Below are 288,358 nucleotides of genomic sequence, written 5' to 3'. Positions count from 1 at the left end.
AAATTACCAGGACGCGTGAAGCTACTTCCAGGCCTAGGGTCCACGTACCCCATCATCCCTGGCTCCTGCCCGGAAATGGCTCAAGGCCGCCGGCTGCCCTCCTCGGCAGTTCCGTGTCCCTTGACACGATCCCCTGTGACCGGGGTTCCAGCTCCTACCAGGCCCAGACCAACGTCTGCCACCTAGTACTGAGGAGCCCAGCTCCCAACCTTTGACCTCTCCTCTCATGAGTCACTCCACAACTGACTGTCTCCTACATTCCTGACTCTCCCAAACCAACCCCCCAAGTGGGCAGCCCTATTCCCTTCAGGCTACCCATTGGCGTGTCTGGTGGGTGTGGTGCAGAGTGTTTCTAGGATTTTTGATTGGCTTTGCTCTTAGCAACACCAAAAGCTCAGGGACCCGTAACCAAGGAGGTGGATACTGTGCATAAGGGCAGACTGCACAATACCCTGTGACGACCTGATAGGCCAGGGCGTCACACCTGTGTACCCCCAAATGCCAGGGCTGAATTTTAGTCCCAGTCCGGCCCTGCCTCAGTATCTGTAAGCCGAATTCAGGAGTGGAACTATCAGAGGAAAAGTATAATAGAAGCACATAAACCACTTCTGCATTTTTACCCACTAATGTAACATACTGACCAAATACTGAATGTGTGAACTTGGTCTCATTGAGATTATGGTGATGCCAAACCTTCATTGTTTTAAAAAAAAAAAAAAAATGTTGAGACCCATAGAATTTTTTCCATCCATCCATGGAGCTCTTTGAGGGCTTGTTTTTCGGTTTGCATGGTTAGCAATGGTGGCGTTTTGATTTTTTTTTCTCTTTTCAGTATGGTTTAATTAATTTTACATTTTGATAGAGTTAAGGATGGACTGGAGAGGTGTGAGAGTGTTAGTAGGGATGCTACAGAGAAGGATGTTGCAGTAGTTGAGGCGGGAGATGATGAGGGTATGCACCAGCATTTTAGTAGATTCAGGACAGAGGAAAGGATTGATTCTGGAAATATTTTTTATTTGGACACGGCAGGAGGTGGCGAGTGTCACGGTAGTTATGGTGAAGTACCAAACAAATGGCGAAAGGGAATGTAAATCCTGTATTTAGGGAAAGGGAAGATGTGACCCCTGACCAAACCAACTGCTGGGCCCTAGGGTCCCTCACCACCCTAGATAGGTTCTGCACCTATGCGCTAAGCCAGACACCTGACTTTAGGTATCCCTAGTGCTTGGCCCTAAATAGGGAACGGATGGGATGAGCTCTTCATTAACCCCACTAAACACTATAGACGACATAAGGAGGACACAGAGGGGGAAAATGCATGAAGTAATTATCCACAGATGACACTGGTAGAAGTTCAGCAAAGTTTTCAGCAACAATACCACACAGGGGTACAAGCCACCTGCTTGCAACCAAAGCTTGAATGAACTGAAAAATATCACCAGCACCAGTCCAAGGAAGGAAGGGGTATTTAAGCACTAAGAGAATGCAGATGATCAGCAGCTGGGTGGAAGGCGAGCTCCTGCTGCGTACAAAAGGGGGAGAGATGAATCCAGCAGGAAAGCTACCTATACCAATGAATGTGGGTGTCTCTTTCTGTGTATGTGTCTCTTTCTGTGTGTGTGTGTGTCTCTTCCTGTGTGTGTCTCTTTCTATGTATGTGTATCTTTGTTTGTGTGTCTCTTTCTGTGTGTCTTTCTGTGTGTGTCTCTTTCTGTGTGTGTGTGTGTGTCTTTGTGTGTGTGTGTCTCTTTATGTGTGTCTCTTTATGTGTGTTTCTCTTTCTGTGTGTCTTTTTCTCTGTCCATAATAGGAGTCTATAATAACAGATCCGTTCCCCGCTCTATTGACTTTAATGTAAGCAGGTTTTTCGGCGAATATCTGTAAAGCGCAGGGTTAAATTTTCCCCTCAAAACATAGTCTATGATGTTCCCTGACTCAAGGTGGCTGTGCAAAATGTTGTGATTGTAAATGCGATGGTGCGGATTCCTTTAGCAAACATACATACACTCATGCAGTGGGGGAAATAAGTATTTGATCCGTTACTGATTTTGTAAGTTTGCCCACTGACAAAGACATGAACAGTCTATAATTTTAAGGGTAGGTTAATTTTAACATTGAGAGATAGAATATCCAAAATAAAATCCAGAAAATCACATTGTATAAATTATATAATTTTTTTTGCATTTTGCATAGAGTAATAAGTATTTGATCGATCCCCTACCAGTATGTGCGCACGTTGCTTTTTACCTGCTTTTTACCTGCTTTTTTGCTGCTTTTTCTTCTGCGCTGTTAAATGCCAAAATGGATGTGTTCTTCTATTCAAGCAAAGTCTATGGGAATTTGGGTTTCTTGTTCACACTATGTTGTTCAAAATGCTGCCTTTTTGTGGCAGAACTTTGGTCAAAAACTCAGCTTTGCAGTGCAAAACCCAAATGGCAAAAACAATTGACATGTTGCTTCTTTGAAAAGCTGAGTTTTTGACCAAAGTTCTGCCACAAAAAGGCAGCATTTTGAACAACATAGTGTGAACAAGAAACCCAAATTCCCATAGACTTTGCTTGAATAGAAGAACACATCCATTTTGGCATTAAACAGCGCAGAAGAAAAAGCAGCAAAAAAGCAGGTAAAAAGCAGGTAAAAAGCAACGTGCGCACATACCCTAAGAGTTCTGGCTCCTACAGACACTTAGGCGCTCCTAATCAACTCGTTACCTGTATTACAGACAGCTGTCTGAAATTGTCACCTGTGTAAAAGACTCCTGTCCACAGACTCAATTAATGGCCAGAATCACACTTGCTAGTGCCTCGCGTGTAACTCGCGCGAGTCTCTCATGGTAGAACCCGGCATGGCCGCACACTATGCATACAGGAGTGTCTGAGCTGCATAGAGATACATGTGTCACGGGCGGGGAGGACGCCACTGCGCTGCGCTCGCTAACGCTCGGGTCCGGCACTGCTGCGATGGCTGCTCGGTGGCTCGAGCGGTGGGCCGGATCCGGGGACTCGAGCGGCGTTCCTCACCCGTGAGTGAAAGGGGTGGTTGGTTTAGTCCATGACGCCACCCACGGGTCGTGGTGAAGATGGGCACCACCGCTGCTGGTGACAGGGATCCCGGGAGCGATGGTAGGGAGCAGCTGGGATGTTGTTTTCCCCCTCCGTGGGTAGGGGTCGGTGGTCCCGGGGCCCCGTGATGTTGTAACGGGGAGGCAGGGTTGGTGAGGTGCAGGGTCGCAGGGACAGCGCGGCGCGGTGCCGGATGGCACGGATGTACTCACTCAGCAAGAAAGGTACAAAGTCCTCGGTAAACCAAACAGCTGGATGGACGGGTCCCGCAGCCGGCTGCAGTGTCTCTCCCCGGACAGGTGATGGCGGCTGTCTTTCCCTGCACCTTGATGTTCTCTTTCTGACTACTATGGATTCCCAACGGTAGTCCGCTCCCCGGTGTATGGGTACCGGAGGAGCCCGTTTGCCCGCAGACACTGGCCCTTGGGTCTCTAGCCTTAGGCGGTAGCTGTATACCCTCACGGTGTGGGCCTTCAATCGGGACTTTTGCTGTTGTGAAACCCCTGGGGTTCCAGTCACATTCGGATCTGACTATTGTCGGCGGCTCCAAGCCTGGTTGGGGTCCGATGGCCCTGCCTGTGTGTGCTGGCTTCACTTCGCTCCCCGGTCAGTACCGGCGGGCCGTCGCCCATCCCCGGTCCTACGGTTCCGCGTTGCTCCACCACTCCTGCAGACGACCACCACCGTCTGCCAACCTTGCTGTCAGTGCCTGGGCCACAAACCCAGACACCCAAGTGTTCACTCCTCTCGCTTCAACCTCCTGAACTGAACTGTCACTTTTTCCACCTCCAGGCCTGTGAACTCTTCGGTGGGTGGAGCCAACCGCTTGACTCCGCCCCACCTGGTGTGGACATCAGTCACTGGAGGGAGGCAACAAGGGTTTTGTGTTTGGCTCGTGTCCCTGTCTAGTGGGGGTGGGGGTGTTTGTGTGTTATCTGTGACGACCTGGCTAGGCCAGGGAGCCACACATGCAACCGACCCGCTCCTGTCAGGGGAGTGTGCGGCCAAGCTGGGCTCTACCATGACAGACTCGCGCGAGTTACACGCGAGGCACTAGCAAGTGTGATTCTGGCCAATCAGTCAGACTCTAACCTCTACAACATGGGCAGGACCAAAGAGCTTTCTAAGGCCCCCTTCACACGTTCGTGTCTCCGGTACGTGCTAGGTCCGTTTCCACATGTACCGGAGACACGGGCACACATAAACCCATTAAAATCAATGCGTTTATGTGCACCCACGTGTTTAGCCATTGGCCCGTGCCTCCGTGTGGAGCACACGTGAGACCGTGTGCTCCACGTGGATTCATGTCATGTTTCTCCAGCAGCACGGGCCCACACACGTACCACACGGAAGTAGTGTGGATGCGGGCCCACGTGACACGCGCCGGAGAAACACGTGTCATTTTAAAAATAAAAAAAACACACTCACCTCCACGAGTCCTGCAGTCTCTGCCGCGGCTGTCACCTGCATCCGTCCCCCAGTGAATTTGAACAACGCATCTTCTTCACTGGGGGCCGGAAGCAGCGTCAGCGGGGCATGGCCTGTGCTGGACGCTGTCAGTCAGCACCACCGACAGCTCCGGAAGAAACAGGTAAGGCGGGGCTTTACGTTCTCTGTGTGAAATTTCTGCAGGGATTTGACAGCACATGTGCACGTCAAATCACTGCAGAAACACTGCAAAATGAATGCAGTGTTTCTGCAGAAAAAAAGCTGATTTCATGCGCTCTGAATGTAGCTTCTCCCATAGACAGAGCAGGAGCTGCATCCAAAGCCCACGGAATAATTGACATGTTGCTTCTTAGAATGCAGCCATTTGGAACAAAATTTTGGCATCCAAATCTCTGCGCTCTCAAACGCAACGTGCACATGGCTTATACACAATCTTCATAGATTGTGCAGGTGACGTGTGGCGCCCTGGACAAGCCAGGGGCCACAGAGAACAACACCCACACACCCCACACTCCCAGCAGGCACACCGAAGTCAGACACAAAACCCTTGTTGCCTTCCTCCAGGGGCTGATGATCACACCAGGGGGTGGGCCAGGCGGTTGGTCCCGCCCACCGAGGAGTTCACAGTCCTGGAGGCGGGAAAACCAGGCAGATGAGTTGTGGAGTTTGAAGTGGAAGGAGGAAAGTAGTAGTTGAGCAGCCTGAAGTTGGTCCGGGTGTGTGGCCCGGACAGATCAGCAAGGTTGGCAGACGGTGGTGACCGTCTGCAGGAGTGGCCTATCCGAGTTACCGTAAGGACCGTGGATGGGCGGTGGCCCGGCGGTACCGGACCGGTACACAAAGAGAAGCCAGCACCATCTGGCAGGGGCTTTTCGGACCCCGGCAAGGCTAGGAGTCGCCGTGAATTTGCCGAATCCGTCAGTGAAGGGGACCTCCTGGGTTTCCAAACAGTCAAGTCACGACAGAAGGCAACAGTCCAACCAACAGAGGGAGACACCGCCACCGCCAAGGCAACCGTTTCTCAGGGCCAGCGCATGCGGGCAAAGAGGGGCTCATCCAGCCCATATCCAAGCTGGGGAGCAGGTTACCGGTGGGAACCCATCGGAACCATCAACCGTACTTAGGTGCAGGGAAAGGCAGTCACCATCAACCTGCCGGGAGAAACAACACCACAGCCGTCTGTGGGACCCGTCCATCCAGCCGAGTGTTTTACCGAGAACTGTGTCTTCATCCTTGGGCTGAGTGAGTACCACCGTGCCGTGCGGCACAGCGCTGCCCCTGCGACCCTGCACCTCGCCAGGCCCCGTAACCCGCCTGCCATCCATCCCTACCCCATCACCGGGCCCCGAGACAACCAACCCCCTACCCACGGAGGGGAGAACTAACAACAAAGCTGCTCCCTGTCACCGCTCCCGGGATCCCCGTCCAGAGCAGCGGTGGTGTCACCATTATCACCACAGCCGTGGGTGGCGTCACGGACAATAAATCCCCACAATCAATCCAATCCCCCCCCCTTTTCACTCACGGGCGAGGAGCGCCGCTCGAGTCCCCGGGATCCGGCCCACCGCTCGAGCCACCACCGAGCAGCAGCACCAGCGGCCGGACCCGAGCAGTGGGAGAGCGCAGCGTCCCCTCCTCCGCCCGTGACAGACGCAGGTTGCATGCATTTACGCTGCGGTGCAATACGCCGCTTTACACGCTGCGACATCGCTAGCCGATGCTAGCGATGTTGAGCGTGATAGCACCCGCCCCCATTGTACGGCCGATATGTGGTGATCGCTGCCGTAGCGAACATTATCACTACGGCAGCGTCACACGCACATACCTGCTCTGCAACGTCGCTGTGACTGGCGAACCGCCTCCTTTCTAAGGGGGCAGTTCGTTCAGCATCATAGCGACGTCACAGCAGCGTCACTGAACCGCCGCCCACCTCCTTCCTTCCTCCTTTTCTGGTGGACGCAGGTAAGGAGATGTTTGTCGTTCCAGCGGCGTCACACATAGCGATGTATGCTGCCGCAGGAACGACAAACAACATCGTTACTGCAGCAGCAACGATAATTGGGAAGAGGGGGGCATGTCATAATGAGCGATTTTGTACATTTTTGCGACGATTCAAAATTGCTTATAGGTGTCACACACAGCGACATCGCTAAAGCGGCCGGATGTGCGTCACAAATTCCGTGACCCCAACGAGATCGCTTTAGCGATCTCGTAACGTGTAAAGCCACCTTATGTTCACACTGGGTGTTTTTTAGCTGCAGATTTGCCTTGGTTTTATGCAAATCTATGCTAATAAAATGCTGCTTTTTACACTCCCAGCAAAGTCTATGAGATTTCTGGAATCTCATATACACACACGCACACGCACACACACACACACGCGCACACACACACACGCACACACACACACACACACGCGCACGCACACACAAACACATCAGGATTTTCCTGAAGGTTTTGTGAAACACCTCCGGTTTTGCTGCATTCTGAAAATAATGAACATGTGAATTCTTTTCAGCGCTTTTGCTACGGTTTTCACCCTAGTGACAGGTAGACTCGCAGATACCCTAGATCAGCAGGTCTAACCAGGTTAATAAAAACCTGGTTAGGCCCGGAATTGATCCAGGGTATCTGGCCGGCACTTAAATGGTGGTGGGGATAGGGGAGCAAGTGCGGTAAATTTACCGAATTCCCGGCGCGGCTGTATGCTCCTGAGGCTCCTCCACTTCCCCGCTCATTCCATATTCACTGCTTTCATCTGTGATTGGTTGAAGTCAGACTGCAACCAATCACAGACCTGGTCTGTGGGTCTATACAGAGAATGAGTGAGCCGAGCATTCAGCAGTGACCTCACTCAGGCTATTTACGGTCATAGGTATCGCACACTGTTTTATTTTGTGTTTTTTTTTTAATTATTTATTGAAGTAATTAAAAAAACAGCATGGGGTCGCTCTTATTTTAATACCCAGCCAAGATAAAGCACAGAGCTGGGGGCTGCAGCCTGAAGCTCTAGGCTTTATCTGTGCTGGGTATCAAAATATGGGGGACCCTACGTCATTTTTTTTTAATTTATTTATTTATTTTTTACTGTACGATAGACAAACAGACTCCAGTGGGTGGGAAGCAGTGAATATGCATGACGCTAATGAACAGCACCGGAAGTAGGAGGGGGCCACGGGAGCAGGTACGGATGATCCTAGAATGTATGGGCTCCTTCCAGTTTAGTGGGCCTGACCAGCTGGGTTAGTGGGCGTGACTGGCTTGGTTAGGGAACTTGGAGATGTTTTCTCCCTTCCACTACAATCATGCTTCGCCCCCTGCACCCCATGTGATAGGGGCCTGTTGAATGATGTCATACCTGTAAGGAGCCCATACACTCTAGCATCTACCGTATACTGGTAAGCATAGCGTGCTTGCTTTACTTTTTTTTTCTTTCTACCTTTTTTTTTACTACCCGAGTGGTCCAGGTCATTACAGACCTGGACCAGCACCCGGGTACTCTTGAACCCTTGCAGGTCTAGAGATCACAGAAAAAAATACTGTAAAAACACCACAACAAAAACTGCACCAAAACATCACAAAAATTTCAGATGACTACCAGGAGACATCCTGACACAAGGTCAGGTTTTGGTCAGGAAAAAAATGCTGCAAAAACGTCCTGTCTGAACATAGCCTAAGACATACCTCCCAACCGTCCCGGATACAGCGGGACAGTCCCTCTTCTGAGCCTTTGATCCCGGGTCCCGCCCGTGAGGCTGTTTATCCCGGCTCCACCCACCCACTGTAGCCCCGCCTCGCTGTTTCTCCCTTCTACTATTCATTACAGAGCCGAGCGCGCACCTACTCCTGTGACTGCTGCTGAGGTATGAATCACCCCCTGCAGCAGAGCGACCCCCCTGCAGCAGAGCGACCCCCCTGCAGCAGAGCGACCCCCCCCCGCAGCAGAGCCCCCCCCCCCCTGCACCAGAGCCGACCCCCCCAGTCCCGGAGCCTGCGTTTGTCTGCAGCTGTTCTCTGACTCCCCGTGTGCGGCTTCTCACTGCTGCAGACACGCGGGGAGTCAGGACGCTGAGGAGACCGTGCAATCAGCACTTATCTCCTGCAGATAGCAGTGGCAATAACCTATGCAGAGTGACATCTGCAGACTTCTATTACCGATCAGTGGTCTCCTGCCTGTGGAGCTGCTGGGTCCTAGCTTCCCAACAGCTTCAGCTCTGCTTTATCCTGGCTCCCCTACCAGTTAAAGGGAACATGTCAGCAGAAATTTCACAATAAAAGTAAAAGCTTCCCCTCTGCAGCTCCTGGGCTGCATTCTGGAAAGGTTCCTGTTGTTATTGTGCCCCCTTTGAGACCTACAAAAATACTTTATGAAGTCTTACCTTTTTGTATGCAAATGTGTTTTTATGGTCACGGGGGCGGGCTGTCTGGCGTCCGTTATTCCCCCTCCTGCCGCTTTACGCAGTCCCCCATTACTCATTTACATACACAAGGACGCCTTCCTCATGTAACTGTCCTCCCGAAGTTTTGCGCATGTGAACGCTTTTTCAGGTGATTGCGCAGGCACGAGATTATGGGCGGCGCTGTGATTGTCATCAGCAGTGTTATCCAAGTACCCGCCCATAATCTCGTGCCCGCACTTTTCCCTCTGACTCCACCGTTATGCGCAAGTGCTGGCCATATGAACCATGTTACCTATTACTGCTTGCACGAGATTATGGGCGGGTACTTGGATGACGCTGCTGATGACAATCACAGCGCCGCCCATAATCTCGCGCCCATGGTAATAGGTAACGTGGTTCATATGGCCAGTGCTTGCGCATAACGGTGGAGGCAGAGTGAGAAGCGCGGGCACGAGATTATGGGCGGGTACTTGGATGACGCTGCTGATGACAATCACAGCGCCGCCCATAATCTCGCGCCCATGGTAATAGGTAACGTGGTTCATATGGCCAGTGCTTGCGCATAACGGTGGAGGCAGAGTGAGAAGCGCGGGCACGAGATTATGGGCAGGTACTTGGATGACGCTGCTGATGACAATCACAGCGCCGCCCATAATCTCGCGCCCATGGTAATAGGTAACGTGGTTCATATGGCCAGTGCTTGCGCATAACGGTGGAGGCAGAGTGAGAAGCGCGGGCACGAGATTATGGGCGGGTACTTGGATGACGCTGCTGATGACAATCACAGCGCCGCCCATAATCTCGCGCCCATGGTAATAGGTAACGTGGTTCATATGGCCAGTGCTTGCGCATAACGGTGGAGGCAGAGTGAGAAGCGCGGGCACAAGATTATGGGCAGGTACTTGGATGACGCTGCTGATGACAATCACAGCGCCGCCCATAATCTCGCGCCCATGGTAATAGGTAACGTGGTTCATATGGCCAGTGCTTGCGCATAACGGTGGAGGCAGAGTGAGAAGCGCGGGCACGAGATTATGGGCGGGTACTTGGATGACGCTGCTGATGACAATCACAGCGCCGCCCATAATCTCGCGCCTGCGCAATCACCTCAAAAGCGTTCACACTTTGCACAGTGCTCACTCCCGCGAGAGTGGCACTGGGCATGCACAAAACTTCAGGAGGACAGTTACATGAGGAAGGCGTCCTCATGTATGGAAATGAGCAATGGGGGACGGCGTACAACGGCAGGAGGGGGAATAACGGACGCCAGGCAGCCCGCCCCCGTGACCATAAAAACAGATTTGCATACAAAAAGGTAAGACTTCATAAAGTATTATTTTAAGTCTCAAAGGGGGCACAATAGCAACAGGAACCTTTCCAGAATGCAGCCCAGGAGCTGCAGAGGGGAATCTTTTATTTTTTTTGCTAAATTTCTGGTGACAGTTTCCCTTTAAAGGGAACCTATCAGGTGCAATCTGCACTCAGAGCCAGGAGCAGTTCTGGGTGTATATTGCTATTCCCTGCCTAACTGTCCCTGTATACACCAGCATAGATAAAGGCATCTATAGAAAAAGTATTTTTAAAGAGCTTATATCTTATGCTAATTAGCGCGGGGACTAGTCCCAAGGGCGTTACTTCACTTGGCTAGTCGGCTCACATAGCGTGTTAGTACTCACACAGGGGCGTAATAACATGCTAACATGCTATGCGAGCCGACTAGCCAAGTGAAGTAACGCCCTTGTGACTAGTCCCCGCGCTCATTAGCATAAGATATAAGATCTTTAAAAATATTTGTTCTTGATCTCTTTATCTATGCTAGTGTATACAGGGACGGTTAGGCAGGGATTAGCAATATGTGCCCAGAACTGCTCCTGGCTCTGAGTGCAGATTGCACCTGACAGGTTCACTTTAAAGGGAACCTGTCACCAGATTTGGGGCCTATAAGCTGCGGCCACCACCAGTGGGATCTTATATACACATTCTAACATGCTGCATACCTCCCAACCGTCCCGGATACAGCGGGACTTTCACGCTTTACGTTGTTTGTCCCGTTGCCACGGGCGGGACGGCCGGCTCCCGGGCTCCGCCCACCCACTCTCTCTCCGCCTCCCTGCTTTTCCCTCCTACCATCCTAGTAGACGTGGCATAGAGAGGAGCGCTGCCTGTGCTGCTGCTGGTACAGTAAACTAATCTCCCCAGCGCTGATTTCCCTCCCTCCCCCCTCACCCCCCGGCCGGAGCCTGTCTGTGCGGTCAGCCGGCCGCCTGTCTGTGCGGTCGGCCCGCCACCTGTCTGTGCGGGCGCCCCCCGCCGCCTGTCTGTGCGGGCGGCCCGCCGCCTCATTCTGCGGGCGGCCGGCCGCCTCTCTCTGCGGGCGGCTGGCCGCCTCTCTGTGCGGGCGGCCCGCCGCCTGTCTGTGAAGGCGGCCGGCCGCCTGTCTGTGAAGGCGACCGGCCGCCTGTCTGTGAAGGCGACCGGCCGCCTCACTGTGGCTGCCTGCGTGTCCGTGCTGGAGGCCCGCCGGCTGCCTGCGTGTCCGTGCTGGAGGCCCGCCGGCTGCCTGCGTGTCCGTGCTGGAGGCCCGCCGGCTGCCTGCGTGTCCGTGCTGGAGGCCCGCCGGCTGCCTGCGTGTCCGTGCTGGAGGCCCGCCGGCTGCCTGCGTGTCCGTGCTGGAGGCCCGCCGGCTGCCTGCGTGTTTGTGCTGAATGGGTGTGGATGGGGAGTGGATATGGGCGTGACTGTGAAATGGGTGTGGTTAGGGGGCGTGGCCTAAAAATTTGCCGCGGCGCGCTACGCGCGCCGCAAACTTTGTCCCTCTTTTCCTTCTTTAAAAGTTGGGAGGTATGCCTAAGATACTGGGTGAGAAAGAGACAACTGTTGGTGCAATAGTAAGAGAATGGAAGAAATGCAAAATGACTGTCAATTGACATCGATCTGGGGCTCCATGCAAAAATCTCACCTTGTGGGGTATCCAGGATCATGAGGAAGGTGAGAGATCAGCCTAAAACTACATGGGGGAACTTGTTAATGATCTCAAGGCAGCTGGGACCACTGTCACCAAGAAAACCATTGGTAACACATAATGGCTTAAAAACCTGCAATGCCCACAAAGTCCCACTGCTCCAAAAGGCACATGTGCAGCTGGCCCGACTAAAGTTTGCTAATGAACACCTGGATGATTCTGAGAGTGATTGGGAGAAGGTGATGTGGTCAGATGAGACAAAAATTGAGCTCTTTGGCCTTAACTCAACTTGCCGTGTTTGAAGAAAGAGAAATTTTGCCTATGACCCAAAGAACACCATCCCCACTGTCAAGCATGGAGGTGGAAACATTATGTTTTGGGGGTGTTTCTCTGCTAAGGGCACCTGACTACTTCACCACATCAATGGGACAATGGATGGAGCCATGTACTATAAAATCCTGAGTGACAACCTCCTTCCCTCCATCAGGACATTAAAAATGGGTCGTGGATGGGTCTTCCAGCATGAGAATGACCTAAAACATACAGCCAGGGCAACAAAGGAGTGGCTCAAAAAGAAGCAGATTAAGGTCATAGAGTGGCCTAGCCAGTCTCCAGACCTTAATCCCATAGAAAACCTATGGAGGGAGCTAAAGCTCCAAATTTCCAGGAAACAGTCTCAAAATCTAAATGTTTTAGATATGATCTGCAAAGAGGAGTGGACCACAATTCCTCCTGACATGTGCGCAAACCTCATCATCAACTACAAAAAAAATCTGACTGCTGTGCTTGCCAACAAGGGTTTTGCCACCAAGTATTAAGTCTTGTTTGTTTGACACAGGGATCAAATACTTATTGCTCTCTGGAAAAACCCCCAAGTGCTGTCTGCCACCAATAAGTGCTCTGTGCTATCCCTCCAAGTGCTGTGTCCCACCCCACAAGTGCTGTATGCCACCCCCCAGTGTTGTCCGTGCACCCTTGGTGATGTCTCTGCTCCCCCAGTCCTGTCCATGTCTCCCAGCCCTGTCCTCCCCTCTAATGCTGTCCATACCACCCAGTGATGTCTGTGCCGCTGTCAGTGCTGTCCGTGCCTGGCAGTACTGTCTGTGCCCCTCAGTGATGTCTGAGCCCCAGCACCTCCTGTGATGTATGTGCCTTCAGTGTCTCCTTTCATATATGTGCCCCAGCCTCTCCAGTGATGTATAGATATCCCAGCCCCTCCTGTGATGTATATGCATCCAGCCCCTCCTGTGATATATGTGCCCCCAGCGTCTCCTGTGATGTATGTACCCCAGTGTCTCCTGTGATGTATATGCACCAGCCTCTCCTGTGATGTATATGCCCCCAGTATGTCCTGTAATGTATATACTCCCAGCCCCCCCTCTAATGTAAATATGTCCCGATCCCCTCCTGTGCTGTATATATGCTCCCAGTCCCTCCTGTGATGTATATGTGCCCAGCTCCTCCTGTGATCTATATGTGCCCCAGCCCCTCCTGTGATGTATATTCCCCAGCATCTCTTGTAATTTATGCGCCTCAGTGTCTCCTGTGATGTGTATGCCCCAGCATCTCCTGTGATGTGTATGCCCCAGCATCTCCTGTGATGTATGTGCCCCAAGCCCCTCCTGTGATGTATATATGCCCCCAGTCCCTCCTTTGATGTATGTGCCTCTCCTATGTGATGGCTTTGATTTACCAATCTGTTGACTGCGCTCCAGACTGAGATACACCTGGAAAAGCAGTTGTGAGAAGCAACATGATCACCAAAGAGAAACAGCTCCAACCACCAAAGTAGGGGTGAGTTATTTGTTTGACTAAATATATTAGGGTAATTTTCAAGCTGAAAATTTTTTGCAGCCTCCGAAGGTTGGTAGAAATTTCCAAATGACCTCTGGCGGAAAACAGGTTGCCCATCCTTGCATTAGGGGATTTTAATGCTTGGTAGATTTTTTTGCAAAAATATTTGTGAAGTTTGCAACAAATCTGCCACGTCAGACTATACTGTTACAGGGAACCTGTCAAGTTGGATAACACTATTAACCTGCAGATATGGGGTTAGTCTGCAAGGTATTAGCTTTAAAACGGTACCCAGCTGCTGTACTTTAAGTGTGGGATTCTAGAGAAAATGAACTAGAAAACTAGAGCATGCAGCTCATTAAGTGACACGTCATTGGAATCAGAGTCTCTGTCCCTACAATATGCTTCTCTCAGATTAGGTGGCAAAAACCTAGTGATAAATTCCCTTTAAGGTTGTCATACACATTAGACAGCTGGTAGCTGAAAGCTCGCTCAGCCTACATCTAGGCTGCCATGTTTGGTTGATTCTGTTTGTGTTCTAAATGGAGAAAGAATGGTAAGTGCTGTCAGACATTGCAACATATTTCCCACAGCAACATTCAGATTCAACAATTAGATCCTTTTTTCACTTCCAACATCATCTTACTGTAACAAGGAGGTTTTTATAAAAACATCGTCGACTATCATGGTGGCGTCAGGGTCTGTGAAGACTAAAGACTCTGTCACTCTGCCAGCTAACTTCTCTAATGCCTGTGAATAGCGCAGGCAGACATGAGCATTGACTCACAGACTTGTAGTACATAGGCAGGTTAGTAATAGTTAATCGCTTCTGGGCTACTTGTTAGTCTCCTTCGATCACATGCTGTGGGGGAGCCAATCACATTCGCCTCCTATATATGCTGACTGGACACTTCTCTTAAAGCAAGCTATAGCTTCTCTATATTGGTCTGGTGAAGTATTGTGATCCAGACTTACTCGTGGTTTTAGTACATTGTTGCTGTGAGCAATTGTGATGTTAACCTTTGTTGTCCTTTCATTGCTGCCTTACTTCTCTTGCTCTTCTCCTTAGATTCTTACTGATTGTTCCTGTGATTTTGTGGTGTGTCTGAGTTTTGTTTTTTCCCTATCTGTCTTAATCTGTGTTGCCATCACACTCGTGCCCCTTCCTTCCCTTGGGGGAGGAACTAATTAGCTCTTGTAAGGAGTATAGCCGGGCATGGGACTCCAGCATCTTCACTATCAGGGGTAATTCGGAGATTAGGGATAGCCTAGGGTCCCCTAGCACGAGGGACAGTATAGGAGCCCCCGTCCCTCGCTATCCTACAGTCATATCGTGACACTTACATCATCAGTTGGAACTAGAATTATGAGACTCCTAAAGACAATGGCAATATCAGGGAAACCTTAAAGGGATGGTCCAAAGTCCAAAATAATTTCCTCCTGAATCCCTATCTATTTAGTGCCATAATGCAAACTAATTTCTAATATTCATGCATTAAAAATGTCCTACCCTTCACTCACTTTACTAACTTTTTTATTTTTTACTACTTCTTTTTTTGATGATGCTTTGCCTGAGAATCCCAGTGTATGCTGGGATATGCAAACAAGCATTATCAAAAGGCAGACACAGTGGTCAATGCCACAGTCTGTGCTCCCTTCCTGAATAGAAGAATTATCACTGATGCTGGTTTCGGGGGCTAAGCTAGTCCCAGCCTGATGTGCACTATGAGGTTTGCACAATGACAGTGCACTCTCTGTTACCAGCTCAGATAAGCCGTTAGGAGAGCACATTGTCAGAATACCCAGCATGCAGAGATCAGTGCAAGTGACGTCACAGGTCTCTGCATGTGTGGTATTCTGACACATCTCGTTACTGCTGATCTGAAACGACAACAGAGAGCGTGCTGTCATTATGCACAGTGCACTTTGTTTCAGTTAGGGGCAGAAGCTGTAGCATTGACTGAAGCCTCGAACCCCTGATGATGCTTTGTTTGAGAATCCCAGGATGCATGGGGATACTAAAATGAAGCGTCATCAAAAAGGAAGTATGGAAAAGTAGAATAGCAGTTAGATAGTCTAGTTAGGGAATGAAAGGGAATTTTTAACGCAAATATATTAAAAATAGTTTAGATTATGGTCCTAAATACAGATTTACAAAAAATACAAAAAATTCTAAAGCCAGCTTACCCGTACTCGCCAATGTGTGGAATCTCATATACGGTCTGGATATAGAGTCCGCAAGGAAGTAGGGCAGGAGCCAGCCTCGAAAATGAAATGTATAAATGGGACCATGTAGAAGGCGCACATACGCCGTAACGCGTGGTCCGAGAGACCACTACTCCTATCCAATATTTGTCTTGCCCCACGTGTGGATGTATTTTTAATGGAACTATTCAAATAAAATTACTTTGCAAAAAGAAAAAAATGTTTAAGAATATCTACTGAGTCCTGGAATTTGTCCGCTGGAGTCTTTGGACAACCATTTCTAAATAGAGATTTAGAATGAAAATGAATTTGCCTTCGGACCACCCATTTAATCCAATGTGTGTGACCATCTTTGATATGTAAACCAGTACAAAGAACAACAATAATCTAATGTCCATTTTATATTCTTGGAGTTTTCATGTAACATACTCTTCACACATGAGAGACATAAAATGGCCAGCAGAGAGAGTCAGAGACAACGGATTTCAAGTTTGGTAAAACTACGAACAATAACATATTGACGAAAAGATCATAAAGTCTCTGGAGCAGAAAGTGTGGCTATAGTTAGCAACCAACACATATTTATCCTACCACTACAGTAAAGCAGTAACAGACAGGGCGTTTTATGATAGCTTACATAATATAATTAGTGATATGACATATGACATATAAACATGTTAGTCATATAATTAAGCAATATTTATTTGATAATAAATTTCAATCATATTTCCATATTGATAGAATAAAACAATGCCTGTTGGCGGTAGCATTAACAGTTTCACTTCTGATCAAAAGCTAATGTGTACAACCAGGCCCGGATTTAGGGGGAGCCCAAGGGGCCCGGGCCCTAGGCCACCCACCAAGCGGGGACCTCCCACCAATATAGGGATAAATATCTCAAAACATGTAAAATACACGTCTCTTTGCTGTGAACTGTTTCTAATGACAAGGAACATGTAACAAAAGCGAAACTATTGAAAGTGTAGGGACCTGGCTACGGTCCTACATCTTAGTGGCTGGCACAGAGTCATGGCACCTGCGTCAGCATCCACTGACCTGGCTAGCCAGACTTCCTTAGTACCTGTACCTAATGCTTAGCTTATGGCATACGGCAGCCTTCTCCGATCCCAACAGAAGCTTCTAGGCCAGTGATGGCTGCCAGACTTGGCACGCAGAGCCCTTTCTGTCGGCACGCGCGCTGTCACCTCATTCAGCACTTTAACACTAGAACTACTGGACTTGTGACACCTATATAGAAATACATGGTGCAAAGTAGTCAAAATTACTACCTCAGTAGTTCTAGTGTTAAACTGCCCATGTGATCGCGCCGACAATGCAAAGGTGTGTTGGACCAGAGCCAGAGAAGACATTTTTTTCTTGCTCTGACATTCCTCCCCTTCTAAGCCGTAGGTCTGTTGCATAGGAGACGGCGGGAGCGTCAGTAAGCGGCGCTGGCGTAATGACGACTGGTGGCAGCGCGGAAACTGAGAACCCGACCCAGTGACGCAAAGTGGAGGAGCGGGTGCTGGCAGGTGAGGTGTTTTTTTTTTGTTTGTTTGTTTTTAAACTGTGTGCGGCAGCGGTTCTGTCAAGGTGGGGAGGAAACATGGCAGCATGGGGAAACATGGCAGTATGGGGGAAAACATGGCAGCATGGGGGAGAACATGGAAGGATGGCAGAAACATGGAAGGATGGGGGAAACATGGATGGATGGGGAAACATGGAAGAATGGGGAAAACATGAAAGGATGAGGGCAAACATGCAAGGATGGGGGAAACATGGCAGCATGGTGGAAACATGGTAGCATGGGGGAAAACATGCAAGGATGGGTGGGGAAAATATGCCAGGATGGGGGAAACATGCCAGGATGGGAGTACATTTTCCAGGATAATGGTACATTTACCAGGAAAGGGTAACATACCAGGATGGGGTACATTTACCAGTAAGGGGGACATTTACCAGGATGGGATCATTTACCAGCATGGGGGAACATGCCAGGATGGGGCACATTTACCAGGCCATTGAAAATGGCTGAAACATTGAAATCCAGCCATGGTCAGTGCAGCTGTAGCACCGATCATTGGCTGGAGCTGGGTGACCTCTGCTTCACCCGCCCCCAGCTCTGATTGGAGAGACCGGCCTTGTGACCGATCTCTCCAATCGCTGTGGATCTGGGGCCGGAGACCGCCCCCTCAGCTTCACTTCGTCCGTGGAAGCTGATGGGAGTGATTGGTAAGTTATAGACACTGTCTCCTTTCAGTCGCCGGCTGCAGAGGTCACTGCCCCCCATCTGTGTCGCCCTGGACAAGCCAGGGGACACAGGTAACAACACACACACACCCCCACCCCCAGCAGTTCACAGCAGACATCCCCAAAGTGATCTGCTTTCTGCCTCAGACTGACACACCAGGTGGGCGGAGTGAGGAGATGGGGACGCCCACCCAGGAGTGAGCTTGCTGGAGGCAGGAAACAAGCCCAGTCTAGTCCTAGGAGAGGAAGAGTGAAGGTCTGCAGAGAGGCAGACAGAGCCAGGGGCCTAGGTTGGAGCCTAGGGCCTTGTGCAGAGAGTCCTGCAGACGCTAGGTGCCGTCTGCAGGGAGCCGGGGAGACAGCTGGTGGAACCGCAGGTAGCCGGGGCTGGGCAGTGGCCCCCCGGTACGGAGTCGGGGAGCCAGCTGGAAGCCGGAGTGCAGGAGAAGGGTGCACGGAAGTAGAGGAAAGGACTTACACCATCAAACTGGGTCAGGGGAGAAACAACCGCAGCCGTCTGAGGGTACCCGTCCATCCAGCCGAGTGTTTTACTAAGAACTGTGTCAGTGTCTCAGGCTGAGTGAGTACCACAGTGCCGCAAGGCACAGCGCTGCCCCCGCGTCCCTGCGCCCACCAGGCCCCGCACCTCCTTCTCCACCACCGGGCCCCGGGATCACCAACCCCTACCCACGGAGGGGCAACACAACACCTGGCTGCTCCGCATCACCATCCCCGGGACCTCCGAATTGAGCAGCGGTGGTGAAATCACCACAACCGTGGGTGGCGTCACGAACTATAACAAATCCCCCACACCCAACGACAAACAACCCCCTTTCACTCACGGGCAAGGAGTGTCGCTCGAGAAACCCCGGGATCCGGCCCACAGCTCGAGCCACCACTGAGCAGCTGCCGGACCCGAGCAGAAGGGGTGAGCATAGTGTCCCGACACCCTCCTCCCCGCCCGCGACAACTTGGCGTCACGAACAGGATCTTACCGCTCTGCCGTCTGGTAGAGGTGCGCCTTGTTACCGCCGGAGGTACCCGGCAGGAAAATTTCAGAAGCCGCCATCTTTGGCGCGAAAAGTTCCCGCTCGAGCGTCTTCTCGAGCAGTAGAGGCGCGAAGGCCAAAACCCCGCCCCGAGAGAGGAGGGGCCGGAAAGAGCTAAGGGGGACGGGAGGGCGTTCGGCCGCATGTGAACCGCGGCTGTGGAAGCAGGGACGCCAGGACTCTGCCAGCATTTGGTTCCTGGAAGAGGCCGCCGCAGCGATGCACCGAGCCGTTACCCCTGTTACCGGTAGCGGAGCCCGCAGTGTCTGTGGGGGAGGACCCAGACCTGGGGTCCCCAGGCCTCACCTTTGTCACTACCCTGCCACCGGCCCCGGCAGTCCGCCCGGCCGCGACGGAGATGACGACGGCTCCGGCAGTCCGCCCGGCCGCAACGGCAGCAAAGTACCGGTCCCGTTGACCAATTTGGAGCCGTTCCTGGACTGGGGTCAAGGGGTGCTGCCTGGGCTTTAGGGGCAGCACCAAGGCTAGGTTGTTTGGGTGGGTGACTGAAGGACCCGTTACACAGTTATTATTAAAAGTGTTTGACTGTTATTGCAACGTTAAAGTAATGTGCATCCCGTTGTGGGAGGATTGAACATGCTCGAGTTTGATGTTTTTATCTTTTGCAGTTTAAAAGAAAAATAAAACCGGTGATGGACGGGCAGCCCGAGGACGGTCTGCATTTTGCTAAGGGGGAATGTGTCGCCCTGGACAAGCCAGGGGACACAGGTAACAACACACACACACCCCCACCCCCAGCAGTTCACAGCAGACATCCCCAAAGTGATCTGCTTTCTGCCTCAGACTGACACACCAGGTGGGCGGAGTGAGGAGATGGGGACGCCCACCCAGGAGTGAGCTTGCTGGAGGCAGGAAACAAGCCCAGTCTAGTCCTAGGAGAGGAAGAGTGAAGGTCTGCAGAGAGGCAGACAGAGCCAGGGGCCTAGGTTGGAGCCTAGGGCCTTGTGCAGAGAGTCCTGCAGACGCTAGGTGCCGTCTGCAGGGAGCCGGGGAGACAGCTGGTGGAACCGCAGGTAGCCGGGGCTGGGCAGTGGCCCCCCGGTACGGAGTCGGGGAGCCAGCTGGAAGCCGGAGTGCAGGAGAAGGGTGCACGGAAGTAGAGGAAAGGACTTACACCATCAAACTGGGTCAGGGGAGAAACAACCGCAGCCGTCTGAGGGTACCCGTCCATCCAGCCGAGTGTTTTACTAAGAACTGTGTCAGTGTCTCAGGCTGAGTGAGTACCACAGTGCCGCAAGGCACAGCGCTGCCCCCGCGTCCCTGCGCCCACCAGGCCCCGCACCTCCTTCTCCACCACCGGGCCCCGGGATCACCAACCCCTACCCACGGAGGGGCAACACAACACCTGGCTGCTCCGCATCACCATCCCCGGGACCTCCGAATTGAGCAGCGGTGGTGAAATCACCACAACCGTGGGTGGCGTCACGAACTATAACAAATCCCCCACACCCAACCACAAACAACCCCCTTTCACTCACGGGCGAGGAGTGTCGCTCGAGAAACCCCGGGATCCGGCCCACAGCTCGAGCCACCACTGAGCAGCTGCCGGACCCGAGCAGAAGGGGTGAGCATAGTGTCCCGACACCCTCCTCCCCGCCCGCGACACATCCACCGCCACTGAACCCATCTGCTGCCTCCCCTCCATCTGCCACCCTCCCCTCCATCAGCCACTGCCCCCCTCCCTCATTTGCTGCCTCCTCTCCCACCTCCCTCCACCTGCTGTGATTTCCCCCCCACCTGCTATGACCCCCCCACCTGCTGTGATCCCCCCACCTGCTGTGATCCCCCCACCTGCTGTGATCTCCCCCACCTGCTGTGATCTCCCCCACCTGCTGTGATCACCCCCCACCTGCTGTGATCACATCCACCTGCTGTGACCCCCCCACTATCTATCCATTCCTCTCTCTATCTCTCTATTCCTCTATCTTTCTATGATTTTATCTATTTATCTCCTATCTATAGCACCCACGGCGCAGGGGTTAAATGTTACCCGTCGCCGGGCCGGTGATGTCAGGTCAGGGATGTCACAGGTGGCCCTGCCCGGCTTCGTGGCCTCAAGGTGTACAATAAAATGGGATTTGGATGATGGTGGGGGGATGATGAGGATGATAGTCTTGTGACGCCACCTGTAGTACGTGGCCAGGGATTAGCCGCCGCTGCTGTCGCTGTCCTTCAGGGCGGATGGTGTTGCAGCAAGGATGGTTCTGCTCCTCACAGGTGGAGCGGGGCCCCGGGGAGAATGATGGCCGTTGGCGCTGAAGCGCGGGGCGACGGCAATCAAAAGGCTGAATCAGCTGCTGTGGTTCCAGCCGTGATGGGCCCCAACCGATCCCGGATCCATTGGAGGTTAGAACCGGTACGGTGGTCGATGGGCCCTTCCTTGTTGCGTCTTTAAAGATGGATCCCCGTGGCCTGAAGCTGCTTGGGGACTCCGGTTTGTCTAGTGTTAGCTCCTGTCCCGTGTGTAGGTGACGCGGGGCCGCTGTGGGGCTTGACTGTAATCACGACTCCGGACCCTATGTGGCACTGTGCTCCGGGATCTCATGATGGTCAGAGGGACCTGCAATCCCCCTGTCCTGCAGATTCTGGTGATACAACGTGAAGTCTGTTCCACCCTAATGCTCTGCACCCTGAACTGCACCGGTCCCGCTCCTGTTCTCTCCTGCTGGAGAACACTCTAACTGTTATGTAAGCTCCTAACTCCCCCTGATGGCTGCTCCTCCACCGGTTCCCTGTCACTAGTGGGTGGCTGCCCCCCATGTTTGGTGACTACCTTAAGACCCGACCCTAGCCCAGTCCCCAATGGGGAGGGCAACCTGGTTGTCTGTATGAGTTTGTGTTGTGGAACTGGTACTGACCTCCTCTGGATCCAAGATGAGTACTGCACCTTAAGTGAGGTACAGTACCCTGTGGTGACTGAAGCCACAGGGGCACCACATATCTATCTATCTATCTATCTATCTATCTATCCATCCATCTATCTAGCCATCTATCTATCTGCTGAAAGAGCCTTAAAGTGAATCTGTCAGCAGGTTTTTGAACCCCCATCTGAGAGCAGCATAATGTAGAGACAGATACCCTGATTCCAGCGATGTGTCACTTACTAAGCTGTTCGCTTTCATTGTGATAAAATCAATGTTTTCTTTGCTGCAGATCTAGCAATTATACAGACCTCATGAATATGCTGGACTACCTGCAGCATGACAAGTAGCCCTGTAATGATAATCTCCTGCTGATTAACCAGTGATGTTATCAAAACTACACTAAGCAGCCCAATAAGTAACAATCGTTGGAATCAGGATCTCTTCCCCTATGTTATGGTGCACTCAGATTAGGTGTTAAAAACCTGGTGATAAATTCCCTTTGAAGGGGTTGTTAGGTCTAAATCCACAAGTCAGCATTATTACAATTTGGTTTCAATTAGTTTAAAAACTGTATGTGACACATTCACTTAAAGAAAAAAAATAGATATACCAAAAATAAATATATACCAAAGAAGTTAGATTTAAAAAAAAAAAAAAAAAGTTAGAGTAGGGCCCTGCCAAAAGAGTCTACCTTGTTGTGGTGGCAGGCTTAAAAAAAATCTTTTGGCCAAAACAAAATCTGACTGTGTGTGTGATCCGGTGTTGAATGTAAAGGGTTAATGTGTGATTGGTGAGGTAGTGCAGAAGTGAAGTTTTTCCAAGAGTGGCTGTGGGACTGTGGAAGATTCGAGGGGTGGAGGCGGAGCTGGGGTGGAGGCGGGGCTGGGTGGAGGCGGAGCTGGGACAGAGCCTCAAGGGGGCCCCAAACTTTTGCCAGCATGGGGCCCTGAAATTCCTAGTGGCATCCCTGCTTGTAGAATCTGATCAACCTGACAATGCTTCAGTGGAAATGGTTGTTGATCCTGGCAAAGAAAAGGCTGAAGTAGTAACGTGTACAACTGAAGAACACAAAAAAAGGAGACTGATCGTGGCACATCTTATGAAGAAGGTGAAGTTGAGGGTCCACCAGGGGGCGATGACATTGGACTTTGGCCATCCATTATTTCAGAACAGATGCGAGATTACTGGCTGAAAAGGGATGTATCAACAATCCAGCACTGTGATGAAAGTTTGTTCATTGCACACTCTGTTCAGCAACTTAGAAAGGACCACAATATTCCAAGAATGTGCACACTTGCTTTTCCGTCGTCAAAATGGAGAAGTCATAACGAGGAATTGGTTATGCTTCTCTCCCTCTAAGGGGCACTTTGCACACTACAAAATCGAAAGTGACGCACATCCGGTGTCGCAGTCGATATCGTAGTGTGTAAATCCTTTTTGATACGATTAAGGAGCGCAAAAACGTCCAAATCGTATCATCGGTGTAGCGTCGGTCATTTCCATAATTTTGGAAGGACAGATGTTACGATGTTGTTCCTCGTTCCTGCGGCAGCACACATCGCTGTGTGTGAAGCCGCGGGAGCGAGGAACATCTCCTACCTGCGTCCTGCGGCTCACGCCGGCTATGCGGAAGGACGGAGGTGGGCGGGATGTTTATGTCCCGCTGAGCTCCGCCCCTCCGCTTCTATTGGCCGCCTGCCGTGTGACGTCGCTTAATGAGGCGGTTTGCCGGCCAGAGCGACGTCGCAGGGCAGGTAAGTGCGTGTGAAGCTGCCGTAGCGATAATGTTCGCTACAGCAGCTATCACCATGATATCGCAGCTGCAACGGGGACGGGGACTATCACGCTCGGCATCGCAAGCATTGGCTTGCGATCTCGTAGTGTGCAAAGTGCCCCTAAAGGACGCATTTACTGCTTCATGTGCAGATTGATGTGCTTTATTACAGCATCTGAGTGTTCTCAGCTTTCGTCTAATGGATTCTGTGACTGGAAACATTCACAAGAACGTATAAAAAGTCATGAGCAGTCAGCGGAACATCTGAACTCTACAATTGCTCTCATCATGAGGCTAAAAGCGATTAGGTGAATTGATATGGAGCTATCACAACAGGTCAAGGCTCAGGAGCATTATTGGAGGTCAGTATTAAAACGAGTAGTAAATGTTATTCAGTTTATTGCCGAGTGTGGCTTAGCATTTAGAGGAGATAATAAATTGGTTGGATCACCTAGAAATGGAAACTTTCTGGGCATTCTTGAACTCATCACCCAGTACGACAGCTTTCTTGCACAGCATATCAAAACTTAAGCCAATCGTGGCAAGGGTCATAAAAACTACCTGTCATCTACAATTATGGAAGAAATTATCAATGTAATGGATGAACAAGTCCTCAGAGAAATTATTTCTCATGTTAACAAATGAAAATACCGCATTTTTCGGACAATAAGTCGCACCGGACCATAAGACACACCCTGGTTTTAGAGGAGGAAGATAGGAAAATAAAATTTTAAGCAAAAAATGTGGTCATGACACGTTGTTATGGGGCGAGTATCTGCTGCTGACACTATTATGGGGGTAATGTCCCCAAATTATATACTAAGGTACCCCATCCTGGTAATGATCCTCCTGCCTTGTGTATATATATGTCCCTCATCCTGGTATAGGCCCGTCTTGCTATATACTGCCATCCTGGTATGTGCTCCCATCCTGCTATATACGCCATCATCCTGGTCATATACACCATCATCCTGCTCATATACCCCCATCATCCTGCTCATATACCCCCATCATCCTGCTCATATACCCCCATCATCCTGCTCATAAAACCCCATCATCCTGCTCATATACCCCCATCATCCTGCTCATATACCCCCATCATCTGCTCATATACCCCCATCATCTTGCTCATATACCACCATCATCCTGCTCATATACCCCATTATCCTGCTCATACCCCCATCATCTGCTCATATATCCCCATCATCCTGCTCATATACCCCCATCATCCTGCTCATATACCCCATTATCCTGCTCATGTATCCCCATCATCCTGCTCATATACCCCATCATCCTGCTCATATACCCCATTATCCTGCTCATATAACTCCATCATCCTGCTCATTTACCCCCATCATCCTGCTCATATACCCCCATCATCCTGCTCATATACCCCCATTATCCTGCTCATATACCCCCATCATCCTGCTATGTCCTGCATCCTGTGGCACACAAAAAAAAATAAATAAACGTTTACACTCACCTTTCCTCGCTCCATGCAGCGTCGCTCCTCCTCCTGTCTGTGCCGGCAGCGCTGTGTTGAGCCGGCCAAGATCCCTGCAGCACCGCGATGTCCTCTTGCCGGCGCGGCTGTGTGGACATCTGCGCACAGCGATGACGTCATCGCTGTGAGCACCGCTAGTCTCCACACTGCGCGGCCGGCAGACAAGAGGACATCGCGGTGCTGCAGGGGAACGGTGAGTACATTGATTCACTGCACCCTGCGCTGATGATGATGTGCGGGGAGCAGTGAATACAGCCGCACATGATCACTCAAGGCTGTAGTTGCCAGGGGTGATCACGGCCAGCTGTTTACTATGCGCGCGTCCCCGCCCACCTGTCAGTGCCGGCTTCTGCGCTGAGAGATGGGCGGGAGGATGGGCATGCATATGTAATAAGCGGGCCCACGTGGTCATGGCAGGCGCTGCTGCAGCCTGCTCTTGCCCCCTATGACTCGCTCCACCGCAGCACCCTCATTCCCCGCAGCCCTATATTCAGACCATAAGACGCACCCCCCACTTTCCCCCAACATTTGGGGGGAAAAAAGTGCGTCTTATAGTACGAAAAATACGGTACTACTCCATCTCTTTGGACTCCACACCTGATGCAGCTCACAACGACCAACTAACCCTTGTATTGAGGTATATGGAGAAAGATGGCCCTGTGGAATGCTTTGTAACATTAATGGCAAACAAAGGCCATGGCACTCAAGACATGTTCAATGCCTTGTTGGAATTTTTGAAGAGACATGACCTAGACCTGGGAAATTGCCACAAACAAAGTTATGACAATGCATCTTCAATGAGTGGCAAATACAATGGCCTGCAAGCCAAAGTGAGAGGAGAACAATCTTGCATCCTGGATTCCTTGTACGGCATACTCTTTAAATCTGGTTGCTAAAAATACTGTAGTAAGCTGCTCGATTGCTGTACATTTTTTTGACTTCCTTGAAAAGCCATTCCTTTTCTTCACAGTTTCAATTCATCGGCATCAGTTCCTGACTGAGGCTTTGAAAAATATTGACTCAGCAACAGCATTGACTCTCAAACGTATCACAACAACGCATTGGTCCTGCAGAGCTGACGCTACTAAGGCCCTTAAGCTTGACTATCAGCACATTAAAGATGTACTTAGACAGATTGCTAATGACTTTGAAGAAAAAAATGGTGTGAAGCAGAAGGACTGTTAAGACAAATGAATCAGCTTGAATTTGGTATTAACACCACCTTCTGGAATGATGTCCTGCATAGAACAGATGCTACTAGTAAAAATCTACAACACGCAAAACTCTGTCTAAACACTGCTGTGGCGTCACTGACCAGCTTAAAAAACTATGTCGCATCAAAGCATGACTCCTTCAAAATTTATGAGAAGCAAGACGAAGAGTTGTCTGGTTCATCTAAGTATGTTCAGACGATAACTCGACACAGGCGCCGAAATGTTTGTCTCAATCCATTGGATTATGGCCATATGGAAGAAGTACAACTCAGCCCTTCTGAAAAATACAGAACAGAAACTTTCTTGCCTATCATTGATCAGTTTATCGCTTCTCTTGACCAATATCTTCAAGCATATAAAAATATATCAAGCAAATTTAGCTTTTTTAGTCATCTGAAAGAACTGTCTTCAGACGAGCTTAAGGCCACAGCAGAGCAGCTCGTGAGGTCTTATTCAGATGACTTGGACATTACATTTATCGATGAACTGTGTCAGTTTGTAATATTTGCCAATTTATTCACAGATGAGGAGCCACAAGATATCAGCACTGAACTTTTTATGTACAAGCTTATCATGGAAAAGGGTGTGCAGGACACTTTCCCAAATATTGAGATAGCTCCAAGGATATATCTAATTTTGATGGTAACAAACTGCAGTGGTGAGCGTTCCTTCTCAAAACTCAAATTAATTGAAAACCGATTAAGGACATCCATGAAGCAGGAACGAGTTGTAAATTTGGCTATCATGAGCATCGAGTCACTGTGTGAATTGGACTTTAGTGACATCATTAGTGATTTTGCAGCATGAAAATCAAGAAAAGTGCCTGAATTGTAAAATAAATGAATGATTTTACCTGAATCACTCTGCGTAAATGATTTTTGTAAATAAACATGCGTTCATTTCATTTTGTGTTACATATTGCAACACCTTAAAAAATGGGCCTCCCTCCAAAATGGGCCCCGGGCCACCCACCTCTTAAATCCAGCCCTGTGTACAACGCGCAGAACTGGATACTATTTTTAAGCAGTGAACGCATCAAGATCTCTAACTAGAAACACCCAGTAAGGATGTGTCATGCTGACTAATACAGGGATATGGTTGAAAAGCAGCACTGGCCAAGAGTTTGTAAAAAGCTATTTTTAATTTTCCTGATCCAATATCACACCACTTTCAATTCTTTTTAAAGAATTGGTAACCATCAGGTAGTACAGAAGCATACAAGGCAGTTTTACAATGAATAAGATTTAGGCAAGTAAAACTGAATACTGTATATACAACTATAAAGCCAATATCTAGATTTTTTTTATACAAGTATTAATGGACCACCTAGAACTTGTATACAAGTATGAATCTTACATCTAAAACCCTATGTTAGATATGAGCCCCACATCTAGACACTATAAACTAGAACTGTATTTATTAATCATCTAGAAACTAAGGCCCAATTCTTTTATGCAATGTTACCAGAATTCTGGCAAAAATTCCGTTGAAAAGTTGTAAAATTTTAGCACAACTCAGAGTTGCGCAAAAGTGTTGCAACTCTTTGGGATGTCACATCAGTTTCTCCCAGCTACACTAAAATTGGTGAAGCTGGGGTGCAGCTAATTCATGATGAGTTGTGGCCATACTTACTCCAGAAGTCTTGCACCAGTCGCGGACTAGTGTAAGATTTGTGGCAAGGTGCATGCTACTTTCAGACCCTCTTGATTCATGAAGAGGTGTGCACTTCTTCATGAATCAGGAGCACAGTCTACAAGGGATGGGTGAGGATATAGTAGTATTCGTGTCTAATAAGTACTTGGCGTTTATAACAATTTCTGTGATTTTGTTTGTCCACCCAATTTTTAAGGATTGTACAAATGGATTTATATCTAGGGAGTTTATTGGCCATGGGTCAGAAATTTAAATGTATTGTTCACCGAACCACTTAAGGCCCCATTACACGCTACGATTTATTTGACAATATGTCATCGGGGTCACGGTTTTCGTGACGCACTTCGGTCATCGTTAGCAATGTAGTTGCATGTGACACCTACGAGCGACTCCGAACGATCTTAAAAATAGCGAAAATTGTTGATCGTTGACACGTCGTTGAGTTTCAAAATATTGTTTGTCGTTTCGAATGCAGCAGACATATTGGTACGTTTGACACCCTGCCAATGACGAACAACATCGTTAGTGCGTCCGTCATCAGCGACGCGGGCGTGTCGTTATGAGCAATGCTCCACGCCTCCTCCGCTCTGATTGGTGGTACCAACTGCATTCTGATTTGGCAGGCATGGTTGATAAGGCGGACACAAAGTTTTATTGACATCCTTTGTGGCTGCTCGCGGTCCTGTGTGCATTTCATTACAGAGCTCTGCTGTGACGTGTGTGTTATTTCATTTTCGACTACTATCTTTTGTCCTGGTTGATTGCATCTTTTGGATTGGATTGGATTTATGAATTATAGACCTTGTTTTTGTGCATACTTCCTGAGTAAAAAAAACACTGAGCCCTATCCTGCATTGTTCACATGTTCATACACCTGTAAGCACATGTTGGCCGCATGTTTGTTTGTTTTTTTTTAATTTAAAAAAGTAAAAAACAAAAAACCTTGGAGAACACAGAGAGGCATAAAGGATGCCACACACACACAAAACAGATCACGCGTGCGGCGCCGGTGGTTGCGTCACACGGGGCAGCCGCAAATGCGGCCTTTTATTTCACAGACAAATAATCACGTAACAGCAGACCGGAGGAGATGCTGACAGTATGAAAGTTCGGGCATCGAGAAGGCGAGGCAATCACACGCCAGGGTGTATGCTATGGACAATTATACGCCTCTGTCGTTGCCGGAATCGTTGGAAGGAATGCTATGTGACGGTGTCCACACGACCGCCTTGGTCAAACAATATATCGCTGAACGATGTAGCGTCGTTTGTGAGATGGGTACATGTGACCACTACAAAACGACCTATGAGCGATCTCGGCGAATCGTAGCAACGATCTGGGCATGTCACATCGCTAACGAGATCGCTAGCGATATCGTTGTGTGTAAATCGGCCTTTAGTCATCCCTTTTGTTGTTCAATCCTGCTGGAAAAAGCATTGTTCATCACCAAATTGCTGCTGGATTGTTGGGAGGAGTTGCTCTTGGAGGATGTTTAGATTCCATTTTTTATTCCTGGCAGTGTTCTCAGGCAAAATTGTGAGTGAGCCCCCTCCATAGGTGAAAAGCAACCAGACACAAATTGTCTCAGAATGTTATACTGTTGGCATGTTACAGATGTGAAAGAAACCGGGATATGGCGCGCTGACATCAAACATTCAGAAATTGATTAATTTCTCTTTTATTTAATCATGTAATATATTACCTGAACGGTGATACTATTGGCATTATTATTATTTATTATTATAGCGCCATTTATTCCATGGCGCTTTACAAGTGAAAGAGGGTATATGTACAACAATCATTAACAATACAAAACAGACTGGTATAGGAGGAGAGAGGACCTTGCCCGTGAGGGCTCACAGTCTACAAGGAATGGGTGATGGTACAATAGGTGAGGACAGAGTTGGTTGCGCAGTGGTGTACTGGACTGAGGGTTATTGTAGGTTGTAGGCTTGTTGGAAGAGTGGGTCTTGAGGTTCCTCTTGAAGTTTTCCACGGTGGGAGAGAGTCTGATGTGCTGAGGTAGAGCGTTCCAGAGTATGGGGGAGGCACGGGAGAAATCTTGTACGCGATTGTGGGAAGAGGAGATAATAGAGGAGTAGAGAAGGATATCTTGTGAGGTTCTGAGGTTGCGTGCAGGTAGGTACCGGGAGGCTAGGTCACAGATGTAAGGAGGAGACAGGTTGTGGAAGGCTTTGTATGTCATGGTTAATGTTTTGAACTGGAGTCATTGGGCGATGGGAAGCCAGTGAAGGGATTGGCAGAGTGGCAAGGCTGGGCAATAGCGAGGGGAGAGGTGGATTAAGCGGGCCGCAGAGTTTAGGATAGATTGGAGGGGTGCAAGAATATTGGAAGGGAGGCCAGAGAGCAGGAGGTTGCAGTAGTCGAGGCGGGAGATGATGAGGGCATGCACTAATGTTTTTGCTGATTCTTGGTTAGGCCTCAAACACACATCCATGAAACACGTGCGTGTTTGGTCCGTTTCCGTATATATCGTATACAAACGTGCACTAATGTTATGCTATGTTTGAGGTCACACGTGCGTTATTCCATACGGTCCGTGTGTCCGTGATACTTATGTGTATCCGTTTTGCACGGAAGCATGTCCGTTTTCTGCACGGAACACGCACACACAGACCCAATGGAAGTCTATGAGTCCGTGAGCACACGTACGTGACACGGATGCATCTCCGTATGCTCCGTGTACGTTTTGTGCTTTTTTCTAGCGATGTCGGTCATTCTTTCTTTTTCTGTGTATGTCGATCAATCTCCCTCCGTCGGTCGGTCTCTCTGTCTTGTCTGTCCCTCTCTCTGTCCATGTCGGTCAGTCTCCCCCCTCTCTCATACTCACCGTTCCCCGATCACCGGCGCGGTGCTGCACAGCTGTTAAAAAAACTCCGGCGGCTTTTACTATTTTGAAAAAGCCGGACGCTCATTAATCAATCTCGTATTCCCTGCCTTCCCCGCCCACCGGCGCCTATGTTTGGTTGCAGTGAGACACGCCCCCACGCTGAGTGACAGCTGTCTCACTGCAACTAATCACAGCCGCCGTTGGGCGTGTCAATAGCGAGCAGTAAAATAAATAAATAATTAATTTTAAAAAAACGACGTGCGGTTCCCCTCATTTTGATACCAGCCAGGGTAAAGTCAAGCGGCTGAAGGCTGGTATTCTCAGGATGGGGAGCCCTACATTACGGGGAGCCCCCCAGCCTAACAATATCAGCCAGCAGCCGTCCAGAATAGCCGCATCCATTAGATGCAACAGTTATGGGACTCTACCCGACTCTTCCCGATTTGCCCTGGTGCGTTGGCAATCGGGGTAATAAGGAGTTAATGGCAGCAGCCCATAGCTGCCACTAAGTCCAAGATTAATCATGTCAGGCGTCTCCCTGAGATACCTTCCATGATTAATCTGTAAGTTACAGTAAATAAACACATACACCCGAAGAATTCCTTTATTTGGAATGATAAACACTAACAAATACCCTCGTTCACCACTTTATTAAGCCCGAAAAAGCCATCCATGTCCAGCGTAATCCACGGAGGTCCCACGTCGCTTCCAGCTCTGCTACATGAAGGTGACAAGAGTTGCAGAAGAACACCGCCGCTCCTGTCAGCTCCACACAGGAACTGAGGTGAGTAGCGCGATCAGCGATAATGTCACTCAGGTTACTCGCGGCCACCGCTGAATCCTCCAACTGTGACTGCAAGTCGCCCGAGTGACAGCGATGAAGTCACAGGTGAGTTGCGGTCATGGGTGGAGGATCCAGCTAGCCGCGGGTAACCTGAGTGACAGCAGCGCTAATCGCGCTGCTCACTTCAGTCACTCAGGGGATTAGCGGTCTCTAGTGAGTCCTTCACAGGTGACTGCTAATCAGTACGCGACACAGACAGAGCCGCGGTATGACAATGAAGTCGGGTGAAGTTCACCCGAGTTCATTCTCATCGCGTGAAGTTCACCCGAGTTCATTCTCATCGCGCGTCGCTGTCTGCTGTCAGTGGGTATGTATCAATGACATTGTGCATCACACACGGAACATTTCACACGGGCAACACACGGACATGTCACTTACGTATGTCACGCACACACGGACATTGAACACGCACACACGGCTAGCATACACAATTCACACGGATGCCTCACGTACCATAAAAACGGACTAAAAAACGGAAAACGGACCGAAAAACGTAACGTAACACACGTGCGTGTTTTTCACGGATGTGTGTTAGAGGCCTTAAGGAAAGCACGGATCCGGGAGATATTTTTGAGTTGTAGTCGGCATGACACAGGACTCATCGTAGCACTCACCTTTTTTTTCCGAGCAATCATTTTTCAAATGTTCTTAACAGTCTGAAGTGGTCTACATCAGAGAAAATAACTTTGCAGAAATTACAGGAATTGGACTGCAGGGGACTGCAATAAAATTATAGACATACAAAAACAGAAATTGTGATAAACCCCAAACACTGATAAGGCATGAATAAATTGTCATCAGTCAGGATTTGGCCCACAACTAGAGATGAGCGAACTCGAGGCTCCGTGCTCGTACCAAACACAAACTTTACAAAAAACAGAGTTCAGACTCAGAATTAGAGTGGTTTACGTATGAACAAACTTGTGTGAGCATCGCTGTGCTCGGGTATGGCTAGTGCGAGCCACTTGCAGTGTTTGAACGGCTTGCATTGGGGGTAATAACAGTATGATCAGATGTAGTGTGCACCCCTAAAAAAATTGGAAAACCCCCACCCACCCTCCACCTGAAGTGATCTGTTTATGGGTGGAGACCTGAACTGTCCAATTAGTGACTCCAGTTGGAGTTCAGGTCAAGTCCAGGTCCCAAACCAAACTTTATCTAAAGTCCGGATGAATCCGCCAAGCCAAACCAAACACAGGTTCGCTCATCTCCACTCACAACGTAATATCCAGCTGCCAGAGTGAATTGCAGAAGTCTTGATAAATAAGGGACATCCCTGTAAATATTCAGACTTTGAATAAACAATGTATTTGTCAAAGTTTAAAAACTCTTGAAATGCTGATAATACAGGTGTGTAAAGGTAAAATTGTTTGAAAAGTAAAGGGTGCTTTACATGCTGCGACATCGCTAACAATATATCGTCGGGGTCACGGTGTTTGTGACGCACATCCGGCATCGTTAGCGACATCGCAGCTTGTGACAGCTAGGAGCGACGATCAACGATCGCAAAAAATGGCACAAATCGTTGATCGTTGACATGTCGCTCCAAATCATAATGTCGTTGGTGTTTCATTCCGCAGGTTGTTCGTCGTTCCTGCGGCACCACACATCGGTGTGTGTGACACCGCAGGAACGACGAACATCCTCCTACCTGTGTTCATCGGAAACGAGAAAGGAAGGAGGTGGGCGGTATGTTCCGGCCGCTCATCTCCTCCCCTCCTCGTCTATTGGGCGGCCGTTTTGTGACGCCGCTGTGAGGCCGCTGTGACGCCGAACGTACCTCCCCCTTGAAGGAGGAATTGTTCGGCAGCAACAGCGACGTCGCTGAACAGGTATGTGCGTGTGACGCTGCCGAAGCAATATAGTTCGCTACGGCAGCGATCACCACATGTCGCATGAACGACGGGGGCAGGTGCTATCACTCACAACATTGCTTGCAATCGCTAGCGATGTCGCAGTGTGTAAAGCACCCTTAAGAGGTGATTTCTATGTACTATTAATCGCTGAAATCAGTAAAAATATTGAAAAAAATTCCATCACGTGCAGGTTTTTTTTCACAAACATTGACTTTATAGGCTTTTTCTTGCACCATAATTTGACCCCTTTGCATGACCTTTGGTGGATGTTTTTATTATACAGAAGCAGAGAAACAAATTCCTTCCATTTTTTTCCGCAGATGGCACTCTATTGTATTGCAGTGGTTTTCCTGGGCTTATGGAAACATTTAACATTGAGTACAATGAGAGCGAGTGGAGACTATTGATTTAGCCAAAAAAAGACTGAAAGCTGCTACTGCACAATGGCAGTAAATATGCTTCATTGGGCATTTTGTTCACTAGAAGGAAAGATATAAGAATTTAGACTTTATTCTCAGGAGATTTAACTATGAGGAAGATGGTCAATATGTGGTGATCTGAATGTTCTCTCTTTACTCCTTGGGCAGCAAGTAGCATACACAAAGTGCCAATCCTTTTTGTTTGAATGGAACCGACAGAATACGACTAATCAAAGGAGCCAAAAAAGTTGGCCAATGAGAATATCTTTGCAACCTGCATTCAAGTGCATAGTTACAGAAAGTTTAGCTGATTCCACTGAAGTTTTCCTGCCACATGTCACGAGTGTGTCACAGCCTGATGTGATCTCAGGACGACCTGGGATCAGAAGGTCACAGCGCATTGTGGATTGCAGATCTGCTTCAGTGTCCACTCGTCATTTACTCTGAGTTGGAAAGTATTTAATTCCATCCTGTGCTGAAGGGGTTAAGGTGCATTTCTATCCTGCAGTATTCTGACAGGTAGTTGAAACCTCAGCTGCAGCCACTCTTTTTTGCTAGAAATATTCTCACTCCTCCATATGCCGGCTATAGCTCTTGCCTACTCTGAAAATGTTGAAGGAGCTCGTTGCTTAATAGCTGTGGTGTTGTTATTATTGCAGTTTCCTACAAAGGAATCCAAAGGGTAAATACGGGGCTAAGATTGTGGACATATGGGCCCAAAATGGGTAACATAAGGTCCCAGGATGAGGGACATAATGGCCTGGGATGGGTGACATAAGCACCCATTATGGGGGCTTTTGGGCCCAGCATGTGTGACATTAGAGACCAGGATAAGAGGCATAAGGGAGCAGGATGGGGGACATATCGACCCAGGATGAAGGACATATGGCCAAGGATGAGGGACAAACGGGCCCAGGATGGGGGACATATGAGCCAAGGATGGGGAACATTCTGGCCCAGGATGGGAATTATACTGGCCCATGATACCCATGGTGTGGGATATGGAGGCCCAGGTTGGTGAATATAGGGGACAAGGATAAAGGACACAGGGAAACCAAGATCGGGTAGATTATCACATCAGGATGTGGACATTACAAGAAAGGACCAAGGATAGGGGCCATTATTACAAACAGGGGTCCAGGATGGAGCACATTAAAGAAATGGGCCAGGATTAGGGACATTATTACAGGAAGGGGCCAGAATGGAGGACATTAATACAGGAAGGGCACAGGATGGGAGATTTTATTACAGAAATAGGTCCAGGATGAATGACATTATTAAAGAAATTGGCCAGGAAGGAGGAAAATATTACAGGATGAGGGATATTATTATTATTATTATTATTATTATTATTAGAAGAAGAAGGGAGCAGCATAGGGGACATTATTATAGGAAGATGCCAGGATGGGTGACATAATTATTGTATGGATGTCAGAATGAGTAACATGGATTATAGGTTTATGGTGGCAAGTGGGTGACATAATTACTACAGGCCAAATATGTGAAAATAGGTGTGGTTAACAAATTGGGTGTGGCTTTAAATTGGACATGATATTAAAATTGGTATGGTCTCCTAATGCAAACAGGAAACCTTTATGTGGGGGTTTCTGCTCTTCTGACATCTCAGGGACTCTCTTAATATGACATGACATCAAAAATATATTCTAGAAAAACTTGTGCCTAGAAATGCATCTGTGTGGCCCCTAATTCTGGTAACCATATTTACAACAAATCAATAAGTGTCTTTCTTTATTATAGACGATCCACACTATTAAATGGCAATGATGCAGCTGTTCCCACAAATCTTTAAAGTCCATTCTACAAAACGCGGCACAATAATCACTTAATTTTCTTTATCCTTATAAACAATTAATATTTCATAAATATACATCCAGTAACTTGACATTTTTTGCATCGTATTCACCACTGTGAAGGAAGACATCCAGACTGCGATGCAATATGGGCCTCAACAAGCCACTGTGCTGCAGTCAGACTCTTGGTGCGGACGATCCATATGTGCACAAGGGTTGCTATAGATTAAACAGGGATACAGAGGCAGGTGAGTACAGAATCTTTAACTTTAACTCGGGCAAACAAATGAACTTAGCAGTTGTCCTAGTAGTGGACAACCCCTTTAAAGAGTATCCTAAAGTCTGAAAGCTATCTCCTTTACAAAGGATAGGGAATAACTTTATGATTGCTGAGGGTACGACAGCAATGGCTCCCATCAATCTCAAGAACTGGTGCTCTGAAGAGGAGTTGGGTCATCTGCATTGTTGCTTCATGCATTCTAATAGGCGCATCGCAGTTCTATGGCACTTCCATTAAGACTGAATGGAGAAGCAGTGAGCATGAGCGACCTAGTCTTCTGAGTTCTTGTGATTGGTGGAGGCCATGGTGGTCGGACCCCCTAGCAATCAGAAAGTTCTCCCGTGGTTAGGGAATCACTTTTAAATTTGAGAAAACCCCTAAGCTATATACAGTGCCTACAAGTAGTCTTCAACCCCCTGCAGATTTAGCAGGTTTTTATAAGATGCAAATAAGTTAGAGCCTGCAAACTTCAAACAAGAGCAGGATTTATTAACAGATGCATAAATCTTACAAACCAACAAGTTATGTTGCTCAGTTAAATTTTAATAAATTTTCAACATAAAAGTGTGGGTCAATTATTATTCAACCCCTAGGTTTAATATTTTGTGGAATAACCCTTGTTTGCAATTACAGCTAATAATCGTCTTTTATAAGACCTGATCAGGCCGGCACAGGTCTCTGGAGTTATCTTGGCCCACTCCTCCATGCAGATCTTCTCCAAGTTATCTAGGTTCTTTGGGTGTCTCATGTGGACTTTAATCTTGAGCTCCTTCCACAAGTTTTCAATTGGGTTAAGGTCAGGAGACTGACTAGGCCACTGCAACACCTTGATTTTTTCCCTCTTGAACCAGGCCTTGGTTTTCTTGGCTGTGTGCTTTGGGTCGTTGTCTTGTTGGAAGATGAAATGACGACCCATCTTAAGATCCTTGATGGAGGAGCGGAGGTTCTTGGCCAAAATCTCCAGGTAGGCCGTGCTATCCATCTTCCCATGGATGCGGACCAGATGTCCAGGCCCCTTGGCTGAGAAACAGCCCCACAGCATGATGCTGCCACCACCATAGCATGATGCTGCCACCACCATGCTTGACTATAGGGATGGTATTCTTGGGGTCGTATGCAGTGCCATCCAGTCTCCAAACGTCATGTGTGTGGTTGGCACCAAAGATCTCGATCTTGGTCTCATCAGACCAGAGAACCTTGAACCAGTCTGTCTCAGAGTCCTCCAAGTGATCATGAGCAAACTGTAGACGAGCCTTGACATGACGCTTTGAAAGTAAAGGTACCTTACGGGCTCGTCTGGAACGGAGACCATTGCGGTGGAGTACGTTATTTCTGGTATTGACTGAAACCAATGTCCCCACTGCCATGAGATCTTCCCGGAGCTCCTTCCTTGTTGTCCTTGGGTTAGCCTTGACTCTTCGGACAGGCCTGGCCTCGGCACGGGAGGAAACTTTCAAAGGCTGTCCAGGCCGTGGAAGGCTAACAGTAGTTCCATAAGCCTTCCACTTCCGGATGATGCTCCCAACAGTGGAGACAGGTGGGCCCAACTCCTTGGAAAAGGTTTTGTACCCCTTGCCAGCCTTGTGACCCTCCATGATCTTGTCTCTGAAGGCCTTGGAATGCTTCTTTGTCTTTCCCATGTTGACCATGTATGAGCGCTGTTCACAAGTTTGGGGAGGGTCTTAATTAGTCAGAAAAGGCTGGAAAAAGAGATAATTAATCCAAACATGTGAAGCTCATTGTTCTTTGTGCCTGAAATACTTCTTAATATTTTAGGGGAACCAAACAGAATTCTGGTGGTTTGAGGGGTTGAATAATAAATGACCCTCTGAATAAACTTTTCACAATTTAAAAAAAAAAATAAATAACATTCTTTTTTGCTGCAGTGCATTTCACACTTCCAGGCTGATCTACAGTCCAAATGTCACAATGCCAAGTTAATTGCGAATGTGTAAACCTGTTAAATCTGCAGGGGGTTGAAGACTACTTGTAGGCACTGTATATATTATGCCATAAAACCCTAATGTTATTTCTGAAGGGTTTATAAACTTATACATGTGGATAAACAAATGAATGGGTATGTATGAAAGAGAACATTATAACATTGAATTAATGTTCCCAGTGAAAAGCTTTTTATCTTTTGAGTTTCTTCATGTTTTTTATAGTTAGTAATGTGTCCTATTAGCACTTGATAAGCATTTTCTGACATGTCGGTACATGTTACCAAAGCAGGAAGAAGAAATGACTCATGGAGGATGACAAGTTGTATAAGTATGAACCAGTATTTTCAGCACGACCTTTACTCTAAAGTGAAACTCTGAATGACTCTGCAGAAATTTCTCTTTGCTGTAAAATACACCCACTAAATACAGAGAGAAACAGAATATTTGTCAATTTGAAGGCCAGTTATTATTGTAAGGGTATGTGCCCCCGATCAGGAATAGCACCGTTTTAGACAGGAAACGCTGTGTTGTACAGTAAAAGCACAGTGGATGGGCCGTAAAGAAATGACATGCCCAATGTGCTTCTTTTCTCCGCAGCATAAACTGACATGCGGAGTGGCTTTCTGATCTCCAGCATGTCAATTTATGCTGTGGAGACATGAGTGTTCTCCGCAGGGAGAACACAGGCAAAGTCCGCAGTGGCCCGAACCCTGATCGTGGGCATGGGCCACTGCAGTCTCCTGCGGAGTATACTCGCCCCGCAGGAGAGGACATGCTGCGTCCAGGATGCAGCATGTCCTGATCATGTGCACCCACCCTAATTCTTCCAGCCAGCTAGAAGACTGTTTAGTAGTGTTGAGCGGACCCGGTTCCGCAAAATCCGGATCCGCACAGTTTGAGCGCCCGATCCAAATCCGACCAGTACCCGGGATTCGGGGTGCACGATCGATCTCTCTCTCTCTCTCTCTCTCTCTCATTTTAATGGTAATGAATTGTGTGACACATAAGGATTCCCTTCCAAGAAGTTATGTAGAAGTATTATTCATAAGAGCAAAGCAATACTGATGTAGAAAGTGGAAACAGAAGCATGTAATGTTGTCTATTACTCCCCTCTTTACAAGCTGTCTCGGTTACAGGCTCTTCTGCTCTCATTTGACTAGTCACGGGTTGTGGCCGGCTGCCAGCATTCTCTACACTCACACCACTGTCCTGTTCTTGAATACAAGGCTTGAATGGTTGTCATATGAAATACAGTTTATAAACTAGGATAGGAGTTTGTACTGTATGAAATAATAAACAAGAAGTATCATGTGAGTGCATTTATTTCAGGACTCAATGCTTTTTTTAAGGGTTTTATTTTGCATATTTAGAAAATGCAGAGAAAGAACAGTGAACATTCAAAGCAAAGTGCAATTTTAGGACGTCAATACAATTATCTACGGTACTGGGGCATCGTTCACTGTTAGGGCTACACAATAACATTGCCAGCAAGCCTAAAACAAGTTGGCATAATCAAAACAATTTTGGTCCTGATTTTTGGGTGACAGTTTTGTATAGACAAAATCAACATCTCATCATTCATTAAACAAGCTACCTAGTTTACTAATATATAGAAGCAGAGATAAATTTATGAATGAGAGTAATATAATAAATGTTATTGGTGGGCCCTTGCCATCCCGGCGGTCTCAAGAGTAAAGGGTGCTTTACACGCTGCGACATCGCTAGCGATGTCGTGCGCAAAAGCACCTGCCCCCGTCGTACCTGCGATATGTGGTGATCGCTGTCGTAGCGAACAATATCGCTACGGCAGCGTCACATGCACATACCTGCTTAGCAACGTCGCTGGAGACACCGAACAATCTCTCCTTTAAGGGGGCGGGGCGGTTCGTTCGGCGTCACTGTGGTGTCACTAAGCAGCCGCCCAATAGCAGAGGAGGGGCGGAGATGAGCGGCCGGAACATCCCGCCCACCTCCTTCCTTCCTCATTGCCGGTGGACGCAGCTAAGGAGATGTTCGTCGTTCCTGCGGTGTCATACATAGCGATGTGTGCTGCTGCAGGAACGATGAACAACCTGCGGCATGCACCACCAATGATTTTATGAAAAGGAGCGATGTGTCAACGATCAACGATATTTGACGTTTTTGCGATCGTTGATCGTTGCTCCTAGGTGTCACACGCTGCGATGTCGCTAACGACGCCGGATGTAAGTCACTAACGACGTGACCCCGACGATATATCATTAGTGATGTCGCAGCGTCTAAAACACCCTTTAATGTTATTGATGGGACCTTGTGGCCCTTGCCACCCTGGTGGTCCCCACAGTAAATGTTACTGCTGGGCCTTTGCCACCCTGGCACTCCCCAGAGCAAATGTTACTGGTGTGGCCTTGCCACCCTGGCAGTGCTCAGAGTACATGTTACTGGCATGTCCTTGCCACCCCGGCGGTCTCCAGAGTAAATGTTACTGGTGGTCCCTTGCAACTCTAGCAGTCCTAGAATAAATGTTACTGTTGGGCCCTTGCGCCCCTGGAGGCCCCAGAGCAAATGTTACTGGTGGGTCCTTGCCACCCTGGTGGTACCAAGAGTAAATGTTACTGGTGGACCCTTGCCACCCCAGTGTGACACTGATGGACCATGATGTACAGACTGACCCAAACTCAACAGCAGAATCGGACTGGCTACTGGAGGAACTCCAGTAATACGAGGCCTGGCCGCGGTTACCTGCACTGAACTTTGGAGCTCTCACCTGAGCTCCGGAGTGCAGCCTAGTCTGAACTCAGGGTTTGCAGGACTGAACCGCGAGCGCCGAATGATTCCACAGCGATTGCGATTCAGTTCATGTCACAGCTGCGGACAGGCCGGGCTGAACTCCAGAGCTCAGGTGTTAGCTTTGGAGTTCAGCCCGGCCTGTTCACAGCTGCCATGAATTGAACCGCAATCACCGGGGAATCAGTCGGCGCTTGCAGTTCAGTCCTGCAAACACCGAGTTCAGTCCAGGCTGCACTTTGGAGCTCAGGTGAGAGCTCCAGAGTTCAGTGCATGTAATCGCAGCCAGGCCTGGTATTACTGGAGGTTCCTCCGGTAGCCAGTCCAACACTGCTCAACAGCCTCATAGTCATATATGAAGCTGTTGAGTTTAAGTCAGCAGCCCAGTTGTCAGTCCAAACATCAAATTCTTTTCAGAGACATCTGAGTTCGGCCCAAAGGCCCCCATTCACATCATATTAATGATGACTGAATGTGCTGATATCTGTAGGAACCATCAGTCTAATGTGTATGGGGGACTGTTGGATAGATGAAAGATGATGTACAATTTCCGACTGCTAATTCTTTAGCTCTCCTTGAGATATGTCATGACCAGAGGTATCTGTTAGTGGCTCTCTCATAGAGATCCCTGGAATTGGGGGGTCAGGAGGGACAGATGTCAGTTGAACAATGGGCTGAATGAACGTTTGGTGAGATGTAGGCTAAAGGTCCAGTCACACTAAGCAACTTACCAGCGATCCCAACAACGATAGGGATCGCTGGTAAGTTGCTAGGAGGTTGCTGGTGAGATGTCACACTGCGACGCTCCAGCGATCCCACCAGCAACCTGACCTGGCAGGGATCGCTGGAGCGTCGCTACTCGAGTTGCTGGTGAGCTCACCAGCAACCAGTGACCAGCCCCCAGCGCCGCGTGGAAGATGCTGCGCTTGGTAACTAAGGTAAATATCGGGTAACCAACCCGATATTTACCTTGGTTATCAGCGCACGGAGCTACAAGTGCAGAGAGCAGGGAGCAGCGCACAATGCTTAGCGCTGGCTCCCTGCTCTCCTAGTTACAGCACACATCGGGTTAATTACCCGATGTGTGCTGCAGCTACATGTGCACAGAGCAGGGAGCAGCGCACACCGCTTAGCGCTGGCTCCCTGCTCTCCTAGCTACAGCACACATCGGGTTAATTAACCCGATGTGTCCTGCAGCTACATGTGCACAGAGCAGGAGCCGGCACTGACAGTGAGAGCGGCGGAGGCTGGTAACAAAGGTAAATTTCGGGTAACCAAGGACAGGGCTTCTTGGTTACCCAATGTTTACATTGGTTACCAGCCTCCGCAGAAGCCGGCTCCTGCTGCCTGCACATTTAGTTGTTGCTGTCTCGCTGTCACACACAGCGATCTGCGCTTCACAGCGGGACAGCAACAACTAAAAAATGGCCCAGGACATTCAGCAACAACCAACGACCTCACAGCAGGGGCCAGGTTGTTGCTGGATGTCACACACAGCAACATCGCTAGCAACGTCACAAAAGTTGTTCGTTAGCAGCGATGTTGCTAGCGATGTTGCTTAGTGTGACGGGGCCTTAGGGTTAAACAGCGATCCTCAGATAAGTGGCATAACCAAAAACAATTGTGTAACACATCTGCAAATTGTAGGTAGGCTTCTAGATTGCAGAATTGGTCTCTGAACGCAAACAACATCATTTACTGCCAAGTTTTTATGGTATAGACATAACACTTCAGAAAACTGCTGGTATTGTAGTACTGCACGGTTGTTAGAAACAGGGTACAAGGTGTCATATATACAGATTTACAATGATGGGAGAGGTTTCTGGTGACATCACAGAATCTGATAATCGCAGACTTTCAACAGTGCTGCCACGTATACCTGTTACTTATTAATCATCTAAATCTGCTTGTACCGGCTCAGCTGACACTCCTGTGATAATTGTCACACATATCATACTGTACCTGCACTGTGTTAGCGAGGTGATCATATGTCACATTTGTTTTTAAAGTCTTTAACTGATTATGTACGAAAATCACCATCAGGTTTTCCTGCAAACACTGATAAAGACTAGGGCGACCTGTGTAACAAATTGGAGCAGCAGTTTCAGTGTTAAAATTCTAAAAATATTCAATATGATCTTGGTATAATGAGATTCATGCAATGTAGAAGTAAAATATAAAAAAATAAGGACAAATTTGCATTTGGGGGAGAGAATGGGGACAAGAATGTTACTTTATCTTCTCTTTTTCATTAGCCAGGTATTGATATTTTTGTTCGTTTTTCAATCCATTTTGATTTTTTGACTGTAATTTTTTTAAAATCTATTTTCTGTATAAGATGGAGCAGTCATCATGTCTGAGCTGAAGGCGACAGCAATTAGAGATTTGTTTTACAGCAGCCAAGTGGGCCATATGAATCCATACCCTGGAGTTGTAAATTGAGGTTGTTTTTACCCTGCTCTGTACAAAGTGCAAAGGTTATTGTGAAGGGAGTGGGAAGAGGTGAGCTGTGACGTTCACTTATTATGAATGATGGATCCTGAGATATCAAAATATATGTATACTAGAAGGTGGCCCGATTCTACGCATCGGGTATTCTAGAATTTACGTATTGTGTAGTTAATGTATGATTTTTGTTATATATATATAGATGTTGTTGTGTGTAGTTGCCAGTGTTTGTGTAGGGCGCTGTACATGTTCTGGGTGTTGTCTGGGTGTGGCGGGGGGTGAGAGCGGTGTTGTTTGTGTGTTGTGTTGTGTGTGTTGCATTGTTTGTGGAGCGCTGTGTGTTTGTAGCGTTGTGTGTGTGTGGTGCTGTGTGTGTTGCGCGGTTTGTGTGGGTGTGGAGTGTGTGTGTGTGTTTTGGGGGGAGGTATCTTTTGTGCAATGTGTGTGTTGTGCGGTATGTGCGTATATTTGTGCGTGCCGTGGTGTTTGTGTGTTGGGTGTTGTGTGTGTGCGGCGTTGTCTGTGTGTGTGGGTGTCTGTGTAGGGCGGTGTTTGTGATTCCCAGTGTGTGTGTGGTGTGTTGTGCGGTGCGTGTGTGGCGGTGTGTGTGTGTTTTGGGGGGAGGTGTGCACCCCCCATCGTGCTCCATCCCTCATGCTGCGCACCCCCCATCGTGCTCAATCCCCCATGCTGCACACCCCCATCGTGCTCTATCCCCCATCATGCTCCATCCCCCATGCTGCGCACCCCCCATTGTGTTTTATCCCCCCATTCTGGGCACCCCCCATCGTGCTCCATCCCCCACGCTGCACCCCCCCATCGTGCTCCATCCCCCATGCTGCACTCCCCATCGTGCTCCATCCCCCATGCTACGCACCCCCCATCGTGCTCCATCCCCCATGCTACGCACCCCCCATCGAGCTCCATCCCCCCATGCTGCGCACCCCCTATCGTGCTCTATCCCCCATGCTGCACCCCCCATCGTGCTCCATCCCCCATGCTGTGCACCCCCCATTGTGTTTCATCCCCCCATTCTGGGCACCCCCCATCGTGGTCCACCCCCCATGCTGCACCCCCCATCGTGGTCCACTCCCCATGCTGCACCCCCCATCGTGCTCCATCTCCCATGCTGCACTCCCCATCGTGCTCCATCCCCCATGCTGCGAACCCCTCAGAGAGGAGTATAATAGGAGTAGTATAATATGAGGAGTATAATGGGAGGAGTATAATGGGAGGAGTAGTCCTGGGGAAAGAGGAGTATAATGGGAGGAGTAGTCCTGGGGGGTGGTGTACAGGTGCCCAACGTGTGCGGGCCGAGCGGGCATAGTGTGAGGGGGGCGTGGCCGAATGTGCATCGTGTGCGGGGGCGTGGCCTAGCGGGCATTGCGTGCGGGGCGTGGCCTAGCAGGCATCGTGTGCTGGGGTGTGGCCTAGCGGGCATCGCGTGCGGGGGGCGTGGCCTAGCGGGCATCGTGTGCTGGGGTGTGGCCTAGCGGGCATCGCGTGCGGGGGGCCTGGCCTAGCGGGCATCAGGTGCGGGGGCGTGGGCTAGCAAGCATCGCGTGCGGGGGGCGTGGCCTGGCGGGCATCGCGTATGGGGGCGTGGCCTAGCAGGCATCACGTGCGGGGGCGTGGCCTAGCGGGCATCGCGTGCGGGGCGTGGCCTAGCGGGCATCGCGTGCGGGGGGCAGGCCTGGCCGAGCGGCCAATCCGTGGTGGTGGGCGGGGCCAGGCCGAGCCCAGCGGCCAATCCGACGGTTGTCACTGTAAGGACACAATTTTGGAGCAAGACAGACAGACAGACAAACAGACATAATAAGGCAATTATATATATAGATACTGTATATATATATATATATATATATATATACATATATATATATATATATATATATATATACATATATATATATGTATATATATAAAAACAGTATTAATAAAGGGGTTTTTCACATGTAATTATTTTATGCTGCTAGGCGTCCTCTAGGTGAAAATAATCAGCGGAGCTGTGGCTCAATGTCCCCTACTCCAGCACTAACATCACTGCTGAATAGGGATGGGCGAACCCCCCGATGTTTGGTGTTCGGGAGACTCGCTCGAACGTTTTGTAAAGTTTGCGTTCGGGTTCTGATATAACACAAACTTGCGTTTGAATCCCGAACTTGGACTTTACAGTTATGTGATGGGGCGGGGGGCTGTAAAATAAAGAATATAGTTAATAATAAACATTGTCATTATACTTACAGGCCCCGCAACGCGTCCTGCAGACTCTGTCTCCCACCACTTCTCCTTCCGATTATCGCTGTGCCCTCCCGGTAACCAGCACTGATGATAGGACCTTCCGTGACGTCATACTTATGTGACCAGTCACGATGTATTACCTTGTTGGTTACAGACCAGTCACATGGATATGACGTCATGCTAGGTCCTGTCAGTGCTGTCAGTGCATCTCGCCAGTATGCGGTGCTCGCCCAAGAATCTCAGTACGCGGTATACTCGGCGGGCGCAGTGTACCGGCGAGATGCTCTGGCACATGCTTGGCTCCAGGTCCCTGCATGTCGGCGCTCTTTACAGAGTCAGCCCACATGCAGGGATAGGCTGCCACAGCCGGTGAATAGCGGCGCCGGGAATCAGGTGATCGGAGATCACCATTGCTATAGTAACCCGCCTGTCAGGTTACTATTGCAACGGTGGCAGCAGTGACATCACCGCTTACCAACCTGCAGCCTCTGCTCACTCATTGGGTGAATAAACTGCATGGGGAGCAGCAGCATTCTTCCTCACATGCAGTGCTATCTGATGTAGCAGAGCTGCATGAGTTGAAGGAGAAAGAAGACAGAAGACCAGGATCGTGGAGGAGTGAGAGGGAGTAATAAACATGCAGTCTCTAAGTGTGTCTGTGTATTTATTTCTAATAAAGTATTTTTTCTCTATGTGATGTCTTTTTTAACCCTTTATTGGAGATTCTTAATGGCCAGGTCAAACTTGCCTGACATTAAGAATCTCTGGCTTAATACTAGCTAGTAAAACAAATCTAGTATTAACCCCTTATTATCCAGTGTGCTACCCGTCACCAGGGCCCTGGAAGAGTTGGATACAGCGTCAGAAGATGACGCTTCTATGAAAGCGCCATTTTCTGGGGGCGGCTGCGGACTGCAATTTGCAGTGGGGGGGCCCAGAAAACTTGGGCCAACCTGTGCAGCTGACTAGTTGTACCTGGCTGGACACAAAAATGGGGTGAAGCCCATGTTGTTGTTTTTTTAATTACCGGTATTTCATGAAATTCATGAAATAATTAAAAAAAAGAGCTCCCCTATATTTTTGGTTCCCAGCTGGGTAGAAATAGGCAGCTGGGGGTTGGGGGCAGCCCGTACCTGCCTGCTGTTCCTGGATAGCATACAAAAATATGGCGAAGCAGACATCTTTTTTTTCTTAGTTTTTTGGCAAAAAACTTAAAAAAAAAAAATGCTTCCCTGGATTTTCCATTGCCAGTGAAGGTAACACCAAGCAGTTGGGGTTAGAGCCAGTAGCTGCTTGGATTATCCTTAGCTAGCAATACAAAAAATGCAGCAGGAGACCATGCATTTTATTTTTATTATTTATTTAAATAACTAAAAAAAAATGGGCTTCCCTGTATTTTGATTGCCTGACATCACAGTACTGTAAAAATAAATAAATCATTAAAAAAAATGACGTAGCGCTCCACAGTATTTTTGATTTTCAGCGCAGAAAAAGCGGACGGCTACGGGTTGCCACCCCATCTGCCTGGCGTTACCTTGGCTGGCAATCAAAATACAGGGAAGCCCATTATTTTTTTTTTTATTTAAAAAAATGCGGGGCTCCCGCTGTATTTTAATCACCAGTCAAGTAAAGCCAGGCAGCTGGGGGCTGGAATTCTTGGCAGCCCGCAGTCGCCCCTGGAAGTGGCGTATTGTTTCTTAGCGCCATTTCCAGGTGCTTTACCCGGCTTTTCCAGTGGCCCTGATGGTGGTGGGTCGCTGGGTAATAAAGGGGTTAATACCAGCTTTGTATTCTCAGATGGTACTAAGCCCGAAATTCATGTTGTCACGCCAAAATAGACATGGCCACAATGAATTTCTAGGAAACAGTAAAAAAAAACCACAACATAGAGAATTTTTTTTTTTAACAGAAATGAAACAAAAAACATGTAGAGACTCCATCTTTATTATAAAAAAAATCCTTAATCCACAGGGACAGCCATGTCAGCTTTATCACTCTGTACAGACAGCGTCTATACACAGTGAGAAGCAAAGCGCAATGTCAACTCTGCTTCATCATTGTGCACAGACAGTGTCTATACACAGTGAGAAGCACAGAGAGCCATGTCAGGTCTGCTGCATCATTCTGGACAGAGCGATGAAGCAGACGCTGACAGTGAGGGGATGATTTCACTTGCATTGCATCACCCCACTCTCCCGACAGCAGCGCCTCAGCTGTGTAAATACATGCAGCTGACCCACTGCCATCGGGAGATTCTGCGCCGTAATGCGATGACACTCGCATCACGGTGCACCAGGACCTGTGATGACGTCATACTCACGTGACCAGTCTGTAGCCAATGAGGTAATACAACATTCACACGTGACTGGTAACATGGGTATGACGTCACGGTCCCGGCAGTTCCTTTTTAGCCAGAGGTGCTTACCGGGGGGAACAGCAATGATCGGACGGACGCGTTAGCAGAAGCGCTGGGAGGCAGAGTCTGCAGGACGCGTCGCGGGACTTGTAAGTATGATCAAAATGTTTTTTTAATAATGTTCTTTTTTTTTATAACAGCCCCTGAAACACAAACTGGAACACGAACGTCCCAGAAAGCTCGTGTTCGGGGTAGTGTGCACGAACACCATGTGTTCGGTACGGACACTGAACTTTACACTTCAGGTTTGCCCATCCCTACTGCTGAAGCCTCGTGACGTTGCAGATATGATGGGCGTACTGGCAGAGCAACATTGTTGGAGCGGGGAGAATACAGTAACAGCTCTGTATAATATTTTCACCTAGAGGAAGCATGTCAGCAATAAATAATTGAACATGAAAAACCGCTTTCATTTACAGTTAATTTGCTCATACAAGGTGTGAGGCAAATCCTGGGATATGAAGACGAATTATGATTTCCAGTCATAAATCGCTCTCATCACTCCATGGCCGTGCCCCCTCCCTTCTTGTTCTCAATGTCCAACATCTTGGAAGGTGTCACATCCTAGCAACACATCCCATGGCCATCTCCTGTGATATGGAGATTAGATGATGTGGGAACAATGGACACAGGATGACTCCCTGCCGTGACCCTGTGGTAGGGGCTGCTATCTAATTAGCAAGGCTATGGAAGTATCCAGACAGGACGACTCCAGTAAAATATGGTTCATATCTCACAAGCCATATTTCCGATAAATATGACAACCATAAAAATGGTGTTTGCGCATGCGGACGATGCTGGCACACCTTTTTTATGGGAGCGGGAGCTTGGGAAGTACCCCAGGCGTGATATCAGCCAATGAGGAACTAGTAGACAAGTCATGAGTCCTCTCGTTCTGTAGCTAAATTCATAACTGTCACAATGAGAGTGTTGGCGTCCGCCTACGACGCTCCCAGGCCAAGTTATGGCCCATATTCCCTGTTGTGGATATTGTCCATAACTCCAGCCAGGGGTGGAGCAGTGCTCCCTCTGAGGTCACTAAGGTAGGAGGGGACCTGGATTTGCCCAGGTTGATAACCCTACTTCGGCCATTTTCCAGGGTTCTTTCGCTGGGGGTCACGTGTAGGAAACATCTGTGGGAAGGATCCTAGAAACCTGGTCTACAGCGCCCCCCTGTGGCCAGACGCACAAGGTAACTGCTGGAACTGTGTATGCCTGTTTGTAAACCATGCTTTATCTGTAACTGTACTCTGACATATGTATATTCTGTAGATCTCCTATTGTATATATTGTAGTTTCTAGTGTGCTTTAGGCTGATTAAATTATATAATTAATCTTGGGCTGTTCTGTTATCTCGATCTTGAATCCCACGTCTGTGTGTTCGGCTAATAGTTACCGTGAAGCGGTTGGTGGCAGCGAGTTGTGCCAAGGATTATTGTGGGGAGGCCAGTGAGATTCGGGGAGATTTTATATATTCCGCCCGCGGAGGTCGGGGGAATATATACCCTACTCTCACCGGGGACCCTTCAATAATCGGCATAAGTAGTATAGCGGCCTCCTTGCTTATTGTCGGGCAATTCCATAATTGGCCTGACTATAAGAGGGGCGCTAGAGAGCGCATCACGTGCTCTGTCTGTCGGTCGGGAGGTATAAAGGAGGGGTGACCCCCACTTGTTACCCCCCGATTGTGACGTACTGGTAGCCAGCGCGGGGGATTTCTGAGTGACCCCCCGGTGGTTCGTGACATATTGGTGGCATAGCGGTGGGATCGAGATAATAGTGTGTGTGAGTGTGAGACCCATACTCCCAGACACTAAAGATTGCCTGCAGCAGCTGTGGCTGCTGGGGTCTTCAGACCAGACCAACACTAGAGTGTCAGAGTGCAGATACTGTAAGGTGTGTGGGTGCATCAGGTGTCAGTTCTGTGTCAGTGACCAAAAGTCTGCAACAATGGCTGAGAGCACCAGGAGCAAAGCCAAAGGAATGGCCGATGCTCAGGCCAGAGACGATGAGGAGGTTGTCCACGAGCCCTCCAAGAGCCCGACGCCAGAGAACAGCTCTGCAGAGGACATCGCACAACCTGGCACTGCTGGACAAAATGAGGAGGAGCTCGCCCAAGGGTCCTCAACGAGCCAGATGCCAGTCCTCCGCTCTGAAATGGACAGTGAATCACCTGGCTCTGCAGCGTGCCGCAGATCACCACTTGCCAATCCCTCCGGCCTGAGAGGTGCAGAGGCCCTCCTTCAAGCTGCCTTGGCCAGGCTTATGGCTGGAGACCGGGATACCTACGAGATACTCATGGCCGAGCGTGAGCGACAGGCAGCGCGTGACGCTGAGGCTGCGGAGCAGCAAGCAGCACGTGAAGAGCGACAGCAACAGGCAGAGCGTGACCACCAGCTGCAGCTAGCTCAGCTCCGGCCCTCATCAGCCACACGTGACCTTCAAGACACCAAACTTCCAAAGGTCCGTGTTGAGGACTTCCCAGTGCTGGAGAAGGATGGAGACTTGGACTCTTTCCTGACTGCTTTTGAACGGACTTGCCTGCAGCACCATCTGGACAAGGACCAGTGGGCCAAATACCTGACCCCCCGTTTAAGGGGTAAGGCCCTGGAAATCCTTGGGGACTTGCCTACTGAGGCAGATCAGGGCTACGACACAGTCAAGCGGGCCCTGATCCAACAGTACAACCTCACTCCGGAGTCCTACCGCAAGAAGTTCCGGACCCTGCAGAAGGGACCAAAGGACTCCTGGGCTGACCACCGGCGGGCACTTGCCCGAGCTGCCGACCACTGGACCCAAGGCCTGCAGCTTTCCACCGGACGGGAGATCCTGGACTTGTTCATCACGGAGCAACTCTTGTGGAACTGCCCTGAGGATCTCCGCCAGTTCATCCGAGACCAGAAGCCAAAGGGGTCCACGGCTACAGCTGCCCTGGCCGATGACTACACCAACAATCGGGCTCCTGAGGCCAGGAGAGCAGCCACCAGCAGCACCTGGAGAGGGGGTAAGATGAATTCTGCGACTGCCCCACCTGCCCCTAGACTGCAGGGGGTGTCCCCCTCAACTCCCCTCTCCAGGCCCGTGGCAGAGCCAAGACGGTGCCACCAGTGCAACCTACCTGGACACTTCAAGGCCATGTGCCCTCAGCGTCCCAAGGCCCCGGCTCCGTCCCCGTCCCAAGGGCCGCCCAAGGTGTATTGTGTGGGTGGGGGTGGTGGTAGGTCCCTGGACAGCTTCCAAACCGTCACCGTCGGCCGGTCTGTGACCATAGGACTGCGAGACAGCGCCTCGGAGGTGACTCTGGTGCGGCCTGAGATGGTGTCCCCCCAAGACTTGATACCTGGAAAAACCCTCGCTGTCTCCGGGATTGGAGGCATTGACCCGGCGCTGCCTGTTGCTGGCATTTATGTGGACGGGGGCGCAGGGCGAGGGGTGAGAGAGGTTGGGGGTAACTGATCGGATCCCTGCAAACGTGCTACTTGGGACAGATTTGGGGCAGATAACCTCCCAGTTTGGGCCCCCCCCAAGGGCTGAACCTTCAGCCAGTACTGACATGCCTCCTGACAATGTTAATGTGTTCTCCATGAATGATGTAAGGGAGGAGGGAGTGAACTCTGATTTTTCTGCTTGCATAGACACACACACAGCTGCAGCTGTGACAGGAGGGGAGGGGGTCAGAGAAAGGTGTGACAATGCCTCTACAAGTAATCAGCCTGTGAGCTGGGATCTGTTGCCCTCTGCAGGGATAAGCAGAGAGCAGGGTGCTGCAGGGGGAGGACCAGTGTGTGAGGTGGGGGCTACCACAGCAAATGTGGGGTCCCCAGAGATTTCACAGCGGGGTTCTGTTGCTGCAGGGGGGGAACAGGCAGGTGAGATTGGGGCCGGTCCCGGAGCGGAAGTGCTCCCAGGTAAGATCTCGGTGCAGGGTTCCCCCACAACCGGGGTGTCAGGAAGCCAGGTAGGTCTGCCTGAACCGGCGACTTGGTCAGGAACGGAGGAGGAGCAGGCACGACCCACGGTCGCAGCGGCTGTGGCCGCTGTCACCCGCAGTGGGAGTGCTGGAAGCCAAGGGGCCTCCCGGAGGTCCGATAGCTCTTCCCCTTCTGACCAAGTGGCAGCCGAGTCAGGTGGAGGCCAGGACACAGGTCCCGGGGTACTGACCGAAGATGTGACAGTCTCGTCGATTCTGGCCACATCTAGTCAGGGGTTTCAGGCAGCGTTAGAAGCTGACGACAGCCTGAAAGCTCTAAAGGAGCAGGCGGCACAGCCTCCCTCGGACTCGGACCCGGAGCGAGTGGTCTGGGACCAAGGACGGCTGTACCGGGTCACGGTCCAGCAGGGTTCACCGGAGGCGTGGCCCAGGGACCGACAGTTGGTGGTACCCTATCCGTTCCGGACGGAGTTGTTGCGGATCGCACATGAGATTCCGATGGCCGGACACCTAGGGATCGCTAAGACCAAGGCCAGGTTAAACCAGCATTTCTACTGGCCAAAAATGGGGGCCGATGTGGTTGCCTACTGCCGTTCGTGTGAAACCTGTCAGAGAGTGGGGAAGGCGGGGCCACACCCCAAAGCCCCACTGGTATCTCTGCCAATCATCGATGAGCCTTTCAGGAGGGTGGCTGTGGATCTGGTCGGCCCGCTGGCCATCCCCAGCAGCTCCGGGAAACGCTTCATACTAACGGTAGTGGACTATGCCACCCGGTACCCAGAAGCAGTGGCCTTGTCGTCCATTCGGGCTGACAAGGTGGCCACCGCCTTGCTGGAGATTTTCTCCCGAGTGGGTTTTCCCCAGGAAATGCTCACTGACCGGGGGACCCAATTCATGTCCCAGCTGATGGAGGCCCTCTGTAAGCAAGTCCAGGTGCGACATCTGGTGGCCAGCCCGTACCATCCACAGACTAATGGCCTGTGCGAGCGGTTCAATGGCACCCTAAAGCAGATGCTTAAGATGTTGGTCGACTCCCACGGGCGTGACTGGGAGCGGTATCTCCCACACCTGTTATTTGCTTACCGGGAGGTTCCACAGGCCTCAACGGGATTCTCACCGTTTGAGCTCCTGTACGGGCGACGTGTGCGGGGCCCCCTGGCTCTGGTGAAAGAGGCTTGGGAAGGGGATTTGGCCACCCCTGGAGTGTCGGTTATCGAGTATGTCATGCGCTTCCGGGACAAAATGCAGGCCTTGACGCAACTGGTACACGACAATATGGCTCAAGCCCAGGCCGATCAGAAGCGTTGGTACGACCAGAACGCTTGTCAGAGGACCTACCAAGTGGGTCAAAAGGTGTGGGTACTGGTCCCCGTACCACAGGACAAGCTTCAGGCTGCCTGGGAAGGCCCATACCTCGTGTACCAGCAGCTCAACCCTGTAACGTACCTGGTCACCCTGGACCCTGCCCGTGGAAGGCGGAAGCCCTTCCATGTGAACATGATGAAGGCACATCATGAGCGGGAGGCATGTGCACTCCCGGTGTGCAACCTGCCCGAGGAGGGAGAAGCGGAAACCCTCTTGGATATGCTAGCCCAGGTTAGGGCAGGCGGATCCATTGAGGATGTGGAGGTTGGCCACCAGCTCTTGGAGGACCAACGGTCCCAGCTGTGGGCCACCCTACACCCCTTCCGGGGGTTGTTTACCAACCAGCCCGGAAGGACTGACTTGGCTGTCCATCACGTGGACACTGGGGATCATCCCCCGATCCGGCGTTCAGCATATCGGGTTTCCCTGGAGGTGCAGCAACACATGCGCCAGGAGATTGACGAGATGCTGAAGCTGGGGGTGATCCAGGCATCCAACAGCGCTTGGGCCTCGCCTGTAGTCCTCGTCCCTAAGAAGGACCGAACCACTCGGTTCTGCGTGGACTACAGGGGGCTCAATGCTGTCACAGTCGCCGATGCGTACCCAATGCCACGCATCGATGACCTGCTCGATCAGTTGGCCGGGGCTCAGTACCTGACCATCATGGATCTGAGCCGGGGATATTGGCAGATCCCCCTGACTCGCAAGGCCAGGGAACGCTCTGCCTTTATTACCCCATTTGGACTGTACGAGTCCACGGTGATGCCATTCGGGATGAGGAATGCCCCTGCCACCTTCCAGCGGATGGTCAACACCCTGCTCAAGGGACTTGAAGGGTACGCGGCCGCGTACCTGGATGACATTGCCGTCTTCAGTCCCACCTGGGAAGATCACCTAGAGCATCTAGCACAGGTGCTCAGGCGGATCCACCAGGCAGGTTTGACCATCAAGCCGGGAAAGTGTCAGCTGGCCATGAGCGAGGTCCAGTACCTCGGTCACCGGGTAGGCGGGAGAACACTGAAGCCCGAGCCTGAGAAAGTGGAAGCCATCGCATCCTGGCCCACCCCCAGGACCAAGGAGCAGGTGATGTCCTTCTTGGGGACCGCTGGGTACTATAGGAGGTTTGTTCCATGCTATAGTAGCCTGGCAAAGCCCTTGACGGACCTCACCAAGAAGAAGCTGCCCTCTGCAGTCGATTGGACAATGGACTGCGAGACAGCCTTCCGGGCCCTAAAGGACGCCCTGTCCAGCCCGCCCGTGCTACAGGCAGCCGACTTCACGCGGCCGTTTGTAGTACAGACCGACGCCAGTGACTTCGGCCTCGGTGCGGTGCTCAGCCAGGTGGACTCTGCGAGCCAAGAGCACCCAGTCTTGTACCTGAGCAGGAAGCTGTTACCAAGGGAAGTGGCCTATTCCACGATGGAAAAGGAGTGCCTGGCCATAGTGTGGGCCCTGCAGCGTCTGCAACCCTATCTATACGGGCGCCACTTCATCGTGGAGACGGACCACAATCCCCTCAGCTGGTTGCACACCGTCTCTGGGACGAATGGGCGATTGTTGCGATGGAGCCTTGCGCTCCAGCAATACAACTTCACCATTCGCCACAAAAGGGGCCGGGACCACGGTAACGCAGACGGGCTGTCCCGACAAGGAGAGGTCGCGGACGGGCGCACGGGGGAACACCGGAGTGTGCTGCCCCCTAGCGCCCTCAAAAGGGGGGAGGTGTGAGGCAAATCCTGGGATATGAAGACGAATTATGATTTCCAGTCATAAATCGCTCTCATCACTCCATGGCCGTGCCCCCTCCCTTCTTGTTCTCAATGTCCAACATCTTGGAAGGTGTCACATCCTAGCAACACATCCCATGGCCATCTCCTGTGATATGGAGATTAGATGATGTGGGAACAATGGACACAGGATGACTCCCTGCCGTGACCCTGTGGTAGGGGCTGCTATCTAATTAGCAAGGCTATGGAAGTATCCAGACAGGACGACTCCAGTAAAATATGGTTCATATCTCACAAGCCATATTTCCGATAAATATGGCAACCATAAAAATGGTGTTTGCGCATGCGGACGATGCTGGCACACCTTTTTTATGGGAGCGGGAGCTTGGGAAGTACCCCAGGCGTGATATCAGCCAATGGGGAACTAGTAGACAAGTCATGAGTCCTCTCGTTCTGTAGCTAAATTCATAACTGTCACAATGAGAGTGTTGGCGTCCGCCTACGACGCTCCCAGGCCAAGTTATGGCCCATATTCCCTGTTGTGGATATTGTCCATAACTCCAGCCAGGGGTGGAGCAGTGCTCCCTCTGAGGTCACTAAGGTAGGAGGGGACCTGGATTTGCCCAGGTTGATAACCCTACTTCGGCCATTTTCCAGGGTTCTTTCGCTGGGGGTCACGTGTAGGAAACATCTGTGGGAAGGATCCTAGAAACCTGGTCTACAGCGCCCCCCTGTGGCCAGACGCACAAGGTAACTGCTGGAACTGTGTATGCCTGTTTGTAAACCATGCTTTATCTGTAACTGTACTCTGACATATGTATATTCTGTAGATCTCCTATTGTATATATTGTAGTTTCTAGTGTGCTTTAGGCTGATTAAATGATATAATTAATCTTGGGCTGTTCTGTTATCTCGATCTTGAATCCCACGTCTGTGTGTTCGGCTAATAGTTACCGTGAAGCGGTTGGTGGCAGCGAGTTGTGCCAAGGATTATTGTGGGGAGGCCAGTGAGATTCGGGGAGATTTTATATATTCCGCCCGCGGAGGTCGGGGGAATATATACCCTACTCTCACCGGGGACCCTTCAATAATCGGCATAAGTAGTATAGCGGCCTCCTTGCTTATTGTCGGGCAATTCCATAATTGGCCTGACTATAAGAGGGGCGCTAGAGAGCGCATCACGTGCTCTGTCTGTCGGTCGGGAGGTATAAAGGAGGGGTGACCCCCACTTGTTACCCCCCGATTGTGACGTACTGGTAGCCAGCGCGGGGGATTTCTGAGTGACCCCCCCGGTGGTTCGTGACACAAGGTTATAATCTTACCTCCCACTCCCTGCCAACCTTGGATTGTTGTAACTGTTCCATTAATCTAATTTCTCTACCTCCATGATTATTTAGGAGATACTTGGATTGTTTTTTTCTTTTTTGTATTTAGGTCACAGTATGTAGAGCTTATTGATTGCTATTCGCCTTGCTTGCTGGATGAAAACTGGTTTTACTATATTTGCATTTACCTTAAAGGCTCAAGCAAACAGTGGAATTGTACACAGCTCTGTTGACCATTTTCTATAAAGTTGACATACAGGTGCAGTAACATTTACTTCTGTTTGCCTCTGATTTCATAAGAAGTCATACAAAGTTTTATTCTGATGCACTCCATCTACACTGGAGATCAAAATTAGAGAACATACAATTTCTTAAATGTTGCGGTCATTGTGTAGTTCTATGTGATTATATCCTAACATGAGCAAAATATCAGTATTTTAAGCTTATTTCATACATTGAATTTATTCGAAAGCACATAATAAAAATGTAAATGAGATAAATGTAAAAGAACACTAATTAGAGAACACTTTCAGATACCTGTTATGATCCGGAACCATGGAAGACCACCACAAATCATTGGCAAAAGGTGACAAGAGCATTGGCAACTAATCTGGCCGCCATCGCCTTACTAACCATCACAACTAGAAGTAGCCGAGGGGTGAACTAACATCCTGTGCACCGCGAACCCAGCCGGAGAACTAACTATCCTAAAGGTAGGAAAGATGAATAACTCTCTGCCTCAGAAAATAGACAAGAATAGCAAGCCCCCCACATTCAAAGACTGCGGTGATATAGGAAAAACACAATACACAGGTAGATGACAGGATTAGCAAAAGGTGAGGCCCCCGCTGACTAAAAAAGGAAAGGACAGGAAAGGGACTGATGGTGGCCAGAGAAAAACCCTGCAAAATACCAACTTCCTGGTACAAAAAGGCCCTCAGATCGCACGATCTGAACTCCGTCCTATACCAGGTGCCCTTGTCATACCAATGAACAGAAAACAAGAATCATAACAAAGTCAACAAGCCACAAACACATGGACCCAAAGGAGCTATACTCCACACAGAGCTGCAGGGAGTTCCTCAACAATCCACTAAGGGGGAAAATCCCTGCAAGCAAATAAACTGAAACCAACCACAACAAATGACAAACCCAGATAAACAAAAGAACCAGACAATAAATAAAGAGCAAGCACTTATCTGGGGAAGATGTGGTGCAGAGCAGGATTAAGCAGGCTGGAGATACAAAGAACAACTGACATCCGGCAACAGCCTGCAATCAGACCAGGATTTAAATAAGCAGAGAGTTAGCAAAGGAAACACCCACTGCACAACACACCTGGTCCAAGTCCAAACCATTCCTGGCCACCAGAGGGAGCCTCCCAGCAGCCAAAACATAACTAACATTCACAACAGATACCTGCAAGTTATTGGTGATAATCTGACACCTGGTGCCAATTTCCTTAATTATCTGACAAACCCTATGTAACTGGCAGCCTAACTTTTCAGTTTGCACGTACTTTGCAAAAATGGTCTACCGTTCCAAAGTGACTGAAACCCTCCGGCATCAGGTTGTGCAGATGAAGACCAAAGGGGTGACTCTGTCAGCCATAGTAAGAGAAGTTGGTCATTCTAAGTCTCTGATTTCGAGAATATTGCATCTTTACAATATCACAAACTCTTTCAAGTCCCCAAAGAAGGCAGGTCGCTCTCGAAAGACAAATGCAAGAGAGGACAGGATAATGCAGAGAATCTCCATGGGTAATCGCTTCAACACTGCAGCTGGCATTGCTTGCCAGTTCAGCACTGAACAGGGAAATGATCTGTCTTGTCATAGAGTGTCACAACGTTTAAGAGCATTTGGACTGAAAGCCCACTCTGCAGTGACCAAACCTCTGATTAGCAGAAAGAATCAAAAGGCTATACAACCTTTGGTGAGGAGTGTGTTGTGTGGACAGAGGAGAAATGGTCCACAGTTAATTTTAGTGATGAAAGTATGGTTAATGTAATTGGGCCTGATGGGACACATTAAGTTTGTCAACAAACTGGGGAAAGACTGAACCTAAAGTGTGTTAAGAAGTCAGTGAAAGGTGGTGGAGAAAACGTCATGGTTTGGGGAATGTTTTCTGCAGCAGGAGTTGGACCTCTCATACAGCTACATGGCAGAGTGAATGCAAGTATGTATCAGAACCTTCTTCAGGAGGTTGTGGTTCCTTACTAACGTTCATCACTCAATCAGTCAGCAATTTTCATGCAAGATAATGCCCTCTGTCACAACAAAATGGGTAAAGCAGTTCCTTGAAACAGAAAACATTGAAACATTGAAATGGCCAGCCCCGAGTCCTGAGCTAAACCCAAAAATAGCCTATGGAAAATCCTTGGTGATAAAGTTATGGCCAAGAAACCCACAACAGTCAAAGAACTGTGGAAGAGACTGAAAGTGAACTGAAGTGGACCAAAATCACACCAGAGCAGTGTGAAAGACTAGTGATGTTCTGTGGCTGCAGATGTGCTGAAGTCATTCAAAGCAAAGGCCTGTAAACTTCCTACTGATTGGTTACTGTTGTTACCTTCAGAAAATGTAGTTATAATCTTTCTCTGTGCTACAGTCATTGTTGTTCTCTAATTATGTTCATCACGTTTTGGGCAAAATAAAGGTTTTATGTTGATAACATTTGGGTCTTTTGTAAACACTGTTCTAGTGGCATGGTGCACCCCTTATAAAAATAACCTTCAAATGTTGATCAATGTAGATTACATTATTTCTGAAAAAATCAAGTGATCATACATTGTTCTCTAATTTTGATCTCCAGTGTACATTTGAGAAAAAAAATGGTGGTGCGCTTTATCAAACTCCGAATGTATGGAGTAATTTTCATACAATTGTTGCTTTTATGGGGGAGATTATTTCTGTACATACAGCACATAATGGACCATGCATGAGCAAAGCATGGAGCCCGTGCTTCTAAACTAAAGAGCCTTGAGACTTTCTTGCTCTACTGTACAGGCCTCCATACACTTTTACATATTAATTAGCATCACAGAATTTCAGAAGAGTCCACAGACTCTTGTCTGTGACAAGACACTCTGACACAGCATGTCATTCATGTCAATAAAAAACATACTGAATATTGAATCTAGAGCGTGTTCATTATTTAACATATTTTTCCTAGTGCTGATAAATGGGATATAAAATACACCATTCATATATATTTATGTATTTCCAGTGGAACATTGCATATTCTGTCTGGATTTAGTTGTGGAATCCATATAATGTGCACATGGACTCAGATTTCTGTTAATATTACACGTCGCTGTGGAGGTTGCACAACCGCTTCTCAGTACTGTGAATACTTCATAACCAAAATAAACTGTAGGAAATAAAACTATCCCAGTTTTCTTAGAGGGATCATTTACATGGACATAGAAATAGCCAGCAACAAGTATAGAACAATGATATAGCAAGTCAATGGACGCTTGTTTACAATAATTTCCATGGCATCAACGCATGTGCAGATTTTTCTTTTACATCTGTGCATACACCCCTGCCGCTCATAGACTTCCCAGCAGTGTATTCACTAAAACGATGACAGAGATCGCGCTTCGCGTATATGCAGACTCCGACGCCATTTTAATGAAGACATCGTCACTGTGGCAATGCGCATGCGCAGCTAACAGCAGGAATGGCTTTGTGGCGTGACATTTAAATAAAGAAAAGGGGGCACGCCATAGAGAATGCTGGAGTAGGAATATACACCGAGGACCCGACCCATAAAGGCCCGGACCGCTGCACACTTCAAATCAATGTGCAGTGTATTTCTGCAACTTTGATTAAAAATATTTCAGCAATCAAGCATCTGATCTTTCAACAATTTAAGGTATATGCTTGGATTCAGCTTCCTAGTACCATTATGGCACTGCCTTTATTTTATGTTGCAAAATCCTGGTTGTTGCTTCCTTTAAAGGTTCTGTCAGGTCCCATCTGCCCTCCAACCCAGCAGCATTGATACCTGTATGCTCAAATTCCCTGCCTAACCAGCCCTGTATAATACTATGAGTCCCCCCATAGCATCCTATATACATTTCTGAGCCCTTACATAGCCCCATAAATTCATTATGACCCCCACACAGCCTGCTATATACATACAAACATCGAAAAAAACATTGAAAAAACCCCTACATACCTCCCTCCCGTTCCAGCCGGCGGTGCACTTCAGCTCCGCACAGCACATGTGATGATGTGACGTCATCGTGTCTACTGTGCCTCACACTGATTGGAGGAAGACAGAGGCAGCGCTACCATCCTCCACCAATGTGTTCACCACCAGCTACATCCTGAGGATACAAATAGCGGTGACATCGGGTGGCGGACAGGTGGCAGAGGAGGGCATGGTGCGGCCTGGGGTCCACTGTTTTCATCCCTTTGGCTGTCTCAGTCACTTTGCACAGCCCTGGTCTAGACTATGTTGTGTTTTATAGTTATGGTGAATACGCTCAGAGCATGGACACCTAGGGGGCTGTAATGTGTTTATTTCTTGCCCAGACGTTTAAAAATGATATTTTTTTTGTGCTGTCATGCTATTATTTGCTATGGACAGTTTTGCATCTATTCTACTGTGTTAGTGAAAGGCGTTTTTTGACTAACCCAGAGAATGCCGATCTCTAAACTAATTGACCCCCAAATTCTCACAGAATATACATTTTTAATCTTTTTTTTTAAGATTTCATGAATATTACACATGATGTAGCATACTATATACAAAGTATATACAACAGTTACAATGCCTATGTAAAATGTTAGATATTTCTATGTGTTCCTTCATTGTATTCATGCAAGGTAATAGGAGTTAATCTTTCCTTATAAATTTGTGCAGTAAGATAATGTTCTAGATAAAGTTTGCCAGTTTCTTGCCTCAGGTATGACCGAGTGGAAAATTACACAATAACAATCTCATGACTATGAGTCAAGTACGTTCCAAGTTTACATGTCAGGGAGAGGTGAACACTTGAGAACTGGCTGCTCCTTGCCCTTCACGTCTTTTTTCCTGACACATAGATTTTGATACTGATACTGCAAACTTTTTCAGCTTTTTTGATTTGTATAATGCATTTCCAGATGGTCCTAACTAGTCACAGTTTTTATATCTAGGCTAAGGCCTAACACGTCCGATTTTCATGTACGAATGCTTTCTGTTTTTCACCGATAGCACTTGTACCTGTGATAGTCTATGGGGCCCTTCACATGTCAGTGATACCGGTTTTCCCCGTAAATAAAACACGGTCTTTTTTTTTTTTGCCCCGAAAAATGTGCTAGGGCTTATTTTTGAAGTAGGAAAAGGGTTGGGAATAAGTTTACCCCTCCCTCCCCAAATAAGGCAGATCCCCCCCCAGGAGAATCATACTTACCAGACCCTGGACATCGGCATCGCTCCCAGATCCTCAGCACATGGTTCCTGCACGTTCTTGTCTTCTCCATAGAAGTCCTTCCCTGATTCCAGCCAGGCGGCTGGCACTCACACACACACATCACACACACATCGGACACACACACATACACATCCGGTGATACCACGCTGCGTCTGGCTAACCTAGGATACTGTGATTGTGAGGACCTGCGGTGGAGTGCATTGAGGACCTAGGGTGGAACGCATAGATGTGTTCCACTGCAGGTCCTCGATGTGTTCCACCTCAGGTCCTCATAATCCCAGCGTCCGAGGTCAGCCAGAAGCAGCGTTGTATCACCGGATGTCTGTTTGTTCCACCAAAGGTCCTCAGTACTTTGCACTGCAGGTCCTCGTGTTCGACAGTGTCCTGGTCTGGTTGAGTTTGATTGCGGTGTCTTTCTTGTCTCTTTTGAGGGTGTCTGCTTTCTTTAATGAAGTGTCAACTTTTTTATAGCTGCAAGGACACTTCATTATTGAACTGCAACTAGGGCTTATTTTCAGGGAACACAGTATTTTTTTTTCTCTACGTATGAGGAAAAACAGATGACACTCAGACCACATTCTGATCAAGCTCTGATCAGAGTGGGATCAAAATAATCGGCCAGTTTTTCTCAAATGTGGAAAACCGGACGTGTGAATGAGTCCATAGATTCATTCTTGTTATTACCTGTGCTCAACATTTCAGTGGTAGATGGAGATGGCCTTTGGGTTACTTAGGGTACCCAGCCCTGTGTTGTATTTGCATAGCATTTGTACATTTTAAGTATTTTTAATATTTTACTTTTTTTTTGTGCTGTTGCTCAATAAAGATTTTTGTAGATTGTACTTGTTTGCTGATACTTATTGAGCAGCCTCATATCATTACCCAAGTGTGTCTATATATACACCTATCTATTTCTTATTAAGTGTAACATGCTTTATAGGTCCAAAGTGGCTTACGAAAAACCCAAAACTATACTCCTCTCCCTACCGGTACTGTTGCTTCGCGCTCAATATTGCACTGTGCCAATTTGCTATCATTGACATCCGGCAAGGGGCGTCATGTGACTGCTGCAGCCAATCAGAGGTCACCTAAGCATAGTTAGATTATAGTTGAACATACTGTATATATTAGATGAAGTTGTCCGAACTCACTGTTTTCAGTAGGATCGTTCAAACATTTAATGTGTATGGGCATGTCCAAACTATCTTCCATTATGAAAGTTGGATTTTGATTTCGACATGTCCAATCCTTTTTTCTTATGGTAGCTAAGCTACTTCCAGAGGAGTAAAGAGTAGATGTGTACTGGGAAGTCGGAAACTATTAGTTTGGCCAACAGCCATTGAAGGTACAGTATATAACCAACTTATAGGTGGCGTGACATTGTGCTCAGTTCACACACTGTATAATGGGGTTTTTATTCATGCGATGTGAGGTAGACTCAGGAACACTGTCTCTTTAAGAAGTTCAGCAGGTTTATTTAAACAGGCATATAAACTGCTCTTGCAACTTAAACATGAGCCTTTTAGATACACAAGGTATTACAGTTCATTTAACTGTGGTATAACCTATATAGAATTGGATATAGTCCTTCACAGAATTGTCCCACTTACCCCGGTCAGTATTCACATGCGGCTTCCAAGTCCGTTACCTTCACCACAGGTTTCCTTCCAGGATATTGCAGCACTCCATACACTGACTCCTGTCAGACTCTACACAGGACCTCTCCCAGGGGCTCCTTCCTACAGCCCAGCACAATCCCTGCTGGCTGCAGCCTCTCCCCATGTGCCCAACAACAGACTCCCTTAAATCTCTCATGTGACCTGTCAGACACATGTCAAACACATTCATGGGTGGGGTATGTAGCTGGCCAGACCCACCTATCTTTCCAACCACCTGTGATCCTGACCCTGTGAATACTACAGAAAATATTTGTGGCACTAAGGCTGGCTTCACATCAGCGTTCTTCTGCCGGTCGGCAGAAAAACGCAAAACGCATGTTGCCGGATCCGTTGTCAGCTCAATGCAATGTCAATGGACTTGCGGCAACATGCGTTTGCATGCGGCAGTGTCAGGATCCGGTGAGTTGCAGTTTTTTACCTTGTTGCCAAACCGCAACATGTTGTGTTTTTTTCTTCCGTTCCAAAACTGCATGTTACCGGATCCTGTACAGTGCGGGAGTAACAGCAATGGTTTTCAATGGGCGGCGGATCCAGTTTCCACAGTTGCGGCTTGCAGGATCTGGTTTGCAGTTCAAAACATAGCCTGAAGCATTCTAATTCTCTCTCATCTCTTCTCTTCTGTTCTCTTCTCTGCTCTGCTTTGCTCTTCTTTTCTTTTGTCTTCTCTTTTCTTCTCTGCGCTTCTCTGCTTTTCTCTTCTCTGCTTTTGTCTTCTCTTTTCTTCTCTGCTCTTCTGTTCTCTGTTCTTCTCTGCTTTTGTCTTCTCTTTTCTTCTCTGCTCTTCTCTTCTCTGCTCTTCTCTGCTCTTCTCTCTCCGCACAAACACTGGCACTACAGCCCCCAGCATCACCGCACATGCAGGCACTACCGCACACACACAGGGACTACCTCAGTGACGTCCCCTCTGACAGCGCGACTGCCTTCAGTTGCTGCGTGGAGCTCCCGGGAACGGCGGTGTTCCACTGCCGCTCCTGTCAGCTTCATGTAGCAGAGCTGATAGCATCATGGGACCTTTGTGGATTACGTCGGACCTGGTATTTGTGGAATTTAATAAAATGGTGAAAGAGGGTTTTTTTTTCTTTTATTCCAAATAAAGTATTTTTCGGGTGTATGTGTTTATTTACTTTCACTTACAGATGAATCATTGGGGGTGTCTCATAGACGCCTGCCATGATTAACCCCTTATTACCTCGATTGCCACCGCACCAGGGCAATTCGGGAAGAGCTGGGTAGAGTTCCGGGACTGTCGCATCTAATGGATGCGGCAATTCCGGGTGGCTGCTGGCTGACATTTTTAGGCTGGGGGGCTCCCCATAACGTGGAGCTCCCCATCCTAAGAATACCAGCCTTCAGCAGTGTGGCTTTACCCTGGCTGGTATCAAATTTGGGGGGGAACGCACGTCGTTTTTTTTATTTATTTATTTTACTGCAAGATATAGCCCCGCCAATTGGTGGCTGTGATTGGTTGCAGTGAGACAGCGGTCACTCAGCGTGGGGGCGTGTCTGACTCCAATCAATTATAGGCGTCGGTGGGCAGGGAAGCAGCAGTGAATACGAAATTGAATAATGGGCGTCCAGCAGTTTCAAATCTGGAGAAGCCGCCAGAAGAGTGTCACAGCCATGCTGCGGTGTGCAGGTGATTGGTGAGTGGGTGAGAGTGTGTGAATGAGTCAGTGACACTCACTCATTCACTCACACTCATTCCCACTCAGACTCAGTTACTCTCACACTCACTCTCACACTCACTCTCACTCTCGTCCAGAGCTGCATCCACGCTGTCAAGGATGATTCAGCTCACTCCCAATCACAGTCTTTATTGCCTGTCCATCCCCATTCATTTCATTCCCGACCACAAGAATCAAACTGCAAGTCACAGGATCCTGTAAACATCACTGGCGTTTGCATGCGTTTGCATGCTGCAGTGTCTGGATCCTGCGAGTTGCAGTTTTTTACCATGTTGCAAAAACGCAACATGTTGCGTTTTTTGCCTCCATCCAAAAACTGTAGCTCACCGGATCCTGCACATTGCAGCAGTAGCTGCAATGTATTACAATGGGCGCCGGATCCTGTTTTATGACTTGCGGTTATATGCGGCTGGATGGATCCTTTTTGCCGTACAAAACATTGTCTGAAACACATAGTTATCTATTTTAATCTTCAAATTCTTTAGTTAAACAAAAATTCTATAATATATAATATATATTTTTATATTTATTAATAAATATATATATTTCAAAGTCAAAAGATAAACGTATATATATATTACAGTATCTATATATCTATATTTATATGTAATATTATATCTATCAATATTCATCTATCTTTATCTATCTATAGCAATCTATCAAACTTTTTTTAAATTAAAAAACAACCTATCTATCTATCTATCTTTCTATATATATATGCATCTATCTATCTATCTATATTTATCGGATTGCACATTTTCTGTTAGTACAATAAACCTCATTTCAATCCAGAAATATTACTCAGTCCATCAGTTATTAGATATATGAAACTGAAATAGCTTTTGCAAAAACCCAAATTGTTATAAAGAAATAAGGTAAACATTACTAGGGGTGCCCAAACTTTTTCATATGACTGTATATATATATAGATAGATACATGTATATATATATATATATATATATATATATATATATATATATATATATATATATATATATATAGATAGATAGATAGATAGATAGCTAAATAGAATGATAGATAGATAATTAGATAGTTATTTAATTTGATTCTTTGAAAATTAGATCGAAAAATACACAGAGTGATATATAAATACATAGATATAGAGATCGATATGTTGATTGATATATTCTTCCAAAAAATAGACTGAAAAAAAATCTAAATTTTTATAGAGAGAGTTAGTTTGTTATCTATTTAGCTAGATAGCTACATAGAAAGATAGATTCAAATTTAGATAGAAAGAAAGATAGATTGATAGAGATAGAAAGATGAATGGATAGATAGATTGTAAGGCCGGCTCCTCACTTGCGATTAACTCGCACGAGTGCAATGCGAGAAAATCTCGCATTGCATTCGGACCTATGTTAATCAATGAGGCAGCTCCAATCTGCTAATTTTTCTCAGTCCAAATCGGACTGAGAAAAAAATCGCAGCATGCTGCGTTTTGGTGAGTTTCTCGCGCAAGTCACTCCAATGCAAGTCTATGGGTGCATGAAATTAAACAGATGTCACACGAACGGCACACACACCATCCTAGTGACATCCGTTTATATAAATACGTTTATCGCATGTTGCAGAAAACACTGGAAATGAGTGAGGTCTGTCGATGTCGGTCAATCTCTATCTCTGTCTGTCGGTCAGTCTCTCTCTCTGTCTCCCTGTCGTCGGTCTCTATCTCTCTCTGTCTGTCTATCCCTCTCCCCCCCCTCTCATACTCACCAATTCCCGATCACCAACGCGGCGCTGCACGGCTGTCACAAAGCTCCGGCGGCTTTTTCTATTTTGAAAAAGCCGGCTGCTCATTATTCCATCTGGTATTCACTGCTTTCCCTGCCCACCGGCGTCTATGATTGGTTGCAGTTAGGCACACACCCACGTTGAGTGACAGCTGTTTCACTGCAAGCAATCACAGCCGCTGGTGGGCGGGTCTATATCGTGCAGTAAATTAAATAAATAAATAATTAAACAAAAACGGCGTGCGGTTCCCCCCAATTTTCATACCAGCCAGGGTAAAGCCATACGGTTGGAGGCTGGTATTGTCAGGATGGGGAGCCCCACGTTATGGGGAGCCCCCCAGCCTAACAATATCAGCCAGCAGCCGCCCGGAATAGCCGCATCCATTAGATGCCACAGTCCTGGGACTGTACCCGGCTCATCCCGAATTGCCCTGGTGCGGTGGCAATCGAGGTAATAAGGAGTTAATGGCAGCAGCCCATAGCTGCCACTAAGTCCTAAGTTAATCATGGCAGATGTCTCCCCAAGATAACTTCCATGATTAACCTGTTAGTTAAAGAAAATAAACACACACATCCGAAAATCCTGTATTTGTAATAAATGACGAAAAACAACAACCTCTTTCGCCATTTTATTAAAGTCCCCAAATACCCCTTCAGGTCCGACGTAATCCACAGAGGTCCCACGACACTTTTAGCTCTGGTACATCGGAAGCTGACAGAGAGCGGTCACAAACCATGACCGCTCTCTGTGAGCTCCCCGCAGCGACTGAAGTGAGTCGCGCTATCAGTGATGACGTCACTTAGGTTACCCGCGACCACAGATCTCAGAGGGAGGACTTCAGCTGTGGCCTCGGGTAACCTCAGTGACGGCATCGCTGATAGCGGAGATCACTGTAGTCACTCAGGGGATCTGCAGGCACCGGTGAGACCTTCACCGGTGACCGAAAATCTGCCCATGACACACAGACATAGCCGCGGGATGACAATGCAGTCGGGTGACGTTCATCTGACTTCATTCTGATCGTGCGGCTCTGTCTGTGTCTGCTGTCAGCGGCCATTCAGCTCTGCTACATGGCTCTGTCTGTGTCTGCTGTCAGCGGCCATGTAGCAGAGCTGAATGGCAGATGACATAGCTGCTGAGAATAAAAACGGATCCGTCAAAACTAAGCAAAAAAACCACCACCCAATCGCATGCAAATGCAAGTGAACGGTCCGTTTTTATGCTGGATCCGGTAGACGGATCCAGTTATAAAACGTTCAGGTCACTTGCGGTGGCATGCGTTGTTCTCCTTTAAAAACGGATCCAGTAACATGCAGTTTGCGTTTTTTTTAGCCCTCAGGCAAAAAAAAACGCTGATGTGAAGCCAGCCTAAAAGTACCAGCACTCCTCTGGATCACACCACTTATGTGGTACATACTGGCCATTAATAATGTAGCCGACTGCCTTCTCATACTGGCCATACACGTGATATTAAATGGGTGAACTATATACATATATATATATTATATATATAATGAGGATGTATAGAATCATGTGTGTTCTCAGGGGGCCCCATGCATACGCAGACATGCACATACACAAATGTACACATACAGCCATACATACATATTTGAAAACAAACTCAAACGAAAAAACATATAAACAGACATAAATATATACACAGTCATATTCACTTGACATACATAGTTAGGAAGGCTAACAACAATCAGTTGTGCAGGCCACTGTTGAATGTCCGGGGTACTGTGATAAGAAGTTCGCCAAGTGAACTGGAGCATAGCAAAAGAAGATTATAGGCAGTCCCAAAAAAAGGTTAAAACATTTTTCTTATTTATTTGAACATAATTAAAAAGTCATAAAGCCACAGGCTATGTCGATATTGTCCTGACACGTTTCCAGAGCAAGAAAGCGCCCTTATTCCTTATTCCAACATCCATAATAAATGAGGTATAATGGTTATAATTTGTTGTGTAAACATTGATCAGTTTGGAATAGTTCTTACCTATAATGCTAATATTAGAAACCGACAGTAGTATAAAATTGAACATGCTATGATATTTAATGCTAATTACACAATGTAACTTGCTGTTGATCTGTTTACTATTATTGCAGAACAGCTAAGACTCGACTTGGCCTATTACACATTATGGAAAAATGTGCCTGTCTCATATGACTTGCTAAAGTGAACACACAAAACATTTCCCTGTATTCAAAGCTGCTCACATAAATTCAGCAAGCACTATTGTGTTAGGGTCTAGAACATTGTAAACATAAACATCCTCATATATCCAAATTGTAGAGTAATTTGAGAATTCAATTATTTTTTGACTGAAAATGTATGTATCAAAAGGTCTATAGCTGGCCATACATTTTAGCCCTCCTTCATACGTCAGTGATTCTGGTACGTATGTTGCTTTTTTTTATATGTACCGAAATCACAGACATACCCAGACCCATTAAAATCAATGGGTCTGCGCACACATTAGTGATTTCTCACTGACCGTGTTTCCGTGTGGCATACACGCGTGTCCATGTGTTCCGAACAGAGACAAGTCTGTTTTTCTTTGGCATCACTGATGTCACACAGACAACACAGTGATGTGATCCATGTGACACGTACCAGAGAAAACACGAATCTTTGAAATAAAATGATTTTTATACTCTCCTTTCTCCTGCTGTCTCTTCCTTTGAGGCCGGCTAATTATGCTCATGAATATTCACTGCACTGCGACCCGGAAGTAACAGAAAAGGGAAGACAGCAATGGCCAGAAACAGGAGAGACAGAGACATCAGCACCACCACTGGGACAGGTGTGCATAGGAGTGCATGATCTCCATGTATTATCACGGATAGCACACAAAGAAGACACGTGTGCCAAAATCACGGCACACAGAGTGCCAAATGCATCTTTAACACGTCAGTGAAAAACCTGTGTGTTTTTGACTGATGTGTGAAAGAGTCCTTATAAGCAGACAGCGCTCAGCCACGTAGTAATCAAGTGGATTGTTCATATCGCCTACTCCTCCAAAATATGTTAGTATTAATTGGAGAAGGATTTAAATTCTCTGAATAGAACTGTAGTAAAAGAAAAGATCAGAGGAATTCACAAATGATCAAATGTGAGCCAAAACCCCTCCAACATTTAATACTTCAGAAGTCCAGAAAAATTCAGCATGACTGTGGTGGTCGCCACATTGGCTATATTTTAGGCTGGTTTCAGACGTCCGTGTTTCAGGTACCTGTGGCATCCATTTTTAACACGAATGCCACACGTACTCATGTTATTATTTGCTGTTACTCACACGGTCCGTGTTTTCACACGGACCGTGTGACCTCTCATGACCCCGCACATGCAGGCATGTCAGTTGTTTCTCCAGCAGCATGGGTGTCACACGGATCGCACACTGATGTGATCCATGTGACATCAGTATGACAGGTACCGGAGAAAACACGGTTCTTTTTATTAGAAAGATTTTCTATATTTTTCTCTCTCCAGCGATGCTGTCTCCGGCACTGCTGCCTCCTGCTCCTGAACCCCGCTCATTATTCTCACTGAATATTCAGTGCCCTATGAAGCTGGAAGCGGGGACAGCGCCAGGGACTTCAGTGCCGGAGACCGCATCGCTTTGTGAGTATACAGCAGAGTGTGTGTGTGTGTCTGTGTTTGTGTGCAGTGTATACATGCATGTGCGCTATGTGTGTATGTGCTTGATGTATCCATGTGTGGCTGCTATGTGTGTATACATATGTGTGTATATGTGCTCAGTGTATACGTGTGTATATGTGTGTGTGTGTGCATGTGTGTGTGTGTGTGTGTATATGTGTGTGTGTGTGTAGTGGGAACCTGGAAGCCGAAACATCGCGGGGACAGCATCTGGGACTCATCACAGTTCCCAATGAACTCTGATGAACCCGTGAAGCTGTAGCGCAGGTGTCGCGGGGGTCATCAGGATGTCATCAGAGTTCATTAGGAACTCCGATGACCTCCTGGATGTCACTGTGCATGCAGAATACTCATCGGTCCCCGCGGTGCTGCCCTCAGTGGTGCTGTGCCCAGTGCTGACCCCAGTGCTGCTCCGGCTTCCAGGTCCTGAGTGCGGTGAATAATCGATGAATATAATGAGCAGCGGTCGGGAGCGGGAGGCAGCAGAGCCGGAGACAGCAGGTAAATATGGAAAATCTTTTTATTTTACAGACCAATGTTTTCTCCGGTACCTGTCACATGTATGCAAATGTTCTGCCCCGGGCCTCGGCCGGCTGCCGAGCGATCGGATCCGTGCTCGTCGGTGGGTGGCTCGAGCTTCCCACGGACCCGGGGGTCCCGCTGCCTCTCTGTAAGGGGGTTTAGGATGTTGGGGAGTCGTTGTTTTGGAGCTACGCGCGCAGGTGGGATGGTGGTTTTGGGGATTGAGAGTTCGTGACGCCACCCACGGGGCTGTGGTGAATGGATGGACACCACCGCTGCCGTTGACTAGGCTCCCGGGGACGGTGTTACGCAGCTTGGTGTTAACCCCTCCGTGGGTAGGGGTGATGGTCCTGGGGCCCGAGGGGTCGCTCTAAATTGCTGGTGTAGGGCAGTGTTGATGCGGTGCGGCGCGGTGCTCGGCCTGAGGGCACTGGTGTACTCACTATTACAAATACATTGGAGTCTCTGGTAAACCAAACAAGATGGTGGACGGTGCCCGCAGCCGGCTGCGTTTCTCCCCTTTTCTCGGACTGGTGGTTGCCTCCTTTCTCCTGCACCTTTTGTGTATGTGTTCAACTGCCTACGCTTCAGCGATGGTAGTCCGCTCCCCAGCTGAATGTGTGCTGAGGAATCCGTTTGCCTGCAGACGCTGGCCCTTTGGATCTCTATGCCTTGGTGGTGGCTTTCTATCCTTGTTGGGTGGGCTGTTGTCTTCAGTCAGCCCTTGGATGAGAAGGGACCTCAAGTCCAGTCCTCAATCAGTTGATTTGACTCGGTCCAGTGGCTTCTGGGCCTCGTACTGGGTCTGAGTACCCCTCCTGGTGCTCTGGTTTCCAATCGGTTCCCCGGTTCGGTACCGGCGGGCCACCGCCCGTTCCCGATCCCTACGGTTCCACCGGCTGTAATCCCAGCTCCTGCAGGCGGCCACCACCATCTGCCTCCTGGCCACAGGGTGTCTGGGCTACGACACGGACCCCTGACAGACGTTCTCTCCTCCTCTGTCACTCTCCCTACTCCTCTCCTTCCTCTCCCTTTCACTCTCCTTTCTCATCTGTTGCGCTTTCCCGCCTCAGGTCATCCGAACTCCTCGGTGGGCGTGGCCAACCGCCTGGTTCCGCCCACCTGGTGTGAATGTTAGAACCTGAGAGGGGTGACTCAGGGTTTTAGGTTGGCTGATGGTACCCTTTTTAAGGGAAGGTTGTTGTGCGGGGGCCTAACTGTGACTACCTGGCTAGTCCAGGGCGTCACACAAACACAGGTGTCACACATGTGACACACGTGTGACACACGTATGACACACGCATGAAAATAACCATGCGTGTGACTGGTACCTGATTAAACATAGACGTCTGAAACCGGCCTTACAGAGCAAGAACAGTGACCAAAATATGTCTGGACCTCTATCAGGGCGATATAGGTGCTACTGTACCTGACAAAAAAAACCCATTTAAATTTAGTTCCCCAATTGAATAGTGTAACTTCGAGATGCAGGGCAGAGTCCTGGGAGCCTTGACTATTTTACTGTATGGTGACCAATCCATGTACAATGGTACCTCAGATTTCGTTAACGTCAGTTATCGTTGGTTTTGTTTTTTGTTGATTTTTCCCAATGAAAATTTGACTCGGTTTTCGTTGGTTGCCTCGGATTTAATTGTTTTTTTTTGTCGGCATAGCCATGCTAATTTTACAACAACAAAGGGTGATCCATTCATTCTCCGGCTCTGTGTGGCATTATGTGAGTGTCACCCCGCTCATCAGTTTCAAAATGTATGTAATAAATGTAAGATAAAATGTGTTTATTCTTTACATTAGTATTTTATATTCATTTTATATTAATTTTATATACATTTCTTATTGTTTTTAGTATAACACGCTATCTTTATTCTCTATAAAATGTGTTTTTGGTATGTATTTTGGAGTGTCTAAAACTAATTCATTGGATTTACATTGATTCCTATGGAAATAATTGCCTCGGTTTTCATTGCTTTTGGATTATCAACGAAAACTGAGGGATCACTGTATTTCAAATAGTGTGCCAACATCACTGAGTAATGAAGATACCTCAAAAGCTGTAAGAACTGCTCTGCATATAAAAAGCAACCCTGGAAGGCAAACAACACCAGCCAGCACCCATAATTATGGATGTTTTGCATGATTGCCTAGCCTAAATATTGGTTTCAGTTTTGTTTCTTATAAAATTGCTATGTTTTACTTTTAACCCCTTCACCCTCGGGTGATTATCCGTTTTTCATTTTAGTTTTTTCCTCCCTTTCTTCCGAGAGCCATAACATTTTATTTTTTTGTCAATATTGCCATATAGGGGCTTATATTTTTCAGGGCAATTTGTGCTTTTGGATTAAATCATTTGTTTTACCATATAGTGAACTAGAAAACGGGAAAAAAATTCCAAGTGCGGTGAAATTTTAATAAAAGTGCAATTGTATGATTGTTTTTGGGGTCTTTTATTCAGTGTTCACTATATGGTAAAACTGACGTGATGCCTCACGTCGGTAATACTTCTTAGATACCAATCATCTATACTTTTAAAAAACAAATTCAGAAGTTTGTCCAAAAAAAAGAGTAGCGTTTCTGTTGCCATTTTTCGAGACCTGTAGCATTCTCACTTTTTGTGATATGAGGCTCAGTGATGGCTTATTTGTTGCGTCTTGAGCAGATGTTTTTAATGATACCATTTTTGTGTGGCCGCTACGTTTTGATCACCTATTATTGCATTCTAAAAAAATTTTGCAATGACCCAAAACGTAATTTTGGCATATTGAATTACTCGCTACGCCGTGTAACGATCAGAATAATTGATTTTATATTTTGATAGATCGGGCATTTCTAAAGGTGGTGATACCAAATATGTTTATATATTTTATTTTTTTAACTGTTTTATTTTCAATGAGGCGAATGGGTAGGATTTGAACTTTTAGGGTTTTTTACTTTTTCATATTTTTAAAAACGTTTTTGTTTTATATTTTTTATTTATTTTACTAGTTCCCCTAGGGCAGGGTTCCCCAACTCCAGTCCTCAAGGCCCACCAACAGTGCATGTTTTCAGGATTTCCTTAGCATTGCACTGCTGTTGGAACCAGCACCTGGGCAGGTAATTACATTAACACCTGTGCAATACTAAGGAAATCCCAAAAACCTGCACTGTTGGTGGGCCTTGAGGACTGGAGTTGGGGACCTCTGCCCTAGGGGACTCTATCACTGCACAGTCCGATCGCTTATTCATTTCTGCTGATGGGAGTAGCATCGCTCAGATCAGCAGAAATACAGCCTTTCTATGAGTGCTGGTGCTCTGTCGGCTCTCACAGGAAGTTCGTAATGGTAGGATCAGGGGTCATCAGCTGACCCGCTCTACCATTGCAACACATTGGCGCCCAATGATTACGCCACAGGGCTGCCAATGGCGTCAGGGAACAGTGCGATCCCGCTGCAGCCATTTAAATTGCACTATTGCACAGTATTTGACAGCGCGATCTAAAGGGTTAACAGGTGCAATTGGATCTCTGATCCACCTGCACCTGTTAGCCACACCTGTTAGCCACACATCTCTGTTGATCAGATCAGTAGAGATGTGCAGGGATTTCCGCAGGCTCGCCGCTGGAGCCCGCGGTAACTGGGACAAGGCGACCAATGACGTATAAGTACATCATTGGTCGTGAAGGGGTTAATTCTGATGTAAATTTGGCCACAAATACATCTTAAAGAGAATCTGTCACCACATTTGAGCTATCTAACCTATTCATATGGGAATACAGGTATGCGGCAAGATAGATGCCGCCTCTGCGGGATGGGGCATCTGGGGCAGATGGTAACGCAGCTTGGTTGGTATAGCTCTCCACAGGTAGAGTTGGGCCCCAGAACGGATGGGAGTAGTAAGAGGCGATGGTGGGGGTGCAGAGCCGGAGGCGCAGACGAATAATGGAGCGACACAGGGATGCAGTCTCAAGGTTTTTATTCACTGTAGCAGGTTCCAAGGTAACACGACTAGTCGGTGACCGCCTTTTGGAGTGCTGGGTTTCACAGTGATGGCCTCCAGTCGATCCCAGGTAGTTCATTGATCAAGACTAGTGAACCTTTCTTATGTACCTTCCCTGGGCATCTTCCTGCGCTGACATTTCTCTCGCCTGTCTCGTGCCTATGCACACTGTACCCTGAGCTGGTGTCCGCAGGCCTTGTTGGGTGGCTTGAAGCTTTATCCCTTGGCCCTATATGGTCACCTTCCAGTATATTCGTGTGCGGAGTTGGCTTTGGTACTAAATGTGTCCTTAGCCTCTGGTTTTACCAGCAGAGCACGTTGGTTCTTCTCCTCTAGTCTAGGGACCAGTCTCCGTTCTGCAGCCAGGTCCCTCCACTCCAATGTGTCGTATGTGGAACGAGGTCACGGGAGTATGGCACACTTCCTGTGGTCTTTAGGACCCTTTCTGTCTTGTGACCTTTCTGTCTGCCTTGGCCGAGTTGCACCAGCTCGAGAACACAGGTCTTCACTCCTCCACAGCTCCTTCTTGACTCTCTCTCACTACAGTGTCTCCTCACTAACTACACTCCATCCCCAGGCCCGGTCGGATTAGGGGGAGGGAGTACTGCAGCGAATCGAACCGCTCGGATCCGGGGGTGGTGATCGTTCGTGGCTCGAGGGTCTCTGGACCCGGCGGCTTAGGGGGCCACACTCAAATGGAAAGGGAGTATTTACAGGGGATTTGGTGTAGTTTGTGATGCCACTCGTGGTGTGCGGAAATTGGGGAGTACCGCCGCTGCCGTTGGGAGTAGCCGTGGTGATGGAGTGGGGCAGCTTGGTGACGTTGCCCTCCACGGGTAGGGGTAGGCCCCGGGACTCTAGTGGGACGCAGTGCAGGGGTCAGTCGGGTACTCACTCAGCAATGAAGCAGACACTGACAATGGGGTAAACCAAGTCTCTGAACGCCGCTGCGGGGGGAGCTTGTCCGGGTCCCGTCCCTCACAGTACTGCCGGTGGTCCGTAACCTGCCTCCTGGCACTAAGTTTTAGATTGTCCATTGTGGCCCGGTAGCTTGGAGCTGTCCAGGCCCTGCTCCCCACTGTGGCTAAGTGGAGGAGCCTGCTCTTAGGGCTCACGCTTGGGATTTCAGTGGGCTGCTTGCTAGGAAAGCCCTATCCCCCTCGTTGCGCTAGTGCCCTGATTCTGGAGCTGGTGGGAACAGTCCGTAAAGGCCCCGTTCTCCGCAGGTTAATTGCCGGGTTGCCTGAGGCTTCTCCCCAACCTAGAGTCCGTGTACCCCGTCGTGCCTTTGGTCCTGGACCGGTGAAAGGACCAGGCTGCTGACCGTCCTCCTTGACAGGTCCCAGCCACCAATCTAGGAGGAGCTGGATGGAGACAAGCGGGGAGGTGAATGAGGCTGTTGCCGACTTCCCAATATTATAAATATATATAAATATATAAAAATAATGTGTCTGTGTGTGCATGTATGAAGTGTATCTATGTATGTCAGTGTATATGACTGTCTAGATTTATATATATGTGTTTTTATTAATTTCTCTTTAAATATATATGTGTATTGCATGTCTATGTGTGGATGGGGCCCACTGAGACTCTTTCGCCCAGGGCCCACAAAAACCTGGAGCCGGCCCTGCGTAGAGATATCATAATTCATTCTAAGGCTTTTATCTGAAGTTATTATATCATTAAGAAGGTTCTCTACTTTATGATTTTGTTTTGGCAATTACTCATTCATAACTCTTAAGCCCACTTTACACGTTGCAATTAGTTGTACAATCGCATTTGCGATGTGACACGCCCAGGTTGCATACGGGATCTTATGAGATTGCATGTTGGTCGTTCATTTGCTGTCACACGTGCGTTAGTAGTCTATGTTAAATTGGTCAATTTTGTGTGCGATCCTTTAGATCATGTGTTCTGTGACGTATGCATTGGGCACCCTTTTTTTTTTTATTTATTGACTTGCCAAGCGTGTGTAATGTGTAGGGATGGGTTTTTACTATGTCATCTGCCATTCAGCTCTGCTACATGGCCGCTGACAGCAGCCACAGACAGCCATGTAGCAGAGCTGAATGGCAGATGACAGCAGACACAGACAGAGCCGCACTGTCAGAATGAACTCGGGTGAACCTCACCCGACTTCATTGTCATGCTGCGGCTCTGTCTGTGTCGCGTCCTGATTAGCGGTCACCCGTGAAGGACTCACCGGTGACTGCTAAACTCCTAAGTTACTGAAGTTAGCAGCCCTCTCTCATACTCACCAATCCCCGATCCCCGGCACTGCACGGCGTTCACACTGCTCCGGCGGCTTTTACTGTTTTGAAAAAGCCGGCCGCCCATTAAACAATTTCGTATTCCCTGCTTTCCCCGCCCACCGGCGCCTATGATTGGTTACAGTGAGACATGCCCCCACTCTGAGTGACAGGTGTCACACTGCACCCAATCACAGCAGCCGGTGGGCGTGTCTATACTGTGTAGTGAAATAAATAATTAAATAATTAAAAAAAACGGCGTGCGGTTCCCCCCAATTTTAAAACCAGCCAGATAAAGCCATACGGCTGAAGGCTGGTATTCTCAGGATGGGGAGCTCCACGTTATGGGGAGCCCCCCAGCCTAACAATATCAGCCAACAGCCGCCCAGAATTGCCGCATACATTATATGCGACAGTTCTGGGACTGTACCCGGCTCTTCCCGATTTGCCCTGGTGCGTTGGCAAATCGGGGTAATAAGGAGTTATTGGCAGCCCATAGCTGCCAATAAGTCCTAGATTAATCATGTCAGGCGTCTATGAGACACCTTCCATGATTAATCTGTAAATTACAGTAAATAAACACACACACCCGAAAAAATCCTTTATTAGAAATAAAAAACACAAACATATACCCTGGTTCACCACTTTAATCAGCCCCAAAAAGCCCTCCATGTCCGGCGTAATCCAGGATGCTCCAGCGTCGCTTCCAGCGCTGCTGCATGGAGGTGACCGGAGCTGCAGCAGACACAGCCGCTCCGGTCACCTCCACGCAGGTAATGAAGACAGCCGCGCGATCAGCTGCTGTCACTGAGGTTACCCGCTGTCACTGGATCCAGCGGTGGCCGCGGGTAACCTCAGTGACAGCTCAGCTGATCGCGCTACTCACCTCAGTTGCTGCGTGGAGGTGATAGGAGCGGCGGTGAGTAGCGCGATCAGCTGAGCTGTCACTGAGGTTACCCGCGGCCACCGCTGGATCCAGTGACAGCGGGTAACCTCAGTGACAGCAGCTGATCGCGCGGCTGTCTTCATTACCTGCGTGGAGGTGACCGGAGCGGCGGTGTCTTCTGCAGCTCCGGTCACCTCCATGCAGCAGCGCTGGAAGCGACGCTGGAGCATCCTGGATTACGCCGGACATGGAGGGCTTTTTGGGGCTGATTAAAGTGGTGAAGCAGGGTATATGTTTGTGTTTTTTATTTCTAATAATGGATTTTTTCGGGTGTGTGTGTTTATTTACTGTAATTTACAGATTAATCATGGAGGGTGTCTCATAGACGCCTGACATGATTAATCTAGGACTTATTGGCAGCTATGGGCTGCCAATAACTCCTTATTACCCCGATTTGCCAACGCACCAGGGCAAATCGGGAAGAGCCGGGTACAGTCCCAGAACTGTCGCATATAATGTATGCGGCAATTCTGGGCGGCTGTTGGCTGATATTGTTAGGCTGGGGGGCTCCCCATAACGTGGAGCTCCCCATCCTGAGAATACCAGCCTTCAGCCGTATGGCTTTATCTGGCTGGTTTTAAAATTGGGGGGAACCGCACGCCGTTTTTTAAAATTATTTAATTATTTATTTCACTACACAGTATAGACACGCCCATCGGCTGCTGTGATTGGGTGCAGTGTGACACCTGTCACTCAGCGTGGGGGCGTGTCTCACTGTAACCAATCATAGGCGCCGGTGGGCGGGGAAAGCAGGGAATACGAGATTGTTTAATGGGCGGCCGGCTTTTTCAAAACAGTAAAAGCCGCCGGAGCAGTGTGAACGCCGTGCAGCGCCGGGGATCGGGGATCGGTGAGTATATGAGAGAGGGGGATAGACTGACATGGACAGAGAGTGAGGGACAGAGATAGTGACCGACTGACAGAGATTAGTGAATGACAGACATTGTGAGGCGCTTCAGAACGCAGCTTTTCAGCTGCGCTCTGAAGCGGACCTTTTTTAAGCTGCGGTGCAGAGCGCACACCTGCGCACATAGCCTCAGACATCAAAATCGTATGAGGGATGTCACACGTTACAATTCACTAGGTTCGTGCAACAAAACGCTCAATTCTAGAGAATGATACGATGTGTTTGCGATCAACGGTTTTGCGTTCAATCCTGATCGCACGTAGCTGTCACACGCAGATACCTCACAAACGATGCCGGATGTGCGTCACTTACAACTTGACCCCAACGACGGATTGTGAGATATATTGAAGCGTGTAAAGCGGGCTTTAGAATGTGTGCGCACGTTGCATTTTTTATGTGTTTTATGCTTTTTTTGGTGCAATTTTGTCACAAAAATGCATGTCTATAGCCTGCTTTACACGCTGCAATGTATCTTACAATGTGTCGGCGGGGTCACGTCGTAAGTGACGCACATCCGGCATTGTAAGGTACATTGCAGTGTGTGACAGGTACGTGCGATTGCGATTGAACGTTAAAACGTTCATCGCATACACATCATACCTTTCTCTAGAATTGCACGTCAGATTGTTCATCGTACCCGGGGTAGCACACATCGCAGTGTGTGACACCCCGGGAACGATGAACAGATCTTACCTACGTCCTGCGGCTCCCGGCCCACAATGCGGAAGGAAGGAGGTGGGCGGGATGTTTACGTCCCGCTCAGCTCCGCCCCTCCACTTCTATTGGCTGGCTGCCGCATGACGTCGATGTGACGCCGAACGTCGCTCCCACTCCAGGAAGTGGACGTTCGCCGCCCACATCGAGGTCGTATGGAAGGTAAGTACGTGTGACGGGGGTTAATCGTTTGTGCGAAACGTTCAACAAATTGAACGTGCCACACATACGATGGGGCGTTGCATATCGTATGCAAAATTGCAACTTGTAAAGCAGGCTTAACCTTATACCAGCAAAGTCAATGAGAGTTCTGAAGTGTTGTGCGCACGTTGCTTATTTTTTCCTTGCAGATTTGGTTGCAGGAAAATCTGCAGCATGTCAATTCTTGGTACGTTTTTAGCCCTTTCACCCAGTGACTTAAAGGGGGGGTTCACCCATATTTTTTATTTTCTAGATCGATATTATATTGAGAAACAATGTTTCTCTCAAATACCTTATGTTGGCAATAGTGCCTGTGAGTGGCACTATTGCGGACCGCTATTCCCTGCTCCGTGACCCCCGGGCTCCGTGACATCGGGGATCCGCTGACGTCACGTCCAGTTCCTGATCACGTCTCATCATTGCAGCCGACCCCAGTCTTCCTGAGTCACTGAGCTGTGGGTGGAGTTTCACCGCTCATCACACCCCAGCGTCATTCCTGCTTGCAGCGCTCTGCTGTGAGGGAGGAGGGAGCAGATGGGCTGTGACGAGTGGTGAAATACCGCTCTCAGCCAATCCCACACGGACACTACAGCCGGCTGTGGTGTAACAGGAACTTGACGTGACGTCACCGGATCCCCGAGGTCACGGAGCCCCGGGGGTCACGGAGCGGAGAACAGCGGTCTGTAATAGTGCCTCTCACAGGCACTATTGCCAACATAAGTTATTTAAGAGAAACATTGTTTCTCAATATAATATTGATCTAGACAATAAAAATATGGATGAACTACCCTTTTAATATGAAAAATGCATGCCAAAAATGCACCAAAAAACGCACTTCATTTTTTGGTGCGTTTTTCTGCCAGAAGGAGCAGAAAAATTTTGCAACAAAATACTTAGCGTGTGTACATACCCGATTTTCCTACTGCACTTGTTAGTACAACCTTCTTCACACATTGCAGATATCTACTGTCCATACAATAGCTGCTGATGGATTCGCATGTGACTAGACCTGTCTATCAGCCTCTTCCAATTGAAAAACAACTTTCCTATGAACAGTGTTGAAGGTGGCTAAAGAACAGGTCTGGTCACATGCTCCTCCACCAGAAACTAAGTAGGGAATAGGTGAGCTGTGCAGTCAGTGAAGATATCTGCGCTACCAAGTGCACAAAGAGAACCTGGAATACTTATGCACTCACAATTACAAAAAAGTTGGGACACAGTAAAATGTAAAGAAAATAAGAATACATAGAATTAGAAATCTCTAAAAGTCATTTTTTATTAACACAGGTCAGAAATTGAAAGTTAGCCATTTTTTAATTTCACTTGAAAAAATGATCTAATTGAGATATACAGCTCAAAAAAGTTGGGACGGAGTTAACAAAAGCATGGAAAAGTAAGTGTTACTAATGAAAGGCAGATTGAAGGTCAATTTTCAACGAAAGCCTGCTTTAGGCTATGTGCGCACTAGAAAAGTGATTTTTCTCAAGAAAATTTCTTGAGAAACTTCTGGGAGTTGAAGATTACCGCACCTACGTTAAAAAAAACACGGCAAAACCGTGGGAAAAACGCATGCTTTTTTGCCGCGATTTTGCCTCTGTTTTGCCGCGGTTTTTCTGCAGGTTGGTCCCTGTGTTTTTTTTTATGCTGAACTGCAATAAATAATATAGATAGATAGATAATCGATAGATAGACAGATAATGGATAGAGGGAAAGATGGATAGATGAATAGATAGATAGATGAGAAAGACATATATAATGTCCCACCCCCCTGCATATTCTAAGCTGGCACCCTTTAGTGACTTTCATGTGGCACTAAAGGGTGCCTAGCCTTGTATTTAGCCAAAAAAATAAATAACTAATTAAAAAAAAATGACGTGAGGTCCCCCCATCTTTTGTAGCCAGCTAGGGTAAAGCTGACGGCTGCAGCCTGCAGACCACAGCTGGCAGCTTCACCTTGGCTGGTAATCCAAAACAGAGGCCACCCCACGCTGTTATTTTACATTAAATAAATAATTTAAAACAGAAAACGTGGGGTTCCCCCCATATTGGATCACCAGCCACGGTAAAGCGGACAGCTGGGGTCTGATATTCTCAGACTAGGGAGGTCCACTGTTATTGGACACTCCCCAGCCTAAAAATAGCAGGCTGCAGCCGCCCCAAAAGTGGCGCATCCATTAGACGTGCCAATCCTGGCGCTTCGCCCCAACTCATCCCGTTGCCCTGGTGTGGTGGCAAACGGGGTTGATGCCAGATGTGTAATGTCACCTGGCATCAAGCCCTGGGGTTTGTGATGTCACGTGTCTATCAGATACCCAACATCACCAACCCAGTCAGTAAGAAATAAAAAATAGACAACAAGAAAGTTTTTATTTGAAAAAGCACTCACCACATTCCCTCTTTCACCAATTTATTGACAAGAACAATCAAATCTGAGTCCTGCGTAATCCAATAAGGGGGGGGCACGACGATCCATACCATAGTCACTGTCCCAGTAAGTGAAGAACAGAAGGTTCTCCATTGGCTGGGAGAGTAATGCAGTGACCTGAGCTAACATCAATAGGTCAGCCCAGGTCACTGCAGGGGATGACAAGTGTCGCTGTCAGGAGGTTAGATGAGATCATTATCTGCTGTGATGATCTCCTGAAGTCCTGCCATCAGCGCTGTCACAGACTTCTATGCCCGCCGCGTTGTCAGCAGTATCGCGAGAGCCCGTGACGTCACCGCTAGTGACAGTCTCGGGCTGCCCGTGAGACGGGCATAGACAGCAGTGACCGCGGTGACGTCAGGAGGCAGGAGATTGTCACAGCAGGTAATGATATCATCTCACCTCCTGAGAGCAGCACTCGGCATTCCCGCAGCTGCACGCACTGCTGTGTGTCAGTGTCTGCCTGCGCTGCAGTGTGACAAGCTGCTGACACTGCGGGCAGACACTGACACACTGCAGGGCAGGCAGCCGCGGGGCCGGAGCGGGACACAGACTGGACGGGCATCCGCCGGACGTCACACGGAAGCGCTTCTGTGCGGCGTCCAGGGAGTGTGACGTCTGTGTTTACTCTGCTCTGCTTCCTCTTCTGTCATAATGACATCACTTCCTGCAAAACTGCAGGCAGCGATGTACATTACCGCAGGTAAATCGCGGCTATACCGGGGGTATACCGCACATCATTTGCTACCTGCGGTATACCCCCGGTATTTCGCGATTACATTACAGTGAATGGAGTGAAATACCGGGGGTATTCCGCAGGTACCTGCGGAAAAGAAGTGACATGCACATTTTCTCAAGAAATTTTCTCAAGAAAATCTTCACAAAGAATTTTCTTGAGAAACAAACGCAGTGTGCGCACAGCTATTTTTTTTCCCATAGGTTTTGCTGGGAAATGTCTGCAGAAAGATTTCAAACATTTCTCAAGAAATTTCCGTAGCAAAACCGTGGGTAAATCCGCGGGTAAAACGGCCTAGTGCGCACATAGCCTTACACCTTTCAATTCTTCATACGATATCGTATGCGATGTGACACACCCCCATCGTATGTGCGACACGTTCAATTTGTTGACCGTGTTGCACAAATGATTAATTGCTGTCACACGTACTTACCCTTCCATACGACCTCGATGTGGATGGCGAACATCCACTTCCGGGAGTGGGAGGGACGTTCGGTGTCACAGCGACGTCACATGGCAGCCGGCCAATAGATGCGGAGGGGCGGAGATGAGCGGGACGTAAACATCCCGCCCACCTCCTTCCTTCCGCATTGCTGGCGGGAGCCGCGGGACGCAGGTAAGATCTGTTCATTGTTCCCGGGGTGTCACACACTGTGATGTGTGCTGCCTCGGGAACATTGAACAATCCGACGTTCAATTTTTAGGTTTTGAACGACGTGCATGCAATGAACGGTTTTACATTCAATCGCAATCGCACGTAGCTGTCACATGCTACAACAACACTAACGATACCGGATGTGCGTCACTTACGACGTGATTCCGCCGACACATCGTTAGATTTGTTGTAGCGTGTCAAGCCCGCTTAAGTCACTTGACTGTATATAAAAAGAGCATGATAGAGAGCGTGATGCTTTAAAGGGTATTGTGGTAGATGGGAGATACTGTATATTTCTCCTAGCAAGTGCCTTTTGCTCTGTTGATGCCACGGATGTGTCACGCTTGACAGACAGTCCCCTAGTATTCGGCTGCAGAAGGTCGCATTGTTTGGCTACAAAAACATCTCCCTGACATTCTCTTCTTCACTGCTTGGGGTTAATTCTTTTTCCTTTAGGACCCTGCAAATGTCCTCACCTTCAGCTGTTAATAATCAGCACTTACCTTGGTGTCCTTAAATACTCTCATTCTCCCTTCTTCTTTGCTGGTGATAGAGTTAAAAAGCTACACAGGCCTTGGATGCAAGCAGTTAGCTGGTATCCATCTGAAGAAACATTGTTGTTCGTTGCTGAGGATGAGTCATCCTGGAGATAAGTTGTTCTTAGCTTTCCCCTGTGTGTGCTCCCTGTGTCTTCTTTAGAGGTTAGTGGGGTTGACTAAACAGTCATCCCATCTGTTCCCTACCTACGTCACAGTTCTAGGGTCAGTCAGGGTTGGGTATCCTGCTTGACACATAGGTACGGAACCTATCTAGGGTGGTCAGGGGAGCCAGGGGCCAGTGGAAGGTTTTGGCAGGGGACACCATCTCCTCCTTCCCTAGCCACAGGGTTTTCCCTACCTTCCTTGTTGCCGTATGTGTGGTACTTCACATACCTAATGTGATAGGTGAGCAGCAGGGAAGAGGTCAAACCCTGGCCTGGTTCTTCTCTGCTAGTCCAGGTTTTTGGAGCAATATCCAAGGTGCATAGCTGCAGGATTAGCACAGCATAAATAGGCATCCAGAACTTCTTAGTGTGTGGGTAGTTGGGCTGGAAAGCTGAAGCAGGGTCTGTGGGAACCGTTTGACAAGGTGGACTTTTGCTTTGCATACCTGTCTGAAGTAAGACTGTGTTTTTTTTCTGTTTATATCAGTATGAATAAAACTCTGAGTCTTTGAACTGAAAACCCGTGTGTGCCTTTTTACTGTCTTACTGCCATTGCCTTCACAGAGCTGATTCCCTACAAGAGGCAGAGTCTTCCAGAAGCAAAGATGGTCAGAGATTCATCAATCTGTGAACAACTTTGTCTAAATAGTGTGGAACCATTTTAGAAAAATGTTCCTCAATGTAAAATTACAATTACTTTGAATACTACACCATCCACAGTTCATAATATCATAAAAAGATTCAGAGATTTGTAGAGAATTCTATTTGCATAAGTGACAAGGTTGACGGTCAATATTGGATGTTTGTGCAGAAATTAATGTCTTTGAACACAGTTTGCCATGCAATATGTAAATGCATGATAAAGCTCTATTATGAAAAGAAAACGCCATGTATCAACACAATCCAGAAACGCTGACGTCTTCTCAGGTCCCAAGCTCAATTAAAATGGACTGATACGAAACCGTTCTGTGGTCAGATGAAATTCTTTATGAAAACCATAGATGTTATGTTCTGCAGACTCAAAAGAATAGTGACCATCCAGCTTGTCATCAGCACACAGTTTTGCATTTCTGATGGTACCTGGTTGCACTAATACCTATGGCATGGGCAGCTTACACATCTTGTTGCTCAGTTGTTGTGGTTAGGTGCAGGAGCCTGTACAGATTATTGATTTTAGTTATCATAATTTTACAGTTTATACTGTTGCTAATGTGTTGATGTTAGAGTCAGGGACATTACTTATAATCTTTAGATTTCTCCAATTTATCCATAAAAAAGTTGACTGTTGGCAATTTTTTAATAAATTGTGAAGAAGAATTAGGTTGGCAACCTCGTTCCTGACGAGGAGTATACCATGTTAGGAGACACCAGTATTGTAAGTGGCTCATGATGAATGAGGTACTGTTACAAATTTCGCATTTGGGTAGATGTTACACCTTCATGTAACTACTGTTACAATAAGCTGAAAACAGTGATACTACACAGGTTAGGTGCACATGACATCTTTCAGGTGGATTCCACCTTGAACTCGCCTGAAAAAGCACTTTTTTAAAGTTATTATTAATATGAGTACAGCCCTGTCGGCTATGCAGTTCTTACCTATAATCACAGAGTTGTACTCCTGTGGGTGTTAGGGGGGCTTTACATGTTGCAACATCGCTTCCGAGAAATCGTCGGGGTCATGTCGTTAGTGACGCACATCCGGCGCCGGTAGCGACATCGCAATGTGTAAATCCTAGGTGCGACGATAAACGATCGCAAAAGCATCGAAAATCAGTGATCTGTGTAGCGTCGTTCATTTTCATAATGTCGGGTCGACCTAAGGTACGATGTTGTTTGTCGTTCCTGCAGCTCCACACATCGCTGTGTGTAAACCCGCAGGAGCGACAAACATCACCTTACCTGCGTCCCGACGGCAATGCAGAAGGGAGAAGGTGGGCGGGATGTTATGTCCCGCTCATCTCCACCCCTCCGCTTCTATTGGCTGGCAGATTACTGACGTCGCGGTGACGTTGCTGTGACGCCAAACGCACCTCCCCCTTGAAGGAGGGATAGTTCAGCAGTCACCGCGACGTCGACGAGCAGGTATGTGTGTGTGAAGCTGCAGTAGCGATAATGTTCTAGCGATGTCGCAACGTGTAAAGTACCCCTTAGTCGTTGTCCACACTGCATTAATGCCACTACCCTGAAGTATGCAGAAAGTTGGGACGTTTTCTGAAAGCAAAGCCATTCAGTAGCATATACTCCTAGGAGCTTTTACCAGAATATAAACTAAACATAAAGTTCAAATGCTGTGTATACAGAGCATTAGAGATCCCAACAAGAAAATGCTATATTGATCAACAGCAAAGAGGAAGGAAAAGAAATGTATAACAGGCAGGCTGGAGTGGAGCCAGGCTGTCCAGCAGTACACCACAGAGGATTATGTCTATACAGGATGTTATCAGACAGTGATATTTTAGGTGCATTTTACATGTGATAAGTACACAAACAGGAACCTTTTGAAAGCCAAAACCAACTTGCAAAGTACTTTAATATGAGTAAGGAACAAATATATTCCTACAAATAGTTTATGGTATGTGTAGAGAAGAACTACATATTCGTTTATTACATACAATTTGTTTCTTGTATTAAAGGGAAAATTGATTCTATGAAGCATATTAAAGAGGTTGGCCAATAATTGATGGCCTATTCTTAGGATACATCATCAATGTCTGATCGGCCAGGGTCCAACATCCACCCGCTCAGTTGCTCTCGGTGCTGGTGGTGGCAGAAGGCAGCTCGAAATGCTGAGCTCCTGGGCTGCCCCCTATTCAAATCAATAGGAAGCGGATGTGCAGTACCCGGCCACGGCCACTATCAGTTGACGAGGCAGCTTCGGAACTAAGCATTTTCGTCTGCCTGCTGCCGCCGCCTGGGTCCGGGACAGGTAATCGGCGGGGCTGACAGGTGGCAGACCCCAGCTGATCAGACATTTATGATTTATCCTAATGATAGGCCCTCAATGTAAAAGTAGTGGACAACCTCTTTAACAATTACAAGATAAAAAGCACTATGGGTCCAATTTATTATTACATATAATATTTTCTGTCTAGCTTGGTAGTTTTCATTTGTGTCTAATTTCCCTTCCAGTTGGGGCCTTTTTTAAAGTTTATTTTATGTGTTAGGCATGTCTGTTGTTTTTTTCTAATGTTTGCCATTGTAGGTGGTTTTGGGGTTTCTAGATGTTTATGGCTGATTCATCAACTGCTACTTTTTACAAAGTGGCAAAATTTGACGCAAATGTACTCAAGTCTTTCCCTGGTGTAATTTTATATATAACAATTATTTAGTTGCAAATATTAAAAAATATGCGACTTATGAAGCTAAAAAGTCATAAAACAGGTCAAAGACAAAAATAAAGAAATATTTGACCTTGTGCTTTATGACGCGTGTGCGCCATTATGAAGAGTTTGGTGCAACAAATGCAACTAATACCATAAGACAAAAAAACACCTCTCTTTTGGCTCTTTTTGAATGAGGCATGATCCTCTAATAAAACATTTGTACGAATTTTTGTTCCCGATAATTGAGAAATGTAAGCTTGCTCATCGATCAAACAATCGCTTTTTTAACATTGATCACGGCACATCCTTCATTCTAAACAACAAAGTGAGGAACAAACCATAGTAAATTAAAAATAAATGGGTACTGATAAAGTAGAAGACATTCATTAGCAGGACTGGTCCAACAGCCTCTTCAGTATTTCGTGGCTGCTGGACAAGAGCCCTGTGATTTGTGTCCTACATGCCGGAATCCCAGGTGCCTCTTCTGATTTTTAGACTCAGCATGACATCATAAATGTGGTGAGATGCATGCATAACATCGCACTGGGCCTACTAATCAGAAGAGGCACTGGGAATGCCAGTAGGGAAGAGGCAGTTCGCAGGACTCCCATCTGGTAGCTATGAATTACTGATGTAGCTATTGTATCAGGATTCTGTGAATCGATTCACTCAATTCTAGTAAAAATTGATGCATTGTATGTAAATAAAGGCGGACCTAGATTTTCCATCACCAAGGACAACAATTCAGTTTGGCCCTCCCCTGAAGCAGTTTGATTAGTCGTGTGACCGCTTATTCAAATGCGATTTCCTAAAGGTACCGTCACACTAAGCAACATCGCTAGCAACATCGTTGCTGAGGCACAACTTGCTAGCGATGTTGCTTAGTGTGACATCCAGCAACAACCTGGCCCCTGCTGTGAGGTTGTTGGTTGTTGCTGAATGTCCTGGGCCATTTTTTAGTTGTTGCTCTCCCGCTGTGAAGCGCACATCGCTGTGTGTGACAGCGACAGAGCAACAACTAAATGTGCAGGCAGCAGGAGCCGGCTTCTGCGGACGCTGGTAACGACGGTAAACAGTGGGTAACCAAGAAGCCCTTACCTTGGTTACCCGATATGTACCTTCGTTACCAGCGTCCGCCGCTCTCAGCTGTCAGTGCCGGCTCCCTGCTCCCTGCACACATAGCCAGACTACACATCGGGTAATTAACCATGTGGTTACCAGCATCTGCAGAAGCCGGCTCCTGCTGCCTGCACACATAGCAGAGTACACATCGGGTAATTAACCCGATGTGTACTGTGGCTAGGTGTGCAGGGAGCCAGCGCTAAGCGGTGTGCGCTGGTAACCAAGGTAAATATCGGGTTGGTTACCCGATATTTACCTTAGTTACCAAGCGCAGCATGCTTCCACGTGTAGCGACGCTCCAGAGATCCCTGCCAGGTCAGGTTTCTGGTGGGATCGCTGGAGCGTCACTTAGTGGGACATCTCACCAGCGACCTCCCAGCAACTTACCAGCGATCCCTATCAGGTTGTATCGTTGTTGGGATCGCTGGTAAGTTGTTTAGTGTGACTGGGCCTTTACTTACAATCAAGTACCAACTAGCTGCTCTTTGTAATTTTCTCAATGTTCAGTGAAAAACTGAGAGAACTGGAAAAAAGTCAGTTATCACAAGACCGTAAGTATGAAAATCACGTATGAGTGGTCATGTAATAACTGCTGGAACAAGCAAGCAAAACTGATTTCTGACAGTGAGCATATTACACACTGTTAGGACTGGGCATGCTACAGTGCTTAATTTTATAATTCTCCTGTGCCGGTGGTAAGAGAGGTTGGTCATGTGAGGGCTAATATGTGATTTACAAGCTTCAAGCCACATTCCAACTAGCTGTGTCTGGCTTCACTCAATTCACTTGTATTTAGAAAACCCACGCATGTCTAGTTGGTATGTGACTGCATGTATGCAAATCACATACTTCATACTTGCGGTTTTGTGACCTCTCACTCTCACTGCCAGGACCAAAGAAACTTTACAGCAGGTAGTGGGCATGCTCTGAGAATTCAAAAGTCTGCAATCACATAGAGTGATTGCAGACTAGTATCAGAAACTTGGACAACCCCTGTAATGCTCCAAACATAAAAAAAATACTAAACTTTAACTTGTCAGATGGCAAAACACTTAATAAACATAGCCATGTATCATGTAATCTTACAAGTTATGGATTGTTACATAAGTTCAGGATCAGAACCAATAACAGCAAAATAATACATCACCAAAATCACCATCAGAACAGAAATACATACATAGAACCGCTATAAGTACAGAAACACATAATCACAACCTTTATCAGTAAAGAAATAAATCATCACAACCATCAGCACCATCCCGACACGATGACCTTAAAATATACTAACATGATTAGAATGCTCCTGAATAAAAATATCTGCCTGGGGCCCCTGAATAAATAATTGTTCCTCACTGTGCTCCCTGAACAAAATATGACTCACACACTGTCCCTCTTATGCTACATACCCTTAACACTGCCCTCTCCTTTTCATACTGGGCCCCCTCTTCACACAGCCCTCACACACTGTGTCTCCCTATACTGCTCAGTCTCCATACTATGCCTCCTCATCACACTCACCCTCTACAACACACTGTCCTATCTTTGCTGTGCACCCTCACAATTTTCTCCCTCCATGCTGTCTCCTCACACTATTCCCCTCAATTGTCTCCTCATATATTTCCCCCTCTCTCATACTGGCTCCCCTGCTCCAAATAATGTTTCTGTAATTATTTCCCCCTCTTACTTCCCATACTGTGTGTCACGACTTGATTTGGGAGTTCGACCTGGTGACTTCTTGCTCCGTGGTCGGTTTCCTGTCCTTTTTCTCTCAGTCCTATGTTGATGGTTCCTACTATTTTAAATTTTCCTTTCTGGGCTTTATCCTCTTCAGGTGTTTTCTATTGGCAAGTTTTCATTTGTCCTTTCACAGTCTGGGTGGGGATATATATGTATATATATATATATATACATATATATTTATTTATAAAAAAATATATATTCCCTGCACTACATTTCCTTGCTGGATGTTAGTGATAGGTGAGCACTGAAATGCTTGGGAGCTCGATACTCGTGTCAACAAGTCAGATGCTCTGAAAGTGCTTAACTGGAGTAACGAGTCAATGATTGGGCAGTTTGACTCTCCGCCCACATACAGACAGCCATAAACAGATCCTTTCTGGGGGGAGGGAGGTTTTTTTTCTTCTTTTTTCTTTTTTCATTTGACACACTACATCCGAAAACGTATTTTTAATCCCACTGACATCCATTTAGAGATTTCGAATGGCTCTCACTGGGGTGCCTGCACACATCATGAATTGAAGCAAGGCTGTGCTTGTGTTCGATGTTTCACGGATGAAACATCTGAACACCTGCGATACTCGGACGAGCACCAGGAGTATGAAGCACCCCAATGCTTGATCAAGTACCGAACAGTGACGATCACGCATGCTCAACACTACTGGTCAAACTTCTAGATGGGTTATTTCTAAAGAGATAGGCTATGTGCGCACGTGTGCGTAATTCATGCAGTTACACTGCGCTTTGTAGCGCAGCGTAACTGCATGCGTCCTGCGTCCCCTGCACAATCTATGGAGATTGTGCAGGGGCCGTGCGCACGTGGCATATTAGAACGCAGCGCTTCGGCTGCTGCCCGAATCGCTGCGTTCTAAGAAGTGACATGTCACTTCTTCCGTGCGCTTTGCCGGCAGCCCCTGCTCTGTCTATGGCAGGAGCTGCAGGCAGAGCGCACGTTCTCGCCGGCACCATGCGCTTCAGAACGCAGCTTTTCAGCTGCGCTCTGAAGCGCACCTTTTCGGTGCGGTGCAGAGCGCACACGTGCGCACATAGCCTTATAGTCCTTCAGTGAAGGGATTTTACTTGCTAGGCAAGGCAGACACCGTTTGCACTTCTGCTGTGTGTTTCTCCGACTTCCCAACACCTTTTCTCTTTCCTCAGGTTGGTGGGAGGTTATTCTTGTTTAATTTATTTTCTTATTTTTCCCTATTTTTGAATGTGTTTTAAATTTCCTCATCTTGGATACCCATATACTTTTGCACACTTTCCCTTTCTTGGTTAGCTGTGCGTAGGAGCATTCCCTCTGGTTCCTCAGGAGGTATGGAAACTTTTTGATGGTCTTTTAGGGAGCCAAGTCCAAAGTGGTATTTTTTAGTTGTGAGTCTAGGGATTTTCTAGTTTGCATACTGACTAATAGGGCGTGGATACAGTTTCTTTGAGTTGTAGGATTTACTACTTCAGTTAGCACAGGGGTTTCAAACTCGCACATAGAAAAAAAACATTAATTGGGGGGCCTCATTCTTTTCAGGGCAAAGTGACATTTCTAGTGATTCAGTATTTTTTTCCTATATACCTTTGGATCATGTTTTTTGAATATTATTCGCTTCTTCACTATAACAAACCTGCACTTTTTTTAATTTCACTTCATATATAAAAAATCATTTTTAGTGGTAAAAAAGCCATGCTTTATTTTTTTTATATTTTATCCTCTTCTTGTAAGTAATATTTTAAAATTAGCACCATATCGTTATTTTGACCAACATATAGCAGGAATGTTCCCATCCTGGTACTTGTTTTGTAGTAATGTGCCCATCTTTGTCTCCTGTAGTAATGTGCCTATCTTGTCTACATCCTGTAGTAATCTCCCCATCTTGTAGTAATGTACCCATCCTTTTACCCTATGATAATGTGCCCATTTTTGTCCCCATCCTGTAGTAATGTGCTTATCCCTGACCCAATCCTGTAGTAATATGCCCATCCTTGTCCCCATCCTGTAGTAATGGGCCCATCCTTGTCTCCATCCTTTTCCCCTTGTAGTAATGTGCCGATCCTTGTTTACATCCTGTAGTAATGTCCCCATCCTGTAGTTATGTCTCTATCTTTGTCTCCATTCTGTAGTAATGTGCCCTTCTTGTAGTAATATCCCCATCTTGTCCCCTGTAGTAATGTGTCTATCCTTGTCCCCATCGTGTAGTAATGTGCCTTATTCTTGTCCCCATCCTGTAATAATATGCCCATCCTTGTCCTCATCCTGTAGTAATGTGCCCATCTTTGTCCTCTCTAGTGATGTGACCAATTCTTGTCCCCTGTTGTAATGTTCCAATCATTCTGCCCATCCTGTAGTAATGTGCTGGTCCCCATTATATAGAAATGTGCCTATCCTTGTCCCCTTGTAGTAATGTGCCCATTCTTGTCTCTTTATAGTAATGTGCCCATCCTTGTCCCAGTCCTGTAGTATTGTCTCTATCTTGTCCTCATCCTGTAGTAATGTGCCCATTCTTGTCCTCTGTAGTAATGTGCCCATCTTGTCACCTGTAGTAATGTGCCCATTCTGTAGTAACGTGTCCATTCTTGTGCCCATCCTTGTCCCCTTCTTTTAGCAATGACCCCATCCATGAATAAGACATTATGACATAGCAATGTGTCAAAACGCGTTGTATGTAATCTGATGAAAAATACAGAGGTTAGGACCCTGCATCACCTTATAGGTGCTCTGGAGAAAAATAACACGCAAGAGAAGGGAAAACTCCGGCACACTACCCCAAACAATTGTAGAAAGATGAAAATTCTCTTCAATCAAAATTGTGCTTTATTGTATTATGAAAAAATAACTGAAAAATCCATACAAGTGACGTTTTGACCAATTCGGTCTTCATCAACCGGGACTATCTTTGTGAAACAGGAAGTAGTGAGTATGAGGTCAGAGATGCAGCACAGTGAATTCCAAGAACGAATCTATCCTGAGTATGTCAAACGTTCGGTTCGACCTTAACGATGTGAGTCACTGGCATCGGATATATGTCCACGATAATGGATATCACTAAACGTGGTCTGTAAGTCAGGTTGAAGCTAATAACTATTGGAATAGAAGTCTAATGTTGCCAAGTCAACGAGTGTCACTATAAAGACATCTGGGTAGGTAGTCTTTATCAGGTTAATATAAATGACTACTAGGAAAAAACCTACTGTTGCAGCGGTGAATAGGCACCAGGTTGTTTAAGGGTTAATGACATGCGGCAAAAGTCTGACTCAGACCACCATCAGTTAGTTGTAGAGGAAAGCCGACAATGGGTATGTAGCAGATCCCGCATGTATAAGGAAACCGGCTCCGTGTGTCTCGCGCTGATGTAAGACCTTTATCTGCTGGATGCCATTCCTATGAACTTTTAATGTAACGCAATAAAATAATTATTTTAAGCAAAAAAAAGTCTGGATCCGCTGGATATTTTGCTTTTTCTTGAATCCTGTAGTATTAACCCCTATTTATGCCCCATTATGCCGTTTACATATGCACACATTAAAAAAAGAAAAAAAAAGATTCTTCTCACCTGTCTTCCATTCCCTCGGTGTCCTCTTTCCTGCTTCTTGTGGCCTGCAAGCCCTCTGACGATCGCCGGGGGCCGCAGCCATCTGCGCTTTACTTCAGATGATTGATTTCCGCGGCAGCGCAAAGGAACGCTCTGCAGAGCTTCATCAATGGCAACCGCCGGCCAATCAGAGGCCAGCAGGTGGCGCCAGTGTATGATGTCTGATTGGCCAGTGGCTGCCATTGGTGAAGCTGTGCAGAGAGTTCCTGTGTGTGGCGGCGGTACGTGTTTGGCAGTTTTTTCACGTACCGGCAGCATGGAGACACGTGGATCTATGTTTTCATTATTGTTTGGACACACGTATTTTGGAACAGAACGTGTGTCCGTTCCGTACTTACGTGCGTCCGTGATTTTCTCACGCTGACATGTCCACGTATTCTCCGGCAGAACGGGTGTCACACGGCCCGCACCCGTACCACACGGATGTAGTGTGGATGCGGTTCCGTGTGACACGCGCCGGAGAACATGTGTCATTAATTTAAAAATAAAAAAAACACATACCTCCACCAGCCCCGCAGATTCTTCTGCTGCAAAATGTTCCTGCCGGCCGCCGCTCGTTATGAGCGTGTAAAGGAGGTGGTCGTGCTGTCACGGGCGCTAATCTCTGCCTCTCCGCTCGACCGGAAGCAGCGTCAGCGAGGAGTGGGTGGGGCTGGAGCCGAAGATCAGAACCCTGGACAGCAGCGTGGACCACGTGAGTATGCAAATTACCGGTTCTCAGTGTGCTATCGCGGATAGGACACGGAGAACACACGTGGACCGCACGTACCCGAGACACGTACTTACCACACGTAACACGCAGGGAAAATACGTGTCTCGCGGCACGTGCGTGTTTTTAACGGATGTGTGTTGGAGGCCTAAAGTGCAGATGGCTGCAGCCCCTGGCATGCAGCCACAAACGTCAGGGGGCCTGCAGGCCACAAGAAACTGCCTCAGGGGTCGCATGCATCCGTGTGTTTGTGACCCCTGATTTAGCATATGAGTGAGGTATGTACATAACACTGTGTTTACACACATCCCCTCCTCGCTCCCCATATTTTTTTCTCATACATCCACCTACGCTCCCCATACTCTGTCCTCAAATTTCTCCCCCTTTGTTACTCATACTGTGTACGCACCTATAACCCCCTTGCTCCTCATACTGTTTCCTCAAATTCCTCCCCTCGTTTCTGTACCAAGCGTACCAGACCACAGCGATGCTCACATGAGTGGTTTGCATATGTAAAGCACGCTATCCTCGAACTCTGGGTTTTATTTTTGTAAAGTCTGTGTTTGGTACATACACTGAATCCCGTTTTCGCCCATCACTAGTGATGAGCGAGCAAAACCACGCATGGGTACTTGGTACTTGTAATGAACAATTTGACGTTCGGACTCGCTCGACTCATGTACCGAATATAATGGAAGTTAATGGGGAACTACTCGAGCATTTTTCTGGAAAAATGCTTGAATTCCACATTGAGTTCCAATATATTCGGTACATTAGTCAAGCCAGTCCGATTATCAAATTGCTCTTTACAATTACCGAGCATGATAGTGCTCGCTCATCACTAGTTCTCACATATAAAGAATAAGTGACAACTTGCTGATCGGTGGGGGCCTCATTACTGGGAACTGCAAATTATGGCACTTCTATCCTGATTACAAGATGGCACGGCAGGTTGGACGCCTCACCACCGCTTCATTCATTTTCTATAGAGCTGCTGAATGCTGGATTTCTTCCAGCAACCCCATGGAGACTTAGGCTATGTGCCCACGGGACAATGTACCCGCGGACTTTGCCGCAGGTTTGTCCGCAGGTTTACCACAGCTGCTGCTTGTGTCGCGGGCGGGGAGGAGGGTGTCAGCACACCGCGCTCACCCCTTCTGCTCGGGTCCGGCAGCTGCTCAGTGGTGGCTCGAGCTGTGGGCCGGATCCCAGGGTTTCTCGAGCGACACTCCTCGCCCGTGAGTGAAAGGGGATTGTTGGTTGGGTGTGGGGATTGTTATAGTTCGTGACGCCACCCACGGTTGTGGTGATTGTACCACCGCTGCTCAGTGTGGGGGTCCCGGGGATGGTGATGCGGAGCAGCCAGGTGTTGTGTTGCCCCTCCGTGGGTAGGGGTTGTTGATCCCGGGACCCGGTGAAGAGATGTGAAGTGTAGGGCCTGGAGGGCGCAGGGACGCGGGGGCAGCGCTATGCCTTGCGGCACTGTGGTACTCACTCAGCCTGAGACACGGACACAGTTTGTACGGTAAACCAACGGCTGGTAGGACGGTCCCACAGACGGTTGCACCTGCACTCCCGGTAGGTGACGGTGACGTCTCTCTTCCTTGCACCTGTTTGACTGATGGTAGCGGTGGATTCCCTCCGGTTACCCGCTCCCCGACTGCAATCTGGGCCGGAGGAGCTCTACACTTTGCCCGCAGGCGCTGGCCCTGGGGAAACTGGTGCCTTGGCGGTGGCGGTGTCTCCCCGGTAATGGTCGGGCTGTTGCCGTCAATCGGGACTTTGTTGCTGGGGGATCTGCGTCCCCTTCACTGACGGATTCGGCAAATTGGGCGACTCTTAGCCTTGCCGGGGTCCGAGAGGCCCCTGCCCTGGTGCTGACTGTCCTTCGGAACACTGCTCCAGACCACCGGGCACACAGCCAACGGGGTCCTTCCAGGAACTTCCAAACGGTCCCCCTCCGGACAGTCACCGCCGTCGCTGACCTTGCTGTTCTAGCCCTACACACAGCTGGGCTCTCAGGCTCTGTGCACTCTCTGCGCTCTCTCCACTTCTTGCTTTCCTCCTTTTCCACTTTCCTTTCCTTCACTTTCACTTCTTGTTGTTTACTCTAGCCCCTGCCTGGGCTATCTGCTGTTCACTCCTTCATGTCCCTGACTCGACTCCTGCTCCTCCCTGAGCTTTCTCCGCTGTTCACTCAAGCTCCTCCTGAGCTAATCTGCCTGGTAACTTCCTGCCTCCAGAGTTGTGAGCTCCTTGGTGGGCGGAGCCAACCGCCTGGCACACCCCCTGGTGTGCATCACAGACTCCTGGAGGGAGGCAACAAGGATTTCTGGTTAGCAGGTGTGCCTACCTGGAGTGTGGGGTGTAGTGGTGTTGTTATCTGTGTCCCCTGGCTTGCCCAGGGCGACACACTTGGAATCCGCAGCTATCCATAGCTGCGGGTTTCGATCAATTTTGTTGCGGTGAACCTGCGGAACAAGTGCGGAAATACCTGCGGACATGCCGCCCTTTATCTCCATAGTGGAAAGGCGGGACATCCGCAGATATTTCCGCATGAATAATTGACATGCAGTTACATGCGGCTGCGGGACATCCGCAGCCGCACATACCGCAGCATTGATATAGCACTCCCCAAATCCCATAGGATAACATGGGGGGTGTCTGTACTTGTGCAAAGCTGCGGATTTATCTGGAAAATCCAGATAAATCCGCAGGTTTTCCGCGGCAAAATCCACGGGTACGTTGTCCCGTGGGCACATAGCCTTAATGCAGAGGCATCTGTGTGTCCGACCTGTCCACGCCATCTTGTAATGGGCATAAAAGTTTCCTGTTCTGTTGGTGCGGCGGCCTAGGCCGCAGTTCCACTTGCGTATGACTCGCATGAGTCTCGCATCGGTATCACCCGGCACGGCCGCACACTCTCTGGTCAGGAGCGCCTCAGCTGAATGGAAATACATGCAGCCGACCCGCTCCTGTCCAGAGAGTGTGCAGCCGTGCCGGGTGATACCGATGCGAGACTCACGCGAGTCATACGCAAGTGGAACTGTACCCTTAATCAGACAATCCCTCCAACAATGGAACTAGTATTCCTATGCCAATGTCTGTGGTGCTGCCGCTTAGTGAGAACTCTGCCCAAGTTAAATTTAATGAAACCCATGACATTATGTATTTCATTTTTACAGGCTGTAGCTCATTAATATAAGATTAATATCTTTATTTCACAATCTGCTTCCAGTAAATGCAATAAACGCAGAGAATCAGGAAGCAGGAGGCCGACATCACCACAGCCCGCACAGCTAGAATCTGCCAAGCAGCCCCAGCAACAACATTGCGTCACAAGCCACCAATCAGCGCGCGCCAAATACCCGCCCAAGCAAAGCCCGACTAGAACCTTCTAGAGGTCTCGTCTGCCTACGCCCCACCCCCTCCGCTTTGTATCCCTCCGCGCTATTATCGAATGAAGTTATACAATGTATATGAACTGTAATTTCTACTAACAGATCAGTGTGAAATGTCTCAATGTAACGTGATTCGTTCTTACCAAGAAAATTCTAGTATCTTCTATAGTATAATTGCTATCCCGCCTTAATCCCGGGAGCTACGTTTTCTTTGTGGCGCATGAGCCAATCAGATACGTGGTGGTGATGAGTCACCGCTCTCGTTATAAGTAGGAGGCTTGTGACGCAGCACTCAGATTCTACACAGCCGCTAGAAGAGGAAGAACGGAGTGTCGGACTGGTGTGGTCTTACTTATTACTATCGTCTATTAGGAGGAGGTAGGTTATACATAAGATGAAGCTGTAATTGTGTAGTGTTTTTTTGTGCTTAATACTGTGGGGTACACAAGTGCTACTGTACTGTTATTTTCTATTGGGCGGGAAAGAGGTTCGGGTGTGAAATGGCGATTGCAATTGTGTTTTTGAGAAGTAGAGTGGTCGGTGGCTTTATCGCTTGAGATGCCGACTGCGCTCTGTGTCTGTACGATCGTTCTTTATCGGGCTGTGGTGTGGGTTATACCATGTTACTATGGGGGTGGCTAGTGGGGTAGCATTAGCTGTGTATTGGGAGCTCTAATGGTATGGCTGATTAGTACGGTGTTGGCTTGTGAAGACATTCTGCTAACCTCATCAGGTCACTAAAGGCTGTCATGTGTTAGATCAGTCAGCAGACGCTAGATATAGGGCTGCTAAAGGTATAATATGCTCAGATATGAGTGGTGTATACTTAGAACCTACAATTATCTGCCTATTTGGAATCTGCAGTTACAGTACATCTCTACTTCTGGTATCTAATACAAAATATTGTGGTCTATAATGTAATATATGTATTGATACCATGATTTTTTTTTTTTCTCATTTTCTTCAACATACATCGATTTTAAACACCCACTCCAGGGTTTTAGTGGTGGTTCTTGTTGGAGTTGACCTTTTAATTAAACCCCATGTACTCTCCTAGTCGCTTCACTGCTTAATGATGCTACTTAAGTTTTGTTGCTAATGTCTGTAATCAGTTACATCGCAAGAGGCCAATGGAAGTCTTGAAAGCCAGGTTGAAGCCCCCTCAGACTTTTGTTGTGGTTTTTGGTGTGCTCCATGAAACACTGGAGCTGCTGGCAGAGGTCATAGGTCGCCAAATGCTTTTCTGGAGCATTGGTAATAAAGATAAGGCTGCCAAGAGTATTACAGTGCTGGAAACTTGCATTGAAACCACCACTCCAATGGTGCTATTTAAAAAAAAAAATAAAACATCCTTGCTGTAGTGGTGCTTTAATTGGGTTTGATTAAAATTCTAGCAGGGTAAGGCCGGCTTCACTCATCCAGCTTTTCACTGGTTTGCTGGATTTGGCGCATGCCAGTACAGTGTATACAGTACAATGGCAGCATAGCAACTTCCTGGTCACATGACAGCATAACAGCATGTGACTGGTTGTCGCGCTGCCATTTTACTGTATACTGTACTGGCATATGCTGAATCCGGTAAACCGGCGACTAGCTGGGTGTGGGAAACTAGCCTAAAGCAGTTGACATTAAAGGCTTTAGCTGAGGGTCTTGTATTATATGCTGCTACTAATGGCTACATTTTTTAACATGATTTTTTTTTTTTTCTTTTTTTCCAAGGTCAGAATGCAGATCTTTGTGAAAACACTTACTGGCAAGACAATCACCCTTGAGGTGGAACCCAGTGACACAATTGAAAATGTAAAAGCAAAGATCCAGGATAAAGAGGGTATCCCACCAGATCAGCAGAGATTGATCTTTGCTGGCAAGCAGCTTGAAGATGGCCGAACCCTTTCAGACTACAATATCCAGAAAGAATCCACCCTCCACCTTGTACTTCGTCTGAGGGGTGGCATGCAGATCTTTGTCAAAACCCTGACTGGCAAGACCATAACCCTTGAAGTAGAGCCCAGTGACACTATTGAGAACGTGAAGGCCAAGATCCAGGACAAAGAGGGTATCCCACCAGATCAGCAGAGATTGATCTTTGCTGGCAAGCAGCTTGAAGATGGCCGCACCCTTTCAGACTACAATATCCAGAAAGAATCCACCCTCCACCTTGTACTTCGTCTGAGGGGTGGCATGCAGATCTTTGTCAAAACCCTGACTGGCAAGACCATAACCCTTGAAGTAGAGCCCAGTGACACTATTGAGAACGTGAAGGCCAAGATCCAGGACAAAGAGGGTATCCCACCAGATCAGCAGAGATTGATCTTTGCTGGCAAGCAGCTTGAAGATGGCCGCACCCTTTCAGACTACAATATCCAGAAAGAATCCACCCTCCACCTTGTACTTCGTCTGAGGGGTGGCATGCAGATCTTTGTCAAAACCCTAACTGGCAAGACCATAACCCTTGAGGTAGAGCCCAGTGACACCATTGAGAACGTGAAGGCCAAGATTCAGGACAAAGAGGGTATCCCACCAGATCAGCAGAGATTGATCTTTGCTGGCAAGCAGCTTGAAGATGGCCGAACCCTTTCAGACTACAATATCCAGAAAGAATCCACCCTCCACCTTGTACTTCGTCTGAGGGGTGGCATGCAGATCTTTGTCAAAACCCTGACTGGCAAGACCATAACCCTTGAAGTGGAGCCCAGTGACACTATTGAGAACGTGAAGGCCAAGATCCAGGACAAAGAGGGTATCCCACCAGATCAGCAGAGATTGATCTTTGCTGGCAAGCAGCTTGAAGATGGCCGCACCCTTTCAGACTACAATATCCAGAAAGAATCCACCCTCCACCTTGTACTTCGTCTGAGGGGTGGCATGCAGATCTTTGTCAAAACCCTGACTGGCAAGACCATAACCCTTGAAGTAGAGCCCAGTGACACTATTGAGAACGTGAAGGCCAAGATCCAGGACAAAGAGGGTATCCCACCAGATCAGCAGAGATTGATCTTTGCTGGCAAGCAGCTTGAAGATGGCCGAACCCTTTCAGACTACAATATCCAGAAAGAATCCACCCTCCACCTTGTACTTCGTCTCAGGGGTGGATTTTAAATTTTAGACTCATTCCATGTTGCTATTTGTTGCACTGTGTTTGTATGTATGCTACAGTCACAATCCTGTAGGCCTGTTGTAGTTAAATAAAGATTGTTGCACAGCAGATGTTTGCCTTTTTGATCAGATCATGGCTTTTGCCAGAGAATAAACCTAAATTGCTTGTCCACTACTAACACAACCCCTTCTGATTCCATTAGTTTACATCAGTTAAAATAAAAGACCCTGTACACTCCTACCACTCTTGCACTGTCTGCAACCACAGTTCAGAGCTCATGTGATGTCACGAGAGCCCCTCATTTAATCACCGCTGGCTTCTCTTCCTGCCTTTAAATCACATGAGATAATCAACAGTAAGTGACACTGTAGCTCACTCACTACTCTTTGATTGCTCATTTGGTCTGAAGGTGTTTGTATAAAAAAGCTAGTTCTTGGATGTGGGGTTTCTGTCTACAGCACTGGAATGGCATAATAAGGAGTAATGTATTTTTTTTTTTTTTCCCTAACTGGGAGAAATTGGTGGAATCAGAAGGGGTTGTTCAAGTAGTGGATAACCTGGTGACTTTTTTTTGTGCAATTTCAATTCTAGAAAATTGGGACTTTTGTATTAAATGGAGTCTTGGCAGATAATGCCTGCTCAAGTACAGGCACTGGGTGCACAATGTGACCAGTCAAAAGGATTTTCATATATAACCTAAAGCCAGTGCCTGTATAGCACTATCAGGCTGATTCTATACAGACCTGCAGTGGTCATCTTGGATGTTTAGTTTTTGAAATCCAAGAAAGTGAAGTGTGTAAAATGAGCAGCTTCTTGAGTGACAGTTGCAGTGGAGCAGATCATATATTCAGTTATCCCCTCTGTTAGAATTAGCATAAGCATTATACAAACTATTCACTTTGTCTAGCAGGACCTGTGAGGTCATAACCATGTGACCTGGTATCCAACTTTGGTGCCTTCTGGTCACATGGGTATGGTCTCACCACAGGTCCTGCTAGGCAAAGTAAGTCGTTTGTATAATGCTTATGCTAATTCTAACAGAGGGAGGAGATAACTATGAATATATGATCTGCTTCAGTGCAACTGTCACTCAAGAAGCTGCTCATTTTACAAACTTTACTTTCTTGGATTTCAAAACCTAAACATCCAAGATGACCACTGCAGGTCTGTATAGATAAGCAGCCTGATAGTGCCAGTATAGCACTGGCTTTAGGTTATATGCAAAAGTCCTGTGTTTGGTTCCCTTCAAAGGGAACCTGTCACCAGTTTTTTGCCATATAAGCTGCAGCCAACACCAGTTGGCTCTTTATATATACAGCATTCTAACATGCTGTGTAGAACATACACTTTAAAACTCGCCTAAACCGGTTGCTGCTGTGGATGTGGCTCAAATGGGTGTCTTCGTCCTCTGGTGCCTGTGCCTCCTTTCGGCCATCTTTGCTTCCAACTTCTTGAGCCGCAGTGCATGACGTGTCAATCATACACACATCAGCATTCAGGTCCTGAGCAGGTACACTTTGATCTGCCCTGAGCAGGGCAGATCAAAGTATTATAGTGCACATGCGCAGGACCGGCAAGTGTCATGCAGACAGACTTCAGAAGGAGGATGAAGATAGCCGAATGAGGAGGCGCTGGCACCTTAGGACTAAGACGCCCATTTGAGCCACATCCACCAGAGACCGGTTTAGATAAGTATTATAAAGTGTTTATGTTCTATACTTCGGCCTGGACTCGTATACAGCATTCTAACATGCTGTGTATATAGGAGCCCACTGGTGGTGGCCACAGCTTATAGGGCAAAAAACTGGTGACTGGTTCCCTTTAAAGGGATATAACCTAGTGCCAGTATAGCACTGGCCTTATCGGGCTGCTTATCTACTTACAAGAAGTGGTCAGCTTGGGTGTTTAGGTTTTACAATCATAAACATCTGACTGGTGACAGGTTCCCTTTAAGTGCATTTTCCCACCTACTTGTTTTTCTATCTCTTGGCTCTATAAAGCTAGAGTGGTAAGTGAGGGGCAGAGATGCACTTGAAGGTCTGGCCACACAAACTATGCAGAAAGCACCTGTGGTTTTAAGGGTACCGTCACACTTTAGTGACGCTCCAGCTATGTGACCTGGTCAGGATCGCTGGTGCATCGCTACATTGTCGCTGGTGAGCTGTCAATAAGGCAGATCTCACCAGTGACCAGCCACCAGTGACATGTGGAAGCGATGCTGTGCTTAGTAACTAAGGTAAATATCGGGTAACCAAGCAAAGCACTTCCCTTAGTTACCCGATATTTACCTTGGTTACAAACGCACACCGCTTAGCGCTGGCTCCCTGCTCTCCTAGCCAGAGTACACATTGGGTTAATAAGCAAATTGCTTTGCTTATTTACCCGATGTGTACTCCGGCTATGTGTGCAGGGAGCCGGCACTGGCAGCCTGAGTGGCGTACGCTAGTAACCAAGGTAAATATCGGGTAACCAAGCAAAGGGCTTCGCTTGGTTACCTGATATTTACCTTGGTTACAGCTTACCGCAGGCTGCCAGACGCCAGCTCCTGCTCCCTGCACATTTAGATCGTTGCTCTTTCGCTGTCAAACACAGTGATGTGTTCACATCACAGCGGGAGAGCAACGTCCAAAAAATGAACCAGCACTGTGTAACGAGCAGTGATTTCACAGCAGGTGCCAGATCGCTGCTCAGTGTCACACAGTGAGATCGCTAATGAGGTCACTGGTGCATCACAAAAACTGACTGAGCAGCGATCTTGCTATGTGAAAAGTACCCCTAAGTCACTCTGGTTACGTTCATAAGTGCAAATTTTTATGGTCTGTACTAAGGATGTTGCTTGAAACTCTGTGGGTCTCTAGCCCGCTTTACTTAATTACCACATAAGCAACACCCCCTTACTAAAGACTTAATATTGGCACTAATTAAAGCCCATTTTCAAACTATGACAGATTAAAACAAATCTGGATTACTTAAAAGCAGAGAATAAAAAAACTGGTCATGGACTGATTGTCATGGGTAATCTCCCTGCTTTTGTGTTGCTTACATGGCCATCTTTTCCTGCACAAGTCGACTGATTAAAGCAGCTAATGTGTAATGTGCCCCTAACAGTCGCGGGTGGATCTGTGTTGTGTCTGTGGCTGTTAAACCCTGCTGACTATCTTTTGACAGCGGGATATAACATGTGGGGTGTGCTTAATTACCTGCCTCTGACATGCTCATAGGGTGCTGATGGGGTGTTATGACAGCCAAGGATTAGCTGATGACCCATGGCTGTCATTATGATCTTCCTGTGAATGTGGACTGTGACTGACATTCATAGCAGATGGCTTTTTTTTTTTTGCACTGATCTGTATAGGATAGACAATTTTAGTGTTAAGTTTTCCAATTATGAAAAGTTCAAATAACCTCCCTTTTAAAACATTGCAATTATAATACACCATTTGGTATCTCTGCAATTCAGCAATGCCCAATTTAGCAAAATAAAGTTGCTAAACCAACAAAAATCAACTCCAGAATTGCAGGGTTTTTTTCTACAACAAAGTTTAAAACAAGTGCTCAGGATCCTGTATATACCCCAATAGTACAGTATGTCAATTAATATCAGCTCGGTGCAAAAAAGCAAGACCACTCAAGATGACAAAAGTAACATTTTTTTTTTTTGGGAAGTCATGATTCAGGCCCTGTGCGTCCGCTGTGGGATTTGCTGCAGAAAATGTGTCTTAACATTGCTGCAGTCAGTTTCCCAGTAAATCCTATGGGTTTTAAAAAAAATAAATGCCGTGTGCACACTTTCTCCCCCCCCCACCCCGCTTCCATTACATTATGTTGAATAGTGTTATTCAAAAACAAACAGGCCCTCACAGCTATAACTATGGAAAAATAGTTATGGCTCTTAGAATAAAGGGAGGAAAAAACACAAATGTGTAAAACTGAAAAATTGCCTAGTTCTTAAGGGGGGATATACTGTAGATAGTGATGGGTGAAATGTGCTCAGTACTCTTATCGAGCAGTTTGATGCAATGTGAGTCCCTGCATCTTTGCCATGCTAAGGCCGTTGCCATCTTGACTACTGACATTGTTGTGATTGGTTGGCTATGTAGTGTTAGTGTCTATGTAAAATCCAGAGATGTCAGGTTTGCTGCATTCTACCTGGAGATAGTGTAGTGACTAGGGCAGGGGTGGGAAACCAGTGGGTTGTGTGCAGCTCGCAATGACTTGCTAAGACTCCCTGGCAGATTTCCAGGGACTGCAGTGCTGGGGTGGCAGCTGCGTCTTACTGGCCCTTTATTCCCAGCATATGGTGTGACACTGCAATTTCTGCACCAAAAGATTATATCCCAAGTGCCAGTGTGAGGACGAACTTTGGGTGGGGCAGATGTGACATATGCTCTTGTCTCAGAGAAGAGGAGCAGCAGCCCCAGTGTCCCCCAGGTCAGTCTGTGCGTTCCTCCACCCCCCCCCACCTCCTCCTTTTCCTGGGCTGTCTGTGCTTTCTGCCAATGCTGTATATACTCCCAGTGATGTCTATGCTCCACAGCTTTCCTAGTGCTGTATAGTCTACCCCTCCCCAGTGATGTATTTGCCCACAGTGTCTCTATTGATGTGTATGCCTCCTCAGTCATGTCTATGCCCCCAGCATATTCTTCCCAATCCTCTCCTGGGATGTATATGTCCCAGCCTCCCCAGTGATGTATATTCCTCCCAGCACTCTCCTGTGATGTGCGAGGGGCTGCTAAGTCTTTGGCTTTACCCTGAAAGAAACGAGAGAGGATGATTAAACTTTACATTTATTCCACATACTCTCCATTGATGGCAACACATTTCTTACATCAGTATTCCGAGTTATGTAAGCCTAGCAAAAAGGACTTTGGTTGGGCCTCCAAATCAGGCAGCTATGGCATCAGAAATGGTGTGAAATTTGGTACTCTTGAGCTGTTTAGTCAGAGGGAGCTAGATCTGGTGAATAAGGTGGGTGATCAACCAGCTGGAAGCCCAGCTCTGCCAGGTTTGCTGTGGTTGCTTGTGTAGTGTGAGTGGAGGTGTTGTCTTGCAGGAACAAGATTCCTTTGGACAGCTTTCCACGCCTTTTGGCTTTCAGAGCTGCCTTCAATTAGTCCAAAAGTTCAATGTAATGCCTTGCATTGATGGTGGAATTCTTTTGAAGGTAGTCCACTAGCAGCACGCCCTCCTTATCCCAGAGCACAGACGCCATCACATTAAGTGGCTGATTTTTGCACCCTGAACTTCTTTGGACGAGAAGAACTACTGTGCCTCCACTGTTTTGACTGCTCCTTGTTTTCAGGATCATACAAATAAATCCAGCTCTCATCCATATGGACTGGGAAGTTTTCACTCGCATGCTTTTCTAATCTGTTGTCAAACAATTGGGTACCCACTTTGGAGATAGCTTCCTCATGTTAAAATGTTCAGGGATAATGGCAAAAAACACATTCATGTTAAATCCCCATGTCTGCTATTGCTTTAGCTGAAATTCGTCGATTCTCCAGTATGAGGCTGGGCACAGCATCGACGATCTCTGTAACATCCACTTGGTCACCCATGACGTTTCTCATCATTACTACTGATGTGGCCTGTTTTAAATTTGGCAGCCCAGTTATTAACTGTGGAATATGAAGGGTATTGATCCCCCCCCCCCCATGTCTGCGACATCACCATGGATATCCTCGCAAACATTCCTTGCAGAAACTAATTTTATCACTCCTCTCCTCTCAGTTGCTGTGAATATTGCATTAGACTCCATTTTGTTTCCCGCGTTCGTAGAACACTGTTGTCATAAGCAACACAAAATTTTGAAAACATATTAGACACTTAAGGCTTTCATGTCATGTTACATTTGTTACCATAGAAGCAAAAAAAAAAAATCACAAAGCGAAAGACTTATCAGCCCCTCGTATATGCCTCTATTCCCTCCTGTGCTGTATATACAGCAGTCCCAGTTGACTCAAACCTGGAAAAGCAGTTGTGAAACGTAAATATCACAACTGCACCAAAGAGAAGCCTCTCCAGCCACCACTGAGTTAATTGTTTCATAAAACATTGCAGGGTAATTTTCAAGTTGATAATTTTGTGCAGCTCCCGAATTATAGTAGAAATTTCCAAATGGCCCCCGGCAGAAAATAAGTTCCCTACCTCTGGACCAGTAAGAGAGTCTACTGAAGAAGGGACAGTTTGTTAGAGTGTGACAGAACTTGCTTGTACAACAGTAAACAAACAGTCCTTTTAAAGGTTAATTGAAAGCTATGCTATTCTCTAATACCGTTCTTATTCTGCATTTACTGTAGGGCAAGCTTCAAGACTAGGAGTAGTGTATTAGAGGCGTGTAGGTAGGGATTCTAGCCTTACAGACCGTGCGCTGATACCTAAAATATTTCATACTCTAATAATACTGCTGTTATTCTTCATGTAGTCTAGGGTGAGTTCCTAGAGTAGCATATTGTATTAGAGACATGTAGGTAGGAATTCTAACCTTATAGACTGCTGCTAGCTAAAGAAAAATAAAGGCCGCTTTACACGCTGCGATATCGTGACCGATATCGCTAGCGTGCGTACCCGCCTCCATCGGTTGTGCGACACGGGCAAATCGCTGGCCATGGCGCACAACATCGCGCGGACCCGTCACACATACCTGCCTAGCGACGTCGCTGTGACCGGCGAACCGCCTCCTTTTTAAGGGGGCGGTTCGTTTAGCGTCACTGAACCGCCGCCCAATAGAAGCGGAGGGGCGGAGATGAGCGGGATGTAACATCCCGACCACCTCCTTCCTTCCTCATTGCGGGCAGGCGCAGGTAAGGAGAGGTTCCTCGTTCCTGCGGTGTCACACGTAGCGATGTGTGCTGCCGCAGCAACGAGGAACTACATCGCTAGCTGCTAGCGATGTCACCGATGAGCGATTTTGAACGTTTTTGCGACGATTCAAAATCACTCATAGGTGTCACACGCCACGACATCGCTAAAGCGGCCGGATGTGCGTCACAAATTCCGTGACCCCAACGAGATTGCTTGAGCGATGTAGCAGCGTGTAAAGTGGTCTCAAAGCTATAATGATACTGCTCTTTGCAACAAATGTTGGGTGAGATTCTGGAGTAGGCATAATGTACTATGGTCCTGTAGTTGGGGATTGTAGGCTTACACAGAGTGCTGCTTCTAGCTTAAAAAAAATATATTGTCTAATAATACAGTTCTAAGTTGTATGTATAATTTTAAAATATGCTAGGCCTGCGGTAAGGGATGTGGAATTGGACGTCCCGCTGATGGTGGTGCATACAGACGCCGTGGCCATAAGCCAGGGCAAACTGGGCCTGCTGTGGGAGAACAGCAAAGACACTTGTCTAGACTTGGCTTTCTGTGTCCCTTTGCATGGGGGTGCGGAACACCATTGTTAAAGCCAAAACAGTGTGAGCATGTTGTGGGCTAGATGGCAGATAATGCTTCCATTCTATTTAGCTGCACCACCCTGTCTTCCACATGGTCCAGTCTGGCTAATGAAGAGTCAGCACATAATTCTCACCCTGATCCTCTTTCCCCCATCACGGCGAGACAAGTGACTATACTTGGACACACTGAGGAGCTCTTTACCTTTCCATTTTTGGCTTCCTCATGCCTCTCAATATGCACATTCCCAGAGGCACATGAGGAGATGGTGTGCAGTGATGCCAAAATATTTGAGCAGCCACGATCAGAAGAAGACGACAAAGGGAGAACGGCAATTACTCTCTCAATAGGTAAATGATGATGAGAGACTGTTGCCAGCAAATCAGATGACGTCTAGAAGTCAGGAGGAGGAACAGAGTGCAGAAGTGGAAAACAAGGTTGTGGATGAGGAAGTCAATGACCCAGCTTGCCGAGATGGCATGCAAAGCGAGGACAGCAGCTCAGAGGGCAAGGGATCCGTCGCAACACAATAGGCAGCAAGAGACTGGTGGGTGGGATGAGGGGTGGGAAGGTGTACAAGTGTTCCCCAGAGCACCCACACGTGGCAAGATCCCAGGCCAAGGGTTAGGTGTTACCCAGTTTAGCATTTTTTTTTTTTACACAGAAAGTGCAGAAGAAAACGGTCATTTGCAACCTGTGCCATACCAAGCTCAGTAGAGGCCAGTACACTACCAGCCTGACCACCTCCAACATGCTCTGGCACATATCCAAACACCAGACTAGGTGGGTCGAACGCCTTGGTCTACAATCATTGTGTGGGGGTGACAACCACTGCCTCTTCCCCTGTGCTATGTGCTGGTCAATGCCCTATTCAGGATACAGGAGTGTATGCCTCCCGCCCTGAAAGTGTTTTTGCAAATTCGCAAACACCACGTCCACTTCCTTGTCCCAATGCAGTGTCCAGCTGTCTCCACCTCAGGCCTTCGAGGGCATGCAGCCATTGCCAGCAAATCAGACACTGCCACCCACCCACAGGCCTAAACACTAAATGACCACATCTCCAGACTGCTTGCCCTGGAAATGTTGCCGTTTAGGCTTGTGGACACAGGCTTTATGCAACCATGTGTCCGATATCATGACGCATGCCCTTATTATTGCAGTTACTGGCAAGGTCCACTTAACCATGGACACATAGACAAGTACTTTTGGCCATGGATGCTACATTTCCCTGATGGCACATTGGGTGAACCCCATGGAGGCAGTATACAAGTTGGACCCTAGACCAACACACGTGCTAACGCCACCCCTAATATATCAGGCCATAGTGCCATCAGGGTTTCCTCCAAATCCTATGCTAGTTCCTGCACCTGCTCCTGCCCATGCCCTGGAACTCAACATTACAAATGTTGGAAATGCTTTGTGAGCAGCAGAGGGCTGAAGTCTACCACACATGGCAGACCTTATGTCTCGCTGCCTTTCTAGTGACCATTTTGATATACACATTGTGGGCAATGCAGATTGCTGGTTGTGCACCCTTCTCGACTCACTCTACTAGGAGAACTTTACATCTCTCATTCCTAAAATGGTGCAATACCAGAAGGCCATAGTTTAAGAATTGGTCAAAACAATTCCATCTGGCAATGCTGGCAGCAAAAGTCATAGTTCTTTGCACGACTAAAGGCTGCTTTACACGCAATGACATCGCTAACGAGATGTCGTTGGGATCGCGGAATTCGTGACACACATCCGGCCTCGTTAGCGTCGTCGTTGCGTGTGACACGTAAGAGCGACCGCTAACGATGCAAAATACCTAAACGTTGATCATTGACACGTCGTTCCTTTCCCAAATATCGTTGCTGCTTTTGGATGCAGGTTGTTCGTCGTTCCTAAGGCAGCACACATCGCTACGTGTGACACCCCAGGAACGACGAACAACACCGTACCTGCGTCCTCCGGCAACGAGGTGGGCGTGACTTTCCTGCGGCTGCTCTCCGCCCCTCCGCTTCTATTGGACGCCTGCCGTGTGACGCCGCACGAACGCCCCCTTAGAAAAGAGGCCCGAGTGCCGGAGGCCAGTACAGGAAGCAGTGAAGGACATGCAGGGGTGCCAGACAGAGTGCCCTGGGTCGCAGGGAGACGCCCGGACCGGCGAACGGGAGGCACGGAGGACGCAGAGGAGGGGGAGTGAGAGGGGCAGCCGTGGGCAGGAGGACCGGGGATCGGAGCAGTGAGTGACAGGTGGCGCTGGGACCCGGGGAGCGTGACAGTACCCCCTCCCTCACGCCTCCCTCCCCGCAACCGTGACCAGAAGTCACGTAGCAGAGGAGTGCCAACGTTCTCCTGGGGTTCCCAGGACCGGTCTTCGGGACCGTAGCCCTCTCAATCAACAAGAAAAAACTGCTTAACCCGCACTGTCTTCATGGCCACTATACCTTTTACCGCATACACATCGTCATCAGCAATAGGAGGAGGAGGAGTACCGGCATCAGAAGAGAAGGGACCAAGGACGACTGGCTTAAGCAAGGAGACGTGGAAAGAGTTAGGGATCCGCATCGTGGCGGGGAGCTGTAGTTTGAGACCTCATTAATCCGTTTGATGACCTTGAAAGGACCGATGTACTGCGGACCCAACTTGTAAGATGGAATCTTCATTGTATTTGGAGGCAAGCCATACCAAATCTCCAGGAGAGAAGTGAGGCGGGTCAAGGCGTCTCTTGTCCGCATGTTTCTTTATCTGGGCGGAAGCACGTTCAAGGGAGGTTTTGACAGAACTCCATATGTTAGAGAAGTCCCTGGACAGGGCATCTGCAGCGGGAACATCAGAAGTCGAGGATACCGGTAATGGAACGGAAGGCTGGAGACCGTAGACAACATAGAAGGGAGAGCTGGAGGAGGATTCACTGACGTGATGATTATGGGAGAACTCAGCCCAAGGGAGTAGCGTGGACCAGTCGTCATGATGGACGTTGACGTAATGTCGAGGGAAGGAAGTCAGGATCTGGTTGACTCGTTTGACTTGACCATTAGACTGGGGATGGTAGGCCGAGGAAAAGTCCAAAGACACTCCCAGAGTGCCCTCCAGAAGCGCGAGGTGAACTGAGTTCCTCTGTTGGACACTATATGCAAGGGAAATCCGTGCAGCCGAAAGATGTGCTGAATGAAGGCATCGGCGAGTTCCGGAGCAGAGGGTAGGCCGACCATGGGGACGAAATGAGCCATCTTCGAGAATCGGTCCACTACGAACCAAATGACTGTATTTCCCTAGGATAATGGCAAGTCCGTGATAAAATCCATGGCTATGTGTTGCCATGGAACGGAGGGAATCAGTAGAGGCAGGAGACGGCCATAGGGCAGGTGTTTGGGCGTCTTGTTTCAGGTACAGGATGGACAAGTGGAGACAAAGGAGACAACATCCTTACGGAGAGACGGCCAACAATAGTAACGGATAATAGTGCTCCAAGTTTTCTTCTGACCGACGTGTGCGGACACTTTCGAAGAATGCCCCCACTGAAGAACCTTGAGTCTGTCTGTCTCCGTGACGAAGGTCTTTGCAGGGGGTATCTGTGACAGGAGCCACCGGAATGACCTTACTAGGACAAATTATGGACTGGTTTGTCTCTTCCTCTTGCTCCACCGGATCGAAGGACTGGGACAAGGCATCAGCCCGCACATTTTTGTCCGCGGGCCGGAAATGTAGTTGGAAGTCAAACCGGGCAAAGAACAGGGACCAACGGGCTTGTCGCGGGTTCAGCCTTCGAGCAGATCGCAGATACTCCAGGTTTTTATGGTCGGTGTAAATGATAACTGGGTATATCGCACCCTCTAACAGGTAACGCCATTCCTCCAAAGCCAGCTTGACAGCAAGGAGCTCTCGATCACCAATGGTATAGTTGCGTTCGGGTGCCGAGAAGATTTTGGAGAAGAAGCCGCATGTGACCAATTTCCTGGTGGACGACTTCTGCATGAGCACGGCCCCGGCCCCTGAGGAGGAGGCATCCACCTCCAAGGTGAATTGTCGGTTCAACTCCGGTCTGTAGAGAACAGGAGAGGAGGCAAACGCCCACTTTAGGGAACAGAAAGCGGCGTCGGCCTTAGGTGACCAGTCTTTCAGGTTGGCCCCCTTCTTGATCAAGGCGGAGAGAGGTGCCGTCAGACCAGAGAAGTGGGGGAAAAACTGGCGATAATAATTGGCGAAGAAGCCTAGGAAGCGTTGGATGGCTTTCAGTCCGGAGGGAGGAGGCCACTTGAGGATAGAAGACACCTTCCCAGGATCCATCTGCAGGCCTGTGTCGGATATCACGTAGCCCAGAAAGGGAAGGGACGTCCGTTCAAACACACATTTTTCGTACTTGGTGTACAGATGGTTCTCCCTAAGCCTTTGCAGAACGAGTTGTACGTTTTTTCTGTGGGTCGGTAAGTCCGGGGAATAGACCAGGATATCATCCAGATATACGACCACACAGACGTAGAGAAGATCCCTGAAGACATCGTTCACCAGTTCTTGGAAGACCGCCGGGGCATTACAGAGACCGAAGGGCATCACACAGTATTCGTAGTGTCCGTCATGGGTGTTGAATGCCGTGTTCCATTCGTCTCCCGGGCGAATACGGACCAGGTTATAAGCTCCACGAAGGTCTAGCTTGGTGAAGATACGGGCCCCTCTGAGCCGATCGAATAGCTCCGGGATCAAGGGTAGAGGATATTTGTTCTTTACGGTGATCTGGTTCAAGCCCCGGTAGTCGATGCAAGGGCGTAAGTCACCTTCTTTCTTCTTAACGAAGAAAAACCCTGCTGCCGCAGGAGACGAGGATCTCCTGATGAACCCCCTTGCCAGGTTATCTGCTATGTAGTCAGACGTGGCCTGGGTCTCGGCAGGGGACAAGGGTTAGATCCGTCCACGAGGAGGAGTAGTGCCTGGCAGCAAGTCGATGGCACAGTCATAGGGTCGATGTGGCGGTAATACCTCTGCTTCTTTCTTGTCGAACATGTCCACAAAAGACCAATATGCAGCAGGCAGTCCCGGTAGAGACTCCGGTGCCGGAGGCTGATGGACGGGCCGTACAGACTGCAGACAGTTCTCGTGACAAGACTGACCCCAACGGCTAATGTCTCCAGAGCGCCAACTGACGACAGGTTCATGTACTCATAACCAGGGTAGGGAGGGCCCAGCAAGAGCGGGTGAGCTAGTTTCGGGAGGACATATAGAGCAATCTTTTTGGTTTGTAGAGCGCCAATACGGAGTTCCACGGGTTTGGTAATAAACAACACTGGTTCAGAGAGGGGTTTCCCATCCACGGAGGCGATCACAAGGGGTTTTGACAGCGGGTTGACAGGTACCCGGTATTTGTCCACCGTAGCCTGATGGATGTAATTGTCCGCTGCCCCCGAGTCAAGGTATGCCTCTGCCGTGAACTGGGTCTCCTCCGTCGTCACTTGGACGGTCAGCGTAACCGGATCCGAGAGGGTTCCGGTACCTAGGGTGGCCTCTCCTACCAACCCCAGGCTTTGGAGTTTCCCGGCTTCTTGGGACAGGAACGAAGCAGGTGTGTACTGCCTCCACAGTAGAAGCACAGACCCTTGGCGAGACGCTCTGCTCGGCATTGCACGGCTTGTCCTAGACGATCTATTTGCATGGATTCGGGAGTAGAGTTGCCAGGTAGCACTGATTGGGGGACAGTGGACCTCTGCGGAGTGGAGGCGTGATGTGTCGGTCGCCTCTCCCGGGATACCTCCTTGGACCGTTCCTGGAAACTGAGATCAATCCGGGTTGCTAGAGAGACCAGACCATCTAGGGTAGGAGGAACATCACGACCAGCTAACTCGTCCTTGATGCGGCCGGAGACGCCCTCCCAGAAGGCTGCTGTCAATGCCTCGGTGTTCCATCCTAGCTCAGAGGCAAGCGTACGGAACCGGATGGCATACTGGCCCACCGTTAGGGTTCCTTGGCGTAGCCGGAGGAGTGAAGAGGCGGCCGTGGAAGTGCGTCCCGGTTCATCAAAGGTGTTACGGAAGGCCTCAAGGAATCCCCAGATGTCAGTAGTCACTGGATCTTCTTTCTCCCATAAGGGATTAATCCAGGCCAAGACTTCACCCTCCAGATGGGACATCAGAAAGGCCACCTTTGCTTGATCAGATGCAAAGAGGTGTGGAAGCAACTTGAAATGCAACGAGCATTGATTTAAGAAACCTCTACTGGTCTTGGGGTCCCCGGCGTACCGGGGCGGAGAAGCTAGACGGAGTTTCGAGGTTGAAGACGAAGCCACTACTGAAGCCGCTGCCGTGTTCTGATCCAACAGAGATGTGGCTGTAGCTTGAAGGTTATTCAGACGGGTGTCCACTGATGACATAAAGGCCAGCATGTGAGATTGGGTCTCGCGTTGTCGTACCAGTTCTTGCTGTAATCCGGCCAACTGGGAAGCTAGTGCTCCGGCGGAATCCATGGCCTGTTCAAACTGTAACGTCCTGGAGATGGATTCACGTGGCCGTGCACCGGACTCCCCCAGTGAGGCAACCCGGAGCTAACCCCTATACAGGGACTGTCCGATCACCCCACCAGAGGGCCTAGATGCACGGTAGCCGGAACGGTAGGGGTACGGAGTCTGAGTCCTTCAGGGATCTGCACAGGAATGTCTCTGAGTCCAAGGGCACCGTAGGCAGGACAGATGACTGGAACCGGGTTCAGGTGCCAGGTAGGAACAGCAGACGGGGTTTGGGTCCAGCGACACGTGCAGGCTGATGTTACCAGGTGAAGTCGGGGATCGGTGACGGGTTCAGGCTGACGGAAGATGGCGGGATCCTCAGCAGACAGCCCCCGGGGTACTTCCTGGAGAATCAGCAGTCAGGACCAGGTCAGGGCGGCAGACGGACTCTGCAGAAGAGATAGAGTTAATCGGGACACAAGGCCCAGAGGGACCTGAACACCTAGCTCTGGGAACACGTTGAACAGGCACCGCCCACCTGGAAAGGGAAGCCTATATACCCTGTACCTGTATCAGTCATATCCTGTTCCCGGGACGCTGGCCCTTTAAGAGGAGGTGAGTGAGCGCGCGCGTGCCCTATTGCGCATGCGCAAGGCCCGAGTGCCGGAGGCCAGTACAGGAAGTGGTGAAGGAGATGCAGGGGTGCCAGACAGAGTGTCCTGGGTCGCAGGGAGACGCCGAGACCGGCGAACGGGAGGCACGGAGGACGCAGAGGAGGGGGAGTGAGAGGGGCAGCCGCGGGCAGGAGGACCGGGAACCGGAGCGGTGAGTGACAGGTGGCGCCGGGACCCGGGGAGCGTGACACATAGACAGACTATTGCTGACATGGGTGGAAGGATTCAACCAGCATAAATAGCGAAGGAGCAGATGTGATAGGTCTCCTCACAACATGTGATCAAAGGAGCAAGCAGACCAGCAGAGATTAACTCTTGCTAGCCTGGCTATGAATCAGTACACAGCATATTGATGTCCGAGTCTGTCTGTGTTTATCTCAGAGACCAGAGAAACCATCGGGCGGAGTGTCAGAATCTGCAATCTAAAAAGAGCCCAACACCCCCGTGACAGTCCACAAATCTAGTGCAAAACGCTGAGTGTGACAGAATGAAAGTTTTTTTTATCTATTATTATTATTATTTTATTTTTTTTTAAGAAAGTATGCTATAGCAGAGAGGATCAAAGGACAGAACTGTGCACCTTTGTTATAAAAATGTATTGTGTAAATATTTTTTAATATTTAGTTGCAGTTCAATTCACGTTTGAACTTTACACTTATTACATATACTGTAGGTAACGCTATACAGCATAAGTAACATTGCGTGATAAGTTTTGTGCACTTGTTTTTCTTGTAGCCATATAACGTGCTTCTGTACGACGCTTTGTTGCTTCTGATAACCTCTTGGATATTGATGTTTTCTTGGGTTCTTTTATGTTGTCTAATTCATTTATCTCCAGCTCACGCCCAAATATTTCAATCTAAAACATGAAAGTGTAGTTAACGACATTCATACAAAATATTATATTTAATTTACTTCTAATATACCAATATCTTTATCAGTGTCCTTTTTATTTCAAGTGAGGCATAAAAAGGACAGAAATTAGTCATAAATATCATACCGTGTGTTCTCCACTCTAGGGATGGCTTAATTTTTGTAATCTAATCCAAAAAGTACATCCAAAAAGAAAGAACTAATTCAATAGATGCCTAAATTTTATCTATGTATTGTAAAGCTACCATAGCATATTTATTAGTTGCTATACCCATGTCCAGCCCTCTTAAGACAGCATTTATCAGATAGTTATTTGATTGATTAGAGCCCTCACTGCACCTCCAGCTTTTAGGCAGACTTTTTGGTCTACATTATACCATCGAACCATTCCCAGGGTTGTATTAAAACTTAAAGGTGCATTCTGATCTGACAGTATATGCCATAACTATTTGATGAGTCGGGGTTTCCATTTCTGGTATTTTATTCATAATGAAAGTCCCTTGCCCTTTTGCAATTTTCAAGGGCGCCCTAACAAAATAAAATTTTGAGATGGCATTGCATTAGCTTACAAACAAACAAATGCTGCATTCTGTGAATTCTTATATACAAATAAACATTTGGTACTGTATTCATGTACTTATGTTGATTCTGGTCCTGTATTTATGTACTGTTGTTGGTTTTAGAGTGATACTTGTATAATGATGTTGGTTCTAGTGTTGTAGTTATGTACTGATTTTTGTGTTGATGTAGTATTTAAGTACATGAATACAGCACCAGAACAAATGTCAGTACATAATTACAGCACCAACATTTATGAATTTTGAGCTTTATTACTGCTATATATGCTATACTTACACATTGGAAGTACTTAGTGTGAATTTCACTCAAATTGAATGAGACCATCTGCAAGTGCCAAGGTGTCCTCTTAGATGGGAACCTATTCTAACAGACTTTCCTCTCCTAGACCTAGTCCTACAAGTTTAAATAACAAATAGGATGGTAAAAGTGCAGTATGAGTATGGTGGTAGTCACTTAGCCTCAAACATACACTATATACAGTGCTGGCCAAAAGTATTGGCACCCCTGCAATTTTGTCAGAGAATACTCAGTTTCTTCCTGAAAATGATTGCAATGACAAATTCTTTGGTATTATTATCTTCATTTAATTTGTCTTCAATGAAAAAAAAAAAATTGTCATAAAGCCAAATTGGATATAATTCCGCACCAAACATTAAAAAGGGGGTGGACAAAAGTATTGGCACTGTTCGAAAAATCATGTGATGCTTCTCTAATTTGTGTAGTTAACAGCACCTGTAACTTACCTGTGGCACCTAACAGGTGTTGGCAATAACTAAATCACACTTGCAGCCAGTTGACATGGATTAAAGTTGACTCAACCTCTGTCCTGTGTCCTTGTGTGTACCACATTGAGCATGGAGAAAAGAAGTAAGACAAAAGAACTGTCTGAGGACTTGAGAATCCAAATTGTGAGGAAGCATGAGCAATCTCAAGGCTACAAGTTCATCTCCAAAGACCCAAAGACCTGAAAGTTCCTATGTCTACGGTGCACAGTGTCATCAAGAAGTTTAAAGCCCATGGCACTGTGGCTAACCTCCCTAGACGTGGAAGGAAAAGAAAAATTGACGAGAGATTTCAACGCAAGATTGTGCGGATGATGGATAAAGAAGCTCTACTAACATCCAAACAAGGTCAAGCTGCCCTGCAGTCCGAGGGTACAACAGTGTCAACCCATACTATCCGTCGGCATCTGAATGAAAAGGGTCTGTATGGTAGGATACCTAGGAAGACCCCACTTCTTAACACGAAACATAAAAAAGCCATCCTGGTATTTGCCAAAACATACCTGAGAGCCTAAAACGTTTTGGAAGAATGTTCTCTGGTCAGATGAGACAAAAGTAGAGCTTTTTGGAAAAAGCCATCAACATAGAGTTTACAGGAAAAAAAAGAGGCATTCAAAGAAAAGAACACAGTCCCTACAGTCAAACATGGCGGAGGTTCCCTGATGTTTTGGGGTTGCTTTGCTGCCTTTGGCACTGGACTGCTTGACCGTGTGCATGGCATTATGAAGTCTGAAGACTACCAACAAATTTTGCAGCATAATGTAGGGCCCAGTGTGAGAAAGCTGGGTCTCCCTCAGAGGTCATGAGTCTTCCAGCAGGACAATGACCCAAAACACACTTCAAAAAGCACTAGACAATGGTTTGAGAGAAAGCACTGGAGACTACTAAAGTGGCCAGCAATGAGTCCAGACCTGAATCCTATAGAACACCTGTGGAGAGATCTCAAAATGGCAGTTTGGAGAAGGCACCCTTCAAATCTCAGGGACCTGGAGCAGTTTGCCAAAGAAGAATGGTCTAAAATTCCAGCAGAGCATTGTAAGAAACTCATTGATGGTTACCGGAAGCGGTTGTTGGCAGTTATTTTGGCTAAAGGTTGTGCAACCAAGTATTAGGCTAAGGGTGCCAATACTTTTGTCTGGCCCATTTTTGGAGTTTTGTGTGAAATGATCAATGATTTGATTTTTGTTTCATTCTCTTTTGTGTTTTTTTCATTGCAAGCAAAATAAATGAAGATAATAACACCAATGAATTTGTGATTGCAATCATTTTCAGGAAGAAACTGAGTATTCTCTGACAGAATTGCAGGGGTGCCAATACTTTTGGCCAGCACTGTAAATATATATAAAGTTTATCTGACAATTTCCTCTATAACCAAGGGAATGTTAGCAGAAATTCTTCTTTGGGGCCGTGTTGGTTTTTCCCCCTATATGACATTGCCCTTTCATAAGCAGGCACTGTCATGGAGAGGGGGAAGAAAAGAAAATGTCCAACAGAGAAGCTTAGAATAGGCTCTTTCAGTGTGATATGGTAGGACTGATATGTTGACCAGAAAACACTGAAATCTTACTGCCAACACCTACTGTGATTAAATGTGCAGAAGTTGGAGGAGAGTAGAGCTGTGTGTCATTACATGTACTGATCTGCATTTATCCCTGGCATCAGAGAAAAATGAAGAATGTCTGCTAACACCCTCCTTGTTACAGTGGGAATTAGCATATAAACTTTACAAGCTGATATCTTTGCAAGGAGAAGAAAAAAAAGGTAGGTATAGATATGGGAGGTAAAGGTTCATATGGTACAAATATAAATGTTGTGCTTGATCTGACTTTGAAATTGATTTGTGTACTAAACATGGTTTTGATACTGTATTAATGTACTGATAATGGTTCTGGTGCTGTAGTCATTACTGATGATGGTTCTGCTACCTGACTCATTCATGTTCTGATGTTGTTCTGATGCTGTATTTATGTACTAATGTTGGTTCTGGTGCTTATTTTCATGCATTAATATTGGTTTGGTGCTGTATTCATGTTTTTATGCTGGTTCTGTATTCATATACTTATGTTGAATATGGTTTTGTATTTATGTACTGTTAGTTTTAGAGTGATACTTGTATAGTGATGTTGGTTCTGGTACTGTAGTTATGTACTGATTTTTGTGTTGGTGCAGTATATACTGCACCAGACCGAATGTCAGTTCATAAATACAGCACTAGCACCGACATCAGTACATAACTACAGCACCAGAGCCAACATAAGTGCAGCCCCAGAACCAACATCAGTGTATGAATACTCCCAACTAGGGATGAGTGAATCCAAACGTAATGTCTGGGGTTCATACCAGACACCTTGTGTCTGGGGCTTGAACTTGAATATGGACTTTTCATGAATCTCCATGTCCTAGTTAGCAGTTTGGGTGCTGTTCAGATGCTGAATAAAGTATGTTGAAAGGCTTCAGTGCAACTAATTAACAAGCTTTTGACATGGAGAAGATGTCTTTACACTGCTGTGAAGAAAATAAATGAAAGAAAATAAAATAAAAATGACATAGGATCCCCTCTATTTTGGATAACCAGTGCAGGTAAAGCAGACAGCTGTGTGCTGCTGCACTCAGCTGTCTGCTTTACCTTGGTTATCAAAAAAAGATACACCGCTTTTTAAAAATACTTGCCTGTGTTTCTTGGATAGCTGTTACCAACATCCCTTGAGAAATTAATAGCACTTTTAGAAATATATTCACTTACTAAATTGGTGACATGTTTAACACATGTTTCAACCGCTGTATGTGCTGGTGTGCACTCTGATGCTATGCTGATTTACAGTTAGTAGTTTGGTGCCTTTTTCATGTACTGATGTTGGTTCTTGTGCTGAATTTATATATTGAAAATGGTTCTGGTGCTGTAATGATATTGTTTTTGAGGCTGTGTTCATGTGTTCTAGTACTACCATGTTTCTCTGAAAATAAACACTGTCTTATATTATTTTGCCCTGAAAAATGCACCAGGGCTATTTTTCAAGGTAGTTCTTATTCTCGAGTAAAAACTGTTGGGGTTTAGTTTACCCCCCCCCCCAAAAAAAGAGAATCATACTTACCAGACCTCGGACGTCTGCGTGACTCCCAAGTCTTCCTGCAAACTTCTGTGAGCGCTCCCAGCAGGTATGCTCCACGCGGTCCTCCCCTGCTTCTGGCCAACACACTCGTATATACGGTACCTCAGATTGCACACACACACACACACACACTCACTCACTCACTCACTCACTCACTCACTCACTCACTCACTCATACACACACACACACATATATATACACACACACACACACACACACACATACACACACACACACACACACATCAGATCACACACATCAGATCACACACATCAGATCGCATACACAATCACAGATTAGATCACATATACATTCACCACATCCAATGATATCGAATTCTTCTGGCTGGCAGGGCAAGATGGGACACAGTGCAGTGGAGCACGAGGACCTGCAGTGGAATGCATAGAGGACCTGCGGTGCAACGCATTGATGCGTTCCACCGCAGGTCCTTCATACGTTCCACCACAGGTCCTCACGCTTCACTGCACTGTGTTCCAGTTCCCCTGCCGGACAGCAGCAATCTGTATCGCCGGATGTGGTGATTGCGTGTGCGATCTGATGTGTGTGTGTGCGATCTGATGTGTGCGCGATCTGATGTCTGTGTAGCATCCCTGAAGCCATCAGAACCATACAAGGTTCTGCATCCCTACAAGGATGCAGGACCTACCCCCTAGGGACCCGGAAAACCAGTGCCGGTCACCCACAAAAACTCCAGGTAATCCCAGTTTTCCCCAACAATCCGCCATAGAATGGTACAAGGCTAGGGTTGGACCAATGGATGGCCGCCTAGAGGTGGAGCCAGTCCAGTCCACTAGTTGACCAGGTGGGTGGGGCAGACAGTGGACCGTGAGTCAGAGTAGTCAGTCTAGAGGAGAGAGTGAAGGTGGACGTGAGGAGACGCACTGACACGGAGTTGACAGTAACCTGGTGCCCAAGAGGGCAGTTGCCGGTGGAGTACGGTGGAGTAATCCCGGAACTGCGCACCAATGTGGTACAGGATGCTAGGACAGGCATAAAGCTCCAGGCAGGCCTGTTAACACCTGCACAGCGAGGGGACCATCAAGGACCTCACTGTCCCTAAATATCCGAGACTCAGTAGCAAAGAGAGATCCGGGGACAGGACCAGAGACTCCAACCTTACAGGGTTCACGCTACCGTCATACTGACAGAAGTGGAAAGAAACAACCCCAGTTGCTCTACGCCACGGGGACCCACTAACCAGAGACAGGTGCAGGGGAAGAAGGTACCAGATTACTACACTGGCACTGGGACAAAGGGGACCTGAATGTGAAACCAGCCGGCCTCGGGTGACCAGTTACCACCAGAAAGTGAGTAAAGAACCAGTTGCACTAAACCCCTTGTGTGGACTACCTTCTTCCGACACCCGTCATTACACCTACCCTCTGGGGCCTGGCCCTGCTTGTGGAGGGTCTAACATGCAGGCTGCCATTAACACCAGCCCCAGTAATGGACATTGTGCAGCGGCGGCTCCATCCACATAGCCGCAACACCGCTAGTGGCATCACCTATGAACACTAATCTAATCCTCTGTAAATATATCCCCTTTACAAAAAGGGCCCAGGGCACGGAACCGGGCAACGGCCACCAAAGTGACATTCCCAAGATACACACTGCCCGGGACCGGGTACCCCATATCCCTGGGCGCGACATCTGTGTGTGCGATCTGATGTGTGCGTGATCTGATGTGTGTGTGCGTGATCTGATGTGTGTGTGTGCGATCTGATGTGTTCAGGTGTGCGATCCACTGCAGGATCTTGATGCGTTCCACTGAAGATGCTCCTGTTTGACGTCTGGTGAGTATGATCGCGGGGTCTTCTATCTTCTTTCTTCTCTCTTTTGGGGGTGTCTGCTTTCTATAATGAAGTGTCCTGCAGAATTCTTTAAATTTTTTAGCTGCATGGATACTTCATTATTGAACCACAACTAAAGGGGGCTTTACATGCTGCGATATCGTTAATGAATTATCGTCGGGGTCACGTTGTTTGTGACGCTCATCCGGCGTTATTAACGATATCGCAGTGTGTCAAACGTACAAGCGACCTTTAACGATCGCAAAAGAGGGCAAAATCGTTTGCTGCGGAGAGGTCGTCCTGAAACAAAAAATCGTTATCTGCTTTTTAGCAATGTGGTTCGTCGCTTCTGCGGCAGCACATATCGCTGTGTGTGACACCGCAGGAGCGACAACCATCACCTTACCTCCGTCCACTGGAAAAGGAGGAAGGAAGGAGGTGGACAGCATGTACCGGCCGCTCACCTCCTCCCCTCCTTTTCTATTTGGCGGCGGTCCAGTGACACTGCTGTGACGTCGCTGTGACGCTCAACGAACCGACCCCTTAGAAAGGAGGCGGGTCGCCGGCCACAGAGACGTCGCAGAGCAGGTATGTGCGTGTGACACCACATATCGGCCGTACGACGGGGGCGGGTGCTATCGCGTTCGACATCGCAAGCAAATGCTAGCGATGTCGTAGCGTGTAAAGCCCGCTTAAGGCTAATTTTCGGGGTAGGGCTTATATTTAAGCCTTACACCGAAAATGTTGAAAATTCCTGATAGGACTTATTTTTGGGGTAGGGCTTATTTTTGGAAAAACACGGTACATGTACGAAGCATATAATTGTTGTTCTACTAAGGTTAATTCGCTGCTCTATTTATGTAGCAAAATGAACATGTCAGATGTCCTGCTACATGGTTGCATTAAGTAGAGTGTTATGGAAAATGTTATAAAATTGCCTTGCAATAATATTTATTTAGAATACACACAATATGTAGTGTATTTGAATTATTGCATATTTTTTTGTTTTATTTAAGAAGAAAGAATAATTTTTACCATGCACATATACAGTACAAAAGTTTTAGGCAGGTGGAAAAAACTACTGAAAAGTCAAAAAAGCTTTCGAAACTAGAAAGATTTGAGCAAACCTCATCCACAGATCTGTATTTAGTTCTCCAAAAATAAAATCTGTGCGCATGTGCACCTAGAATTATTTATGCTTTGATGCTGTTTAAAAGGCAGAGCGTGGTTACACCAAATATTGATTTCAGTTACTTATCTCTTTTTTTCATCAATAACCTTGCATTTTGTTAATTGATTAAAATATATTTAAATACCTCAATTTTTCAAAGAATTTTTACTTTGCAGCATTTTTTACGCACCTGCTTAACACTTTACGAACGATGACGTACTGATACGTCTTCTCTTGTGTTGCAGTAATCACCGCTGTGGTGATACCGGTGGTGATACCTGCACATGTCTGCTGATTTGAAAAGCAGACATGTGGGGCTAACAGGCGTGGGTGGATCAGCCTGTTCTCCCCGCCATCGGAGACCCCTGATGTGATCACGGGGAGCTGATGGTTGTAATGGTAGCAGCTCTGATCAACAGAAATGCACAAACAGTGGATCCAAAAAGTCCCCTGGGTGTACTGGTAAAATAAATAAAAAAATATTTTAAAAATATGAAAAAAATAAAAACTAAAACGTTTAAAACACCACCCATTTCATCAATCTGTAAATAAATAAAACATTTTACAAATACACATATTTGTAATAGCCGTGTTCAGAAATGCGCGATCTATGAAAATATAAAATCAATTAATTGGATTGGTACACAGTGTGGCAAGAAAAAAATTTCCAAATGCCAAAATTAAGTTTTTTTGGTCGCCACAAATGTTTTTAAAAATGCAATAACAGGTGATCAAAATGTAGCATCCGTACAAAAAATGGTATAATTAAAAACGTCAGCTCAAGGAGCAAAAAATAACCCATCACTGAGCTCCAGATCCCGAAAAATGAGAACGCTACGTGTCTTGAAAACTGGTGCCAAAAGTGTTATTCTTTTTTGGAAAAACTTCTGATTTTTTTTTAATCCCTTAGATAAAAGTAAAAGTATACATGTTTGGTATCTACAAACCCGTACTGACCCGAGGCATCATACTGACACATCGGATTTACCATATAGTGAACATGGGGAATAAAATACCCTAAAAACAATTGCGTAATTGCATTTGTTTTTGCAATTTCACTGCACTTGGAATTTCTGCCCCATTTTGCAGTACACCATATGGTAAAACTAATGGTTTCATTAAAATGTACAACTCGTCCCACAAAAAATAAGCCCCATAAGATCGATGGAAAAATAAAAAAGTTATGGCTCTCGGAAGAATTGGAGCAAAAAGCTAAAATAAATAATGGAAAATCGTGCTTGGGTGAAGGGGGTTAAAACCTTTGCATATTATTACATATTTATCATTAAAAGAAGACCAACCAGCAGGATTTTGCTATATGAGGTACCATGGATACTTAAGGTCCTGCAATGCCTGCACATGAGGTAAGCAACATTGTGAATCAGAAGAACTATACTATATTTCTAATTGGAGGTATTTGCTAATATTATTATTACACCTACTACATATTGGGATAGGATCTTGGAGATGGGAATACTTCTTTAAATTGTATAAACAGTTTTATTACTCAGTTAAATAACATCAAAAGCAGGAAATAAGCAAGCAGATACATAAGTTACTCACCTCCGCATTCTTTGCATCTTCACTATACTGTTTGAGATGTTTTCTTGTAATACTATTCAAAATTTCTCTTTCTGCAAGTGTCGGACCATTAATGACTACAAAATAAGAAAAAAAGAAGTAATGAATTCTGTGGTGAAAGTCAAGCATCAGTCTATGAGTATCCACATTACTGTGTAAGGCCCTGTGCGCATGTCGCGGGCGGAGGAGGGGACGCTGCGCTCTCCCACTGCTCGGGTCCGGCTGCCGCTGCTGCTGCGGCTGCTGCTGCTCGGTGGTGACTCGAGCGGTGGGCCGGATCCCGGGGACTCGAGCGGCGCTCCTCGCCCGTGAGTGAAAAGGGGATTGATAGTGGGGATTTATTGTTATTGTCCGTGACGCCACCCACGGTTGTGGTGATTTTGGTGACACCACCGCTGCTCTGAACGGGGATCCCGGGAGCGGTGACTGGGAGCAGCTTTGTTGTTAGTTCTCCCCTCCGCGGTTAGGGGGTTGGTTGTCCCGGGGCCCGGTGATGGGGTAGGGATGGATGGCAGGCGGGTTACGGGGCCTGGTGAGGTGCAGGGTCGCAGGGGCAGCGTGATGCCGCACGGCACGGTGGTACTTACTCAGCCCAATGAAGAAGACACAGTTCTCGGTAAAACACTCGGCTGGATGGACGGGTCCCCCAGACGGCTGCGGTGTTGTTTCTCCCGGCAGGTTGGTGGTGACTGCCTTTCCCTGCACCTGTGTACGGTTGTTGGTTCCGATGGGTTCCCACTGGTAACCCGCTCCCCAGCTCGGATATGGGCTGGAGGAGCCCCTTTTTGCCCGCAGGCTCTGGCCCTGAGAAATGGTTGCCTTGGCGGTGGCGGTGTCTCCCTCTGTAGGTTGGACTGTTGCCTTCTGTCGGGACTTGACTGTTTGGAAACCCAGGAGGTCCCCTTCACTAACGGATTCGGCAACTTCACGGCGACTCCTAGCCTTGCCAGGGTCCGTAAGCCCCTGCCAGATGGTGCTGGCTTCTCTTTGTGTACCGGTCCGGTACCGCCGGGCCACCGCCCGTCCACGGTCCTTACGGTAACTCCGATAGGCCACTCCTGCAGATGGTCACCACCGTCTGCCAACCTTGCTGTACTGCCCGGGCCACACACCCGGACGCTGTCAGTTTGTTGCTCCTCTACCACACTTTTCCTCCTTCCACTTTCACTTCCCTAGCTTATCTGAGCTCTTTTCCCGCCTACAGGACTGTGATCTCCTCGGTGGGCGGGACCAACCGCCTGGCCCACCCCCTGGTGTGATCATCAGCCCCTGGAGGAAGGCAACAAGGGTTTTGTGTCTGACTTCGGTGTGCCTGCTGGGAGTGTGGGGTGTGTTGGTGTTGTGCTCTGTGGCCCCTGGCTGGTCCAGGGTGCCACACGCACGCTGTGGATTTGACGCGGATTTTGACGCGGATTTGCAGCGGAATTGCTGCAGAAAATGTAACTAACATTGCTGCAGTCATTCTCCAGCAAATCCTATGGGTTTTAAAAAATGCTGTGCGCACACTGCGGATTTACCCGCGGATTTTACGCTGCCGAATTAATGAGAATGTCACTTCTTTTCCCCAGTTTCCTGCGGTTTTTCACATAGATAATGGTAAAAATCCGCGGGGAACAACTTGAGGGTGCAGTTTTACCGTGGTTTTTACTGCGGATGCAAGATTTTTTCAGAGGGTCTGGATTTTTCTTAAGAAAAAGGCACTTTCTAGTGCGCACATAGCCTAAGGCCCTGTGCGCACGCTGCGGATTTTACAGTGGATTTCGCTGAAGGAATGCTGCAGAAAATGTTTAGAACATTTCTGCAGTCCTTCTCCAGCAAAACCTAGGGGAATAAAAAAATTCTGTGCGCACACCACGTTTTTTTGTCCCTGTGGGTTTTGCTGCGGAATTAATGAGCATGTCACTTCTTTTCCGCAGGTACCTGCGGTTTATGCCATAGATAATGGTAAAAAAAAAACGCAGGGAAAGACCTGCGGAAAATTTGCAGCAATACCGCGGCAAAACTGCATGCGGTTTTCGGGTGTGGTTTGCTGCAATTTTTACCTGGTAAAAAAAGCTGGTGCGGTAATGTTTCAGAGGGTGCGGAATTTTCTTGTGAAAATTCCATTTTCTAGTGCGCACAGGGCCTAACACCATTCTTGTATATTTCAACATTACCAAGTCTAGATTTCTGGCAAATACACTTATTTGTTTTATCATCTCGTGAAAAGTTAAGGAACGTTCACACAGCTGAAAATAATACACTGATTTGAAAAGACATCCATGAGCAAGATCTGCAGCTGACCTTATTTATGCTGCAAATTTACAGTGTGCACTTCCGTGGAGCCAAATACTGATTAGCCACATTCATAGAATAAAGCTGTTTCAATAGACTTTTGATTTAGAAATTGCTAAAGGCCGCCTTCACACGTCCGTGCAGTGGCGTAACTAGAGTTTGATGGGCCCCGGTGCAAAGTTCAGACCTGGGCCCCCCCTCCACGTACACCAACACTTGGGGTATGGGATAATGACACTGACACTCGAGGTACAGGATAATGATGCTGACACTTGGCTCTTACCCACAGCACCCAGATATCCCATGATCTGAAATCCCTCTATCAGTACCCAGCTTTCCTATGTTCTGATATCCATCTTGTCCTCGACACCCAGCTTCCCCATGCTCTGCTATACATCTTTCCCTCAGCACCCAGCTTTCCTATATCAGAGTATGGGAAAGCTGGGTGCTGAGAGATGTATAGCAGAGCATGGGAAAGCTGGGTGCTGAGGGAAAGAGCCTTTTTCCCTCAGCACAAAACATTACCATCCCCTGATTGTATCTTTGTCCCCCCTTGTATATAGTTATCCAAATACAATAATAACCTCAACATTGCCTTCCAAATAGTATAAAGGGTCCCACATAACCCTTCATATATTAGAATACACTTCCATAGTCCTCCATGTATTATAATGCATTTCCCATAGTCCTCCATGTATTATAATGCATTTCCCATAGTTCTCCATGCATTTTTAATTCACCCCATAATACTCAATATATAATACTGCACCACATAGTCCTCCATATATTTTACTGCACCACATAGTCCTCCATATATTATAATGCACCCCCATAATCCTCCATGTATAAAGTAGCCCTTCAATTATTATCATGAATTTCTCATAGTTCTCCATGTATTATAATTCACCCCATAGTTCTCCATATATTATACTGCACCACATAGTCCCCAATATTTTATAATGCACCCCCATAGTCCATGTACAAGGAAGGCTCCATAACCCTACATATATTATAATGTAGCCCCCATAGTCCTATATGTATTATAACGCAACCCCATAAAACTTCATATTGTATTGTGCAGCCCCATACTCCTCCATGCATAATGCACCCCTATATTCCATGTATAAGGTGTCCTTCATTTTGTATTATGCAGCCCCCCCAGACCTCCATATATAATAATGCAGCCAGCCTCCCCAGTCCTCCAGGTGTAATAAAGCAGCCAGCCTTCCCAGGCCTCCATGTATAATAATGCAGCTAGCCTCCCCAGGCCTCCATGTATAATAATGCAGCCAACCTCCCCAGGCCTCCATGTATAATAATGCAGCCAGCCTCCCTAGACCTCCATGTATAATAATGCAGCTAGCCTCCCCAGACCTCCATATTTAATAATGCAGCCAGCCTCACCAGTACTCCATGTATAATAATGCATCCAGCTTCCCTAGGCCTCCATGTATAGTAATACAGCCAGCCTTCCCAGGCCTCCATGTATAATATAGCAGCCAGCCTCTCCAGGCCTCCATGTTTAATATAGCAGCCATCCTCTCCAGGCCTCCATGTGCAATATAGCAGCTAGCCTCCCCAGGCCTCTATGTTTAATATAGCAGCCATCCTCTCCAGGCCTCCATGTGCAATATAGAAGCCAACCTCCCCAGGCCTCCATGTTTAATATAGCAGCCAGCCTCTCCAGGCCTCCATGTATAATATAGCAGCCAGCCTCCCCAGGCCTCCATGTATAATGCAGCCTCCCCAGGCCTCCATGTATAATACAGCCAGCCTCTCCAGGACTCCATGTATAATATAGCAGCCAGTCTTTCCAGGCCTCCATGTATAATGCAGCCTCTCCAGGCCTCCATGTATAATATAGCAGCCAGCCTCTCCAGGCCTCCATGTTTAATATAGCAGCCAGCCTCTCCAGGTCTCCATGTAAGATATAGCAGCCAGCCTCCCCAGGCCTCCATGTATAATGCAGCCTCCCCAGACCTCCATGTATAATGCAGTATCTCCAGGCCTCCATGTATAATTCAGCCTCTCCAGGCCTCCATGTATGATGCAGCCTCTCCAGGCCTCTATGTATTATAATGCAGCCTCCCCAGACCTGCATGTATAATGCAGCCTCTCCAGGCCTCCATGTATAATGCAGCCTCTCCAGGCCTCCATGTATAATGCAGCCTCCCCAGGCCTCCATGTATAATAAGCCAGCCTCCCCAGGCCTCCATGTATAATGCAGCCTCTCGAGGCCTCCATGTATAATAATGCAGCCTCCCCAGACCTCCATGTATAATGCAGCCTCTCCAGGCCTCCATGCATAATGCAGCCTCTGCAGGTCTCCATGTATAATAATGCAGCCTCCCCAGACCTCCATGTATAATGCAGCCTCCCCAGGCCTCCATGTATAATGCAGTATCTCCAGGCCTCCATGTATAATGCAGCCTCTAAAGGCCTCCATGTATAATGCAGCCACTACAGGCCTCCATGTATAATGCAGCCTCTCCAGGCCTCCATGTATAATAATGCAGCCTCCCCAGACCTCCATGTATAATGCAGCCTCTACAGGCCTCCATGTATAATGCAGCCTCTCCAGGCCTCCATGTATAATAATGCAGCCTTCCAAACCTCCATGTATAATGCAGCCTCTCCAGGCCTCCATGTATAATAATGCAGCCTCCCCAGACCTCCATGTATAATGCAGCCTCTCCAGGCCTCCATGTATAATAATGCAGCCTCCCCAGACCTCCATGTATAATTCAGCCTCTCCAGGCCTCCATGTATTATAATGCAGCCTCCCAAGACCTCCATGTATAATGCAGCCTCTCCAGGCCTCCATGTATAATAATGCAGCCTCCCCAGACCTCCATGTATAATAATGCAGCCTCCCCAGACCTCCATGTATAATGCAGCCTCTCCAGGCCTCCATGTATAATAATGCAGCCTCCCCAGACCTCCATGTATAATTCAGCCTCTCCAGGCCTCCATGTATTATAATGCAGCCTCCCCAGACCTCCATGTATAATGCAGCCTCTCCAGGCCTCCATGTATAATGCAGCCTCTCCAGGCCTCCATGTATAATAATGCAGCCTCCCCAGACCTCCATGTATAATGCAGTATCTCCAGGCCTCCAAGTATAATGCAGCCTCTCCAGGCCTCCATGTATAATGCAGCCTCTCCAGGTCTCCATGTATAATGCAGCCTCTCCAGGCCTCCATGTATAATAATGCAGCCTCCCCAGACCTCCATGTATAATAATGCAGCCTCTCCAGGCCTCCATGTATAATGCAGCCTCTCCAGGCCTCCATGTATAATGCAGCCTCTCCAGGCCTCCATGTATAATGCAGCCTTCCCAAGCCTCTGGCCACCGTGTACTCACTAATTTATATAAAAAAAAACAAAAAAAACAAGTACTCACCGCTCTCTTTTCCTTCCACTGCTGCTGTCCTCACCTCTCTCCTCGTTCCGCAGCCGCTGCTCTGTCATCACCGCTTTCCTCTTCCACCGCTGCTCGTTCTCCCCTCTCCTCAGTCTCCCAGTGCTCTGGTTGGCGTCCTCCCGTCCTGCGCTCTGTGCACTCAGCACAGCAGTCGCACGGGAGTGACGTCACCGCGCAGGCACAGGGGGAGAATGATTATGCATAGCGCGGCACCGGCCACGATATGCTTCATCATTATTGCGCGCGGTGACGGGGGAGCCGTGGCAGCTGCTGACACCAGGCAGGAAAGCCCGGTGGCGGCGACGGCACCGGGTCATATAGCAGCCGCGTGGTCTGTGACAGATCAGCGCAGCTCCTCTCTCACTGAAAGGAGCTGGCTGCTGATCTGCCTGGTGGCCGCCGGGCCCCTAACCTCCCAGGCCCAGTCGCAATGGCAACCGCTGCAATCGTGGTAGTTACACCCCTGCGTCCGTGTCTCCAGTATGTGTTTGGTCCGTTTCCTCACATGCCGGAGACATGGGCACACGTAGACCTATTAAAAGCAATGGGTCTGTGCTCACGTGCGTGTTTTGCCATGGACCGTATGCCCATGTGCTCCACACGTAGACATGTCTGTTTTTCTCCGGCATCATGGGTGTCACACGGACTGCATGGATGTGATCCGTGGGACACGCACCGGAGAAAACACACGTGTCTGTGAAATAAAAAGAATTTCTATACTCACCTTCTCCAGCACTGCTGTCTCTGCCGCTGCTGTCACTTGCTTCCAACCCTCGCTCATTATGCTCATCGCATATTCACTCCACTGCGGACCGGAAGCAGCAGCAGCGGGAAGTCGGCAAGGCCGGAGTCCATAGATCAGCACCACGGACAACAACGCCAGGGGCAGGTGAGCAGAAAGTTCCCGTTCTCCGCGTGTTACCACTGCTATCACACGGAGAACACACGGGTGCCATAAACACGGCACACGGAGGGCAATACGCACCTTTGACACGTTCGTGGAAAACGTGCGTGATTTTCACGGACGTGTGAAAGAAGCTAATGGGGTAGCAGCCTGCCATGGTTTCTGGGCACAAACTGCAGAGAAACCACTTAAAAGGGTTGTCCACTACTTTTACATTGATGGCCTATCTCTAGGATAGGTCATCAATATCTGATCAGCTGAGGCCCGACACTTCACAGCTGTTCTCAGTTCTGCCGACGGTAGCAGGCAACCGGAAATGCCCAGTTGTGTACTGATAGCGGCCGTGGCCGGGTACTGTACATCCGCCTCCCATTATAATCAATAAGAGGCGGAGGTGCAGTACCCGGCAGCGGCTGCTGTCAAAAGACGGAGCAGCTCAGGACTGGAGCATTTCCAGCTGTCTTCTCCCGCTGCCGGGACCGGGAACAGCTGATTGGCGGGAGTGCCGCATGTCGGACCCAATCAGACATTGATGACCTATCCTAAAGGGGGCTTTACACGCTACGATATCGTTAATGTTTTATCGTCGGGGTCACATTATTAGTGACGCACATCCGACGTCATTAACGATCTCGCAGCGTGTGACAATTACCAGCGACCTTAAGCGACCTCAAAAATGGTGAAAATCGTTCACCATAGAGAGGTCGTCCCAAAACCAAAAATCGGTAATGGTTGATTGTCGATGTTGTTCGTCGCTGTGTGTGACACCGCAGAAATGAGGAACGTCTCCTTACCTGCCGCCGGCCGCAATGCGGAAGGAAGTGGCCGGGATGTTACGTCCCGCTCATCTCCGCCCCTCCGCTTTGATTGGCCGGCCGCTTAGTGACGTCGCTGTGACGTCGCTGTGATGCTGAACGTCCCTCCCTCTTGAGGGATGGATTGTTCGGCAGTCACAGCAACGACGACAACCAGGTAAGTGCATGTGACGCTGCCATAGCGATAATGTTCGCTGTGGCAGCGATCACACGAAATCGCATGCACGACGGGGGCGGGTGCTTTTGCGTACGATATCGCTAGCAATTGCTAGCAATATCGTAGCATGTAAAGCCCGCTTTAGGATAAGCCATCAATGTAAAAGTAGGGGACAACCTCTTTAAATAAAACTCATATAAGATAAATGGTAATGCAGACCTATTTAAAACAATGGCAGCTGGTTCGGGGGCTTTTTTCTCCTGCAGGTTAGAGTGGAATATGCAGTAAAAGTCTCTTGAAAAAAAAATGTTTGTGAACTTACACTTAATGTTTAATGTGAGAAACATAGGTATATAGGTGATCATTGGCTTCTAGCTTCCTAAGAGAGCAGATGTGTCTGTCTGCTCTCTGCTGGATGAAGACAATAAAGGCCCAGTCACACACAACGACTTACCAGCGATCCCGACAATGATTCCTTTTGATAAGGATCGCTGGTAAGTTGCTGGGAGGTTGCCGGTGAGATGTCAAACAGTCAGACCTTACCAACGATGCAGTAACAATACAGGTCGCAGTAGCGACCTGTATAACGATCTCGACAGTCACTGGGACCCTGTCACACAGTGTCAAACACAGCGATGCGTCCTGTTCAGCAGGACATCGCCTTTGAAGAATATGGTCCGGACCATTCGGCAACGACTAACGATCTCACAGCAGGGGCCTAATCGCTGGTAGGTGTCACACATAACAAGATCGCTAACGGGACCGTTACTGCGTCACAGAAACTGTGACTCAGTAACGATCTCGTTAGCGATCTCGTTGTGTGTGACGGGGCCTTTAGGCGCCGTGCTAGTGGCAGCCCATTGCAGCAGCAATAGTTTTAATTTGGAATTATTTGGTTTTGTGTGAACCTTTTCTTTCTGAACCTCAGTTTTGGAATTTCTAAGGAATTTTCACCAGTACCTTTTCCTTCTGAACCTTGGATCCTCTGGAATGTTTCCCTTGGATGTATGCTGCTACCCACAGCTATCTGTAGATATGTATCTGAGATCACCATTGTAACCTAGGACTGGTATTACATGCACCTACTGCCAGGCGGCCACTACCTGACTGAAAATTGGTACAGCCATCTATGTCTGGAGGCGAACACTGTATGCCATCTATTACTGACAGGCTTGGTGCGACAAACATGGACAAGGATTTGATTGATGTCTCAAAGTCTGTTCCTAAACGTGTTGTTTATTCAAGGGGCCGACTTCTGGAGCTGCGCAGGCTAATGTCTTCTCCTGCAGTGGGTAGACCACGTGTCCCATGTGAGGTAAGGAGACCTTTCAGAGGTTGCAGAGCGGGCAAAAAACTTAAGGCAAGGCGAAGACGGTTTAAACCTGTGGTCCCGTCCATCATCATGGGGATTATTCAATCACTGGGAAATAAGTCAGATGAACTGCTGGCACTAATTCGGACCCAGAGGGAGTACATGGAACGCAGTTTGATGTGTTTTACTGAAACTTGGTTACATGGAGAGATCCCTGATTCAAGTGTTTCAGTACCAGGAATTCACATGGTCCGGGCTGATAGAGACATTATGAAGAGTGGCAAAAAAAAGGGTGGAGGAGTTATACTCTACATAAACAATGGATGGTGTAATCAGGGGCATGTGACAGTAAGGGAGCGCCATTGTTGTCCGAACATTGAACTGCTAGCCGTTGGCCTCAGACCTTACTATATTCCTAGAGAATTCTCCCTCGTACTTGTAATAGTGTTGTACATACCACCATCAGCAAACCATGAGGCTGCAGGAGAAGTGCTGTCAGGAGTCATTGCTCGGCTCCAGATGAAACACCCCAACTCGCTTACTGTAATCTCTGGGGATTTTAATCGGGCTAAAATTTCAACTGCTTTACCTAAATTCTATCAATTTGTTAAATGTACAACACGTGACAAAATTATTTTGGATTTACTTTATGCTAATGTCAAGAATGCTTATTCATCATCTGCCCTGCCGCCCTTGGGGAAATCAGATCACAATCTTATACTATTGTTAGGACCGCCATCAGGGCATTACTAGTGAGACTGGTGTATGGGGCCCGGTGAAGAGAGGGGGCCTGGCTGAGCCAGGGACAATTACATAGCTTTATTAAGCCCCGGGCCAGATGGGCCCTCCCCCCTCTTCACCGGGCTCCCCCTAGTCACAGCCGCAGCAGAGGAACTGTCAGTGTTCTTTTGCCACTATACACGTGGCTAATTTGCATCGCATGCAAATTAGCCATGTGTGCTGGAGATACCAGGTATGCCGCTGCATACCTGGTATCTAGGGGGGGGTGCTGGCGCTGCATCTACCCCGGGCACAAGTGGGAGGGGGGCGCTATCGTGCTGCCTAATGCGGCAGTATAAAGTCTGCTCGGGGGCTGCGTTTGCCACCCTGTTGTGGGAGCCGGTTATTCTCTGAGCACGGCTGCAGATTCTATGTGTGCACTGACAGCCGCACTCATAGAATCTGCAGCGCGCGGCTCCCTCTGCTCAATTGTCCTTGTATCTGTCAGTCAGACGTGAGGACAATTGATTAACGCTGGCGCTGACTTCCAGGTCAGAGCGACGGCTGTCATGTGACCAAGTCAGCTGATCACACTGCTGACCCGGAAGTCAGGGCCGCAGCGCGGAGGCGGCAGAGGACGCTGAAAAGTGCTCCAGTGGAGCTGAAAACACGGTAGAGAAACAGTATAGGGTGAGAAGAGGGTATCTATGGAAACAGGTCCCTCCCCCACCCTCTCTCCACCATACTATCTGTGGACAGAGTATGGTCAGAAGAGAGGATGGGGAGGGAGAAATTTCTTTGGACACAGTATGGGGAGAGAGAGGATAAGGGGTCATGCATGGGGAGAGAGGATGAGGGGTGGTGCGTGGGGGGAGAGGATAAGGGGTGATGCATGGGGAGACAGAGGATGAGGGGTGGTGCGTGGGGGGACAGAGGATGAGGGGTGATGTATGGGGAGAGAGAGGATGTGGCGAGAACTAGAAATAAATTTTGAGGACACAGAATAAAGAGTGACATAGTATGAGGAGCAAGTGGGCAGGATGGGGAGTGAGGGGGAAAAGTATATGGACACACAGGAGGTAGTGCGGAGACAGTAAAGCCTGCTTTACACGAGACGATAGATTGTGCGATAGCACAATCGATCGTACCCGCCCGCGTCGTTTTTGCGTCACGGTCAATTAGTTGCCCATGGCGCACAAACTCGTTTAACCCCCGTCACACATACTTACCTTCCGGACGACCTCGCTGTGGGCGACGAACGTCCACTTCCTGGAGTGGGTGGGACGTTCGGCGTCACAGCGACGTCACACGGCAGGCGGCCAATAGAAGCGGAGGGGCGGAGATGAGCGGGATGTAAACATCCCGCCCACCTCCTTTCTTCCATTAAGCCGTTGGGTGCTGCGGGAGGCAGGTAAAGCTGCTGTTCATCGTTCCCGTGGTGTCACACGGAGCAACGTGTGATGCCACGTCAACGATGAACAACCTCCGCCATTTTAATTAAACAATTTTATGAAACCTAGCGACGAGTACACGACTCACGATTTGTGAGTGTTACTGCGTTGCTAGGAGGTGTCACACGAGACGACGTTGTGCGGTATGCCGGATGTGCGTCACGAAAACAGTGACCCCGACGACATATCGCACAATCTATCGCCTCGTGTAAAGCCCGCTTAAGGGATGAGAAGAATGTGAGGGGGCACAGAATAGAGACTGGGTAGTGGAGGGGGGCAGTATGGAGAAGGGGTAGAATGGGAGGACAGTGTGAGGTCATAGCAAGGACGGGGGGATGTGATGAGGGCACAGTATAAAGACTGGGCAGTATAAGGGGACACAGTGTAAAGGACAGTGTGAAGAGTAGGCTCAGTATGGAAAGGAGAGGGAGTGTGGAGGGCATATACCATAAGAGGGACAGTGTGGGGTCATATTTTGTGCAGAGAACACAATAAGAGGGGCCATTATTTATTTTGGGGCACAGTGTAGGGCAGATATTTTTAAATAGGTGTATTATAATCATTCTGCTATTTTTAGGGGCATCGTGTCAGGATGTGCTGCAGAAGACCGGAGAAGATGGACATCTACAGAGACGAGATGTGAAAAGTCATCATGGCGTCAGGATAAGATGAAGAATAGAAAGAAATGACTAGAGACAACGCCATTCTATAAAGGTACCTGAATGTAAATATTTATTTGTGATACTGTGTGTCCTCAATAGGCCTTGGTCCCACTTGTGCATTGCTTCTTATGAGAGCGCAATAGTAACTGATTAGCTGCTCTTGGTGCAGGTGGCCAGAAATGCTTATTTCTGGATCTGCGCCGTCCTCTGATGGTGTCCGCGGCCGGGTACTGCACATCCTCCTCATTGATTTTAATAGTAGGCTGCTGCCACTATCAGAAGACGGAGCAGATCCAGAACTAAGCACTTCTGGCCACCACTGGCACGGCACTTAGAACAGGTAATTGGCTGGGCTGCCAGATCCCGAACAATCAGACATTGGTGATCTATCCTAAGGAGATAAATAATCGCTCTGTGAGCCAAAGACAGGAGCGGGACGATCGCCGGGGGTGGTGGAGGGGCGTTAAGGAGCAGGGCGGTGTAGAAGGTTTTGTGGAGCGGGGCGGTATAGAGGGTGTTATGGAGCGGGGCGGTGTAGAGGGTGTTATGGTGCGGGGCGGTGTAGAGGGTGTATTATGGAGAGAGGCGGTATAGAGCGTGTATTATTGAGCAGGGAGGTGTAGAGTGTATATTATGGAAAGAGGCGGTGTAGGTGATGTGTTATGGTGTTATGGAGAGGGGCGATGTAGAAGGTGCATTATGGAGAGGGGCAGGCGATGTAGACTATGTATTATTACTTTTCTGAGGGAAATTTTCTAGAACAACTTCAAGGGTGCTAAGACTTTTAGCCATGACTTTGTGTGTGTGTGTGATATATATTTATATAATATGTATATATGTGTTTTTCCAAGAGTGGCGGCGGACTGTGGAAGGTTTGCGAGGTGGAGGCAGAGCCGGGGTGGAGCCTGGGTGGAGTCTCAAGGGGGCCCCATAATTTTGCCACTATGGGGCCCTGAAATTCCTAGTGGGGGCCCTGACTATTGTCACCAGTTTCCCAACCTGTTGTTAGTAAACAGCCTGCTACAATTAAAACAATTAGCCAGGGGAATCCAACAAATGAACAGGCCCTACAGGATTGCTTTCATCTAACAGACTGGGATGTGTTGCTAGGGACAATGGACGAGTATACAAATGTTAATGAAGTTGTTGGTAGAATGACTGATTACATTAACTTCTGCATTGATATGTTGATGCCTGTTAAAAAGATTAGGTGTTTTGCAAATAACAAGTCATGGAAAACAAAAGAAATGAAGCATTTGCTCAACAGAAAAAAAGGCTTTTAAATTAGGTGACAAAGAGGAAATTAAAATGATACTGCATGACTTGAAGTTTAAAATAAAAGAGGCCTAGGAAGTTTTCAGAATTAAACTTGAAAAGAAACTGACCCACAATAATTCCAGGGAGGTTTGGTCAGGTATGAAATTACTGACTGGGTTTAAGGTGAGGTCTGAGCATGAGGGAGGAGAACTGGACAAGGCTAATGAGATGAATGAGTATTTCAATAGATTTAGCAATACATGTGTAATGCCAACTGACAGAGGATATGGATCTGGTGCAAATTCTGCAACATTGATATTGGAGGATGAGCAGACTAATGTCAGAGTCTCCGAAAATGATGTGAGGAGGCAGTTTAAGACACTTAACATTGGTAAAGCTGCAGGGCCAGATGGACTCAGTCCACGTGTCCTTAAAGTGTGTGCAGACCAGCTGTGTACGGTCTTTACACACCTACTTAATGGGAGTCTACAAACACAGAGGGTACCAGTGTTATTGAAAACTTCCTGTCTGGTTCCGGTACCCAAGACTACTTCTCCTGCATCCCTAAATGACTATCGTCCTGTAGCCTTAACATCTCATGCTATGAAGGCCTTGGAAAGATTAGTGCATGCTCACTTGAGTCCGAGGGTGAGGGCTTTTATTGATCCCCTACAGTTTGCTTACCGGCATAGATTGGGGGTGGACGATGCTATTCTTTCTCTGTTACATACTGTACATTCATTTTTGGAGAATGACGGAACCACTGTGCGAGCGATGTTCTTCGATTTCTCGAGTGCATTTAACACCCTGCAGCCACTTTTACTGCACAAAAAGATGACTGATATGAAGGTGGAGGAGGGGATGAGAAATTGGATAACTGATTACCTATCAGATCGGCCACAGTTTGTACAGATGGGAGCAGTTGTGTCTAGCAGATTATTGAGCAGTGTAGGTGCCCCTCAGGGAACGGTGTTAGCACTCTTTCTATTCACACTGTATACATCAGACTTTCGGTATAAATCTGATTTTTGCCACCTTCAAAAATTCTCGGATGACTCCGTGGTAGTCGGATGTATTAGGGGGGGACCAGGGTGATGAGGAATATAGCAGGGTGGTGTTGAATTTTGTGGATTGGTGCCATGGTAACTATCTACAACTAAATGTTAAGAAAACTAAGGAGTTGGTGGCCAACTATAGCAGGAGAAAGATGGAATGTACCGATCACTATTGCTGGTCAAGAGGTGGAGCAGGGGGAGAGTTACAAATATTTGTGGGACCACCTGGATAGCAAACTGGACTGGAGATGCCACTCAGAGAAGGTCTACAAGAAGGGGATGAGCAGATTGTATTTCCCAAGGAAACTGAGGTCTTTTAACCCTTTAGTGACGGAGCTAATTTTCACCTTAATGACCAGACCAAATTTTGCAATTCTGACCAGTGTCACTTCATGAGGTTATAACTCTAGAACGCTTCAACGGATCCCGGTGATTCTGAGATTGTTTTTTCATCACATATTGGACTTCATGTTAGTACCAAATTTAGGACAATATTTTTTGCGTTTATTTATGAAAAAAATTGAATATTGGCAAAAATTTTGAAAATTTTGCAATTTTCAACTTTTGAATTTTTATACCGTTAAACCAGAGATTTCTGTGACACAAAATAGTTAATAAATAACATTTCCCACATGTCTACTTTACATCAGCACAATTTTGGGAACAAAATTTTTTTTCGTTAGGACGTTAGAGGGGTTCAAAGTTTATCAGCGATTTCTCATTTTTACATCAAAATTTACAAAACCAGTTTTTTAGGGACCACATCACATTTGAAGTGACTTCAATAGGCCTAGATGACAGAAAATACCCAAAAGTGACACCATTATAAAAACTGCACCCCCCAAAGTACTCAAAACCACATTCAAGAAGTTTATTAACCCTTCAGGTGCTTCACATGAACAAAAGCAATGTGGAATGAAAAAAAGCAAAAATTAAATTTTACCTAAAAATGTTGCTCTAACCCAAATTTATTCACTTTTAGAAGAAATAACACAACAAAATGGACCCCAAAACTTGTTCCCCTTTTTCTTATGAGCGCGCCGATACCCCACATGTGGTCAGAAACCTCTGTTTGGACAAATGGGAGGGCTCGGAACAGAAGGAGCAATATTTGAATTTTGGAAAGCAAATTTGGCTGAAATAGATTGCGGGCACCATGTTGCATTTACAGGTCCGCTAAGGTACCTAAACAGAAGAAACCCCTCACAAGTGACACCATTTTGGAAACTAGACCCCTCAAGGCTTCTATCTAGGGGTATAGTGAGCATTTTAGATCCACAGGTACTTCACAGATTTTGTTAACGTTACGTTGTCATATTGAAAATTTTAATAATTTTCTCAAAAATGTTGCTTTAGCATCAATTTTCTCACTTTTTCAAGAGGTAATTCCAAAAATGTGACCTCAAGGTTTGTTAACCACTTTTTTATGAGCGCGGTGATACCTCACATGGGGTCTGAAACCTTTGTTTGGACAAATGGGAGGGCTTGGAACGAAAGGAGCAATATTTGAATTTTGGAAAGGAAATTTGGCTGAAAAAGATTGCGGGCACCATGTCACATTTGGAGGACCCCTAAGGTACCTAAACAGCAGAAACCCCGCACAAGTGACCCCATTTTGGAAACTAGGCCCCTCAAGGAATTTATCTAGATGTTTGGTGAGTACCCTGAACCCCCAGGTGCTTCACAGAATTTTATAACGTTGAGCCATGAAAAAAAAAAATAAAATTTTACCACAAAATTGTTATTTCAACCAGGTAGCTTTTTTTTTACAAGAGTAAAAGGAAAAAATTCAGCATAACATTTATTGTGCAATTTCTCCTGAGTTTGGCGATACCTTATATGTGGTGGAAATCAACTGTTTGGGCGCATGGCAGGGCTCGGAAGGGAAGGAGTGCCATTTGACTGCAAAATTGGCTGGAATCAATAGCGGACGCCAGGTTGCATTTGGAGAGCCCTTGAGGTGCCTAAACAGTGGCTGTCCCCCACAAGTGACTCCATTCTGGAAACAAGACACCTCAAGGCTTTTATCTAGGTGTATAGTGAGCAGTTTGAATCCACGAATACTTCACAGAATTTGATAAGCTTAGGTTGCCATATTGAAAATTTTCATTTTTTTCACAAAAATGTTGCTTCAGCATCAAATTTCTCACTTTTTCAAGAGACAACAACAAACCGTGGACCCAACAGGTTTTTATCCAATGTCTTATGAGCACAGGGATACCCCACATGTGGCCAAAAACCTCTGTTTGGATAAATTGGAGGGCTTGGAATGGAAGGAGCACCATTTGAATTCTGGAAAAGTTGAGATAAATTGCGGGCACCATGTCACATTTGCAGGGCCCCTTGGGTACCTATACATTAGAAACCCCCCACAAGTGACCCCATTTTGGAAACTGGATTTTATTCAGGAGTATAGTAAGCATTTTGAATCCACAGGTACTTCACAAAAATGTTGCTGTAGCAACAAATGTCTCACTTTTAGGCTATGTGGCCATGATCCAGCGACACGGCGTCTAGTACACAGTGTCAGCCTTCCTGCAGAGATGTGAGTGTTGTCCACGGGAGAACGCAGCTGCCCATGCCCACGATTTGGGTTCAGGCTGCTGTGGAGCTCTATGCTACCTGCAGAGAACACTCATCTCCGCAGCATAAATTGACATGCGGAGGCTTGGGAAGCTGCACCACAGGTCAGTGTATGCTGCGGAGAAGAGAAGCACAGTGGGCATGGGATTTCTAAAAATCCTTCCACTGTGCTTCTACTGCACAACGCAGCGTTATGGACGCAGGGAAAACACTCTGCGCCCAAAACGCTGCAAACCCTGATCGTGGGCACACAGCCTAAAATGCTACAATGGATGAATGGATAGATGTCAAACAAATATAACGTCCCACCCCCTGCATATTCTAAGCTGGCGCCCTTTAGTGCCTTTCATGTGGCACTAAAGGGTGCCTAGCCTTGTATTTAGCCCCCCAAAAAATTAATAATTAAAATAAACGACGTGGGGTCCCCCCTATTTTTGATAGCCAGCTAGGGTAAAGCAGACAGCTGTAGCCTGCAAACCACAGCTGACAGCTTCACCTTGGCTGGTGATCAATTTGGAGGGCTCCCCAGGCGTTTTTAAAAAAAAAAAAAAAACGTGGGGTCCCCCCCAAATTAGATCACCAGCCAAGGTGAAGCGGACAGCTGGGGTCTGGTATTCTCAGGGTGGGAAGAGCCATGGTTATTGGACTCTTCCCAGCCTAAAAATAGCAGGCCGCAGCCGCCCCAGAAGTGGCGCATCCATTAGATGCGCCAATCCTGGCGCTTCGCTCCAGCTCATCCCGCGCCCTGGTGCGGTGGCAGACGGGGTAATATATGGGGTTGATACCAGCTGTAATGTCACCTGTAGAGATGAGCGAACCGGTCCCGGTTCGGCTCGAGGCGGTTCGCCGAACGGGGGGTCTGGCTCGAGTTCGGCTCGTCGAACGTTCGACGAACCGAACTCGAGCCCATAGGAAACAATGGCAGGCAATCACAAACACAGTAAAACACCTAGAAAACACCCTCAAAGGTGTCCAAAAGGTGACAAACAACTCACAACACAACACAAACACATGGGAAAGTGACAAGGACATGTACTCATGCGAAAACAAAACAGCTGGACAAGGAAAAAGAGGAGGACACACAGATATAGGCATGGCACGCCCTTCTAAAGTCATGTAAAACACCGCAAGGTGACTCCAAGCGGAGTCTCCCTTTTTTCCAAAAATTGGGCCCCACACACCCACCCCTTCAGTGGCAGCAGTTGTGCCCCAGTTGTACACTTCACAGCTAGATTTGCATCAAGCACATTCAAAAATACGCCATTCTTATCCGTCCCCAGGATGACACCGGGGTAGGTAGCAAAGTCTTTCCTGATCCCAGCTCTGTTCATCTTGGCTTCTTTTAAAAACACAGCAAGCAAGGGTTACTCCAAGCGGAGTCTCCCTTTTTTCCAAAAATTGGGCCACACAGACACCCACCCCATCAGTGGCAGCACTTGGGCCCTAGTTGCAAACAGGATGTTTTGATTTGCATCAAGCACATTCAAAAATACGCTATTCTTAACCGTCCCCAGGATGACACCGGGGTAGGTAGCAAAGTCTTTCCTGATCCCAGCTCTGTTCATCTTGGCTTCTTTTAAAAACACAGCAAGCAAGGGTTACTCCAAGCGGAGTCTCCCTTTTTTCCAAAAATTGGGCCACACAGACACCCACCCCATCAGTGGCAGCACTTGGGCCCTAGTTGCAAACAGGATGTTTTGATTTGCATCAAGCACATTCAAAAATACGCTATTCTTAGCCGTCCCCAGGATGACACCGGGGTAGGTAGCAAAGTCTTTCCTGATCCCAGCTCTGTTCATCTTGGCTTCTTTTAAAAACACAGCAAGCAAGGGTTACTCCAAGCGGAGTCTCCCTTTTTTCCAAAAATTGGGCCACACAGACACCCACCCCATCAGTGGCAGCACTTGGGCCCTAGTTGCAAACAGGATGTTTTGATTTGCATCAAGCACATTCAAAAATACGCTATTCTTAGCCGTCCCCAGGATGACACCGGGGTAGGTAGCAAAGTCTTTCCTGATCCCAGCTCTGTTCATCTTGGCTTCTTTTAAAAACACAGCAAGCAAGGGTTACTCCAAGCGGAGTCTCCCTTTTTTCCAAAAATTGGGCCACACAGACACCCACCCCATCAGTGGCAGCACTTGGGCCCTAGTTGCAAACAGGATGTTTTGATTTGCATCAAGCACATTCAAAAATACGCTATTCTTAGCCGTCCCCAGGATGACACCGGGGTAGGTAGCAAAGTCTTTCCTGATCCCAGCTCTGTTCATCTTGGCTTCTTTTAAAAACACAGCAAGCAAGGGTTACTCCAAGCGGAGTCTCCCTTTTTTCCAAAAATTGGGCCACACAGACACCCACCCCATCAGTGGCAGCACTTGGGCCCTAGTTGCAAACAGGATGTTTTGATTTGCATCAAGCACATTCAAAAATACGCTATTCTTAGCCGTCCCCAGGATGACACCGGGGTAGGTAGCAAAGTCTTTCCTGATCCCAGCTCTGTTCATCTTGGCTTCTTTTAAAAACACAGCAAGCAAGGGTTACTCCAAGCGGAGTCTCCCTTTTTTCCAAAAATTGGGCCGCACAGACACCCACCCCATCAGTGGCAGCACTTGGGCCCTAGTTGCAAACAGGATGTTTTGATTTGCATCAAGCACATTCAAAAATACGCTATTCTTAGCCGTCCCCAGGATGACACCGGGGTAGGTAGCAAAGTCTTTCCTGATCCCAGCTCTGTTCATCTTGGCTTCTTTTAAAAACACAGCAAGCAAGGGTTACTCCAAGCGGAGTCTCCCTTTTTTCCAAAAATTGGGCCACACAGACACCCACCCCATCAGTGGCAGCACTTGGGCCCTAGTTGCAAACAGGATGTTTTGATTTGCATCAAGCACATTCAAAAATACGCTATTCTTAGCCGTCCCCAGGATGACACCGGGGTAGGTAGCAAAGTCTTTCCTGATCCCAGCTCTGTTCATCTTGGCTTCTTTTAAAAACACAGCAAGCAAGGGTTACTCCAAGCGGAGTCTCCCTTTTTTCCAAAAATTGGGCCACACAGACACCCACCCCATCAGTGGCAGCACTTGGGCCCTAGTTGCAAACAGGATGTTTTGATTTGCATCAAGCACATTCAAAAATACGCCATTCTTATCCGTCCCCAGGATGACACCGGGGTAGGTAGCAAAGTCTTTCCTGATCCCAGCTCTGTTCATCTTGGCTTCTTTTAAAAACACAGCAAGCAAGGGTTACTCCAAGCGGAGTCTCCCTTTTTTCCAAAAATTGGGCCACACAGACACCCACCCCATCAGTGGCAGCACTTGGGCCCTAGTTGCAAACAGGATGTTTTGATTTGCATCAAGCACATTCAAAAATACGCTATTCTTAGCCGTCCACAGGATGACACCGGGGTAGGTAGCAAAGTCTTTCCTGATCCCAGCTCTGTTCATCTTGGCTTCTTTTAAAAACACAGCAAGCAAGGGTTACTCCAAGCGGAGTCTCCCTTTTTTCCAAAAATTGGGCCACACAGACACCCACCCCATCAGTGGCAGCACTTGGGCCCTAGTTGCAAACAGGATGTTTTGATTTGCATCAAGCACATTCAAAAATACGCTATTCTTAGCCGTCCCCAGGATGACACCGGGGTAGGTAGCAAAGTCTTTGCTGACCCATGACTTGTTCATCTTGGCTTCTTTTAAAAACAATGTAAGCAAGGGTTACTCCAAGCGGAGTCTCCCTTTTTTCCAAAAATTGGGCCACACAGACACCCACCCCATCAGTGGCAGCACTTGGGCCCTAGTTGCAAACAGGATGTTTTGATTTGCATCAAGCACATTCCAAATCCACAAGCATTTACTCTCCCCAGGATGACACAGGGGTAGTAAATTCCTTCTGGATCCATGACTTGTTCATTTTGATGAACGTCAGTCTGTCCACATTGTCACTGGACAGACGCGTGCGCTTATCTGTCAGCACACACCCAGCAGCACTGAATACACGTTCAGAGACAACGCTGGCAGCTGGACACGACAAAATCTCCAAGGCGTAAGTTGCGAGCTCTGGCCATTTTTGTAGGTTTGAAGCCCAAAAGGAGCAAGGCTCCAGTTGCACAGTCATGGCATCGATGTTCATTTGGAGATACTCCTGTATCATCCTCTCCAGCCGTTGACTATGTGTCAGACTTGTTGTCTCTGGTGGCCTTGCAAAAGAGGGTCTAAAAAAATTATGAAAAGATTCCATAAAATTGCTGTTACCGGCACCAGAAAAGGTCCTACTGGTACGGGTAGACTGTTGAAGATGACGAGACCGTCCCATGTTTGTCAAGTTCCAACTGGGAGATTCACTCCCTGCACCTGCACGGTTGTTTGGTGGAAAAGCCGAGCTAAGATCTAGTAACAGCTTCTGCTGATACTCCTGCATACGTGCGTCCCTTTCTATGGCTGGAATTATGTCACAAAATTTGGACTTGTACCGGGGATCTAATAGTGTGGCAATCCAGTAGTCATCATCACTTCTAATTTTGACAATACGACTGTCATGTTGGAGGTAGTGCAACAAAAAGGCACTCATGTGTCTTGCGCAGCCATGCGGACCAAGTCCATGCTGTGTTTGTGGCATAGAGGTGCTACCCGTTCTTTCTTCCTCTGACATCTGACCCCAACCTCTTTCAACTGAAATTTGACCAAGGTCTCCCTCATCCGCTGAGTCTTCCATGTCCATGGACAGTTCGTCCTCCATTTCTTCATGTTCTCCTGCACCTTGCTCAACATTTCGCCTGCTACTATGCGCCCTTGTCGATCCCTGTCCCCCATGGTCCCATGCCTGCTGCGTTGGTGATGATGAACGTCTGGACCTTCGTGATGTTGTTGTCCCTTGCGCATATGAATCCTCCTGTAGTTCCTCCCCTTCATGTTGTCCCACCCCCTGACTCCGAATAGTGTTTAGCGTGTGCTCCAGCATGTAAATGACTGGAATCGTCATGCTGATAATGGCATTGTCAGAGCTAAACATATTCGTCGCCATGTCGAAACTGTGCAGAAGGGTGCATAGGTCCTTGATCTGAGACCACTCCATCAGGGTGATCTGCCCCACCTCTGCATCTCGTTGGCCCAGGCTATACGTCATGACGTATTGCACCAGGGCTCTGCGGTGCTGCCACAGTCGCTGTAACATGTGGAGAGTTGAATTCCAGCGTGTCGCCACATCGCATTTCAGGCGATGAACCGGCAGGCCGAAAGACTTCTGGAGCGATGCAAGTCGCTCTGCTGCGGCGCTTGAACGGCGGAAGTGAGCTGACAGTTTTCGTGCCCTGTTCAGAAGGCCATCTAGGCCGGGATAGTGTGTTAAAAATTGCTGCACGACAAGGTTCAACACGTGAGCCATACAAGGTACGTGTGTCACCTTGCCCAGGCGAAGTGCCGCACCCAGGTTTGCAGCATTGTCGCACACGGCCTTACCAGGCTGCAGTTTGAGTGGAGACAACCATTTATTAAACTCGGACCGCAAAGCTGACCACAACTCCTCAGCTGTGTGACTCTTATTACCAAGACATGTCAAGCTAAAGACCGCCTGATGCCGTTGCGCTCTGCTGCCAGCATAGTAATGAGGGGTGCGTGATTCCTTCTGCGCAGTGAGAACGCTGGTGGCCTGACCAGGCAGGCTTGGGGCGGAGGTGGAGGACCCAGATGAGGTGGAGGATGCAGAAGCAGTGGCGGAACTTGGACAGACAGAGGATTGACACACAAGTCGTGGGGACGGCAAGACTTGTGCAGCAGACCCTTCACCATCTATCACCATAGTTACCCAGTGCCCAGTCAGCGACATGTAACGTCCCTGTCCATGCTTACTGGTCCAAGTATCGGTGGTGAAATGCACCCGTTCACACACAGAGTTTCTCAAGGAAGCGGTGATGTTGTGTGCGACATGCTGGTGTAGCGCGGGCACACCTTTCTTAGAGAAGTAGTGGCGACTAGGCATCTGGTACTGGGGCACAGCGACAGACATAAGGTCTCTAAAATCCTGTGTGTCCACTAGGCGGAAAGGCAGCATTTCGGTAGCCAACAGCTTACAGAGGGATAGAGTCAACCTCTTAGCTTTGTCATGGGTCGGAGGAAGTGGCCTTTTATTTGACCACATCTGAGGGACAGAGATCTGGCTGCTGTGTGTAGACGGTGTTGAGTAGGGTGTCCCTGGAAAAATGCAGGTTTGTGAGGAAAGTGCAGGCGGAGACATGATGTTGCCTTCATCCAACGTTGGTGCTATCGATGTCTGAGAGAGCTGTACACACTCACTTGTTTCCCCTTCCAAACCAACTGACGACCTTACAAGCAAACTGCCTGTTGCGGTTACAGTGGTGGAAGTTTTGCGTGGAAAAACAGGTGTGGCAGCTGTCCCCACAGTCCTAGAAGATGAAGAGCGCGCGGATGCAGTGGAAGGGGCGGGCGGTGGATGGTTCGCTCCGCTAGGCCGCATTGCAGCACGGTGAGCTTCCCACCGGGACTTATGATATTTATTCATGTGACGATTCATGGAAGAAGTTGTCAAACTGCTGAGCTTTTGACCTCTACTAAGAGAATCATGACAAATGTTACATATCACATGAGTTGGGCGATCTTTTTCGATGTGAAAAAAGGACCAGGCTAGGCAAGGCTTAGAGGCCATGCGACCTGTTGATCCACCCCGAATAATGCTCATAGGCAGAGTGGTGGCTGAGGATGCAGTTGTAGACGTGCTACCAGTGCTCCGACTCTGTCCAGGAAGGCGCAAGGTAACTTCGTCGTCGGTTGCATCCTCCTCCACCGCCTCTGTTGACCTCCTCGAGTGCCTGACTGGGGGTTGACAGTAGGTGGGATCTAGAACGTCATCATCAATTGTTGTGTTTGCACTCCCCTCCCCCTCAGACCGAGCCTCTTCTTGCCCTGACGGAATATTTAAGTTGTCATCCCAATCGGGTATCTGCGTCTCATCTTCATCAGTATGTTCCTCATTGTCTATAACCACAGGTGTTACAGTTTGTGACAAAGGGTCAACATTATGCTCAGAAACTTGGTCCTCACGGCCTGAATCTGAGTCACAAAGGTTCTGGGCATCACTGCAGACCATTTCCTGTTCTGTACTCACTGTAGCTTGGGAGCAGACCTCTGATTCCCAGGCTATAGTGTGACTGAACAGCTCTGCAGACTCAGCCATCTCAGTTCCACCATACTGTGCAGGGCTGATGGAGACTTCAGAGCTGGGAGAAATCAAGTGTGATTGGGATGACAACTCAGAGGACTGGTGTTTTTTGGATGCGGTACTTGAAGTGGCTGAGAGGGCACTTGTTGGACCACTTGAGATCCATTCAAGCATTTTCCTTTTTTGCCCATCATCTACCTTTCTTCCTGTTGTTCGTGTCCGTAAAAAAGGGAGCACATCGGATTGTCCACGGTAAGTAGTAGACATCTTACTTTTGCTGGTAGATGGTCTATCTTCAGCAGATGATAATGGAGCTTTGCCACCTTCCCCACGGACAAAACCTTTTTTGCCTTTTCCACCACGCCTCTTCCCCTTTCCACCAGCATCTGTCATTTTGCCACTCATGTTGATTGCGACAAGATTGTGGACTGAAAATGTGGTAGTAAAAATTGAGAGGTGGTGAAGATTGCAGTGGTGGTCTAGCTTTATTAACAGCAGAATAATAAAGAATAAATATCCCTGACAATGCAACTTAGTTATAATTAGTTGGAGTGTGCAACGCAGGCAGACGTGCTGCAAATGTCTTTGCACTAGTGGGACTATAGCAAAGTCCAATAGCCACGTATAGGATGCCACTAGGTACACTGAGTGTTTGCTAGTATAATGGCTTGGTTAGAATGAGTTGTAGTGTGCAACGCAGGCAGACGCGCTCTGCAAATGTCTTTGCACTAGTGGGACTATAGCAAAGTCCAATAGCCACGTATAGGATGCCACTAGGTACACTGAGTGTTTGCTAGTATAATGGCTTGGTTAGAATGAGTTGTAGTGTGCAACGCAGGCAGACGCGCTCTGCAAATGTCTTTGCACTAGTGGGACTATAGCAAAGTCCAATAGCCACGTATAGGATGCCACTAGGTACACTGAGTGTTTGCTAGTATAATGGCTTGGTTAGAATGAGTTGTAGTGTGCAACGCAGGCAGACGCGCTCTGCAAATGTCTTTGCACTAGTGGGACTATAGCAAAGTCCAATAGCCACGTATAGGATGCCACTAGGTACACTGAGTGTTTGCTAGTATAATGGCTTGGTTAGAATGAGTTGTAGTGTGCAACGCAGGCAGACGCGCTCTGCAAATGTCTTTGCACTAGTGGGACTATAGCAAAGTCCAATAGCCACGTATAGGATGCCACTAGGTACACTGAGTGTTTGCTAGTATAATGGCTTGGTTAGAATGAGTTGTAGTGTGCAACGCAGGCAGACGCGCTCTGCAAATGTCTTTGCACTAGTGGGACTATAGCAAAGTCCAATAGCCACGTATAGGATGCCACTAGGTACACTGAGTGTTTGCTAGTATAATGGCTTGGTTAGAATGAGTTGTAGTGTGCAACGCAGGCAGACGCGCTCTGCAAATGTCTTTGCACTAGTGGGACTATAGCAAAGTCCAATAGCCACGTATAGGATGCCACTAGGTACACTGAGTGTTTGCTAGTATAATGGCTTGGTTAGAATGAGTTGTAGTGTGCAACGCAGGCAGACGCGCTCTGCAAATGTCTTTGCACTAGTGGGACTATAGCAAAGTCCAATAGCCACGTATAGGATGCCACTAGGTACACTGAGTGTTTGCTAGTATAATGGCTTGGTTAGAATGAGTTGTAGTGTGCAACGCAGGCAGACGCGCTCTGCAAATGTCTTTGCACTAGTGGGACTATAGCAAAGTCCAATAGCCACGTATAGGATGCCACTAGGTACACTGAGTGTTTGCTAGTATAATGGCTTGGTTAGAATGAGTTGTAGTGTGCAACGCAGGCAGACGCGCTCTGCAAATGTCTTTGCACTAGTGGGACTATAGCAAAGTCCAATAGCCACGTATAGGATGCCACTAGGTACACTGAGTGTTTGCTAGTATAATGGCTTGGTTAGAATGAGTTGTAGTGTGCAACGCAGGCAGACGCGCTCTGCAAATGTCTTTGCACTAGTGGGACTATAGCAAAGTCCAATAGCCACGTATAGGATGCCACTAGGTACACTGAGTGTTTGCTAGTATAATGGCTTGGTTAGAATGAGTTGTAGTGTGCAACGCAGGCAGACGCGCTCTGCAAATGTCTTTGCACTAGTGGGACTATAGCAAAGTCCAATAGCCACGTATAGGATGCCACTAGGTACACTGAGTGTTTGCTAGTATAATGGCTTGGTTAGAATGAGTTGTAGTGTGCAACGCAGGCAGACGCGCTCTGCAAATGTCTTTGCACTAGTGGGACTATAGCAAAGTCCAATAGCCACGTATAGGATGCCACTAGGTACACTGAGTGTTTGCTAGTATAATGGCTTGGTTAGAATGAGTTGTAGTGTGCAACGCAGGCAGACGCGCTCTGCAAATGTCTTTGCACTAGTGGGACTATAGCAAAGTCCAATAGCCACGTATAGGATGCCACTAGGTACACTGAGTGTTTGCTAGTATAATGGCTTGGTTAGAATGAGTTGTAGTGTGCAACGCAGGCAGACGCGCTCTGCAAATGTCTTTGCACTAGTGGGACTATAGCAAAGTCCAATAGCCACGTATAGGATGCCACTAGGTACACTGAGTGTTTGCTAGTATAATGGCTTGGTTAGAATGAGTTGTAGTGTGCAACGCAGGCAGACGCGCTCTGCAAATGTCTTTGCACTAGTGGGACTATAGCAAAGTCCAATAGCCACGTATAGGATGCCACTAGGTACACTGAGTGTTTGCTAGTATAATGGCTTGGTTAGAATGAGTTGTAGTGTGCAACGCAGGCAGACGCGCTCTGCAAATGTCTTTGCACTAGTGGGACTATAGCAAAGTCCAATAGCCACGTATAGGATGCCACTAGGTACACTGAGTGTTTGCTAGTATAATGGCTTGGTTAGAATGAGTTGTAGTGTGCAACGCAGGCAGACGCGCTCTGCAAATGTCTTTGCACTAGTGGGACTATAGCAAAGTCCAATAGCCACGTATAGGATGCCACTAGGTACACTGAGTGTTTGCTAGTATAATGGCTTGGTTAGAATGAGTTGTAGTGTGCAACGCAGGCAGACGCGCTCTGCAAATGTCTTTGCACTAGTGGGACTATAGCAAAGTCCAATAGCCACGTATAGGATGCCACTAGGTACACTGAGTGTTTGCTAGTATAATGGCTTGGTTAGAATGAGTTGTAGTGTGCAACGCAGGCAGACGCGCTCTGCAAATGTCTTTGCACTAGTGGGACTATAGCAAAGTCCAATAGCCACGTATAGGATGCCACTAGGTACACTGAGTGTTTGCTAGTATAATGGCTTGGTTAGAATGAGTTGTAGTGTGCAACGCAGGCAGACGCGCTCTGCAAATGTCTTTGCACTAGTGGGACTATAGCAAAGTCCAATAGCCACGTATAGGATGCCACTAGGTACACTGAGTGTTTGCTAGTATAATGGCTTGGTTAGAATGAGTTGTAGTGTGCAACGCAGGCAGACGCGCTCTGCAAATGTCTTTGCACTAGTGGGACTATAGCAAAGTCCAATAGCCACGTATAGGATGCCACTAGGTACACTGAGTGTTTGCTAGTATAATGGCTTGGTTAGAATGAGTTGTAGTGTGCAACGCAGGCAGACGCGCTCTGCAAATGTCTTTGCACTAGTGGGACTATAGCAAAGTCCAATAGCCACGTATAGGATGCCACTAGGTACACTGAGTGTTTGCTAGTATAATGGCTTGGTTAGAATGAGTTGTAGTGTGCAACGCAGGCAGACGCGCTCTGCAAATGTCTTTGCACTAGTGGGACTATAGCAAAGTCCAATAGCCACGTATAGGATGCCACTAGGTACACTGAGTGTTTGCTAGTATAATGGCTTGGTTAGAATGAGTTGTAGTGTGCAACGCAGGCAGACGCGCTCTGCAAATGTCTTTGCACTAGTGGGACTATAGCAAAGTCCAATAGCCACGTATAGGATGCCACTAGGTACACTGAGTGTTTGCTAGTATAATGGCTTGGTTAGAATGAGTTGTAGTGTGCAACGCAGGCAGACGCGCTCTGCAAATGTCTTTGCACTAGTGGGACTATAGCAAAGTCCAATAGCCACGTATAGGATGCCACTAGGTACACTGAGTGTTTGCTAGTATAATGGCTTGGTTAGAATGAGTTGTAGTGTGCAACGCAGGCAGACGCGCTCTGCAAATGTCTTTGCACTAGTGGGACTATAGCAAAGTCCAATAGCCACGTATAGGATGCCACTAGGTACACTGAGTGTTTGCTAGTATAATGGCTTGGTTAGAATGAGTTGTAGTGTGCAACGCAGGCAGACGCGCTCTGCAAATGTCTTTGCACTAGTGGGACTATAGCAAAGTCCAATAGCCACGTATAGGATGCCACTAGGTACACTGAGTGTTTGCTAGTATAATGGCTTGGTTAGAATGAGTTGTAGTGTGCAACGCAGGCAGACGCGCTCTGCAAATGTCTTTGCACTAGTGGGACTATAGCAAAGTCCAATAGCCACGTATAGGATGCCACTAGGTACACTGAGTGTTTGCTAGTATAATGGCTTGGTTAGAATGAGTTGTAGTGTGCAACGCAGGCAGACGCGCTCTGCAAATGTCTTTGCACTAGTGGGACTATAGCAAAGTCCAATAGCCACGTATAGGATGCCACTAGGTACACTGAGTGTTTGCTAGTATAATGGCTTGGTTAGAATGAGTTGTAGTGTGCAACGCAGGCAGACGCGCTCTGCAAATGTCTTTGCACTAGTGGGACTATAGCAAAGTCCAATAGCCACGTATAGGATGCCACTAGGTACACTGAGTGTTTGCTAGTATAATGGCTTGGTTAGAATGAGTTGTAGTGTGCAACGCAGGCAGACGCGCTCTGCAAATGTCTTTGCACTAGTGGGACTATAGCAAAGTCCAATAGCCACGTATAGGATGCCACTAGGTACACTGAGTGTTTGCTAGTATAATGGCTTGGTTAGAATGAGTTGTAGTGTGCAACGCAGGCAGACGCGCTCTGCAAATGTCTTTGCACTAGTGGGACTATAGCAAAGTCCAATAGCCACGTATAGGATGCCACTAGGTACACTGAGTGTTTGCTAGTATAATGGCTTGGTTAGAATGAGTTGTAGTGTGCAACGCAGGCAGACGCGCTCTGCAAATGTCTTTGCACTAGTGGGACTATAGCAAAGTCCAATAGCCACGTATAGGATGCCACTAGGTACACTGAGTGTTTGCTAGTATAATGGCTTGGTTAGAATGAGTTGTAGTGTGCAACGCAGGCAGACGCGCTCTGCAAATGTCTTTGCACTAGTGGGACTATAGCAAAGTCCAATAGCCACGTATAGGATGCCACTAGGTACACTGAGTGTTTGCTAGTATAATGGCTTAGTTATCAGTTGGAGTGTGCAGAGGACAAGAGGGTACAGTGGCAGGATTGTGGTGCTCTGGGTAGAGGAATGGAAGACTGCCTTTCTATTCCCTCCTAATGGTGAAATGCAGGTAGGAAATCCCTGACCTGGGCTACACAGACGCTGTTGCTGTTTGCAGGACCTGTCACCTATGGCTCTCTGACCCTGCCGGTTGGAGCCCTTAAAAGGACTGCTATAAAGTGCTCTCCCTAAGCTGTCTAACGCTGTGTATGCAGCGCATACAGCTGTATCGGCTATAGGACTCAGGAAGACGGAGCTGCGACAGTGATGTCTGACACCAAAGACGCAGAAGGCAGATAATGGCGTCCGTGAAGAAAATGTCCGGTTTTATAATGCAGGGACATGTGACATGCAGATCCTATCACACATGCCGTTGCTTCTCTGGCTCAAAGTCCACTTAGCTGTGTGTGTGTCTGGGATTGGCTGACATGCTGGCCCGCCCCACAAGACGCGCGCGCTTAGGGAAGGAAGACAAGAAAAAAAAAAAAAAAAAATGGCGATCGCCATTATAGAAACAGCAGTGATCTGAAGGCGCTGTTCACGCACACTATACACTGAAATGTGATAATAGTTTGATTCACAGAGTGACTTACACTATTACAGCAGAAACCAAGCTATGATTTAGCTGTTTTTTGGCTGCTAGAACCGTTCTCGAACGTTTCTAGAACTACCGAGCTTTTGCAAAAAGCTCGAGTTCTAGTTCGATCTAGAACATGCCCCAAAATCACTCGAGCCGCGAACTGGAGAACCACGAACCACGAACCGCGCTCAACTCTAGTCACCTGGCATCAAGCCCTGGGGTTAGTGATGTCACGGCATCTGAACAAATACCCGACATTACTAACCCAGTCAAGTAATAGAAAAAAATAAAGACAAAAAAAAAATTTATTTGAAAAAAAAACTCCCCGAAACATTCCTCTTTTACCAATTTATTGAAAATAAATAAATTTCGGTCGCTGTAATCCATTTTGGAGGTCCCACGCCGACTCTGGATCTTCTAGAATATGGGGGGCACGTTCAGGGAACGTATCCCCCATTTTCTGGAAGAGCAAGCTCTCCATGAGCAGTGTGGGTGCAGTAATCTGAGAATACTGCACTCACACTGCCCCGGTCCAACCTAGGGCAGAGTGACCTGCAGTAACCTCATTCTAGAATATGAGGGGCACGCTCACAGAACGTACCCCCCATTTTCTAGAACAGCAGTCTCTCCATGTGAGGAGTGTGACTGCAGATTACCGCACTCACCCTCCCCCGGTCCACAGTGGAGTAGCCTGTGCAGTAGCGACGTCAGCAGGATCCCTGCTTGCAGGGATCCAGCTGACAGCCGCTGTCTGCGCATGCGCCGTCAGCTTTCAAGAAGGAGGCGGCGTGCTGTGATTGCGGGGCCGGAGCAGGAGCACCAGCAGCCAGGTAACGTAAAACCGGGGGCTGGGGGGGGGGGCGACGGCGACGGCGGGACCTGGGGACAACTTTCTGCCGCATGTGACGTGTCACATGCGGCAGAAAGTGCAGGATGAATGCGGCCGCCATCTTCCACGCTCCGGAGGGGGGAGGGGGGAGGCGGCTCTGGAGACCGGAGGGGGCTCCGGGGACCAGAGATCTCTGGTGGACCGGAGGAGGGGTCAGGGGGAGGACATTTCCCTCCGATCTGAAATGTTTGATCATTTCAGATCGGAGGGAAATGAATGCAGAGCCGGCGGCGGCGGGAGTTTTCAGCGCGCGTCGGCGCCATCTTGGATTTTCCGGAGGGGGGGTAGGGGTGGTGGGGGGACTCTCCGGTACCGGGGGCTTTGGGGGCACTAAGGGCTCATATTTATTTCTCATCTGACATGTTTGATCACGTCAGATGAGAAATAAATCAATTTTACCGGCCATTTATTTTTTTTTAATGTTGTCGCCGGTATACGGTGTATACCGGCGATCGCATTAACGGGGTCCAAAAAAAACACCCCGATTCATAATCTTGGGGGTCTCAGCTACCTCCGGTAGCTGAAACCCCCGAGATTTTTCGTCACTGGGGGGCGCTACAAGCTTTTTCCGGCCTGACGTCTCAAGACGTCGGAACAGAATAAGTACCCTGTTTTTCCGACGTCTTGAGACGTTAGGCCGTCGCTATGGGGTTAATGTGTGCAGCAAAATGTTAGAAATGTTCTACCAGTCTGTAGTGGCAAGTGCCATCTTTTTTGCACTCATATGCTGGAGTAGTAGTGTGCGGGTCTCGGATGCTAATAAGGCAAGCTCCGCTGTTGGCTGCAATCTGGACCCTTGAGGAAGTAGTGGAGAGAAGAACTCTGAAAAAGTGTATGGCGATTATGAATAATAATGCACATCCATTATATGAGCTATTCATGAGACAGAAGAGACCTTCAGTAACCGGCTAATCCTGCTGAGGTGTAAGAAGGAAAAATATAGGAAATCATTTGTGCCAACTGCTATGGGAATGTACAACAATAACATTAGTGTTAAATCATCAAGGTGAATGTTTACTTCTTTATTTCTTCTACTTTTCAGTTTACCCGCTGTGTATGACCTAATCGAATGTATAATGTTCTTCTGTCAACTCTACTGTCTTGTCAATTAGTAATTCATGTTATTATTTAAGTTGTGCTGCTGTGATACCATAATTTCCCACGGGATCAATAAAGTGTATTGTATTCTATCGTATCGTAAACAACATGGAAGGGACAGACTTAGAACAGTGTTTCTGTCATATGTCACATCTCCACAGGGTGGCACTGTTGCCAACTTTTTATTTGTATCTTGTGTAGTTTTGCTCCGAGCTGCCAGCCGCAATTATTTTTTTATTGAGATCTATAAATCCTTCTCAATAAATTAGAATATATTCAAAAAGTGATTTTTTTTCAGTTAGCACACACGGAGACATGAATGGCCCTGTATCCCTTCCTCACGGAGCATCACACACGTGTGTTTAATGCATGGATGAGTGTAACAGGCCTTTTATAGTCAGAATAATGCGGTGTGTGTTATGTCATATTAATAGATTCCACAACTTTCTTGTCATTATAATAACATTAAATCCTACGTGTATCTGCAGAATTCATCATCTTCTGTAACAGGTCGAGTATAACAGTATTGGTCGTCTTTCCATTTACTTCTTTAACAAAGTTATCTGGAGATGCAAGAAAAACAAGGAAATGTATGATGAAAGTCTTCACAGGCATTTAATGTATTTAATAAGGGTAACAATTACTGACCAGGTTGCCTTTCAGGGGTTGGTGGGCTGCTGTTATTTGCACTGATCTGTGTGGGGGTCGGTGAATTAATGGAGGGAGGTGGAGCCGTAAGACTGCAACATTAAAAAATAAGTTTTATGTTATTTGTTCATAATACAATAGTCTGTATAAGTTTAAAGGGAATCTGTCACCAGGTTTTTAACACCTAATCTGAGAGCAGCATCACATAGGTATAGACACCCTGATTCCAGCCATGTGTCACTTACTGGGCTTCTTGATGTAGTTTGGATAAAATCACTGTTTAATCAGTAAAAGATTATCATTAGAGGACTACTTGGCGTGCTGCAGGTAGTCCAGCATATTCATGAGCTCTGTATAACTGCTAGACCTGCAGCTGAGAAAACATTGATTTTATCAAAATGTCAGCAAACAGCTCAGTAAGTGATACATCACTGGAATCAGGGTCTCTGTCTCTATATTATGCTGCTCTCAGATGGGGGAGCAAAAACCTGGTGACAGATTCCCTTTAATGATGGCTTCAGATACATGTTGCTGCACTTTCATGTTTCTGCCACCAGGAGGAGATGATTAAGCAAAATTTTATGGGCTGTTCTTTAAAATTCACTTGCACTGTCACCGAGAAAATTATTTGCTTTAATTTTCCAACTGATTATTCAGAGTAAGGAACATAGAAGCAAAGTAAACTCAGGTGAACTCTCACAATCTTATCAATACGTTTTAGGTTCATAAATATAAATTCCAGCTGGCGTACAGAGTTTTAAAGGGAATATGTCTACCCTATCTGAGAGCAGGTTAATATAGGGCATCAACCCTGTTTCCAGCAATCTGTCACTTACCAGGCTGCATGCTGCAGTTTTGATAAACTCCCAGTTTTATCTGCTTCAGATCTCTCAGTTCCCTGAATGCTGAGCTCTGTATAACCCTGCCCACACCACTATCATTACAAATCCTTCCAGTTCTCATCTCGCAACAGTCATCAACGGCGGAGGATGACAGCTGATAGCCCTGTGAGATGAGATCCGGAAGTGTTTGTAATGCTACATAGCTCAGCTCTGCTGTTTCTCTATTTAGTATCCAAGGAGAATAATGAGGAGAGGAGGGCATTTTCTTTTCTCCTCGTAAGTCCAAGGTCGTGAAGGGGTTAATCAATATATATTGTAATAATAATAATAATAATAATAATAAGTTCCACCATTGGATGTGTGAAAAAAATATGTTCCCGTGCTGAGATAATCTAATATATACAGTGCCTACAAGTAGTATTCAACCCCCTGCAGATTTAGCAGGTTTGATAAGATGCAAATAAGTTAGAGCCTGCAAACTTCAAACTCAGGATTTATTAACAGATGCATAAATCTTACAAACCAACAAGTTATGTTGCTCAGTTAAATTTTAATACATTTTCAACATAAAAGTGTGGGTCAATTATTATTCAACCCCTAGGTTTAATATTTTGTGGAATAACCCTTCTTTGCAATTACAGCTAATAATCGTCTTTTATAAGACCTGATCAGGCCGGCACAGGTCTCTGGAGTTATCTTGGCCCACTCCTCCATGCAGATCTTCTCCAAGTTATCTAGGTTCTTTGGGTGTCTCATGTGGACTTTAATCTTGAGCTCCATCCACAAGTTTTCAATTGGGTTAAGGTTAGGAGACTGACTAGGCCACTGCAACACCTTGATTTTTTCCCTCTTGAACCAGGCCTTGGTTTTCTTGGCTGTGTGCTTTGGGTCATTGTCTTGTTGGAAGATGAAATGACGACCCATCTTAAGATCCTTGATGGAGGAGCGGAGGTTCTTGGCCAAAATCTCCAGGTAGGCCGTGCTATCCATCTTCCCATGGATGCGGACCAGATGGCCAGGCCCCTTGGCTGAGAAACAGCCCCACAGCATGATGCTGCCACCACCATGCTTGACTGTAGGGATGGTATTCTTGGGGTCGTATGCAGTGCCATCCAGTCTCCAAACGTCACGTGTGTGGTTGGCACCAAAGATCTCGATCTTGGTCTCATCAGACCAGAGAACCTTGAGCCAGTCTGTCTCAGAGTCCTCCAAGTGATCATGAGCAAACTGTAGACGAGCCTTGACATGACACTTTGAAAGTAAAGGTACCTTACGGGCTCGTCTGGAACGGAGACCATTGCGGTGGAGTACATTACTTATGGTATTGACTGAAACCAATGTCCCCACTGCCATGAGATCTTCCCGGAGCTCCTTCCTTGTTGTCCTTGGATTAGCCTTGACTCTTCGGACAAGCCTGGCCTCGGCACGGGTGGAAACTTTCAAAGGCTGTCCAGGCCGTGGAAGGCTAACAGTAGTTCCATAAGCCTTCCACTTCCGGATGATGCTCCCAACAGTGGAGACAGGTAGGCCCAACTCCTTGGAAAGGGTTTTGTACCCCTTGCCAGCCTTGTGACCCTCCACGATCTTGTCTCTGATGGCCTTGGAATGCTCCTTTGTCTTTCCCATGTTGACCAAGTATGAGTGCTGTTCACAAGTTTGGGGAGGGTCTTAATTAGTTAGAAAAGGCTGGAAAAAGAGATAATTAATCCAAACATGTGAAGCTCATTGTTCTTTGTGCCTGAAATACTTCTTAATACTTTAGGGGAATCAAACAGAATTCTGGTGGTTTGAGGGGTTGAATAATAAATGACCATCTGAATAAACTCTTCACAATTTAAAAAAAAAAAAAAAAGAAAAGAAAAGAAATAACATTCCTTTTTGCTGCAGTGCATTTCACACTTCCAGGCTGATCTACAGTCCAAATGTCACAATGCCAAGTTAATTCCAAATGTGTAAACCTGCTAAATCTTCAGGGGGTTGAATACTACTTGTAGGCACTGTACAATATGTCCCTGCTATGTACTGTGTAATGGCCGTGTCTGACCATATAGGGACATGGTCTGATCATACCACATCTCCTGGGGAGGGGAGGAACTAAAAAGTATACAGACATTACAATTACATCACGGGATTGCAAATGATTATTTATTTGAGGTAAAACATTTTTTAAAAAACAGACAGGGAAATGTTTTACCTCACAGAAAGAATCAGATGTGATCCCGTGCTGTAATGCTTTTGTATACTTTTTTACTTCCCTGTTCAGGAGATGTGGTATGATCAGACCATGTCCCTGTACAGTCAGACACAGCCATTACACAGTACATAGCAGGGATACATATATAAGATTATCTCAGCACAGGAACATTTTTTTTAAACACATCCGATTATGGTGATGATAATATTCCAAGATCAGTTGATTAAAATGAACTTTAAAACTAACATTGTTAGTGGGGAAAGCCCCTTTAACTCCTGGATCAGCACCGTTCCTCTGTTACGTCTCCTGGCGGTAATATGGACAACTCTTTTAAATATGGAAACAGGAATAATGGAAAAGTATGAAAATTAGGTATTATTTTATATTTTAGGTATGTTTTACTATTGAATAGAAAATGCTTTTCTCCTTATCTCTTTATACTGTACATTTATACAGCAGATACGTTATATACACTCTGCTTCTCCTTTTCATTGCCGCTTACTGGGCTGTGATAAACTATACTCAGGAAAACAAATTAGAGACCGGGTTTGAAATGACAGGCTGCATTTATCATTACCTCTCCACTGAATTGCCACCAAGCGACGTCTAAAATACAAAAAAATGTTTTCATTACTTTACCTCATATAACTTTACAGAAAAAGTCCAAACTTTTTGTTAAAACTCAATTAAAGCAATTCCATCATTAATTAACACCATTCTGAATTCTTTCGACAGCTCTGCAGTGAATATAAAATGTGTTATATTTGTTCCCTTAAGTAAAGAAATCTGTTCTTAATATAACGTCATATTCTTCAATTTAGCTACGAAGATGAGGCTTTACTTTAAAGCAAAGGTCCAGCGCAGTATAGTATTATAGTGTATGAAATAACTGCATCAGGGCTCCTAGACTGACCCTCAGACTAGAGACGCTGCACTGTCCTTTATCTCAGAGGTACACTTGATAGCGAGGTTTGAGCACCCAACATGACCCTGACTCCTGTCTGAGACCTGATCTTACTCCCCCTCTCCCCCACCCTTGGGGTGGGCTGGAAAACACAGTTAGGCCTAAGACACACAGCATGAAAATCGGAGCCAGTGGAATGCGATAAAACATCGCATTCCCCTCGGACCAATATTAACCTATGTGCCAGCACCCATGAGCGATTATTTTCTCAGCCCTAATCGGACTGAGAAAACAGTCGCAGCATGCTGCAGGTGGAATGCGGTCCTTGTTTCTCTCCCACCCATTGAAATCTATGGGGCTAGAGAAAAATCGCACTGCACTTGCATTACACCGGTGTAATGCGAGTGCAGAGCGAGAATGGCAATAGCCGGCAACAGAGGAGAGAGGGAGGTAAATCCCTCCCCTCCTCAGCGCCGGCCCTTCCCTCCTCAGCGCTGGCCTGCTCCTCCTCAATGCTGGCCCGCCCCCCACAGCTGTGGTCTGATCGCATGATCGGACCTCTGTCGCAATGACACTCGCATGACACTTGGCTCCCGCTGTGCTGCCAGCGTGAGCCGAGTGTCATGTGAGGATTGCAGTAGTCTTCATGTAGCCCCGGCCTAAGAAAATAATAAGGACAAGGTAGAACCAAAACTCGTTCACAGGCACTCAAACACGAAGGAGAGATTATACGTGTACAGAGGGAATAAACAAAAAAGTAACGAAGTAAACACACAACCAGGGAACTTCCACACCACTCAAAATAGCAAACTACATCTCACCAAGGACTGGATCACAACAAAAGACCAGAATCACTGGAGCTACGCTGAAGCTACTATCGGCTCAGAAAAACAGACTCCCATCTCTTAAATAGGAAGAAAATGGCTGTGGGTGGTAGTCAGCAACCTGAGCTCCCAGGAGCTGCACACCAATCCTCAGGAATTAACTCCTCCAGGACTGGGGAGAAATGGAAATGAATCAGCCAACGCCTGGCTCTGGCAGAGCAACTTGGAGACATCAGGTTGCCTCTCAGACTCTACAATGTGAACAGAGTCTGACGTCATTGTGGCACCCCGCGAGTGTGGAGCTGAACACCGCGTGACACACAGATACTAAATTTGCCTGAAGATAACTAAAGCATGCAAACAATAGATGATATCTTGAATTTAATCCCTTCTGCTGCATTTCCCAAATGCTTGGGCACCGTTTTCACTAGGTTCGAAATGTCTGCTGCAGTCTGAACCACGGCACTCTATATTTCCCATGCCTACCCTCTATTGTCATCGACATTAGAGAGGAATGCATTACTATCATCAGCGCTGGTTCATTCTCTGGCAGTGATAGAACATGGAGGCATGGTTCAGACTTTTCACTGCAACCCTGTGTGACAGCAATGGCCATTTTGAGCTCAAAGAAAATGGCCACAGCACTGGTAAAAGGCATCAGTAGTGATTAAAAGTAGGGCACTAGCTGACTTATATACAGGTAAATTCTCTATTTGGGCTGGAGGGTCACTTAAAAGTTGTTTGCCCTCCTTTTTTCTTTAAAACTGCGTTCAACATGGAATAAAAAAACAAACAAATTTGTACTCACCTACAGATCCCTTGCTATTTTCCCATAGTGCTGCCTGAGGCCTGTGATGGTCTTCTTGCTCCATAAATGGCAGGGACTGCACATTACCACCACAGCCAATCAATGGTTGCAAGGCAAGAGGGGCATTTGAATAGCAAAACATGTACTTATTGAATTGGTGAAAATCTGTTTAGTATGAGACACCCTTCTTACAAATTTTTAGGTTTCCCAGTGGCGCAGGGAGGGTGGGGGGGAACCAGTTGCCCAGGGTGTCAAAATCTATGGGGGCTCAAAACTTCAACCCTGCCCCATGCTTTCCCCATTGTGAAAGGATTGGTACTTGCAAACGCTGATTCTTTTGGGAGCAGTACCGTGAGTGCCTCAACCTGCTTCTGCAGAGTGCAAAGGGCAAGATGAGTTTGTCATCGGCTGATGCGCTTTACATAGACAGTGACCTAAATGACAAAGGTCACTTTAATGAAGCCAGCTTTGTAATTTTGGTCACTAAGTATGTAAAGCGCAAAAGCCGATGTCAAATTCTCCTCGACTGCTATACTCTCCATAAGCAGTGACTGAAATGACAGAAGATGAGCTGCTAATGAGTGACAGCAGTATTCAATCAAGTGCAGAGAAAGCCATGGAACCCATAGGGTGTAGGGGCGACATGACAGCCCGGAGGGTAGGGAGTTGATGGGGTTAAACAGTGTTGGTTCGTTTAGGAATGAGGAAAAGAAGGTGATTGGTTAGGGGGTGGAGTGTGGTGGTAGGAAAGGAGGGAGCTTCATGGTGTATATAATAGGAGGTGGGAGTCAATTACCTCCTCTTGCACTTCCTGGATGACAGCTTCCCACCCACCCTCCCTTCTACTGTGTATTGTTATTATTGGTGTTTATATGGATGTATAATTATTCAATTTTAAGAGCCGTTACAAAAAAAAAAAAAAATGAGAACAGAAAGGATTGGAGAAAGTGTCGTGTATAAAATAATAATAAAAAATATTTCTTTGTGGATTGTGATGTATATTGTCATTTGGGATTCTTGTAAGTGAGTGAATAAGATGGGGGTAATGTGGGAATATATGTATATGTATATGATGTGTATGATGTATATGTGTATGGTCAGCATAAGTAATGGGGATTATGTCCTTTGTCACAGCAGCAGGGGTAGGTCTGGTCCAGAGGAGCTCTAATTGTTACTGGTGTTTGGATGGAGAGCCGATGGGGAAGGTACAGTGGCTCCGGTTACTGGTGACTTGCAGGTACAAGGTTGTCTGCAGGGAGGAGGTATTGCTCCGTTGGTGATCAATGCCTTATATATGGGTCAGGGCTGCTGTGGCCATTTTTTACCAAGTCGCAAGCAGTGTCCGTGATATTATTGATACCGGGTAAGGGTAATTGGGAATAATATAGGAATCAACGACCGGAAAATCCCTCCTGGAAATGTCATGCAGAACGCAGGATTAAATACTGTCTTCGTTCATTACTAAAAACTGCTTTTATATTTTTACATTTGTTCTAATCTTAAGTAGGGTTAGGCTTAGAGCTAGAATTTGGCTTAGGCTTAAGCCTAAACTAAAGGCCGCTTTACACGCTGCGACATCGCTCAAGCGATCTCGTTGGGGTCACGGAATTTGTGAAGCACATCCGGTAGCTTTAGCGATGCCGTTGCGTGTGACACCTTTGAGTGATTTTGCATCGTTGCAAAAATGTGCAAAATCACTCATTGGTGACATGGGGGTCCATTCTCTAATATCGTTGCTGAAGCAGTAACAAAGTTGCTCCTCGTTCCTGCGGCAGCACACATCGCTCCGTGTGACACCGCAGGGACGAGGAACCTCTCCTTACCTGCCTCCCGCCTGCAATGTGGAAGGAAGGAGGTGGGCAGGATGTTTGTCCCGCTCATCTCCGCCCCTCCGCTTCTATTGGGCGGCGGTTCAGTGACTCAGCTGTGACGTCGCTGTGACGCTGAACGAACCGCCCCCTTAGAAAGGAGGCGTTTCAGTGGTCACAGCGACGTCGCAGGGCAGGTAAGTAGTGTGACGGGTCTGGGCGATGTTGTGCGCCACGGGCAGCGATTTGCCCATGTTGCACAACCGATGGGGGCGGGTACCCATGCTAGTGATATCGGTCACGATATCGCAGCGTGTAAAGCGGCCTTTAGGCCAGAGTCACACATCTGTGTTTTGTGGTCCGAGTCTGAATCCCTCCTATGGTTTGGGATGTATTAGAGTAGTAATTCTGCTACATTAAAATAAAAATGTAATTAAAAAAACCAAACAACTTTTAACTTTTTATTTTTAAATTTCAGTAAATAGCAAATAGCAGGGATAAGGTATACCACCCTCATCATGAATTAGATGAGTTGTGGCGTTATGCCCCTGTAAAAACACCAAAAACAGCAATTTTTTTTCACAACTACTTGTTGCACCATTGTTTTGTGACTTTACAAAATTATTTACCCAACTTTTGGCATAATCGCTATTATGAATTGGGACCATAGTGTTTTAACAAAAATATATACAATAGACAGGACTGTGCCTCATTACTTGATAGTGGCCATTTATCTTAAATTTATACTGGGCACCTTCGGTTATATTGGGATATTGGTAGAATAGTATAATATGGCATTTTCCACTGAATAGATTGGGTAGTAGCCTAAAGCGCGCTTTACATGCTGCGACATCGCTAATGCGGAGTCGTTGGGGTCACGGAATTCGTGACGCACATCCGGCCGCATTAGCGATGCCGTTGCGTGTGACACCGATAAGCGATTTTGCATCGTTGCAAAAACGTGCAAAATCGCTAATCGGCGACATGGGGGTCCATTCTCAAATCTCGTTACTGCATCAGTAACGAGGTTGTTCCTCGTTCCTGCGGCAGCACACATTGCTGCGTGTGATGCCGCAGGAACGAGGAAGCTCCCCTTACCTGCCTCCCGGCCGCTATGAGGAAGGAAGGAGGTGGGCGGGATGTTACGTCCCGCTCAGCTCCGCCCCTCCGCTGCTATTGGGCGGCGATTCAGTGTCGTCGCTGTGACGCCGCACGGACCGCCCCCTTAGAAAGGAGGCGGTTCGCCCGTCACAGCGACGTCGCCGGACAGGTATGTATGTGTGACGGCTGTTGTGCGACACGGGCAGCGATTTGCCCGTGTTGCGCAACAGATGGGGGCGGGTACCCACACTAGCGATATCGGGACCGATATCGCAGTGTGTAAAGTAGCCTTTACTGAGGTTGCAGTTTAGAGATGGCTCATTGCCTATATCTTGGTGATAGCACAAAATTTGAAGAAAAATAAAGAAGAAAAATCTTTTTCTTCTAACTCTTTCATTGAGTTTAGAGAAGTAGAAATTAGATAATGAGATAAATATCGATCTTTACCTTTCTTTGCTTCAGCAGCCTCCTGATCTGTCCTTGTAACTCATTTATTTGCTCTGTCGCCCTTTTCTCCAATTCGTAGCTGTGCTGTTGTTCCTGGTTTAAAACAAAACCATCATAAAGTAAAAAATTATCAATTCATGTTCTTCATTTATGATGCGATACAGCATAGAAGAGTCAGACTTTTTACCAATTAAAGGGAACCTGTGACCAGGTTTTTCCCTTATGAGCTGCGGCCACCACCACTGAGCTCCTATATACATCATTCAAGAATACTGTATATAAGAGCCCAGGCCGCTCTGTAGAACGTCAAAAACACCTTAATTATACTCACCTAAGGGGCAGTCCATAACGATGGGTGTCACCACTCTTGGTCCCAGCGCCTCCTCCATCTTGTACTATCGCCATCCTCCTGCACAGCCCGTGTGCATAATGCATCCTGCGTCATTCACACAGAAGCCTCTATTGTACTCCTGCGCATGCAAGCTTTGATCTGCACTGCTGAGGGCAGAGCAAAGTGCTGTAATACGGAGGCGTGACCACCTGTGCATGCGCACTACAGTACTTCTAGCTGTCCTTAGCTGGGCGAATCAAAGTGTGCATGCACTGTAGCACTATGGAGGCCTCTGCATGAATAAGGACGTGTCATGCACACGGGCTGCGCAGGAGGATGGCAATCTCACAAGATGGAGGAGGTGCCAGGACTAAGGGGCACTTTGCACACTGCGACATCGCTAGCCGATGCTTGCGATGCCGAGCGCGATAGTACCCGCCCCCGTCGCACATGCGATATCTTGTGATAGCTGCCGTAGCAAACATTATCGCTACGGCAGCTTCACACGCACTTACCTTCCCTGCGACGTCGCTCTGGCAGGCGACCCGCCTCCTTCCTAAGGGGGCGGGTCGCGCGGCGTCACAGCGACGTCACATGGCAGGCGGCCAATAGAAGCGGAGGGGCGGAGATGAGCGGGACGTAAACATCCCGCCCACCTCCTTCCTTCCGCATAGCCGGTGGAGGCAGGTAAGGAGATGTTCCTCGCTCCTGCGGCTTCATACACAGCGATGTGTGCTGCCGTAGGAACGAGGAACAACATCGTATCTCCTATTGGTGCCACATTATGAAAATGACCGACACTACACAGATCACTGATTTACGACGCTTTTGCGATCGTTTATCGGCGCATCTAGGCTTTACATGTTGCGACGTTGTTACTGGCGCCGGATGTGCGTCACTTTCGATTTGACCCCGACGATATTGCAGTAGCGATGTCGCAGCGTGCAAAGTACCCCTAAGATCAGCGACACCCATTGGACTGGACCGCCCCCTCAGGTAAGTATTATAAAGATTTTTTTTACATTATACAGAGTGGTCTCAACTCTTATATACAGTATTCTAGAATGCTGTATATAAGGGCTTACCAGTGGGGACCGCAGGTTATAAGGAAAAAGCCTGGTGACAGGTTCCCTTTAAACACACATTAGCTGCCACCATTGTCAGGTATCCACAGGTAGGGATCATTGTTAAAGATCAGTATGGTAATACTCTATCCAAAGAATTTTTTGGGGTCATACCTCTAGTTGCCTTCGACTTTAGTTAGAGGCACACAGATCTTTTTGTCATGGATTCTGGGAAAATTGTCATGTTGCATTATGAAGATATTCTTCACTCAAAACATTACTAATAGAGTCATGATATGGGAGTATATAGAAGACGTGTTGGTGTATCAGCCCCTAAAGGGAAGCCATCATCAGAATATAGACCATTGTATAAATCAGGTTTATGTGTTGCATATATTTTGGCAATGTTTTTTCTAAATAGTTTTCTTGCAATTTTCACACTAAAGGGGGCTTTACACGCTGCGACATCGCTAATGTGGAGTCGTTGGGGTCACGGAATTTGTGACGCACATCCGGCCGCATTAGCGATGCCGTTGCGTGTGACACCGATAAGCGATTTTGCATCGTTGCAAAAACGTGCAAAATCGCTAATCGGCGACATTGGGGTCCATTCTTAAAAATCGTTACTGCAGCAGTAACGAAGTTGTTCCTCGTTCCTGCGGCAGCACACATCGCTGCATGTGACGCCGCAGGAACGAGGAAGCTCCCCTTACTTGCCTCCCAGCTGCTATGCAGAAGGAAGGAGGTGGGCGGGATGTTACGTCCCGCTCATCTCCGCCCCTCCGCTGCAGAGACAGAGCCGCACAATCAGAATGAACTCGGGTGAACTTCACCCGACTTCATTGTCATATTGCGGCTCTGTCTGTGCCGCGTCCTGATTAGCGGTCACCCGTGAAGGGCTCACCGGTGACCGCTAAGACCCCGAGTGACTGAAGTTAGCAGTCCTCTCTCATACTCACCGATCCCCGATCTCCGGCGTGGCGCTGCACGGCGTTCACACTGCTGCGGCGGCTTTTACTATTTTGAGAAAGCTGGCCGCTCATTAAACAATCTCGTATTCCCTGCTTTCCCCGCCCACAGGCGCCTATGATTGGTTGCAGTGAGACACACCCCCACGCTGAGTGACAGGTGTCTCACTGCACCCAATCACAGCAGCCGGTGGGCGGGTCTATACTGTGCAGTGAAATAAATAATTAAATAATTTAAAAAAACGGCGTGCGGTCCCCCCCAATTTTAATACCAGCCAGATAAAGCCATACGGCTGAAGCCTGGTATTCTCAGGATGGGGAGCTCCACGTTATGGGGAGCCCCCCAGCCTAACAATATCAGTCAGCAGCCGCTCAGAATTGCCGCATACATTAGATGCGACAGTTCTGGGACTGTACCCGGTTCTTCCCGATTTACCCTGGTGCGTTGGCAAATCGGGGTAATAAGGAGTTAATGGCAGCCCATAGCTGCCACTAAATCCTAGATTAATCATGTCAGGCGTCTCCCCGAGATACCTTCCATGATTAATCTGTAAATTACAGTAAATAAACACACACACCTGAAAAAATAATTTATTAGAAATAAAAACCATTAACAAATTCCCTCATCACCAATTTAATAAGCCCCAAAAAGCCCTCCATGTCCGGTGTAATTCAGGATGGTCCAGCGTCGCTTCCAGCTCTGCTGCATGGAGTTGACCGGAGCTGCAGCAGAAACCGCCGCTCCTGTCAGCTCCATGCAGCAACTGAGGTGAGTAGCGCGATCAGCTGAGCTGTCACAGAGGTTACCCGCTGTCACTGGATCCAGCGGTGGCCGCGGGTAAATCGGGAAAAGCCGGGTACAGTCCCAGAACTGTCGCATCTAATGTATGCGGCAATTCTGGGTCGGCTGCTGACTGATATTGTTAGGCTGGGGGGCTCCCCATAACGTGGAGCTCCCCATCCTGAGAATACCAGCCTTCAGCCGTATGGCTTTATCTGGCTGGTATTAAAATTGGGAGGGACCGCACGCCGTTTTTTAAAATTATTTAATTATTTATTTCACTGCACAGTATAGACCCGCCCACCGGCTGCTGTGATTGGGTGCAGTGAGACACCTGTCACTCAGCGTGGGGGCGTGTCTCACTGCAACCAATCATAGGCGCCTGTGGGCGGGGAAAGCAGGGAATACGAGATTGTTTAATGAGCGGCCGGCTTTTTCAAAATAGTAAAAGCCGCCGCAGCAGTGTGAATGCCGTGCAGCGCCGCGCCGGAGATCGGGAACGGTGAGTATGAGAGAGGAGGGGAAAATGACTGACAGACTGTGAGAGAGGGACAGAGATAATGACGGACCGACAGAGAGAGAATAGAGACTGAGAGGGAGAGACCGACTGACAGAGAATAGTGATTGACAGACATTGTGAGACATCACTCGTTTCCAGTGTTTTAGGAAACATGCGAGAAATGTATTTAGAAAATCGGATGTCACTAGGATGGTGTGAGTGCCGTCCCGTAACATCCGATTATTTACACGCTCCCATAGACTTGCATTGGAGAGACTCGCAGTAGAAACTCGCAAACAAGCAGCATGCTGCGATTTTTTTCTCAGTCCGATTTGGACTGAGAAAAAAATCGCAAATGCGAGCTGAATCATTGACTAACATGTGTCCGATTCCAATGCGAGTTTTTCTCGCATTGCTCTACTGCGAGAAACTCGCAAGTGAGAAGCAGCCCATAGACTTGTATGGGTGCGAGTGAATACGGCTCTCACATACACCCACAGCATGCTGCGATTGCTTTCTGTGTGCGATTTCACCTAAGAAAAACAAAATCGCAGATGGGAACTGCCTGATAGAATAACATTGGTCCGAGTGGAATGTGATTTTTTTTTTTTATCACATTACAATCATCTGATTTTACTCATCGTGTGCCCTAAGCCTAATACAAATTAAATTATAGATAAAGTAAAATTTATAATACAAATTGAATATAGCTTTAAAAAGATACAATAAAAAACAAAATTACAGTTGCTAACAATTGCAATCAGACCTGCTTAAGCTGATTTTCGAGGGCTGCTTTATCTTCTTTATATTTTCTTCTGGTTTCTGCCAGAATTTGATTGAGCCGTTCTTCCTGTTGCCTACGTTACACATATATAATAAGTAATTAAGTCATGTAGAACTGTATTAATTATGAAAATGTTGATTTTCAGAATTTTTGTATAGAAGTGATGCAGCCTAGGGGATCGGAGGCAAAATTAAAGGATGAAAAGCGTATTGTTTTTGTGTGTTTTTACTTTCTATGAGTTGTTGGCTTTTTTAACCATGTGTAGACCTAGAAGACCCCTGTATTTTTTTTATGTAGAGCCACTTGCTATCATAGTAGTGTTACATCGCTGCTTACTTGTGTGTATCAATACAAAATATATCATAATTTTGGCAGTGTTTGTGCAAAGAGAACCTATTCATTAAGACTAGCATTTTCCGTTTTCATTTTTTCCTCCCCTTCTTCCAAGAGCTATAACTCTTTATTTTTCTGTAAATATTTCCATATTAGGGCTTGTTTTTTGTGGGACAAGTTGTACTTTTGAATTACACCATTTATACTGCCCCATTTTGTACTGGAAAATGTGAAAAAAATTCCAAGAGTGGTGAAATTGCAAAAAAAGTAAAATTCCAGAATGGATTTTTGGTTTTTATATTTATCATGTCCAATAGATTGTAAAACTCACCTGGCATTGTGGTTTCCCAGATCAGTACGAGTACAAAGGTAACAAACGTATAGCTTTTTTATTTAAATGGTGAAAAAAAATTCTGAAATTTGTGAAAATGTTTTTGCTTTTGCTGCCACTTTCCGAGACCATAATGTTTTTAATTTTCGGGATCTTGCATGAGGGCTAATTTCTGCGCCTTAAGCTGACATTTTGGAGTAGGTTCATTGTTTTGATGGCCTTTTATTGCATTTTATTGCACCGTTGCGTTGTCAAAAAAAAAGTAATTCTGGCATTTAGATTTCTTTTATCGTTTCGCCGTTTCCTGATCAGATTAATTTATTTTATATTATATTATATTTTAATGGATCGGACATTTGTAATTGCAGCTATACCAAATGTGTGTATTTTTTGTTTTATTTTTAATGGGGCAATAGGAGGGTGATTTGAACTTTTGTGTTTTCTTTACTTTTTAAAAACTTTTTCTTTTACTTTTTACTGGATTTAACAGTCCCCTTACGTGGCTTGAAGCTGTGACTGTATGATTATTTATGCTATACAAAACAGTATATCAGCAATGCTTTGTATAGCAGAAATCATGATCTCCTTTGAATGTCGGCTCGCAGCAGGAGGATCGTGATGACAGGCATGGGGGTCATCACTCAGGTAACCCTCTGTTGTCATGACAACCCGTCCAGCGCCCCGAAATCATGTGACAGGTGTGCTGATGGGTTTATCAATGACGCGCTTCCTGTCTGTACCTGTTAGATGCCACTGTCAGTGATTTACACATGCATTTAACTGGTTAACAGCTGTAGATGGATCTCGGATTCACCAGCTGCTGTTAGAGACACTTGATGTCTGATTAAAAGAACCATCAAATGCGGGGAAAAATGCAGGCTCACTGTGTGAGCCCACATCAAAGGCATGGACACAGTCGATGACGTAAATATATGCGTACGTCGTTGGTCATGAAGGGATTACTGAAGAGCTCACTGAAATACAAAGTACTAAATCCTTTAAGAGACACACACCACTTAATGAATTTGGCGAATCTTTTCATTGGCATGCATCTACGTGCCCCTCGCCAGAAGTGCTTCTCTAGATACAGAATGGAATATCATTTCTGGTGTAAGACACGCAGTATGTCGTATTGAATTTGATGGCCGGGTGTAGCCTCACCATTTCCTATACTGTGTCCACTCCAGCTCTGCACATTTCAGAGGAATTGCTTCAAACTGGCGTTAAAATGCCAAACATCTCATTTTATGCAATTCTGAATTGTGTAAAAAGTTTACACCTTTTCTGCTGTAAAACATTTTGATGAATGGGGCCTAAGGGTGAATGCACATGACACTACTGTCTATAGTGGCACAGAGATCCATTGTATTGTTTTTTTTAGAACTTTTTCTACTTAGTATCAGAATTGGTGAGAAATAATATAATAATAATAATAATAATAATATTTATTCATTTATATAGCGCTATTAATTCCACAGCGCTTTACATAGAAATAGACCTGTGAATGCCTTTGCTGGATGTCAGAGGTAGAGCACTGCCCCATAGAAAACACCATTCATGGTTTATGCCATAAATATCTGATTCTCACCTCTGGACCTCCAAAAGAGTCCCCCGGGAAAGTGTGCTTTCTAATTCTCATAGCGATGACTAGTGAGAGCCAGGCATGGCAGGAACTATAGTGATACTATTAAAGACCCGTGATGGCTAGGGGCACTTATGGAGATTTTTCCATTTCTGGCAACACAAGATGAGATGTTTATCTGTAAGAAAACAGGCCACACTCTTCTTACATCATGATGACTTATGATTTTATTATTTGTGAAAAAAAACAAGCTACATATCCAGTGGAATTAAACCACTCATGGTTAAAATTTGAATTTTTGCGTCTAATTCTATGACAAGGACTCTCCTGTACCCCTCTTTACATCTATGTTCCCTGCCACGTTTAGGGTGCTTATTATAATGTCCACTCCATCTGTTATAGTGCTTACAAATACTATTGCATGCACTTATTATCTCCCGTCTCGATTACTGCAACCCTCTGCTCTCTGGCCTCCCTTCTAACACTTTCACTCCCCTCCAATTTATCCTAAACTCTGCTGCCCAACTAATGCACCTCTCCCATCGCTATTCCCCAGACTCTCCTCTCTGTCAATCCCTTTACTTCACTGGCTTCCCATTGCCCGAAGACCCCCTTCAAAACCATGACATACAAAGCCATCTACAACCTGTCTCCTCCATACTTCTGTAACCTAGTTTCCTGGTACCTACCTGCACGCAAACTCCGATCTTCACAAGATCTCCTTCTCTCCTGCCTTCTTACCTCCTCTTCCCACAATCACATAAAATATTTCTCCTGCACCTCCTCCATACTCTGGAACTCTCTACCACAGCATAGCAGACTCTCGCCTACTGTGGAAACCTTCAAAAGGAACCTAAAAACCATCTCTTCCGACAAGCCTACAACCTGCAGTAACCCTCAGTTCACTATAGCGTCACCTGCTGTATCCTCACCCATCACCTGTAGACTGTGAGCCCTCGTGGGCAGGGTCCTCTCTTCTGTACCTGTCTGTGCCTTGTATTGTTTATGATTAGTACACTTGTCCCTATTATGTGTACCTGTTTTTCACATGTAAAGCACCATGGAATAAATGGCGGTACAATAATAAATAATAATAACTGAATTACGGTTCCCTACAACTCCCAAGTGCTCACTCGTACTCACTTATAAAGCAGAGTAAATTTCACAGATATGGTTATATATACATTGTACCTTTACAGTAGCTCTGCCAAATGGAGCGAATGGGACCCTGGGCACTTATAAACAGCCTCCATGTACGTTTGCCATTTGCATGGTGGCTTGTTATTTTTTTATTATCACATTTTTTATTTTTCATGAATAGTTTTATTGAAATTAACTTGCTCATACACAAGAGGTTTTTAAACCCAGAGAGAGACATCAGTTTAGAGTAGGTACCCAGTATACAAGGTATGCCTTTAAGTGGCTACTGGGCAGATATAAAAATGGCCATTTTTGGATGCTATCTAATTTTTTTCTTAGATTTCCTTTAACACTAAGGCGGGCTTTGCACGTTGCGACATCGCAAGCCGATGCTGCGATGTCGCACGCGATAGTCCCCGCCCCTGTCGCAGGTACGATATCGTGTGATAGCTGGCGTAGCGAAAATTATCGCTACGCCAGCTTCACATGCACTCACCTGCTCTACGACCGTCGCTCTGGCCGGCGAACCGCCTCCTTCCTAAGGGGGCGGGTCGTGCGGCGTCATAGCGACGTCACACGGCAGGCGGCCAATAGCGGCGGAGGGGCGGAGATGAGCAGGATGTAAACATCCCGCCCACCTCCGTCCTTCCGCATAGCCGCCGGCGGCAGGTAAGGAGATGTTCCTCGTTCCTGCGGCTTCATACACAGCGATGTGTGCTGCCGCAGGAACGAGGAACAACATCGTACCTGTCGCGGCACCAGCATTATGGAAATGTCTGTGAATGCAACGATGATACGATAACGACGTTTTTGCGCTCGTTCATCGTATCATCTAGCATTTACACACTACGACATCGCAAGTGACGCCGATGTCGTAGTCTGCAAAGCCGCCCTAATGCATATTTATATTCTTACATTCATTCATGGTTTTCATGCTTTAGCATTTCAGAGTGCAACTGTCTTTTTTTTTGTCATTTATTGAAATTAAGGTTTGTGTAGTGTCCATCTTATGGAGACTAATGTCTTGTTGCCAATATTTATGTATAAAACAACATTTTCCACCTTTTTTGTTCCTCTTCTCTCTGTATTCTCATTTGTTCTTCCCTTTGTTCTTTTTCAGCCGTCTGTCTTTTTAACATTTCCCGTTCTTCTCTGCAATTACACAAATAATAGGCGACATTTAGTCAACAACACTGACATTTATATGACTAATAGGATTACTTATTGTTTATTCTCCTTGTCCTTTGCCTGAAATATTGATGGCTCTTGATAACACAGCCAAGACCTTTTTATTTTCTTTTTGGCTTTTTTTCTTATCAGGTTTATTCTAATTGAAAAATGTAATCTTACAGATAACAATTTGAAAAAAAAAAACCAAACCCCTTACCTTGCTTCTCTTCTATCTTGTGGCCTTGTTCTTGGATATGTTGTCAGTTTGGTAACATAACTCCAATGAGGGGTTGCTAAAAAGTACAAGTGAAGTAAGGTGTACTTTTAAAATGTTATAATGGTAATTGTGTTAAATATTCTAATTTGATAGATGATATCAACTTGGATTCAGAAAGAGAGGCCGTACTGGGCCCTGCCTTAAAAGGGAAACCAACATGACTGGGTTAGGACGGGAATTAAAATGGATACAAGCGACAGGGGTTAAAAGATATTCAGAGGGTGCGGAAATAAGGGATTTGAAATAGCATTGGGGGCGTAGCTAAGAGGAGGAGGGAACATTAGGGGATTTATAAGGGTTAGTCCGCTAGTTGGGTCATCCATTTTAGGCACGGATAGGGAGCAATTTGGGGTTTGTGGCGGAACGGTGGGGGGGAACCCACTAGGTTCTGGACCCCTCAGGTAGACTCTTTATGTGCCGGCGGGTAGAGGAATCTCGTGGTAGGCCTGGATGGGCCACGGGTTGGGGCTTGTGTTCATATGAGGCCAGGTTGTTTTTTAACTGGTGCCTCCGAGCGGCTCGAGGTAAAGGATCAGCCTGGCTACAGTTTTGGGTAGAAGACCCGACGGCAGGTTTGGGTCTTTAAGGACCACCCTCTGGTTTTTGTTGAGTATACTTTTGGTGTTTATGTTGTTTGTTACAATAAAAAAGGCTGCTGTGGCCAATTAAATCCATATTTGGTGTGCAGTCTGTTTATTTCGGGGGGCGGTAAGGGAGGGGTTTATTTGAAGTATTCCTTAATGACTCGACTATACCCGTGGTCATGCTGAAAAACCATAGATGCATAGGAGAGGCTGTAGGCTGTGCCTATGCAGGAGCATGTTGTGCCTGATTCATTAACAGGCGTATGTCTCTCCATGAATGAGGTGCACCTAACTCTAGATCAGCTTTCATTAAGTCTGGTGTGTAATGACCCAGTCTTAGGCCTCCGACACACATCCGTGCCGCTGGTACGTGTTTGGTACGTTTTTGCATGTACCGGCGGCACGGAGACACGTACACCAATGCTACCCTATGGTAGCAGGCACACACACGTAAAACCACATGGAACGTGTGTCCGTGTCGTTTGTTCGTGTGTGCATTTTCCAACACGCTCGATATGTCCGTTTTTCGCCGGCATCACGCATGCACAGACCCGCTAAAGTCAATGCCTGCCTGCACGGATGGCACACGTAGCATGTCCGTGTGCTACACATACCGTCCGTGTGCGTTTTTTAGTGAGCGATGTCGGTCAATCTATTTTATATGTGGTTGTCAATCATTATCCCTTTTTTTATGTGGTTGTCAGTCAATATCCCTTTGTCGGTCGGTCTGTATCTCCCTCTGTCTCATACTTGCCGATCACCAGCGCGGCGATGAACAGCTGTGCAAAAGCTATGGTGGCTTTAACTATTTTGAAAATGCCGGCCGCTCATTATTCAATCTACTATTCGCTGCTTCCCCCGCCCACCGGCGCCTATAATTGGTTACAGTCAGACACGCCCCCACGCTGAGTGACAGCTGTCTCACTGCAACCAATCACAGCAGCCGGTGGGCGTGTCTACATTGTGCAGTAAAATAAATAAATAATTTAAAAAAACGGCATACGTTCCCCCCCAATTTTGATACCAGCCATGGTAAAGTCACACGGCTGAAGGCTGGTATTCTCAGGAAGGTGAGCCCCACGTTATGGGGAGCCCACCACCCTAGCAATATCAGCCAGCAGCCGCCTGGAAAAGCCGCATCCATTAGATGCGACAGTTCCGAGACTCTACCCGACTCTTCCCGAATTGTCCTGGTGCGGTGGCAATTGGGGTAATAAGGAGTTAATGGCAGCAGCCCATAGCTGCCACTAAGTCCTAGGTTAATCATGGCAGCCGTCTCCCCAAGATGACTTCCATGATTAACCTGCTATTAAAAGTAAGGAAACACACACATTCAAAAAATCCTTTATTTAGAATAATTAAAAACAAACACACTTGTTCGCCAATTTAATAAAACCAAAAAACCCATCCAGGTCCGCCGTAATCCATGGATATCCCACGACGCTCTCAGCTCTGCTACATGAAGGTTACAGGAGCGGCCACACACAATGACCGCTCTTGAACACCTCCAAGCAGCAACTGAAGTGAGCCACGTGAGCACCAATGACGTCACTCAGGTTACTCGCGGCTACCAATGAATCCTCCAACTGTGACAGTGAGTCCCCCAAGTGACTGAAGTGAGCTGCGCGATCAGCGATGAAGTCACAGGTGACTAGCGGTGTCGGGTGGGTGACTCCAGCTAGCAGCGGGTAACCTGAGTGACGGCCGTGCAAATGTCGCCGCTAACTTCAGTTACTCAGGGGATTAGCGGTCACCGGTGAGTCCATCACGGGTGTCCACTAATCAGGACGCCACACACAGACAGAGCCGTGGTATGACAATGAAGTCGGGTGAGGTTCACCCGAGTTCATTCTCGTCGCTCATCTCTGTCTGTGTCGGCTGTCAACGGGTATGTAGCAACGACATTTTACAACACACACATATCAACACATACGGACACCACACGGACATTACACGTACGCATACACGCACATTTCATACGCACACACGGCAAGCATATGCCATCACACGGATGTCACACATACCGGAGAAACGCCCATAAAAAACGGAACACGGACCCGAAAAACGGAACGTGAGACACGTACGTTTTTTATGCGGAAGTGTCTCGTAGGCCTTAATGAATTGGGCCCAAAATGTCTTGTCAGACACATCATTCCCTGGAGAGAACAGAGTCTGATGAGCCTGAATATTCTAGTTAAAAAGGGCTTGTCTTCTTGATGGAAAGTTGGAATACCAATTACTTGGACAAAGAAGCAAATGTGCATCTGTAGCTTTCATTACACACAATATTATATCAGATTTATCCAAGACATATTCTGCTGACCTTGTGTCGGATCATGCACTGGAAACTGATCACTGCCTTCCTTGTGTAATGAAATGAAGAGATCTTGATAAAAATGCTTGTTAATTATATTCTGAAATTCCTGAATAGATAGAGACGTCCCTGCTGTCTTTAGTATTGCTTGCATGTCACTTTGCTAAAGGAAGAGAAATACACACCGCTACAATTATTATTCATTATCCTTCGAAAGGAATATATTTTGTTTTATAATAGTATTTTGGGTCCCCAAAAAATTGAAGTCCCTGTGGCCTGTGGCGTAACTAAAATCTAATTGGCCCCTGTGCAAATTTTGGACCTGCATGTTGATCAGACGTATGGGCCAATGTAGCGTTCTATGTTCATCCCCTATGTAATAAAGTCACCCCATTCTGGGTCCCTTCCTGTAATAATGTCCCCCATCCTCAGCCTTTCCTGTAATATGGATGGGAGGGACTTGTTGAAGTGCAATTCATGTAGCACGAAACAGCTGTCGTCCACATGCTCCTAGAATCTCAGAGCTGCTTGTGTTTTTAAGAAACCATGAATAAAGAATTTTTAATTTTTTAAGGAAGGTGAAATGGCAACTTTTTTTCTGTTGCTGCAGGAGACTTGACTTGACAGTTTGAGCACCACCGGAATCCTATTCTGCAGTGTACAGGGAATAACTCTACAACATACCGGCTTATGCATTTGAGTGGTGCCAAATTTTCTATTTATTCACTGCCGTTACTGTAGTAATGTATTTCATCCTGGCTCCTTCCTGTGATAATGTCCCCATCCTGGCCCTTATCCTGTAATATTGGCCCTCATCCTGGTCCTGTAATAATATAATAGACTCTTTACTGTGATAATGTCCCCTATCCTGGAGTCCTTCTTGTAATAATGTCCCCATCCTAGGACTTATCCTGTAATACTGACCCTCATCCTGGTTCTTTCTTTTAATACTATTACCCATAATGGGATTATTCCTATAATAATGGCCTCATCCTGGACCCCTTGGAGTAATTATGTCCCCCATCCTGAGCCCCTTCCTGGTGTAATGTCCCCTGTCATGGGCCCCTTTCTGGTATAATGTCCCCCATCCTTGGCTTCTTCTTGGTATAATGTCCCCCATCCTAGACATCTTCCTTGTGCAATGTCCTCCATCCTTTTCCTCTTCCTGGTATAATGTCCCTGTGAGGAATATGACATTCATACATGTCAGCCAAATGCCACTTTTCATATTTACACACACCCTGCCCTGCAGCAAGGAGAAATCAATTAATACTAAGAAAGAAGCTCTAACCAGCTTATATTGGGGAACGCATCCACAGATAGGGCAGGCATATTTCCAGCTTCCTGATGGTAAGACGCATGTCAAACATATTTTCCCTAAATTGTGGGATGTGCGTATCAGTCAATAATTAATAACTCACCAAAGGAAGCCAACAGACACCTAATGTTTCCTATCCACAGATAGATCAAATCATAACTAGACATATGATGGTCATATCTTCCGCGAGGGACACTCAGAGGCGGCGATATGGGGACAACTGCCAATTCATAACTTTCTGGAAACTGAAAGCACATACCATGTCCAACCCTGTCTTAAATCACTAGGGGGGTGGTACATGGGAAGTACATAGGGTCATAAAAATCAGAGCGGACATTTTGAGGGTATCTTTTCTCTGAGAAGTCACATCTTGTCACTTGTGGGAAAGTCTCAAGGTAACCAGTGTCTCCACAGCTACTCCTCTGTGTTGAGCCAGCACCAGGCCTAATCATAAAGAGCAAGGTAACTGATCCATCTGTGTATCTGCTTACAACCATAACTTACTCATAATTGTATTTGTGACATAATGTCTTTAAATCATATATTGTATATAGTGTATTATCTAGTGTGCCCTTAAGGTGAATAAATACATAATTTAATCCTGGGTTGTTCATATTACACTCTTCCTGGGCTGGTTTCTGGCCCGATATGATTCTGCTAACCGGCCAGGCGTATATCTAATGAGGTGCTTGTGGCAGACTACTGGTGGCAGACAGGAGAGTCCTGTTTCACTGTGGCTAGTGAAACGGGATCTGTCGACCTGCCGGGGTTGAGAGTGAGGTGTCACACTGGAGGTTGCGTGGCTTGCTCATTCTCCCTCCCCGTGTCTCCCTTTACCAGCGTGGACAGAGGGTTACATTGTTCCAGTGGGTACAGAGTTACATTGCGCCAAGCGGACCTTCCGCACTCTTGAGGGCATGGAACGTGATATATTGGTGGAAGTGACAGGGTTGTATAGCATGGCTCCGACATATTTGAGATGTCAGGGTGGCTGCGAGGTGCAGTTTTGTTACAGATTGACAGGTCAAAGAACAAATGGTGGGCTGTCTGCGTGACCCCCCTGGCTGGTTTGTGATAGTCCCCGATCCTGAGCTCATTCCTGTAATAATGTTCTCCATCTTGGGTTCCTTCCTTTGTTAATGCCTCATCCTTGGCTCCTTGCAGTTATAATGTCCCCTATCCTAGGCCCCTTCCTGGTATAATGTCCCACATACTGGGCCTCTTTGTGGTATTATGTTCCCCACACTGTTCCCCGTCCTGGTACATTGTCCTCTATCCTGGGCCCCTTCCTGGAATAATGTCTCCCAACCTGGGCCCCTTCCAGTAATTATGTCCCAAGCCTGATTTTGATGTTTGTTGCTACTTTACATGTGTTGAATCAAACTCAGCCACCAGTCTCATCAGTGAAATCAGTAGAGTAAAGTATGATGGAGAGACAGAACAGCAGCCTAAGCTTCTCTTAAAGTAAAAGTAAATCTGTCAACAGGTTTTTGCTATGTAATCTGAAGACACCACATTACCCTGAAGAAGATACCGAAACGTGCGTGTCGAGGCACGTTTTTCTTGGGTATTCTAAACCACCATTGGTAAGCGATCACTGTTTTGAAGATTTGGTTAGAGATTTCTCATTGTTTTGGAGTATTATACTATGATGGGTGCTCCTTATTGGAAACCCTGTTTTAGTTGAGAGCTGCACTTTAGTGTTAAATAAGATTATTTAGTGTACACACTGAAATCCATGATTTATATATGGGATATATGTGGCCTTCTACTATTACTTCATATTTATGTTAATATATTGTATTATATATAACATACCAATTATGTGTTTGTTGATCATCATAAATTTTCAACTTTTTGCCATGTGTGGTTTGCTGGCCCTCTGTGAACTGTCTTCAGGGACTCCCTGTAAAAACCTGATAACTATGACTGTGATTTGATGCTGTTGTATTTACTTCTTGCTAAAATGATATTCAATAAATGTTTTATATTTTTGCAAGGAGTTAGTATTTGAATTGTTTTGATTTTTGTGGTCATGATATGACCAGGACTACGTCTCCCCTTTAGTCCTCTTGTTACAAGTAATCTGAAGACAGGAGGAGATAGAGGCTGAGGGTACGCTCACACGAGTGTGAAAATCGGACAAGTGCAATGCGAGAAATTCTCGCATTGCACTCTGACCAATGTTAGGCAATGAGGTTGAGCAGTTGGACAGCTTTTATCGCATCCAGATTCTGGATGTGAGAAAAGCGGCAGCATGCTGCGATTTTCTGCTACAGCCGTATCTCTCGCAGCCATTCAAGTGAATGGGTGCGAGAGATACATCAGACTGCACTCGGATGTTATCCCAGTGCAGTGCGATATATTCACAGGCTGACAATGGAGGAGATGGGGAGATTAACCCCTCCCTCTCCTCCACAGCGCCTGCAGTGAGCTTCACAGCTGTGACCCGATCGTAAGATCGGGTTACAGTTGCATGACACTCGGCTCACGCTCGCAGCAGAGCCTGAGCCAGGGGTCATTAGGATATTGCCTCCGATGCTCTCGCATCGGATGCCATACGCTCGTGTGAGTCCAGCCTGACACACAGAATTTAGTGATGTGTAATTTGTTACTCTGCTGTGCTTTTCTTTACTTATAGGTTTTATCATCTGGGAATATCATTGCCCGAACTACACTAGTCTGACCACACCTCCCCCTTTGATTAGCATCTCTTGGTCTACAGACTTTGTACACCGAGAGCCTGGTGTCAGCGGGTTAACTTTCTGAGCCCTGATACATGCGTAATCTAAAAACTCTGGTTGTGTCAGAACTACTGTATCCAGTAATCTAAGTGATTCAGAGTCTCTTTGCCTACCTTATGCAGTTCTTAGATTGGGTAGGAAAAACATGCTGACAGATTAAATTTAATAGATTAATTTTTTCTATTAGATCATACAAAATGTAACAATTATTTATTTGCATCATTGAAATAAATGCTCCTGGGTCTATATATTGCAAGGTATTGCAATTAATATTAGCTTCTGGTATTCTTTTCATATAATCTTTGATATGAATATTATTCAATACTTACTGCAGTTGAGTCGTTGAGATGTCTTTGGAGTAATATGAGGAATGCCAACCCAAAAGCAGGTAGACAATTAAACTCTGGCTCATTGAGTCCTATGATATACTGATCCCATACGTAGAGTAATGTATTCATATTCATATAACCTGTAGTATGAGATGATAGAAATGTCTAATATTGGACCTGTCATATGTAATACAGTGTAGCCAAAAACATTTCAGTTGTCTAAGCCTAAACGGTTATTCCCATCTGTGCATTTCATGTTGAATGTGGAATATTTACAAGGTTTGACCGGTAGAGGAAATTACGTAAACTGCTGAGCGCAACTGTACGGCACTGTTTGTGTATCTCCCATAGTAGTAAATGGGAGTTTTAGAAACTGATTTTGCAACTTGGGACTAAGGCCATCAGTTTAGCTTGCTTTTCTATACTGTTTCTTTAACTTCCATTGATTTATTTTGACAGTCCATAAACAACATTGCATTGCTATTTTTGCAACAACGAGTCTGGTTGCAAAACCTGGAAGCAGTTATTCCTGTCTTAACTATAAAAGCCACTGATTGGAACAATCCTTTAAAGCACCACTCCAGCATTTTTTTCTATTTCACCGCTGGAGAGGTGCTTTAAATGTAAGTCCACTGCCCCCTGTATTATACTGACCTGCCACCGTCTTCCACTTTATCCAGCAATGCTCTTGATGGTCTCCGGTGATTTGTGACCTGCCGGCAGCTTCAGTGTTTCATGGAACGCTCCGGAGCGACAACTCAATACAAGTCTATGAGAGACCTACACTGAACCCTTGTGATGTAACTTCTGACTTAAGGCCTGTTAGAAATTACTGACACAAGATGGCACTGCATGACAGATGCAATGTCAAAAAAGGTTGAAGACGGCGGCAGGTGAGTATAATACTGGGGGCAGGGGACTTGGGTTTAAAGGGAGCCTATCAGATCCTGTATGCACTTAGAACCAAGAGCAGTTCTTGATGTATATTTCTAATCCCTGCCTAACTGTCCCAGCCTATAGTAGCGTGTGTGCATGACCCCTGGACTTTCGGTCATATGCACTACATCAGTTTGAAGCTGGTACGCGTACACCCAGCTTCATAGTGTGCACTGAGCCGAATTCCAGCATCAGGCACTGTGGCAGCAGTGAGGTGAGCGAGACCATGCTTCTGACTCTCCGCATTCATTAGCATGTTAGCATGCCCTAAGGGACGTGCTTACATGCTAAGGGGGCCGACTATCCAAGGGAACTAACGCTCTTGCGATGAGTCCCTGGACTCATTAGCATATCATAAAGGATCTTTAGAAATACTTTTTCGAAACATCTCTTTGTCTATGCTACTATAGGCTGGCACTGCTAGGCAGGGATTAGCAATATACACCCAGAACTGCTCTTGGTTCTGGGTGCATAGAGGACCTGGCAGGTTCCCTTTAAAATGCCACTCCATTGCTAGTTCTTTTGTTTCCAATAACAGTCTCTCCCCTTTATTGCTCATCAGGTTTGTGCTGTAGCGTCTGCAGGGTGACTTTCTTTGAGCTAAAATGTCCTTTATCTATTTTTAGTATTCTAAGTATGAATTGTCTGAAGTCAGTGACATCATTGACACTTTGTCTTGTTTATTTCACTTCATTTATCATGAAAATCAGGTTCTAATGAAAGTAAGACAGGACCATGGCTGCACTAATGCAATGATAATTTCATGACGGCTTCTCCAGTCTAATATAATACGTCATTGATTTTTGAGCTTTGTGTATAAATACCCACCAAATGTGATCACTATATTACCTGTACACTATACACTCCCTGACAGTAGTTCTGTCACTTATCCATGTTATGTAAATAAGAGCTTATAACCTGACTTTAAATTCATCCATTGGTTTCATAAATTACTCTTTTGAAAGCTGAAACCCTCCCAAATTTGGTTTAGGTTATGAAAATAAATTTGCTGCAAAGCTGAAATATTAATCATTTAATGAACACAGAATGGTCAGATTTTGGCAAGACAAAAGTTTTGTCGCCCACAGAAAGTAATGTGAAATTCAAACAAATAATTAACTTCTAATACAAAGATATGTTGCATAACATTGGTGAATGAAGTTGTGATGCTATTGCAGCCATATTTAATATTTTGTGTGACTTCCATGAGCTTGAAGGACTGCATTCATGCTGTTCAATAATGATTCATGCAATTTATTGATGAAGTCATCAGGAATAGCAAAGAATGCAGTCTTACATGCCTTTTAGAGTTCATCTAGATTCTTTGGTTTTGTCTTCCAAGCTTCCTCTTTCATCCTACCCCAAACATGCTCAATGATGTTCATGTCTGGTGACTGGGCTGGCCAGTCCTTGAGCACCTTGATCTTATTTGCCAGGAGGAACTTGGTTGTAGAGATGGATGTATGAGATGGAGCACCATCCTGCTGCAGAATTTGACCCCTTTTATGATTGGGAATGTAAGAGGTAGCTAATACTTCTTGATATTTTAGGCTATTGATATTGCCTTCCACCTTGCAAATGTTTCACACACCCCCATACTGAATGTAACCCCAGACCATGATCTTTCCACCACCAAACTTAACTGTTTTCTGGATCTTGTGAGGTAGCGCGGTCGGCTGCGCGGCCAAAGACACGGGATCCAGGCACCATGGGTCACAGCACACGGTTTATTGTACAAATCACCAAGTCCAATACAATGTACACTTCTTACTCCGGCAGAGACTCAGAGAGTTGTGTTCACTCCCTCACACACTAGGCAACCACGCCCATGTTCCTGGTTTCTTTTAACCCTCCTTTCAGCCTGTAGTGAAACAGGGTTAACCCTGGAGTGGACTTGCTTACTATACATGGAGGGAGCACAACCGGGGCGAGACGTACCGGCCGTCATGGACCAGCCCGGTCACAGTCTCACATACCCCCCCCTCAGTTCAAACGTGCGGGGTTGAACTCCCGCCATCAAACACGGGCCGCGGGACAAGGCATCGGCGTTGCCCTGCAACCCACCGGCCTGGTGTTCAACCGTAAAACAGAAGTTCTGCAGAGACAGGAACCACCGGGTAACCCGGGCATTCCGTTCCTTGGCGGACCTCATCCAGACCAGCGTGATCAGTCACCAAGCGAAACCGCCGACCCAGCAGGTAATAGCGTAGGGACTCCAAGGCCCATTTAATCGCCAGGCACTCCTTCTCCACTACGCTATAATTCCGCTCGGGAGGGGTGAGCTTCCTACTCAAGAAGGTGACGGGGTGTTCCACCCCCTGAACCACCTGAGACAGCACTGCCCCCAGGCCGACCTCAGAGGCGTCAGTCTGTACTATAAACTCCTTCCGGAAATCAGGGTTGACCAGAACGGGTTGTCCGCACAGGACCCCCTTCAGGGCCCGGAAGGAGTCCTCGGCCTGCGGAGTCCAGCGCACCATGACGGACTTCTTGCCTTTGAGAAGGTCCGTCAAGGGGGCCGATAGTCCCGCAAAATTTTTTACAAACCTCCTATAGTACCCCACGATACCCAGGAAGGCCCTAACCTGCTTCGTGGTCAGGGGTCTAGGCCACTTCTGGATCGCCTCAACTTTGTTAATTTGGGGCTTAATCACTCCATGGCCTATTACGTAGCCCAAGTAGCGGGCTTCAGTGAGCCCCAACGCACATTTCTTGGGATTGGCTGTCAATCCGGCTGTTCGGAGCGCGTTCACCACCGCTTGTACCTGTTCCAAGTGGGTCTGCCATTCGGAGCTGTAAATAATGATGTCATCAAGGTACGCTAATGCATACGCCTGGTGGGGTTCCAGCACCAAGTCCATCAACCTCTGGAACGTGGCTGGAGCACCGTGTAACTCAAAAGGCAAGACAACATAGTGGAAGAGACCCTCCGGCGTAACAAACGCGGTTTTCTCCTTGGCGGACTCCGTCAGTGGCACCTGCCAGTACCCCTTGGTCAGGTCGAGCGTGGTGAAATATCGCGCCTGTCCCAGCCTATCAATCAGCTCATCCACCCGGGGCATGGGGTAGAGATCGAACTTGGATATTTCGTTCAGTCTCCTAAAGTCATTGCAGAACCTTAAGGAGCCATCGGGTTTTGGTATTAGGACAATGGGACTAGCCCATTCACTCCGGGACTTTTCGATGACCCCTAGGCGTAGCATTGTCTTCACTTCTTCTGATATCGCTTCTTTCCTTTTTCTCGTAGGGGCCTTGCCACTGAGCCAGGAATTTACTCTCCGCCGTGGGGATTAACACCAACACCCGATCTCCGGGTTTAAAGGTCCGCACGGTGGCTTGTCTATTGTAGCGGCCGCTTTGCGCGGCCTGAGCCTCCTGTAAATGCTCCTTCACAATTGGCATGACCGCGCTTATGCGGTTCTGCATTCCTAAAATGTGTTCAATCACACTTTTATGGGGGGTGGGCTCCTGCTCCCATGTTTCCTTTGCCAGGTCCAACAATCCCCGGGGATGTCGCCCGTATAACAACTCAAAAGGCGAAAACCCCGTGGATGCCTGTGGCACCTCTCGGATGGCAAACATCAAATATGGAAGCATCATATCCCAGTCTTTCCCGTCTTTGGAACTCACCCTTTTTAGCATGGTTTTCAGGGTTTTATTGAAACGTTCCACTAAACCGTCCGTTTGAGGATGATACACAGACGTACGCAACTGCTTGATCTGGAGTAGCCGGCATAGCTCTTTGGTCACTTTAGACATGAATGGGGTCCCCTGATCCGTAAGGATCTCCTTGGGCAACCCCACCCGGCAGAACACAGAAAACAACTCCCGAGCTATAAGCTTTGCTTCAGTATGTCTAAGGGGAATCGCCTCTGGATACCGGGTGGCATAGTCAACAATCACTAGGATGTGTTGGTGCCCTAGAGCGGACTTTACGAGGGGCCCCACCAGATCCATCCCTATCCGTTCAAAGGGGACTTCTATAATGGGTAACGGTACCAACGGACTGCGAAAGTGGGCCAGGGGTGCGGTAAGCTGACACTCCGGGCATGTTTCACAGAACCGTTTCACCTCCCCAAAGACCCCGGGCCAATAGAACCTTTGCAATATTCGCTCCTGCGTTTTCTTGACCCCTAGGTGGCCACTCATCAGGTGTTGATGAGCCAAGTCGAGGACCCGCCGGCGATACGGCTGGGGCACCACTAACTGCTCTACCCCCACGCCCCGTATTTCATCTACCCGGTAGAGTAAATCCTGCTTAAGAGCGAAATGGGGGTACCTTACCTGGGCACCGGGCAGCTGTGCCACCCCGTCAACCACTGTCACCCGACTCCGGGCATGTATTAATGTAGGGTCCTGGAGTTTGGCTGTCCCAAACGTATCCGGGGACGCCTCCAACTCCGGGATGGGCTCGACCCTCTCAGCCTCTCCTGCCAATACCTCTAGGGGCGACCTATCGGGTTCACATTCTGTCCCTATCATGGGGACCCCTACGGCAGGCGTCGCTGACTCGGGATTGTCGGGCTCAGGTCCCAGACTGTCCAATACCTGAAGGGACTTAGGAGGCCCCTTCCATAGAGTCCAAAAATACGGCAGATCCCTTCCTAGGATCACGTCATAGGGAAGAGAGTTCATAAGTCCCACCTCATGTTGCACCTGTCCGCAGGGTGCTGTGATGGTGACAACCCCCGTGGGATAGTCTCGGCGGTCCCCATGTATGCAAACCACCCCCACGGTACGTCCTGTGGCCTTTATTTTAGCCCTTAGGGTTGATCGCTCAAGGGTCACTAAGCTTCCGGAATCCAACAGGCCTGTAACCGGACATCCATTCACCTGTATTTGGCACAAGTGGGGCTCAGTCCCCGGGGAGACAAGGTCCGCAGTATACACCGCCTGAGCATACATTGAACCCCGCCGGGTAACCCCACAATCCATGGGCTCCGTGGTGAGTGGACACTGAGCTTCCAGATGTCCCACCTGTTGGCACCGCCAACATCTAATAGGGAAGGATACCCCCTTTACGAGTTGTCGTTTAGGGTACCCGGCCTTCCGGACCTCAGGGACGGCGGGCGCGGCCTCAGCAGGGACGGTAGCGGACTCCCGCACCGGTGTCAGCGGTGGGTCCTTGGCCCGATGCTTGGAGGGGCCTGACCGACGGGTGGCACGCAAAGTCTCAGTGTCCCGTATCAAGTCCTGCGTCGCCACATGCCGCTCTACCAGGCACACTAATTGGTCCAGGGTACTTGGGTCGCCCTGTCCTACCCACCGTTGAATGGTGACGGGTAAAGTACGCACAAAGCGATCAACCACCACCCTTTCCACCATTTGCACTGGGCTAAGAGTATCGGGTTGCAACCACTTCTTTACTAGATGCAACAAGTCATAGGCCTGGGAGCGTACGGGTTTGGCTTCCTCATAGAACCACTGATTTACCCGCTGAGCTCGTACATAGGTATTCACCCCCAACCGAGCAAGTATTTCGGCTTTCAGGGTCGCATAGTCTATGGCGTCCTCGGTACAGAGGTCCAGGTACGCTTTTTGAGGCTCCCCCGTCAGATAGGGCGACAATACCTCAGCCCACTGGGGGGTCGGCAGCTTTTCCCGCTCGGCCACCCGCTCAAACACCGCCAGGAACGCTTCCACATCATCCCCCGGGGTCATCTTTTGCAACGCTTGTCTCACCGTTTTCCGGACGCTGCCGTCATCACCCGGTCCCGGGGTTGTTGCTGCCGATCCGGCACGGATCGCCTTGGCCAGTAGAACCATCTGTTCTTGGTGCCTTTGTTCCTGCAATTGCAAGGCTTGGTGCTGATGTGCATTGGCTTGAACCAGCTGCTTTAGGATGTCCTCCATGGCGTCGCCGGGTTTGGGCTGTAGTATAGCTGCTTGAATCCAGGACATGTGCTACCGGGTCACCAGAAATGGAAGCTACACCTCACCGGGCTGGCATGCCCGCCGATTCTCCACCATATGTGAGGTAGCGCGGTCGGCTGCGCGGCCGAAGACACGGGATCCAGGCACCATGGGTCACAGCACACGGTTTATTGTACAAATCACCAAGTCCAATACAATGTACACTTCTTACTCCGGCAGAGACTCAGGGAGTTGTGTTCACTCCCTCACACACTAGGCAACCACGCCCATGTTCCTGGTTTCTTTTAACCCTCCTTTCAGCCTGTAGTGAAACAGGATTAACCCTGGAGTGGACTTGCTTACTATACATGGAGGGAGCACAACCGGGGCGAGACGTACCGGCCGTCATGGACCAGCCCGGTCACAGTCTCACAATCTATATGGGCTCCAGTAGGTCTCCCGCAGTATTTGCGGCAGGTGTGGTGTAATTCAACTGAAGATCCATCAGAGAAATCCACCTTCTGCCACTTTTCCAGTGTCCATCTGTTTAGCAGGCTGTGGGACCTGGCAAATGCCACATGTTTTTTTAATTGCCTTTTGTTTAGTGCTGGCTTCTGGGCACTGATTCGACCATGGAGGCCATTTCGAGACAGAATCCTACAATCTGTTCTAGTTGACACAGGGATTTGAGTTGACCAGGCCTTTTGGAGCTCTGCTGCAGTGGAAGAGAGGCTGGCTTTTTATTTTCTAACCAACAAACGTTCCTCCTGAGCAGTTGTCTTGCGGGGTCTGCCGAACCTGGGCTTGTCAAAAACATCTCCAGTCTCTTCAAATCTTTTTTTAATTTTTTGTACATGACACTGAGACACATTAAAGGTGCCAGCCACCTCTGCAGTGGATCTGGTCTTCAGCCTCTTGATAATCAAGACTTTGGTCACAGGGTGGATTTTTGGCATGTTGTCAGAGGTCAAGTTGCAGTTTAACTGAAGGTCTGGGGTGCTGGGTTTCTTTTTATACACACCCACTAATTAACCGATCAGTTAGTGAGCACAGGTGAGGATGTGTTAGGGCCAGATGGACGGGCAGACCCGGGAGGTGGATCCACTGGGCCGAACTCCCCGATGAGGGAAAGGAGTCCGGTAGCCGGAGCACTTTAGGTAGCAGAACAGTCCGTGCACTGGAAGACAATGGAGAAGTCCCTGGGACCACGAGGTCACTGATGGTGGTCCGGGTGACGGAGCTCAGGTTCGGAAGCCGTGATGATGTCAGGCGGGGTCCGGAACCGTTGGAGCGAGATGACGGGTCACCGCAGGGAACCGAGATGGTGCGGACTGTCAGGATGGCAGATGGGCAGCGTTCGGGGTTCGAGACACAGCAGGACCGGATGGCGATGCAGGATCGGCTCTAGAAGACAGAGAGGTAAGTATCTCACAGAACACAAGGAGACCTGACTCCTAGCTTGGGAAAACACGAAGAACAGGCCCCGCTCCCTTGGACATTAACCCCCTATATACCCTGTACCTGTGTGCATCATTTCCTGTTCGTGGACACTGGCCCTTTAAGAAAGGGTCAGTGACCGCGCGCGCGCCCTAATGCGCATGCGCGCGGCCCGGGTGCCAGAAGCCAACACAGGAAGCTGAGAGGAGGACGCAGCAGAGCCGGCCATGGACTGGGAAGCCGACGGGCGCCGGGAGCGGGGACCAGGGGGCCTGGGAAGCGCTGGGACTGGAGGCTGGAGAGCGGGGAGCGTGGCAGGTGAGCCGGGGAGCGGAGCAGAGGACCCGGGGAACGGAGCAAAGGACCCGGGGAGCGTGACAGTACCCCCCCCACGCCCCCCTCCCCGCAACCGGGACAGGAAGGCACGGATCAGAGGAGTGCCCACGTTCTCCCTGGGCTCCCAGGACCTATCCTCAGGACCATACCCTTCCCAGTCCACCAGGAAGAACTGTCGACCTCGTACGGTCTTCATGGCCACGATATCCCTTACCGCATAGATGTCGTCCTCAGCAATAGGGGGAGGAGTCGGACTGGCGGCAGCGGAGAAGGGACCAAGGACAACCGGCTTGAGCAGAGAGACGTGGAAGGAGTTGGGTATCCTCATCGTGGCCGGGAGCTGCAGTTTGTAGGAGACCTCATTGATCTTGCCGAGGACTTTAAACGGTCCGATGTAGCGAGGTCCCAGCTTGTAGGATGGTATCTTCAGTCGGATGTACTTGGAAGCAAGCCAGACGAGATCTCCCGGAGAGAAACACGGAGGATCCAGACGTCTCTTGTCCGCGTGTCTCTTCATCCGCAGGGATGCACGTGCAAGGGACGCCTTAACTGAGTCCCAAATGGTAGCAAAGTCACGGAGCACTGCATCAGCAGCAGGGATGTCCGAGGAAGAGGATACCGGCAATGGGACAGACGGCTGAAGTCCGTAGACGACATGGAAGGGAGAACTGGAGGAGGACTCACTGACGTGGTGATTATGGGAGAATTCAGCCCAAGGAAGAAGCGTGGACCAATCGTCATGATGGGCGTTGACGTAGTGACGTAAGAAAGAGGTCAATATCTGATTGACCCGTTCCACTTGGCCGTTCGACTGAGGATGGTAGGCCGAAGAAAAGTCCAAAGTCACTCCCAGATGTTTACAGAGAGCCCTCCAGAAGCGGGAGGTGAACTGAGTTCCTCTATCGGACACGATGTGTGATGGAAAGCCATGCAAGCGGAAGATGTGATGTATATAAGCGTCCGCGAGTTCCTGGGCAGAGGGCAGTCCAGCCATAGGAACGAAATGGGCCATTTTAGAGAACCGATCCACCACGACCCATATGACTGTGTGTCCGGAGGACAATGGCAAGTCCGTAATAAAGTCCATCGCTATGTGTCGCCAGGGAACTGAGGGTATGGGCAGAGGCAGAAGACGGCCATATGGCAGGTGTTTGGGAGTCTTGTTCCTGGCACAGGAGGAGCAGGCAGAGACAAAAGAGGCGACGTCCGTGCGAAGGGATGGCCACCAGTAATGACGCACAATCGCAGTCCATGTTTTCTTCTGACCTGCATGACCGGCTGTTTTCGAGGCATGGCCCCAGTGTAACACTTTTTGCCTGTCAGTCTCAGAGACATAGGTCTTCCCAGGCGGTATCTGGGCCAGGGTGACAGGAGCCACTGGAATAATCTTACTTGGACAGATGATGGGTTGAGATGTCTCTTCCTCCTGCTCCATGGGCATGAAAGACCTAGACAAGGCATCAGCGCGTACATTCTTGTTCGCGGGTCGGAAATGAAGCTGGAAGTCGAACCGGGCAAAGAACAAGGACCACCTGGCTTGCCGTGGGTTCAGTCGCTGAGCAGTCCGCAGGTATTCCAGGTTTTTGTGGTCCGTGTAAATAATGACGGGGTACACTGCTCCTTCCAGAAGATAGCGCCATTCTTCCAGAGCCAGTTTGACCGCCAATAGCTCTCGGTCACCGATGGTGTAATTGTGTTCAGGCGCGGAGAAGCTCTTGGAGAAGAAACCGCAAGTCACCATCTTCCCGGAGGAGGACTTCTGCATGAGTACTGCTCCGGCTCCCGAGGAGGAGGCATCCACCTCCAAGGTGAACTGGCGGTTTAACTCTGGACGGTGGAGTACAGGAGAGGAGGCAAAGGCTCGCTTTAGAGAGCCAAACGCGGCGTCGGCCGCAGGTGACCAGTCCTTTGGATTAGCCCCCTTCTTGGTCAAGGCGGAGAGAGGAGCAGTCAGAGCCGAGAAGTGAGGAATGAACTGGCGGTAATAGTTGGCGAATCCCAGAAAGCGCTGGATTGCCTTCAGTCCAGAAAGGGGAGGCCAGTTGAGAACGGAAGAGACCTTCTTTGGATCCATCTGCAGTCCGGTGTCGGTGATGAGGTACCCCAGGAAGGGGAGAGAAGACTGTTCGAAGACACACTTCTCGTACTTGGCGTACAGACGATTCTCTCTCAGTCTTTGTAGGACCAGTTGCACGTTCTCTCGGTGGGTCTGGAGGTCCGGAGAGAAGACAAGGATGTCATCCAGATATACCACCACACAAACGTAGAGAAGGTCCCGGAACACATCGTTCACTAATTCTTGGAAGACTGCTGGTGCGTTACACAGGCCGAAGGGCATCACGCAGTATTCATAATGCCCATCGCGAGTGTTGAACGCGGTCTTCCATTCATCCCCTGAGCGGATACGGACCAGGTTGTAGGCACCCCGAAGATCCAACTTGGTGAACACACGAGCTCCTCTGAGCCGATCAAACAATTCGGGGATGAGCGGCAGGGGGTACTTGTTCTTTACGGTGATTAGGTTCAATCCCCGGTAGTCTATACATGGGCGTAGGTCGCCCTCTTTCTTCTTTACGAAGAAGAAGCCTGCTCCAGCAGGAGAGGAGGATCTCCGAATGAATCCCTTAGCCAGGCTCTCTGTGATGTACGTAGACATGGCTCTTGTTTCGGCTGGAGACAGTGGATATATCCGTCCTCGAGGTGGTGTAGTTCCCGGGAGCAGGTCAATGGCACAATCGTAAGGACGATGTGGCGGAAGTACTTCGGACTCCTTCTTATCAAAGACGTCCACGAAGGACCAATAGGCTGAAGGCAGTCCCGGTAGGGACTCGGGAACCGGAGGTCGCCGGATAGGTTGTATGGTCTTCAGACACTTCTCATGGCAAGAAGACCCCCATCGAGTGATATCGCCAGTGCCCCAGCTGACTGAAGGCTCGTGTGTCCGCAACCAGGGAAGGCCCAGCAGGATTTGATGTGACATATGTGGGAGGACGTAGAGAGCGATGTTCTCGGTGTGCAGAGCACCGATACGCAGTTCAAGCGGCTTGGTGATCCAGGAGATGGTGTCAGAGAGGGGTCTCCCATCCAGAGAGGCAATCACAAGAGGTTTGGCGAGTGGAGTAACAGGCACCTGGTACTTGTCCACCGTGGCCTGCTGGATGAAATTGCCTGCTGCCCCAGAATCGAGGTACGCCTCAGCCGTAAACCGCGTCTCTCCCGTTGTCACTTGCACAGTCCATGTAACCGGGTCTGAGAGAGTCCCAGCACCTAGGGTGGCCTCTCCTACCAACCCTAGGCTTTGGAGTTTCCCGGCCTCTCAGGACAGGCGCGTAGCAGGTGTGTGCTTTCTCCGCAGTAGAAGCAGAGACCCTTGGCGAGCCGCTCTGCTCGACGTTGTTCCGACTGTCGCACACGGTCGATCTGCATGGGCTCATGGACGGAGACGCCTTAGGCCGTTGACTGGAGTACGGCGGGCTTCTGTGGAGGAGAGGAATGCCGTACCGGACGTCTCTCACGGGACACCTCTTTGGACCGCTCCTGGAAGCGTATGTCCACTCGAGTCGCTAGGGTAATCAGGGCGTCCAGGGTGGACGGTACGTCACGTCCAGCCAGCTCATCCTTGATTCGACCCGAGAGTCCTTCCCAGAAGGCGGCGGTTAGGGCCTCGTTATTCCACCCGAGTTCTGAAGCCAAGGTGCGGAAACGGATGGCGTATTGACCCACCGTCAGAGTTCCCTGACGTAACCGGAGAAGAGATGAAGCAGACGCGGAGGCGCGTCCGGGTTCGTCAAAGGTGCTGCGAAAGGCCTGTAGGAAGTCCTGGAGGTTCTTGGTCATAGAGTCCTCCTTCTCCCACAAGGGGTTCATCCACGCCAGTGCCTCGCCCTCTAGGTGAGACATGATGAAGGCGACCTTGGCTTGGTCGGAGGCAAACAAATGTGGCAGCTGCGTGAAATGGAGGGAGCATTGGTTTATAAACCCCCTGCAGGTCTTGGGATCTCCGGCGTACCGTGGTGGTGAGGCCAAACGCAGTCTGGAAGCATCCGAGGAGGCTGCCACGGGAGCGGGGGCCGTGGATTGACTAGTGGAGGCCCGGGACGCTGAAGATGTGACCGAGGCTTGTAGCGTATTCAAGCGGGCGTCCACGGAAGTCATAAAGTTCAGCATGCGGGTCTGGACTTCACGCTGGCGTTGGAGTTCCTCATGCAAGGCCGCTAGTGCTTCGGCGGGATCCATGGCCTGTTCTTACTGTTAGGGCCAGATGGACGGGCAGACCCGGGAGGTGGATCCACTGGGCCGAACTCCCCGATGAGGGAAAGGAGTCCGGTAGCCGGAGCACTTTAGGTAGCAGAACAGTCCGTGCACTGGAAGACAATGGAGAAGTTCCTGGGACCACGAGGTCACTGATGGTGGTCCGGGTGACGGAGCTCAGGTTCGGAAGCCGTGATGATGTCAGGCGGGGTCCGGAACCGTTGGAGCGAGATGACGGGTCACCGCAGGGAACCGAGATGGTGCGGACTGTCAGGATGGCAGATGGGCAGCGTTCGGGGTTCGAGACACAGCAGGACCGGATGGCGATGCAGGATCGGCTCTAGAAGACAGAGAGGTAAGTATCTCACAGAACACAAGGAGACCTGACTCCTAGCTTGGGAAAACACGAAGAACAGGCCCCGCTCCCTTGGACATTAACCCCCTATATACCCTGTACCTGTGTGCATCATTTCCTGTTCGTGGACACTGGCCCTTTAAGAAAGGGTCAGTGACCGCGCGCGCGCCCTAATGCGCATGCGCGCGGCCCGGGTGCCAGAAGCCAACACAGGAAGCTGAGAGGAGGACGCAGCAGAGCCGGCCATGGACTGGGAAGCCGACGGGCGCCGGGAGCAGGGACCAGGGGGCCTGGGAAGCGCTGGGACTGGAGGCTGGAGAGCGGGGAGCGTGGCAGGTGAGCCGGGGAGCGGAGCAGAGGACCCGGGGAACGGAGCAAAGGACCCGGGGAGCGTGACAGGATGTAAACTAGGATTGGGTGCATTATATGACAAGGCGATAAAACTTTTGTCTTGCTAAAATCTGACCTTTCTGTGTTCATTATATGATCAATATTTCAGCTTTGCAGCAACTTTATTTTCATAACCTAAATCAAATTTGGGAGGGTTTCAGCTTTCAAAAGAGTAGTTTATGAAGCCAATGGATGAATTTAAAGTCAGGTTATAAGCTTTTATTGACATAACATGGATAAGCGACAGAACTGTATACTTACATTGTACACTATATACAGAACTCCTGTGCATAATGTCAACAATGAACATTGTTTTACTTGTACACTATATACAGAGCTCCTGTTTATAAAGTCATCGGAGATCACTGTATCACCTGTACAAATACACTATACACTGTCTACAGAACTCCTGTGTATCATGTCTCTGGTGATCACTGGATTTATCTATAAAGATTTTATATAATCTAGAGAGCTCCTGTCTACAACCGTAACTGGTGATAATATTTGTAGTATTACAGTGGCTTTTCTTAATGCTCAGTATAGTGGTATTATTCAATCACCACTGTGTATGCTGGTAATATGTGATCATGGTTTTATGTGGTAATATTTATCCCTTGTTGTATTTTTGCTATATTGGTATAGTATGTTTTGTTTAGTTACATGATGGTGGTTATAGTGAGACATGATGTGGTGATAAAATGTGGTCATGTAGTGGCATTACTTTGACCGTGTATTATGATATTGCTCTTGGTATAGTAAACTTAGCCAGTAAGAGAATAATGATGATGAGATTTGTTATTTGGTATTATTTGTGAAATCGCAGCAGTAGCCATGATAAAAATACTCCAGACTCCTATGGGTTATAAATTAAAAGGTACAATGTGTTGTTTTTTAAACAAAGCAGCTATTGCTACCATACTCTCACCTCTAATGCTTCTCAAGGCTTATTATGGTTTATGCTTTAGGGGTACTTTACACGCTGCGACATTGCTGCCGATATATCGTCGGGGTCACGTCGTTAGTGACGCACATCCGGCGCCGGTAGCTTCATCGCAGCGTGTAAAACAAATGAGCGACGATCAATGGGCGCAAAAACGTGCAAAATCGTTGCTCGTTGACACGTCGTTCATTTCCATAATATCGGTGCTGCTGCAGGTACGATGTTGTTTGTCGTTCCTGCGGCAGCACACATCGCTATGTGTGACGCCGCTGGAATGACAAACATCTCCTTACCTCCGTCCACCAGAAAAGGAGGAAGGAAGGAGGTTGGCGGCATGTTCCGGCCGCTCATCTCCTCCCCTCCTTTTCTATTGGGCGGCGGTTCAGTGACGCTGCTGTGACGTCACTGTGACGCTGAACGAACCGCCCCCTTAGAAAGGAGGCGGTTCGCTGGTCACAGCGACGTCGCAGAGCAGGTATGTGCATGTGACGCTGCCGTGGCGATAATGTTCGCTACGGCAGTGATCACCACATATCGGCCGTGCGACGGGGGCGGGTGCAATCGCGCTCGACATCGCTAGCAAATGCTAGCGATGTCGCAGCGTGTAAAGCACACTTTAGACTTTGGGTTGGAATAATTGCTCAGGTAACACTGTGGTCACAGATTTATGGATACCAAGATATGTTTAGACTCAACATCTAGCAATGACAAACTGAACAAATTTATAAATTTACATTTTGGATCTATCATAAGATTTAACAAAATAATTTATACCAACAAAGAAGATCTGAAAGATGGGTTGCAGCATCCTCTGTAGACCAAGTGTAACGGCATCTTCTGGATTTGTGGCTTTTGTAAAAAACATAAAAAAACTAAGGTAAGTTGTTACTTTCCTGTTTTAGGCATCAAAAGATAATGAACATATGAGGAACAAAATCAGAAACATATATAATCATAGAATCAAATATTAATTATAAGGTTACTCCCATAGTATAGGGGATAAGTTACTGAATTCTGAAATGCCGACCCTCAGTGATCGTGATAACAGGGATCCAGAATCATGAGAACAGGGCTTAACTTGACCTCTGCTCCATTCATTGTTTATGGGACTGTTGGAAAATCAGAGTACAGTGCTTGGCTCTTTCCAGTAGTCCTATATACAATGAATGGAACAGAGATGTTATGTAGCATGCTCATATGTGAGGGTGTACCGCCCCCGTGCCAGCAGCCGGAGCTGCTCGGATTCGGACCTTCTAAGGGGGTGGCTCGAGGGTCTCCGGACCTGGGGGTCTCGCGGACACGCCGAATAAATGGGGGGAGGACGTAGATGTACGGGTTTGGCCGTAGTAACTTTGTGACGCCATCCACGGTGTGTGGTGAGATGGGACACCACCGCTGCTGTTATGGGGCACCTGGGGGAGATGTTGTGCAGCAAGTTGTTAATCCCTCCGTGGGCAGGGATGGTGGCCCCGGGACCCGGTTGGTGTGTGCAGGGGATGGCGACCGCAGGTGGTGCTGGTGTACTCACTGTTAGTAAAACACACAAGTCTCTGGTAAACCAAGGTGGTGGTGGCCGTTGCCGCGGCCGGTTGCGTTCTGGTCCCCCACCCGGCTGGTGATCTCTATCATTTTCCTGCACTGCTTAGTGTAAGATGGACTTTCCTAGTGTGAAACTCAGGAGTCCACTCCCGGCTGGATGTGGCCTAAGGAGCAGTGCCCGCAGACGTTGGCCTGTGGGATCTATGGGCCCTGGTAGTGACCTCTTATCCCTAATCAGGTGGCTGTTGTCTTCTATGAGGGACTTTGGGTGGGACAGGACCTCTAGTCCTGGCCTCAATTGGTTAATTAACCAGTTCCGCTTGGTTCCGGTCCTGGCTTCAGGGTCCGAGTACCCCCCTTTGTGCTCCGGTTTCTGGGTCGGTTCCTCGTGTCGATACTGGCGGGCTACAACCCTGTCCCGGTCCACCTTGGTTCTGCCGAGCCATCTTCCTGTCTCCTGCTGTCGGAGACCACCGTCTGCCTCCTAGCCAGTGGCACCAGGGCTCCTACCCTGGTTCCGTTCAACTTGAACTTTTCTTGCTGGAGCTACCATTAGCTCCAGCCCACACTCCTCTCCAAACTGAACTCTAAACACTTTCTGCTTGTTTTCCCACCCAGGGCTGTCTGGACCCCTGGTTGGGCGTGTCCCAACCACCTGGTCACGCCCACTGGTGTGTCTGTCTGTCCCTAAGGGGGGTGACTAGGGTTTTCTGGTTGGCTATGTGTTTCCTAGTGAGGGAATGGTGTAATGCGGAGGCCTAACTGTGACTACCTGGTTTTGCCAGGACGTCACACATTTCTGTTCTTGTTGTTCTAGACCTTCTTTTTCACGACTGCTGAGAGTCCCGTCAAAACATTTCAATGCCCATTGTGGCAAAAATTATTTTTATATATTTCTTTATAATACAGTACAGTACACATAGTACAAGTAGAGATCTGTAGCACATGTAGCTGAGATAGTAATATGACGCGCCCACCGGGGCCGTGGGGGTTACTCGTTACCGTGCCGCAGTTCCTTACTCTTTGGGGATGTCACGGTGGCAGGGCCCGATTCCGTGACCCCGGCGGTGGTCGTTAAATGGGGGAGTTTATTTACAGAGGATAATGATAGTTATTCGTGATGCCACCTGTGGTACTCGGCCAGAGATAGCCGACGCTGCGGGTTGAGACCTCTGGGGCAGATGGTGATGCAGCTTGGTTGGTATAGCTCTCCACAGGTAGAGCTGGGCCCCAGGGTGGTTGGGAGTAGTAGTCTATGATAGCGGGAGTGCAGGGCCAGAAGCACAGGTGAATAATGGAACGACACAGGGATGCTGTCTCAAGGTTTTCACACACTGTAGCAGGTTTCAAGGTTACACGACTAGCCAGTGACCACCTTTGGAGTGCTGGGTTCCACTGTGATGGGCTCCAGTAGATCCCAGGTAGTTCGGGGGTCAAGACCCTTCTTATGTTCCTTCCCTGGTCGTCTTCCTGCGCTAACTTCTCTCCTGCCTGTCCTGCTCCTACGCACACAGTGCCCTGCGCCGGTGCCCGTGGACCCTGCCGGGTGGCTTGAAGCTCTATCCCTTGGCCCTATATAAACACCTTTTAGCGGATTCGTGTGCGGGTTTGGCTTCGACCCTTGAAATGACCTAGGCCTCCGGTTTTACTAGATGGTTGGTTCTTCTCCTTCTAGCCTAGGGCCCGTGTCCCTGTCTGCGGCCAAGTCCCTCCACTCCAATATGTTGTATGTGGAACGAGACTACGGGGGTATGGTGCACTCCCCGTGGGTTCTAGGACCCCTTCTCTTGTGCCTGGGTCGAGCTGCACCAGCTCCAGACCACAGGTCTTCACTCCTCCACTGCTCCTTCTTGACTCCCCCCTCACTACAGTCTCCTCTCACTAACTGGATTCCAACCCCAGGCTAGGTCGGATTAGGGGGAGGGAGGTACCACCACCAGTGGTGGCTATACATAGCTTTAGTGACACCAAGCCCTAACCCTGACCCGGTGAGGAGCTGCTAATTGAGAGTGTTGTGTGTTTTGTGTGCATACCGGTGGATGGCCTCTTCTTTACCCAGGATGGAGCACCACATCTCTGGCTGAGATGCAAAACCTCTGTAGCGACTGAAGCCTCAGGGGCACCACAAATACATTACTATTAATAGCAAAGGTAGAGATCTGTATCGTACAGTCATGGCCGAAAGTGTTGGCACCATTGAAAGTTTTACAGAAAATAAAGTATTTCTCCCAGAGAATTATTGCAATTACACGTTTTGTTATACACATGTTTATTTCCTTTGTGTGTATTGGAACAACACAAAAAAAACAGAGCAAAACTGGCAAATTGGAAATAATTTCACAAAAAGGCTCAAAAATGTGTTTTACCAAAAAGCTCTATCTTGGTCTCATCTGTACACTAGACGCTTTGCCAGAAGGATTCTGGCTAACGTACATTTTGGTAAACTGCAGTCTATCTTTTTATGTCTCTGTGTCAGCAGTGGGGTCCTCTTGGGTCACTCACCATAGCTTATCATTTCATTCAAATGCCGACAGATAGTTTGAACTGACACTGATGCACCCTGAGTATGCAGGACAGCTTGAATTTGTTTGGAACTTGATTGGGGCTGCAATCCTAAAATTCAAAGTCACTGACAAGGGTCAATCACCCCAAAACACTGTGTCTGCAAATTGAGGTTCTGATCTAGCATGAATCCTAAAGGCCCCATCACACACAGAGATAAATCTTTGGCAGATCTGTGGTTGCAGTGAAATCATGGACATATTGTTCCATTTGTACACAGCCACAAACCTGGCACTGATTGTCCACAATTTCACTGCAACCACAGATCTGCCGCAAATTTATCTCTGTGTGTGACAGGGCCTTAAGTCATATGAAAAGGCTCGTTAAAGGGCCACTTTTGACTTTTAGGTTTTTTATTTCCAATACTGTAGGTGGCACTAGAGTTTGTCTCCTTCCTCCCTGAGGAGACAATTTGAATATTTCCCAGAGGAGCATTGCAGCTATAAGGCTCCTCACTGACAGACCGAGAAAACAATCATAGCATGCTGTGGGTGGAATCTGATTTGTTTGCTCTCGCAACCATACAAGTCTGTGGGTGCAAGAGAAACATCGCATTGCACTCGCATTAGACCGAAGTGCAGTGTGATATATGCATTAGCTGATAATGGAGGAAATGGGGAGATTAATCCCTCCCTCTCCTCCGCATCGCCCACCTTCTCATTCACGGCTGTGCTGCGATTGCCGGATTGGATCACTGGCATAACACTTGGCTTACACTCCAGCAGAGCGGTAGCTGAGTGTCATGCGATGCACTCGCAGTAGTGCTCGTGTGGCCCCAGCCTAAATATCTAAAGGACGCTTGGCACAAAAATGGTTCCCCACCTCTGTACTAGACAATTAGCACATTCACTTTAGTATAATAGCATCTGCAGTACTTGACCCTAAGGGGTACTTTGCACGCTGCGACATCGCTAGCCGAAGCTTGCGATGCCGAGCACGATGGTACCCGCCCCTGTCGCACATGCTATATCTTGTGATAGCTGCCATAGCGAACATTATCGCTACGGCAGCTTCACACGCACATACCTGCCCTGCGACGTCGCTCTGGCCGGCGAACCGCCTCCTTCCTAAGGGGGCAGGTCGTGCGGCGTCACAGCGACGTCACACGGCAGGCGGCCAATAGAAGAGGAGGGGCGGAGATGAGCGGGACGTAAACATCCTGCCCACCTCCTTCCTTCCGCATAGCCGGTGGAGGCAGGTAAGGAGAAGTTCCTTGCTCCTGCGGCTTCATACACAGTGATGTGTGCTGCCGCAGGAACGAGGAACAACATCATACTTGTTGCTGCAGCGAAATTATGAAAATGACCGACACTACACAGATCACCGATTTACGACGCTTTTGCGATTGTTTATCGGTGCATCTAGGCTTTACACGTTGCGACGTCGTTACTGGCGCTGGATGTGCGTCACTTTCGATTTGACCCCGACGACATCGCAGTAGCGATGTTGCAACATGCAACGTACCCCTAATATGATAGACTGTATGGATTCACAGGAGTTTTACCAAAAAATGTGCATGCTGATTGTCTGAATTTTCCAATTAGCTACATACTTTGCAGGTTGTTACTATGTGTGTAAATCGAACAAAATCTCAAGGTACAATGGGGAAAAAAAAAACAAAGTCAATTGTGACCTGAGAGATCACTGTATGTACATGTAAAGAATAAAGGATCATTATTCTATGACATTATTCCAAGATAATATGAAAATAGAAATTAGAAAAAATTAAAAAAATATATTAATACAGAAACAGTGCGCAATAATAAACCTCACCTTCACTTGCATAGATATTTTGGATGGTTTGTGCCAGGTTTTTGTCCAGGGTTTGTAATGATAATGACATTTTTTTGAATATTTCACTTTCCTAGATAAAATACAAGAATAAGATGGTTTACATTTATATCACTTAGGCTATGTGCGCACTTTGCGTTTTTTCATGCGTTTCCACAGCTTTTTCAACTGCAGCGTTTTAAGGCAAAAAAGCATGCGTTTTGATTTACAAGCAAAGTCTATGGGAAATTGGGATTTCTTGTGCGTACTTTGCTGTTCAAAACGCAGTGTTTTTAGTGCAGAAATTTTGACGCAAACTCTGCGTTTAAGTTTATGTGTGCACTTTGCATTTTTTCATGTGTTTCTGCAGCGTTTTCAACTGCAGCGTTTTAGTGCCAAAATACATGCAGCGTTTAATTTGCATATTTTTGGGCAAAACCTCAGCGTTTAAAGAAGCAGCATGTCAATTGTTTTTGCCATTTTGGCAGCGTTTCGCTAACATTAGTCAATGAGAAATGGCAAAACGCATTCTACATCAAAATCGTAGCGTTTTACATGCGTTTTTGACAATTTTATTGCATGTGTTTTTGACATTATATTAAAGGCATATGTCCCTTTACACACACACATAGTCCGACAATTAAAATGATGAAAAACATTAATTTAACGTTATTTTATACATAAATATTAACAAACATTTATCATTTTAAAAAATCAGCTATTTTGTTTATGATTTTATTCTTGATATTTGTTAGCATTTTTTTTTCCATTTTTCCATAGTGTTTGAATGTTAAAACTTTATTTAGCAGTGTATTTGTCATCAAAACGCATCTGACTTTAAGCAATGAATAGCATGTAAATCGCGGTTAAAAACGCGGCCAAAACGCGGTAAAAATGCAAGTGTATTTATTGCGTTTTTGTGGTCAAAAGCAACTTTGGCAAAAACCATTTCTGCCAAAGGATGCGTTTAGAACTGCAACTACCTCGACGCAAAGTGCGCACATAGCCTAAGGAAGCAACATGTCAATTGTTTTTGCCATTTTGGCAGAGTTTTGCTAACCTTGGAGTCAATGAGATCTTTCAAAACGCAGCCTAAATCAAAATTCTAGCGTTTTACTTGCTTTTTTGACTAAATAAACGAATGCATTTTTAACTTCATATTAAGGACATGATATGTCCCTTTACACACACACATAGTCTGACAATTAAATTAAGGAAAATCCATAATTTTTGTTAATTTAAGTCATAAATAATAGAACACAGTTATAATTTTAATAAAATTAGCTATTTTTTGTTTGATTTTAATTACGATATTTATCATTTTTTTTCCTTTTTTTTCCATAGTGTTTGTATGTTTAAACTTTATTTAGTAGTGAAATTGTAATCCTAACGCATATGACTTTAAGCAATGAAAAAGCATGTAAATCGCGGTAAAAACGCGGCCAAAACGCGGTAACAAAACACAAGTGTATTTTTAGCGTTTTTGTTGTTAAAACCAAATTTGACAAAGACAATTTCTGCCAGAGAATGCGTTTAGAACTGCAACTACCTCGACGCAAAGTGCGCACATAGCCTTAAAGGGAACCAAACATCAGCATTTTCCTATATAAGGTGCAGCCAGTGCAGTACTGGCACTACCAGGCATGGTCTGTACATACCATTAGTGGGCAGCTCGGGTGTTTAGGCTGTGAAATTCAACTTTATAAAGTTTGAAAATTCGTGCACTTTTTGATTGACGTGTGCACCTCGCTGCTAATGTCCAGGCGGGTAATGCACGTGGATTCCCGCCCCCCCCGCCGCCTGTTCCTCCCTCTCACTGGCCGTATGTAAATGTCTAATCTTCAGTTACACGGCGTCGGAGTCAGTGCCTGCGCATAGCGCCCATCTCCGGCGCCATGTTTCTGAAGCCCACAGTATTATGGTGCATGTGAGGGCGGTGCATGAGAGGGCGGCGCATGTGCCCTCGCTTCTTCAGATCTGTTGTGACCGCCGGAGCGCGCGCGGTCACAACAGGACTGGAGAACAGCTTATCTTACCCTGATTAGCTGCAGCAGACGTCTCCTACGACATCGTCTGCTGCAGCTAATCGGTAAGATCAGCTGTTCTCCAGTCCTGTTGTGACCGCGCGCCCTCCCGCGGTCACAACAGATCTGAAGAAGCGAGGGCGCATGTGCCACCCTCCCATGCACAGCCCTCTCATGCACCATAATATTGTGGGCTTCAGAAACATGGCGCCGGAGATGAGCGCTATGCGCAGGCGCTGACTCCGACGCCGTGTAACTGAAGATTAGAAATTTACATACGGCCAGTGAGATGGAGGAACAGGCGGCGGGGGTGGGGGGGGGGCAGGAATCCACGTGTATAACCCGCCGCCCGGACATTAGCAGCGAGGTGCACACGACAATCAAAAAGTGAATGAATTTTCAAACTTTATAAAGTTGAATTTCACAGCCTACTAAACACCCGAGCTGCCCACTAATGGTATGTACACAATGTGCCTGATAGTGCCAGTACTGCACTGGCTGCACCTTATATAGGAAAATGCTGATGTTTGGTTCCCTTTAAAGGGAACCTGTCACATAAAAAAAATGCTTTTGACCTGCAGATATTGGGTTAATTTGCAGGTTATTAGCATTCTGAACCTGCCCGACATCTGCAAACTAGAGCCCCATTGCAGGAAGGAAATAAGTCGGCTGTCAGTCAGTGCCGGGGGCCCAGTTACAGTGACCGCTCACTAGGCACACAGCGGTAGCTGAATCCGCAACAGCGCCACCCTGTGACTGGAAGCTGAATGTTGCCAGCAGAAATAAGTTCATTATTAAAATATAAAAATTAATCTAACTGGTTACAGCCTTAGGACTTAAGGCCACGTTACACGCAATGACGTATCTAATGATATATCACCGGGGTCCACGGATTCCGTGACGCACATCCGGCATCGTTAGCGACGTCGTTTCGTGTGACACCAATGAACAGCCGTTAACGATGGAAAATACTCACCAAATCGTCCATCGTTGACACGTCATTCGTTTTAAAAAAATCGTTGATTGTTGAGGACGCAGATTGTTTGTTGTTCCCAAGGCAGCACACATCGCTATGTGTGACACCTCGGGAACGACGAACTGCAGCTTGCCTGCGGCCGCCAGCAATGAGGAAGGAAGGAGGTGGGTGGGATGTTACGGCCACTCATCTCCGCCCCTCCGCTTCTATTGGGTGGCCGCTTAGTGACGCCGCTGTGATGCCGCATGAACCGCCCCCTTAGAAAGGAGGCAGTTCGTCAGCATCAGCAAAGTCGCTAGGCAGGTAAGTCCGTGTGACGGCTCCTAATGATTTTGTATGCCACGGGCAGCGATTTGCCCGTGACGCACAAACGACGGGGGCACGTTCTTTCACCAGCGATATCGCTAGCGATATCGCTGCGTGTAAAGCCCCCTTAAGACACATGGCATGAAAATCGGAGCGAGTGGAATGCGATAAAACATTGCATTCCACTTGGACCAATATTATTAGCCTATGTGCCAGCACCCATGAGCGATTATTTTCTCAGCCCTAATCCTAGATTCTCTCACACCTTCAAGTCTACACCAGTGTACCGCGAGTGCAGGGCGAGAATGGCAATAGCCAGCAATGGAGGAGAGAGGGAGATAAATCAATCTCTCCCCTCCGCAGTGCTGTCCCGTCCCTCATCAGTGCTGGCCCGCCCCCCCGCAGCTGTGGTCCGATCGCACGATTAGACCTTAGTCGCATGACACTCGGCTCCCGCTGTGCTGCCAGTGTGAGCCGAGTGTCTGACGAGGTCCAGGCCTAATGAAAAAAATAATTACATTACATTTTTTGCTTGCCGCAACTTTACAATAAAATAAAATAAAATAAGAGACGATCAAAACATCGCATCAGTTAAATCATCAGCTCAGGGCACAAAAAATAAGCCTTCACTTAGCCCCAGAACCCGAAAAAATAAAAATGTTCCGGTTCTTGGATAATGGCAAATTTTTTTGACAGATTTCTGACCTTTTTTTTCACCATTTAATTACAAAAAAACAACAAACATACATACATATTTGGTGTCTACGTACTCATACTGACCCGGAGAATCATATTGCTCGGTCAGTTTTACCATGTATTGAAAAACCCCCAAAAAACAATTGTGGAAATGCACTTTTTTTTTGCAATTTCACCAAATTTGTAATTTTCTTTCTTCCTGTTTTCCAGTATATTACATGGTAAATGAATGGTGTCTATCAAAAAAGTACAACTCATCCTGCAAAAAAACAAGCCCACATATGGCAATACCAAATATATATATATATTTTTTTGCACATATAGCTATGGTAATGGAAAAATAAAAAAGTTATGGCTTTTGGAAGAAGAGGAGAAAAAAATGATGATGAATAAACAAAAGTGAACTAAACTTAGTTGTTTTGTTTTTTTTAACAAAAAAAACAATTTTAAATCTGTCACATGAAAACATTTTAATAATTACTGAAATATGAAATATGAAATATTGGAACAAAGATTGTGAATCTCAGCCTGTTTCTCTATAATTAGATTATGTCTGCAGTTACTCCACGCCAGCTGGCATTGAACAGTTTGATAAATCATTGCTGCAACAGTGTCTGACGGAAATGAAAAGGATTTCATTACTTTAATCTGTTTACAATATTCAATAAATTAAAGTAGACATTATTTCATTTGCACACGCAGGTAAACATGGTCAGCATTTCTATCCTTACTTATAGTGAATCAATGTGATTTTTGGAAAGGGCAATGTTTTATAGAAAGTTTTTTTCTGCATAAGTTAAATATCAAAACTTTATGGTGTTTAATTTTTGTGTTCAATACTTTTTTGTGGAATTTTGGTCTCGAAGACTAACATTTCCTTAAAAGACTTTCTTATGATTGTCAGGTTATAGACACAATGGCGCTTCCGTCCAGTCATGGTCACTGCCAGCTGACACTTACTACACTTAGGCCCCTTTCACACATCCGTTTTTTGCCATCAGTCACATCCGTCGAATGTTGCAAAAAACGAATCCAGCGCTGGATCCGTTTTTTTTCTCATTGACTTGTATTAGCGACAGATTGCGATGAACGGCCTCATGTTACATCCGTTGTACAACGGATTCGTCGAAAACTGTGTGTCCGCTGGGCGGAGACGACATGTACAGTAACGTTTTTTGTGTGCGTCGAAAAAACGGACAGCGATAGATCTTTCACCGTCTGTCGTTAGTTGTAATGGAAGCCTATGTGCGCAGGATCCATTGTTATCCGTCAAATGACGGAATATGATGACGGATCCGTTTTTTTGTAACCGAGCATGCTCAGATGGGGTGTAAATTCATTTCTGGTCAGTTAAAAAGTCTCTCTCAACAAATTGTGACTGATGGAAAAAAGTGATATGTGAAAGGGGCCTTACTATTCCTTCCTTCTCACACTGAGGGCTCATGCAGTTGACCGTATTTTTGGTCCGAGTGCGATCCGTGGTAAAATCGTCTCCCATTCGCGCCAATGTATTCAGTGAGGCAATGCACATGTCCAATTTTTTTCCTCAGACCATTCGAATTTGCCTCCAAGAGTTGGCTGGCACTTGGCTATTCACGTCTATGACTTCGTGAAAAAAAAATCCGACCACAATACAATGTCATTCATCTATTTTCACAGACTGGAGGAGGTGGAAAAGTTTTTATTTTTTTCTCTCCGCCTCTAAGAAAAATGTATTCCACTCTGATTAAACACTGATCAGAGTCTGATTAGCAAAATCAAACCATTTTTCTCTGGTGGAGAAAATACAGTTGTGTCAATCTAGCCTTAGATTAACTGATTGAATTAGTGCTGATGCTACTGTGATCGCAGGTCTTTATACCTCTATCAGGTGTTCTAATCACTTAAAGGTAACCGGTCAGGTAAACATATGCTATTAGGCTGGAGTCAGGCTATGTGCGCACGTTGCGTACAGTCACTGCAGAAATTTCTGCAGCGATCTGAAGAGCACACGTGCGCTTCAAATCGCTGCAGAAAATGTCCGTAGTGAAAAAAAAAAAAAGCCGATTCCATGCGCTCTGACTGCAGCTCCTCCCATAGACAGAGCGGGGGCTGCAGGCAAAGCGCACGGAAGAAGTGACATGTCACTTCTTAGAATGCGCGCTTCGTGCGCACGGCTCCTGCATAATCTTCATAGATTATGCAGGGGACGCAGGACGCATGCAGTTACGCTGCGCTACAAAGCGCAGCGTAACTGCATGTAATTACGCAACGTGTGCACATAGCCTTACATTAGTGTATGGCATCCGTTGCACTAATGACCCTTGGCTCAGGCTCTGCTGCGGCCGTGAGCTGAGTGGCATGCAAGTGTGATCCGATCCTGCGATCAGATCACAACTGTAGAGGAGAGGGAGGTACTAATTTCCCCATCTCCCCCATTGTCAGCCCATTGCATATCGCACTGCACTTGGCTGTCGTTCGAGTGCAGTCCGATGTTTCACTCGCACCCATAGACTTGTGACACATCTCTCGCTGACAATCACAGCATGCTGCGATTTTTCCTCAGTCCGATTAGATTTTCTCGCATTGCATCATGCAAGTCATAAATTCCTGTGAGTGTACCTTTAACCTCCAAATATGCGGTTAATCTACAGGTTAATAGCGTCCTGACTATGCCTGGCACCCGCACTGAGAGCCCCAAAGCTGGATGGCAATGAACTTTATTCCTCCTGGCAGCCTCGGGTTTTCAGTCATAAAGGTGGTGCCGGCGCGGTTCACTCCGAGACTCCCAGGAGGAAAAAAACATAATATCAATCTGGTATCCAGGCTCTTGGTGCGGGTGCCGGCAGTGCCAGAACGCTATTTACCTGAGAGTTAACTCTATATCTCCAGGTTAATAATTCTTTTTTTTACCTGACAGGTTCCATTTAAGAAAAGTTTTAAAAAGTTTTTAAACTTTCTGCTTCATTTCCTCATTAGAAGATCTCTCTGTTGTCTATGTATGTATACATTCTTGTTTACATTTTGAAGTTGAGAACCCAGATTAACTTTGATGCTATTACTATTGGCTAATCCCATTAAAATCAGCTGCAGACATAGTGTTGGTTCTAACTTTCTAGAATTTTGAGCCGTGGACTGGAAATCAAAATGATAATTTTAGAAGAAAGAAAAACGCACATTTCCAGCTGACAGACCATGATTTATAGACACTATAGCAAGTTATAATAGGCAACAAGCAATATAAAAAATATACCTCTGGATGCTCATTCTTGTGCATGATGGATGGCCGGGAGTCCATAAATGTAATGTATTCCTCAGCCAACAGGGTAGATAACGAATCCAGAGATGTACTAGGTTTTGCTGTTGCAAAGACCATTTGTGCTAGTGGCACAAGCAAAAGATAGTCTTCTTCTAAAAGGTTTATCTTGCCGTGTTTATGACAATAGGACATCACATTTCGCATACATTTTACAATGCCTAAAAATACATAAAATAAAAATTAACAAGTGCATGTACTCAGTATTTTATCTAATAAATTTATTGAAATTAGCTTAAAGAATTCCAATAATAGTATTTTATACTTGGAGTTGCGTTATTTGTCAATTTGTGGTGTATCATATGAAATAAAAGGGCTTCCACTTAAAATTAAAAGTAATAAAAAGTTAAATTTTTTAAAAATAATCCAAAATATAATAAACAAATGTAAAATTAAAGCCGTTACTCATGGCCTTTTTTAAGTAAAAAATGTAAACAATAAAATAAAAACATGCTTAAAAGAATCTGTCAGCTATCCCCCCTGAACCCTCTTATATGCGCATGAAGGTCTTTGAAATGTAAATCCATTGGCACCATCATATCTTCTATCTGTTGCTGCATTCCTGAGATATTAGTGTTTAATTCATATGCAAGTGAGTCGGTAAATGCTATGAGCACCATAAAGCACTTAACAAGTCTGTGCCTCCGAAGGGTGTTTCCCATGCAGCACAAGCCTCTTTAGCTTAAAGCACCACTCCAGCATTTTCTTTTATTTAACATACTTTAAATCTAAAGTGGGTGTTACACACAGCAATATTGTTAGCAATATCGCTGGTGAAAGCACCCGCCTCCGTCGTTTGTGCATCACGGGCAAATCGCTGCCCGTGGCGCTCATTATCGTTAGGAGCCGTCACACGGACTTACCTGCCTAGCGACGTCGCTGTTGCCGGCGAACTGCCTCCATTCTAAGGGGGCGGTTTGTGCGGCGTCACAGCGGCGTCACTAAGAGGCCGCCCAATAGAAGCGGAGGGGCGGAGATGAGCGGGACGTAACATCCCGCCCTCCTTCTTCCTTCCGCATTGCCGGCGGCCGCAGGTACGTTGTTGTTCGTCTTTCCCGAGGTGTCACACGTAGCGATGTGTGAACGACGAACAACCTGCGTCTTCAACAATCAACGATTTTTTAAAAACGAACGACGTGTCAACGATGGACGATAAGGTGAGTATTTTCCAACGTTAACGGTCGTTCCTTGCTGTCACACGCAACAACGTCGCTAACGAAGCTGGATGTGCGTCACGGAATCCGTGAGCTCGGCGATATATCGTTAATACGTTGCTGCATGTGACGGGGCCTTTAGTCCCATGCCTCCGGTCTTATAATCACCCTCAGGTGTCTTCATTTGTTTTCAGAATCACTCTTGTCGGTCTCCAGCACTTTATGACCTGCTGGCAGCTTCACTGTTTAATGGAGAGCGCTGACGGTCACAAATCAACAAAAGTCTATGAGAGCTTGTCCTGGCTCTCGTAGACTTGTATTGAGAGCTTGTTATGTAATGTCTGACTTTTACACAGTCAGAAGTTACAGTAACAAGATGGCATTTTGGGACCAGAGTGGTGCCGAAAAAATGTGAAAATGAGAGTATAAGACCTGGGGCACGGGACTTGAGTTTAAAGTACCACATGAGCATTGAAAAAAATTCTTTAATTGGTAGCTCATTGGCTCTGTGATGTAAGGGGACAAACAAGAAACTCAGACAGCGAGCTGTCGATCAAGCTCCAGAGGCTGGTGCTGGGCACACAAAGAACTTTGGGAGGCTACTTAAGTGCAATGTCACACCCAGAGCACTTATCATCTCATTTGCATATGAATTTAAATTCTAACTACTTGGGAATGCAGCAACAGTGAGAAGATATGAAGAGGTCTATGCATTTATATTTTATAGACTTGCATGCCCATATGTGATCTTAATGACAGATTCCCTTTCCTTGGCATGTAGATAACTAACCACTCATAAAATATCTCATTAATTAACTTGTACAGTCAACAAAAAAGATAAATCTAAAAATGAGAAAAAAAGCCAGAATTGTTTTTTTTTGTATTGTATCTCCCTTCAAAATAATTAATAGAAAAATATTAAAATCATATGATAAAGGCATCCACTGATATTGAAAAACACATGCCCAAATTGAGCTGTGTTTGATAGAAATAAAATAATAAAAAATAAAATTAAAAGTAGTTAAATATAAAAAAAAATATTTATATTTGTTATCATGATTATGGAACTGAATTGTGGATAATTTATACCAGTTTGTCTGTCAGGGAGAATAGGGCACGCTCATACACATTAGGCCACCTTCTGTGGTGTGTTCAGCGTGTGCTGTCAGTATGCTCTCCGTGTGCTATCTGTGATAGCACATGGACAGCAGGAACTTCTATACACACCTGTCCCTGGCAAAGCTGCTACTTTTGGCTCCGTGGGGCAGTGAATATGCATGAGCATAATGAGCGGGCCCGGAAGCAACATAGCAGCGCTGGAGTCAGGTGAGTATAGAAAATAATTTTATTTCAAAGATGTGTTTTCTCTGGTACGTGTCACACTGATCATATCAGTGTGTGGTCCATGTGACACTTTGCTGGAGAAAATCGGACTTGTCTCCATGTGGAACACACGGGCACGCATGTGCTCCAAATGGACAAAGATCCGTGAGAAAACAGTGATCAGTGCATTAACCCATTGATTTTAATGGGTCTGCGTATGTCCGTGTCTCCGATATGTATGAAAACGGACGTCATACATACCGGAATCATGAACCCGTGAAGAAGGCCTTAGACTGTTGATATTGGTGAGTTCAGCCGACATTTGTCTTGTATATATGGGGCCTAAGGGTATGTGCGCACGTTGCTTTTTACCTGCTTTTTACCTGCTTTTTGCTGCTTTTTCTTCTGCGCTGTTTAATGCCAAAATAGATGTGTTCTTCTATTCAAGCAAAGTCTATGGGAATTTGGGTTTCTTGTTCACACTATGTTGTTCAAAATGCTGCCTTTTTGAGGCAGAACTTTGGTCAAAAACTCAGCTTTGCAGTGCAAAACCCAAATGGCAAAAACAATTGACATGTTGCTTCTTTGAAAAGCTGATTTTTTGACCAAAGTTCTGCCTCAAAAAGGCAGCATTTTGAACAACATAGTGAACAAGAAACCCAAAAGCAACGTGCGCACATACCCTTAAGGCCTAATATTGATCCAGTCTTGGCTCTAGACAGCACTCACCTTTGTTATCTTTCAGATGATTAAATGTTTGATCCTTTGAGAGCAGGTCCTCACAATGTAGAGCTATCTCTAGGTCTAGTACAGATCGGGCCTTGTTCATGGACACATGTGTTAGATACTTCATGCGGGCTGCAACAATGGCACAGTTAGTAAATTAACATTGTTAGAAATGATGGTCACTCAAGCCTGTCAAGCACATTAATACCAAAAACTTCACACTTAGAAAATGGCGACAAAAGCACAATTTTTTTAGGTGTTTTGAATTTTTTTAATCATTTAAAAAAAAAACAAAACACAAAAAAACAACAAAAAAAACAAAACAAACCTATACATACTTGGTATTTACCAACTTGTACTGACCTGGGGAATCATATTTTACCATGTAGTGAACATGTTACCGTAAATACAAAAAACAAAAACATCGTGGAATTTAACTTTTTTTGCCATTTCACTGCACTTAGATTTTTTTCCCAATTTTTCAGTACTCTATTGGGCAGAATGAATGTTGTCGTTCAAAGGTACAATCTTTCTCACAAAAAACAAGCCCTCATATTGCTATATTGATGTAAAATGAAAAAGTTATGGCTCTTGGAAGAAGAGGAGGAAAAACTAAAGCACAAAAACAGAAAATGGCCGTGGAATGAAGAGGTTAAGAATGAATTTAGGTGATTCCTGGGCATATTTAACGGGTTCACAAATATATTTGCACATCAGAATCTGTTGCAGAAATCTGGATGTTGAAGCTTTTGCATATGTTATCATTACCTTTTGTGTTAGATAATTGTAATTTCCAGGTCAAAGTTCTGAGTGTGACAGGTATCTGCTGATTTAGAAGAACATTCAGTTTTATCTTCATGCTTGGTCTGTTTTCTAATATGGTGATCTAAAAAAAATAATGATTAAATATAGAATGTGAAGAAATTATTTTGTGGGTAAGATATAGAAACCATAGTACATTTTATGGATTAATCCTTAAGTATAAGGCAATAGCAATCTTAAATATTTTTCTTTTAGAACTTTTAAAATTCTTATAAAAAGTTGTGTGGAACTCGCCATTGTCTAAAATTCCATTGTGTCAAGCCTTTCCTCCAAGACCCTTTGGGGCCATTTCTTCTTCACTGTTTTCAAGCTTTTTTAGGGGGCAAAAATGGTTTTCATGATAATTTTTTTTATATTTGTTTCATATTCATGAATTAAAGAGGTGGTTCACTACTCTGCAATAGTGGCCACATCTCTGTGAAACTGATAGGGAAAGCTTTTTCTAAATACCTTGTTCAGCCAATTCTGCCTCTGAGCGGTGCTATTGCGATCCGCTCATCTGCATGAAGTGACTTGCCCTGGGCTCCGTGACCGCTGAGACTTCCAGTTGGCCTGACATCACCGAGACGGCCCCAGTGTCCCTGAGTGACTTGGGCTGTGGGTTGTCACAGCCCAGCTTCGCACCTGTTTTCAGCGCTCTGCAGTGAAGGAAAGAGAGCACAACATGATGCTCTGTGACGCTGGACTGTGACGAACAGTGAAACGCCACCCACAGCCCAGTCACTCAGGGAGACTGTAGCAGGCCTCGGTGATGTCGGGTCAACTGAAAGTTGACATGACATCACCGGATGTTAGAGGTCACGGAACCCAAAGGTCACTTCATGGGGATGAGCGGACCGCGATAGTGCCACTAAGAGACAGAATTGGCTGAACAAGGTATTTAAAAACAGTCTTCACTATCAGTTTTACAGGGATGTGGCCACTATTGCAGAGTATTGAACCACCTCTTTAAATTGTGCCTTTAAATTACGGTAACGTAAAGCTTATTTAAAATGATTGAGTGACAAAGCATCTTTAAATCTGTGCCAATTCATAAAACAATGTGCACTCATTTTTTTAAATCTACTTAATCCACCAATGCAAAAAAAAGACAAAAAGAAAAAAGACTTGAAAAATTGCAAATAATAAATTGGGGGCTTTTATCTCTATCGACAGCTTTTCTTCCAATTGTGTGAAGTAAAGGTTCGGTTAGTAACAATATCTTGATTTGATAATACTTTTCTTGAGTAATACGGTAGTTTGAGATATGGGTTCTATCTAGGCAGATATTCTTATATGTATTACAACTAAAAAAAAAAAAATGGCTTGGTGCAACTGATGAATTTCTGCGCTAGCGTCAATGATAAAGACTCTTTAACAATACTGCTGACCTGTCACTACATTTTTCAGTATGAAATAATAAAATGGAGGTTTGCGGGTACTGTACAAATTGCCAGTCACTACTTTTTATGTGATTAAAACCTGTTGTTGCCCTCTTCTTTTGCAATAAAAATAACAAATTTCACCTACCACTCCATCCTGAATATGAGAAGACACCACTTCTGACCGTCTTTTTGGAATGTCACCGTCTTGTTGCTCCTTAGCTGCATAACTAAGTATATTTTCTTCCAAACTGGAGCTGATTCGAGCTGAAAGTTCATTGTAAATGGCACCTGGAAGTGAGAGAATTCCATCTTTGTCTATAGATATATTTTTACCATTAGGCTGGGGCCACACGGGGACTACTGCGATCCACTTGCATGACACTCGGCTCGTGCTGGCAGTACAGCAGAGCCGAGTGTCATGCGTGTGTCCTTATAACTGAGGTCCGTTCGTGCGAGCAGTCCTCAGCTGCGGGGGGCGGGCCGGCAGTCAGGAGGGGAGGGAGGGATTTCTCTCCCAATCTTCTGCGTAGCCGGCTATTGCCATTCTCGCACTGCACTAGCGGTACACCGGTGTACCGCGAGTGCAGTGCGATTTTTCTCTCGCCCCATTCACTTGAATGGGTGCGAGAGAAAGAGACACGGCTTACAATCGCAGCATGCTGCGATTGTTTTCTCAGTCCGATTAGGGCTGAGAAAATAATCGCCCATGTGTGCTGACATACAGGCTAGAATTGGTCCGAGGGGAATGCGATGTTTTATCGCACTCCACTCGCACTGTTTTTCTCGCCGTGTGGCTTAGGCCTTATAGAAGAAATGTGATCAGGGTCATTATTATAGATGATACCTCTACCCTTGGAACATCTAGATGATATTCTATCAATTTCACAAATGGTGCTGTTTTAGTGCAAACATCCAAGGGTTTATTTAGACGTCGGCCTAATAGGTAAAGGGGACCAAGTTTTACCTTCAAATCAGCAAGCAGATCAGGTCACAGACACAAAGAGGGGTCTATATATTGTTCTTTCACACGAGCCTTCTTCAGTCAGTGTTCACCACTGCTCATACCTAGGGAGCTGTTCACTTGTACTTGTATTTTTGCAGACCGAGTGGTCCTCACAAAAACATGGAGAAGTTCGATTTTCACCAGAGACGCGGCTCAAAATTGCCAATTCAATTCTATGCGTACATGAAAATAATTGGCGAGCACTCAGATGCCATTCATCTGCTGTTTGTTTTTCATGGAATAATAGGAATGCTTGAGAAACCTCCATTATTTTTTTTACATTCGAGAAAAACTGATAAAACTCTGACCAAACTCTGAAGACACTGGGACTGATTTTCTTGTAACAGAAAAATCCCTAATGTGAGAATGAGACTAAAGGGCCATTTACACGCTCCGACATCGCCGATATATCGTCGTGGTCACGGTGTTTGTTATGCACATCCGGCGTCGTTAGCGACATCGCAGCGTGTGACACGTACGAGCGACCTTCAACGATCGCAAAAGAGGTAAAAATCGTTGATTTTGGAGAGGTCTTATATTTACCAAAAATCGTTGTATGTGCAGTAATGAGTGACACCGCAGGAATGAGCAACATCTCCTTACCTGCGGCTGCCGGCAATGAGGAAGGAAGGAGGTGGGCGGGATGTTACGTTCCGCTCATCTCCGCCCCTCCGCTTCTATTGGGCTGCCGCTTAGTGACGTCGCTATAACGCCCAATGAACCGCCCTCTTAGAAAGGAGGCGGTTCGCCGGTCACAGCGACGTCGCTAGGCAGGTAAGTATGTGTGACTGTTCCTAGCGATGTTGTGCGCCACGGGCAGCGATGTGCCCGTGACGCACAAACGATGGGAGCGGGTTTGCTTGCTAGCGATCTCACTAGCGAGATCGCAGCATGTAAAGTACCCTTAAAGGGTGTATTTTGGGGTTAAAAACACAGCAATTTTATTGTAACTTGCTGCAGTGGTTTGATGCAGTAAATGACTATTTCTTTTTAAAGGAGAGGCATTTATTTTATGTTTCACCTCTAAATAACATGGGGTTAATTACTGCATCTCCACTATCTCCATCTTCCATGTGTCGGGTACTGCACATCCGACTCTTATTGATTTGAATAGGAGGCGGATGTTTAGTACCCAGCCACTATCAGAAGATGGGGACACTCCGGATTTGAGCATTTCCGGCCTCGTGCTGCCAAAGCCGGCACTATAAACAGCTGATCGGCAGGGGTGCGGGATGTCAGACCTCAGACAATCAGACATTGATGATATCCAAAGGATAGGCCATCAATTTAAAAATAGTGGACAACCCCATTATACTTGCTTTAGTCCACTATTTGCAGATCTGATTGTCAATAAAAAACTTTGACCGTGATCGTGATGCAGCTACACTGTAACCTGGCGAACAACAACTTCTTGTTAAGTGAATTTGGGGCAAGAAGACTACAGCATAAATGGCTGAACATGAAAAGAACTAAGAGCACAGCTTCAGTCAACATCATACATATTTATGTATTTTTTGTATATATTATTTGCTCTTCCATACAACCTTTATATTGTACAGAGCCGAAATACAGACTCAGAAATGTCTGTAGGATCATATTGTACCACTGTGTGTTTCTAATTTAATTCAGGGACACATGTCTATGAATTTATGCTACATAGTCATTGAAATTGTGTCTCCATACAGATTGTGTGCACAAAGCTTTGCATTGTGCAAAACGTATAACTTAAAGAAGTTGGCCACTACTTTAACATTGATGTCGCACCCCTGCTGATCAGCTGCTCTTGGTCTCGGCGGTGGCAGCAGGTGGCCGGAAATGTTCAGTGCCAGAGTTGCTCCATCAACTTCTGAAAGTGTGGATGTGGTGCCTGCAGTGTCTCCTCCCATCCACCAGAGGGGTCTCTGCTCAGGCTGGGAACAAGACTGAGTGGAAAGAAAGAGAAAGTGAAAGCGAGCAGTTTGCAGGACAACCCCACAGTGTGCAGACTTGTGATGGCCGGCTCTCATTTCACTAGGCTAGTGCTAGGATTGATAGAGACTGTCTGCTAAGTTCATTAGAGCATAAACCCCACATTGGGAAAGCGGAGATTGCTGCTGAATGAAGAACTTCATTCGAAAAAACATCCTCGGGTGTGGCCAGCACATAAACTCCATTGCTAATCCCGACCCCGTGGTGACTTTTCTCGGGTGACTGCTGGTCGCTGAAGGACTTGTTACTCCTTTGGGAATTGCCAGAACTTCCGTGGATCCGATACCCCTGGACTGATCATGTGGTATTGTAAGTCCTGTACTCAGGCCCGGCACTCATCATTTTTTTAGTGGGAAGTATGTACACATTCCTTAGTTTTGGCGCCAAACCGGTTTATACTGACTGTAGCCATTTATACAGGAGATTTCAGTTATACAAAGCATTTGGCCCCGGGTAGCATGTTTCTGTGTATGTATGTGAACGGGAAAGGGAGGATAATAATATAGTTAAGGTTGTTAGTCATTGTGCTGATCCAGCGACAGGTCCTGCTGTACATTCAGTGACTTCTTATTTAGATTAGAGGTTTCATCCTAGTATAGTTTGAGTTATCTGTGAGGCAAATTATTTCAATAATCTCCTGATAGATTGGAAAATGTCTCTGGGCAGCACATTGATCTTGATCTCTTCTGGCCGAGGGTCTGTAAATTTTCTTGAGGAAAGCTATGTGATATTTTGCATTACTTGATCCATATCCATATAAATTGCTTTTAAAGAAAAATACTTTATCCCTGTTTTTTGTCTAGACTCATTCCTAGTCTGCGACCTGCTGTATTCTGATAGTAAATCACTGGTTCACGAACTGATAGCGACCGTGGCATCTCCGCCTCCTATTGAATTGAACGGGAGGCAGACGTACAGTACCCGGCCGCAGCTGCTATCAGAAGACAGGAGAGCTCTGGGAACTGAGCATTTCCTGCGGCCACCGGTGGGACTGAGAACAAGCTGATCAAAGGTATGCCGGGTGTCATCCCCGGCCGATCAGACGTTGATGACCTATCCAAAGGATAGTCCATCAGTGTAAAACTAGTGGTCAACCTCATTAAGATGTTAATAATAATTAGCTGATCATTCACAATACCTGACTTAAGTGCTTTGGCTGCTTTTTCTAGGACAAAAATCTTTTCTGTTTCTGACAGGTCATTGAAGAAATTGATGTTATTCTCAGTCATCTGTTGTTGCACGGCATCATATAAGTTATTTGAAAATTCCTTCCATTCCTATCAATGATGACAAAAAGAAACCGATATTTCACGTTATTACCAATATAGTTTGTGAAGCGCAGTGTTTCGGTACTTAAATCCTTCTGATTGAGCATTGATTGTGCTGGGATGTACAGACCAGCTAAGCATCTGAGCAACACCTGCATGGGATCGGGGAGCGTAAGTATAATTTCAGCAGGTTAAGGCCTCAAACACACATTTATGAAACACGTGCGTGTTTGGTCCGTTTCCGTATATACCGGAGACACGGACAAACGTGCACCAATGTTATGCTATGTTTGAGGTCACACGTGCATTATTCCATACGGTTCTTGTGTCCGTGTCCGTGATACGTATGTGTATCTGTTTTGCATGGAAGCATGTCCGTTTTCTGCACAGAACACGCACACACGGACCCAATGGAAATCTATGGGTCCGTGAGCACACGTACGTGACACGGATGCATCTCCGTATGCTCCGTGTACGTTTTGTGCTTTTTTCTAGCAATGTCGGTCATTCTTTCTTTTTCTGTGTATGTTGGTCAATCTCCCTCAGTCCGTCGGTCGGTCTCTCTGTCTTGTCTGTCCCTCTCTGTCTGTCAGTCAGTCTCCCCCCTCTCTTATACTCACCATTCCCCGATCACCGTGGCGCTGCACAGCTGTTAAAAAAACTCCGGTGGCTTTTACTATTTTGAAAAAGCCAGCCGCTCATTAATCAATCTCGTATTCCCTGCTTTCCCCGCCCACCGGCGCCTATGATTGGTTGCAGTGAGACACGCCCCCACGCTGAGTGACACCTGTCTCATTGCAACCAATCACAGCCGCCGTTGGGCGTGTCAGTATCGAGCAGTAAAATAAATAAATAATTAATTTAAAAAAAACGACGTGCGGTTCCCCTCATTTTAATACCAGCCAGGGTAAAGTCAAACGGCTGAAGGATGGTATTCTCAGGATGGGGAGCCCCACATTATGGGGAGCCCCCCAGCCTAACAATATCAGCCAGCAGCCGCCCAGAATAGCCGCATTCATTAGATGCGACAGTTCTGGGACTCTACCCGGCTCTTCCCGATTTGTCCTGGTGCGTTGGCAATCGGGGTAATAAGTAGTTAATGGCAGCATGATTAATCTGTAAGTTACAGTAAATAAACACATACACCCAAAGAAATCCTTTATTTGGAATAATAAACACTAACAAATACCCTCGTTCACCACTTTAATAAGCCCGAAAAAGCCATCCATGTCCATCGTAATCCACGGAGGTCCCACGTCGCTTCCAGCTCTGCAACATGAAGATGACAAGAGCTGCAGAAGAACACCGCTGCTCCTGTCAGCTCCACACAGCAACTGAGGTGAGGAGCGCGATCAGCAATGATGTCACTCAGGTTACTCGCGGCCACCGCTGAATCCTCCAACTGTGACTGCAAGTTGCCCGAGTGACAGCGATGAAGTCACAGGTGAGTTGCGGTCACGGGTGGAGTATCCAGCTAGCCGCGGGTAACCTGAGTGACGGCAGCGCTATTCGCGCTGCTCACTTCAGTCACTCAGGGGATTAGCGGTCACCGGTGAGTCCTTCATGGGTGACCGCTAATCAGTACGCGACACAGACAGAGCCGCGGTATGACAATGAAGTCGGGTGAAGTTCACCCGAGTTCATTCTCATCGCGCGTCGCTGTCTGCTGTCAGCCGACATATATCAACGTCATTGTGCATCACACATGGAACATTTCACATGGGCAACACACGGACATGTCACTTACGTATCTCACGCACACACGGACATTCAACACACACACACGGCTAGCATACGCAATTCACACGGATGCCACACGTACCATAAAAACTGACTTAAAAACGGAAAACGGACCCGAAAAACGGAACGTAACACGCGTGCGTGTTTTTCACGGATGTGTGTTTGAGGCCTAAGGCTGTGTGCCCAAGATGAGTTTTTGGTGAGTTTTTTACCCGGTGTATTTTCACTATATCAAAAACACAGCGTCTTATGTCAGCGTCTTAGGTCCCACAATGAGCTTTTAAAGAGATTCGATGTTGCAAAATTTCTGCTCCTATTTAGAGATGAGCGAACCGGTCGCGGTTCGGCTCGAGGTTGGTTCGCCGAACGGACCTCCCGTTCGAGTTCGGTTCGTCGAACGTTTGACGAACCGAACTCGAACTGCATAGGAAACAATGGCAGGCAATCACAAACACAGAAAAACACCTAGAAAACACCCTCAAAGGTGTCCAAAAGGTCACAAACAACTCACAACACATGGGAAAGTGACAAGGACATATACTCATGCGAAAACAAAAGAGCTGGACAAGGAAAAAGAGGAGGACACACAGATATATGAGTATATGCAAGGAAACATCGATTCCATTAATGTGCAACTTGAGCCCTGCTCATTCTTGGCTTCCAATCTTGATAAATTGCCTGAGCTCGCCACGTACGTCTTGGGGATCTTGTCGTGTCCTGCAGCCAGCGTTCTCTCGGAACCTGTCTTCAGTGCTGCTGTGGGTCTGCTGGCAGATAAGCACACGTGTCTGTCCACTGACAATGTGGACATGGCTCTCAGAGGACTTTTCTTCCCCTGGGTCAGCCAGGGGACGGGAAAGGCACGCGTATTTTTGAGAGTGCTTCATGCAAAGCATCTTTTTCTTTTTCAAAAGGGAGCTCAACCGATGCCAGTCAAGTGGGGTGTGTGTGGCCCAGTGAGTGGAAACGAGGGAGACTGTGGTTGGAGTCCCCTCGCTGTGTCTCTAAAAGAACCAAGATGAACAAGTCATGGCTCTCAGAGGACTTTTCTTCCCCTGGGTCAGCCAGGGGACGGGAAAGGCACGCGTATTTTTGAGAGTGCTTCATGCAAAGCATCTTTTTCTTTTTCAAAAGGGGGCTCAACCGATGCCAGTCAAGTGGGGTGTGTGTGGCCCAGTTAGTGGCAACGAAGGAGACTGTGGTTGGAGTCCCCTCGCTGTGTTTCTAAAAGACCCAAAATGAACAAATCATGGCTCTCAGAGGACTTTTCTTCCCCTGGGTCAGCCAGGGGACGGGAAAGGCACGCGTATTTTTGAGAGTGCTTCATGCAAAGCATCTTTTTCTTTTTCAAAAGGGAGCTCAACCGATGCCAGTCAAGTGGGGTGTGTGTGGCCCAGTGAGTGGCAACGAGGGAGACTGTGGTTGGAGTCCCCTCGCTGTGTCTCTAAAAGAACCAAGATGAACAAGTCATGGCTCTCAGAGGACTTTTCTTCCCCTGGGTCAGCCAGGGGACGGGAAAGGCACGCGTATTTTTGAGAGTGCTTCATGCAAAGCATCTTTTTCTTTTTCAAAAGGGAGCTCAACCGATGCCAGTCAAGTGGGGTGTGTGTGGCCCAGTGAGTGGCAACGAAGGAGACTGTGGTTGGAGTCCCCTCGCTGTGTTTCTAAAAGACCCAAAATGAACAAATCATGGCTCTCAGAGGACTTTTCTTCCCCTGGGTCAGCCAGGGGACGGGAAAGGCACGCGTATTTTTGAGAGTGCTTCATGCAAAGCATCTTTTTCTTTTTCAAAAGGGAGCTCAACCGATGCCAGTCAAGTGGGGTGTGTGTGGCCCAGTGAGTGGAAACGAGGGAGACTGTGGTTGGAGTCCCCTCGCTGTGTCTCTAAAAGAACCAAGATGAACAAGTCATGGCTCTCAGAGGACTTTTCTTCCCCTGGGTCAGCCAGGGGACGGGAAAGGCACGCGTATTTTTGAGAGTGCTTCATGCAAAGCATCTTTTTCTTTTTCAAAAGGGAGCTCAACCGATGCCAGTCAAGTGGGGTGTGTGTGGCCCAGTGAGTGGAAACGAGGGAGACTGTGGTTGGAGTCCCCTCGCTGTGTCTCTAAAAGAACCAAGATGAACAAGTCATGGCTCTCAGAGGACTTTTCTTCCCCTGGGTCAGCCAGGGGACGGGAAAGGCACGCGTATTTTTGAGAGTGCTTCATGCAAAGCATCTTTTTCTTTTTCAAAAGGGAGCTCAACCGATGCCAGTCAAGTGGGGTGTGTGTGGCCCAGTGAGTGGCAACGAGGGAGACTGTGGTTGGAGTCCCCTCGCTGTGTTTCTAAAAGACCCAAAATGAACAAATCATGGCTCTCAGAGGACTTTTCTTCCCCTGGGTCAGCCAAGGGACGGGAAAGGCACGCGTATTTTTGAGAGTGCTTCATGCAAAGCATCTTTTTCTTTTTCAAAAGGGAGCTCAACCGATGCCAGTCAAGTGGGGTGTGTGTGGCCCAGTGAGTGGCAACGAGGGAGACTGTGGTTGGAGTCCCCTCGCTGTGTCTCTAAAAGAACCAAGATGAACAAGTCATGGCTCTCAGAGGACTTTTCTTCCCCTGGGTCAGCCAGGGGACGGGAAAGGCACGCGTATTTTTGAGAGTGCTTCATGCAAAGCATCTTTTTCTTTTTCAAAAGGGAGCTCAACCGATGCCAGTCAAGTGGGGTGTGTGTGGCCCAGTGAGTGGCAACGAAGGAGACTGTGGTTGGAGTCCCCTCGCTGTGTTTCTAAAAGACCCAAAATGAACAAATCATGGCTCTCAGAGGACTTTTCTTCCCCTGGGTCAGCCAGGGGACGGGAAAGGCACGCGTATTTTTGAGAGTGCTTCATGCAAAGCATCTTTTTCTTTTTCAAAAGGGAGCTCAACCGATGCCAGTCAAGTGGGGTGTGTGTGGCCCAGTGAGTGGAAACGAGGGAGACTGTGGTTGGAGTCCCCTCGCTGTGTCTCTAAAAGAACCAAGATGAACAAGTCATGGCTCTCAGAGGACTTTTCTTCCCCTGGGTCAGCCAGGGGACGGGAAAGGCACGCGTATTTTTGAGAGTGCTTCATGCAAAGCATCTTTTTCTTTTTCAAAAGGGAGCTCAACCGATGCCAGTCAAGTGGGGTGTGTGTGGCCCAGTGAGTGGAAACGAGGGAGACTGTGGTTGGAGTCCCCTCGCTGTGTCTCTAAAAGAACCAAGATGAACAAGTCATGGCTCTCAGAGGACTTTTCTTCCCCTGGGTCAGCCAGGGGACGGGAAAGGCACGCGTATTTTTGAGAGTGCTTCATGCAAAGCATCTTTTTCTTTTTCAAAAGGGAGCTCAACCGATGCCAGTCAAGTGGGGTGTGTGTGGCCCAGTGAGTGGCAACGAGGGAGACTGTGGTTGGAGTCCCCTCGCTGTGTCTCTAAAAGAACCAAGATGAACAAGTCATGGCTCTCAGAGGACTTTTCTTCCCCTGGGTCAGCCAGGGGACGGGAAAGGCACGCGTATTTTTGAGAGTGCTTCATGCAAAGCATCTTTTTCTTTTTCAAAAGGGAGCTCAACCGATGCCAGTCAAGTGGGGTGTGTGTGGCCCAGTGAGTGGCAACGAGGGAGACTGTGGTTGGAGTCCCCTCGCTGTGTCTCTAAAAGAACCAAGATGAACAAGTCATGGCTCTCAGAGGACTTTTCTTCCCCTGGGTCAGCCAGGGGACGGGAAAGGCACGCGTATTTTTGAGAGTGCTTCATGCAAAGCATCTTTTTCTTTTTCAAAAGGGAGCTCAACCGATGCCAGTCAAGTGGGGTGTGTGTGGCCCAGTGAGTGGCAACGAAGGAGACTGTGGTTGGAGTCCCCTCGCTGTGTTTCTAAAAGACCCAAAATGAACAAATCATGGCTCTCAGAGGACTTTTCTTCCCCTGGGTCAGCCAGGGGACGGGAAAGGCACGCGTATTTTTGAGAGTGCTTCATGCAAAGCATCTTTTTCTTTTTCAAAAGGGAGCTCAACCGATGCCAGTCAAGTGGGGTGTGTGTGGCCCAGTGAGTGGAAACGAGGGAGACTGTGGTTGGAGTCCCCTCGCTGTGTCTCTAAAAGAACCAAGATGAACAAGTCATGGCTCTCAGAGGACTTTTCTTCCCCTGGGTCAGCCAGGGGATGGGAAAGGCACGCGTATTTTTGAGAGTGCTTCATGCAAAGCATCTTTTTCTTTTTCAAAAGGGAGCTCAACCGATGCCAGTCAAGTGGGGTGTGTGTGGCCCAGTGAGTGGCAACGAGGGAGACTGTGGTTGGAGTCCCCTCGCTGTGTCTCTAAAAGAACCAAGATGAACAAGTCATGGCTCTCAGAGGACTTTTCTTCCCCTGGGTCAGCCAGGGGACGGGAAAGGCACGCGTATTTTTGAGAGTGCTTCATGCAAAGCATCTTTTTCTTTTTCAAAAGGGAGCTCAACCGATGCCAGTCAAGTGGGGTGTGTGTGGCCCAGTGAGTGGCAACGAGGGAGACTGTGGTTGGAGTCCCCTCGCTGTGTCTCTAAAAGAACCAAGATGAACAAGTCATGGCTCTCAGAGGACTTTTCTTCCCCTGGGTCAGCCAGGGGACGGGAAAGGCACGCGTATTTTTGAGAGTGCTTCATGCAAAGCATCTTTTTCTTTTTCAAAAGGGAGCTCAACCGATGCCAGTCAAGTGGGGTGTGTGTGGCCCAGTGAGTGGCAACGAGGGAGACTGTGGTTGGAGTCCCCTCGCTGTGTCTCTAAAAGAACCAAGATGAACAAGTCATGGCTCTCAGAGGACTTTTCTTCCCCTGGGTCAGCCAGGGGACGGGAAAGGCACGCGTATTTTTGAGAGTGCTTCATGCAAAGCATCTTTTTCTTTTTCAAAAGGGAGCTCAACCGATGCCAGTCAAGTGGGGTGTGTGTGGCCCAGTGAGTGGCAACGAGGGAGACTGTGGTTGGAGTCCCCTCGCTGTGTCTCTAAAAGAACCAAGATGAACAAGTCATGGCTCTCAGAGGACTTTTCTTCCCCTGGGTCAGCCAGGGGACGGGAAAGGCACGCGTATTTTTGAGAGTGCTTCATGCAAAGCATCTTTTTCTTTTTCAAAAGGGAGCTCAACCGATGCCAGTCAAGTGGGGTGTGTGTGGCCCAGTGAGTGGAAACGAGGGAGACTGTGGTTGGAGTCCCCTCGCTGTGTTATACATGCTTTTAGAAGGGCATGACATGGCTTGGAGGTTGACTTTCATAAAATGCAAACTGTTGGCTACCAAAATGCTGCCTTTCCAACAACTGTGGTTATAGGCAATGAGGAACATACTGATGAAGATGAGACGCAGATACCCGATTGGGATGACAACTTAAATATTCGGTCAGGGCAAGAAGAGGCTCGGTCTGAGGGGGAGGGGAGTGCAAACACAACAATTGATGATGAAGTTCTAGATCCCACCTACTGTCAACCCCCAGTCAGGCACTCGAGGAGGTCAACAGAGGCGGTGGAGGAGGATGCAACCGACGACGAAATTACCTTGCGCCTTCCTGGACAGAGTCGGAGCACTGGTAGCACGTCTACAACTGCATCCTCAGCCACCACTCTGCCTATGAGCATTATTCGGGGTGCATCAACAGGTCGCATGGCCTCTAAGCCTTGCCTAGCCTGTTCCTTTTTTGACATAGAAAAAGATCGCCCAAATCATGTGATATGTAAAATTTGTCATGATTCTCTTAGTAGAGGTCAAAACCTCAGCAGTTTGACAACTTCTTCCATGAATCGTCACATGAATAAATATCATAGGTCCCGGTGGGAAGCTCACTGTGCTGCAATGCGGCCTAGCGGAGCGAACCATCCACCGCCCGCCCCTTCCAGTGCATCCGCGCGCTCTTCATCTTCTAGGACTGTGGGGACAGCTGTCACACCTGTTTTTCCACGCAAAACTTCCACCACTGTAACCGCAACAGGCAGTTTGCTTGGTAGGTCGTCAGTTGGTTTGGAAGGGGAAACAAGTGAGTGTGTACAGCTCTCTCAGACATCGATAGCACCTACGTTGGATGAAGGCAACATCATGTCTCCGCCTGCACTTTCCTCACAAACCTGCATTTTTCCAGGGACACCCTACTCAACACCGTCTACACACAGCAGCCAGATCTCTGTCCCTCAGATGTGGTCAAATAAAAGGCCACTTCCTCCGTCCCATGACAAAGCTAAGAGGTTGACTCTATCCCTCTGTAAGCTGTTGGCTACCGAAATGCTGCCTTTCCGCCTAGTGGACACACAGGATTTTAGAGACCTTATGTCTGTCGCTGTGCCCCAGTACCAGATGCCTAGTCGCCACTACTTCTCTAAGAAAGGTGTGCCCGCGCTACACCAGCATGTTGCACACAACATCACCGCTTCCTTGAGAAACTCTGTGTGTGAACGGGTGCATTTCACCACCGATACTTGGACCAGTAAGCATGGACAGGGACGTTACATGTCGCTGACTGGGCACTGGGTAACTATGTTGATAGATGGTGAAGGGTCTGCTGCACAAGTCTTGCCGTCCCCACGACTTGTGTGTCAATCCTCTGTCTGTCCAAGTTCCGCCACTGCTTCTGCATCCTCCACCTCATCTGGGTCCTCCACCTCCGCCCCAAGCCTGCCTGGTCAGGCCACCAGCGTTCTCACTGCGCAGAAGGAATCACGCACCCCTCATTACTATGCTGGCAGCAGAGCGCAACGGCATCAGGCGGTCTTTAGCTTGACATGTCTTGGGAATAAGAGTCACACAGCTGAGGAGTTGTGGTCAGCTCTGCGGTCCGAGTTTAATAAATGGTTGTCTCCACTCAACCTGCAGCCTGGTAAGGCCGTGTGCGACAATGCTGCAAACCTGGGTGCGGCCCTTCGCCTGGGCAAGGTGACACACGTGCCTTGTATGGCTCACGTGTTGAACCTTGTTGTCCAGCAATTTTTAACACACTATCCCGGCCTAGATGGCCTTCTGACCAGGGCACGTAAACTGTCTGCAGTGCTCACTTCCGCCGTTCAACCGCCGCAGCTGAGCGACTTGCATCGCTCCAGAAGTCTTTCGGCCTGCCGGTTCATCGCCTGAAATGCGATGTGGCGACACGCTGGAATTCAACTCTCCACATGTTACAGCGACTGTGGCAGCACCGGCGAGCCCTGGTGCAATACGTCATGATGTATAGCCTGGGCCAACGAGATGCAGAAGTGGGGCAGATCACCCTGATGGAGTGATCTCAGATCAAGGACCTATGCACCGTTCTGCACAGTTTCGACATGGCGACGAATATGTTTAGCGCTGACAATGCCATTATCAGCATGACGATTACAGTCATTTACATGCTGGAGCACACGCTAAACACTATTCGGAGTCAGGGGGTGGGACAACAGGAAGGGGAGGAACTACAGGAGGATTCATATGCGCAAGACACAACAACATCACCAAGGTCCAGACGTTCATCATCACCAACGCGGCAGGCATGGGACCATGGGGGACAGGGATCAACAAGGGCGCATGGTAGCAGGCGAGATGTTGAGGAAGGTGCAGGAGGACATGAAGATATGGAGGACGAACTGTCCATGGACATGGAAGACTCAGCGGATGAGGGAGACCTTGGTCAAAATTCAGTTGAAAGAGGTTGGGGGGAGATGTCAGAGGAAGAAAGAACGGTTAGCACCTCTATGCCACAAACACAGCGTGGACTTGGTCCGCATGGCTGCGCAAGACACATGAGTGCCTTCTTGTTGCACTACCTCCAACATGACCCTCGGATTGTCAAAATTAGAAGTGATGATGACTACTGGCTTGCCACACTATTAGATCCCCGGGACAAGTCCAAATTTTGTGACATAATTCCACCCATAGAAAGGGACGCACGTATGCTGGAGTATCAGCATAAGCTGTTACTCGATCTTAGCTCGACTTTTACACCAAACAACCGTGCAGGTGCAGGGAGTGATTCTCCCAGTTGTAACTTGACAAACATGGGACGGCATCGTCATCTTCAACAGTCTACCCGTACCAGTAGGACCGTATCTGGTGCTGGTAACAGCAATTTTATGGAATATTTTCATAATTTTTTTAGACCCTCCTTTGCAAGGCCACCAGAGACAACAAGTCTGACACATAGTCAACGGATGGAGAGGATGATACAGGAGTATCTCCAAATGAACATCGATGCAATGACTTTGCAAATGGAGCCTTGCTCCTTTTGGGCTTCAAATCTAGAAAAATTGACAGAGCTCTCCAGTTACGCCTTGGAGATTTTGTCGTGTGCAGCTGCCAGCGTTGTCTCTGAACGTGTCTTCTTCAGTGCTGCTGGGTGTGTGCTGACAGATAAGCGCACGCGTCTGTCCATTGACAATGTGGACACACTGACGTTCATCAAAATGAACAAGTCATGGATCCAGAAGGAATTTACTACCCCTGTGTCATCCTGGGGAGAGTAAATGCTTGTGGATTTGGAATGTGCTTGATGCAAATCAAAACATCCTGTTTGCAACTAGGGCACAAGTGCTGCCACTGATGGGGTGTCTGTGTGCCCAATGTTGGGAAAAAAGGTAGACTCCGCTTGGAGTAACCCTTGCTTGATGTGTTTTTTAAAAATGATACAAGATGAACAGATCTGAAGGCAAGATGAAGGCAACATCATGTCTCCGCCTGCACTTTTCTCACAAACCTGCATTTTTCCAGGGACACCCTACTCAACACCGTCTACAGACAGCAGCCAGATCTCTTTCCCTCAGATGTGGTCAAATAAAAGGCCACTTACTGCGACCCATGACAAAGCTAAGTGGTTGACTCTATCCCTCTGTAAGCTGTTGGCTACCGAAATGCTGCCTTTACGCGTAGTGGACACACAGGATTTTACAGACCTTATGTCTGTCGCTGTGCCCCAGTACCACATGCCCAATCACCACTGCTTCTCCAAGAAAAGCATGCCCGCGCTACACCAGCATGTCGCACACAACATCACCACTTCCTTGAGAAAATCTGTGTGCGACAGGGTGCATTTCAACACAGATACTTGGACCAGTAAGCATAGACAGGGTCATTACATGTCACTGACTGGGCACTGGCAAACTATGGTGAGAGATGGAGAAGGGTCTGCTGTACAAGTCTTGCCGTCCCCACGAGTTGTTTCAATCCTTGTTCTGTATGTAGAAGTTAATACACTGCTTCTGCCTCTTCAACCTCGTGTGGGTCCTCTACCTTGGCGCAAACCCTGTGTGGTCAGGCCACCCTTCCTTGCAACTGCGCACAAGGACTACCACACACCTCCTTACTATGCTGGCAGCAGAGCTCAATGCCATCAGGCGGTCAAAGCTTTACTTTGAAATGTATGGGAAATGTGAGTCACACCGCTATTACAGAGAATAGTAGTCAGGCAGGGTCAAAACATTAATTGAGGAACAGGAACAGAATGGGACGGCCAGGAAAGAATCAGAAAACAAGCAGAGTTGAAATGCGTATCGGCCAACAAGGTACATAAACAGCAAGCAGGAAAAGTAGTCAGGTAACAAGCACACAAAATCATAAAACTGAACTGGGGGTAAAATTAACCAGAGGTTCATAGCTATGTCTGGCAGTGGTCTGCAGACAGGATGGGCATAAAAAAGGGTGTGGTGTCTTCCCATTGGTTGTAGCTGAATGATGGTATTTCATCTGTGAGATACCCACCAGCTACATTCAGCCAGAGATTCTGCATCTGTCAAGGTAATGCAGCCCAGTGGGTGAGCATAACCTGCGTCCACCTGCGCCGCTGGCATCGACTACTCTCACATCATCAGCACTATTCATGAAAGGAACACGTTGTCACCTGGCAACCGGAGTACAAATTGACGGAGCGGACTACGTTGGTGACTTAACAGCCGTGTGCGGCAATGAAGCAAACCTGGCTGCGGGCCATCCTCAGGGCAATGTGACACACGTGCCTTTTAGGGCTCACGTGTTGAACCGAATTCGCCAGCAATTTTTAAAACACCATCACGGCCTACATGGCCTTGTGCAGTGGGCACGCTCGCTATGTGCTCACTTCCATCGTGCGCACACAGCAGCTCAACAACTTTCATCACTCCGGAAGTCTTAGGGTCTGGCAGTTAAACGCCGTAAATGCGATGTTTCGACACGCAGGAATTGGAATCTGCACATGTTGCAGCGTGTGTGGCAGCACCGCAGAGCCCTGCTGAAATACGGTAAGACATATAGCCTGGGATAACTTGATCCAGAGGTGGTGCAGATCACGCTGCTGGAGTGGTGTCAGATCAAGGACCTATGCACCCTGCTACACAGTTTTGAAATGTCGACGAAGATGTTTAGCACTGGCAATGTCATTCTCAGCGTGACAATTCTGGTCATCTACATGATGGAGCACACTGTAATTATTATTCTGAGTCAGGTGTTGGGACAAGAGGAAGGGGAGGAAGTACAGGAGGAGTCATATGCGGAAGGGATAACAAGATCTACGAGGTCCAGATGGTCAGCGGCACCTATGCGGCATTCATGGTGAGGGAGAGGGATTAACAAGGGCGCATAGTATCAGCAAAAAGTGTTGATGAAAGTGCAGGAGCCCATGAAGAAATGGAGGACGAACTGGCGATGGGCATGGAAGACTCAGCAGATGAGTGAGAGCTTGCTCACATTTCGGTTGTGCGAGGTTGTGGGTAGAGGGCAGAGGAAGGATGCACGATTCTCACCTCTCTGCCACCAACACACCAAGGACTTGGTCCTCCTGGATGCACAAGACACATGAGCGCCTTCTTGCTGCACTACCTACATGACCCTCGGATTGTATGAATTTGAACTAATCCTGAATACTGGGTTGCCACACTGTTAGATCCCCGGTACAAGACAAAATTTGGCGAACTAATTCCTGCCATAGAAATAGACGCACGTATACAGGAGTATCTGCAGAATGTGGTACGCAATCTTAGATCTACTTGTCCACTAAACACCAGTGCTGCACAGAGTGAATCTCAACGCTTTGTCATGGATAGGAGGAAATGGTCTTTTACTTGTCCACATCGGAGGGACCGAGGGATGGCTGCTGTGCTGAGATGGCGTTGAGTACGGTGTCCCTGCACAGTTGCACTTTTGGTCATATCCCAAAATGAGTTGAAAAAGGACAGATGCTGTTGGAAAGGGGAACAGGTGTGTTGGAAAGGGGAAAAAAGTTTTGGTCCGTGGATTTGGTGGTTAAGCAACTGTAACATTCGCTGAAGAAACAACATCTGTTACAGTGGGACTGGCAGATTTGGATAAAGTGGTATATAATATGTGACCGCTATATAACGAAAATTAATAAGAAAAGAAAGAGAAAGGTATATATCCCCATCAGCAGTCAGTGTCCACCGTGCTCCCAGTTGGAAAAGGAGAGGTTGGCAACTTGAAGGTTTGGTGGAGGATACAGAGCTGTGTGGCTATGAAACTAATAGTAGCCTGAACCGAGTTAGACGCCATTCGGATCTGGAGACTGTGAGCCCTGTTAGCGTCACAGGGTCCACATGCCCACCCAGCCCAGGAACTCCCTGTTAACAACACAGGGGCCATTGAGTACGCTGACCGTGTGCGTAGGGGCCACACCTGTGGACAGCAGGCGCATCAGCAGCAGCAGGCCTGTTAATGCCACTGGGCTGCACAAGCAGGACTGTTAGGACAGGAGCTGGTCTTAACCGTTCTGCGTTACCAACTGTGGTGGTGGCCTGCATCCACCACCCGATCCCTGCCTACCTCTGGCCTAAAGCCGCAATGGGTTCAACACATGGAGGTGTGCTCTTTCGGAGCATAATAGAAGACTGCGCACCTCCTTGTTGGCTCCAGCCCCTTTTATAACCTGGGTCCGCCCCAAACCAGGGTGAACCACAATGCACCTCCTGGAGACAAAAGTAGAGTGACACGTCATGAGTGGCATAACTAGCGTCCTATTTGGAAACGCAACTTCAATGATGACCTCATGGCTGCCATGACCCAAACACCTCACCAGTCATCGTCTGAGCATCAATAATGCGGTGACAAGTCATAGGTGTGGGCCTCTGCAAGCCATTTGGGAGGACACCTGATGCCCTGTGGTCTATATGGGACCCCCACATCAGGGCCAGGGCCAAAGAGTTCATTACCGGACCTAGTCTCTGATGCAGGAAGTGCCTGAGCATGCTCAGTAGCATGAAATACAGTCTCTGAAAAAAGACTATCAGCTTTAGCATGGTGTCTATGCCCAAAACAGGACTTAGACCCGGCACGGAATGCAAGCACCTGTGCAAAGAGGCTTTTCACACTTAGTGTGGGAGCATGCGCTGTATCCCGAAATGAAAACTTAGCGTCAGGAATGGCACAGTCAGGCTGAGCATACTCACTAGGCGAAACACTGTAATTATGCTGCAGCTGGGGTACATCGGCACACGCATGCGCACTAGCTGCCTCTCCACACTTAGACGTGGAGGGGAAATTTGTCTTGGAGATGCTGTCTATGAACAGAAGTAAAAGCTAAAGGAAGCCTGACTTTCTATCCCTCCGAATTATGAAATGCAGCAATGAATTCCATGAGTTTGCTATAACATTAGCGTAGCAAAATGTGCATGAGGGTGTGATGTAGAGGTGCTAGAAATAGCTTGTCACCAGTGGGGCACTAATGGAATACAACAGCCAGTTCTATGATGCCACAAAATGGCAGTATTTTGTGCTATCATTATAGCTTATTAAAAACAGAGCACGAGGTTGTCATGCAGAGGTGCTGCACATAGATTTGCAGTAGTGTGAATTGACAAAAGTACAATAGCCACGTTTAGGATACAACTAGGTACAGTGAGTGTTTGCTAGTAAAATTGCTTAGTTTAAAAAAGTTGTAGTGTGCAATGCAGGCAGACGTGCTATGCAAATGTCTTTGCACTAGTGGGACTATAGCAAAGTCCAATAGCCACGTATAGGATGCCACTAGGTACACTGAGTGTGTGCTAGTATAATGGCTTCGTTATAATTTGTTGGAGTGTGCAACGCAGGCAGATGCGCTCTGCAAATGTCTTGGCACTAGTGGGACTATAGCAAAGTCCAATAGCCACGTATAGGATGCCACTAGGTACACTGTGTGTTTGCTAGTATAATGGATGAGTTTAAAAAAGATAGAGTGTGCAATGCAGGCAGACGTGCTGCAAATAACGTTCCAATACTGTGAATTGACAAAAGTACAATAGCCACGTTTAGGATACAACTAGGTACAGTGAGTGTTTGCTAGTATAATGGCTTCGTTATAATTAGTTGGAGTGTGCAACGCAGGCAGATGCGCTCTGCAAATGTCTTGGCACTAGTGGGACTATAGCAAAGTCCAATAGCCACGTATAGGATGCCACTAGGTACACTGACTGTTTGGTAGTATAATGGCTGAGTTTAAAAAAGTTAGAGTGTGCAATGCAGGCAGACGTGCTGCAAATAACGTTCCAATACTGTGAATTGACAAAAGTACAATAGCCACGTTTAGGATGCCACTAGGTACACTGACTGTTTGCTAGTATAATGGCTGAGTTTAAAAAAGTTAGAGTGTGCAATGCAGGCAGACGTGCTGCAAATAACGTTCCAATACTGTGAATTGACAAAAGTACAATAGCCACGTTTAGGATGCCACTAGGTACACTGACTGTTTGCTAGTATAATGGCTGAGTTTAAAAAAGTTAGAGTGTGCAATGCAGGCAGACGTGCTGCAAATAACGTTCCAATACTGTGAATTGACAAAAGTACAATAGCCACGTTTAGGATGCCACTAGGTACACTGACTGTTTGCTAGTATAATGGCTGAGTTTAAAAAAGTTAGAGTGTGCAATGCAGGCAGACGTGCTGCAAATAACGTTCCAATACTGTGAATTGACAAAAGTACAATAGCCACGTTTAGGATGCCACTAGGTACACTGACTGTTTGCTAGTATAATGGCTGAGTTTAAAAAAGTTAGAGTGTGCAATGCAGGCAGACGTGCTGCAAATAACGTTCCAATACTGTGAATTGACAAAAGTACAATAGCCACGTTTAGGATGCCACTAGGTACACTGACTGTTTGCTAGTATAATGGCTGAGTTTAAAAAAGTTAGAGTGTGCAATGCAGGCAGACGTGCTGCAAATAACGTTCCAATACTGTGAATTGACAAAAGTACAATAGCCACGTTTAGGATGCCACTAGGTACACTGACTGTTTGCTAGTATAATGGCTGAGTTTAAAAAAGTTAGAGTGTGCAATGCAGGCAGACGTGCTGCAAATAACGTTCCAATACTGTGAATTGACAAAAGTACAATAGCCACGTATAGGATGCCACTAGGTACACTGACTGTTTGCTAGTATAATGGCTGAGTTTAAAAAAGTTAGAGTGTGCAATGCAGGCAGACGTGCTGCAAATAACGTTCCAATACTGTGAATTGACAAAAGTACAATAGCCACGTTTAGGATGCCACTAGGTACACTGACTGTTTGCTAGTATAATGGCTGAGTTTAAAAAAGTTAGAGTGTGCAATGCAGGCAGACGTGCTGCAAATAACGTTCCAATACTGTGAATTGACAAAAGTACAATAGCCACGTTTAGGATGCCACTAGGTACACTGACTGTTTGCTAGTATAATGGCTGAGTTTAAAAAAGTTAGAGTGTGCAATGCAGGCAGACGTGCTGCAAATAACGTTCCAATACTGTGAATTGACAAAAGTACAATAGCCACGTTTAGGATGCCACTAGGTACACTGACTGTTTGCTAGTATAATGGCTGAGTTTAAAAAAGTTAGAGTGTGCAATGCAGGCAGACGTGCTGCAAATAACGTTCCAATACTGTGAATTGACAAAAGTACAATAGCCACGTTTAGGATGCCACTAGGTACACTGACTGTTTGCTAGTATAATGGCTGAGTTTAAAAAAGTTAGAGTGTGCAATGCAGGCAGACGTGCTGCAAATAACGTTCCAATACTGTGAATTGACAAAAGTACAATAGCCACGTTTAGGATGCCACTAGGTACACTGACTGTTTGCTAGTATAATGGCTGAGTTTAAAAAAGTTAGAGTGTGCAATGCAGGCAGACGTGCTGCAAATAACGTTCCAATACTGTGAATTGACAAAAGTACAATAGCCACGTTTAGGATGCCACTAGGTACACTGACTGTTTGGTAGTATAATGGCTGAGTTTAAAAAAGTTAGAGTGTGCAATGCAGGCAGACGTGCTGCAAATAACGTTCCAATACTGTGAATTGACAAAAGTACAATAGCCACGTTTAGGATGCCACTAGGTACACTGACTGTTTGCTAGTATAATGGCTGAGTTTAAAAAAGTTAGAGTGTGCAATGCAGGCAGACGTGCTGCAAATAACGTTCCAATACTGTGAATTGACAAAAGTACAATAGCCACGTATAGGATGCCACTAGGTACACTGACTGTTTGCTAGTATAATGGCTGAGTTTAAAAAAGTTAGAGTGTGCAATGCAGGCAGACGTGCTGCAAATAACGTTCCAATACTGTGAATTGACAAAAGTACAATAGCCACGTTTAGGATGCCACTAGGTACACTGACTGTTTGGTAGTATAATGGCTGAGTTTAAAAAAGTTAGAGTGTGCAATGCAGGCAGACGTGCTGCAAATAACGTTCCAATACTGTGAATTGACAAAAGTACAATAGCCACGTTTAGGATGCCACTAGGTACACTGACTGTTTGGTAGTATAATGGCTGAGTTTAAAAAAGTTAGAGTGTGCAATGCAGGCAGACGTGCTGCAAATAACGTTCCAATACTGTGAATTGACAAAAGTACAATAGCCACGTTTAGGATACAACTAGGTACAGTGAGTGTTTGCTAGTATAATGGCTGAGTTTAAAAAAGTTAGAGTGTGCAATGCAGGCAGACGTGCTGCAAATAACGTTCCAATACTGTGAATTGACAAAAGTACAATAGCCACGTTTAGGATGCCACTAGGTACAGTGAGTGTTTGCTAGTATAATGGCTGAGTTTAAAAAAGTTAGAGTGTGCAATGCAGGCAGACGTGCTGCAAATAACGTTCCAATACTGTGAATGGACAAAAGTACAATAGCCACGTTTAGGATGCCACTAGGTACACTGACTGTTTGCTAGTATAATGGCTGAGTTTAAAAAAGTTAGAGTGTGCAATGCAGGCAGACGTGCTGCAAATAACGTTCCAATACTGTGAATTGACAAAAGTACAATAGCCACGTTTAGGATGCCACTAGGTACACTGACTGTTTGCTAGTATAATGGCTGAGTTTAAAAAACTTGGAGTGTGCAATGCAGGCAGATGTGCTCTGCAAATGTCTTGGCACTAGTGGGACTATAGCAAAGTCCAATAGCCACGTATAGGATGCCACTAGGTACACTGAGTGTGTGCTAGTATAATGGCTTCGTTATAATTTGTTGGAGTGTGCAACGCAGGCAGATGCGCTCTGCAAATGTCTTGCCACTAGTGGGACTATAGCAAAGTCCAATAGCCACGTATAGGATGCCACTAGGTACACTGAGTGTTTGCTAGTATAATGGCTTCGTTATAATTAGTTGGAGTGTGCAACGCAGGCAGATGCGCTCTGCAAATGTCTTGGCACTAGTGGGACTATAGCAAAGTCCAATAGCCACGTATAGGATGCCACTAGGTACACTGAGTGTTTGCTAGTATAATGGCTGAGTTTAAAAAACTTGGAGTGTGCAATGCAGGCAGATGTGCTCTGCTAATGTCTTTGCACTAGTGGGACTATAGCAAAGTCCAATAGCCACGTATAGGATGCCACTAGGTACACTGAGTGTGTGCTAGTATAATGGCTTAGTTATAATTCGTTGGAGTGTGCAACGCAGGCAGACGTGCTGCAAATGTCTTGGCACTAGTGGGACTATAGCAAAGTCCAATAGCCACGTATAGGATGCCACTAGGTACACTGAGTGTTTGCTAGTATAATGGCTTCGTTATAATTTGTTGGAGTGTGCAACGCAGGCAGATGCGCTCTGCAAATGTCTTGGCCCTAGTGGGACTATAGCAAAGTCCAATAGCCACGTATAGGATGCCACTAGGTACACTGAGTGTTTGCTAGTATAATGGCTGAGTTTAAAAAACTTGGAGTGTGCAATGCAGGCAGATGTGCTCTGCTAATGTCTTTGCACTAGTGGGACTATAGCAAAGTCCAATAGCCACGTATAGGATGCCACTAGGTACACTGAGTGTTTGCTAGTAAAATTGCTTAGTTTAAAAAACTTGGAGTGTGCAATGCAGGCAGATGTGCTCTGCTAATGTCTTTGCACTAGTGGGACTATAGCAAAGTCCAATAGCCACAGATAGGATGCCACTAGGTACACTGAGTGTTTGCTAGTATAATGGCTTACTTAGAATGAGTTGGAGTGTGCAGAGGACAAGAGGGTACAGTGGCAGGATTGTGGTGCTCTGGGTAGAGGAATGGAAGCCTGCCTTTCTATTCCCTCCTAATGGTGAAATGCAGGGAGGAAATCCCTGACCTGGGCTACACAGACGCTGTTGCTGTTTGCAGGACCTGTCACCTATGGCTCTCTGACCCTGCCGGTACGAGCCCTTAAAAGGACTGCTAGAATGTGCTCTCCCTAAGCTGTCTAACGCTGTGTATGCAGCGCATACAGCTGTATCGGCGATAGGACAAAGGACGGAACTGCGACAGTGATGTCTGACACCAAAGACGCAGAAGGCAGATAATGGCGATCGTGAAGAAAATGTCCGGTTTTATAATGCAGGGACATGTGACATGCAGATCCTATCACACATGCCGTTGCTTCTCTGCCTCAAAGTCCACTTAGGTGTGTGTGTGTCTGTGATTGGCTGACATGCTGGCCAGCCCCACAAGACGCGCGCGCTTAGGGAAGGAAGACAAGAAAAAAAAAAAAAAAAATGGCGATCGCCATTATAGAAACAGCAGTGATCTGAAGGCGCTGTTCACGCACACTATACACTGAAATGTGATAATAGTTTGATTCACAGAGTGACTTACACTATTACAGCAGAAACCAAGCTAAGATTTAGCTGTTTTTTGGCTGCTAGAACCGTTCTCGAACGTTTCTAGAACTATCGAGCTTTTGCAAAAAGCTCGAGTTCTAGTTCGATCTAGAACATGCCCCAAAATCACTCGAGCCTAGAACTGGAGAACCACGAACCACGAACCGCGCTCAACTCTACTCCTATTACATAAATTAGAAAATAAACTTGCCAACTTCCAGCACACTGCTAATATCTCTGCCTCCGGAGTGATTAACACCTGATCCTGCACGGACAATCCTAGGTGTCGATTCCAAAGTCCAAATGACATAGCACAAAAAAACCCAGTGGATCACAGGCACGGTATAAATAAAAATTTACATCTTTATTTTCGCAGTTTTAAAATCCACTACGCAGGTGGTATCCACAGAAACAGGAAAAAATAAATCATTTCATCCAACGCGTTTCGATGTAAAAAATAGTAATAAGGCCTTATTCATGGATCCGTGAATAAGACCTTATGACTATTTTTTATGTCGAAACGCGTTGAATGAATTGATTTCTTTTTTTCCTGTTTCTGTGGATACCACCTGCGTAGTGGATGTAAGTTTTTATTCATACCGTGCCTGTGATCCGCTGTATTTTTTGTGCTATTTCATTTATTACATAAAATAGGTTACTTTTTTGTTTAGGTGTTTTTTGTTTACATGCATTTTGTGCACATTTCTTTACGTGTGTTTTTATCGCATTTGTGAGGCTGCATTTTTCGGAACCTTTTGCTATGTCATGTTTTAATCAAAGTTCATTTATTTTTAATACTTCTTGGTATTTGAATTTGAGTAAACTTTTTTGATTAACTCATGTGCGGATTATATGCATTTATTATGCGTTTTCACAGTGGAAATGCACTAAAAATGCATGTGTTTAATAACATTAATAACATTCTCCTTTGTATATTGTTTTTCTAAAAAAAAATATTTATAGGATATTTTTAAGAAAATCCCAAAATCCCCTGTTGATCACATTTTATAGTAAAATTTAGGGATTTCATTATTATCATTCTTTTGCATATCTGCAATGTATTTGAATACGGAGGCTGATTTACCTGTAGATTTTGGATTTGTAGTTTAGTTTCTTCCAGCCACGAGAGACTTTCGAAGCTCGCTGCCATGCCTCCCCTGATTTGTATATTACCAGCACAGAAGTTGCTACAACAAACTATGCAAACCTGTACCTGACAGACAGGCGCAGGAGGAGTACCTGGGCTTATTTACATAGAAAGGAAACAGAAAAGATTAACCCAGTATTTGCTGGACTATCACTACATATATAGAAGTCATGTGTTCACCTCTACATGTGTAAAACAGTATCATATACCGGTAATTGCTAATGTACTTTACTCATATTCCACACATTAAAGTGAATCTGTCATGTCGACTAACCTGCAGACATAGGGTTAATCTGTAGGTTATAAGTATTAGAAGGATGCTTGGCGCTCTCACTAAAAGTGCGGCGAACAGGAGAAGATTAGCTCTATTTCAGTCATCCAGGCGTGTCTGCGCAGTTACAGTATGCAGTCAGGATATTCAGTCATAAAGACATAGATGACAATGAATATAAAATATCAAGCAATGCATTTCAGACCTTCTCAGTCCTTAAAGGGCATGTGTCTGCAGGTTTTTGCTACCGCATCTGAGAGCAGCATGATGTAGGGCAAGAGGCCCTGAGGTTAATCATGTTTCACTTAGATTAGTGGCTGCAGCCGTTCTGACACAGTGAAAGATTATAGATTTTGTATGTAGCAATGCTGGGAGAGCTGCCCCTGCCCACAACAGGCTTTCAGTGTACATTTCCATAGACAAAAAATGCTAATCATAGAAAGGTCACTCAGGAACACTGTCAATGTGGAACTATTACTGCACTGCTAGAGATACGACACACATCCAGGAGAGGTATAATGCAAGGTGGTTTAATTCAATGCATTTCGAAGTGTTACCCCACTTCTTCATCAGGACTTCACATGATGAAGTGGGGTAACACTCATGTGCAGAGACTCACTGCACATGATCAGAACTCGGCTGCACTTCCGGTCATGCGCACTACGCCTCTCTGAAGCCTGGGACGTGTACACACAGCGTCTGAGTAGTGCGCATGACTGGAAGTGCGGACATTTTCCGATCTTGCACAGTGAGCCTCTGTAAAGCTGGTACTCCCGGCATCAAAGCTCAAAGCATCTCAATGTTGGGGGGTACAAAGAGAATAGGGGGGGGGTTTCAGCCATTACTAATCTAAGGCTTAGTGGCAGCTGTGAGCTGGTATTAACACGTTTTTACCCCAATTGCCACCGCACCAGGGCAATCAGGATGAGCCGGGTAAAGTTCTGGGATTGTCGCATCCAATGGATGCAAAAATCCTGTGCAGCTGCAGGCTGCTATTTTTAGGCTGTGGGGCCCAATAACTATGGGTGTCTCCAGCCAGAGAATACCAGCTCCCAGCTGTCGGCTTTATCATGACTGAGTATCAAAATTTGGGGGGACCGCACATTGCTTTTTAAACTTTTTTTTTAAAATCCATTAGATGCTCCAATCCCGGCACTTTACCCAGCTTATCTCGATTGCCCTGATTTGTTGGCAATCAGGGTAATATAAGGATATAAGGTTAATGATACCTCACAGCTGCCACTTAGCCCTGGACTAGTAATGGGAGGTGCTAATTTTTTTTAATGTATTTATTTTTACATCACAATAGAAATATACACAGGATGTGTGATTCTAAGTAGTCACACACGCTGTCACATGGTGGCGGTCTGACTGCAACTAATCAGAAAAATCGGGCCTGCCGGTGGGCAAGGGAAGCAGTGAATATGTAAAAGGGTGATGAGTAGCTCTGGAAGTAATGTTACCGCCATGCGGGAGACTCGATTAGTATAATGTGCCTGCTCTATTGCCCCTAGCCCTTTCTACCACCATTTTATAGCACAATATAGACTTAAATGGGGATCGGCATCCGGCCAAATATCTGGAATTAACACCGGTCCTGAATCATTTTTTTTTAAAAAATCCGGTTGGACCCAATTCCGGATTTCTGCGGGTTGGCCCATCACTAATCTTTACCTAAAATTATGCTCCTCCTAACATCTGCTTCTTTTGTCACTCATTGCTTATCTACAGCCCAGGGTTGCTATAGAGGAGCTACAAGTTTTGAATCCATTCTGAAACCACAGATCAGAGTCTGTGAACCCTATTTTGTAGGCTATTCTTATGGCTGCTCGCATTGCTGGGGGCACATTTAGGTGGCAATCACTTTTCCTAAAAATTTTTGCAGTGACTGTAAAAATCAAACATTTGATAAAGTGATTCACCAACATGATCCACATATACAAGTTGCTTTGGTTTATTGAAAACATTAGTCTAAACCATTAGAAGTAGGCTTCCTTTATGTTTTGCATGGAAATCTCATCCAATTGCTTCATATTTTGCCACATGCATTGTAAAATCTAAGACATAAGCTTTGACTTTAATTGCAAATGTATAAACTGATGTACGAGTTAATTACACGTGAGAACCAGGATTATTTATGAGCTAAAAACGGTAATGCCTTGCATGTATCCAAATAAAAGCTTATCTTCCTTATGCAAAGATTTTCAATTGTAACCTGGCATGATTTGCATAATGCACTCATTACACTCATTCATTTTACTGTCAAGCAGGGTAATAAAAGGTGCACACTCAAATTATATCAATATGATTAGAGCAGTGCAACAGTTTTAGGCAGATGTGAAAATAATGCTGCACATGAAGAATGCTTTAAAAACTGTTAAGGCTACTTTACACGCTGCGATATCGGTCCCGATATCGCTAGCGTGGGTATCCGCCCCCATCTGTTGTGCGACACGGGCAAATCGCTGCCCGTGCCGCACAACATCGCGCAGACGCGTCACACATACTTACCTGCCCGGCGACGTCGCTGTGACCGGCGAACCGCCTCCTTTCTAAGGGGGCGGTCCGTGCGGCGTCACAGCGACGTCACTGAGCGGCCGCCCAATAGCAGCGGAGGGGCGGAGATGAGCGGCCGGATCCCGCCCACATCCTTCCTTCCTCATAGCGGCCGGGAGGCAGGTAAGGAGAGGTTCCTCGTTCCTGCGGCGTCACACATAGCGATGTGTGCTGCCGCAGGAGCGACGAACTACATCGTTACTGCTGCAGTAACGATAATCGAGAATGGACCCCCATGTCACCGATGAGCGATTTTGCACGTTTTTGCAACGATGCAAAATCGCTCATCGGTGTCACACGCAGCAACATCGCTAATGCGGCCGGATGTGCGTCACAAATTCCGTGACCCCAAGGACTCCGCATTAGCGATGTCGCAGCGTGTAAAGCCACCTTTAGTCGTTTATTTGATCAATTCACAAAATGTAAAGTGAATTAACAAATGAGAACTCTAAATCCAGTCAATATTTGTTGTGACCACAGATTGCTTTCAGAACAGGATCAAAGCATTACACGTTCACAATATTTTTGAAGAAACTTTGGTAGGTAGGTTGTTCAAAACATCTTGGAGGACTAACCACAGATCTTCTGTGGATGAAGGCTTAACAAAAATCAAATAAGGATACAATAGTATAGACCCAGTATTCTCCTTGGTGTCTCACCGTATATCATAAATAGTATAAAGCACCAGGGTGAGCTAAAACATAACTTTTAATATTAAACCTAAACAGCATGTGTGTATACCACCCACAAAACAGTGAACCTTCTATTCAAACCAAACCACAGTTGTGGAGACAAAAGCTGCCATGTTAGGCTACATTCACACTTCCATTGTTTTGCATCAGTCACAATCACTTTTGTAGCTGATGTGACTGATGCGTTGAAGATTGTGGTACAACTGATGGGACAGATTCATTAAAAAAACTGATCCATTACCTGGCAAAGAGGAGAGAGAAAGCCCCCATCATCAATGCACACACAGGCACTACCGCTCCCATCATCACTGCGTACACCGGCACTACCGCCTCCGTCATCACCGCACACACACCGGCACTACCTCCCCCATCATCACCGTACACATAAGCACTACCACCCCCATCATCACCGCACACTCACTGGCACTACTGCCCCTATCATCACCGCACACACACACCGCTAACAGCGCGACTCACTTCAGTTGCTCCGTGGAGCCCACAGCGAGCATCAGTGTTCTACGGCCGCTCCTGTCAGCTTCCGATGTAGCAGTGCTGAAAGCATCATGAGACCTCGTGTGGATTATGTCGGACCTGGAGGGGTATTTGGGGATTTCAATAAAGTAGTAAGAGGGTGTTTTTTGTCTTTTATTTCAAATAAAGGATTTTTCGGTGTTTGTGTTTATTTACTTTCACTACAGTTTAGTGATGGGGGATCTCATAGACACCTGCCATCACTAAGCTAGGACTTAGTGGCAGCTATGGTCTGCCATTAACTCCTTATTACACCGATTGCCACCGCACTATCTAATGGATGCGGCATTTTCGGACGGCTGCTGGCTGATATTTTTAGGCTGGGGGGCTCCCCATAACGTGGGGCTCCCCATCCTGAGAAAACAAGCCCTCAGCTGTGTGGCTTTACCTTGGCTGGTATCAAAATTGGGGGGGACCGCACGCCGTTTTTTTATATTATTTATTTATTTATTTTACTGCACAATATAGACTCGCCCACCGGCATCTGTGATTGGTTGCAGTGAGATAGCTGTCACTCAGTATTGGTGGGCGGGGGAAGCAGTGAGTACGAGATGGAATGAGCAGCTGATCGTTCACAATAGCCGGCCGCTGGCTTTTGAGAGCGATCAGCTGATCTCCCAGCCGCCGGCTTTTGAGAGCGATCAGCTGATCTCCCGGCCGCCGGCTTTTCAGAGCGATCAGCTGATCGCCCAGCGGCCGGCTTCTGTGAACGATCAGCTGATCGCCCGGCTATTGTGAACGATCAGCTGATCGCTTGCATAAGCTGGCCTCTGGGAGATCAGCTGATCGCTCTCAAAAGCCGGCGGCCGGGAGATCAGCTGATCGTTCACAATAGCCGGCCGCCGGCTTTTGAAAAGTGTTTCTAAGCATATAGAAGCCCCTTACACCTGAACAATGTGGAGGCGCTTCAGGGAAGAGAGAGTTTGATATCTGCAAACGGATTTCTGCCCCTCGTTTGCTATTTAAACAGCTGCTCAATTTCTCTCTTCTATTATAGGACCTTGTAAACAATCTTATTTATGGGGGCTGTCATAATGGCAAATTACCTCATTTAAAATTGAGTCATCATAATAAATCTTCCATAGGTTAGGTAGCCCCGCGACAATTCATCCTTTACTGAGGTACATCATTTGGGACGGCAGGCCAACAGCTAGAATGGAGGTCATGTTTTGTTTATCATCCAGTTTGACTGAATGAAATATCACTAGTAAAAGGCAACTAGAATTTGGAGAACTTGGTCAACTTGTATTTACAGGTTAATATTTAATTATGAAATGGTTTTTTTTTAATCAAAGGGATATATGCATTTATTTTCTATTAACTAATCTGATTCTTGTAAATCAAAGCCACAAATCCCAGTTTCACAGTTTATCATTGAGTTGATACCTATTCTGTCTCTTCCTCATAGCAATGAATCCAACCGCTCTAATTATCAGTCCCTTAGATAACTGTATGGTTTTACTCACTCTACGGCTTCCACAGATAGTGTTAACTCAGCACAACGATGACTTGTAGGAAGACAAGGAGAAACGCTGTAGTTTTCTTCTAGAATCTTGTATTAAGTACAAAGTAAATGCAGGTGAAAAGGAATAATCTGTACAGGGTTTTAGACATGTCTCTTCAGCAATGGTTTCTCTAGACTAAACTGAAGGAGAAGGGAGGAGTATTCTATACAGAAGCCAACTAAGGGAGGTACATAGGGACAAACTTCATACAGTCTAATCTACCTAGCAACAATAAAGGAATTTCCTGATAGGAGGAAAAATATGCAATTCAAGAATTATATACAACAGGTTGTTCCCATTCATGGGACACAACACTCCCCGTCTGAAATCATATGATTTCACAAGTCCTTCTACGATGTAAGGAGTAGATCCTGTCCCTCGATGTCACGAAACCTGTAACGAGATAAGAGACAACACAAAAAATGCAACGTAATGCACTGAATTCAAGTCCATGCTTTGTTGATGACGCATTGTCCTTGCGTAAAAAATGAAAAAGTAGAAAAATGTTAAACATGAATTCAAGTTCAACAAACCCATCTTCAGATTGGGGAAGCCGCAAACATGCCAACTCTTCCTCCAACCCAATAATCCAACGGTAAAGTTTTAATCCAAAGGAAAAGTTCAAGGTTCATTAGACACGGACAGTTGTGTCTCCGTACAGCAGGTGTAAGAAAAGGTACGCTCCCCGCCGTGGCAGTGTCCAACGAAAAAGTTAGTTCATGTAACGTCCTCCTTTGGTAAAAGTAGCACGAGTTCGGTGACTGGACGAATCACAGACATGTGCCAGCCGTGGCACGTTGAAGACTTGTAGTTGGTGAAACAGTGAGCGACGTGAATAAGACGAGCTACGGCTCGTACCTCAGATGACCAACTTGAGAAGCACTCGAAGCGATGAGGTCTCAACTTCTGTTCTGATGTCACTGAAGTGTAGTGAGCGGAGACGATTGGTCTAATTTCCTTGTCGGATTCTGGTTCCACCAGCTCGTACATGTTGTCAGCGTAGTTATCGCAGGTCTCCTCGTATACGATACTTGGAGGTGTCAGCCACATGTTGTCGCCGAGTTTGGATGCAGCAGTGAGTCTCGTTCCTCGGTCGGCTGGGTTTTGTTCGGTGGGAATGTGGTGCCACTGTTCAGCATGATCTCTGTCGAGGATGTTTTGCGTAATCTCGACAAAGCATTTCTCCATCTCTGGTTGTCTTTCCAAAGTGCGTTTTAGAGAGGAGGACCTTGCGGTTGCTTGCTGGGAGTTGTTTGGCAACCTTGGCCTTGGAGACCGAAAGGGTAATGGGGCTACCCAACTGTTAGAGTCATTTTGAGAGAACTCTTTATCCATAATCTTTATGAATTCCTTGTCTTCTCTCGTCGGTGCCAACTTGTTGTCTTCATTTGTAGACTCAAACACTGTTGACCCGAAGTCGTCATCCCAGAGATAGTATGCGTCCGCGCAGTCGGGAGGCTGCTGTCGCCACCTGGTGTCGCTCAGCCTCTCTTTCACCCCGTAGTGATGCAGACATGGTTGAAAGTGAGTGCCGCGAGCGTTTGGGAGGATGTGCGTCTTGTAGGAGGAGATCGCGTCGGGACTCTTCACTTTGCCTACGCAGATGTTTCCTATGATCACCCAGCCTAAGTCGTAGCACTGAGCGAATGGCGCATCGTGTGGCCCGTTGATGTGCTGGCGTACTTTGTGTAGCCGGAGGATGTCCCTTCCAATCAGAATCAGGATTTTTGCACTATGATCAAGAGGTGGGATCTTGCTGGCAATAGTTCTCAGGTGAGGGTGGTGAAGAGCTGCCTCTGGTGTTGGAATCTCTTCCCGGTTAGCCGGTATCTGGTTGCACTCGACGAGTGTCGGTAGAGGTATCTCTACGGTATTTTCAAGAGATGTTACCACGAGACCACTGGCTCTTCTTCCGCAAGCTTCTGAGATGCCGCTGCAAGTACCTAGTGTGTAAGGGTAGGCATTTCCTTTTAAGCCGAACAAGTCGAAGAGTTCAGACCTGGCAAGTGACCTGTTACTCTGGTCGTCCAGGATGCTGTACACCTTCACGGCCCTTTCTGGGTGACCTTTGGGATATACCCTTACTAGGCATATTTTCGCGCAAGACTTGTCCCAGAGATCTTCTCCGCAGACTGCGGTGCACGAGGAGGATACTGTGAGGTGGTTTGCAGCTTGGCCTGTACTCTCCCCGCCATGACTTGTGGTAGGAGAAGTTGTAGGTGCAGGATCAGGCTGAGATGGGTGCAGCGCTTGTACGTGATCTGTGCTGTCACACTCCATGCACTTAATTGTAACCTTACAGTCCTTGGCAAGGTGTTCTGTAGAGGCACAACACCTGAAACATACCCCAAACCTTTTCAAGAGTTCCTTTCGTTCTTGAAGGGGTTTCTTCCTGAAGCCAATGCACTTCTTCAGGGGGTGTGGCAGTTTGTGAATAGGACATTGGCGGTTCGGATTTTCCGCCTTCCCGCCTTCAGTGCCATTGTCTGGTGCTGACGGTGTAGGTGGTAGAACGTCGGTCTTCTTGACTGATACTGGGCCCCTACGTTTTCTGTCATTTTGATGAGGGCTCTCATACCTAGGAGCTGGTGAAGTGGAGTTGGTGGGTTCTCCACAGGTGAAGCTGGGGTCTGCCTTACGTTCCGCGATGCCATTGATGAACTCACAGAAGTAGGAGAATGGAGGGAAGGACACTTGGTGCTCTTTTTTATAGTTTGTTCCTACCGTAGTCCACCTTTCCTGCAAGTTGTAAGGTAACTTGGCGACTATGGGTTTCACCCCACGAGCGGTGTCCAGGTAGCTGAGGCCAGGTAGGTGTGTGTCTGTTTTGGCCAGCTGGAGCTCGGACAGCAGGTCGCTGAGTTCTGAGTTGGTACTTTGAAGCATCCTTGCTAGATATTTTGGGAAGATCGTATAGTTGTTTCAGCAATGCATCTTCAATTGCTTCAGGACTGCCGAAGCCTTTCTCTAGCCTGTCCCATGCGGTTGCGAGACCAGTTGTTGGGTCGCTGATGTAGACGGATCTGAGTCTCTTGATTCTCTCAGTAGACCGAGGCCCTAGCCACCTGATTAGCAAGTCCAGCTCTTCAGCAGCTGTAATGCTGAGGTCACGCGTTGCGGTTTTGAAGGCACACTTCCACCCTCTGTAGTTTTCAGGCTGGTCATCATACTTTGTGAGACCGGTGTTGGTGAGTTCTCGGCGGATCATGTACCTTGCAAAGTCGGACATGTCTGATCTTTGCGACGTTTGGGGCACATTTGTTGACTGCGTGGTGCTGGTTGCGTGATTTGTAGCTTCTTGGTTCGGGAACATGGGAAAGTACGGAGTGGCGTAGGCGTTTAGACCAGTGACCGCCGGTTTGGTGTGCACAGTCTCTGTTTTATGCGGGGTCTGGAACTACACAGTTGTTGGGAGTGTAGCACCTTGCCGGCATGTTAGGTTGCATGTAGACATGGGCATACGGAGGTTGCTGATGCGCAGGGTGTGGCTGTGCATTGGAATATGAAGCTGGTTCAGGCTTAAAAGTCTGAGGTGTATTGGACTGAGCTGGAAGGCTGGAAGCTGTAGGTGGATCAGTGTCTTGAGGCTCTGGAGAAGTGTTAGCACTGACGGGAATGTTGATGGTAGTTGGCGGTTCGTCGGCTTGGCTCAGCACGTAATCTCTTGTACGCTTAAGTGAGTCTTCTGTGTCGAGATCACACAAACTGGCGCTGCCTTCTTGGCTCCCACCCAGAGCTTGCTCAAAGACTTTTAGCCTTGCCATGGCTGCCACATGTTCACATTCCTTCTGAAGGGCTTCAATTTCTGCTTCCTTGCGTGCAGATTCTGCTTTCATCTCTGCTTCTCTGCGTGCAGATTCTGCTTTCATCTCTGCTTCCCTGCGTGCAGATTCTGCTTCCTTGCGTGCAGATTCTGCTTTAATCTCTGCTTCCTTGCGTGCAGATTCTGCTTTCATCTCTGCTTCTCTCTGGGCGAAGATGGCGTGTACTTTTGTTGTTTCTGCTTCAGCGCGCGCTTTTATGAGCTGCTCGCTGAGGGTTGAGTACCTTGATGAGCCTGATTTCAGTGAGTGCCTTGAGCTCTTAATGGACCTGGATTTGTAAGATGCCGCTCCTGACATTTGCGCAATTTTTGCTTCAGTCTTGCTCACAATGTCGCGCACGGTGCGGTCTCGTTCAGCATTAAGCTGTTGGAAGTCCTGTAGTTCTTTTTCAGACTCAGACGTATTTGCTCTCAGCAGGGTAGAGGAATATTTTTTACAAATCTCCTTGTAGGACTGGTATGCTGAGTACAGTTGTTCCAGGGCTCCCTCTGGTGGTAGCTCATGAGCACCAGGCGCAGATAAAACAGTCACTTGTTTTTGCACTCTTTGCCACAGTAATGCTGTCTGGGTAAATAGTTCACTTCTGGCTGTTTCTAGGTTCTCTTTAACCTTCCATGTTGGTTTGGTCAACCGCTTAGATCTTTCACTGCAATGTAAGTGTGAGTCCATGTCTTCCTCTTGTTGCTTTAAAGCAGGTAGTGAGAGAGCTCTCTTTACCTCCATCAGGAATGGTGAATGCTGCTCTGCACTGGTTGTCAGGGAAACAATACAATGTTGCAATCTCTGCAGCCAGCAGCCTGTTTTGCAGGATGTATTTACTGAGTCTCTGGCTGCAATTTACAATTAGCTTATGGGAGATTCTTGGTTATAGCTGCACACAGTTCTGATAACAGGTTAATACTTTACATTGCACTTTGTCTGAAGCTGCTATAAAGTTTTATGCTGTGGCTTGTTATCAGCCCCTTGGGGTAATCCTTTCTCTGGATTGTGTGCAGTATAGCACTCCTGGAAACAGGTTATTTACTGATATATGTATACTAATCCCGGTCACAGCTAATCCTTTTCACTATTCTGTCTCTTCCTCATAGCAATGAATCCAACTGCTCTAATTATCAGTCCCTTAGATAACTGTATGGTTTTACTCACTCTACGGCTTCCACAGATAGTGTTAACTCAGCACAACGATGACTTGTAGGAAGACAAGGAGAAACGCTGTAGTTTTCTTCTAGAATCTTGTATTAAGTACAAAGTAAATGCAGGTGAAAAGGAATAATCTGTACAGGGTTTTAGACATGTCTCTTCAGCAATGGTTTCTCTAGACTAAACTGAAGGAGAAGGGAGGAGTATTCTATACAGAAGCCAACTAAGGGAGGTACATAGGGACAAACTTCATACAGTCTAATCTACCTAGCAACAATAAAGGAATTTCCTGATAGGAGGAAAAATATGCAATTCAAGAATTATATACAACAGGTTGTTCCCATTCATGGGACACAACAATACCAACATTTGTTTGGGTGCAGATATTGAATTCTTACTTTTGCTGCTATCGCTGCATATCTTCACCTAATTTGCATATACAGTGCACAAAAGCATTACCTGCTATGTAAACCATGCAAAATAAGGCAGATGCCAGGACTTATTTACATTGTAAGGAAATACTACTGCTTTGCAGACTCATAATCTAGGGTGCATAGTTTTACATGTGCCAGATTTACTAAATATACTGGACTTGTACCATTGTGGAAATCCAACTAATGTGACCTCCTAAATGCTGTCAGCTCTACTTGTCAGCTCTGCTTCTAAGCTTTTGCCACCAGGAGGCAAAGTGGTGCCACAATTTCCTTTTGGTACTGTAAATACATTCAAGCAGTCAGCAAATTTCACTTTGGTAGAACCTCCATGATCTTTATTGTAAGGGTATATGCACACGAGGTCTTTTCGGCATGTGCCACTGCCTACTGACTTCTTCCTGCAAAAGATGCGTCAGAAAAACTCAAGTGGTATTTTTCCTGATAGCTCATTTTTTTATGTCTTTTGCAGTGGCTTTGCTGCCGACGGTTTGTGATAATAGTGAGGGGCTTCCAAGAGCAAACTGACAGAAGAATGGTCGGGTCATGTATTTTTTCCACTTTGAGACTATAGAAGACTGAAGTGGGTAAAATAACATGGAAAAAAACAGCACAATCACTCATTTTTACATTACTGTACATATGTTCCTTCTCATTTTGCATTTTTTTTAGTGCTTTTTCAGGCGAGTCATAAACAGAATCCACATAAAAAAGATGTAGTGTGCACATACCCAAAGAATTTACAACAGAAACATGAAATCTTTCCCACCACTTAGCCTTGGGCTTAGGAATCTTTTTTTAGCGGGACTTTACCAGACTGACAAAGATGATGTCTGAGGCTCATCTGTGCACTAGGCCAAATTATTAAATTATCTCAATTTTCCTTTTTTAACCTCTTGTGTATAAAATTACAATAAGTACAGAATAAAGACCAGTTGACCAATGAGCAATTGTTCATTGACTGCCCAAAACATATCTCAGATCGTATTGACCATTGTTGGCCGAAAAAAATCCAACATGCCCAAACAGCCACTAATGAATGTTGCTCATCAGCAAAAACATTTATTCGCTCTACTGAAACACCTGATGGTTGTTCTTTATAGACAAAATCAGCCATTTCCACTCTTATCTAATGTGTATGGGCAACTTAGCCAATTATGTTAATAAAGTAGGAATTGTTGAAGTGTTGGAATGGAGTGTGCGGCATATGATCACCAACAACTAAAGTTCACCTCATAGATTGAGAAGTCCTTTTTTATAACTTCATTTTATCTCAACCCCATCACCTTTAAACCATTAAACTTGTCTTTTAGGAAAGCATTATCCTGTTTTTTTCATCATCTTGATTTTTAAGATCTCTTTGTACATGCTATAGTTTTCATAATTAAGTTTATATATACTTGTGCAGTGAAATGTCAGTTATGTAAATCATTCCAAAATGTGAGTAGGAAAGAGGAGAATCTCTAAGGCTGGATTCACACAATCAAATAGCATCTGATGCGAGTGCATCAGATATGACATGCTAATAACCCTTGGCTTCTGCTGTGCCGCCAGCGTGAGCTGAGTGTCATGCAAATGTAGAGTACCCGAGGTGATGGAGTGGGGCAGCCAGATAACGTTACCCTCCACGGGTAGGGGAAGGCCCCGGGACTCTGGATGGTGGAATGAATTGCAGGGGTAGCGCAGGCTCGCTGGTAGCAGGGGCTGGTCAGGTACTCACTCAGAAGGAGACGCTGACAACGTGGTAAACCAAGTCTCGGGGTGCCGCTGCCCTCCTGGGGGAGCTTGTCCCCTGCAGTACTGCCTGATGGTCCGGAGCCTGCCCCCGTGCACAGAATTTTAGTAGTCCAAGTGGCCCGTAAGCTTGAAGCTGTCCGGGCCCCGCTCCCTACTATGGATAGTAGAGGAGCTTGCTCTCAGGAGCTCACACTTGGGATTTCAGTGACCTGCTTTGCTTGGAAAGCTCTATCCCCCATCGTTGCGCTAGTGCCCCCGATCTCTCAGCTTTGTGGGGACAGTCCATAAAGGTCCTATCCTCTGCAGGTTAATTGCCGGGTTGCTTGAAGCCTCTTCCCGACCTAAGGTTCATGTACCCCGACGTGCCTTTGGTCCCAGCCCGGCTATTGAACTGCGGCTGCTAGCTGTCCTCCAAGACTAGCCAGGCACCCAGTGCCAATCTCCCGTGACCGGGTCTCCGACTCCTCTGGGTCCAGAACACCGTCTGCGACCTAATCTGCTCAAGGGTTACCACTCAGCTTCCTCTCTCTTTGCCAACTGACTTGTCACCTTCCACCTCCCTGCCTGACCCCTAGGTGGGCGGCCCTATTCCGGCTTAGCAGCCCACTGGTGTGCCTGACAGGGTGTGGTGTGAGGTGTGACTATGATTTTTAGATCCTGATGGAGGCAGTGCTGCAAGTTGGGAACCCAGAACCATGGGGGGTTGAGTCCTGCACTGGGAGATAAAAAGCGTGCAGTACCCTGTGACGACCTGACTAGTCCAGGGGCGTCACACTCTGCATGCGCAATTATTCAATAGTAATTATAATAATGGTCACCTAATTAGTAGTGCACCTCTGTATACTGCTGTAAATGAAATGGCACATTATCCCCACCCCCTTCAGTCAAGTTGGAGGATATCCAGATAGCTGATACTCATTACTAAACTGCAATCACTCCTCCTTTTTATGTTGCTGAGTGAGGATGAAGTAAGCAGAATGATTAGTGAAGTAAATGATAGGCTTTCCAAATCTCAATTCTGCTGCTCTGCCATGTACTGATTATTACTCTAGGCACGTAATTCACCCACTATGACAAATTTGTATTTGCTATTGAAGACACAGCAAACAAGCCAGAGGTGCAGAAGATAAAGTAGACAGCACATTAATAACATCCCAGCCAGAAACAAATACAGAATTCAGGGAACTTAAAAATAAGGATAAGAAAACAATCCTTTTTCATTTACTTTCTTTAGGCACACTGGCATCAGTTACCTTCTATAGCAGATATAAAAAGTCTGCACAACCCTGCTAATATGCCAGGTTTTTGTCATGTAAAAATCATATCAAGAAGAATCATTTCAGAAAACTAAAATCTTTTCAGGGGAAAAAAGAAAAATAGGGTACTAAAATAATGTGCTTGCATACATATTTATACCCTTAACCCCTTCACGACCTAGGACATACCGGTACTTCCTTAATCATGTAATCACCACTGTCTCCTGCTGGGAGACGGTAGTGATCCCTGCACACGTCTGCTGATTTCAACAGCAGACATGTGCGGCTAACAGGTGCAGGTGGATCCGTGATTCACCGTCGCCTGTTAACACCTTAGATAGCGCTGTTAAAATGTAACAGCACAATTTAAATGGCCATGGAGGAGAATGTGCCTTTCCTCGCCACCATCGGAGGCCCCATGACGTAATCACGGGAGCTGATGGTTGCCATGGTAGCGACGGGTCATGTGATGACTCCTGTCACTATCATGACATAGTTCCTGTTACAGCCGACAGAGCTCTAACAGGAACACCATTTCTGCTGATCAGAGCTGTGCAGCTCTGATCAACAGAAATGAAGAAGCAATCAGTAGCGTGACCCGCCACAGACATTGACGTGCGGTGACTAGTGATGGGTGGACTCTCAGATAACCGGGACTGGTGGGCCAACTGGAATAAAAAAATAAATAAAATCCAGTAGCGGGCCAGATGCCGATCCTTATATAAGCCTATGAGAACCAGAATCCGGCAAAAATGGTGGTAGAAGGGATAGGGGGATAGGAGAAAGCGGGCTATATTTACGAAGGCTCAGACGCGGCAATAACTGAACCTGTGGCCACTCATTAACTTCCAGGGCCGCTCATTAGCTCAATTGCATATGCTCTGCTTTCCCCATCCACGCGTTCTCTGATTGGTTGCAGTCAGACGCGCCCTTTCGTTGAGTGTCAGCATGTCAGCTGATTGCATCCAATCACAGACACTATGTGCGTTTATCGTGGTATAAAAATAAATGAATGGAAAATTGGCGTAGGGCCCCCCATATTATGATACCAGCACACATAAAGCCATGGCTAAAGGCTTCAGTCCCCAGTGCATGGGTGTGTATCAAAATAACAGAAATCGCAGGCGGGTTTTTAAAGAATTATTTAAATAAATAATTTAAAAAAACGGCGTGTGATCCCCCCCGATTGAAACACCCAGCCTTGCTAAACAGCTGGGGGCTGGCATTCTCAGGCTGGGAGACCCATGCTTATTGCCCCCCAGCCTAAAAGTTGCAGCCTCCTAGAATTGTGGCATTCATTAGGTGCGACAATCCCAGCACTTTCCCCAGCTCCTCCTAATTTTCCTGGTGTGGTGGCAATCGGTGTAATAAGGGGTTAATGGCAGCTCACAGATGTCATTAAGCCCTATAGTAGTAATGGGTGGCGTCTATCAGACCCCCTCATAAATAATCTGCAAATGAAAGTAAATAAACACAAACACCGAATAAAATCCATTTTTTGAAATAAAATGCAAAAAAACCCCTCTTTCTCCTCTTTATTAACCCCCAAAAGACCCCTCCAGGTCCGACATAATCCACACGAGGTCCCACAACAATTCCAGCTCTGCTACATCTGAAGCCACAGAGCACGATCATGGAACATGACCACCCACTGCAGACTTAAGGCAGAGACTGAATGAACCACGTGATCAGTGGTGATGTTACTCAGCTGAAGGTTCCCACGGTCCTCCACCTGAGATCACAGGTAACCTGACCTCATGTGACCTCAGTAAACTCAGTGACCTCACCTCATGTGAGACCTGCATCTCTTGGCAGAACACCACGTTATTTTGCCAAGAGATGTTGACATTTTTAAACCATATTCCTGAACCCAATAAATGCCTCCTGGCAAAAACCTGCATCGCTACCGCATCATACTGCAAGAGGTTTTGATGCGTTTTTATTGCCAGGAGCTGTAGATTGGGTGCATAAATATGTGACGCCCCTGAACTAATCATGGTGTCACAGGGTACTGCACCCTCTTTATCTTTGGTGCAGGGCTCAACCCCTTATGGTTCAGTGTTACGAGGGGGACCCGGGGAAGCGTGCCAAGATGGGAAATGGACAGCTTCCGCCGGTCAAGGTCCACTGTGCGGTGTAAGGGACCGCCGCTATGGTGGGTGAAGAGTGAGTGGGTTGCTGCTAGCGATCGTCTAGAATGTCACAGACGATCTATGTACACCGATCTGCCCTAACCCGTGAGGGTTGTATGGCACGGATCTCACGGCTCGGTGTACCTGTTGCACGGGGAAGCACAGAGGTGCCCACGCACGTGTGCCAGTGGAAGTCACGAGAATATGGCACGAGGGTAGCACAGAGGTGCCCACGCACGTGTGCTTTCAATAACCAGGTGAGTCCGGTGGAGACTCGAGGAGCTCACCTGGGACAGGAACACGGCCTGTTGAAGGGGATACTGCCAGAGCAGCAAGGCAGGAACACGGCTTGCAAACGAGGTACTGCCGGAGCAGCAAGGGCCAAGCCCACAAGAGACAGTAATGCCTGAGCAGTGGCGTGGCAGCACACTGCCAGACATCCAAACATAGAAGGGTCGCGCGCCGCCATGATGGCAGGGGGAGCTTTTAAGGAGGTGCAGCTCCACCCGAGGGCGGGCGCGAGGCGGAGATGACGGACTTGACCCAATCAGGGTCCACGACGTCCCAGCCTGGCCAGTCAGGATTCACCACGTCACCAGCCTTGTCATCAAGCCGTGTGACGTCAGTGAGCGAATCAGGACCCACCACGCATTGCACATGCTCACCCTCCTGCCTCTGGGAAATAGAGGCGGGATCCTCGGTCTCACAATGTGCAGAGATAACGGGAATCTCACTGCTTCCCTGAGCAGTAAACCTCTGCACATTGCGTAGCCTCGCAGACCTTCGGGGCCGCTGAGCAGGAGAGTCTGCGGCAGGCCAGGAATGGGAGACCGCTTCACTCCTTGTAACAGGAGAACCACTAGGTGTCACCCTTCTGCTGCCTCTCTGAGAAGGTATCTCCTGCACACTGTGCAGTCTGGCAGACCTTTGGCGCTGCTGAGCAGGAGTGCTCGTGGCAGGCAAGGAATGGGAGACTGCCTCAGTCCTTGCCTCAGGAGAGCCACGAGATGTAACAGTTCAGGGTTCCCAACCTATGGTACTGCCTCCATCCGCATCCAAATCCCAACCACACCTCACACCACACCCTGTCGGACACACCAGTGGGCTGCCTAGCTGGAATAGGGCCGCCCACCTAGGGGACGGGTAGGCTGGTGGGAGGGAAGTGAGTAGAACAGTGTTAGCCCTGAAGAGGTGAGGGGCTGAGGGAGAGTGGCTCCCTACATGTAGTCGATTGGGTCGCAGACGGTGGTCTGGGCCTGGAGGAGTCGGAAACCGAGTCTCAGGGTATTGAGGCTGGGTGCCTAGACCCGGTCTTGGAGGACGAACAGCCTCTCAAGCCTAAAAACCATCCGGGACCGAAAGTACGGTGGAAGGGTACAGGACCCTAGGTCAGGGAGTAGCTTCAGGCAACCCGGCAATTAGCCTGTGGAGGATAGTGTCTTTATGTACTGCCCCCAAGAAGCTCAGCAGAGATAAGTGGCACTAGCGCAACGAGGGGGATAGGGTCTTCCAATACATGCAGCCTGCAAAAATCCCAAGCGTGAGCCCCTGAGAGCGCAGCTCTACTACCAACAAGTAGGGAGCGGGACCCGGACAGCTTTAAGCCAAAGGGCCACCAGAACACTCTAAAATTTGTGAACGGAGGCAGGCTCCAGACCATCCGGCAGTACCAGAGGAGACGGACACCCAGACGAGCTCCCCCAAGAGGGCAGCACCACCCAGAGACTTGGTTTAACTTTGTGTCAGAGTCTGCTTTGTGGTCGCAGTGCTATCAATGAGTAAGTACACTGTCCTCCCCTGCTTCCAATCTGCACCACTTCCCCCCCTACACCTCACCATCCCGAGTCCCGGGGCTTCCCCTACCCGTGGAGGGAATGTCATCTGGCTGCCCCACACCCCGAGTACTCTCATCGGCAGCGGCGGTACTCCCCTTACCGTGCACCAAGGGTGGTGTCACGAACTCTTATTCCCTGTAAATACCCCCTTTCCATTTGAAGTGGCCGCGAGCCCCCAGGTCCGGAGACCCTCGAGCCACGGTAACCCCCGGATCTGAGCGGTTCGACTGCTGCAGGGGCGGCACAAATATGGTGAAAAAATTTCATCACCAAGTTTGGATCTCTTGGCTCAAAAATGCAAAAAAATAGGTTTTGACGCCGTTTCAGTGCAGTTTTATGCCAGGAAGTGCAAATTTAGTACTGAAGTGCCCACACCAGATTTCAACACCACATTTGCACCTCCTGGCCTGGCATAAAATCCGTTTTGTTGCATTTTTGGGTAAATTTTGTGATGAAATTTTTACACCATATTCATGCACACAATCTATACCTACTAGCAAAAAAAAAAAACAAAACAAAAAATGCATCAAAACCACTTGCGGTATGATGCGGTAGTGATGAGGTTTTTTTTGTCAGGAGGTGTAGATTGGGTGTAAGAATATGGTGTAAAATTTTCAGCACCAAATCTGCATCTCTTGGCAAAAAAATGCAGTTTTCTGCCAGGAAATACAGGTCTGTGAACCTGAGTTTACTGAGGTCATCTGAGGTCCCCTGAGTTCTGGTTACCTGCGGTCACAGGTGGAGGGCCATGGGAATCTCCAGCTGTGCCCGCATCTAACCTGCGTGATGTCACCGCTGAATGCACGGCTTATTCATTCTCTGCCTGAAGTCCACAGCAGGTGGTCACGTTCCATGCTTTGTGACTTCAGATATGTAGCCGAACTGTAATAGTTGAGAAACATTTTAACAGGTGGAAGAGGGCATGTGTTATCATAATGGCTGCTATTTGGGGAAAGGTGGCAGTGGGATAGTGAATACTGTCATTGATTTGTGAAGGAGATTGTATGGGTGCTGTCTGTGCTGCGCCAACTTCCCTTCATGAAATGTTTTCACATGCGAATGTGCAGACCTTTCAAGGCTCCACCACTTGTCATCAAGTCCTGCGGAAATGGACTAGCGTGGAGAAGAAGTGACTTTGATATCAGGAGCTATCTAGTCACAAACCTGCACATCGTGGTATGTAGGACAGTAGTGCAGTTCGGCAGCTGCATCCAACTGAGTAGCCCTATTCAAGATCTCCTCTGCTTACCCTGTATGAGGATGGGGCTAGAAAATGTGTCCTAAATGTCCAATGTAATGTCTGCAGCTAATAGGTGGTCACTGACCAGCAACTTTAACAAGAGTAAACAGGCGCCAATCGAAAAGTGGCATTTGAGGTTAGCTTCCTGATATAATGAGATCACCTTGTCAAGGTTATCGAACTCCCATGGATTGGCCAATACATAAGCTAAGAATCTCTAAATACAAATATTTCTAAAGCAGTCCAATGCCTAGGTCCTTTGACTAATGTTTCCTTTTTTTCTAATATTCTTTCAGTAGTAAAGCAATGGCAAATTATCCTTTATTATTGAGTGCCACTGGATATGCTTTTGTAGTTAGTTTATTTTTTTTCGGTTGGCGTCAGTTCACACTTGTTAAAGTTAGTGGTCAGTTTTCTGATTTAGTTATAATCACACCCCGGCACTTTGACTGACAGCCGGCTCTGCAGTGCATCAGATTCACCCTATACGTATCTGAGGGTTATTAGTGTTATACTGTACAACCTAATAAGTTTCCTATAAGAACATGATTGTCAGTCCACTTCCTGCATGTACTGTTTGGCTATGTTTATACAGTGTGGTTTTGCTGCCTTTTTTTCTACAGCAAAACCTGATCTCTTGCTAGTTAAAAAGCTGCGTTTTTTTGTGTCATTTGTCTATAGTACATGTTTAAAAAAAAGTTAGTTTCATTCACCACAAAAGCAGTAAAAATACAGCAAAACAATACAGCAAAAAACGCAGCTGTATTTTGTCGCTCTCATTGGTTTCAATTGTGAAAAAAGCAGCAAAAAAGCTGAAAGAATTGACATGCCGCTTCTTTCAAAAACGCAGCAGTTTTCCTTTTTAATCAAGAAAATAAAGTGTGACGCCCCTGGACTATTCAGGTTGTCACAGGGTACTGCACAATCTTTCTCTCCCCATGCAGGATTCAACCCTCCATGGTTCTGGGTCTCCATCCTGTAGTACTGCTTCCACCAGCAAATAAAATCCTAGATACACCTTGCACCACACCCTGTGAGGCACACCAGTGGTCGGCTTAAGCTACAATAGGGCCGCCCACCTAGGGGTCAGGCAGGGAGGTGGTAGGTGTCAGTTCAGTCGAGAAGTAGCCCTCGAGCTGAGAGGAGTTCTGAGGAGCTGGGAGTAGTGGCTCCCAGGAGAAGCAGACTAGGTCGCAGACGGTGGTCTGGACCTAGAGGAGTCGGACCCGCGGTTGCAGGGGATTGAGGCTAGGTGCCTGGAACCCGTCATGGAGGACGGTCGGCAGCCTGGTCCTATCTCCGGTCCGGGACCGAAGGCACGGCGGGATACATGGACCCTAGGTCACGGAGAAGCTTCAGGCGACCCGGCAATTAACCTGTGGAGGACAGTGCCTTTATGGACCGTTCCCAAGAAGCTCAGTGATTGGGGCACTAGCGCAACGAGGGGGATAGGGCTTTCCAAACAAGCGGCCCACTGAAATCCCAAGCGTGAGCTTTTGAGAGCAGGCTCCCTCACTTAGCCACAGTGGGGAGCGGGGCCCGGAAAGTTCCAAGCTATCGGGCCACGAGGACAATCTAAATTTTGTGCCAGGAGGCATGTCACGGACCACCAGGCAGTGCTGCACGGGATGGGACCCGGACGGGCTCCCCTCGAGAGACAGCGGCAGTCAGAGACTTGCTTTACCCGGTTGTCAGCGTATGCTTTATTGCTGAGTGAGTACCTGAATGACCCCTGCAACCAGCGAGCCTGCGCTCCCCCTGCATCCCACAGAGTCCTGGGGCCTTCTCCTACCCGGGAAGGGCAACGACACCTTGCTGCCCCATTCCATCACCCCGGGTACTCCCAACGGCAGCGGCGGTACTCCCAATTACCGTACACCACGGGTGGCATCACAAACTAACTATATCTCCCCTGTACATACTCCCTTTACATTTGAGTGTGGCCCCTAGCCCCCGGGTCCGGAGACCCTCGAGCCACGAGTAATCATTCCCCACGGATCCGAGCAGTTCGATCGGGGCGGCACAAAAGCAAGCGTGAGTCTGTGTGCATGACATTACTGAGATCTCATAGGTTTTGCTGGTACCATAAAAGACAGATTTATATTTCTATAAAACCAATAAAAAAACATGCATATGTTCTAGAGAAGAAATAATACAAATAATGTCCACATTTATGTCTACGGAATGGTACATGAAGGAAGACCTGTCAGGGTCCCTGTGCGAGCTGAAAGTATAGCTGGCCAAATTCTGGGTTGTGTCGCATGGAGAGGGGAGGGGGGGGATGGGAGGGATAGTGTTTATAAGTAATGTTTGTAACAAGTTATAAAGGAATCTGAAGGGGGGTAGCGGAGACTGAATAATGGAAATATACTCTGACGAAGAAGGGGAAGGAGCAAATTTGATGACAGTGACAAATATTTGGTTGATAAATTGTAGAGACTATGTTATTTGCTATTTTGATTTGTTGACCCTTATTTTCTTCATTCTGTACCCTATTTTACCATTGCAAGAAAATAAATAAAAATTTGGTTTAAAAAAAAAAAAAAACCACGAGTAATTCTGGGTGCATATTGCTAATCCCTTCCTAACCGTCCCTGTATACACTAGCATAGATAAAGATATCTTTAGAAAAAGTATTTCTAAAGATCGCATACACTCCCTGACAGAAGTTCTGTCGCTTATCCATGTTATGTAAATAAAAGCTTATAACCTGACTTTAAATTCATCCATTGGTTTCATAAATTACTCTTTTGAAAGCTGAAACCCTTCCAAATTTGGTTTAGATTATGAAAATAAAGTTGCTGCAAAGCTAAAATATTGATCATTTAACAAATACAGAAAGGTCAGATTTTGGCAAGACAAAAGTTTTGTCACCTTCACTTGAACTGCAACTTGACCTCTGACAACATGCCAAAAATCCACCCTGCGACCAAAGCCTTGATTATCAAGAGGCTGAAGACCAGATCCACTGCAGAGGTGGCTGGCACCTTTAATATGTCTCAGCGCCAAGTACAAAGAATTAAAAAAGATTTGAAGAGACTGTAGATGTTTTTGACAAACCAAGGTCTGGCAGAACCCACAAGACAACTGCTCAGGAGGAACGTTTGTTGGTTAGAAAATCCAAAACCAGACCCTTTTCCACTGCAGCAGAGCTCCAACAGGCCTGGTCACCTCAAGTCCCTGTGTCAACTAGAACAGTTTGTTGGATTCTGTCTCGAAATGGTCTCCATGGTCGAATCAGTGCCCAGAAGCCATCACTAAACAAAAGGCAATTAAAAAACCCTGTTGCATTTGCCAAGTCCCACAGCCTGCTAAACAGATGGATGCTGGAAAAGTGGCAGAAGGGGGATTTCTCTGATGAATCTTCAGTTGAATGACACCACAGCCACCGCAAATACTGCAGGAGACCTACTGGAGCCCGTATGGATCCAAAATACACCCAGAAAACAGTTAAGTTTGGTGGTGGAAAGATCATGCTCTGGGGTTACATTCAGTATGGGGGTGTGCGAAACATTTGCAAGGTGGAGGACAATATCAATAGTCTAAAATATTTTACATTCCCAATCATAAAAGGGGTCAAATTCTGCAGCAGGATTGTGCTCCATCTCATACATCCATCTTTTCAACAAAGTTCCTCCTGGCAGCACAGTCACCAGACATGAACATCATTGAGCATGTTTGTGGTAGGATGAAAGAGGAAGCTTGGAAGACAAAACCAAAAAATCTAAATGAACTCTGGGAGGCATGTAAGACTGTATTGTTTGCTATTCCTGATGACTTCATCAATAAATTGTATAAATCACTGTTAAACCGCATGGATGCAGTCCTTCAAGTTCATGGAAGTCACACAATATTAAATATGGCTCTAATAGCACCACAACTTCATTCACCAATGTTATGCAACATATCTTTGTATTAGAAGTTAATTATTTGTTTGAATTTCACATTACTTTCTGTGGGCGACAAAAGTTTTGTCTTGCCAAAATATGACCTTTCTGTGTTCATTAAATGATCAATATTTCAGCAACTTAATTTTCATAACAAAAACCAAATTTGGGAGGGATTCAGCTTTCAAAAGAGTAATTTATAAAACCAATGGATGAATTTAAAGTCAGGTTATAAGCTTTTATTTACTTAACATGGATAAGCGACAGAACTTTTGTCAGGGAGTGTATTATATGCTAATGAGTACAGGGATTAGTCCCAAGGGCGTTTGTTCTCTTTGGTAGTCAGCCCACATAGCATGGTAGCACACCCTGTGGGCACACTAACGTGCTAATGAATGTGCAGCGACGCGCACATATCTCACTGTTCATGGCGGCCGCCGGAGGATGGATGTGCTCTGCGCATGATCCGGAGTGCCCGAGGCTTCCAATTATGTGCACTAAACTGATGCCGGGTGTATGCTTCCTGGCTCCAGTGAGGTACAGTGCACATGACCAGAAGTGCTGAGGACTCCGGATCATGCGCAGAGCGCATCCATCCTCCGGCGGCCGCCATGAACAGTGAGGTATGTGCGCGTTGCTGCGTATTCATTAGCATGTTACTATGCCCATAGGGTAGGGGCGTGCTACCATGCTATGTGGGCCAACTAGCTAAGAGGAGAAACGCCCTCGGGACTAGTCCTCTCGCTCATTAGCATAAGATAAAAGATCTTTAGGAATACTTTTTCTAAACATCTCTTTATCTATGCTAGTGTATTCAGGGATGGTTAATCAGGAATTAGCAATATGCACCCAGAACTGCTCGTGGCTCTGGGTGCATATTACATCTGACAGGTTCCCGTTAATGTTAAAAAACGCAAGATAAAAGCTTTGTTGCATACAATAGATATACACACCGAGCAGAAAATGTCTGCAAAATGAAAAGGATTTATACCTGTACTTTTCTATTGTAAATTGCAGTTGCTCAGGATTCACTCATTAAAAATGAATTTCAGCGTGAAAATGTTGCAGTGTGATCTGAGTTTGTTGTGGAAAAGCATTATATACCTAGTAGTGACTAACGCACACATGAATAAAAGCTGACGTATCTTATACATTCAACTATTACTACTTCACCCATAAATATTTGTACATTAACTTCAATGGGGGAAACACAATTATTTGCAATTCCCAGCTCCTAATTATATCTGTACCACTGGGTGTGAAGAATTTGCATGTTTTCATAGGCAGCTAGTTAAACAGGCCACCACTTGGGTACATATCCAGCCCTCTACAGAACAACCTGCTAATACTCACACAGACTTTTTACATTAATTCCTTACTGCTTTGTGCTGCTCAGTGCTTGTGGTTTATCTCAGATTTTATTTCATTTTCCATATACAATAAAGTTTATTTTTTTATTGTAGCAAACTAAATATTTCCAGATTTAGTGGTTTTACACCATAATAATGTAAATTACTACAATACCAAGCTAAGAATCTCAATCTGTTTCTTATATGAGCTTTTGAGACATGACGTGATATGTAGAGATTCTTATGCTGAAAAGTGTATAACGTGATTAAAGAGTTAAAAACTTCAAATGATACCATAGAAGGTACTATATACACTGTGTGCAGAATTATTAGTCAAATGAGTATTTTGATCACATGATAATTTTTATACATGTTGTCCTACTCCAAGCTGTATAGGCTTGAGAGCCAACTACCAATTAAGTAAATCAGGTGATGTGCATCTCTGTAACGAGGAGGGGTGTGGTGTAATGACATCAACACCCTATATAAGGTGTGCTTAATTATTAGGAAACTTCCTTTCCTTTGGCAAAATGGGTCAGAAGAGAGATTTGACGTGCTCTGAAAAGTCCAAAACTGTGAGATGTCTTGCAGAGGGATGCAGCAGTCTTGAAATTGCCAAACATTTGAAGCATGATCACCGAACAATCAAGTGTTTCATGGCAAATAGTGAACAGGGTCGCAAGAAGCGTGTTGGTCAAAAAAGACGCAAAATAACTGCCCATAAATTGAGGAAAATCAAATGTGAAGCTGCCAAGATGCCGTTTGCCACTAGTTTGGCCATATTTCAGAGCTGCAATGTTACTGGAGTATCAAAAGCACAAGGTGTGCCATACACAGGGACATGGCCAATGTAAGGAAGGCTGAAAAATGACCACCTTTGAACAAATTGTCTCTCCAGTAAAGGAGACAAACTCTAGCACAGCGCCACCTATTGGAAGAAGAAACATAAGATAAAATGTCAAGACTGGGCCAAGAAATATCTTAAGACTGAGGTGGGGTACTTGTATGGGCTGGTATCATCAAAGATGAACTTTTGGGACCTTTTCGGGTTGAGGATGGAGTGAAGCTAAACTCCCAGACCTACTGCCAGTTTCTGGAAGACAACTTCTTCAAGCAATGGTACAGGAAGAAGTCGGTATCGTTCAATAAAAACATGATTTTCATGCAGGACAATGCTCCATCACATGCATCCAACTACTCAACACCGTGGCTGGCCAGTGAAGGTCTAAAAGATGAAAAAATAATGACATGGCCCTTTTGTTCACCTGATCTGAACCCTATAGAGAACGTGTGGTCCCTCATAAAATGTGAGATCTACAGGGAGGGAAAACAGTACACCTCTCGGAACAGTGTCTGGGAGGCTGTGGTGGCTGCTGCACACAATGTTGATCGTAAACAGATCAAGCAACTGACAGAATCTATGGATGGTAGGCTGTTGAGTGTCATCATAAAGAAAGGTGGCTATATTGGTCACTATTTTTTTGGGGTTTTGCTTTTGCATGTCAGAAATGTTTATTTCGAAATTTTGTGCAGTTATATTGGTTTACCTTGTGAAAATAAACAAGTGAGATGGGAATATATTTGGTTTTTATTAAGTTGCCTAATAATTCTGCACAGTAATAGTTATCTGCACAAACAGATATCCTCCTAAGATAGCCAAATCTAAAAAAACCCCACTCCAACTTCCAAAAATATTAAGCTTAAGAGTCTTTTGGATTGATTCAGAACATAATTGTTGATCAATAATAAACAAAATCCTCTAAAATACAACTTGCCTAATAATTCTGCACACAGTGTATACAGTATCGGTCAAAGGTTTGGTCACACCTGTTCATGTGGTAGTGTTCCTTGGTTGTATTGGAATGCAGGACTGGACTGGCTATCCGGTAATTCAGGGAAATACCAAATGGGCCGATTTTGCAGTGGGGGCTACCAGGGCCGGCTCCAGGTTTTTGTGGGCCCCGGGCGGAAGAGTCCCAGTGGGCCCCATCCACACACAGACACCGATACGAACATATACATATTTAAAGACAAACTCACAAAAATACATATAAACAGACAAATATATACAGTCATATACACTTACAGACACACACACACACACACACAAGTCTGCTGCATACAGACAGACACACACACACACACAACTCTGCTACATACAGACAAACACATACAACTCTGCTACATACAGATAAACACATACAACTCTGCTACATACAGACAAACACATACAACTCTGCTACATACAGACAAACACATACAACTCTGCTACATACAGACAAACACATACAACTCTGCTACATACAGATAAACACATACAACTCTGCTACATACAGACAAACACATACAACTCTGCTACATACAGACAAACACATACAACTCTGCTACATACAGACAAACACACAACTCTGCTACATACAGACAAACACATACAACTCTGCTACATACAGACAAACACATACAACTCTGCTACATACAGACAAACACATACAACTCTGCTACATACAAACACATACAACTCTGCTACATACAGACAAACACATACAACTCTGCTACATACAGACAAACACATACAACTCTGCTACATACAGACAAACACATACAACTCTGCTACATACAGACAAACACATACAACTCTGCTACATACAGACAAACACATACAACTCTGCTACATACAGACAAACACATACAACTCTGCTACATACAAACACATACAACTCTGCTACATACAGACAAACACATACAACTCTGCTACATACAGACAAACACATACAACTCTGCTACATACAGACAAACACATACAACTCTGCTACATACAGACAAACACATACAACTCTGCTACATACAGACAAACACATACAACTCTGCTACATACAAACACATACAACTCTGCTACATACAGACAAACACATACAACTCTGCTACATACAAACACATACAACTCTGCTACATACAAACACATACAACTCTGCTACATACAGACAAACACATACAACTCTGCTACATACAGACAAACACATACAACTCTGCTACATACAGACAAACACACACAACTCTGCTACATACAAACACATACAACTCTGCTACATACAGACAAACACACACAACTCTGCTACATACAGACAAACACATACAACTCTGCTACATACAGACAAACACATACAACTCTGCTACATACAGACAAACACATACAACTCTGCTACATACAGACAAACACATACAACTCTGCTACATACAGACAAACACATACAACTCTGCTACATACAGACAAACACATACAACTCTGCTACATACAGACAAACACATACAACTCTGCTACATACAGACAAACACATACAACTCTGCTACATTCAGACAAACACATACAACTCTGCTACATACAGACAAACACATACAACTCTGCTACATACAGACAAACACATACAACTCTGCTACATTCAGACAAACACATACAACTCTGCTACATTCAGACAAACACATACAACTCTGCTACATTCAGACAAACACATACAACTCTGCTACATACAGACAAACACATACAACTCTGCTACATACAGACAAACACATACAACTCTGCTACATACAGACAAACACATACAACTCTGCTACATACAGACAAACACATACAACTCTGCTACATACAGACAAACACATACAACTCTGCTACATACAGACAAACACATACAACTCTGCTACATACAGACAAACACATACAACTCTGCTACATTCAGACAAATGCACACAACTCTGCTGCTCTGTGGGGCCCACACCCGCGGCTTGGCGGGGACAGCACCAGCGGCAGCACCCGCGGCTCGGCAGGGCCCACACCCGCGGCTCGGCGGGGCCAGCACCCGCGGAATCGGCGGGTGGGGGCATTGGCAGGGGCCAGGGCATACATCCAGGGGGTAGAAGCAGCTCACCGGGGCCTATAATGGGGAGGCGGGGAGGGCACTTACCCGATGGTCACGGTGGAGAGGGGGCCCACACAGCGCCGGACAGAAGCTCGCCTCCTTCATCTGTGGGACTGAGAAGGCGGTAGCTCCGCCCACAGGTGAAATTCAAACGAGGATGTCTGCGCGCCTTAAAGTGACGGCGCCGCAGATTGCTGCCGAGGACTGCGGTCCCCGGAACTCGGCCGGGGACCGCAGAACTGTAAAGGCGAGTGGGCCCCGGCCAAGGGACAGGAGAACTGACGAGGCCGAGTGGGCCCCCCCGGCTCTCCAGGGCCCCGGCATTTGCCCGGGTTTGCCGGGTGCTGACGCCGGCCCTGGGGGCTACATTGATTGAGACACTGTTAACAGAATAGAATCCTTAGAACACCTATACTGTTAATTGTGGCAGAGCACAGAGCCCTCGTCTTATCTGCTTCGCTAGGTACTCCGGCAGTCTGCAGGTTTCTTCTGGCAAGTGGCCAGTTGTAGGCTGGCACCATGCAGGGGGTCACTGGGTGGTCTAATGACATCACTGCATGACACTGCCTTTGTTGTCCCACTGTCGAGCAAAGTACATATGACAGAGGACACCGTGGATGGGAATCCAAGATTAGATGTAAGTTGTTTGTTTTTTTTTTTAAAAAAAAAGTTTCTATATTATTGATCCTGAAGGTCAGGGGATGGGGCATCATCCTAGTAATGAGGGGCTGTAGGGGATTTCATACTGTACATGAGGACCTATGGATATCATTGTCACAGGTGTGTCAGGGGTGACAGACAGTCATGTGGTTTCTGGCAGTAGAAGATCACAGCGTTTCACTGTGCAAAATGCTCCCTGACTTTTTGTTGCTCATGCTGTTAGTATTCATTGTACTATGTAGCTTTCCTGCTAGATTTTCATCTATTCCTCTTTAGGACCCATGGTAGCTAAACTTCCTTCCAGCTGCTGATTATTACCACCCTTGTGCATAAATACTCCCATCTTCCCTGGCCTTGTGCTGGTGATATTATTCAATTCATGCAAGCTCTGGTTACAAGCAGGCGGCTTGTACTCCTCGGTGGTATCGTTGCTGAAGCTTTGCTGAACTTCTGAGTCATCTGTGAATAAGTACTTCATACATTTTTCCCTGTGTGTCCTACTTGTGTCTTCCTTTAGCATTTAATGGGGTTGAAGAAGAGCTCATCCCACTTGGTCCCTATATAGAATCCAGCACTAGGGATATCTAGGGTCAGGTATCCTACTTGGCGCATAGGTGAAGTGTAGGGCCACAGAGGTGGCACTGGTATTGTGTAGGACACAAATTTAGTATACTATTATTGCACAAGACACAGAATGGGCATTATTACTGTTTCTCTCATTGGTTATAGCACTATATGGTTTCTGTAGTAATGCAGTGAGCCAACAATGTCTGTGTGTGTGAGTGCAGGGACCTGATTTGGACGTAAGTGGTCACGGTGGTCTGAACTGAATGGAAGATTAATAACTACGAACAGTGAGCGCATCGTGGGTGTATATAGTCATGGCTGAAAGTGTTGGAACCATTGAAATTGATCCAGAAAATGAATGATTTCTCACAGAAAATTATTGCAATTACACGTTTTGTTATACACATAATTATTTCCTTTGTATATATTAGAACAAAGCAATAAAAAACCTAAAAAAAAATTGCAAATTGGACATAATTTCACAGAAAACAAAAAATGGGCTGGACAAAAAAGTTGGCATCTTTCCAAAATTGTGGGTAAACAACTTTGGTTCAAGCAAGTGATGCCCATTCAAACTCATCTGGGGCAAGTAACAGGTGTGGGCAATATCAGAATCACACCTGAAACCAGATAAAAAGGGGAGAAGTTAACTCAGTCTTTTCATTGTGTGTCTGTGTGAGCCACACACACTAAGCATGGAGAACAGAAAGAGAAGAAGGGAACTGTGTGAGGACTTAAGAACCAAAATTGTTGAAACATTTCAACAATCTCAAGGTTAGAAGTTCATCTCCAGAGATCTTTTTGTTACTTTGTCAATGGAGCACAACATAATCAAGAAGTTTACAACCCATGGCACTGTAGCTAATCTCTATGGATGTGGGCTGCAGAGAAAAATTGAAAGGTTGCAACACAGGATAGTCTGGATGGTGGATAAGCAGACCCAATTAAGTTCTATAGAAATTCAAGCTGTACTGCAGGCTCAGGGTGTATCAGTGTCAGCGCAAACTATCCGTCGACAGTTCAATTAAATGAGAAGCTATCGTGATTGACCCAGGAGGACCCCACTGCTGACATAGAGATATAAACAAGCTAGACTGCTGTTGCCAAAATGTACATGAGTAAGCCAAAATCCTTCTGGGCAAGTGTCTTGTGGACAGATGAGACCAAGATAGAGCTGCACATCATTCTACTGTTTAGGCTGGTTTCACACTACGTCTTTTTAACATCCGTTGAAAACGTTTTTTTTAGCGGACAAGCGGATCCAGTGCAAATGCGTTTTCATTTCAATGCATTTGCAATGGACTCGCGTTAACATCCGTTCACCTGCGTTTGCGTGCGTTATAGTGAGGATCCAGTGACTTGCAGTTTTTTAACATGTTTCAAAAACGCTACTTGTAGCGTTTTTGAGCTCCGTCCAAATACTGCAAATTGCTGGATCCTGACTATAACGCACGCAAACGCAGGTGAACGCTGGCGTGCTGATAGACAGGATCCTGCTTTTGTACTGAGCATGCCCAGAAAGTACTGAGCATGCCCAGAACCAGTCTCGCGTGATCTGTCTCTCTCTCCTCCTCCCTCCCTCACCCTCTCTCTATCTGTCTTTCCCCCTTCCTCCCTCCCTCCCTCTCCCCCACCTGAGAGCTGCGGACACTCGTAACCAAGGTAAATATCGCGTAACCACTTCTCTTAGTTACCCGATGTTTACGTTGGTTACGTGTGCAGGCAGCCCGGCTCCTAGCAGCTGCAGACACTCGTAACCAAGATAAATATCGGGTATCCAAGGCCGATGTTTACCTTGGTTACAAGCGTCTGCAGCTGTCAGAAGCCTCCTCCCAGTCTAGTTCCCCTCACTCCCGATCACATGACTCCAATGCCCGCCCCTAAACATCCAGTGCAGGATCCTGCAAAATAACAGATGCGTTTGCATACGTTATTTGCTGTAAAAGCAGGATCCGTACTTCCGCTAAAAAAACGTTTTCAGCGGATGTTAAAAAGACGTAGTGTGAAACTAGCCTTACTGAAAACAGAATGAGGCCTACAAAGCAGAAAACACAGTACCAACAGTATAATTTGGTGGAGGTTCAAATCATGAAATCTGAAGAATGCACAAGGATTTTGTAGTGCTCAGTGTTAGAAAGCTGGGATTGCATTGTAGGTCATGGGTGTTCCAGCAGGACAATGACCCCAAACATACTTCAAGAAGCCCCCAGAAATGGATGTAAACAACGTTTGGGAGAGTTCTGAATGAAGTGTCCAGCAATGAGTCCGGATCTAAATCTCATGGAACACCTCCTGAGATATCTTAAAATTGCTGTTGGGAGAAGGTACCTTGAAATATGAGAGACCTGGAGCAGTTTTCAAAAGAAGAGTCCAAAATTCCAGTTGAAAGGTGTAAGAAGCTTGTTGTCCATTTATGGAGTTTTGTGTGAAATAATGTTCAATTTGACTTTCTCTACTTTTTTGTGTTGTTCCAATACAAACAAAGGAAATAAACATGTATGCAACAAAATGTATAATAGCGCCAATTTTCTGGGAGAAATACTTCATTTTCTGGAACAATTTCAAGGGTGCTAACATTTTTGGCCATGACTGTACATATATGGTTTGCAGAGCACTGGTGTAGAACTGATATTACCATTTATGGGCACAGTATGGTAGTAATATCATTATATGCTGGTAATATTTGTGTAACGCTGGTGGTGAGGGCGGTGAGCAGGAGTGGACCCACTGGACCATGGGGGGATCCAGGCTTACTCTTTCGTTGGAGGGGCTGAACTAAGCGCCCACCACCAGGCAGAACACCAGGTGCCACTCCCAGGGCAGTAACTGGGACTGTGGCAGCTGAGCAGTGCAGGGAGATAGCAGGACAGATGGACACTATGCACAGACAGGACGGACAATGGCAGGTCAAACAGGGCAGAACATGAGGTACAGTCGGAATGGGGACCAGCTGGACAGTCAGGGGTAGGTAAGGAACTTCCGGCATGGGTCAACAGGTTCAGGTCACCAGGCGTGGAACATCTATCAAGGGCATCAGACACAATTGCAGCTGTTACACAGTACACAGCAGGGACATATGTGACGCCCTGGGCAAGCCAGGGGTCACAGGTCACAACATCACCACACACCCCACATTCCCTGCAAGAACACCGTAGTCAGAACACAAACCCTTGTTGCCCTCCCCCAGGGGCTGGTGATCACACCAGGGGGTGGAGCCAGGCGGTTGGTCTCCACCCACCGAGGAGTTCACAGTCCTGGAGGCGGGAAAACGTGAGACTTAGAGTTTGAGTGTTGAGTTGAGAGGAGTGAAGAGCAGTGAAGTGGCAGTAGAGCAACCAAAACTGACTGAGAGCGTCCGGGTGTGTGCCCTGGACGAGACAGCAAGGTTGACAGACGGCGGTGACCGTCTGCAGTGAAGGCTGATCGGAGTTGCCGAAAGGACCGTGGACGGGTGGTGGCCCGGCGGTACCGGAGCGGTACACAAAGTGAGGCCAGCACCATTGGCAGGGGCCTTTCGAATCCCGGCAAGGCTTGGAGTCGCCTTCCAATTTGCCAAATCCGTCTGTGAAGGGGACCTCCTGGGTCTCTAAACAGCAAAGTCCCGATTGAAGGCAAAGGTCCAACCGTGAGAGAGGGACACCGCCACCGCCAAGGCACCAGTACCTCAGGGCCAGCGCCTGCGGGCAAAGAGGGGCTCCTCCGGCCCATATCCAAGCCGGGGAGCGGGTTACCGGTGGGAACCCATCGCTACCAACAACCGTATTTAGGTGCAGGGAAGAGACAGTCACCGCTAACTTGCAGGGAACATCAACACCGCAGCCGTCCGAGGGACCCGTCCAACCAGCCGCTTGTTTACCGTGAACTGTGTCATCATCCTTGGGCTGAGTGAGTACCTCCGTGCCGTGCGGCACAGCACTGCCCCTGCGTCCCTGCACCTCAACAGGCCCCCATAACCCGCCTGTCAACCACCCCTACCCCATCACCGGGCCCCGGGACAACCAACCCCCTACCCACGGAGGGGAGAAATAACAACAAAGCTGCTCCCTGTCACCGCTCCCGGGATCCCCATACAGAGCAGCGGTGGTGTCCACACAATCACCACAACCGTGGGTGGCGTCACGGACATTAATCAAATCCCCCACCAACAACCAGCCCCCTTTCACTCACGGGCGAGGAGCGCCGATCGAGTCCCCGGGATCCGGCTCATCGCTCGAGCCACCGAGCAGCAGTAGCCGCAGTGCAGCGGCGGCCGGGCCCGAGCTGTGGGAGAGCGAAGCGTTGTCACCCTCCTCCCCGCCCGCGACAACTTGGCGTCACGAAGAGGATCCTACCGCTCTGCCGTCTGGTAGAGGTGCGCCTTGTTACTGCCGGAGGTGTCCGGCCGGAAAATTTGGAAAGCCGCCATCTTGGGCGCGAAAAAGTCCCGCTCGAGCGTCTTCTCGAGTAGTGGAGGCGCGAAGGCCAAAACCCCGCCCCGATAGAGGAGGAGCCGGAAAGAGGCTAAGGGGGACAAAATGGCGACTGGTCGCATGTAGCTGCGGCTATACAAGCGAGGACGCTGGGACCCCGCGATTTGCTGAGCCTTGCAAAAAGGATGTCTGTTCCACCTAGCTACGCGGAGGCTACCGAGCCGGTGCCCGGGACAGCGGCATGGCTGAAGGCCCGAACGGCAGGGATCTGCCGACACTACCGGAGCCAGATCTGTAGGCTGATGGAGCAGTGGACCGCGGAGGTGGAGGATGCAGCTGCAGTTGCACGAGTGTATGGAATGGAGGCCATGATGGAGGAGCTGGTGAGTGACCCACGCCCCTGTGTCCCCGAGGGACCGGCCGCTGCGGCTGAGGGACCCGGTCTACCCCTGGCCCCCATGCCGCCTCCGTCCTCCTTGCCCGTGCACCGCGCTGTGCCTGGCCCGTCGGGCGTATTCCCCTTCGTCACGGTGGCCGAGAGAGTAGCGAGCCTGGAAGCTGCAGCAGCTGGCGGCAACCCGCCTGGCGCAGGGACGGACGATAGTGATTCCGGGCCTGACACCGAGCCCGTTTCGGAAGAGGATGAAGGAGTCGTCGCTCTGCATGGCATAGAGGCCACATATATTCCCCGGAGTGGAAATAACGGGTATCGGGCGGCCCTTCCTCGCCGTGCTTGCTATGCACTGGAGGGGCTGGTGCCCGTGTTCTTCCACCCAGAGCCGGGTAGGGAGGACGAAAGTGCACAGTAAAGGCAGCGGAGTACTGTTGCACAGTCCCCGTTGGGACTAAAAGTGTGTTTGTGTTGAAAAGTTTTAAAAGTCTAAAAATGAAAGTGAATGATTACCGAACAGTAACCTGATTGTCTAGCCTACTGATTGAACCGGCCGTTGCTGGCACCGTTGTCCCCGTGGGGACCGTTTAAAAAGTTTTGCATAGTAACTCCTATGGACAAGCCCGAGAACTTGCAGGGCAACCACAAACTCAGTGGCTTGTAAATAAGTTCCGTTACCGTTTCCGCAATTGCCGCCTCCGGAGAGGCAGATTGGAGGGAGGGCCCGCAGTGGAGCAGGCTGGGGCCCAGCCACCACAGGAACCGGTGGCTACCCTCTGGGGGGTTCCAGGGGTTCCCCATGGACGTGGGTCCCCTGGAAAGGACAGATCCCGCTCGGGTAACTTGATGCAGGACTGGGGTCAAGGTGTGCTGCCTGTTTCTTAAGGGCAGCATCAGGGCCAGGTTACTTGGGTGGGTGAGAGCGGAAGCCGTAACCGTTAACCGTTTGAAACCATTTAAGAAAAGTGCCTCCCGATGTGGGATGAAGTTAGTATATTTGTAAACCTGTTTACCGTTTTTCTTATCCTTTTTCAGGAGAATAAAACCGGTGTTGGACGGGCAGCCCGAGGATGGTCTGCGTTTTGCTAAGGGGGAATGTGACGCCCTGGGCAAGCCAGGGGTCACAGATCACAACATCACCACACACCCCACATTCCCTGCAAGAACACCGTAGTCAGAACACAAACCCTTGTTGCCCTCCCCCAGGGGCTGGTGATCACACCAGGGGGTGGAGCCAGGCGGTTGGTCTCCACCCACCGAGGAGTTCACAGTCCTGGAGGCGGGAAAACGTGAGACTTAGAGTTTGAGTGTTGAGTTGAGAGGAGTGAAGAGCAGTGAAGTGGCAGTAGAGCAACCAAAACTGACTGAGAGCGTCCGGGTGTGTGCCCCGGACGAGACAGCAAGGTTGACAGACGGCGGTGACCGTCTGCAGTGGAGGCTGATCGGAGTTGCCGAAAGGACCGTGGACGGGTGGTGGCCCGACGGTACCGGAGCGGTACACAAAGTGAGGCCAGCACCATTGGCAGGGGCCTTTCGGATCCCGGCAAGGCTTGGAGTCGCCGTACAATTTGCCAAATCCATCAGTGAAGGGGACCTCCTGGGTCTCTAAACAGCAAAGTCCCGATTGAAGGCAAAGGTCCAACCGTGAGAGAGGGACACCGCCACCGCCAAGGCACCAGTACCTCAGGGCCAGCGCCTGCGGGCAAAGAGGGGCTCCTCCGGCCCATATCCAAGCCGGGGAGCGGGTTACCGGTGGGAACCCATCGCTACCAACAACCGTATTTAGGTGCAGGGAAGAGACAGTCACCGCTAACTTGCAGGGAACATCAACACCGCAGCCGTCTGATGGACCCGTCCAACCAGCCGCTTGTTTACCGTGAACTGTGTCATCATCCTTGGGCTGAGTGAGTACCTCCGTGCCGTGCGGCACAGCACTGCCCCTGCGTCCCTGCACCTCAACAGGCCCCCATAACCCGCCTGTCAACCACCCCTACCCCATCACCGGGCCCCGGGACAACCAACCCCTACCCACGGAGGGGAGAAATAACAACAAAGCTGCTCCCTGTCACCGCTCCCGGGATCCCCATACAGAGCAGCGGTGGTGTCCACACAATCACCACAACCGTGGGTGGCGTCACGGACATTAATCAAATCCCCCACCAACAACCAGCCCCCTTTCACTCACGGGCGAGGAGCGCCGCTCGAGTCCCCGGGATCCGGCCCATCGCTCGAGCCACCGAGCAGCAGTAGCCGCAGAGCAGCGGCGGCCGGGCCCGAGCTGTGGGAGACCGAAGCGTTGTCACCCTCCTCCCCGCCCGCGACACATATATACAGTGGATCCTTGGATTACTAGCATAACTGGTTCTGGGAGTGTGCTCTTAAACCAAGTTACTCTTATATCAAAGCAAATTTTCCCATAGGAAATAATTGAAACGCAGACAATTCGTTCCACAACCCAAAAATATTTATACAAACTTATTACAGTAATACACAATAATGAACTGTATTCATATAAAATTATTACAGTACATTAATACAAAATACTGTACAGTAAAAAACATAAAGCAAATTAAACTGCACTTTAGCTTACAATAAAATTGTTGGTGCGCGAGAGGTACAGTATAAGCAATGTGCTGTACTGGTTAGCAGAAAGGACAATACTGTATCCACAAATGCAAATTGATAGAAATGCTATATAGTATATACTGTACTGTGCAATGGTACACTGTATACAGTACATATGAACAGAAAATTACCTCCACAGCGGGTCAGAGCGCAGTGAAAGGATGGAACTGGAAGTGTACATGGTGGGAATTTGCTCTTCTTTCAAAGTATTGCTCTTAAACCAAGTTACAAATTTGTAAAAAGTTTTGGTTGTCTTGCAAAACGGTCTCAAACCAAGTTACTCTTAAACCAAGGTTCCACTGTATAAGATTATATCAGCATAAGTACATTTTTTTAAACACATCCAATTGTGGAACTTATTATTATTCCAAAATCTATTGCTTAAAATGAACTTTGTTTGTGGGACAACCCCTTTAAGATAACAGATAAAAAAAACTGCAGACGCGTGAAGGCAAATAGTCCATGAGCATGAAGAGAATTACAATTGTTTGAGTTTGACTCACGTGACCAGGATGTTTTTACGGTCTTGGAAGGATGTAATCTCTATTTATACACTGTCATTTTCATCACCAACTGAGCTCAGTAATAATCACCAGTTCTTATCCTGCAGATTGTCTCCAGTCCTACAGTCTGATTGACACTTTTAAATAGAATATTAAATGCAATGAATTTATGATGGGAAATGGCCTTGTACATTGTACATGTTTACTGTTCACATCCCTGGGATAGGTCTTTACTAACTAAAATACAAAAAGTTAATCAAACTAAGTAACTCAGAGAGATGGCAGCATTATATTTGAAAGCGAATCAGAATTTATGCCTGGTCCTTGGCCCCTAGGCAAAGGCCCAAGTTAAGGATGACACAGTGACAGATATACATGTCAGGGTAGAACTCAGTAAACTGGTTTATTCAAGGATTAAAGGTAACCTGTCATGCGAAAAAATACTATTAACCTGCAGATATGGGATTGATCTGCAAGTTAGTAGCACTCTGAACCTGCACTGAGCTGGCACACTGAACCCGCTGCCCGGAGGAAAAGAACTTTAATCCTCCCGACAGTGTTTTAGTCCTAAGGGTGGCTCCGGAGCAGGTTGAGTCACCACTCTGTGTATCGAGTGTGGTGGCTAACGATATATCGTCGGGGTCATGTCGTTAGTGACGCACATCCAGCGCCGTTAGCGACATCGCAGCGTGTGACACCAAGGAACGACGATCAACGATCGCAAAAATGGCAAAAATCGTTGATCGTCGCTCCTTTTCATAATATCGTTGGTGGTGCATGCCGCTGGTTGTTCGCCCTTCCTGCGGCGTCACACATCGCTATGTGTGATGCCGCAGGAACGACGAACATCTCCTTACCTGCATCCACCGGTAATGAGGAAGGAAGGGGGTGGGCGGCATATTCCGGCTTCTCATCTACGCCCCTCCTCTGCTATTGGGCGGCCGCTTAGTGACGTCGCTATGACGCTGAACGCATCTCCCCCTTGAAGGAGGGATTGTTCGGCGGTCACAGCGACGTTGCTGAAAAGGTATGTGCGTGTGACGCTGCCATAGCGATAATGTTCGCTACGGCAGCGATCAACAAATGTCGCACGAACAACGGGGGCAGGGTGCTATCGCACACGACATCACTAGCTATCGTGCTAACCCTTTAGACTGGGTTTGCACAAATATCAGCATTCTGGGTCCATGCGCATGAAAATAGCACATGCTGCGATTCTTTAAAGGTCCATTTGGAAAATCCCTCTGTGACTCATGTGTAGTAGCCCGTCCCATTGGCTCCCATTACTCAGTGTGCTGTATGTGTCCAGGGTGTTGCACAAACGGACACTACACTAAATTAAAAAACGGCGGTAGGACATAGTCTAAGAATGCATTGTTCCAAAATCGATTAATAACCCTTGGAAACAAACTCCATTAATTATGAAAAAGATGAAACATATCTCAGAGGTTCATTGCTTTTGTAGAGACTTTTCCTATCGACGGACATTGAACTGGTAAAACATTCCACAGATTTCTTTAGTATGGCATGTCTTGTGTAAAAAAAAACCTTACACCTTGAATATGTGGCAGTGGGCTTCTATTTTCCTGACACAGGCCTATACTTGTTCCATTTGCTTATTGCATAATATGTGAGTTGTTTACTGCTGAACCATCATCGTTCTTATGTCTTCTTCGTGGGAAATTTCTTGATGTGACAGGTTTGTATGTCATTTCCCAGGAAAGAAAATGAGCTAACCAAAACTGCTGTAGGGCAACCTAAGAGGCGTCAATGAGACAAGTGCTGGAAAAGAAATCCTGAGTGAGCTGCTGCTGAACCCGGACACTCCTCTTCATGACTGATGGAAGTCATTACGAGGTCGATGCAAATTTCAGGTATTTTTAGAAATGAGAAAAGAGAACAGTTGACCATTGTAAACGATCACTGGATATATTGTTTTCTTATTGAATGGAAAGGGATTTACCTTGTAATTACATTTCACAATATAAAATTGGACAGCGCGCGTAATTTTTCATTGTGAAATATAACTACCCTCTGCTGCTTCTTTTGCACCCCCTCACCTGATCACTGTTGGTATGGCTGATAACACCCTCCTTTATAACGTGTATTTGGCGGGACAGCAATTTTGCCTTTCAGCTTAGAGAAATTCTCATCTACTAGGTCTACTCTGATCTGTTTGTTTTTTTATTGCTTTCTTTTCACTTCTTTGAATGTTCTCTTCATCCTCTTCACTGTGATGTCCTGCCATGGATCTTCCTTTTCAACAGATGTGATTTTGGATTGAATAGCTCAAGCACTATGGTCTTTCTGCCGTAATCTACAAGTCCTGATTCCACAGCCTTCTCCAACATGGAAAACAAGCCTCTAAAATAACACTGCATGGCCAAATAGTTGTTTGTGAAAGTTGTGACTATAATTTTGCTTTGATGACATGATTGAAATGGTGATAATTCAGATTACTTAATCCTTATCTACACGTACCTAAAGGGAACCTGTCAGGTGCAATATGCACCCGGAACCATGAGCAGTTCTGAGTGCATATTGGTAATCCCTGCCTAAATGTCCCTGTATATGTGGCGCCCCTAACCTGGTCAGGCACCACTGAGTACTGCACCCATGCTGGGGGCGGTACAAAACAGGTAATCCAGAAGGCTGACTGGGGTGTGGTTGCACAGGCACATAGTAACCAGGTCTCCCACATTGACCTTTGAATGGACCCCTAGGGAATCCAGGAGGGGGCGTGGCCTCCATCTCCACTCAAGGGGTGTGGTAGAGAGGCTGGTTGCTAAGGTGCGGAGGCGGGCACAGAGGGGAGGGAGCAGTGAGCCAGTCAGTCAGTGAAGCTCAGGGAGAGCAGTCGCAAGGAGGAAACCTGGAGGCTGTCACTAGTCAGACACCGCATTGAATAGCATGTCAGCACGCCCCTGTGGGTGCACTAACATGCTAAGAGGGTGGCTAGTCAAGGGAAGTAATGCCATCACGACTGGTCCCTGCGCTCATTAGCTTATTATAAAGAATCTTTAGAAATTATTTTCCTAAAGATCCCTTTATCTATGATAGTGTATACAGAGACTATTAGGCAGGGATTAGCAATATGCACCCAGAACTGCTTGTGGTTCTGGGTGCTAATTTTGTCTAAAAGTGACTCTATTTTGTTACATATTGTCACGCTCCCCGGGCCCCGACGCCGTTCCCCACTCACCGCTCCGGCCCCCGGGTCCCCTGCCTCCAGCCACACGTCCTCCTCGGCACCCTCCAGGCTCCCGGGCTCCCATTCCCAGCGCTCCTCTGCGACCCAGGACACCCTGTCTGTCTCCCCTGCATCCTCGGCACCGCTCCCTGCTCTGGCCTCCGGCACCCGGGCATCGCGCATGCGCATTAGGGCGTGCACGCGGTCTCTGACCTCCTCTTAAAGACCCAGCACTCCTAAACAGGATATTGCATCAGTCAGGGTCAGGTATATTAGGAGCTTCCTGCCTCTAGGGCGTCGCCTGTTCTACGAGTTCTGTAGCTAGGAGTTCAGGTCCCCTTTGCTGTGCCTCATTCTCACTTTATGTCTTCCACAGAATCAGTTCTACCAAGCAAACCTGGTCCTGCCCATAACCTGTCCGAGTGGTCTTACGGGGAATGTCAGCTGAGACGCCACCATCCTCTGCAGTCTGAACCTGCCTTCTACCCTCGGCTTCACCTGGTGACCTCAGCCTCCTCTACCGGTTGGACTCTGCTCACGTCTGACGTCTCTACCTGCCACCGTCATCACACCTGGCACCAGGAACTCTTTGTCCCCAGGGACTTCCTCATTCCAGCTTCCGGAAAGGACTCTGACTTTATCCCGCTTAGTGCTCCGGCAACCGTGCACCTAGGCCCTCTGGTGGGGTGACCGGACAGTCCCTGTATAGGGGTTAGCTCTGTGTTGCTTCACTGGGGGAGTCCGGTGCACGGCCCAGAGGATCCACCACCCGGGCGTAACACATATGTCTCAATGGATTTGCATATGGTGCTATATGTTTCTTCTATGAACAACTTTGTATATAAATGTAATATCTATATATTTTTGTATTTATGTGTATATTTTCTTCATTGCAGCACCTCGGTGATGAAGATCGTTATTGGTTGAAATGTCGATCTTGTCGCACTCTCTATTGGCATTTTGTCATACAGTATGTTCTCTACTACTTGCTTGATTAAAGTTTACTCTCTGTATGAAATAAGAGTACAGAGTGATTATCTACAGACTATTTCTGAAAATGGCAGTATTTTTTGTGCTATTTTGTGGAGCTTGCAACTCTTGTGCAAAAAAAATCACAAAAATAATTCTCGAAAGAAAACAAGACCATCCTTGACTTTTTGCCAAACTCCTGAATTTTATGTCTTTTATTCTTTTTTGTGTGCAAAACAGCTAATACTGTAAAACAAAAAAGGAATGTGATTTAAAACTCCCCACACATGATGGATCAGGACCTATACAGTGCCTTGCAAAAGTATTCATACCGCATGAACTTTTACACATTTTTTCACATTACACCCACAAAATTAAATGTCTTTTATTGGGATTTTATGTGATATACTAATGTATGGGGGTGCAGGGCTCTGCCTACCCCAGACCTGCAGACTGGCTATGACCTGTAGTTCTACTATTTGTATTATGTCATTTTATTGTTTGGCCACAAGGTGGCCATGGTGTGCCCAGCTGCTTTCCTGGTCCTTTGGGTTAGGTAGGGGAGTCGGGTGGAGCAGGGTGATAAAAGGAAGCTGCAGGAGAAAATTGGGAGGAGAATCCCCGAGAGGAGTATGTGAACACATCTGTGAGAGGTGTGAAGTGGAGGCCTGACCTCAGTGAATTAGTGGGCCCTAAGGGCCAATCCTGGACCGGCGGAACGAGGGATCCTTATACTGAAGGATTGTCTGAACCTCATCCCCTGCTGTGGGTACTGTCCGGCCGGTCGGGAAGGCGACCGTTCCCCTGCTGCGGATACTCAAAGAACCCTCCTGGTGACTGACGGTCAGTTACGCACTCTGGAGAAGGGTACATCTGGTCCCGGCTGGAGCATAGCCAAAGACGAATATGCTGTAAGTCCCTTCCAGGCAGCATGCAAGTCCCTGTGGGTGTGATGGAAGGGCTTAGGAGCTACAATGACTTGTCCCATGCTAATGTGATGTCTGTCAGGGGGATGAGAGACCTAGGAGTGCCCGAAGGTACACATGTGCCAGGGACGTGGCTGGCCGCCAAATTATACAGAGTAACTGTGGATGTGAAGTTTATAAAGTACCCCTGTGGGACCAAATCCAGTTAGTAAAGAAAGTTTGTTTAAAAGAAATCCCCGTCTGTGTTTCTTCCTGTCCCAGAAGAATGATGAGATGGCGAGTGGAAGACATGACTACCCCCCTTTCATTGGAGCTCAGACTGGGAGGCATAGATTTGACCGCCGGCCGTGCTGTGGCCTGGTAACCCCTGAAACCACGGTCACTACTACCTGCCAGCCTGGCTTCAACACTAAGGCTATGTGCGCACGTGTGCGTAATTCATGCAGTTACGCTGCGCTTTGTAGCGCAGCGTAACTGCATGCGTCCTGCGTCCCCTGCACAATCTATGGAGATTGTGCAGGGGCCGTGCGCACGTGGCATATTAGAACGCAGCACTTCGGCTGCTGCCCGAATCGCTGCGTTCTAAGAAGTGACATGTCACTTCTTCCGTGCGCTTTGCCGGCAGCCCATGCTCTGTCTATGGCAGGAGCTGCAGGCAGAGCGCACGTTCTCGCCGGCACCATGCGCTTCAGAACGGAGCTTTTCAGCTGCGCTCTGAAGCGCACCTTTTCGGTGCAGTGCAGAGTGCACACGTGCGCACATAGCCTAACACAAAGTAATAATTATTTGTTAAGTTGAAAGGAAATGATACATGGTTTTCTAAATATTTTAAAAATATAAATTTGTGATCTGCATTTGTAATCAGCCCCCTGTAGTCTGATACCCCGAAAATATAATCCTGAGTGATCAATTGCCTCCAGACATCACCTAATTAATAAACTGAGGCCACCTGTGTGGTGTTCTGTGAAGGTTTGTTTTAGAACATTAGGGATCAAGCAGCATCATGAAAATCAAGGAACATACTAGACAGGTCAGGAATAAAGTTGTGGAAAAGAGTAAAGAGTTGGGCAGGGTCATAACTACCGCGGTCGCAGCAGTCGCCATCGTGACCGGACCCGCAAGGTTAAAGCCCACCCTGTAGATAAACAGACGGCTTCTGTCAGTGAAAGAGAAGCTGCTCTGGTTCTGCACTCTCAATAGAAGCGGCTGGGCAGCACTGAGCCCCGCCCCCTCCAGCCACTGTCAGTAACGTGAGTCTCCCTGGCTCCGCGCACGATGTACAGTGTGCTGCCAGTCTTTGCAGAAGATAAAGCTGGTGAGGGCCAGTAGTGACGGTCTTGACTGGCACGTAAAGTTTGTGAGGCAGAACTTTTAGTGTACTTCGTCGTCCCGGAAGCACAGGCAGAGCTCTACCTTCCTCTCCCGCTCTCTGTTCAGTCACCAACAGCGTCTGTTTGTTTATTTACTTATGTGCAATTGGGACGCCTTGGCGCCGCGAGGTGGTCACAGAGAAACAATTCACTCGACATAACACCGTCCCACATCAGGTACCATCTGCCACAAAATCCTAGCCACCCCCCCTCAGGGTAAGAAGGACACACCAGTGGGCAGGACCAGGCGGATTGGGAGCTTCCACCTAGGGGTCTTGAGGATCCGGGGGCGGGAACCAGTCAGTTGAGTTCAAATTCAGATCTGGAGTAGTAAGGAGTGGAAGTGCTGTTAGGAGTCAAGGCTGAGCCTAGTGAAGGGTAGCCAGTGTAGTGGCTCTGGTCTACTGGCTAGGTGGCAAGAAGTTGACCGTGTCCGAAGGCGACAGGAGTCCGGTTGCGGGAAATCTAAAGTGGACCGGGGTAGGGTTGGAGCCCGCTGGTACTGACAGCAGAGATCCGGTCCGGAACCGTGCATAGGCGGGGTACCTGGACCCTAGTTAGAAGACGGTTGCAAGCCCCTTCTTTAATTAACCAGGCCCAGAGCAAGGTTCCAGACGTTGTTCCAAAGTGTGAGCCCAGATAGAGCAAAACGGCAGCCCACCGGGGGATAGGGTATCCGCAAACACCCACTGAGATCCCAAGGGTCAGTTTTCACTGGCACGACTCCCAACCAAAACAGCACCGGGAGCGGACTTCCCCGTTCCATGCGAGGTTGTCCAGAATTGAGAAAATTACAAAGTGCCGGAGGAAGGGACATTGGTACACCAGCTGGGTGTGGGACCCGAGTACACCCGGACGCGGCAGCCGGTCACTGACACCTTGTTTTACCAGCAGACTTGTGTGCAATTATTCCACAGCGAGTACACCAACATCCCCCGGTCCGGCCCGGCGCACCACCTCCGGTATACATCATCCCCCATGTTCTGGACACTCAGCCTCGGGGCATCCACCCTTACCCACAGAGGGGTCAAACACCTAGCTGCCACTCCACTGCCCGCTCCGCAATAGCAGTGGTGGTACTCCATCTTACCACACACCGTGTGTGGCGTCACGAAGAATCTACAACAATCCCCTGTACATACTACAACACCTTTTTATTTGAGTGTCTGCACGACCTCCGGGTCCGGAGACCCCTCGAGCCACTGCGGATCCGGATCTGAGCAACTCGGCTGCTGATGTGGGGGCGGCACACAATCATGCAACCATGTGGAGAAGGGGTGAGCTGTACTGCAGGAAAGTGCAGCTGACCTTTTTATGTTATATCTTACCTTAATGTAAACCGTTCATGGCGCTGCTTTGAACACTTTGGAATCTGGGGTTGGGGAGGAGATGAGGAAGATGAGGGACTGAGGCTGCTAGATAAGGTGATTGAGCTCACCAACCACAGAATCAGTCACAATGTGAGCAGTGGGGGAAGTATTTAGAGCAGTTTGTTGAAGGCAGCCAGGTCTTGTATCTAAATACAGCTAAATTACTGTGCACTGCTAAGAAGACCTTGTGCCCATGTTGCTTTTTTCATGCATATTTTTCTTGCTTTTTTAATCAACATAAGCAAGGAAAAATCATCCCAGAAAAGTCTATGAGAATCTGACTTGTTGTGCACATGCTGCTTCTTTTTTCATTGCAGTTTTTGTTGCTGAAAAAAAAGCAGCATGTCAATTGTTTCTGCGTTTTTTTCCCTGCTTTTTCTCCAATTGACTTCAATGGAGTCAGTGAAAAACACAGGAAAAAAAAAGCATGTGTAATGCACACGTTGATTTTTTGTGAGTTTTTATTTGCTTTTTTGACATTACTGGGTTTCCCTGCAGCCATTTCCTCATGTCGCAGTTTTACCACGGGGCGTTACTGCAGGGAACTCCAGTGACATCACACGGTGAATCAAATTCATGCTGGCGGATCACTGGATTTCCTGCAGATCCGCCGGTATGAACTCGGTTCACCTTGTGACGTCACCGGTGTTCCCTGCATCTAGGCCTAGCGGTCTTTACCTTGGGACCTTGTTGCAAGGAACTCAGGTGATATAAGTGCCATGATCTGTGAAGCAATCCGTACCTCAGTAACCTGGGGTCCTCATGGTGACAACCCAGGGTTACCATGGCAGCGATCAGGTCCCTGTGATTGCATTACAGGGACCCAATTGCCATGGAGAGGTAAGCGATTCCTCTCCCTGCCTCCTGAATTCTGCGATCGCTCTGATTGCCGCATTAAGAGAGTTAAACTGCCGGTAGCGGCGCAGGCCCTGCTCCATGCAGTGAGAGCCAGGTCTCGTCTGTAAGATCAGGCAACCGCAGGAGTACAGCACTTGAACCCACGTGATCGATATGACTAAAAAACGTT

At 47.1% G+C, this 288,358-nt stretch overlaps 2 protein-coding genes and 1 long non-coding RNA gene across 3 annotated transcripts; 2 read left to right on the top strand and 1 right to left on the bottom strand.

Moving 5' to 3' along the window:
- The first annotated feature begins 98,830 nt into the window (after positions 1 to 98,830).
- LOC142291010 (polyubiquitin-C-like) lies at positions 98,831 to 101,763 on the top strand. The gene is made up of 2 exons (XM_075335192.1): positions 98,831 to 98,936; positions 100,278 to 101,763. The coding sequence occupies exon 2, from the start codon at positions 100,284 to 100,286 to the stop codon at positions 101,655 to 101,657; it is 1,374 nt and encodes a 457-aa protein (XP_075191307.1). The 5' UTR covers positions 98,831 to 98,936; positions 100,278 to 100,283; the 3' UTR covers positions 101,658 to 101,763.
- Positions 101,764 to 106,009: 4,246 nt separating this feature from the next.
- LOC142283810 (uncharacterized) lies at positions 106,010 to 283,647 on the top strand. The gene is made up of 3 exons (XR_012745406.1): positions 106,010 to 106,086; positions 281,226 to 281,380; positions 283,073 to 283,647. It is a non-coding gene; the product is annotated as an uncharacterized LOC142283810 (long non-coding RNA).
- LOC142292401 (uncharacterized) lies at positions 116,819 to 167,758 on the bottom strand. The gene is made up of 7 exons (XM_075337752.1): positions 167,732 to 167,758; positions 167,370 to 167,462; positions 162,055 to 162,083; positions 158,442 to 158,533; positions 158,270 to 158,356; positions 126,030 to 126,124; positions 116,819 to 116,998 (listed from the first exon to the last, which is right to left on the bottom strand). Exons 1-7 carry the CDS (start codon positions 167,756 to 167,758, stop codon positions 116,819 to 116,821), a joined length of 603 nt encoding a protein of 200 aa, XP_075193867.1.
- Positions 283,648 to 288,358: the final 4,711 nt, after the last annotated feature.

Source organism: Anomaloglossus baeobatrachus, chromosome 2 (assembly GCF_048569485.1).
Source record: "Anomaloglossus baeobatrachus isolate aAnoBae1 chromosome 2, aAnoBae1.hap1, whole genome shotgun sequence".
NCBI classification, from domain to species: domain Eukaryota; kingdom Metazoa; phylum Chordata; class Amphibia; order Anura; family Aromobatidae; genus Anomaloglossus; species Anomaloglossus baeobatrachus.
The sequence above is the reverse complement of the archived record's forward strand: the minus strand, read 5'-3'. Positions and strand labels throughout refer to the sequence as shown.

What these genes read in the sequence shown, in the direction of transcription:
- LOC142291010 (XM_075335192.1), top strand. Translation starts at nt 100,284, where the DNA reads ATGCAGATCTTTGTGAAAACACTTACTGGCAAGACAATCACCCTTGAG.
- LOC142292401 (XM_075337752.1), bottom strand. Translation starts at nt 167,758, where the DNA reads ATGGAGGAGGCGCTGGGACCAAGAGTG. An exon ending in GGTGGCAATTCAGTGGAGAG is followed by an intron (nt 158,534 to 162,054) that starts GTAATGATAAAT and finishes TTAATGTTGCAG; the next exon opens with TCTTACGGCTCCACCTCCCT. An exon ending in AACCCCTGAAAGGCAACCTG is followed by an intron (nt 158,357 to 158,441) that starts GTCAGTAATTGT and finishes TTGCATCTCCAG; the next exon opens with ATAACTTTGTTAAAGAAGTA.